General features: G+C 37.9%; 2 protein-coding genes and 1 non-coding gene across 3 annotated transcripts; 2 read left to right on the plus strand and 1 right to left on the minus strand.

The window, feature by feature from the left end:
* The first annotated feature begins 23,629 nt into the window (after positions 1-23,629).
* Positions 23,630-172,031, plus strand: HTR2C (5-hydroxytryptamine receptor 2C). The gene is made up of 4 exons (XM_052663535.1): positions 23,630-23,664; positions 28,362-28,675; positions 90,944-91,144; positions 171,208-172,031. Exons 1-4 carry the CDS (start codon positions 23,630-23,632, stop codon positions 172,029-172,031), a joined length of 1,374 nt encoding a protein of 457 aa, XP_052519495.1.
* Positions 172,032-204,078: 32,047 nt separating this feature from the next.
* On the plus strand, positions 204,079-212,458 carry LOC128070085 (RNA-binding motif protein, X-linked 2-like). The gene is made up of 6 exons (XM_052663390.1): positions 204,079-204,143; positions 204,339-204,454; positions 205,531-205,582; positions 209,642-209,771; positions 211,288-211,465; positions 211,923-212,458. Exons 1-6 carry the CDS (start codon positions 204,079-204,081, stop codon positions 212,456-212,458), a joined length of 1,077 nt encoding a protein of 358 aa, XP_052519350.1.
* A 56,034-nt stretch (positions 212,459-268,492) lies between these two features.
* On the minus strand, positions 268,493-268,565 carry TRNAG-GCC (transfer RNA glycine (anticodon GCC)). The gene has a single exon. It is a non-coding gene; the product is annotated as a tRNA-Gly (tRNA).
* Between the last annotated feature and the right edge of the window lie 19,793 nt (positions 268,566-288,358).

A 288,358-nucleotide genomic window follows, 5' to 3' on the forward strand; every position in this document is an offset into this window, starting at 1 on the left:
CATGATCTTTATTCACTGGGACATTTTGACAGACTATGAATTTTTAATGGCAGAATTACAAACATTAAGTCTTTTCCCAGTCAACAGCAAGCACTAGCTGGGAACTACCAGGGCTATGTAAATAGTCACTACAGTGAATCAATAGTTCCTCCAAGGTTTTGTAAGCTTTTCAACTTGGTTAATTGAACAATAGAGTTATGTGTTCACCCTGATGCCCCAAACTCAGTAAGAGAGTTAATATGAGGGTATTTGTCTTGCACCTTGCAAATATGAAGTGTCAGATAAATGCACCACAATAATAATGATGAGTTGCAGTGAAGTTTAATGTCATACTTCCCATTTAATTATATCAAGAGGCGGATCCGTGTCAATGTATGGCAAAACTGTTACAATATTGTAAAGTAATTAGCCTCCAATTAAAATAAATAAATTTTTAAAAAGATACCTAATAAAAATGAATATTTTATTGCTTAAAAAAAAGAGTTGATTTAGAAAACTTCCCTCTTTTCATTAACAGCAGGAATGGTACATTCACACTGGGAAACATACAAAGATCATTAATGAAGCAGTTTTGTTCAAGTAGCATGCTTTCAGTATATGAGTCAATTCTTCAAAGGCATATATATAATTGAGCATACTTTGTACCATGTTGAACAGGATTATATAGGCGTTAGTCCTTTTCCTTGACTTCAAGTAAGACCACACTGTAAGCTCACTAGAAAAAATGGAAATACATCCATTTTCTAAAGGCTGAGATAAAATGTGATTCACAAGTACTTCTTGTTAACTACAACAGTCAGGTCATCCATTATCCCTTGCCATATAGTGAATGACTTCTCTGGTATATCTCTATCTGCTGTCCTTCCTCTTTTCATTCCTCAGTTCAGTTCAGTTGCTCAGTCATGTCTGACTCTTTGTGACCCCATGGACTACAGCACACCAGGCTTTTCATCCCTACTTGGAAATAAAATCTGTATTTAATCAATAGTACCTACTATGATGATGCTTAAAATTAATTAGAAACCAGTATTTGCAGAAGAAAAACAGAGAAGTCTTACATATGCTGCTGAAAATCATGAAATTAAGTGTAGCATTTACCTATACCACTTGGGTGTGGAAAATAAGTTTAGAAACTCTGGAAACAATGCCAAAATCCATAAAAACAGACTGGAATAGTAGAAGCAAAACTGAATGAAAGCACATTCATAATAGATTTTTTCATTTATCTTAAGTTCAAGTTGAGAGTGGTTTTATTTTCATTGTTTTGGATTCTGTTAAAGATTTATGAAACAGGAGGAAAAGGATTTGATGATTAGTGATAAAACTATACAGTACTGATAATACTTCTGGCTCATCTTTTTTCTGTTTCCTTGGAGCATGAATCCTCTGTGAGCTTAGCATTTGCCCTCTTATTATATAAACCCCAAGGAGAAGAAAATAATGTCTTGTTCATAGTAGTTGCTTATTAATGGTTTTCTATGAGGTTTCACTGCAGGGAAAGGAATTAAAAACTTAATAATCCTCCTAGCTCTCTGAGCAGGTTAGAGCACAGGAGATATTTAAAGTTTTATGGCAGTATCCTAGGAAGTCATCATCTCTTTGCCTATTCTCACATTTAAGATTTTAATTGCCTCAGTGTTTCAGTGACAATTACAGCCTATTCAGAATTTTTTTTTTCATGATCTGACAGCTCTGAGTTTTAGTTTCTGGGAACCTTTCCTGAAGTAAGTTATATTTGTTATCTAAAGTCTCAGAAGAATATCAGTCTGTGCAATATGGGACCAATTTCCCATTTACTGGCTTTGGAGCCATCATTATTTTACCTGATTCTGTCTGTATATTAAGCAAGCAAAGCCAGTAAATGGGAAAACAATCTGTAATCATATCCATCACTGATTTATTGCATAAGCCTTACTTGAGGACCTTCTGTGCATCAGACACAGTGCTAAGTGCTGGTGACATGGTGACAGGCAAAACAGAAATGATCCCTTTTTGTGTGGAGAAGAAAGTCTATTGCAGGTAATAGACTTCGTACAAAGTCTATTTTGGTGATCTGCAAAATTGATCTATGAAAATTGGAATGAGATAACATTTAAAATGAGTTGTCTTTTATTTTAATACTGACTTCTCTTATTCTCCTTTTATGTTAATATCATCCCAATGTGCAAACGTAATTATTTTCAAATAATGAAAGAGAATTGGGAATTCAATACATAGATTGTTACACTTAGGTAGGAGCATTTTATTCTGTGTAAAAACCACCATATGACCTACCAATATAAATAATCTTTTTTTTGAATCATTATTGCTTTTATTTTATTTTATTTGCTTTATTTTACTTTACAATACTGTATTGGTTTTGCCATACATCGACACGAATCCACCATGGGTGTACATGAGTTCCCAAACATGAAGCCCCCTCCCACCTCCCACCCCACACCATCCCTCTGGATCATCCCCGTGCTTTTTTAAGTAGTTATTGTGGTAGTCACTAGATGGCAGATGTGTGTTGCCAAAATGAAAGGTGCCCTCAGAAGGAAGTCTATTAAGTATTAGAATTCTACCTCAGATTTTCTATGGAATCTTGAGATTGTTAAACAGTAAAGCAGGCCCTAACATCATGTAATTTAATGTCTTCTAGTTTTCCTTGAGAAATATTTATAATAGATTTTTCTTTTATTTTAAGCTATGACTTTTTAATATACTCATCATACAACTCCAGCACTCTAAGTGGCTTTGGATCCACTAAACTTGAGGCTGTACAATTTTCTTCCAATACTGCAACCTTATAGCCTAACGAAAAACTAAATGAAACATGAATGCTTCCAATCCCAGTTAATTGTTACTTCTTGAAAAAGCCATATTTGACCAATGAATCTAAACTCTCTCCTAGCACCCTACTCTTTCCTTTCTTAGCACCAATCACTACCTCCAATGATATGAAACTGGTGTGATTATTTGTACGAAGTCCATTACCTGCAATAGACTTTCTTCTCCACACAAAAAGGGATTATGTCTGTTTTGCCTGTCACCATGTTACCAGCACCTAGCACTGTGTCTGATGCACAGAAAGTCTTTAAGTAAGGCTTATGCAATAAATTAGTGATGGATATGATTACAGACTGTTTTCTTTTTTCCTCATCAAGTGATGTTTTGTTAAGGACCTTGCTAACACTTAGGTACATGTGAGCTTTTCCTTAGGGAGAACCAAGGCTAAAGTGAATCACCTTTGCTACTATTGCAAAAAGAACACAACTACTCTAAGGTATAGTTTCAAAATCTTCCTGTACAACATTTTAATGAAAATGTTCATTAAAAAAATCCTCTTGTGCATATAATTTCATGGAAAAAGAGAAGAAATATCAAGCTGCTAGCCAATGTGTACTTTCTTGTATTTTCTGTGATACATCTGATTCTATATGACTGCCAGTTCCCTCATTAACATCAAAGGTTACTGCCACAGATATTAGTCTTTCACATTTCTTATGATTCAGTTATGAATTTCGTGGCAAGGAAAGCATGAATCTAGCTTTGAAAGCATATATAATATGAGCATAAGAAATATGTCTTTTCATTTCATTTTAGCAGTTTTTATTGGCAGGTGATTTTATACTCATTCATACTCTTTTTCTCTTATAATAACATAAGTAATATAATGAAGCATTGAATTATTCCTTGAAGTATAATATGAATTATAGCTAAGTGTAAATAGGATTGACATGCTACTGTAAACAATTATCAATAGATGTGAAGGCATGTGATTGTACCTGTCTTTTTCAATAAAAAACTGCATTCTGTCATGTTCCAAAGTTTGATGAACATTATATACCTTCCCTAGTTTACTGACTCTTCATTTATTATAGTTGTTTTATTCAAATAACAAAATCTCTGCTGAAATAGAAGCTTCAAAAAGGTTTTGCTGATGTTCTTCGGATCCATATAAAGATTTAAATAGATGGGATGTGCTCATTTTTTCTATACTTGCTTGTCCTGGTTTTTTTGAACTGGAATGTAAAAATAACCCAAGTATTTGATACTTTTATGCTAATTTCAAGATTTAAGAGCAAAGAAGAATTGTTATCTGTTAAAAGTGGTTCACATAAATACACTCTCCAGTTGGTTTTATCCTCTAAAATAGGCTGGATTATAGTACCATCTTATGCTGAAGTCTATATTTTTGCATAATCCAGTCAAGGGAAAAGTAGTGACCAAATGAACACGTGTAATTTATAAAAGTATTAGATGGTAATAAATTGACATGTAATCAATCAGTAATTTTAAAAAGAATAAGATTTTAATATTTGTCCAGGCTGTTTTGTTCTAGAGTTTATTTTAGTTCAGTTCAGTCGCTCAGTCGTATCCAACTCTTTCAGTTCAGTTCAGTTGTTCAGTCGTGTCCAACTCTTTGCGACCCCATGAATCGCAGCATGCCAGGCCTCCCTGTTCATCACCATCTCCTGGAGTTCACTCAGACTCACGTCCATCGAGTCCATGATGCCATCCAGCCATCTCATCCTCGGTCATCCCCTTCTCCTCCTGCCCCCAATCCCTCCCAGCATCAGAGTCTTTTCCAATGAGTCAACTCTTCTCATGAGGTGGCCAAAGTACTGGAGTTTCAGCTTCAGCATCATTCCTTGCAAAGAAATCCCAGGGCTGATCTCCTTCAGAATGGACTGGTTGGATCTCCTTGCAGTCCAAGGGACTCTCAAGAGTCTTCTCCAACACCACACTTCAAAAGCATCAATTCTTCACCACTCAGCCTTCTTTACAGTCCAACTCTCACATCCAGTACGCCAGGCCTCCCTGTCCATCACCAACTCCCAGAGTTCACTCAAACTCTCATCCATCGAGTCAGTGATGACATCCAGCCATCTCATTCTCTGTCGTCCCCTTTTCCTCCTGCCCCCAATCCCTGCCAGCATCAGAGTCTTTTCCAATGAGTCAACTCTTCACATGAGGTAGCCAAAGTACTGGAGTTTCAGCTTTAGCATCATTCCTTCCAAAGAACACCCAGGACTGATCTCCTTTAGAATGGACTGGTTGGAGCTCCTTGCAGTCCAAGGGACTCTCAAGAGTCTTCTCCAACACCACACTTCAAAAGCATCAATTCTTCGGCGCTCAGCTTTCCTCACAGTCCAACTCTCACATCCATACATGACCACTGGAAAAACCATAGCCTTGACTAGACAGACCTTTGTTGGCAAAGTAATGTCTCTGCTTTTGAATATGCTATCTAGGTTGGTCATAACTTGTCTTCCAAGGAGTAAACGTCTTTTAATTTCATGGCTGCAATCACCATCTGCAGTGATTTTGGAGCCCAAAAAAATAAAGTCTGACACTGTTTCTACTGTTTCCCCATCTATCTCCCATGAAATGATGGGACCAGATGCCATGATCTTAGTTTTAAAAACAACTAAATAAAACAAAACAAAAATTTCAATTACTTTTGTATATAAAGAAAAAATACAGACTGTCAAGGACTACCGGCCAGCCACCCTAACTAAACTCAGGAAGAAAATTTCTAAGAACTTATCTTTAAAACTTCAACTCAAAAAGCTCAAGAACAATTTTTGAGTGCTCACTATGTGTCTGCTAAAAAAAAAAATGAAGTGATAGAAACTTCTTAAAGGAATTCTTACTCAAAATAGCATTACAGACATTTAGATTTAAATATATCTATCATATTTTATAAAGATGTATTGACAGTGTATTGTTTCAATGGGACTATAAACCTAAAGATCTATGTTCATCGCAGCACTGTTTATAATAGCCAGGACATGGAAGCAACCTAGATGTCCACTGGCAGATGAATGGATAAGAAAGCTGTAGTACATATACACAATGAAATATTACTCAGCTATTAAAAAGAATGCATTTTAATCAGTTCTAGTTAGGTGGATGAAACTGTAGCCTATTATACAGAGTGAAGTAAGTCAGAAAGAAAAACACCAATACAGTATATTAACGCATATATATGGAATTTAAAAAGATGGTAACGATGACCCTGTATGAGAGACAGCAAAAGAGACACAGATGTAAAGAACAGGACTTTTGGATTCTGTGGGAGAAGGTGAGGGTGGGATGATTTGAGAGAATAGCATTGAAACATGTGTATTATCATATGTGAAATAGATCACCAGTTCGATGCATGAGACAGGGTGCTCAGGGCTGGTGCACTGGGATGACGCTGCAGGATGGGATGGGGAGGGAGGTGGGAGAGGGGTTCAGGATGGGGAACACATGTACACCCGCGGCTGATTCATGTCAATGTATGGCAAAAACCACCTCAATATTATAAAGTAATTAGCCTCCAATTAAAATAAATAAATTTTTAAAAATCCTACAGAAAAGGCCTATCAATTTGAAAGCATGTACTTTTATAGTAAACCATTGTGACTGTTCATTACCACTCTTCTCTAGAACACTGGAGTGGGTTGCCATTTCCTTCTCCATGAATATATTGCCAAAGACTATCAATTTCAGCTCAGGATGGTACTACAATCCAGAGGATTACAAAGAGGATGAAGCTGACTAGAGAGTGTATTTAGGCTGAACCTGCTACTAAAGGGGCTTCCCTCATAGCTCAGTTGGTAAAGAATCTGCCTGCAATGCAGAAGACCCTGGTTTGATTCCTGGGTCAGGAAGATCCCCTGGAGAAGGTAAAGGCTACCCACTCCAGTATTCTGGTCTGGAGAATTCAGAACTATATAGTCCATGGGGTCACTAAGAGTTGGACACGACTGAGCAACTTTCACTTTTCACTTGCTATTAAAGAGCTATTTTTTCACCATAATCTCCTTTTGATAGTTCATTTAGTCCTATATTTTAGTTCACAGCTTATGTGAGGGACTTTGTTTCTTTCCCTACAAGTGTAAATTCTCATAGTGTTTCTGTATCTCCTCATTTGAGTATCATAAAAACCCTAGAGATTTCAATTCTAGTTGAGCATAAATACATCAATTCAGTCTTTCTGATTTCAACTTTGCCCTTTTTTTTCAAGGTAAGACTGCTTATATAAAGGTATTATAACCATTTCTAACTAACTGGTTTCCCTCCCAGTCTTTGAAGGCAAAGAAAAAAATCCAGATGCAATAATTTTTTATTGTGAGACATTTCATTACAAATATATTTTGTTAAAGTTGCATATTAGGAAAGCAATCAACATTAACTAAAATAGCTTGGGACCTAATCATATTACTCTGATCATGATTTTAAAATAATTAGATGATTCTATTGACTAACTTCAGAAAATGCACTTGTTCATTACATCAACATACCTCTTCAATATCTGCTAATCATTTAGCTTTCTTTAGAGCAATTTCACATAAAATCAACATACATCTGCCAATCATTTAGCTTTCTACAAAGCAATATCAGTTTTTTGGCCGCACACTATATTTTAAAAGACACAGAAGGATTAAATGAGTTGCCCAAAGCTATAATGTTCAGAAGTAAAAGTTGTACTCAGCTTTCTATCCTTGAAACACAAAACTCAACGTTCATTCAAATGCAATATACTTCTATCTTCCTTTAATAACAAAGTCAGCTTTCTCCACTATTTTATGCATCTTATAGGTTTAGAGACAAAATGTCCTCCAAAAGTTGATTACCTGACTCAAAAATTTTAGCATTATTCAACTTCACATGAAATGGACAAAAGACTTTTTATATGTACTTAACTACATGACCCAGAGGAAGAAGACATTATTTGGCAACTATAATAGAACACGTCATTGCTTGAAAAGAGTCTCTGCTTTCAAAACTACTGATGCAAATAAACAATGTAATCACTTGGGTTAATCCTAATTCACCAAAGCTAAAAGCTATCTTTCCTTCATTTTAAACCTTGGCCTAAAACTGTGTCAGTTATGCTAAATTCACAAATTGTATTAAAGTAATAATCTAGAACTATTGGTTGGTGGGATTATCTCCATACTACTTGTTTGGATACATAAACTAGTATGTTTCCCAACAGAGCAAAATTGCCTTCTTTACATTTTTACTCTAGTCATGGAAGTGTTAATTGTACCCAGAAATCACTTTGTCCCTTTGCTATTGTTGTGAGTAAATTAAATGATTGAGAAAGCAAGTGTGAGATTTAACAAAGTTTTGCATAAATAACTTATGTTTGAGAATAGCTCTGCCAGTTATTCTTGCCAGAGTTAGTCCCTAGAACAGTATGTATAACACAGCCATGTGGGGCTTCCAGACATCTAGGAAAATTAATACAGATTTGAGAACAATTTTCTTTCTTCTTCTTCCTTCTGTTCCCTTCCTTTCTCTCCCTCTCCCTCCTTCCCTTTCTTCTCTCCTTCTCTTCTTTTTCCTGCCTTTCTGTCTGACTTCCTTTCATTGAATATTTCAAGAGTTAAATATTCAGGAATGCATTCCAAAGTAGCTTTCTACTGCATTTAATTGTGCAGTCTATGACAATTTCTTTACTCTTTTATTTAAAGGGAAGATATAAGACATTGATGCTAGTAAGACTTTAAACATTTGTGACTCTTAGAGGCCCTTTGCTCTTGGTAAAGCTGAGCATAAAAGGACTGAAAAGAGAATAGGAGACTTGCTTCTAATCTTGGCACCAATAAGAATTAACAGCAGGTCATTGGATAGGTCATTTATCCCTTCTGGATCAGTTGCTTCAACTGTCAAAACAGAAAGTCAGATGGTCTTTGAATGTCCCTTTCAATACCTTCCCTGAGAGTGTACATATTAAGACATAGAAATTGACAGGTACAATGTTCAACTTGAAGGATTTTATACTGGGTTGGCCAAAAGTTTGTTCGGGGTATTCCCTAAGATCATACGGAAAAACCCGAACAAACTTTTTGGCCAACCCAATAGTTTCTTACAGGACTCAACGAACAATTTTAAGCACTAATGGTACAGGGTGAAAGAATATAGACATTGGAATGAACAATTTTTAAACTGAATCCATCTCTACCATTTACAATCTATATGTGTTATTTTAATATTTAAATATTTTAATATTTATTTTTTAATTTGGTATTGCACTGTTGTCATGGCAATGATTAAAAAAGTATATAAAGTATTTCTCACAGTGTTTGACATATAATAATAAATTAGTAAATGGAAACAATTATTATACATTCATTTTTCATCATCTTTTCATGTTGAGAAGTTTCTACAGGAATTACTTCATCAGAAAGATCCTTTATTCTTCTCTCTACATATCTTAGAGTGACAGTTGGTGACTTACATAGTAACACTGACCAGGGTATACCACAATGACAGATTCAGTGGCATGAAATTTAAAAAGTTTTATACTAAAAGCTTTTCTGCTGCCAGATGCAAAGTATTGAGCAAAAAGTATGTGGGAAGCTGGTGCATAAGTTTCCACAAATATTGGCAAGAGCTGGGTACTTATTTTATGAATGTATATTCTCAGTTTTTGGCAAGTTAATTGCAATGACCATTTAGATAATTTCTGGCTTTCTCTGAGAAGCAGGTGTTCTGTGGAATCTATAGAATTTTCCAAGCTATATATATGCAGCGTGATATGATTAGTTATGAAGGCACTATATTGCCAACTCCTCTATCTTTGGCTTTTATTTTTTAAGTTGTTTTTCTATACAGATGGTTTTAATTTAGACCAAAATATTTTAGTAATTTAAAATAAGATCTTAAAACTCAAGAAACCTTTCTTATAATAACAAGTAATTCAATGACAACTGATTTTATTTCAGAACTCCAATACCCAGCAGATGGTGGGAAAAAATTAAATTTCAATAGAGAACAGCAGTGGGTATAAAATCACAAATATGCTATTCAGTAACCTTAAGAACTGAGGTAATTTCCAGAAGTAGCTTGCAGAACTTTTATTCCTTTATTTATAGAAGAGATGAGTAAAATCTTAAAAACATTTAGAAATTATACCAATTTATTTTATCATATATGCTTCATTAATGAAGAACAAGGAAGAACAAGAACAAAGAACAAGAATATAATCGCTACATAGGCAGGGGTCTTTGATTTACTGTTGCATTCCAAGTGTCTAGAATATTGTCAAGTACATACTAGGCATCAAATAACTGTGTTAAGTGAACAGTACCTTGATGAGTACATAAACTCTCTGCTTATACTGTCTTTCTAAATGTAATGGTTTTTTTTTTTAATGGCCAAAATGTTCTTTTAGAATCTTGACTTGCTATTTACTAGGAAAAACTGCTTAACCTCTTCGAATCTAGTGATTTCTTTTTCTGTAAAATGACTTGTGGACCTTAAAATTAGATGAAACTAATGAACATCATGCCTGGGACACAGTAGGTGGTCATTAAATGTTTGCGAATTTTATTAGCACTGTACCTGCAGTTTGAAAAAAATAGGTCCCTATAACTTTAACCTAGAAATTGTTATTTGCAAAATAAGAAAATAGAACTCCCTGTGGCAGTTTTTGAAATGTAACAACAGAAGTAACACCCCTATGATTTACTAAAAAAGAACAAATGTTCATGTTGATGCATGTATTTTTGTTAAACAAATGCATAATTTAGTCAGTATCATATGCAGTTTGGAAAAGTAAAGCATTATTTAAATGCCATTTCCTGTGATATCATGACATACTGAGTCCATGAAAAGAGAAAAAAGAATAAAGTACTCTCATTAACCTATTTCCCAGCATAATTTCAAAGGTCTATAAAAACCACATATGAGGCAAAGGGGTCACACAGTACCTCAGTGAGGATTTGCACCAAATGTATTTTCCTTTATAAATTTCCTGAGTGAACAGAGGCTTCCAATGAGAAATGAATACCTTTAATCAATGTAAATTTTCAATATATCTAGTCACTGATATTAAAAATTATGCCCAGTTATGCATGATGGAACCAATTTTGAATCTACAGCTGCTAGAGAAATCCATAGCAAATTTAAATATAATATACATAACTACATGGGAAACTGTCAGAAACCCTTATTTACAATCATTTATCTTCCTCTAAATGATCACCATTGTTGTCCTGCAAGATTTTTAAGCCTTTTACCAAATTAGAGCCATGTCCTGTATTTAGTGTCTCCCTTGAGAGCTTAGATGAGAGCTTTCAAGTTGTTGTTGTAAGCTACTGTTAAAGTGCAGAGGGTATACTGATGAGAAGACCTTAATGAGTTAGTATTGGAAATATAGTTCACTCAAGGACTACTTTTCTCAAGATATGCTGTTGTAATACCCACTGGGAAGAGCGCTATCAATGAAGAAATATGCCTATATAATTTTACACTATCTAGAAAGATCAACTTTTTTTTCTAGAGAAAATGAACTATCTTCATCATTTTAGAGATGGTTAATGTTTGTGTGTTTTGTTTTTAACAACTGGGCTGGTAGCACATTACAGTGCTAAAAACAAAAACTGGGTAGGGCATAAAAACATGAGGTCTTCCATCTTTGAGAAAGCTAAGTATGTTTCATGCTATATAACCTGAAAGCATATATCATTTATAGTCATAATTTCTTTTGAAAATTTTTCAAATCTACACAGTAGCAGAGACAATGGTATAATGATCCTCTATGTACCCATCACCCTGATTTAATAATGAATAAGATTTTCCAAAGTTTGATTCATCTACCACTTTCTCTCCTACTCTCTTTGTTGAATTATTTTAAATCATTCTGCTTCACTTCAGTATGTGTTTCTAAAATTGTGGGTATATTCTTACATACCCACGAGGTAATTACCATAGAATAATTCATTGGTACCACCTTCTATTCCAGTCTATTCACATTTTCAACATTGTCTCAGAAATACCTTTTAATATTTTTCCTCTTAGATTTACTTTAATTTTGGGTGAAACTGTAGAATAACATGGTGATATTTAGCAAAGTTGCTTAGAGTTAAAACTAAGTAGCACACGAGTGGGTGGAACAGTTGTGACTGCCTATATATAAAATAATTTTTCAGTGAGATGTAAAAACCAGTGTTACTGTTACTAAGTGGCTGTTATCTCATAAATTGCTTATTTTTGTCAAATTTACAGTGATCAATATTTCATAGATTTTTAATATTAGGTAAATTAATTTTCTTCCTTGAAAATATGAATGAAAATATTCAACCACTCAAAGGGACTTCGAATCATTATGAAATGATTTCCACTTGTGAAATTACGGTGTTATGGAGGATGATAAAATTTGTATATCCATGGTACCTTTCTTTTCATTCCCCAGCCCCAAAATACCACACACAAGCACACTTTAAAATCATGAGCAAAAGAATTTGAGGGTTTATGTTGGTTTTGAACTTCTTGATAGATTGTATTTTTGTAAATTGAGTTGTACAGGAGGTACTCTGGGAGAGTAATTAGCAGAATCCTTCATGCGTCTAGCTAGGAAAAAAGTGAAACCATATCACATGTCATTTGTGGCCTGATATTTAACTTTAATCTCACAGAGAGGAGTTATAAAATAAGCATCTCTGTTACATCTGTAAATATTGATAGGCATCTCTGTTATATAAAGTTTACAGAGTTGGTGCAAGGAACAGTATTTTCAAAGGTGTTGAACTGATGTACCATTTTTCTCCATAAATAAATAAAATGGAAGAAGAGTACACAAAGGAGCAATCAGGTTTAGTTGAGCATTAGGCCAGTAAAACAGAAGTAAAACTTTAGATAGATGTGAAACTGGCTAGTACTTCCTATAATTCACTTTTCTGTAAAGTATCCCAGGCATACAACTATAAAATCAGAAAATCACAAATAATTTTTTTTTAATTTGTGTGTCTCTGTAGTCTCCTAATCCTCTGAGAATGAGGCACACATTTAAGAATCATTTAAGGAAGCAGAAAGAAGAGATGGGGCAGAAAACATGCACATTAATTTGTAGGCTGTACAGGCTGCATCATGAGAATACTCAAGGTGAAAACCGCTTTCACACTCCTTTCAAATCAAGAGACTTCCTCAGATGAATGTCATTTCCTACATTTAATTGACAATAACAAGAAGTAGAATGTAGTTGCAACCAAACTTAGCTATTTAGAAGCATCTTGTATGTAAGATAGCATAGAATAATGTCCAATATTTATGAAGAAAACCAGAATCACAGCACTTCAGAGTCAGAAAGGATAGAGATACTTTATCATAACCCTTTCATGTCATGGTTGAAAACACTGAGGCCCAAATTGCTTCAGTGACTTTTGCTAAACCACACATCAACTAAGTGATATAAATCAAGACTAGAACCTGGGTTTTCCACCTCTCAGCCTCATTTCCTTCTTCCTATACCTCACATATTTAACATCTAGGGGGCTGAATGGTACTACATTGATGTATACATTATATGTTACTGGTTATACAATTAATTTTCAATTTGTCTCAATTTTTTGTACTTGTGATAAACTTTATTTTCACATTTTTAATTTTTTTTAAAGGTATTGCTCAATTTTAGGAATTTATGTGCATTGTACAATAATAAGTTATAAAGCAATAGTAACAGTTGCTTTTTTAAGATGGGACAGCAAAACCAGCCCTAGACTGAGCCTTCCAATCCAAAGTGGCTTTTTGTTTGTTTCTCTTCCCATTATATAGGTGATTCTGAAGCTGTGAAATGAAGAGCTGTTGGAAAGATGAAAAGTTAAGAGTTCATTCGGCTGTCCAGATGTATCCAAGTACCCTGATATTTGGCAATAAATACATCTGGGCAACTGATTGAACTTTTCGCTTTTCAGACTCAACTGGATCCCTCTACAGCCAAAAGAGCCTGCAATAATAGCCAAAAGTTTGTGATCTCAACCTAATGAGATGGGAAATGGGAGTTGCTTATGGGGGAAAAGACACCAATGTATGATATAAGTGGGAACACATTTTAATTTGCAGCTGAATTGAATGTTAATTATCTTTAAAAAGACAGTTTCCCCTTCTAGTTTTTGAAATTAAAATCAGACTAAGAAAATTTTGAACTGTTCCCACCACTGACACATGTGTGCTTAACTCACCAGTATAAAAGGACTGGATTTTTTATTGTGATTGACAAGACCCAACAAATGCTGACTCATATTATTAGTATATTATAATATTCTAAAAATATCTAACCTCAAGCTATGGCTACATACCTAGGTCCATCTAAAGTACTTCTCCCAGTCAATCTTTATTTGACTATGCCATTCCATTTTATTCATAGCAGTTCTTACTATCTGAAATTATCCTACTTATTTAAATGTTTATTGTCTGTATCTCTTACTAGAATATAAGCTCCCTGAGAGCAGGGTCCTGGTCTACTTTCTTTGCTACAGTGCCTAGCAGACTACTAAGCGCATAATAAGCAATCAATAAATAATTGAATTCATGAAAGTACTATCATACAGACTATTATACAGTCCTGCAAATCAGTCAAAATTGGCCTCCAACACAGAGATTTAACATATGGTTTGCTCCATGAGTTTCCCTGTTTAAAAGCCTTCACTTTACTCTGTTAAGTGGATTCTTGCATATGTACTAAGTTGTTTCAGTCTTTGCGACCCTATGGACCATAGCAGAGCAGGCTCCTCTGTCCATGGGATTCTCCAGGCAAGAATATTGGAGTAGGTTGCCATTTCCTGCTCCAGGGGATCTTTCCAACCCAGAGATTGAACCCAGGTCTCTTAAGTCTTCTGCATTTGCAGCCAGGTTCTTTACCACTAAAACAACCCAGGAAAACCCATGTGGATTCTTCAGTTCAGTTCAGTTCAGTCGCTCAGTCGTGTCTGACTCTTTGCGACCCCATGAATCGCAGCACGCCAGGCCTCCCTGTCCATCACCATCTCCCGGAGTTCACTCAGACTCACATCCATCGAGTCAGTGATGCCATCCAGCCATCTCATCCTCTGTCGTCCCCTTCTCCTCCTGCCCCCAATCCCTCCCAGCATCAGAGTCTTTTCCAATGAGTCAACACTTCGCATGAGGTGGCCAAAGTACTGGAGCTTCAGCTTTAGCATCATTCCTTCCAAAGAAATCCCAGGGCTGATCTCCTTCAGAATGGACTGGTTGGATCTCCTTGCAGTCCATGGGACTCTCAAGAGTCTTTTCCAACACCACACTTCAAAAGCATCAATTCTTCGGTGCTCAGCCTTCTTCACAGTCCAACTCTCACAGCCATACATGACTACTGGAAAAACCATAGCCTTGACTAGATGGACCTTAGTCGGCAAAGTAATGTCTCTGCTTTTGAACATGCTATCTAGGTTGGCCATAACTTTTCTTCCAAGGAGTAAGTGTCTTTTAATTTCATGGCTGCAGTCACCATCTGCAGTGATTTTGGAGCCCCAAAAAATAAAGTCTGACACTGTTTCCACTGTTTCCCCATCTATTTCCCATGAAGTCATGGGACCGGATGCCATGATCTTCGTTTTCTGAATGTTGAGCTTTAAGCCAACTTTGTCACTCTCCTCTTTCACTTTCATCAAGAGGCTTTTTAGTTCCTCTTCACTTTCTGCCATAAGGGTGGTGTCATCTGCATATCTGAGGTTATTGATATTTCTCCTGGCAATCTTGATTCCAGCTTGTTTCTTCCAGTCCAGCGTTTCTCATTATGTACTCTGCATAGAAGTTAAATAAGTAGGGTGACAATATACAGCCTTGACGCACTCCTTTTGCTATTTGGAACCAGTCTGTTGTTCCATGTCCAGTTCTAACTGACCTGCATACAGATTTCTCAAGAGGCAGGTCAAGTGGTCTGGTATTCCCATCTCTCTCAGAATTTTCCACAGTTTATTGTGATCCACACAGTCAAAGGCTTTGGCATAGTCAATAAAGCAGAAATAGATGTTTTTCTGGAACTCTCTTGCTTTTTCCATGATCCAGCAGATGTTGGCAATTTGATCTTTAGGTTGAGATAATTCTGGGATAGCTTTCAGGGAGAAAGCAGCATCAAATTGCTGGGCACTCTGCCCACTAAGGCAGATTCTTTGAATATCTGTTACTACTGTCAGGGAGAGGGAAATTTACCCCCCTATGCTTCTTGAGTTCTTGTTGCTGGACTAATAAAATTGAGGCAAGACAAACTAACAGGAAAAAAAAATAAACAAATTTTAATTCATGCATATGGAGGAATCATAGAAATAGGACCTAAGAAGTAGCTAAACCAAGAAGTTTTTCTAATTTTTAGAAACACACAAAAAAATAAATTTGTAAGGAATTGAGAGGATAAAGAAACTTAGGCTTTGGTTGGTTATTTAGTGAGGTAAATTTTGGGCTCCAAAAATCACTGTACTGCAGCCATGAAATTAAAAGATGCTTACTCCTTGGAAGAAAAGCTATGATCAACCTAGACAGCATATTAAGAAGCAGAGACATTACATTACCAACAAAGGTTCATCTAGTCAAAGCTATGGTTTTTCCAGTAGTCATGTATGGATATGAGAGTTGAACTATAAAGAAAGCTGAGCACCGAAGAATTGATGCTTTTGAAATGTGGTGTAGGAGAAGACTCTTGAGAGTCCCTTGGACAGCAAGGAGATCCAACCAGTCTATCCTAAAGCAGATCAGTCCTGAATATTCATTGGAAGAACTGATGCTGAAGCTGAAACTGTAATACTTTGGCCACCTGATGCAAAAAACTGACTCACTAGGAAAGTCCTTGATGCCGGGAAAGATTGAAGGCAGGAGGAGAAGGGGATGCCAGAGGATGAGATGGTTGGATGGCATCACTGATGCGATGGACATGAGTTTGAGTAAGGTCCAGGAGTTGATGATGGACAGGGAAGCCTGGCGTGCTGCAGTTCATGGGGTCACAAAGAGGCAGACATGACTGAGCAACTGAACTGAACTGAACTGAAAACTTTTTAAAAAGTCAGACAAGAAGGATATCAGTTGACTCTCTATTCAATATATATATATATATATATATATATATATATATATATATATATATTACAACATTAAGGGTCAGACATAGGCTCTTGTGTATCAGAGAAAACCATCTGCTGCATCACCAGGATGAACTCATACAGTTTCCTGAAATCTCATGCAAACTATGTCTTCTTACGAGTTACTTTATACTCCCCAAATTTTGTTAAAGCATCAAGAAGAAACGCTGGCAGTTTCTTTTTAGCCTCATCAATACCATGTTTGTACAGGTCTGGGAAAGAGAGAGTAAGAAACAGTTTGAGGACAGAAAATATTATTGAAACATGACCAATGTTTCTTCTATGTCGAAGGTGGAAAAGGTAATGGCAAAAATGAATTATAAATGGTTATCTTTAGAAGATGCAAGGGAATGTCCAAGGACTCTTATCCTCTCCAAAGACAATTTGGACAAAACAACAGCTCTTCCTTTATTCTTAGGTTCTTTTGATGTCACACCTTAAATCACTTCAATTTTCTCCCTTTCCCTTTCCTTCAGTCAACTAGTTTGTACCCAGCACTTGGCCAAGGAATGTGGAAGTGACCTGGAAAGTACATGTAGATGATTCTTCTGCTCAAAAAGTTTTCTTTAGTACACATCTGCCTCTACTGCATCGGACAAAACTTTTTGAACCTTTTCCATTTCCTCACCAACCACCTCCTCTAATTTAGCTAGCTCTCTTCTCTCCCCTCATCCAACTATATTCCAGACCCTTTCCACACTACTTTATTGAAATGGTGCTAAGGTCACCAGCAGTCAATCTCCTTTTAGGCAAATCATACAGTATGCACTCTTGTTCCTTCTCAAAATATATCTGCTTGACATTTTCCCTTTTGCCTATTATTTCCATTTTATTTACTGCCCTCTTCCTTTATTTTTTCTCTAATATCTACTCTCTACTGGTTAAACAGTTGACTCTTCAACCTGATCCTCAATTATGACTTTGCATGTGTCTGTGCTGAGTTGCTTTAGTCGTGTCCAACTCTTCGTAATCCTAGGGACTGTAGCCCGCCAGGTTCCTCTGCCCATGGGATTCTCCAGGCATGAATACTGGAGTGGGTTGCTGTGCCCTTCTTCAGGGGATCTTCCTAACCCAGGAATTGAACCCAGGTCTCTCGCATTGGAGGCAGATGCTTTAACCTCTGAGCCACCAGGGAAGCCACAATTATGACTTCACTGGAGTCCTACATCATGTTTTTTTCTTCCCCCTTGTTGATGGTCTTGTTATTACTTTTATCTTTGAATAGACAGCAATGTAGATACTCTCTTAAAAGCTAAATTTAATATGTGTAAAACTGAGATAATGTGGAAAACTTATTTCCTTGCCTCATCTTTGTAGTTTTCACAAATTAATTTAATAGTGTTCAAGGACCACAAGAATGGTCATATAGCTCCCACCACTTGGAATGCAAATTGGCATAGAAAACTAGATATTTCTTAGAGAGAGTACAGTACTGGTCTCCCAAGTGAATCATCAGCTTATTGTCCAATAAAGGCAAGAGGTGTAGCATGACTAAACTCATAACCATGCAAAATGCTTATCAGGTCACTAAAAAGAAGTCAGAATCAGAGCTGTATGCTAAAGAAATCTTAACCAGGTCCCTTCATAGTCATTCTTAATATTAGGAGCTAAATAAGAATCACATCAATTAGCTATGAAATTAACAAATTCCCAAATCCAACTTTTCATACTGTTCATGGGGTTCTCAAGGCAAGACACTGAGGTGGTTTGCCATTCCTTTCTCCAGTGGACCACACTTTGTTAGAACTCTCTGCCATGACCAATCCATCTTGGGTGGCCCTCCATGGCATGGCTCATAGTTTCATTGAGCTAGACAAAGCTGTGGTCCATGTGATCAGTTTGGTCAGTTTTCTGTGATTGTGGTTTTCATTCTGTCTGCCCTCTGAGGATAAGGATAAGAGGCTTATGGAAGCTTTCTGATTGGAGAGACTGACTGAGGGAGAAACTGGGTATTGTTCTGATGGACAGGGCCATATTCAGTAAATCTTTAATACAATTTTCTGTTGATGGGCGGGAACTTGTTCCCTCCCTGTTGCTTGACCTGAGGCCAAACTATGGTGGAGATAATGAAGATAATGGTGACCTCCTTCAAAAGGTCCCATGCATGCACTGCTGCACTCAGTGCCTCCAAGGCTGCAGCAGGCCACAGCCGACCCATGCCTCCACCGGAGACTCCTGGACACTCATGGGCATATCTGGGTCAGTTTCTTGTCTGGGTCAGCTTCTTTCTCCTGGGTCCTGGTCCTTCCATGGACTTCCAAATATTCAAGCTGGATTTAGAAAAAGGCAGAGGAACCAGAGATCAAGTTGCCAACATCCACTGGATCATCGAAAATGCAAGAGAATTCCAGAAAAACATCTGCCCTTGCTTTATTGAATACACCAAAGCCTTTGACTGTGTGGATCACAACAAACTGTGGAAAATACTTAAAGAGATGGGAATACCAGATCACCTGACCTGCCTCCTGAGAAATCTGTATACAGATCAAGAATCAACAGTTAGAACTTGACATGGAACAACAGACTGCTTCCAAATTGGGAAAGGAGTAGGTCAAGGTTGTATATTGTCACCCTGCTTATTTAAATTATATGCAGAGTGAAAGTGAAAGTGAAGTCACTCAGTCGTGTCCAACTCTTTGCAACCCCGTGGACTGTAGCCCTCCGGGCTCCTCCGTCCATGGGATTCTCCAGGCAAGCATACTGGAGTGGGTTGCCATTTCCTTCTCTAGGGGATCTTCCCAACCCAGGGATTGAACCCAGGACTCCCACATTGCAGGCAAATGCTGCAGAGTACATCATGCGAAATGCCAGGCTAGATGAAGCACAAGCTGGAATCAAGATTGCTGGGGAGAAATATAAATAACCTCAGATACAAAGATGACACCACCCTTCTGGCAGAAAGTGAAGAAGAACTGAAGAGCCTCTTGATGAAAGTGAAAGAGGAGAGTGGAAAAGCTGGCTTAAAACTCAACATTCAGAAAACTAAGATCATGGCATCTGGTCCCATCACTTCATGGCAAATAGATGGGGAAACAATGGAAACAGTCAGAGACTATTTTGGAGGGGGCTCCAAAATCACTGCAGATGGTGACTACAGCCATGAAATTAAAAGATGCTTATTGCTTGGAAGAAAAGCTATGATCAACCTAGACAGCATATTAAAAAGCAGAGACATTACTTTACCAACAAAGGTCCATTTTGTCAAAGCTATGGTTTTTCCTGTGGTCATGTATGGATGTGAGAGTTAGACTATAAAGAAAGCTGAGCACCAAAGAATTGATGCTTTTGAACTGTGGTGTAGGAGAAGACTCTTGAGAATCCCTTGGACAGCAAGGAGATCCAACCAGTCTATCCTAAAGGAGATCAGTCCTGAATATTCATTGAACGGATTGATGCCGAAGCTGAAACTCCAATACTTTGGCCACCTGATACAAAGAACTGACTCACTAGAAAAGTCCTTGATGCCAGGAAAGATTGAAGGCAGGTGGAGAAGGGGATGACAGAGGATGAGATGGTTGGATGGCATCACCAACACGATGGACATGAGTTTGAATAGGTTCCGAGAGTTGGTGATGGACAGGGAAGCCTGGTGTGCTGCAGTCCATGATGCTGCAAAGAGTCAAACATGACTGAGTGACTGAACTGACTGAAGTCTAACATATAGCCATGTTGGAAGAGTCAAAGAAAGCTTTTTCTCTGTTTAATTCATGCCAGCCTTTCTTTCCCATAGTGTTTTTACTTTTTTAAAAAAGATTTTCACTTCCAAGATGACTATTAATAATGGCTTTCTTTGAGTGATACTGATTCTGATAGTTTGAAGTTTAGCAGTTCTGAATATACAGTGAACTAGAGAGCTTATTTGGGGCCACTTGTTTTCAACTGTTCACACTATTTTTGATGATGCCATATTTTATATGACATATGTTAACATATGGGCATAGATATCACAGGCATCAATTAATCTCAGGGTATGAGTTTTGATTAATTATAATTCAACATTAATGGAGGTTATTCTGCAATATCTTGTATACTATCAAGAACTATATGAAAACTAATATTTGTCCCCAATTTTGCCTTAGCAAATGTAATAACTTATTGTTAACTGAAGATCTTACAAAGATTTAGAGAGAGCATGAAAACGTTTGAAATTTGTATTTCAGAAAGAAATGAGATCATTCTAAATGGGTATTTACTGATCCTAAATTTCTTTCTTTTTTTTTTTTTTTTTAACTTTACAATACTGTATTGGTTTTGCCATACATTGACATGAATCCACCACGGGTGTACATGAGTTCCCAATCCTGAACCCCCCTCCCACCTCCCTCCCCATATCATCTCTCTGGGTCATCCCAGTGCATCAGCCCCAAGCATCCTGTATCCTGTATCGAACCTAGACTGGCAATTCGTTTCTTACATAATAGTATACATGTTTCAATGCCATTCTCCCAAATCATCCCACCCTCTCTCTCTCCCACAGAGTCCAAAAGTTTGTTCTATACATCTGTGTCTCTTTTGCTGTCTCGCATACAGGGTTATCATTACCATCTTTCTAAATTCCATATATATGTGTTAGTATACTGTATTGGTGTTTTTCTTTCTGGCTTACTTTCTGTGGCTTAATCTGTAATTTTCTCATCATGCTTGAGACAATTTCATGTTAATCAAAGTTTTTCCTCTACACAAAATTATGTATATACGCATGCACACACAAATACACATACATACCTACACACATGTATGTGTATCTGTATTCTTATAACACTATTATGTTGTTACATGATCAAACAGTTTCTATGAGAATAATATAAATTCTCAATAAAAATCAATCACTCTGTCAGTTATTCCATAAAAGATTTATTTTCTTTATTTTATAAAACATAAACATTTGACATTCTGTCAAATTTGAATAATTGAACTCACAGGTATTTCTTTTTCTCTTATTAATTTACCTTATCCAAGGCTCTAAGAGATTTTGTATCCCTTCCCCTTGTAGAATTATGCACAGAACATTTCACATACTATAAGGGGATGATTTGGGGGCAGATTTTTGTGTAGATATCCCTGAAAGATCTCACAGTGAGAGTTGAGGGATAAGAAGAGAGAATAAATTAAATTTGTAGCTTGACTGACTAGAATAACAGTGTTATTGAATAAGATGGGCAACATAGGGAGGCAGTTTGTTCTGGTAAAAATTTTATTTCCATATTTCTAAAAGGAACTAGAAAATACTAAAAAAGATTACTGACAAATTTTCATCATATTCCTTGAAAATATTTACAAATTAGACAAAAGAGATGACCTTTCAATATTATTTCATGTTCTCGAGCTATTTAACTCTCTCTCCCTCTCCCCCACCCCTCCCACACACACAAACTAAATTTTTCTCATTGACAGCCCAATACATACAAACTTAATATCACAATCTTGACTCTTAAAATAGCTCTCAATCCCCCAAAAGAATACAGTTACATGTTTGGCATGTATGGAAAGGGTTTAGTCAAAATCCAATAAGAGAAGATATAGAGAAAGCAAGATGAAAAATAGAGAGCTTTGCCCACTCTATTCCCAATTAAGAATTGCCAGGCAGAAAAACCAGCAGGTCTCTATGTTAATCATTAGAATTCAAACAGTATTTCTTCATTATCAATGTAAAAATTCAAAGTGACATGTTTCACTCTGTGTAAAGATGTTATTTCCACAAGGAGCACAGCAGAGATCCTCAGCAAATTTGCGTCCAGTCTACTCTTGGCCAACATTTTAGCACACTGAATATAATGAGTGCTAAGTGGTAAATAATCTGTTACATAAATATTTGATAGAGTTTTGCAATGCAACAAATAGCTCGTTCAAAAATAGCCTACAGAAATCAAAGGTACTCACTCTGAAATTCTTTGATGTTTACAGAGTTGTCATGTTTTCTTCCTAATTCCTTTGAAGATGAATTGTCAGTTCTTAATAAATGAAACTAAAACTTTTTGTTTCAATCACCTAGTACAATTGCCCTTTTGTTTGCAATTTTCAAAATTATTCCATGTGCCCTGACTGCAGCATACTATCTGTTGGATACCAACTAGTTGGTACATAGAGTGGTTGCTATATTTACTATAGTTAATTTAATAAATTCATTTTTTTTTGTATAAACCTGTTGCCACTCTTGGATAATATTGTTGGTTAACACAAATGTATAAAAAAAGCTTTCTATGAAAACACAGATTGCTTCACTGAAGGAAAAATGTTAGAAACATTGTATAAAATAGGTTCATTTTATAAAGAGGCTTAAAATTTGTTTTAGTTTTTCATGTTTCTATAAGACAAAACCTTTTTACTTTATACATGCTACTTAATTATTAGATCACAAACTTTCTCCCAATGGTTTGCAAATTAAAAAGATAATATTCTTAATATATTTTTCAAAACACTAATTTGTACTCAAACAGGGTAAGATTTAGTAGAAGTTCCATATAAAGAAAGTGTATATAAGAAATTTTAGAAAAATTATAATGGTTGTATATTGGTAAATAAATGAAAAATATATTCTCTTTGCTATTTTTATCACTTATATGACAATATTTGTTTGCTAAATTTAGTATTGATTGTTTCTTATCACTTAATAAGTATATTTTCTTTTATTTAGTTAAATGTTATGCAAGTTATTTCAACTTTTAGTAATTCTCTTTTTCTTTTTTTCTCTCCCCAGAAAGGATGGCATAATGAATCCAGTCTGTTAAATTTCCTCATCTCAATTTTAAACTTAGTTGCTTAAGACTGAAGCAATCATGGTGAACCTGAGGAAAGCAGTGCACTCATTCCTGTAAGGATGTTATTACCTATTATTTTTGAAAACTAACTTTTCAGAGTGGTTTGCTCAAAAATGTTAAACAGGTTTTTATATGATTATTCAGTTATATTTCCCTCAACATGCATAAATGACTTGCATACCAATAGACTAACATTGGTGTTTTCTATTCAAAAACAGTAAATGGGGAAAAACAATAATTTGAACTCCAATTAAACACAACCACTCATATGTTCAAACAAGTAAAATTAATCCTGATGCTGTGGTTGCTGTGGTTGCTTTCTCTATGGCTAACATGTAGAAATGAGAAAAGGTTCTTTCCTTCCTAGATAAACTAAACAGCCAAGAGAATAAAGCATTTTTATAAGTCTCTGGTTTTATGAAGAAAGTTGAGGTTTCAAAAGAATGGGTCAGAAGTCAGGGAGTAGCATTTGAAGAATGTAGCTGGACAGAGAAAAGTAATACCATTCTCAAAAACCTTGAGACAATGAACCAAAAGTTAAAATCAATAGAATAACATAAAAGAGATAAGGAAGAAATTGAATTCAAGTACTGAGCATACTAAATGTGATCTAATCCAGGTTATCTTCTTTTTAACTTAGTAAAAAGTTGGATTGTTTTTTTCTAAACCTACACTTTGAGGAATGGGGGCATGGCAAAAAAGATCCAGGGCTCTGTAAACTCTGATCAGTTCAACTGAGAGGCCTTGAATTGCCTTACTCCTACACCATCTCCTCTATGATTTCTCCAAAAGTGCTCACTAAGGAAAAAGTTTATAGAGCAAGGTAAAAACAAAGTACATCAATGTTGGATTCTCTACAATATGTGCATTATAGTCCATCGTGGATGCCACTGAACACTGCAGTGACGACAGTCTCAAAGATTTGTGATTCCAAGTAAACTAGAGCAGACAGGAGAAGGAAAGTAAAGGACAGTAATAAAGAAGAGGAAAGAAGAGCCAGGTGTGGGGAAATGAAAGGACCAATGTTCCCACTCCATGTGGCTGTGTCAACTTAGTATATAGCCATTGTTCCACATACCAAAATACAGGGATATATTGTGTGCTTAGTCGCTCAGTCGTGTCCGACTCTGTGATTCCATGGACTGTAGCCCATCAGGGTCCTCTGTCCATGGGGATTTTACGGGCAATAATACTGGAGTGGGTTGCCATGTCCTCTTCCAGGGGATCTTCCCAACCCAGGTATCCAACCAGGGTCTGCTGCATTGGAGGCAGATTCTTTACCAGCTGCGCTACCAGGGAAGCCCTAGGGATACCTTAAAAGGCACCAAATTATTCTGGTATGAAATTAAAGAATTTGTGTCTCAATGGTAAAGAATCTGCCTGCCAATGCAGGAGACGCCAGAGATGCAGGTTCAATCCCTGGGTGGGGAAGTTCCCTGGAAAAGGAAATGGCAACCCACTCCACTATATTTGCCTGGGAAATCTCAAGGAGAGAGAAGCATGGCAGGCTACGAACCAGGAGGTCAAAAAGAGTCAGACACTACCGAGCACCATGCAAGAGAAATAAGGGCCCATTCACCTCTGCTATTAATGCCCATCGTCACATGCCACGCAAAAACTCAGTAGATTTAAAATGTACTCAGACCTTTAAATCAAATTATCATTATCTACTAAGAATGTGAGCTTATATTTTCATTAAATATTTAGTAGCAATGAATAAATTATTTGAATTGTTTGGACAGACACTGTGATTTTTGTGTACATACTTTATGAGAATTCTGTGGGCTTATTAGCAATTAATGTGAGCTTTAGAAACAAGACCCAAATCACTCCTCTTTTGTAAAAGGACTGTATGTTTTTCATTAAGCATGTAAATGTTTGAAATTAGGTTTAATTAGAATACAGCTAATTCTTGATTGCAATACTATAGAAAATAGGATTTACTGCAGTAAAAATCATAAAAATTTGCTCATAAGTAATGCTCAAAGTGAATTTATTAAATTGAATTGAAACTAGGTAAAAACTTGTCAGGATTATTCCAAATAATATTAATTTATTTAATGATTCACAGAAGATATATTTAGATTCTATAAACTTCCTCAATAATTTAATATTTGTCTCATGGACTGTTTAATAAAAAATAAAAATATATTTGACCAATACAGGTAGGCCAAATGTTTTGAATATTTTTCTATCCCAAAGTTCTAAGATACTCAAATTTTAAAATTCATAATTGAATGTAGTTTTCATATACTTTTGTTATATACAATTTTATTTTGCATTATTTTACCATTGCTACAGAAATATGGAAGTACTTAGATGTTTTCACAATTTACTTAGAAAATTTGAAGTTGCACTGCATATCCTGTTAGGACCATATTCTATAGGCATAAGAATAAATATATTTGTGTTTCTGTAACTGCCAGTTGAGAATGTAGCATATTATTTTGAGCAGAAAGTCTTATGGGACTACCTGAAATGGTCATCAACTAATAGAAACTAGATTTTTTTTTTTTTTTAATTTCAGGAGAACATGTTTTTCATCAGTTAGGCCAGAAAAGACTTTGGATTTAAAATGACTATCTGAACCCAGTTCGGCATAAATATCTTCTTAAAATAAAACTAGGACTTAAATTTTTGACAAATTTTGAAGTACACTGAGTTAGGGTATAGCTACCACAAAATACTTTGTTTTTAACTTTGAAGGTAGAAAGAATGTTTGCTCCAACATTTACTGAGGGCCTATTAAGGCAAAGGTATTATTTTGAGACTTTACATTATCATTTAATTTTCACAAAAATAATGTCATAAAGATCATCCTTGTTTTAGAGATGAGGAAATAGATGTTCTGAAAGGTTAAGTGACTGGTCAAAAAAATCATTAAGATAATATAGCCAGGACATTGGTCACATGCCATATGCAGCAAATACTGTGACAGAATAATCAAAGCTGAAAGCAAATACCTTGCTTCTATTTATTTGGGTCTTTATTTCAATAATTTCTATATACCTTAATCACAGATTAATTATGCTATAGATTTTTTGAATCACATATTATTTTAGCTTATTTTTATGTCCCAGGAAAAAATACATCCATCATTTGAAAAAATTGAATGAATATCTCTCATTATTTAAAAAAATTACTATGTATATCTCTTCCCCAAACATGATGCTTAGGATATCAGGTAGCTTTGAATAATGAGGAAGTAGTTTTAAGCTAAATGTCTGAAGTACTAGTTTTCATCCTCTGTAGAATGAGAAAGTCAAAATATGTTCATCATTTCTTTATTATCTTAAACTATGGAAGGTATATTCATAAGATATTAAGGGAAATAATTTTTAAATATGGTAAAAAATTATTATAATATTTTATTTAAGGTTAAATAATACCAATAAGTTTTCCGGTTCAGTGTTCAGTTTTGATTGTTCAGAAAGTATAGTGTGTGTGTATATATTATAGATACAATTATGATCATCATAATCATCTAATGTTAACTACTTCAAATTTCTCTGGTGATTGTTAATAAGCAATAGTCAAACCACACATGTATTTTCCCTGTATAGAAATAATAGTTTTAGTTCAAAGAACAAGTGAATGAGATAATGAAATAAAAACATTTACATGGAGAACTCATAGAGTCTGGATTTTGTAACGTTATATGTTCCATCACTCCATGCAATTTTCTTGCAAAGAAAAATTTTTAGCACATGTTGTACCAATAGAGGAAATTTTCTTCTCTATAAATATCAGGGTTTAACAGCTAGTACATAGAGTGTACTTGTTGCTTAATATTCATTAAATAACTATTACTGAACACAGAATACACATAAGAGTCATTAGCAGATAATAATTCTTGCTTTAAAGCAGGAAATATTGGATATGCTTGTCTTTGTCTGTTTTGTTAAGGAAAATTAATGCTAGTTTTATTAGACACTTTTGGGACTTACATTGAGTATGTAAACTGAATAAATCTTATGTCACCATCAGGGGAAATTAATTTGGAATGTACAAAACAAAACCACATCTCTGTCTCTTGCGTTAGTCTGCCATTTGGCCTGAAATCCTTATTAGTAAAAGTCTACATAAGTACCATCATGAGAAGTGTACATTTAAAATGACTTTAAGAAATTTCATGTCCAGCATAGGAAAGCATCAAACCCATAGGAATTAATTATCACCACAAATCATCTTCTAGCCTAGAACAGACCCAGAAAACACAGGACAGAAATGGGGATGGGGAGAGTGTCAGATAGAAGGAAAATGTATAGGACAACTATTAAAGATACCACAAGCCAGCATAAAGTCACTCAGCAAGTCAAATAATACTGTGGTTTCAGATTGATTATATAGAATAAAAGTAAAACACAGGCTTTGTATCAGTGAGACCTGAGTACAGACCCTGCCCCTGCTACTTACTGGCTGTACTTCCTTGAGACAGTTACTTAACTTCTCTGAACCTCAGCCTCTCCATATACATAATAGTCAGTACTGACCTCATGAGGATGTTGTATAAGATCAAATGAGATTCCTTCAATATATATACATATATATATTTCAGTAAGCTAAGAGCCTGACTCATATTAAACACTCAATAAAAGGATAGGAATAAGAAATACTGAAATTTAATTAAGAGAGTAAAACCAGTGATGTGATAATGATTGTTAAAGGAAAAAGAGTTGTTTTATATAAGTAATTTATTAGGTACAAGTAATATAATATGTACCTGATTTTTTTTTTTCTTAATTTTCAGTGTGCACCTGATTGGCCTATTGGTTTGGCAATGTGATATATCTGTGAGCCCAGTAGCAGCCATAGTAACTGACATTTTCAATACCTCCGATGGTGGACGCTTCAAATTCCCAGACGGGGTACAAAACTGGCCAGCACTTTCAATTGTCATAATAATAATCTTGACAATAGGTGGCAACATCCTCGTTATCATGGCAGTAAGCTTGGAAAAGAAACTGCACAATGCCACCAATTACTTCTTAATGTCCCTAGCCATTGCTGATATGCTAGTGGGACTACTTGTCATGCCACTGTCTCTGCTTGCAATCCTTTATGGTAAGTACCATTTTATTAGTTTTTCCATCTCAGGTCATGTCATAAATTTCTGTCAGGTATTATAGTAAACAGAAAGTTAACTATCCTATTCATATCATTTGGAAAATTAAGGAAATTGTGTGACAGAAAAATTGGACACATCATATTTAAATAAATCAGTAGCAAATCAGTATTCAAAAAGCAAAACAAGTGTTTTATATTAAAATCATATATAGATACTCTGTTGCTCAGTGTCATTTCTAAACAATGACATTTGCCTTCCTATGTACAGAATCTGACAGTGAAACACACACCGACCCCTATGTTCTGGGCATAACACATACCTAGTATCATCTTGTATAAAAGGAAGATGAAAGAAGCTTATCATCTTAAAACAAATTTTAAGTAATCTTAAAAGTTGGCAAACTAAGTGCTTACCTCATAATAAGCACTCAATAACAGCTATTCTTCTCCTTCCTAGAGACTGTAATTCATATTTTTTACAAGGAGACAGGAATAAAAAATTAACAACTAATTATATAAGTGCAAGGTCACATTATCACAATAAAAATTCAAGCATTTGAAAGTTTTGATGTAGGATTTTAGAGAGATTTCATTTTTCTTTTGATTTTCTGCTATATCTTTGTCCTATTCATTTTAACACTAACTTTTGTTTGTATGTAATATTTATAAAGAACAATCAAAACCACTTATACTAAACTGCTAAGTATCTTTGCTAGGAAGTTGGAGAACCCAGTTTGAATATCATTGCAGATATACTCATCTCACAAGGGAATGAAATAGACTCCTGTTCCCTGCAGAGTATAATGGAATTAGACTGGAAGGTCTAATACTGGAAATGGATCTAGTTCTCAAATTCTAAAAGAAGATTACTGCATCTAAAAAGTAATCTTTCATGGAACTTAAAAATTAATTATCCTGTTCTAAATACACAGTGGTAATAGGTTATCTCAATAGGCATTTTATAAACAATATTCTCAGGAAAATGTACTTTTTTATAGTTACTGAGTTTTCATGATGCATTAATTTCAAAATATAAGCATTTTACCTTCTCTATGAGCATTTTACCACACTGTAGCTCCAAATTATGTAAGAAAAGGTCACTGGAATGAATGTACTTTAGAAGACATGCTTTGTTTTCTGGTGCCTGTTTTATTTTGTCAGTATCTCCCTTAAAAATATATGGGTGATCAAAATATAGCATCAGCTGAAATCCAAATCTAACACATCCATCGCCACCCCTCCCCCAAGCAATAAAGAACAACAAAAACAAACTACACAATATCAACCCCAAATTTGGAAAACATCCAAATTCCAAATTATCTGTAAGCAGAAAATAAATAGGATCTCACAATAGCTCTCTCTTAGGTTCCTACCATGTGCTGTTGTGAAGAGGAAGGCCAGTCCAATAAATACTAAATGAGAGAGAAAGAGAGGAGAAAAGCTAGTAGGAGGCCTAAGATTGATCTCAACTCATTACAAGAAAGAAAGTTTACTGCAAGTATGAACATTCTGAAAAACTTCTCTGGAAGCTAGCTCATCCTTCAGGGAAGTGACTTGGAAGTATGCACAGAACTCAATAAAGCAATGTTGAGGAAAGAACTCTTTGGAGGTTGGAAAGGGTTAAAAGGGAGAGGTGACTTTTGAAAACAATGCACAGTGAAGGGAAAAAGAAACTAGAGGGGAAATTTTATCATCTTAAAAGACCAGAAAAAACAGTCAACCTGTAAGGTTCCTTCAACCTTCCCCCCACTGCCGTCCACTGTACCCCAAAAGTGCTCCAATAAAGAAATCAGAGTTTGTTAACATAAAGAAAAGTGGGTGCTCTTGAGCTTGGAACTTGGAAACTGCCCACAGACTGCTACCCATGTTCAAACAAATTCAAATATGCAAATAATCTTCATCTATACCAAGCTACAATAAAAATAAAGCAGAACACAAGAATTTTTAAAAAAAGCCATTTGATGAAAATTACCCCAAATAAAGAACTATCAAAAAAAAGAAAGCTATAACAAAATAGTTCAAGAGAAACTAAATTTTCTCAAATATTGAAAGATATATATATATATATATATATATATATATATATATATATATATAACCTTGAAGTACAAATCTAAAAACTGAGGAAAAAAAATGGATTTAAAACATCGGTCAACAGAAACCAAAAGTTGCTTGAACCCAGGACAATAAATTAGAGGAAAAGGATAAAATAATATTGGAAATAAACATTATATTAATAGCACCTAAAGAGTAGATTAACAGGAAAATGTAATAAGGAACACTAAAGAAAAATAGGGAAACAACAAAAAGAATGAAAATGAGATGAAGAAAGAAGTCAGAAAGAAAATGTTTAAGATGGAAGACCAGAAAAAAAAAGAAAAAATCAAATGCATGTATAATGAGAATCCCTGAAGATGAAGAAAAAAAAAAAGGAACAGAATTACAGAGTTAATATTTAAGACTATAACCTAGGAAAGTTCTCTAGAAATAAGAGAATCTAAATATACATTTTGATAGCACCAAGCCAGTACCAATAATTTGACCTGGAGCAATCAACTCTGAGATGTATCTGAGACATTGGGTTTTAAATACAAAGAAACATCTTCAGGCAAAAATAAGAAATAATTTACCAAAGCAAGAGAATTAGTCTGGCCTCATAATCCAAAAAAAAAAAAAAAAAAGGCAAAGCAACAGTGAGACAATATTTTATTGAAAGTCAACCACTTATGTGATATTCTTTCAAAAGCAAATTTATAAAGATAGAAAACAGATCGTCAGTTCACAGGGTCTGAAGGTGGGATTCTGGTTCTAAAGCAGCGTTTACTTTGGTTCTATGGAACTGTTCTACATCTTGGTTGTGGTGGTTTTATTATATATATATATATATTTATAAAAATTTGAAAAACTATATATTCTAGTATGCAGTTTTAAAAGGATAAATTTTACTGGATATAATTATACCTTAAATTTAAACATAGAAAAATACCTAAATAAAGTTGGAAACAAAGATTTTGCATCCAGACAAATTGGCAATCAAGTCTATAAAAAGCTTATTTATTTTTTTTAACTCAGGGAATTCTGAAACTTTAACTCCCTCTTAAGAAACTGAATATTGAATGAGATTCATCTAACAAAGAGATGATTGAGAAATTTTCCTCAAAATGATGGATCACAATCATTTAATATATTTAATTTTAGAGCAAGGACAAATATAAAGGTGGTATAAAGGCATAAGAATACTGTCATATGTTATATGATATATATTATTTGTTATATACACTAACAAATTAGAAGCAATGCAACTAAAAATTGAGAAGAAAAGAGAAAGAGAAAGGGGAAGAAGAAAGAATAACTTCATTCATTTTTCTCTAAAGTAAAGATAGATATTAAATTATACCCCCTAAAAAAATGGCAAACCAGAAAGTACCAGATTTTATAAGAAAACAGGGGGCTAAGAGTATTAAGCAGGATATAAATAAAACATGACATAAAGTTAACAACTAGAACAAAGAGACAAACCTATCTAAAACTAAAAGAAATGCAATTAACAGAAAAGTAAAGAAAAAAAAAAAAAGCAGAGGAAGAAACCAAGGAAAATAAGGCAATGTTTTTAACATTATACGATTGTTTAACAAGACAGAGTTGAAAACAAACCTAACAGTAAGAGCAATACATGTGTAAGACCTAACTTACCATTAAAAAGAAAAGATTTCATGTTGGCATACAAAGAAAAACCTAATTATACTAACTTTATAAGAGAACTCAAAACCCAGTGAATCATAATGGTTTAAATAAGGGATGAGTGAGCATAGGTATGCTAAGCAAATAGAAATACTAAGAGCACAGAAATTGCGATGTTGATATCTGACAAAGTGAATTTCAACTGGATAAAAAAACAGTAATAGTTTAAATTCATGATCCTTTTTTTTCCCCAAAAAAGGATGCTTATTTATGATTTAAAAAAGCTGTAATTAACAACTAATATTTAGTGGTTAGGAATATCTATGACCCTAAAAATACAGCAATGCTATTTTTTAAAGGAAAAACTAAAGAAAATGGAAGAATGCATTTGTGGATTGTTGTTGTTTAGTTGCTAAGTCATGTCCAACTCTTTTGCAACCCCATGGACTGTAGCCCACCAGGCTCCTCTGTCCATGGAATTTCCCAGGCAAGAATACTGGAATAGGTTGGCATTTGCTTCTCCAGGAATCCAACCCCCATCTCTTGCATTGCAGGCAATTCTTTACCACTAAGCCACCAGGGAAGTCTACATTTATGGATACATTCTACTAATAGGGGACTTTAGTATATCATACTCAGAACAAAAAGAAATGGACATGTAGATCTTACAGATGTATGTTAAACTTTATATCCTTATCATAGAAAGCACACCTTCTTCACAAGTGCACATGGAATGCTCACAAAAATTATCGATTAGGCGACAAAGAAAATATTAGAAAAGTAGAACTATTACAAAAAATTACTTTCTGATTTAAAACACAGTTAACACTAGAACTATTAACAACCAAGTTTTAAAGACCATCTGATCTTGAGTTACAACAAATTCTAAACAACTGTTGGTTAAAAAGACAAATGCAAATTGAAATTACAAATTTCTTTAGAAATTTTACAGCATAAACTGCATATTAAAATCTATAGAATATACTTAAAGCAGTGATCAAAGGAAAATTCATATCTAATCACATTTATAAGTAAAACTGAAAGTATACAAATGAATTAAATTTCTAGAAAGCAACCTTGAAAGAAAAACTGCAAAGTAACACAAAAGAAAGCACAAAGAAAATAACTAAAGATAAAATTAGAAATTAGAGGATAGAAAAACAATATACCTAATTCGTAAGTCAAAATCCCGTTTTTTAAAAAAGCAACTTTTAAAATAAAAATACTAGGTAACTTAAACAAGGAAAAAGGAGGAAATATAAATATTCAAAATAAGAAATAACAAGGAAAATAACCATTGAAGCAAAATAAATTTTTAAATCATTAGATTACTCTGTAGGTTTATTTGCATGTGAGCTCATTAAGAAAAAAAAAACAGGTAATTTCCTGGAGTAAATCAGGTTAGCAAAATTGACCTCATTAGATATAAAAAGCAACAGAACAATTTCAGTAGAAGAATTAAAGTTATCAAGGACCTAAAGCGGACTTTCCAGGTGGCACTAGAGATGAAGAACCCGCTTGCCAATGCAGGAGACACCAGAGATGTGGGTTCAGTCCCTGGGTCGGGAAGATCCCCTGGAGGAGGAGAAGGCAACCCACTCCAGTATTCTTGCCTGGAGAATCCCATGGACAGAGGAGCCTGGCAGGCTACAGTCCATGGGATCACAAAGAGTCGGACATGACTGAAACAACTTAAGCATGCATGCATCACACACAAAAATCATCAGATCCAGATAGTTTCACAAGGGATTTCTATAAAACCTTCAAAGATTGGGTAGTTGTTGTAATGTTCCATAAATTGTTTAAGACAGTTGAAAAAAAAAACTTATAATTCTTATATGAAGCATGCATAGGTTTAACATATAAACCAAATAAAGACAGTACAAAGACAGAATATTACAGACTAACAGTTAAGACAAATTCTTTATAAACAATTGGCAAACAGAATCCAATGCCACATTAAAAACATTATACTTTGAACAACTGTAATTAATTCCAGTAACACTATGTTGGCCCAATATTAGGGAATCCCTCAATAAACTATATTAATATATAATATATTATTAGTGTCAACATTATCACTAATTAATATTTGTTAATAGTTAAAGCCAAAATATTATCAGTATTGATACAACTATAATATTCACAGCATTGTATTTATAACATTAAAATATAATTTTTAAGTTATGTGCTTTAACTCTAAAGATGTTAAGTGAAAAAGTCTTTATCCTAAACATTCTAGAAAAGCTATAGTTAATGGAAGTAAATATGTGATAAATAGAATCTTCCTGATTTCTTTGAACTGGTTAACAAGTAGTAGAAGATCATCTTCTCAAATATATAACACATCTCCAAAATTTGTATACCTGGCTTTTTACCTAACCAATGATTTTTAAACTTTGTAAATTAAATATTTTTTATTCAATTTTGTATGGCTTCCAACTTTGCTGTGTTTCTCCCTCTTCTGATTTTCTTACACCTAGCTGCTGACTCACTGATTATAAACTTGCCTGGTCCCTAAAAGCATTGAAGTTTGTGACAGGCCTCAGAGCTTGTGGGCACAAAAGAAACAACCTTGGTATCAATACCCTAAATTCACTAGCTTGTTTTCCCCATGTGCTAACAAAGTTACTTGAATCTCCTAGAAAGATATACACCTTCCCTCCAAATACCTCTAGAAGTCCCTAGGAGTTATCTCACATGTGATCATGAATAAAGTCAATGTTCATCATTTACTGCTGCAATTGTTCTGCGCTTTCATCAAGCATGTTTGTATTTACCCTCACCTGCCACTACTCACTGTATCTGCTCATCATACATCCCTCACTGGACATCATCACCTGCCACTGAGTATCCATCATCATATGCTGGGCATCTGCTGAGTACCGCCATGTCTGTTGGGAATCCACAATCTCCCACCAGGCATTGTGGTCTCTGCTGATGCTCTGCCATTTCATCACCAGTGCCTTCCATGAGAATGCTGCTTCACCTGTCTTGAGTGCTATCACCTGGTACAGCCAAACCTACAGACCCTCAAGATACCTCAAGACGGTGCTGCCTTCGCTTCTGTCTCTGTTTTATTTAGTATTCCTCGGGAAAATTAGGAATATGGAGCATGCTTTGTTATCTAAACATTGAAAAAGCAATGCTTGTCCTTGCCCTCTTCACAAAATCCCTCTGTAAAACAACTCTGCTTATTATTTTTTTCTTTTCTACTTAATGTAGTCTCCTCAGGATTTACACATTCTATAGGGCTGGTCTAAAGTATACGTGCTGAGACCTTAATTTCTGTCCTCAGGTATTTACATAAAATACCTCCTGAAAGGCTAAACAGTGACATTATCAGTCTTGTAGTCTAGCACTTATCCCTATACCTGGTATTTTTAAATGAATAAATGAAGGCTTCCTTCCCTCCTGCAAATCAGTTCATAAGGTTGGATACTTTGGATTTCCCAGCCCCACACATTTACACCTGTGAATCTTTACTTACAAAAGTCTACTCCCAATATTCCCTTTCCCAATGTACTTAGTCATTTCACTATGGCTCTTTATCCTGGGGATGGGGAGAATTTTCTTTACCAAGTACATTTCAATTACAAGTTTAAAAGGAAAGAGTGGCACTCAGTATATTTATAGAAACTTACAGTGACACATATTAAAGAACACGATCCAGAGGTCCTGGTTGTTATTATTTATACCTTGCTATAATTCTTTGTACTTCCTCTCTCTTTTTTCCTCCTTAGAGCAACTTCTCCAGATTAATTACATCTTTAATTCTCCAACAAATTCATGATGTAATCTTGCTTAACATTCCAGTTCTACTTCCAAAGGTCATTTCACTACAGGCAAATAGGAAGCACTGAGTGCTCACTCAGTGTTGAGCCCTATTCTAAGTGCTATACATTTACTATGCACATTTAACAGGTAGGAAAATCAAAGCACCAAGAGTTTAAGTACTCCCAGTGTTCTGTTGTCAACTCGAGAAAAAGCCCCCTACATTTTCAACATTAAGAGGAAACTCTTGTCTATCTTCTCAAGTTAGGTTTGGGTTTCCTGGTGGAGAGTCCATTTCTGACATTCTAAATTTTCACTTCACTTTATCTTTTACTTCTATTTGGCTAATCTCAAACATAATTCCTGGTATAGGTATTTTTTGACTTTGGAAAATCTCATTTTTCATGGAAACGTTCAGAGGTTTTTTTTTTTTTTATCATCTTATAATGTGTCAATTCCTAAAAAGTTAAATTTTCAGCCCTTATTTCCAAGACTCTTTACCCTAAGCCAGTGTATGTAATCCAAGAGCCTTTTAACTTGGTTCAATAATGATAGAGATAATGACAACAATACTTATATAGCTAACTTTAAATGAGCACTGTATAGGAAGGAAGTCTTGTCTGGGGCCCTGCAAATTAAATTGGCAAAGGATAGTTTAACAGGAGACAGTTAACAGGAGAAAGACAGTTTAACAGGAGAAAAAGGTTTATTACTTATGCATACTGAGTCCTTAATAGAAAATAAGTGAAAACCCAAAGAAGCAGTTAAACCTGGGGCTGTAAATATTTTAACAAAGAGCAATAAATTATGGAGAAGTGACAAGACAAAGGAAAACAGTTTAGGCTTCTAAGTGTGGTAAATGTGGGAAGGTAACTATATGTGGGAACCTAATGGAAGATAAGGGTTATGTTGAAAAGGTTTGTTATGAAGCCTCAATCTTGTGTAATCTGGGGGATACCTGTGTGTCTCCAGAGGCTGAGTCATCCTCCTCTTCCTGGTATAGATTGGGAGGCAAACACCTTCACAAAGGGAAATTTATACCCTGCCTTTAAGCAGAAAGGGGAAGGTGAAGAGCTTTTCCTGTATTGGCTATTTCTCATTTGCCTCAGCTCAAAATAATCCTCATGCCAAAAATGTATATTTAGGGGTGGTGTGCTCTGATCTCCTTCAGCACTAATTCTGTGTCTATTACCTTGTTTAATTCCCACACCAACATGTAGGTAGAATTTTACATTTTCCCCATTTTACAGATAAGGAAAATGAAAACACACAATTTACCTGATTTTAGGACCATGAGAGGCTGCTCATCATATTCATTCTTACTTAGATCAATGACATTAATGGCCCCATTCTGGGACTTCCCATGTGGCTCAGTGGTAAAGAATCTGCCTGCCAATGCAGGATACCCATAAGACATGGGTTCCATCCCTGGAGTTGGAAATGGCAGCCTACTCCAGTGTTCTTGCCTGGAAAATCCCATGGACAGAGGAGCCTGGTGGGCTACAGTCTATGGGGTCACAAAGAGTCAAACACAACTAAGCACACAAGCACCTCCCCCTGCTACTCAGACTGATATTTTTACCACTCATCCCTGGAAATGTGAAACTTAGTATATCTTCCTGAAAAAACAAATGCTGATTCTTGTTTCCTCTCTTGATAAAGCTTTAGAGATACAGAGTTCCACAACTAAGAAAACAATCCTTTTTATATTCAGCAGTAATTTCTCCAAGACCTACAATGATGATAATAGTTCACAGTTCTTTTTACACATACCAGTACTATACAATATCTTGGGTGATAGATACTCTTTTAGATCCATAGTTTTGCTCAAAATAATTTCTTTTCAGTACATATTAGATTCTATTACCATCTCCTTCAGACACAGTTTAAAGATCCAGGTTTCAATGCCTTTGTTGCCATGAGACTAGAACATAGAATTAAGAGGGTGTGGGGGAGGGGCATAATATATTTTCAAATAGTTGAAGGATTTTCATGGCTCCAAAAGGCGAAACCAAAATAAATGATAAAAGATACAGAAAGAAGCAGATTAGGGTTCATTAAAATGTTCTTTAACGAAAAGCTCTTTCAAAGAGAGGAACCACCACATTACTGGAGGTTATATAAGGAATTTCTGTTTTGAGTAGGAAGTTGCACTAGGTATTTTCTGTGTTTTCTTTTATGTTTTCAGATTGTATAATTAAATTTCTACGGATGTCACTTTGAATAATTTATTTGGAGTCTGAAATTGTCATTACGGAAGTAGAAAGACAGTGCCTTTGTGAATGATTATTGTTGTTTGTTGTTTAGTTGCTTCATCATGTCCAACTCTGTGCGACCCTATGGACTGTAGCCTGCCAGGCTCCTTTGTCCATGGGACTCTCCAGGTAAGAGTACTGGAGTGGTTGCCATGCCCTCCTCCAGGGGATCTTCCCAACCCAGGGATTGAACCCAGGTCTCCCTCAATGCAGGCAGATTCTTTACTGCTGAGCCATCAGGGAAGCCCTGATGTGAATGATAGGGAGATGAAAAGAATCAATATTTCATACAACAGGGTTACATTTCACATGTGCTTTCAAGACACCTTGGGTGAAAAACCTACTCATTAATTATATAATATTTTAACAACTCAGAAGACATTTTATCTCTTGTTGCCATCTAAGGAAACAGGAAAGAAAATTTGCTTAGAATGAATGGACTGAATATCCAAAACCCTCAGTCTTAAACATTATGAGATGAATAAGAATAGCCTACTTAGACTTTATCTCAAAGGGCAGTAATTCAATCCTGAACGCTGTCTTTCATGTGCTAAACAGAATATCTTACAACAATGAATCTGAATCATTCTCATTTATATCTCTGTATTCCTAACACAGTGCTTGAACTGTGTAGTATCTAGGTTCTTGGACTAATTAAAATTGACTTATTTCTTTTCCTCCTTACTCAAATTTATATACTCTGCAAGTGCTGAAATTTGTTTCATGTTCCAAGATAAGAGAAATCTAAAATCTTTGCACTCTAATTCTTCTGCACTCAAAATACAGACAAGAAAAGCTGATCACATGACACTAAATTCCAAAAATACATTTCACAAATTGTTTTTCCATGACTTGATGCCATTTTTTTAAGTAATATCACCAAGACAGTCAAAGTTAAATAAGTTTTTTTTTCAGTGTGAATATTCTCACTGAGAAATATATATATTTTTTTAAATTTTTATTTTTACTTTATTTTACTTTACAATACTGTATTGGTTTTGCCATACATTGACATGAATCCACCACGGGTGTACATGCGTTCCCAAACATGAACTCCTCTCCCACCTCCCTCCCCATAACATCCCTCTGGGTCATCCCCGTGCACCAGCCCCAAGCATGCTGTATCCTGCATCGGACATAGACTGGCGATTCAATTCTTACATGATAGTATACATGTTTCAATGCCATTCTCCCAAATCATCCCACCCTCTCCCTCTCCCTCTGAGTCCAAAAGTCCGCTATGCACATCTGTGTCTTTTTTGCTGTCTTGCATACGGGGTCAAATATTTAATAAAATAGGAAGTGGAAGCAGAATTTTAATTATCAGCCTATACATCTCTATTTTTATTCTTTAATTACATGACAAGAGATATTTGAGTGTCTTTATGAAGTGTATACAATTTCAAATGAATCCAAACCATTGAAGATCTATGTAATTATGAGATCAAAGCTACTATGGATTTTAACGCTATTCAGAATGAAGGAGGAAAGGAAGCATTCTGAATTAGGTACACATGAGATAAATAGGTCAGGACATCTTCTGTAGAGAAAAAGTATTCCTTATTCTAGGTCAAGTTCATTTTGGAGCCCTTTATCTGCTAATACACACACACACACACACACACATACACACACACACACGGAGTTTCTCCTCAAAATTATGTGGCATAAACCTTGAAAGAGAACTAAAGGAAAGGCATTTAATGTTCATTAGGCACTTATTCATTTCTTGATTTTACTTAACCCCATCTCATACACTCTCAGCTTAAAATCTTTGTATTTGTAGGCAAAAAGGACTTTTCTGGATTTCCTATTTTAGGAACAGGCATAAAGGAGGAAACTAAATATGTGCTATTAGGCTAATAGATGAAGCTAACTTTCATGTATACAATTTCAAATGGAAAATATATGCAAAATAGAGAACAGATATATAATGAAAAGTAAATTCCTTATGTTCTTTGAAGTTTTTCTTGTGATGAGAGAGAGTGAACTTTCTAATTTTCAGTTTCTCAAAAACCTAGGATTATAATCTCTATACATACATGAATTTCACCAGTGGGTGGCATATCAGTTCAATTCAGTTCAGTCACTCAGTCGTGTCCAACTCTTTGCGACCCCATGAATCACAGCATGCCAAGCTTCCCTGTCCATCACCAACCCCCGAAGTTCACTCAGACTCACGTCCATTGAGTCAGTGATGCCATCCAGCCATCTAATCCTCTGTCATCCCCTTTTCCTCCTGCCCCCAATCCCTCCCACCATCAGTCTTTTCCAATGAGTCAACTCTTCGCATGAGGGGGGCAAAGTACTGGAGTTTCAGCTTTAGCATCATTTCAGTGTTGATTCTTTTAATTTATTGTTGAATTTGGCTTACTAACATTTTGCGGGGGGGGGTTTCACATATACATTCATCAGGGATTTCAGCCTGCAATCTTCTTTTCTTGTAGTGTCTTTCTCTGGTTTTGGTATTAGAGTAATTCTGGCCTTGTAAAATGAGTTTGGATGCATTCTCTCCTCTCTTGTTTTTTAGAAGAGTTTGAGAAAGATTGGTCTTAATTCTTCCTTGAGTTTGGTAGAATTCACCAGTGAAGCCATCAGTCCTGGACTTTCAAGTATTTTTATTGCCTTCATGAGAAAACATTTCCTCATTTTGCCACTCTGGAATTCCTATACTTGTGAATACTTCTCTATAAGTCTTTAATTATAAAAACATTTTAAACATAACATTGTCCTATTTAATAAAATTAAATGGTTACTTAATATTATCGGCCACTTAATCTATATTCAGTTTTCCCAACTGACTAAAATTAAGATCTAAACAAGTTGCTTCATTTAAATTAAGACCCAACAACAGCCACACATTTCATTCATTTCTTATGAAACCATTCTTGGAAAGGCTTGGTTCTAACCCTTAGGAGAGGGAACATTTATCAGAAGAAAATACAAAGTCAAGGATGTACTTTAATTGCAGATGAGAGACTTGCACATGTTTTAGGTTTAAGGGAAATCAGTATGGATTATGGCTTATAAAACAACCCTCCCAATGTTCAAAGGTCTAATCCAACAGTGGCTATTAATTCCAGTTCAGCCTGGGTTCAGGAGAAAAAGCAAAAGCTCAGACTGGGAAGAATGAATTTAGAATGGTACCAGGTCAGTTAAAAAGCTGGAGGAGAAAGGATGAAAGTTCTTGGGCAAACCATCAATAATGTAACTTGGCCTTACTTTGGGGATGCCACACTTTTGGTGAACAACTCTTATTTGTGAACTGCTTTTCTATTCTGAATTTTTACATATCTTTCCACTAGTTAACACCAAGGAATAGTATAAAAAGCACTGCAGGCCTTGTCTCTATTTTCAGCTTTGCCAATAACTATGATTTTCTGAAGCCACTTGACTTCTTTGAGGCTCCTTTTAATATTTTGTAAAATGAGAGGACTGGATTAGATGTCTTTAAAATTGCTTTTATCTCTAAAATATGATGATTCTAAGGCCTTCCTTAGGTGTGTGTATACACATACACACACAATAAACTGAGATTATCATCAATGACTGAGTGTATCCTTTTTGCTTTCCTTACCTGAAAATCAAGTCCACAAGAACTTTCTTTCCCCATCTCTCATCATAATCTGTTTTATGGAAAGACTCTAAATTTAAAGACTGATGTAAACTAATTGGTAGGAAAGAAATATTACCCTTTCTTCCCATTAAAATTCAAGATAAAACATTATTACTATGACAGGTTGTATTTGGTTTTTGTGATAAAAGCCAGTATCATAAGTGAAAATATCTGAAAAAAAAAAAAATAGCTCTGAGGGAGTGGAAGCAAAATAGTATATTGTGATTGAAAATAACCATATACAGTTTCCAAAAGTTAAACTGTGGAGTAAGCTTTGTCAAATTGAAACATAAGCTCTTAAATCATCTAAAAATTGAGATAACTTTGCAGATATCATGGAGTCATACACTTTTGCAAGAATAAAAGTTATGTTTATCAATGTACTTTTGGGATGTGAATCAGATATTTCAGAGATCACTTTTCTTGAACAATATGATAGCTCCATTCCAAAAATTTTAATTTCATTTTCATTTATATCATGCTTTTTATTTTTTCATTTTTTATTTTTATTTTTTAGATTTTATTTTTTATTTTTTTTAATTTTTATTTTTACTTTATTCTACTTTACAATACTGTATTGGTTTTGCTATACATTGACATGAATCCAACACAGGTATACATGAGTTCCCAATCCTGAATCCCCCTCCCTCCCATATCATCTCTCTGGATCATCCCCGTGCACCAGCCCCAAGCATCCTGTATCCTGTATCGAACATAGACTGGTGATTTGTTTCTTACATGATAGTATACATGTTTCAGTGCCATTCTCCCAAATCATCCCACCCTTTCCCTCTCCCTCAGAGTCCAAAAGTCCATTCTATACATCTGTGTCTCTTTTGCTGTCTTGCATACAGGGTTATCATTACCATCTTTCTAAATTCCATATATATTTGTTAGTATACTGTATTGGTGTTTTTCTTTCTGGCTCACTTCACTCTGTAAAATCGGCTCTAGTTTCATCCACCTCATTAGAACTGATTCAAATGTATTCGTTTTAATGGCTGAGTAATACTCCATTGTGTATATGTACCACAGCTTTCTTATCCATTCATCTGCTGATGGACATCTAGGTTGTTTCCACGTCCTGGCTATTATAAACGGTGCTGCAATGAACATTGGGGTACATGTGTCTCTTTCAATTCTGGTTTCCTTGGTGTGTATGCCCAGCAGTAGGATTGCTGGGTCATAAGGCAGTCTATATATCATACTTTTTAGTCAACCAAATCAGATAGCTGAAACCAGAGTCCACCCTCTGACTGAAATTAAACATTTTCTTTTATAAGCTGATTACATAAATCAGATAAATGCTAAAATGCCTTTCACTTTGTGCATCTAATCCTATAGCTATCAGATTTGGTTTCTGTATCCTGTCTAAGATATGCATCTAAACTACATTAAAACCTTTATTTTACTCAGAGGTCTCCCCATACTATCTTATTCTGTGACCAGCTTCACTGTAGTTAACACCTTAAACATGTTGTTATGGATCCAGAAACAACTAGTAAGTCACAAAAATGGAAATGTCATAACGATGATAAGAAAAAAAAAAGGAAAGAAAACAAAGGTCATAGTTAAAATATTCTAACTCATGGGTCAAACCACAACCAATTGGAAAAAAAAAAAAAAGCACAAACTACTGAATATCCGTTCTTGTCCAGCATTGAACAGAACAAAGTGGGATATAGAAAAGTGTTAGCTCCAATCTGTGCCTACGAGGGAATTTTTCATATAATTATGTGTATGCATGTGTGTGTTTGTATGTGTTGGTGGGAGGCAAAAATGTACATAAAGAGATAATGAGCAATGTGAGGTTATGTGCTAATGATGCAAGTGAAGGGAAAGTCACTCAGGCGTGTCTGACTCTTTGCGACTCAGACATGTTCCATGTCCCCATGGAACATATGGTCCATGGAATTCTCCAGGCCAGAATACTGGAGTGGGCAGCCTTTTCCTTCTCCAGGGGATCTTCCCAACCCAGGGATCAAACCCAGGTCTCCCAAATCTCAGGCAGATTCTTTACCAGCTGAGCCAAAAGGGAAGCCCAGTGATGCAATGTACTGAACATATAACAAGTAGTACAGAAATTCAGAGGAAGGACATGTCTCTGTGGTCAACTCTGAAGTCTGATGATAATAAGGTTCACAAAGGCAGCATTTCAATGACAATAAAATAGACTGCATATTCTCCCAGTTTCTGAATTACTATATAAGTGGTCCTTTTCATACTTTAAATATGTTATTCATAAAGTCCACTCAATTTTGAGGAGAAAGAGAGAAAGGCAATTTAATTACACATGCTTTCAGGAGAGCATCTTTTTATTAATAGTTCATTTAAATTACAAGTGGTTATATCTCTGTAACTTTTAGATATATATTCTTAACACACTACTATCTAATTATTGTAAAGGAAAAAAATAGATGTAGTTGAAAATGTTGTGACAAATGCTGTGGAACAGAAACATGATGGCAAAAACATTATGATAAAGACTTACTAATATTTTGAAAAGTTTTCCCTCAATTGTCATCTGCTACATTAAAAAATGGCACCAAAACATAAATAAAATTATCATGAATAAAGTGACCAATAAATGTACAACTGCCCTTATAAGGGCCTCCTCTAAGCAGAGACATTACTTTGCCAACAAAGGTCTGTACAGTCAAGGCTATGGTTTTCCAGTAGTCATGTATGGATGTGAGAGTTGGACTGTGAAGAAAGCTGAGCACTGAAGAATTGATGCCTTTGAACTGTGGTGTTGGAGAAGACTCTTGAGAGTCCCATAGACTGCAAGGAGATCCAACCAGTCCTTTCTAAAGGAGATCAACCCTGGGTGTTCTTTGGAAGGAATGATGTTAAAGCTGAAACTCCAGTATTTTGGCCACCTCATGCAAACAGTTGACTCATTGGAAAAGACTCTGATGCTGGGAGGGATTGGGGGCAGGAGGAGAAGGGGACGACAGAGGATGAGATGGCTGGATGGCATCACCGACTCAGTGGACGTGAGTTTGAGTGAACTCCGGGAGTTGGTGATGGACAGGGAGGCCTGGCATGCTGCAATTCATGGGGTTGCAAAGAGTCGGACACAACTGAGTGACTGAACTGAACTGAACTAGTCCTTATTAATTATAATTTTAAAGTGTTGAGATTAAGTACTATAAAGTTAACTTATCTCTATACTTTTTCTGAAAATTTTGATTGTCCTTCTCTGCATTCATACTTTATCTGCTTTTAGTCTAATCAGTTTTATGTTTATAGTTTTATGTTCATTCTGAACAGTTCATAGGGCCTAAAGGGAGAATGGCCTTTGAAGATGCTTTCTGGGATCATGTGTCAACATTTCAGGTCACCAAGTATTTATTGAATTCTCTTTCAGTATTAGGCCCTGTTGTTAGCATTAGGAATATAGAAGTAAATAAATAGGGCTCTAGCCCTTAGGGAACATACTCACATTCAGAAAAATATTCAAATAATTTAAACAAGTCACACAATCTAGTATTTTATTTTTTAATTAGTGTCACTAGATAAAACATTAATTTTCAACATAGGCCTTGAATAATTTCTGGAGAATTTTCAAAATCACACTGTCTAAATTCAGTGACTGACTAAGGGCAGCTAAAGGAGAGCTGAAATATCTGGTTCTAATTAAAATTCTTGAGGCAAATAAGGACTTCATAACATTCCTTAGGAAAAAACATTAATTTTTTCAAAGATATATAATGCCTACGACTATGTGACAAAATGTTTTTGGAAGGAAATAAAGTGCTGCATTGCTTTTGGGTGTTACTGTTAATGTAGGAATGGGTATCATTCCTTTTCCAAAGAGGTTTTTTTAATAATGCAAGTATTAGAGATGACTTGTCAGTCTATTTACATTGACAACTATCAATAAATAGTGGCATTTTTTGAGGTGTTTTGATACAACAGAAAGTAGGTTTTGAGGACTTTCCGGGTGGTCCAGTGGCTCTAACCCCAGGCTCCCAATGCAGGGGACCTGGGTTCAATTCCTGGGCAGGGAACTAGATCCCACATGTCATACTAAGAGTTTGCGTGCCACAACTAAGACCAGCAAAACCAAATAAATTAATTGTTAATAAATAAATAAATCTATTAAAAAAAGAAAGTGAGCTTTGTACCAGATGAACATGGGTTTAAATCCATATATTACCATCTTCTTACCTTAGGTAAGTCATCTTTTATTTCTAAAAAACAATTTCTTCACCTATTAAACTGGGAAATAAATATCTAAGTGGTATGGCACTGAGAGAGGTTGTACACAAAGAATATCTGGTACTGAGTATGTGTGTGATATTTTACTTAATGTTAATAAAATTACTCTTAGGAAGGAATTGATTTTAGTAGAATCTTATTTTGAAAGCCTTGAATAAAAGTGATCAGGCAAATTATATTGAAGTTCACATGTCACAAACTTCTGAGAATCTGTCCCAGATGAATGATAGGTTAGTAGAATGAGATTTTTAAAAATAGAAAAAAAGACTACACTATCTCATAAGTCAGATTACAAGTGGAAGTACCTTACAGCTTTGTGAATTGTCCTGGATTAACATTTTTGTGTACAGCATATATGACTTGGTGGAGTGGGAAATGATCATACATAGGTTCATGCTTTAATTCATATATATATATCTTTTCTGCCTTTTCCATATTAAAAAAAGTTTGTATCTGTCATTATGAAAATAGAGCTATGTAGATGAAACTTCCTTCATAAGAGACAGTGGCAGACCCTCTGGGACACAGATGGAGGGTTGGCTCTATAGCACTCAATCTTTGCTCTCCCAGGTCAGGCATGGAGGACTAACTTTCAGGCTAGTCAACCACTTCCCATTTTGAATCTCTTTACTATTTCTTAGACTCCACATAAACAAACCAAAATATGGAGAATAAAAAAATATATAGGGCTAAATAATCAAAGAGAATATTAGAAGTTTTGTATCTAAATCTTGTATCCTTAATCATTGACTGACCAACCTCCCCAGGATTCCATTTCCAAAGACATTTAACAAAACATAAAATCACCACTTGTTGCAGCATTCATTTCCAGTTGTCTTTGAGGTAGGCCTTTGAGGTAAGGAAAGGTGCACAGGCCCATACTGGTTCAGTGCTCTGGATAACTTATGAGGACAGTTGAAGCATGAGCAGCAGAAGTATGTTATCTTGGGTGGAAAACTATAGATGCTATCTTAAATATTTAACACATTAGTTTGTTTTTAAACAAGTTTGTTAAGTACATGAAATGGGTGATTTTTTTGAGCTTTCAGAAGGAGAGAAAAAAAAAGCTAAATGCCAAAATGGATACACACATATAGATAGTATATGACAAAGCAGGTACTAGAACAAATCTGCCTCCCTTCTTTATGTTCATTAGAACCGAAGAATGCTGTCTGCTGTGCCCTGCAGGTTGGAAGAAGAGTTAAGCGCCTGTTAACAGTAATACATAAAATCTCCTATGCAACTTCTTATTTTAGGTAAAAATCCTTTCAACTCAAGCACGATCACTGCTTTACATGGACATTGGGGCCTGGGCTCCTTTAGACTCACACTGCACTATTCTGGAAAGCCGCTTGTGGCCAGGGGGCGGCGGGGCAGTGTGTGTGTGTGGGAGGGGGTGCAGTAGTTGTACTCGAAGATTAGCAGCTATTTCAAATGACAACTCTACATTTCAATGAAAATCTCTCTAGTTCAGAGTTTAGTCTCCCTTTTTGGACTTCAACTTATTTTTAAGGGATTTAGAGGCATTTCATACAAGATGAGACTTTATAGGGTTATTTAGCAATGAATTCTGTTTTCTGAAATTATAGCAGTGTAAGCTTTTTTGAACAATCCTACCAAGCAAGTATAAGTAAGGAATTATCAAGGCAAAATTTTAGTCAGGAGTGGAACCCACACATAGACTCAGGACTTTTGCAGAAATTTGCTTAAAAAGGGAGTTTGGAGTATGCAGACAAGAATTCAAACAGAAGATCATGCCCATTTTAAGCTGGCACCCTAAAGGACTATACTGTGTTGTAAGAGTAAATAAGAGATAGACCAGAATCATACCCTAATTCCTAGGGTCTTCCAAGAAAGGTAATTTGGAATTGCGGGGAGGAAGGAACCTGTCCCTAATCAAAAATAATCACAAGCCAGAACTCACAGCGATTTTCAGTAGTCCAAAAATTCAAGCTATAAACTGAGCTGATAATCATGGAATATTATCCAACCCTCCAGCGATGTCCCAGAGGCTCTGCCACTGTCTCTTATGGAGGAAGTTTCATCTAGTAGCTCTATTTTCATAATAACAAATACAAATTTTTTTAAACATGGAAAAGGCAACAAAGTCATATGATAATATTAATATGAACAAGTGCCCCTGTGCAATAATTATTTGGTTCAGTTGGTCAGTCATGTCCGACTCTTTATGATCCCATGGACTGCAGCACTCCAGGCTTCCCTGTCCATCACCAATTCCTGGAGCTGACTCAAACTCATGTCCATCTCATCAGTGATGCCATCCAACCCTCTCATCCACTGTCATCCCCTTTCCTCCTGCCTTCAATCTTTGTCAGCATCAGGGTCTTTTCTAATGAGTCAGTTCTTCACATCAGGTGGCCAAAATATTAGAGTCTCAGCTTCAGCATTAGTTCATCCAATGAACATTCAGGACTGATTTCCTTTAGGATGGACTGGTTGGATCTCCTTTCAGTCCAGGTGACTCTCAAGACTCTTCTCCAATACCACATTTCAAAAGCATCAATTCTCTGTTGTTCAGATTTCTTTATGGTCCAACTCTGACATCCATACATGACTACTGAAAAAACCATAGCTTTGACTAGATGGACCTTTGTTGGCAAAGTAATGTCTTTGCATTTTAATAAGCTGTCGAAGTTGATCATAGCTTTTCTTTCAAGGAGCAAGAGTCTTTTTATTTCATGGATGCAGTCACCATCTGCAGTGATTCTGGAGCCAAAAAAATAGTCTACCACTGTTTCCATTGTTTCCCCATCTATTTCCCATGAAGTGATGGGACCAGATGCCATGATCTTCATTTTCTGAATGTTGAGTTTAAGCCAACTTTTTCACTCTCCTCTTTCACTTTCATCAAGAGGCTTTTTAGCTCCTCTTCACTTTCTGCCATAAGGGTGGTGTCATCTGCATATCTGAGGTTATTGATATTTATCCCAGCAATCTTGAGTCCAGCTTGTGCTTCATCCAGCCCAGTGTTTCTCATGAGGTACTCTGCATATAAGTTAAATAAGCAAGGTGACAATATGCAACATTGATGTATTCCTTTCCCAATTTGGAACCAGTCTGTTGTTCCATGTCCAGTTCTAACTCTTGCCTCCTGACCTGCGTACAGATTTATCAGGAGGTAGGTCAGGTTGTCTGGTATTCCCATCTCGTTAAGAATGTTCCACAGCTTGCGATCCACACAGTCAAAGGCTTTGGTGTAGTCAATAAAGCAGAAGTAGATGTTTTTCTGCAACTCTCGTGTTTTCAATGATCCAACGGATGTTGGCAATTTGATCTCTGGTTCCTCTGCCTTTTCTAAATCCAGCTTGAACATCTGGAAGTTCATGGTTCACATACTATTGAAGCCTGGCTTGGAGAATTTTGAGCATTACTTTGCTAGTCTGTGAGATGAGTGCAATTGTGCGGTAGTTTGCACATTCTTTGGCATTGCCTTTCTTTGGGATTGGAAGGAAAACTGACCTTTTCCAGTCCTGTGGCCACTGCTGAGTGTTCCAGATTTGCTGGCATATTGAGTGCAGCACTTTCACAGCATCATCTTTCAGGATTTGAAATAGCTCAACTGGAATCCCATCACCTCCACTAGCTTTGTTCATAGCGATGCTTCCTAAAGCCCACTTGACTTCACATTCCAGGATGTCTGGCTCTGGTGACTGATCACAGCATCGTGGTTATCTGGGTCCTGAAGATCTTTGTATAGTTCTTCTGTGTATTCTTGCCACCTCTTCTTAATACCTTCTGCTTCTGCATCAATAAGGAGATAGTAAACAATGCAAGGAGATCCAACAAGTCCATTCTAAAGGAGATCAACCCTGGGATTTCTTTGGAAGGAATGATGCTAAGGCTGAAACTCCAGTACTTTGGCCACCTCATGAGAAGAGTTGACTCATTGGAAAAGACTCTGATGCTGGGAGGGATTGGGGGCAGGAGGAGAAGGGGACGACAGAGGATGAGATGGCTGGATGACATCACAGACTCGATGGACATGAGTCTGAGTGAACTCCGGGAAATGGTGATGAACAGGGAGGCCTGGTGTGCTACGATTCAGGGGGTCGCAAAGAGTCGGACATGACTGAGCAACTGAACTGAACTGAACTGAACTGAAACAATGCATTTGACAAAAATACAAAATTGAGGAAGTATTTCATAAAACAAACCCAAATGGGTAATAAACATATGTGAAGATGCTCAAACTTATTCGTAATCAGGGAAATTAAAACTAGAGTCGTGAAAGTCACTCAGTCATCTCTGACTCTTTGCAACCCCATGGACTGTAGCCTGCCAGGCTCCTCTGTCCATGAAATTCTCCAGGCATGAATAATGGAGTGCGTAGCTGTTCCCTTTTTCAGGGGATCTTCCCAACTTAGGGACTGAACTGGGGTCTCCTGCATTGCAGGTGGATTCTTTACCAACTGACCTATCAGGGAAGCCATAAGGAAATATAGGACATTTAGTTTTTATACACATAGAGAAATTTCTGTCAGAATTTTAGTTCAAGGTTTTAAGAAGATAGCAGAAGATAAAGAAAGATGATAAGCAAGTCATGAAAAATTTAGTCACAAGAAAGTCTTTATGATTTCACAGACCAGAAATATTTATTTGTTGGGTATGGAAAAAAATGAATTAGAAGATCACAGATGCTTGAGACAATGTGTCTTAAGTATAGGAGATTGAATCAAATAATCTGGAAAAAGAAAGCTACAAAGTAGTCATGTAATTTTGTTCTAAAAAGTGTATCTTTTTCTAATGATTCAAAGCTAGGGTTTTCTGGAATCTTCCCTGGTGGTCCAGTGGTTAAGACTCCATGCTTCTAATGCAGGGGGCTTGGGTTAAATCCCTGGTAAGAAGCTAAGACTCCACATGCTAAACAGTGTAGCCAGAATAATAATACAAGCTAGGGTTTTTCTTTTCATGCAGAAATAAACACATCAAAGCTAAATTATAAAATCCTCACATATTCCTTACAATAATGAAGAAATTCATTTATATATATATATATATATGTGTGTGTGTGTGTATATATATATATATATATATTGCATTTAGGTTAGTGTTTGGAGGATGAGAACATTCTGTTCAGGGATTAGTCCTGCATCATTCATTTAATAGTATTCATAAAACTAAGAAAAACTAGGGAACTCCCTGTCTCTGTCGCGCATGCCCTTGCCCCTACCTCCAGAGCAGTTGTAAATCTTTATGAACTAGATAAATTTCAGATTCTGAAGAGGTTTTATACTTCATCAATATAACCTTCCCAATTTAGATGAAATCAGGTATAGATTAGGACAGTGTCAGGAACATTTTGGGAAATTTGTTGTTATATCTCAAATTCAAGTTTTCATCTTCCTGCTTATGTCGGGGGAGGAAGTGACCTTATTAATATCAGTTTCCTCAAAGTACATTTGCTCTGGTCTAAAAATGAAGTTCTCAAGAAAGCTCCCCCTGAGTGATACAAGCTCAATAAGAAAATTATTTATTTTACTTTTGGCCCAAGGAGGGTTTTGAGGAAAGGTTTCTGAAACAGTTTAATCACCCTTTTGTGATTATTAAAATGGAAAACTGCTTGAGATTCTAACTGTGCTGCAGAATACCAAATATTTTAGTGTAGTCATTATTTTGTTATTGTACAAGAGACTTATGATTCATGCTTTATCATACTTTACACTTATAAAGACCCAAAAATCCCAATGTTTCTCATTAACTGAAGGCATACACACCATACAATGTTGAGTAAACTCCTCTCCATCTGCAGCTTCTTCTTGGAAATGAAAGCCTTTAAATATGTCATTTAATTATTTCTCAGTTGATTCCTGAAAGGAAGCTAAACTATTACAGGCTTTTCTCAGAAACAACATAATTACCAGTAATTATAATTATTAGTGATCTTCATTAGAAGTTATCTTAAATATTATAGTAAAAATAAAGTTACCAAGGACCTCTAAGAACTTGAAAAGTTAACTCTGAGCTTAGCAAAAGCAATGAAGTAAAGTTGCTCAGTCGTGTCCAACTCTTTGCAACCCCATGGACTGTAGCCTACGAGGCTCCTCCATCCATGGAATTTTCCAGGCAAGAGTACTGGAGTGGGTTGCCATTTCATGGGGGCCACAAATGGGAAATACCGCTAACACACCCACAACTAAGGACAGTATTGATAAGAAGCAACGAAAGGAAGAAAGTCTTCTCTTCTATTTAGATAAGAGTTTGGAGGATGAGAAAATGGCACAGATATACTCTAGATTCTTCATCCGTAAACTGGGGATGATAACAGTAAATATGTCACACGATTTGAGGACTAACCAATGTAATAAACGAAGCTCCTAGAACAGTGCCTGACACATAGTAAGCAATATATATTACCCACTGAAAAATGAAAACAAGAAAATAAAAGCATTAGTTGTTCAGTCACATCCAACTCTTTGTGACCTCATGGACTGTAGCCCTTCAGGCTCCTCTGTCCATGGAATTTCCCAGGCAAGAATACTGACAAGAATTCCCTTCTCCAGGGGATCTTCCTGACTCAGGGATCAAACCCAGGTCTCCTACATTGCAAGTGGATTCTTTACCACCTAAGCCACCATGGAATCCCATACTATGTACTACTGATGTAAATAGTATTTCAAGGATTTTCTTTCCTACCAAGTTTTTATATTTATCTCTAGGGCCTTAGAGTGTCTTTTGAACAATGCTGAGTTATGTTTGCACATCTAAGTACTTATATTTTGGCTACATTTTGCAAAAAATAAATTGCTTTATTTGCTGATTCTAAATAGACAATAATAGATTGGTTGGTATGTGAAGGACATTACTGCCCCCCCCCTTTTTTTTGCTCTTTAGTCATTTTTTAAAAATATCTACATAATATATATAGTTAGAAGTTTGTCCTATTTTTCAAGATATTTAGGAACAAAGATCCTACTCTTCTTTTTCAGGATAATCAAAGACCTTGTGATATTTTAAAATATTCCACAATAGGTATAAATGTGGATATTTACTTCTATGTCTTTCCAAGGTCTCATTCCTTCTATCCATTCTATTTTTCTAATAATCCATTAGAGATATAATTGCCTTCCTATCAAATGGATATGTTTTGTGGCATGAATCTCCACAAGTATTGAATTGTTTGAGGGAAATAAAGTCCAAAAATACCATTATGCTGAAATGTTTTACAAAAACAAAGATTTTTGAATCTCAGCCAATGAACCACTTAGGTTAGACAATATCAGTTCTTTATTGAAAAATTTTTTTTCTATTTTATGGAAATTAACTATGATAAGTTATATGATAGATATTACACTGTACTTATAAAATTTCATTTTAGAAGCTAAGTTGAAAAATAAGCACTCAAACCAATAGACATTTTTATTATAGATACAGAGTAAAATTACCCTTTCCTTTCTCTAATTTAGAATATAGCACTGCTTACCTTCCCACAAAGATATTGTTCTCTATCAAGATCTCACTGTTCTCTATCAGATCCTTCTTTCAGAAAGACAGTTTCTAGTACTAAGCCCCATGGCCCATCCATTATTTTCCAGACATATGAGAGCAGCAGCACAATAATTTTCTAAAAGTCATTCTTGCTTTTTTATCTTCTTGACCAAAGTCCCATACAGTAATATACTAATCTCAGGCAGTGAAGAGATAAAGAGAGAGTTTGTAGAATATTTTTAAAAACTTATAATTAACAGTCAGGTTCTTAGGAAGATAGTGATGTTTAACTGATCTAATCTTTATGCTTCACAAATATTGAAGCTATGTCTCACCAGCTTCTTACTGGTCCTTGGGCTTAGGACAATTAACTTTTGATAAGAAAAGTTACATGATGAGTTAATAATCTTCAAAGAATCTTCAAAGAATAATCTTTTCATTATATGCATCACCTGTACCGTCCATGTTTACCTTTCTATAAGGGGACATTATGGATTTTCATAGTTATCTTTCTCTTTCACTGATCAGCCTCAAGCATGGTGTAATAAAAAGAGTACAAGATTAAAAGAAGATCTGCATTCTAGGTCTGGCTGTACAAGAGCCCAGCTGTGTCTGACTCCAAAGCTTGAGCTTGTTACATTATTTAATAAACACAGTGACACAGAGGTACATGGTGGAAGCAGTTTCATTATTCTCATGTGTTAGGATATAATGGAGAATTAAGTGCAAATCTACAACCGAATTTTTTTTCTTCCTTCTGTTGACAACCAGAGGGTAATATGCTTATGACAGTTAATTGTTAACACTAGACCCACAAGCCATGTGTCACCCTTGACCCTGTTCTCTTTCCACTATACCAGCGGTTCCCAACCTTTTTGACACCAGGGACCAGTTTTGTAGAAGACAATTTTTCCATGGACTGGGGAGGGGGTAGTTTGGGGATGATTCAAGCATATTACATTTGTTGTGCACTTTATTCCTCTTATTATTACATCCGCTCCACTTCAGATCATCAGACATTAAATCCTGGAGTTCGGAGACCCCAGCACTATACCATTCTTTCTGCCAAATTGTGGCCCTCTTAACTCCGCCAACCCACTCCAGTACTCTTGCCTGGAGAATCTCAGGGACAGAGGAGCCTAGTGGGCTGCCGTCTATGGGGTCGCACAGAGTCGGACACGACCGAAGCGATTTAGCAGTAGCAGTAACTCCAATCCACCTGTAGGTGGCCTAAGGTAAATTCTGGTGAATGCCATTTAATGTAAGGTTTTCTTTTTATTAAGAGTTCATTTTCATTGAACACAGACAACAGTGTGTTTAGAGTTTTTAACCTAAGCTACAGTATATATAAATTAAACATTCTGGAGCATAAAAGTCCCTACAGATTTTCCTTCTTACCCTTAAATTAATTAATCAGTTAATTGCTGTGCTATCAGGATTAAGTAGTGTGAATGGCTGTAAAAGAGCACATTGTCCCATAAGTGTTCTCACTTGAGAGTTAGCAATAAAGCCTAATCAAACTAAAGAACATTTTGCCAAGGCAGACAGTGTATGACTGAAATACCCCTAGTAAGACTAGATGAGGTCTATTCTCGTAAATAGAGCATCTGGCTACAGCCCAGAATGCTATGTATTAAAGGGGATTTATTTCTGGGATACAGGGAGTGAATCCTCATCAGGGAAAGAGGACAAATGATGTCCCATTGGGACCCAGTAGTAAGATTAACGTTGTGCTTGTTACCTATATGAGACGTTATGGTACACATGTTGTAAGATAGGCAGGGGTCTTTGGAAATCACATATATGAAACAGTCAAATTGCAATAAGAATATTTGCTTCCTTCATGTGATTCCACACAGCTCTGAGTGTTAATCTTGCTGTAAATTATGTTAGTATTAATATTGCCCTGTTAATATAATTTCAATAAGCCTGAAAAAAAAATGGTTTGGACATCTCCATAGTCCCCAGATAATTAGGAAGACAGCTACTAGTTTATACCCAGGGTCTGAGGACTAAAAGAGACCTTAAAATGCAAATCTCTCAGCTTCCCTCGTTTTACTAGCTTGGAAACTAAGGTTCATTGCAGTCAATTGATTACTCTAGACACAAAGGTAAGTAATTTGAGATCAAGGAGTGGACTCTATTGAACTAGACTGCAGTCCTTTAAAACCAAGAGAACCCTAGGCACTTAGGGCTTCTCAAGCATACCTGGCCTTGATTCCACCAGGAACTGATTAATCTAACTGAGTCACAGTGGCTGGAGCTTTAGTATCAGGAAATGATTTGTGTATTTCAACATGGGCCTTCAATGGCTAAAGAATTCAGTTGCACGTTATGATTTTATTAAATGGGAATGTGAACAGAAGGATGTATAACTTTTTGACTGATGTGTCAGGACAGTAATATGTTCCCTATACACAAAGAACTTTCAAGTAGTGTTTATATTCTTCAGATTACAATTAAGTGAAAACTCATATTTCCTATACATAGTTAAATATGTTGTGGTGTTAGTTATCACATTAAAACACTACTTAACTGTAATATGCTATTGTTGGGCATAGTAAGGACAATGCATTATTATAGTACTGAAAAACTCTTTCTCACTGTACATATCTACCTTTCATTTCTAAATCCTTGACTCTGAAAATATTAAGAAACATCTGTGAGTTCTATATTTAATTACTGAATAAAGTATTTTGAGAGATATTACCTAAAATTAAACAGCCCATAGTAGTGTGTAAATATGTAAATATGTGTTATATACTATCTATATATACTATATATGGAGTATATGGCCTTCCCTGGTAGCTCAGCTGGTAAATAATCTGCCTGCAATGTAGGAGACCCTGGTTCAATTCCTGGGTTGGGAAGATCTCCCCAAGAAAGGATAGGCTACCCACTCCAGTATTCTTGGGCTTCCCTGGTGGCTCAGACAGGAAAGAATCTGCCTGCACTGCGGGAGACCTGGGTTCAATCCCTGGGTAGAAAAGATCCCCCAGAGGAGGGCATGGCAACTCACACTAGTATTCTCGCCTAGAGAATCCCCATGCATAGAGGAACCTGGCAGGCTACAGTCCATGGGGTCACAAAGAGTCGGACAGGACTGAGCAAGCACAGCATGGCATATGTGGTGTATACTTATTTTCCCCCACAAAAGGAAAGCATTGTTCAAGTCTTCAGTACTCTTTAGTGCTGAATTAGTTATATTTAAAATTGTCTCTCCATTCTAAATTTCAATATCATCTATATAGTCTAAAATTTATACCAGTTTATGACTCTTTGCTGCTATTAAAAACACAAGAGAGAGAGAGAGAGATCCCCCTCAATTATTTTCATTCTTCTCCCCTTCAAATGATTAGGTACCTAGGCTTAAGAGACACAGAGATACAAGACATGATCCCTACCCTTGATGTTTATAGAGATATAAAAAATGCAAAGCACTTTAGACCAAGTGACACATATACAATAAGTGTCATGTGAGGTGAGAAAAGGGACAGATGACTAAGAGAGGGACTCATTGAGACAATATAAAACTCAAATGACATTTTCTAGAACCTCGAAGTTGCTATTAGTGAATTTCAAAGGCTAGAAAAATTAGTTTCAATGTGTTAATTTCTCCATCAAGATGGTATTCTTGAATAAAGAGGATGTGGTGTATATGCACAATGAAATATTACTCAGTTATAAAAAAGAATGAAATAATGTCATTCACAGCAACATGGATGGACCTAGAGATGATCATACTAAGTCAGAAAAAGACAAATGTTATGTGACATCAATTATATTTGGAATCTTAAAAAAAAAAGACACAAATAAACCTTTTTACAAAATAGAAACAGACCCACAGTCTTCAAAAACAAACTCATGATTACCAAAAAGGAATTGCGGATGAGTTGGGGAGAGGGATAAAGCAAGTGCTTGAGATTTGCAGATACAAAATGCTATATACAAAACAAACAACAAAGTCCTATTGTATAGCACAGAGAAGTATACTTAATATCTTGTAATAACCTATAATGCAAAAGAATCTTTTGCAAAATATATGTATATTCTGAATCACTTTGCTGTACACCAGAAACTAACACACATTGTGAAACAACTATGCTCTGGGCTTTCTACATGGCACTAGTGGTTAAGAATCTACCTGCCAAAGTAGGAGACTCAGATTCAATCCCTGGGTCAGGAAGATCCCCTGGAGTAGGAAGTGGCAACTCACTCCAGTATTCTCGCCTGGAGAGTCCCATGGACAGAGGAGCCTGGTGGGCTACAGTCCATAGGGTTGCAAAGAGTCGGACATAACTGAAGTGACTTTAGCACGCGTGCATACTTTAATAAAAAAGATGGTATTTTCAGATAAATAGTATCTGTACAGCTCTCTAGGGAGAAGGCAATGGCACCCCACTCCAGCACTCTTGCCTGGAAAATCCCATGGATGGAGGAGCCTGGTGGGCTGCAGTCCATGGGGTCGCTAAGAGTTGGACATGACTGAGCGACTTCACTTTTCACTTTCATGCATTGGAGAAGGAAATGGCAACCCACTCCAGTGTTCTTGCCTGGAGAATCCCAGGGACAGGGGAGCCTGGTGGGCTGCCATCTATGGGGTCACACAGAGTCAGACACGACTGAAGTGACTTAGCAGCAGCAGCAGCACAGCTCTCTAGTAAGGAATGCCATTCAGAATAGTAAAATGACAATGAGGCAAATCACAACATTATGCATTCTTTGGCAGTTATAGCATGATTTATATCACTACTTGTGAGTTATAAATGGATGGCATGAGCTATAAGTTCAATAGTCACTAAAATCCCTCCTCCCTGAAAAATTAAAAAATGTATTTTAATTACAAAGTTTCTGTCCTCTTTTTTTGAGGGATATTTGGAAGTTTTAGTACATATTTTTCCTAACACAAGGAGCAGAAAATTAAGTCTTCAATATCTAAAAATAGACTACAAAATTTATTTAATTAAAAGACAAACCAAGTATTATAGACTTGAATTTAGCAGTAGATGCATTCATTAATTCAACAAGTTAATACTAGGTAGAACCCTGTATTTTATATATACATATATAGTGGACTTATATTTATAAGTATATCCATGTTTATATACATTCTATTATGATAATGTTTGATAGATGTTCAATTAGAAGTATACACAAACTTCTGAGAGGAATATATTAGCTCAGTAGTTTCATTCACTAATTCATTCATTTATTCAATGACTAGTATTCACTTGGGATCTACTGTGTATGAAGCATTATTCCAGATGCTTACTAAGAAAGTCTTTAAAATATAATTGGGATTTTGACAGGCAGGTAAGGAGTAGGCTCAACACTGCAGGTAGTAGGAATGACATAAAAAGAAGTGGTAAATATGAATGCATGATGAGATCCAGGAAATCAACCTTGTGTGGTAGAACAGTGGGTGTGTCAACATTAGAGTAAGCTAGAAAGCATAGGTAGACATCAAATTATAACATGCTTTGAATTTCAAGTGAATTTGGAGTTACTGTCTGGGCAATATATTTTACCCATTAAAACTATTGAAAGCATTTCATTTTTATTATACAAAAATAAGTGTTATAGGATTATTGGATTCAAGTAGATGAAGATTGGAGGCAGCCATCTTTAATACACACCCATCCCTAATTCATTTTGTCAAGCTTTCCCAAATCACTATCATACCTGGAGGACATTTTATGCCCTGGAAGCAACTCATAGCTTCAGACTGGTCCTGGCCACACTTCAGATTGGTGAAGATTTTAAGCATCATCATTTACTTCTTCAGCATTTTTTTGGCGATTGACTATTCCTTATTTTTCTTTTATATTATGTCAAAGAGCAAACATGCATCCTAGATATTAACAGTGAGCACTAAACTGAAGGTGCTCTGTTACTGCAACATTTAGATAACAACATGTTAGTGGCAGAAGTTTTTAAAGTATAACCATGCCCTTTGTGTAAAGACAGAGACTAATTTGGTTTAGAAGTTAATCCAGAGTATTATTAGTCATAAAATACATACTGGAGCACCCATTCCATAGAAGCAAGTTTTTCTGGCAGCTTACTTAGCCCTCTTATGACTGAAGCAACTCTCACCTCAATATAAGAGATGGTTCAATAAGCCTTTCTGTGTTTGTGTCAGCTCATGTTCACACACAGGGACTCAAGGCAGCCTATCAAGCAGTGGAGAATGTAATATAAGAGTGAAAGAACATAGGGGGATCCTATTTGGTAACAGAATATTTAGCTGTCCTTATTAGGCAGAAAAGAAGAGCAAACAGACCTACACATTAACACAGATGCCAAGGTCCCAGTGTTAATTTTTTTCCTCTGGCCTTCCTCTGTTGCCCAGACATAAAACATTAAACATAAGCTGTTGACAACATCAACCTAGATCATAGTAGAGATTCTACTCAGAATCATACATATTCTCCCTGAAGTTCATCATCATTGCATCCAAGAAAAAGCAATTTACATAGACTCTAGACTAGAAACAAATGCAAAATCATTTGTCACCATGGATAATGTTGTGTCTAGATGTGGTAAAATGAGCTCCAGTCAAGATTAGCTTTTCTGCTTTGTTCTTTACCATGGTGGGGACATATCTGCCTCCATGCTAGCAAGGCATACTTTTAGATTTGTCTAATTTTTTTTAAATATTTTTTTCATGTAGACAATGTTTTCAAGTCTTTATTGAATTTAATACAATATTGCTTCTTTTTTTTTTTTCCCTGAGACATGTGGGGTCTTAGCTCCCCCTGCATTGGAAGGTGAAGTCTTAACCACTGGATCACCAGGGAAGTCCCAGATTTGTCTAATATTTCTAGTTAGCTCCTACCAAGTTAAACATCCACTGTCTGATAGAATTTGAGCATTTGTGAACAACTATAACTACTTTGACAAGCTCTAACTGTGTGCAATATTATATATATATATATATATATATATATATATATATATATAGTCAAATGAATGATCTTAATTTTAAAAGACGACTGCAGTTTCCCTAAATTTGGGTGCATTTTCTAAGTCACAAAGTTTCTTTGATTAAAGTAGCAGTGAAGTGAGGTTTAGGGACAATAAAGAATTTCCCTATTCCAAAAGGTCCATTTATGAAACTTCTGTACCATATTCCTGAGAGAGATGTCTAGTAAATTGTTTTAAATTGAGGCATTGTAATTTTGGAATCAGCAACCAGGGATTTTGCAATACAATGATGGGAGCTATCTAGTGAATATTTAGCACTAGCTGTGATGTATTCTTGTATGATTTTAGCTGCATAAAGTTCCAAATACAAGATAATGAGTTTTCTCATCTGTTTCTTTTACTCGAGCAAATAGTCTCTATGGAAACCAGATTCAAAGTCTGGCCTAATGATGCTATTAGACACAGAGATGTGAAATCATAGAGTTAGGTCAAGTGCTTTTGCATGGAGTTTCTGTGTTGTTTCATGACACGTCCATTAGGAATATGAGCTAATTAAATACAAAGTGGGGCAGTCATCTTAGAATGTGCCCTAGAGTTTCACAATTCAGCTTCTTCTCAGAAATATGCTTCATTATTTCCAAAGAGCCAAATTAATTGTCAGAACTTCTGTCTCCCTAATCAGACTCAAGCTATTATGTAGCCCATGATGACAAGAAATTTCAACGTGAAGGTCCCTACCTACTTCACTGAGCTTTGCTCAGGATAATGCCTTTTAGCTTTCATTTCCTGGTCTTATTTTACTGACACACTATGCTTAGGTTCTTTTTATCCACAAAGCTGAAAAAAAAATATTACCATCCCTCTCTTTTTATTCTTCCTGTAAGAAAAAGATAAATCAAGAAACTTGAATACTGTCTATTCATCTGTCTTTTCAACATTAAAAGGAACACCTAAAGTGTGCTGGGCTCTGTGTTGAATAAATATATTCCTTTGCCTGTTAGGAGTTGTAATGCAGGAAATGGACACAGTAGCTGATAATTTTAATACATGGTGGCATAATTGTCAAGTTAGATCTATGTCAGTTTTGTGGGAGGCTTCCTTCATAGTTCAATCGGTAAAGAATCTGCCTGCAGTGCAGGAGACCCAGGTTCTATCCCTGGGTCAGGAAGATCTGGAGAAGGAAATGGCAACCCATTCCAGTATCCTTGCCTGAAAAATCCCATAGACAGAGGAGCCTGGTGGGCTGCAGTCCATGGAGTCACAAAGAGTCAGGCATAACTGAACAACCAACACAGTTTTTTGTGAAGACAAAATGTAGTTAATGGCTTCATGGAGGTGGTGACACCTAAGCTAGTGATATTGTATCTCAGACTCACGTTTGTCTAGTTTCGAAGTCCATGTTCATTCCATGATAGTGTAAAATTAGAGGATGTACAATGCTGAACTAGCAATTAAATATTGCTGGATCTAAGAATAGTAAGCTTCTATTTTATATAAGGTTGTTGAGATAAGAATGAAAATCATTAAGAAATAATTCCTGCCAAAATGATGTAATGTTAAAATTGTATATAATTACTTTCCGCTTTTGCAAAATTTTACAATAGCTGAGACATTCAAGTGGTCAAAAGGAATAAAATAAAAATTTAGAACCCCTCAGCTTTAGTATATAGATTATGGAGTAAGCTTTGGTAATCTACATTATAGAAGGATAAAATCAGCCTTTAACTGGTATTTTCTAGGGACTTGTTTCAGTAACATAATTTCAGATAAAAAATTATTCAAAAAGATATCAAAGTCTTGGTGTCTGCTTCCCCTACATTCTTTCCCTGGGCAACACATCTACTTTCATATTCTCAGCTATCATCTGCAATGACATCCAAATCAAAAATCCAGGCCACATGCTTTTTCTACACTTTGAGCCCTTTGTCTTCAGATCTTATGAATATTTTTATGCCAAGAGGAAAGCTTATCTGTTTGTGAAAGAGTCATACCAAAGAAAAAGGAAGCTGATCAGCACCCAGGGAACAAAATACAAAGGCTGAAAGTTAGGTATGTAGCCAAATAGTACATTTAACCTGAGGGAAATAGGCAGGACAAGAACTGGGATTTACCAGTGGGTTAAAGGAAACATTTCCCTGTTTATCCTGTATCCTGATGAGTCCCCTGGGGTAGCAAATTTCTCCATTTTACTTTCCAACCATTTCTTCTTGCCTTTTTTTTTCCCTCTGATTTTCAAACTTTAGCATATGATTCATCTGTTCCTCAAGCTGTAGATATAACAGCTTTATTTCCTGATTAACCTTTGCTGACTCCTCAACCACGGCTTGGAACCTCCTCTTATGATACAGTTTTCACTAGCCATCCACTATTTTCAACCCTTAAACCTGTGTCAACACCTTATCCTTTGCCATTTCACGTCTTCAGTTTCAATTCTGAAGACTTTCATCACTTAAAGATAAAAAAGCTAGAAAAATTCTTATACTTCATCCCAGAGTGATTATCTGATAGTGATAGTTCAGCTAAAATTTATAGGTTCTGTTTTTAACAACCAATTTATTAAAATATTTTATAGTATATTATATTGAATATTAATAACAGACAAAATGTGGCAGCATTAGACTAACTGCTTATGTCATAGAATGGCTAAGTGTGTTCTTAGAATTCTTTCTTATACTTTCAGAGGAAGCCTTTTATGAGGTGTGATTTGAGGGTCATGTGTTGTTAGTCACTCAGTCGTGTCTGACACTGTGACACCATGGACTATAGCCCACCAGGCTCCACTGTCCATGGGATTCTCCATGCAAGAATACTGGATTATGTAGCCATTCCCTTCTCCAGGGGATCTTCTCAACCCAGGGATCAAACCTGGGTCTCCTGCATTGCAGGTGGATTCTTTACCATATGAGCCACCAGGGAGGGCCCCCTGTATTCTGAGGGACATTGCTAAAGTTGCTCTGTCCTCCCATACCACCCAAAATTGTTCCATTATCACTTTTTCCCTATTTTTTTGCCTTTCCTATAATTCTAATCATTGAAATCTAATTTTAATTCAAATTGCTTAACTAAACTATAGGTACTATTAATGGGAGAAAGAGGTTTGAAAGTAATGAAAATGCCCAAGGACCAATTTCATCTTTTCATAATTTTACCCAGACTCCACTTGATGTATATTTTTAGAAGATTAATTTGCTAATGTTTTTTTCTTTTTTTTAAATTTTGCAATATTGTATTGGTTCTGCCATACATCAACATGAATCCACCACAGGTATACACATGTTCCCCATCCTGAAACCCCCTCCCTCCTCCCTCCCCATACCATCCCTCTGGGTCGTCCCAGTGCACCAGCCCCAAGCATCCAGTATCATGCATCGAACCTGTCCCACCCTCTCCTTCTCCCACAGAGTCCAAAAGACTGTTCTAGAGAATACTTTAAAGTCTTTGAACAAAAAAATATGTAAGTAGCACGATGATGATAGAAATATAGGAAAATATCCAAAGAACATATACATGTCACACATATGGAATACTCATATTGGGGAAACCCTTACAAATTTCTTCTTTACCTATACTGGACATTTCTTGTCACTTTAATCATGGCAATATCTACCTGACTGAAAAAAAAAAAAAAGCAGGAGTCAGGATAATATTCCCATTGCAGGAACTTATTACAAAGATTCAATTCACTGAGAAATATATTAGCATATTAAACCTGCAGTTTGCCTATAAAAGCTAAATGTTTTGTGTCACTGTATTTCTAAATACATAGTCTGAATAGAAGATTGGAGAGGAGTTATTGCAGGAAGGCTCTTTATGGGAATGTTTTTGCTTTCTGTCAAGCTACCATTTGCTCCAAGCATGTGTCTTCACCAGTCATTTATTAACAGCCATCAGTTCATACTCCAAACATTCAAGTTTCCTCATGATAGAACAACCATTTCTCCCTAGTGTCACTTTTTTTCCTACTGTTTCTATGCAGCCACAATTTTTGAGATATTTTTAGTTTCACTACTTTCTCTTATATCCCTTACTATTTTGTGAATGGTTATTTACTCATCTAAATTGATTTTATATAGAAAGCATTATCTAGAGTGGGAGCCACCCCAAAACTCTGTGACTCCTTCCTTGGTTACCCCAATTTTGTTCCCTATCACTTATATGGGTTATACACTTAACAAATCTGCGTTATGGAAACCAGGCCATATTCTTTGAAGACATTCACCAGTAGCTAAGACAGATCCAGAATGTTTAAAGAGAATGATGAAAAGGCCATCTTGTTAAGTTCAAATAACCTGTTAGTGAATTGAAGTAGCTGATACTAATTTCCAATTTCCCTGAGTAATATCACCTTATAAAATGAATGATTATAGTAAATAGTAGATATTTTGTTAAATAAAACTAAAAAACATAAAATAGTGAAACAAGTATTTGAATATCTTTACCAGACAAAATATCCTTTGATAGTTAAGTTTAATTTTTAAACATATTCAGGCTTATGAAGGTCTTTATAGTTTCCTATAATTAAATTATTCACATTCATAAAATAGACATGCCCCCCCATAGATGAAAACCTACCCCAAATCCATCGACATCAAAAATATCTTTCACAATCTCCTTTATTAATGCATGCAGGCATTTAAAACTACACCCTTGATGATTAAATAGTATCAGAAACAGAATCGAGAAATAAGGATCTGGAAATTCTTAACGATGAGTTGGTGGAGGAGGCCCATTAATACCTTCGTAAATTTCTTCTAGGGTAGGATAAAATAGTCGAGCAAAAAATGCTATCCCCATCCTGGTGACTGGTTCATCAGATTGAATCCAAATTTGGAAGTCTCAAGTACCAAACCACAGTTCAAACATCGAGTATCTAGACAGTCCAAGGAAGCTTTTTGTGCCGGTAGTGATGTAACTTCTGGTGTTTCCACTACTCTTGATAGTCCATCTGGAGATACAACACAGGACAAGATCTTAACACGGTGAAATCTAGACCTGAGATGAAATACGGAAGTCTAGAAGTAGACATGCTCCTTCCACACAAGTTATATCATTCCAGAGTGACAAGTTATGTCTCTACCGAAGATCTTTTTCTGTAGCAAGAATGTTGGAAAACTTAGGTACCAGGAACCCACACAGTGAGACCAGCTGTTACACAGCCTGGCCACAGAAGGCAAGAGCTTGTTGTTAAGAGCTCCTAGTATACTAATAGGTCTGTCTCTCATTGGTCCTAAATTTGGGTGGGGCTGATTATGTCAATAATCAGGAATTGTGACATCATAGAACACATAGAGACTGACATCTGTTATTAAATGAGCTATGTGAAACATTACACAGTACTAAGGCAGACTGTAATTTCAAGAAGTTTACAGTATACCAGAAGAGATAAAAAGAGCAATTAGAGCAAAATATAGATACTAAGATACAGATTTACTCAGGGTACCATGGGAAGATATAGGAAGGAATAATTAACTCTGTATGTTAATAACTTAATAAAATACCAGACTCTGCAGTTTTAGAAAGGGCTTCCCAAATTAAACACTGTCTCACCTGGGTCTTTATGTGTAGGAGTTTGTCTAGTGGACCAGGAAAAGGAGCTGAAGAAGAGGTATTTTACAGATGTCACGCTAGGCAAGAGAGTCAAAATGTACAAAGGTATCAGAAGATGAAAGCAGAAAGATGGCTAGAGATGGGATTGGAGTACAAAGTGAGATATTAGATTTCAGAGAAATAAGTTTTCATGACATAGTTATGACCTCTTTACTCAGGTTTTATATTTGACTGGATGAGGAATATTAATATCTGGCCATGAACACTTCTAAACCATAACTAATGTTTTATTTCTTAGAAAGCTAAGCAAAACTAGCTACTTAGTGAAATCCTGTAGATTTTTATAATGCATGTAATAATCTTGGTGACTCTCCTAGAAAGATGTGTAACCTAAAACTATACCTAATGTGCACCAAGCTACAAATTTGTAGGACAGACCATTTTATATGGTTAATTAGCAGGAAGTTAAAATGTGACTTGAGTACTAAGAATATAAAGTGATATTAAATAATCAACATCTAAAATGTTACAACAATGTAATAACAAAACATAAATTCTCCTAATCCAAAATGGAGTCATTTATTGTTTAAATCATTGACTGAAAGCAATCTTGTGTTCATCAAGTTCCACAAAGAAAATTTTATAATGAACACTATTTTGTTTTGTAAACAGTTCTTTGCCTAACTAAAATAAAGATTTACTTACCCTTGCCAGGTTTCCTAGAGAATACAGCCCGTCCTTTGAGCTCTTTATCCACAGTGAACCAACCATGATACACAGGAGTAAGATTTAGCAACAAAAATAAGATGGCTATTAGTCGGTTTTTCTGTTCTTCATTTTAAAGAGGAACATATTTACATTCAGTAGGTACAGTCAACTAATTGTTTTAGTTTTTGTTAATGTTATGCAGATGACACCACCCTTATGGCAGAAAGTGAAGAGGAGCTAAAAAGCCTCTTGATGAAAGTGAAAGAGGAGAGTGACAAAGTTGGCTTAAAGCTCAACATTCAGAAAACGAAGATCATAGCATCCAGTCCCATCACTTCATGGGACATAGATGGGGAAACAGTGTCAGACTTTATTTTTGGGGGCTCCAAAATCACTGCAGATGGTGACTGCAGCCATGAAATTAAAAGAGGCTTACTCCTTGGAAGAAAAGTTATGACCAACCTAGATAGCATATTCAAAAGCAGACATTACTTTGCTGACTAAGGTCCGTCTAGTCAAGGCTATGGTTTTTCCTGTGGTCATGTATGGATGTGAGAGTTGGACTGTGAAGAAAGCTGAGCGCCAAAGAATTGATGCTTTTGAACTGTAGTGTTGGAGAAGACTCTTGAGAGTCCCTTGGACTGCAAAGAGATCCAACCAGTCCATTCTAAAGGAGATTTGTCCTGGGTGTTCATTGGAAGGACTGATGCTGAAGCTGAAACTCTAATACTTTGACCAGTTCATGCAGAGAGTTGACTCATTGGAAAAGACCCTGATGCTGGGAGGGATTGAGGGCAGGAGGAAAAGGGGACGACAGAGAATGAAATGGCTGGATGGCATCACCGACTCAATGGACGTGAGTTTGAGTGAACTCCAGGAGTTGGTGATGGACAGGGAGGCCTGGCGTACTGCAGTTCATGGGGTCTCAAAGAGTCAGACATGCCTGAGCGACTGAACTGAACTGATATGTATGCCTGAGTTCCTTTGCTGTATACCTTAATTTACCACACTGTCAATCAGCTATACTCCAATATAAAACAAAAATAAATAAATAAAAGAATATATTTTTCCTTAAAGTGACAGAATATGTAAAAATGATAGAAACCGATCTTAGCATTTCACACAAGTCCTATAATATCAAGCAAAAAGAAATCTAAAACCCTACCAGAAATTAATAAGGAGTATTCCAAATATGGTAGAACTTTTATTTTTTTATTTATTTATTTTTTATCCTGTGTGCAAATAAAAATGTTTTTTTTTAATTTTTTTAAATATAAATTTATTTAATTGGAGGTTACTTTTCAATAACCCTGAATGGGAGAAGTTTTAAATGTTTATAAAAACTACAATGATGTGACTAGAATGAAAAACAATACTAAAGTTTGTCCACCCAAAGGACCACAAACTATAAAGAGGCCAAAACACAGTTTATTTGAAGTCTTAGAATTGGAATTCTGGGATCACAGTTTCCAGAGGGACACAGAATAATGTCACACTAGAGGAAATGGATAGGGTTTTTTATGTAACGTGAGAAGTTTATGCCGGCTTATACAAGTTGTTTCCCAAGACTTTGGATTGGAAGATAAATTTGTTATATAAATACAATTGGGTTATTGAGCATATCTCATCTATTACTACGGAAAGATATGTTTTCTCTAGTTCAGAAAAAAGTACAGATCTCAACACTTTTCCTTTCTTTTGGCAATTCAGCAACTGTTCAGCAGTTTTGTTTAGACTGTTCAGCAGAAGTTCAGCACAAGCAGTGAACCTGGAGGTCCTCAGGGCACGTCTCAGTCATCCCTGACACTGCTCTTTTCACAACTTCACCCTAAGTGCTATCTCCTTGGTTAGGATGGAAAAGTGGTAAAAGGAGATTCTAACTCTCTCTCAGTCTTGCTTTCCAACTTCCTGTTATAACAAGGGAAGCTGGAAGATAGAAAATCTGCATTAATCTAAAAAATTGACAGTAGAAAAAGTATAGGATACTATATAGTTGGTATATATACCAAATAATGTGGGCATAAATATTTTTTAAAGCACAACCTTCCTGGAAATTCACAAAGCCACATAATTTTTATCATTATTCCTACAATTTGACAAAAATTTAGAATGGGTATACTTCTGTAATCAATTGCTGGCAGATTCTTCACCATCTGAGCTACCAGGGAAGCCCAATCAACTTCCTAATGTTAATCATTCAGTCATGTCTGACTCTTTGCGACCCCATGGACTGTAGCCCACCAGCCTTCTCTGTCCATGGGAATCTCCAAGCAAGAATATTGGAGTGGGTTAGTCATTCTCTTCACCAGGGGATCTTCCTGACCCAAGGATCGAACCCAAGTCTCCTGCATTACAGGCAGATTCTGAGCCATCAGGGAAGCCCCAACTTCCTACATCTAAATATAAAGTACCTCCTTCCAGCTTTTTAACTCTTCCATTCACAAATACTGTATTCTATGACATCATTGCTGATCTTGACTTTTTGTCCAGCTCTCTTACTTCCTCCAAACTTCACTTTCTTCCCTTTCCAGCCTTCTCTAAGGAGCCTTATCTTATAAACCTGGGGAGAGTTAAGTTTGTTATACTATTTCCAGAATATCATGTGTACTACCTCGGTCATGGCACTTAGCTCATTGTACTGAAGTTTGTTTGCATGTTTGTCTCTCCATTATACAGTGAATAAGAGTTATTAACATAGAAAAATTCTCAATAAATCACAATACAGATTGTATTAACAGGGTGAAATCATGGCTTTTGATATGTATATTCAAATACAAATTATCAAATACATCACTTTGAGTATTAACATCACCAAACCTTAGGGGTTTTGGCTTTGATCTGTAACTAATTTGTAAAGTTACTGTGATACATAAGTAATATAATCTATAAAGTTTCCTGGAAAAAAATTATACTTTAATGCTAGTTTATTTTTATCTAATGAATTTAAGGATTTTTAAACATATTATGAAACATATAAATATGGCATTGCAGTAGGTTAAATACAATAAACTCATTCTGGTAAAGGCTGAAAATCATTTAATAAATTCAATGCATATTTCTAATAAACATTTTTCAAAGATGGAAATAGAAAGCTATTTCTTAATATATTCTAAGACCCAGTATAATAATAATGTGTGGATGTAGGATTAAACATATAAAAACATTAAAAAAGTTAAAAGCCTAGTAGTAGGTCATACTATTTATGATAAATGAGACATCAAAAATCAATGATAAAAGAAAACATGTTAGATAAATTTAAATTCTCACTTCATTTCACACATGAAAATAAATTCTATGAAAGATTAAAAAGTTGACTAAAACCTATCCAAGTAAAATCAAGAAGAAATTGAAAATATCCCAATGGGATCTTTACCTAACATCTAAGATGAAGAAACCATAGATGATTACACAAATGAGAAGAATGAGATGTTTGGCTACATAAAAATATAACATTTCTGACTATGGCAACATTTTTTAAAATATAAAGTAAAGCATCACTAATTATCAGAGAAATGGAAAGCTATAATGAGAGATCACTTCATACCAGTCAGAATGGCCACCATCAAAAAGTCTACAAACCATAAATTCTGAGAGGGTGTGGAGAAAAGAGAACCCTCCTACACTGTTGGTGGGAATGTAAATTGGTACAAACACTATGGGCAATAGTATGGAGGTTCCTTGAATACAAAAAATAGAACTACCACATGATCCAGCAATCCCACTACCTGGGCAGATATTCAGAGAAAACCATAAATCAAAAAGATACATGCACCCCAATGTTCATAGCAGCACAATTTACAATAGCCAAGACATGGAAACAACATAAGTGACCTTTGCCAGAAGAATGAATAAGGAAAATGTGGTACACACACACACATTATTCAGCCATTAAAAAGAATGAAACAATGTCATTTGCAGTAACGTGGGTGGACCTAGAAATATAAAACATCACTCTTATGTAGAATCTAATTTTAAAATGATACAGGGACTTCCCTGGTGGTCAAGTGGTTAAGAATCTGCTGGCCAGTGCAGAGACAGGGGTTCAATCCCTGGTCTGGGAGGATTCCACATGCTGCAGGACAGCTAAGCCCGTGTGCCACAACTACTGAGCCCCTACTCTAGAGCCCAGGAGCTGCAACTAATGAAGCTGGTGCGCCCTTGAGCCCATGCTCCACAACAAGAGAAGCCACCACAATGAAAAGCATATGCACCACAACGAAGAGTGACCCCAGCTCACTGCAACTAGGGAAAGCCTGAACATAGCAACGACACCCAGCACAGCCAAAAATAAATAAAATAAATAGATTTTTTAAATTCAAAAAAATAATAAAAATGAACTTATTTATAAAACAGAAACACACGTACAGATATCGAAAACAAACTTATGGCTACCAAAGGGGAAACATGGTGGGGGGATAAATCAGGAACTTGGGATTAACATACACACACCGCTATATATAAGATAGATAACCAACAGAGACCTACTGTGTAGCACAGAGAACCCTACTCAATATTTTGTGGTAAAATATATGAGAATAATCTGAAAAACAATGAATATACACATATGTATAACTTAATCACTTTGCTGTACATCTGAAATTAAAACATTGTAAATCAACTATACTCCAATAAATTTTTTTTTAATGTAAAACAGACTGGGATAAAAGAATTGCAGTAAGAACAAACATAAGCAAAATTATAAGATAAAGCAATGATTGATATAAACTATTTGAGATAATTATGTTAAAATACTCTATTATAAAATATACCTATAGTTTTATTTATAAGAATAGTATATTATGCATCCCCTAGATACTGGGTAATTCATATTGATATGATGTTTCCATATTCTCATTCGTACTTCTATTCAAAATCACCATTTCCATTCTCTGTATTAATAATACGATCTGTGTGAAAATTTTTCTACAAAATGATGCTGGATGCTTGGGGCTGGTGCAATGGGATGACCCAGAGGGATGGTATAGGGAGGGAGGAGGGAGGGGGTTTCAGGATGGGGGACACGTGTATACCTGTGGGGGATTCATGTTGATGTATGGCAAAACCAATACAATATTGTAAAGTAATTAACCTTCAATTAAAATAAATAAATTTATATTAAACAAACAAAAAACAAATTTTAAGATATGTTAATAACACAGAAATTACAGGTGAATATCAGTCTTTATTCCTTCCAAAATTCTCTCTTCATTAAAAGCAACAAGAAATTTTATAAAAACTGTCAGAATCAACTAATCTGGGATTCTGGAAGTTACCTAAAAGCTCAAAGCAAGCCAGGGAGTGCTTATCCAAGAAAAATGACTGAATTTTGATAAGAACAGCAGTCTCTGTAGCATTTTATCTTGCCTAATTTCATGACCCCTCTCAGGCTCCAGGATAGCCTTGAAAACCAAGAGCCTGTAATCTCAGTGCAAACTAGCAGCCTGATACCTACCAGAGTGGAACAGAGTTAGCAAACTCCTTCAGAGCCTCATTTCCAGACAGTTGTCATTGTTTGACATGTCTGGTAAGTCCCTGGAAGAATTACCACCAATTCTTTCAATACTTTTTCAAAAATTAAAAAAAAAGAGGAATTCTTTCCTACTCTTCTTATGAGACTGATATGATCCTGATACCAAAACCAGACAAATATAGCACAAGAAAAAAAAGAAAGAAACTATAGATCAATAACCTGTATGAATATAGATGCAGATACCCTCAACAAAATACTCGCAAACTGAATCCAGCAAGATATGAAACAGGTTGGATACCAGGAAAATGGGTATTATCCCAGAAATGCAAAATTGAGGCAGTGTTCTCAGGTGGTACTGTGGATCTGTCTCTTGCTTCAACAGTGTTTGGACAGAAGGGACCCAGGGACACCTCCCCCCCTTTTCCAGGCGCCGACAGCCCTCCAGCCTTTTTTCCAGTTGTAACCTCTGGAACCAGCCACTCAGCCATCCTCGGTCTCTGGACTAGCCAACACATTTTGAGCTTAACTCCTTAAGACCAAACAACCATGATTCCTCAGAATTATTTCACTGAGGTGGAGGTTGCCATCAACCACGGCAGCATCTGGGTCCCCCTACACCTACCTCTCTATGGGCTTCTATTTCCATTGCCAGGATGTGGCTCTGGACAGCGTGGGCCACTTTTTCCAAGTTGGCCAAGAAGGAGCAGGGCCCCTAGGATCTCTTGAAGATGGAAAACCAGCACGGTGTCCCATGCCCTCTTCTAGGACGTGCAAAAGCCATCCCAAGATGAATGGGATAAAACTTTGGACAATAAGGAAGCTGCCACAGCCGTGGAGAAGAACCTGAGCTAGGCCCTTCTGGACCTTCATGCCTTGGGTTCAGCCCCTGCAGACTCCCATCCCTGTGACTTCCTAGAGAGCCGCTTCCTGTATGAGCAGTTGATACTCATCAAGTAGATTACAACTACCTGATCAGCCCCATCCCCCCACACCAACAGGCTGCTGGAGTAGTGGAGGATGGGGAGAAGGCGGGGAGCTGAGCCAATAGCTGAAACTCATCAAGTAGATGGCAACCATCTGACTAACCTCCGCAGGTTGGCTGGTCCCCTGGATGGGCTGGGCGAATATATCTTTGAAACGTTCACCCTCCAACACCACTAGAGCCCAACGGTCTTTGAGGAGCCCTCTGGAGTCAGGGCTGCACCTGAAGCCCCTCTCTGCATCCACTGGGCAGCTTTTTAAACATCCTGGAGCCTGGCCCAATCTTTGCATCAAATGGAAACAATAAAACTTTTGCAGCAAAAAGAAAGGAAAAAAAAAAAAAGCAAAATTGGTTCAACTTGAGAAAATCAATCAATATAATGCAGCTTATTAACAGAATAAAAGAAAAAAAATAACCTCACTACCTTAATAGACTCCAAAAAGCATTCAACAAAATCCAACCCCCTTTTGTGATAAAAAGGAAAAACTAGAAATAGAAGGGAACTTCCTCAGCCTGATCAAGAACTTGGTGTAAAGTGAAGGATACATGTGTATGAGCTTGTGTTCACTTAAATTACAGGCCTTTGATTCCTACTGAAAATGGAGGATCTCAATACCTAATAAAATGAAACTTCAAATGTTCAGATTCACCATGAAATTTTCTTAGTGACTTGAGTGAAATGTTTAAATTTCCTTCTCTTGAATATTAATGTCTTTTAAGAATCTAATTAGGATCCCCAATAACATGCTCATTTTATGCAGCTAAAGCAGAAATCTTTTTTGTGTACCTGGATTATTTTTTCAATTCCCAACCTGATCCTAATATAGAGAGAATTAGCTCTATCCCTGATAATGCCAAGCAGCAGCATTGAGGATAACACCAAATCATCTCCATCAATCCTCAACCATATCAGATCCCCCTTCCTAGCTCTCAAGGTCAGGGATTGGCTAACTATACCCATGTGTCAAATTGTGCTGGCTAAAGCTAATGATACATAAAGTTTTCTTGAACATAGTCATACCTATTCTTTCAAAGATCGCTGCTTTCACCCTACCAAAGGAGAGTTGAGTAGTTATGAAGACTAAAATACATATTTAGCCCCTTACAGAAAATATTTGCCATTCTCTGGCTTAAAAATGCCGTTCAAAAATCCCAAGTTTTTGTGTTCTTTTTGATTTTGTTTCTCCTCTGGCTTTCTTCTCTCAATTGCTGCATATGAAAAAAAATGCCCTTTTACTCCATGTGTGCTTCTCTTTTGCCCAGTTTAGTTTTCTATCTTATAATATTTCTCACTGTACTATAAAATCATGAGAACAAATATAATGTTTGCCTTCTGTATCATCTCCATCTACCTATTATGTATTAAGAACTTAATATTTATTAAATACATATTTCAATGCCACATTAGTAAAACACCTTAAACTTATTTTGGAACAAGGGAGAGAATAAACCCTAAATTAGTAAAATATACCAGTTCTCCTAAAATTCATTTCAACATATATCTACAATACTAACAATTCAAATTAATAATCTGAGTAATGTATTACTATGAAAAGAACATATCTGTTATACAATGTAGTAGTTACTCCATTACTTGGCTCCTGAAACCCATTGTCACTGGTTTTGTGTTTTTTAAAAGCAAACTTGTGAAATTTTAGGGAAATATTTTTAAATGGCAATATTTTCATTGTAAACCACAACATTTTAGTCGTATATATATACACACATAGACAGAGAGAGAGTTTGTCTTTATGAAATTGTATTTCAGTATTGTCAATATTGCTTTCTGGTCCCCGTTAAGAAGCTTTATAAGGAGTTTCTGTTTTCTGTTAATTAAAATTTCACAGTAACCTTTAATCTATTTTCATTTTTCTGCAGAGTGAATCGTTTGAATAGAGAATAAGTAAAAAACAAAAAGCTTTAGTAAACCTTAGGGTGTGGGAATGTTTGAAAATTGGGCATATGAAAAGTACTGATTAAGTATTGGTTTCAATCTGTGATGTAAAAGAAGGGAATTCATGGGGGCATCCAAGGTTAATACCTGGAGTTCACTTGAATATGTATTTCCAAGCCTTGGGTATTCCCTGCAAATAATCAAGAGGATTACTAACTAGAGAGAGCAGATAATGAGTATGGGTTACAAGTTCACAAACAGCAGTTACTAAGGTGCTCTAAATAAGGCTGTAGATGGTGTCTTTTTGACCTAGCTACTTTGAGTGTTCTAAAACCATGATTCCTACCCAGGGCTTTAAGAAATCTGCCAACTATCTGGCAGCATGTTGTTGATACTAGTATCAGTAGCAATTAATTCAGACTTGACTAGATTTTTAGTAAATATTAACATATAAATGTAAGATAAAAGTAAATTGATTTTATAGATTTTGTGCTATATCTTTAGCTTAAATGTATTGTAGAAAATGTATTACACTAAATAGTAAATTTAAGAGTAGCAACCAAATAAGTTAGAAACACTGACCTAAAATTTTCTGCTGCTGCTGCTGCTAAGTCACTTCAGTCGTGTCCGACTCTGTGAGACCCCAGAGACGGCAATCCACCAGGCTCCCCTGTCCCTGGGATTCTCCAGGCAAGAACACTGGAGTGGGTTGCCATTTCCTTCTCCAAATCACGAAAGTGAAAAGTGAAGTCGCTCAGTCGTGTCCGATTCTTAGCGACCCCGTGGACTGCAGCCTACCAGGCTCCTCCGTCCATGGGATTTCCCAAGCAAGAGTACTGGAGTGGGTTGCCAGTGCCTTCTCCCAGTTAGGGATGAGTTATTCATTATTTGGGATCCTAATCGTTAATAAAAAGTGCATTTTAGTATTAATGAATATGTTACAGAAATCTAAAGGACTGTTATTAAAAATTTACTCAAAATAACATTTTATGTTTACTTTGGCCTTTAGTCAGAATGATGGGGTGGTCCTGATACTTATCACTCAAGTATCTAAGAATTATCTAAATTTAATCTTACTAGTATCATCAAGATGATAAATTATGAATACTTAATACATTTTAAAATATATTTTCTCCTATTGATTTAGCAATCACCTTACCTAAATGATACAAATAGGCTTTTCCTCCCTTTGGAAGTTCACCATATTATAGGTGAACTTAATGTATTAAAATGAAGCCAAAACCAAAAAACATCTAGAGGCATAAATTTAAAGCCACAACAATATCTTACTCCCTTATGCGCATTGTTTGTTTTTCCTCCACTACTGTGCTAGAGTGGGCCTTCCAGGTGTCTCAGTGATAAAGAATCCTGCCAGTGTAGGCAGGAGATGCAGGAGATGGGGGTTCAATCCCTGGGTCAGGAAGATCCCCTGGAGGAGAATACTCCAGTATTCTTAGCTTAGAAAACCCCATGGACAGAGGAGCCTGATGGGTTATGATCCTTGGGGTCACAAAGAATCGGACACAACTCAGAATGAAAAATACCTAATACTTACTCTACTAGAGTAGAACCCCTAATATCAATAACAAAAATTCTCATTAATGTATACTTGGTTAGGCAGAGAGCTCCAGGAAAATACTCATCATTTCTTCTTTGTCTTTCTCCCTTTCCTACCCAAGATACATGAAATTGTTGAGTCTTCCATTCTCTGGAAAAAATATCAACAGAGAAATGGAAATCTTTGCCATATTCCCCTAGGAAAAGACTTGAAGTCAACTCAAAAGTAACTAGCTCTATTGCAAATCATGTGAGAAACTCCAGGATAGATGGGTTAAAGGATTATTTCAGGGGAGCAAGTCCAGGATGTTTTTTAAAAGATATTAAACATCATACTGAACCTTTCAAGTGTTAGGTGCTGGTGGAATAGAAGATTCACGAATTTTTACAGGTATAAAAGTTCTCAGAGCTGAGAGGCTTGAGATAGGATAGTACATAAAGCAAAATTTGTTCAAGTAAAAGAACGAGGCTGACAGAGTCTGTCTTTAGCTAAGTTTATTTATTTCAGAGTGTGATGATCAGATTGCATAGCCATGGAACAGTGAGTCTCAGGATGTTGCTTCTAGACCTATGCTTTCTGCAATTAACTTGTGATACATATAAGATAGTTAATTTCAACTGGGATAATCTTGGATAACTGGAATAAGTATATGTAGCCCAACTAGGGTCTTCGAGAAATAGAATTGCCTCTACTGTAGTATAAGAAGTCTATGTTTATATTAGACTTATTTTATAAGTCTAATATGTTTATATTATTCAGAATGGATTATGTAATTCAAAGGTTTATGTTATTTATTTCATGAGGGTTGACAGAATTGGGAGTGAAACTGGAGAGTGTTTGTAACCCATGATATATCTTGGCATCCATATCAAGAGAATTTTATCTTTTAAGTTGATGGAAAATTATATTGTTAGAGATACTAGGCTTAAGTTTGAGTATGAGGTGGGTTATCAGTTACCAGCCTTCTAGATCATTTAGGCTATTAGTAATCACAGCCAGTTCACCAGGAACAGATGACCCGTTTGGAAGAGGTCTTTCTGAAATGATTCACACAAAGATGCATCAAGCGACAAATCCTTCGACAGAAATTGAAACTTCATGATGCGGCAGCTAACCTTCACATGGGCGGGGAGGTTGAACATCCTGCATAATGCTGCCAGAAAATCCCTATTTTATACTAAGGGGGTGCTGGCTGGTTGCATATGTAGGATGTCCCATCTCCCTGCCCACATCATCAGGACATATACCAGAAACATCACTCTTCCTCACTGAAGAAGCATAAAATCTACATGCCACAGATGCTGAACTACATCGCTAGAGAGGCATTCTGACAGATCTTTGTTAGAGGGTAGAGTACTGTGTTCTATGACCTTGGTTTGTAAGAGACAGTGGTGTTTGAGTGGATCTGTAAGCCCGGGGCCAATAGGAAACCATTGAACATATTAGCCTGCTTCCCTGATGCCTCAGTGAGTAAAGAATCTGCCTACAGTGCAGGAGATAAAGGAGACAAGGGTTTGACTCCTGGGCCAGGAAAAGTCCCCTGGAGAAGGAAATGGCAATGTACTCCAGTATTCTTGCCTGGAAAGTCCCATGGACAGAGGAGCCTGGCAAGATACAGTCCATGGGGTCACAAAGAGTCAGACATGACTTAGTGATAGAGAAGGGCCTGCAGTTCAGTCAGTCCAGTTCAGTCGCTCAGTCGTGTCCGACCCTCTGCAACCCCATGAATCGCAGCACGCCAGACCTCCCTGTCCATCACCAACTCCCGGAATTCACTCCGGACTCACGTCCATCCAGTCAGTGATGCCATCCAGCCATCTCATCCTCTGTCGTCCCCTTCTCCTCCTGCCCCCAATCCCTCCCAGCATCAGAGTCTTTTCCAATGAGTCAACTGTTTGCATGAGGTGGCCAAAGTACAGGAGCTTCAGCTTTAGCATCATTCCTTCCAAAGAAATCCCAGGGCTGATCTCCTTCAGAATGGACTGGTTGGATCTCCTTGCAGTCCAAGGAACTCTCAAGAGTCTTCTCCAACACCACACTTCAAAAGCATCAATTCTTCGGCACTCAGCCTTCTTCACAGTCCAACGCTCACATCAATACATGACCACAGGAAAAACCATAGCCTTGACTAGACAGACCTTAGTCAGCAAAGTAATGTCTCTGCTTTTGAACATGCTATCTAGGTTGGTCATAACTTTCCTTCCAAGGAGTAAGCCTCTTTAAATTTCATGGCTGCAGTCACCATCTGCAGTGATTTTGGAGCCCCCAAAAATAAAGTCTGACACTGTTTCTACTGTTTCCCCATCTATTTCCCATGAAGTCATGGGACCAGATGCCATGATCTTCGTTTTCTGAATGTTGAGCTTTAAGCCAACTTTGTCACTCTCCTCTTTCACTTTCATCAAGAGGCTTTTTAGTTCCTCTTCACTTTGTGCCATAAGGATGGTGTCATCTGCATATCTGAGGTTATTGATATTTCTCCCAGCAGTCTTGATTCCAGCTTGTGCTTCTTCCAGTCCAGCGTTTCTTATGATGTACTCTACATAGAAGTTAAATAAGCAGGGTGACAATATACAGCCTTGACGTACTCCTTTCCCTATTTGGAACCAGTCTGTTGTTCCATGTCCAGTTCTAACTGTTGCTTCCTGACCTGCATACAGATTTCTCAAGAGGCAGGTCAGGTGGTCCGGCATTCCCATCTCTTTCAGAATTTTCCACAGTTTTTTGTGATCCACACAGTCAAAGGCTTTGGCATAGTCAATAAAGCAGAAATAGATGTTTTTCTGGAACTCTCTTGCTTTTTCCATGATCCAGCGGATATTGGCAATTTGATCTCTGGTTCCTCTGCCTTTTCTAAAACCAGCTTGAACATCAGGAAGTTCACGGTTCACATATTGCTGAAGTCTGGCTTGGAGAATTTTGAGCATTACTTTACTAGCATGTGAGATGAGTGCAATTGTGCGGTAGTCTGAGCATTCTGCAGAGTTGCCAGCAACTCTACAGCATACAGGTAATGCCTCCAGAATTGCAGCTGCTCCTCTCAGCAGAACCAAGGTAGTGGAGTTTAGTAGTTGGACAAATTTACTTAGGGTCTGTTTACTCAGAGTAGATAGAAGGAGAGAGAATTTACTTTCTACTGCAGAAAGAAGCAAAGGTTATAGCCTAAAAAGCAGCCCAGAATTTCATGTCTGGTGGTCAAGGCAAATTTTTTTTTAAATGTCTGAATTTCAGAAGCAAAAGAAGATCCAATAATTCTAAATCAAGTTCAAGTGGGTAGAAACACAGTCTAGTATCAGAGAAGAATCAAGTTGCAAGGGGGTGGGTGTGATTACAAGGGAGAAAGTGTGGCATTCCCCGAAAGCATTTAGAAGAAATAATTGATGTAAGATGGAGAATGCAATGATATCCAGGGTATTCTGTCAAGGGCCGAGTGATAGGAAACATCAAGAATGTGCTGAGTCCTCAAAAACATGGGATCAGGAATAAAATAATAAAGCAAAATTCAGCCAATCATATGGGCTAGACCCTTCTACTTATAGATTCCATAAGGAGGATAATTTCAGAGTTTTTTTAAAAAAATTCCATATATTTATTGAATTTATTTAATAAAATATATTTAAATGGAATAAATATAGCCTTATTAAAATTACATTGTTACACTTAATTTCTCAGTTTTCTCCATGGACCTGTGTATGGAAATTACTGATCTATAAGAAATGTTGCTGACAGTTAGTTCTGTCAATACCATCAAGTTGAGTGACAGCCTAGGATTCCATTAAGTTTTCCAGACTTTAAGTTAGGATGGAACTGTTCCCTAACTTAAAAGACTGGCTGTCTAAAAAGACTTTGGAGTTCTAAAAAGGCTTCATTCAGATGAATTCAAATCTGGGTTAAGTTTCCAGTAAACTATCCTGGTTTTGGCAGTCTTCACAGAGTGCAAGTGAGCAAATGTTAGGCTGAGGAAAAGGCTGACTCAGGTTTGGGGATTTAGAACACTTGTATCCTTCTTTTGTTGTTTTCATTTTTTCTCAGGAGCACATTCTCCACTGAAATTCTTGCCTCAGTGCATAGCTCAGAAACTTTGTGATTTCATGTCTAAGGACTCCAAAACCCTAGAAAATTTATGGGCAAATCATTCCTGATTTTTTTTAATTGGAGGAAAATTTCTTTACAATGTTTTGATGGTTTCTGCTGTACAACAACACAGTTCAGTTCAGTTCAGTCACTCAGTCGTGTCTGACTCTTTGCAACCCCATGAATCGCAGCACGCCAGGCCTCCCTGTCCATCACCAACTCTCGGAGTTCACTCAGATTCACGTTCATTGAGTCAGTGATGCCATCCAGCCATCTCATCCTCTGTCGTCCCTTTCTCCTCCTGCCCCCAATCCCTCCCAGCATCAAAGTCTTTTCCAATGAGTCAGCCATAATTATACCTATATCCCCTCCCTCTTGAGCCTCCTTCCCCTTCCTGCATCCCATCCCTCTAGGTCATCACAGAGTGCCAGGCTGGGCTCCTTTTTTTATATAGCAACTTCTCATCAGCTATCTATTTTACACATGGTAGTGCTATGCTGCTTTCTCCATCAGTCCCATCCTCTATTCCCCCACTGTATCCACAAGTCCATTCTCTCTATCTGCGTCTCCATGCCTTCCCTGCAAATAAATACCATTTTCTAATATTCCATATATATCCATTTATATATTTGTTTATAATTATAATCCCCTTATAACTGTTTGTGGAGTCTACAGAGATATTTCTTCTTTCATCACTGATATTGGTACTTTATGTCTTCTATTTTTATTTATTCCTCAATCTGACTAGAAGCTTATCAATTTCATAAAATCTTTTCAAACAACCAACATTTTATTTCATTTGATCTCATTGAATTTCCTCAATTTCATTAATTTCTGCTTTTGTAGTTATTACCTCATTTCTTCTAATACTTTGGATTTAATTTTTACCCTTCTTTGTCCATTTAATATAGAAGCATAGATCATGGATTTTAGATTTTTTTCCTTTCTAAAATAAAACATTATTGTTAGAAATTCCCCTCTGAGTGTTGCTTTAACACCATCACACAAATTTTGATCCTTTATTTTAATTTTCATTTAGTTCAAATTATTTTCTGATATGATTTGTCTTCCTTTTTGAAACATGGATTGTGGGGAACTGTGTTGTTTAATTGCCAGATACTTTGACTTTTTCAAGGTATCTTTTTGTTACTGGTTTTTAGGCTTATTCTGTTGTGGTCAGAAAATTGTACATTATGTAATATAAATTATATTAATTTCTTAAGATTTAATTTATTGTGTTTCTTCCCATGAACTCTTGCAAAGAATGTGTATATATCATTGTGGCATAGAGTGTTCTGCAAACGTCAATTTGTTGTAGTTTGTTCTTAATGTTGTTCAGTTCTTTCATACCATTAGTAATTTTCTGTTTGCTTTTATATCAATTACTGAGGAAAAGATGTTGAAATCTCAAAGTATAATTGTGATTGTACTTTTTCCCCACTAAGAAATGCACACTTTATTTATAGAGCTATAGAGAAATGTTATTACTGATTACTGTAAATGCCAGGACTGTGGTTAATTTGTGGAGGTGAAGAGTTTACAATTCAGTCAGACCACATGGAAGGGCTTCTACAGTGGCTGGAAAAGTGCTATTTACTTTTTTGGTTATCCTTTTACCCATTTTTAAGCATACATTTCAGTAACATTATGTATATTTACACTATTGTGAAGTGATCACCACTATCCATTTCCAGAACTCATCATTCCAAATTGAAACTCTGAGCTCATTAAACAATAACTCCTCATACTCCCTTCCCCCAGCTGCTACCATTCTACTTTCTGTCTCCATGAATTTGACTATTTTAGGAACCTCATGTAAGTGGAATTGTCCCTTTGTGTCTGACTTATTTCACTAAGAATAATGTCTTTAAGTTTCCTTCATGTTGTAGCATGTATCTTAATTTCATTCTTTTGAACATGAAACAATATTCCATTGTACATATGTTTGTGTGTATGTGTAGCAATTGTACTTCTGATCTCTTTCTTTTCTATCTTTTTTTGCTTCATGAAATTTGAAGCTCTGCTATTAGGTACCTAAATATTTAGTATGGTTAGATCCCTTTGAGGAATTGACACCCTTATCATTATAAAATGGTCACTGTTATCCCTAGTAACATTCTTTGATCTGAAATTTACTTTGTCTAATATTAATATATAACCCCAGCATTCTTTGATTAATACTTGCAGAGTTTATCTCTTTACATTCTCTTACTATATACCTATCTACATTATATTTAAACTTGTAGGTTTCTTATAGACAGTATTTAGTATTTTTATACTTTTTTAATCCAACAAGGCTAGTTCTTTAAATTGATACAAATTACACCTTATATCATTTAAATTTAATGCAATTATTAATTCTCTTTTTCTTTACTTTTTAATTACTTTTTTCTTCTCTTCTTAATTACTTTTTTCCTCTTCTGAATTATTTGGTGTGTCCTGCATTTTATTTTAGTATTCCATTTTCATTGATATATTGATTTTTTGCTATATTCTTTGTACAATTTTTAAATATAAATTTATTTATTTTAATTGGAGGTTAATTACTTTACAATATTGTATTGGTTTTGTCATACAAATTTTAATGATTGTGTTTAGATTAAAATATACATAGCTAATCTGTCATAATTTCCTAGTAATTAATGTTACTTCAAGTGAATATAAAAATCTTACATCCATATAGGCTCCTTAAGCCTTTGCCTTTTTGTCTTAATTATAGTATGGAATTAACCTATATACATTGAGAACCTTCTCAGATGATGTAATAATTTTTGTTTTTGACAGTCACATATCTTTTAAAGACCTAAGAAAAGAAAAATAATTATTTTGTTTTCCCAGATTGTTTACCATTTCTGTTGTTCCTCATTTATTCTTAAAGTTTATAAGTTTTCTTTCTTTCTGAAGAACATCATTAAATTTGTTTAAAGTAAGTCTCCTGGCAATCAATTTCTTAGTTTCCTTTCCTAAAGAAAATCTTTTTGTTTCACATTCATTTTCTGAAGATAGTTTCACTGGATATAAAATTCCAGATTGTGATTATACCTTCTGGTCTCTCATTAAAAAGTCATTTTTCTCAGCTGCTTCAAGAATTTTTTTCTTTTTCTTTTGTTTTCACCAGATTATGATGTGTCTAGGCACGATTTTCTTTGGTTTAACCATTTGGGCTTTGCAGAACTTCATAAATTTGTAGATTTATTTTTCATCGAATATGAAATTTTTTAGCCCATTGTTTCTTCACATAGTTTTCTCCTGTACCAATATCTCCTCTCTCAAGATTTCAAAGGCATAAATATTAGGTGTGTTCCTATAGTCGTTGTCCCATAGTTCCTACAGTGCTCATTTATTTTTAATTTTTTCTCATTCTTGTTCATTTGGATAATTCCTATTGATCTACATTCAGTTTTAATGAGTCTTCATCTATCATGTCTATTCTTCTATTGAGGCCACCCAGTGATTTTTTTTTCAGCTCTAAACTCTTCATTTGTTTCTTTTTCATAAGTACTACTTCTTATTTGTGAAGTTCTCTTTCTGTTAATTTCAAGAATATCCACCCCTCCTTCATTGAGTATGGCTATGGTAGCTGCTTTAAAGTCTCTGTAAATTTCTGCCCTGTCCAGTTTTTAAATTTAACATACTTGAAATGAATTTAACGCATTACTGTTTATATTTGTTCTTGGTTTTTGTTAAGTTATCAAATTTAAGGGGGAATTCTATTTATCTCTATATAATTAATTAAAGTTTTAATTAGGAATGGCTCCTGTATTTTATAGCATTTTATAAAGTTATTCTTAAGAATAAAGATCATAAACTTTCTTTACAAATGTTAATATAAGAGATTATATTGGCAGATTTTTGTGATATTAAATTATCGTTACATTCTTAAACTAAATTTTGTTTTACTGTGATGTTTTACTCATTTTACTCTTTGCTGGATTATATTTGTGAATATTTTGTTTGCAATTTTGAATCTATATCAATGAATGCTATTTGTCTCTAGTCTCGTTTTTTCAGTATTTTGTAGGTTTTGATACTGACACTGTATTATTTTATGAAATGAACTGAAGAAATTTTAAAACTTTTTTAATGTTTGTTCATCTTTTCATATATGTTAACTTAAAGACATCAATTATAACTTCTCATTTACATTTTAGCTTTAGCATTATTTTACAGTCCAACATTCCACATCTCTTAATCATTATCAGAACATTAGAAAATTGGTATTTTCTCTGTGGTGGGATTATGATCTGCAGGGTAAGGATATTCCTTTATACAAGTAACAAATATTTATTGTACCAAGCAAATGTTATCTCCAACATTTCATAGAAATAAATCCCTTTTATTTTTTCATTTCAACAAATGAACTGAAATTTTACAGTGTCTATTATTTAGTCTTTGCCATTATTGTCAGTATTGGTGGTGATGCCTGTGAGTTTTGGTTACTAATCTTGTAATCTGATGTAATCGTTGATGTAATCTTTGAATGAATAAATGAGTGAATATAAGAAAATGTCTTACGAAACACTATGCAATTTTTGCTTCTGAAAACAAGATTTTATCTCTTTTGACTAACTGATCTCCCCCATGGAAATTATGTTATATGGCCTTTTTGCTATGCAACTTCCAACAAACTTTTCACATATTGTAAAGTAATTAACCTCCAATTAAAATAAATAAATTTATATTTAAAAAATTTTTATCTAAAGAAAATACACTTTAATTCCATTAAGACAACTTGAAAGATCCATTTGTCTTCTTACAAAAACAAACAGAAACTAAATTTTCACTGAAATTCTAAATATTTTGAATTAAAATGTCTGTAGTGAAATCCAGGAAAAAATATTTTTGATAAAAACCTTAGGGGATAATTATAATCAGACAAGTTTGAGAAAACTTGGCTTACATAAATTCAGAGAAAGTTTTCTGCAATTATTTTTGATAAAGAAGTTAATCTGCTGCTGCTAAGTCACTTCAGTCGTGTCCGACTCTGTGCGACCCCATAGACGGCAGTCCACCAGGCTCCCACGTCCCTGGGATTCTCCAGGCAAGAACACTGGAGTGGGTTGCCATTTCCTTCTCCAATGCACGAAAGTGAAAAGTGAAAGTGAAGTCGCTCAGTAGTGTCCGACTCTTAGCGACCCCATGGACTGCAGCCTATGGGATTTCCCAGGCAAGAGTACTGGAGTGGGGTGCCATTGCCTTCTCCGATGAAGTTAATCTAGAAATAAATAATTTAACTCATTTTGATATTGCTATCTTTGGGATAGTTTTTACTTTAGGTGCTTGTTCATTCCCTTTGTTTTTGGATTTTGCTGTCTTACAGGTTTGGAAGTAGACTTCTTGAAAAACCTGCACAAGAAACATTGTCCTGTATTGTTAAAAAAAATTGTATTTATTATTTAATAAATAGTGTATGGTGATAGGAAGTACCTTTGTGTTTGGGGGAAAAAAGTCAGATTTGGAGCAAAAATCTGTAGACTTGAACAAGTCTGAGACTTTTGAGACACATTTTCCTCACACTGTAGGGTAATAGAGTTGACACTACAGTTATATGGAATAGAACTAAAAATGAAGTACCTAACTAACACTGCTAACACTGTGCTTGGTATAAGATACTGTGTAATAGCTGTTGCCATTTTTGCCATTATTAAATGTGTAATTGCTGAGAACTGAGAACTGACTAGATAGTGGATCTGCAGAGTGGATACGCACCTTATTGAGAATGTATATTGGCATATGATGAAGTTGGCGCTTCCCTGATAGCCAAGCTGATAAAGAATCCACCTGCAATGCAGGAGACCCTGATTTGATTCCTGAGTTGAGAAGGCCCTCTGGAAAAGGGATAGGCTGCCCATTCCAGTATTCTTGGGCTTCCCTGGTGGCTCAGACAGTAGAGACCTGGGCTCAATCCCTGGGTTGGGAAGATCCCCTGGAAGAGAGCATGGAAACCCATTCCAGTATTCTTGCTAGGAGAATCCCCATGGACAGAGAAGTCTTGAGGATTAACTCCATGGGGTCCCAAAGAGTCGGGCATGACTGAGTAACTAAGCACAGCACAGCATGATGAAGTTGGATTTAGGGTGATGTTATAATCTGTTGAGGGGGATATATTCATTTACAAATTTAATAAATATTTATTGAGTACCTGCTTTTGTGCCATGCATTGACCTATGTATCATGAATTAAATAGTAGAAAAATAAAACACAGAGAACAACATTGACTTAATGCATCTTATATTCCAGTGGTTATAGAAACAAAATTCTCCACATAATGGCAGTCAGGTGATACTTGTGTATTTGAAACAAAATTGGAAAAGTAATTTCTGGCATCACTGACTCAATGGGCATGCGTTTGAGTAAACTCCAGGAGTTGGTGATGGACAAGGAGGCCTGGCGTGCTGCAGTCCATGGGATCACAAAGAGTTAGACATGACTGAGCGACTGAACTGAACTGAACTGAATTTCTACAAATGGAACAGGTTGAGAATACACAAACCCTCAATACAATCAACTTCTGGGTAGATACAATCTGAGGAGATTACAAGATAATGATGAACAGAAATGAACATTCATCAATATTTTGTTTAAAATAATTCTTAATAACTTCTTTGATTTCTTTGTTTTGCTCCTTGAATTCCAATGGTTGTTAGTTACACTTCTGGAATTGCCAGTGGAAAGTGAAAGTGAAAGTCTCTCAGTCCTGTCTGACTCTTTGCAACCCCTTGGACTACACAGTCCATGAAATTCTCTAGGCCACAATACTGGAGTGGGTAGCCTTTCCCATCTCCAGGGGCTCTTCCCAACCCAGGGATTGTACTCATGTCTCCCACACTGCAGGTGGATTCTTTACCAGCTGAGCCAAAAGGGAAGCCCAAGAATACTGGAATGGGTAGCCTATCCCTTCTCCAGAGGACCTTCCCGATCCAGGAATTGAGCCAGGGTCTCCTGCATTGCAGAAGGATTCTTTACCAACTGAGCTATCAGGCAAGCCCATCAACTCTAAACACAATACAAAAATAACTCTAAATGTACTGGAGAAAAATCTGAAACAAAGATTCTGGGGTTTCTTAAGACTTGGAAGAAGTGAACAACACTGGTTGAGTTTACACATTTCATGACTTATTAGCCAAAGTGGAAGATGCAGTCTATGCCAGGTGAAATACTAAACTTCCCCCAAATCTGTAGTTTTAGTAGCTCAGAGGAACTGAAGACAGAGTTTGAGAAAATCTCAAAATTAAAAGTTGAGGGAGAATCTAGGAAAGGATAGAGATAGAGTGAACCACAGATTCTTCTCTGGGGAACCATAAACTCTGCTTATATCTCTAGCTGAACTCTGAACCATGCATGTCTAGGGGAAAAAATCTAAATTCTTGAGTTGCCACATTATAAAGTTCAAAGTATTCAAGTTTCATCAAAGGTAAGAAGAATGCAAAGAAACTAGAAAGTATGACTCCTTCATAGTAAAAAAAAAAAAGAAGAAAATGATACTGAGGAAGCCTAGGCATTAGACTTAAATAGACAGGCTTTAAATCAACTCTCAAAATGCTCAAATAGCCAAAGGAAACCATGGACAAAGAACCAAAGGAAATAAGGAAAATGTCATCTCAACAAAAAATAGCAATAAAGGAATATAAGTTATAACAATAAATAGAAATTTGGAGGATGAAAAATACAAAAACTGAAGTTAATTTACTAGACTGATTCAACTGCAGAACTGAGCAAAAAGAAGGAAAAATTGAAGAACTTCGAAACAGATCAATTGAGATCATCCAGTGTGAGAAGAAAGAGAAAAGATGAAGGAAAATGAACAGCACCCTAGAGACATGTGAGGCACTATCAAGTTTACTAACACATACATTATGATACTGCCAGAAGAGGAGGAGAAGGGGGAAAATATGCAGAAAGAAATTTAAGGAACTATTGGCCAAAATTTTCCACACTTTGAGGAAAGATATGAAACTACATGTATAAGAAGCTCAATGAACTCTATAAACATATATTATTTCAAGAGATTCACACCAAGACATTATGGTCAAAATTATACAGGATCTTTAACAAGATTAATAATGAATTTCTCTTTAGCAACTATGGGGGCCAGAAGGCAGTGAGATTGCATATTTAAAGCATGCAACAACAACAAAAATTCTGTCAACCAAGAATTCTGTATATGGCAAAACTATAAACTCTACTTCAAAAAATGGAGAAATTGAGATTTAAGGCACAGTAAAGTCAACAAAGTTGATAAACCTTCAACTAGAAATACTATGAAAAAAAGAGAGAAGACGCAAATTTCTAAAATTAAAAATGAAAGTGGTGAGGGGCATTATGACTGAACTTAGAGAAATTAAAAGAATTATAAAATAATAAATGAACAATTGCACTTCAACAAACCACATAACCTAAATTAAATGAACAAATTCCTAGAAACATGCAAACTACTAAAAGTGTCTCAAGAAGAAATAAAGACTCTGATAACAAGTAAAGACATTTTATCAATAATCAAAAAACCTGCCAGCAAGACAAGTCCTGGACCAGATGGCTCCACTGGAAAATTTTATCAATCATTTAAAGAAGAATTAACACCAGTATTTCTCAAACTCCTACAAAATAAAAGATGAGGGAACAAATGTACTCATTCTATGAGATCAGCATTATCCAGATACCAAAGCCAGATTACAACAAAAGATAAGTATAGACCAATGTCACTTTTGAATATAGATGCAAAAAATCCTCAACAAAATAAAAGCAAACTAAATTTGGCATCATATTATACACCATGACCAAGTGTGACTTATCCCAGGAATGAAAGATGGCTCAGCGTATAAAAGTCAATTAATGTCATACATCACATTAATACAATAAAGGTAAGAGAAGCACATGATCATCTCTGCTGATAGAGAAAAGGCACTTAGCAAACCATCACTTTTTCGTGATAAAAACATGCAACAAACTGGGTATAAAAGGAAACTTCCTCAACACAATAAAGGGCATTTATGAAAAACCCACAGTTAACATCTGATTCAATAATGAAAGAATGAAAGATTACTTTTTAAGATCAGGAAACAGACAAGATATCTGCTTTCACTACTTACACTTAACATTGCACTGGAAATTCTATCTAGAGAAATGAAACAAGAAAGAAAATAAAATGCAGATGAAAACTGGGAAAGAAAAAATAAAATTACCACTTTCACTGGTAACATGATCTTTCATATGGAATATCCTAAAAAACCCACACATAAAAATATAGATCTAATAAATGAATTCAGCAAAGTTGGAGGATACAAGATTAATACATGAAAATTAATTATAGTTCTATACAGGAGAAATGAGAAAATCATAAATGAAATTGAGAAAACAATTCCATTTACAAGAGCATCCAAAAAATCTCAACTGATAAAAGCATCAGTGATAGAAAAGAATGAAGTACTGATAGAAGCTACAAAATGGAAGAACCTTAATCCCAGAGGGATGGTATGGTGAGGGAGGTGGGAGGGGGGTTCAGGATTGGGAACACCTGTATACCCATGGCAGATTCATGTTGATGTATGGCAAAACCAATACAATATTGTAAAGTAAATAATAATAATAATGAAATTTTAAAAAAATACTGTGTTAAGTGAAAGAGGACACAAAAGGTTGCTTACTGTATGATTCTGATTATATGAAATACCCAGATTAGCTAAATTCAAGAGATAAAAAGCAAATAAGAAATTTTCAGGGGCTGGGGAAGGGGATGGGGAGGGGGACAAAAAAATGGGAAAATGGAGAGTGACTGCTTAATGGGTAGCAGTTTCCTTTTGCAATGATGAAATGTTTTAGAACTAGAAAGAGGTGATGGTTGCATAATGATGTGAATGGACTAAATGCTTCAGGATTGTACAGTTTAAAATGGTTAATTTTATAATATGAAAGTTTTACCTCAATAAAAAATAATATATGTAACACTGAATGTGTTATTGTTATTGTCATCATCATTACTATGGAAAAACAATGCGTACCAAATTTCACTTCCTTTTAAAAATTTAGATTATGAGAAAAAATAGACTAAAATTATAGTCGGTATAATTTGCATAACATGTTATTCTTGTCTTCTCTCTGTTCTCTTTCAGATTATGTCTGGCCACTACCTAGATATTTGTGCCCCGTCTGGATTTCTTTAGATGTTTTATTTTCTACAGCGTCCATCATGCACCTCTGCGCTATTTCGCTGGATCGGTATGTAGCAATACGTAATCCTATTGAGCATAGCCGTTTCAATTCACGGACTAAGGCCATCATGAAGATTGCTATTGTTTGGGCAATTTCTTTAGGTAATTAACTTTCTTGGCCAGTAGAATTGCAGCGGCTATGCTCAATACTTTCGGATTATGTACTGTGAACAACGTACAGACGTCGAGTGGTAACATTTGCGTTTAATCGGGATTCTTCTAGTTAATGATTATTCTTAACCTATTTATCTGATATTTAGGTTAACAATAATGAAAGAAATGTAAAGCATATGAATTTGCAAAAGTAAAGTTTCCGTTTATGCTGCTAATTATTTTGTGAGTCAAAGTGCCAATGAATTCTGCAACACAGACACATAACTGTGAGATATTTTAAATGATTTGAAGATGACAAAAATATATAGCAAAGTCTAAATTTTTAAAATAGAGCATTTAAATCTTGGAAAAGATCCATCTATCCCAGAATATTAATCTTAACATTTTTATTCTAACTGTATATCTCCAGTAGAAAATTTTATAGTGCAATACAAATCTTCACAAACTAAACATGCCTAAATTTATACCGTTAATCTACTTAAAATATACTATTTACCCCATGTTTTTAAATATATCCTTGAATTCTGGTTATACAAAAAGAAAAACATCTATTGGTTTCTTTGAAGATTCAGGGGAGGTTGATAAGAGAGAAATGATCATCTTATTGCTTATATTTAAAATATGCATACCTTCAGTTCAGTCAGTCAGTTCAGTCGCTCAGTCATGTCTGACTCTTTGTAACCCCATGGACTGCAGCACACCAGGCCTCCCTGTCCATCACCAACTCCTGGACCTTACTCAAACTCATGTCCATTGAGTCGGTGATGCCATCCAACCATCTCATCTTCTGTCATCCCCTTCTACTCCTGCCTTCAGTCTTTCCCAGCATCAGGGTCTCTTCCAATGAGTCACTTCTTCACTTCAGGTGACCAAAGTATTGGAGTTTCAGCTTCAGCATCAGTCCTTCCAATGAATATTCAGGACTGACTTCCTTTGGAATGGACTGGTTGGATCTCCTTGCTGTCCAACGGACTCTCAAGAGTCTTCTCCAACACCACAGTTCAAAAGCATCAATTCTTCGGTGCTCAGCTTTCTTTATAGTCCAGCTCTCACATCCATATACGACTACTGGCAAAACCATAGCTTTGACTAGACAGACCTTTGTTAGCAAAGTAATGTCTCTGGTTTTTAATATGCTGTCTAGGTTGGTCATAGATTTTCTTCCTAGGATTAAGCATCTTTTAATTTCATGGCTGCAGTCACCATCTGCAGTGATTTTGGAGCCCCAAAAATTAAAGTCTCTCACTGTTTCCATTGTTTCCCCATCTATTTGTTGTGAAGTGATGGAATGCTAATATTCAAGTCACAGAATTTAACTAATTGGTATATAAGAGCTTTTAAAATCCATTTTTTTCCTTTTATTTTTTCTCTTCCAGTTGGAATTTAAAGTTAGTGTCTCGTTAAATAATTCTTCAAAGTTATGTTTCTGTAAAAGATTCCAGTAAATTTTACAAGATCAAGATTATATTTCTAATATCATCAAAAGATTTTTGACTCTGGGTTTATTGATAAAGTAAATTTAAATTTTAAGATTGTTCTATTATAGGTGGCTACGCACACACACACACACACACACACACACACACACACACACCTTTAGATAAAAAGCAATGAAACATCTCCCAGAAAGGAAAGTGAACCTATATACACAATTTGAACTACACGTTCAAAGGTTTACAGATTTTTACCATCTCCATCCTGAAGAGCTTCTCTAGGAAGATGCTAGTTCTTATGGTGCTTACAAAAGAAATACACAGCTAAATTAAATCAGAATATTAGAAGCATTCAGTTCAGTTCAGTTGCTCAGTCATGTCCGACTCTTTCCAACCCCATGGACTGCAGCATGCCAGGCTCCCAACTCCCGGGGCTTACTCAAACTTATGTCCATCAAGTCGGTGATGTCATCCAATCATCTCATCCTGTCATCCCCTTCTCCCACCTTCAATCTTTCTCAGCATCAGGGTCTTTTCCAATGAGTCAGTTCTTCACATCAAGTGGCCAAAGTATTGGAATTTCAACTTCAGTATCACTCCTTCCAATGAATATACAGGACTAATTTCCTTTAGGATTGACTGGCTGGATCTCCTTGCAGTCCAAGGGACTCCAAGAGTCTTCTCCAACACCACAGTTCAAAAGCATCAATTAGCTTCTAATAATTGCAAAAAGTATTAGCTTCCAACAATTACAGCCTGGGTAATTTAGACAGATTCTTGTGCTAAAGACAATAAAAATATGGAAAAAAATTATAAGCATTGAGAAGATAATAAAATAGTGAGACATCCAGAAAGACAGAAATCCAGAAAAATGAGTATGACTTCTGGGTAATGTCTGCTAATGAAGCATTTGCAAACCTGAAGATGTGATAACAGGTTGAGAAGCTCATTCTAATCTCATTAGCCTGGCAAAGGTAAACCAACTTGAGCTTATTTTTGGATCCCAAAGGCCTGTACACTAGAAATACAGATGAAGCAGAATTAAACCACCGTTGACATGGAGTTCTGGCTTCATTCAAGTCACCTATGTAACCAAAAAAATATTGAGCCTGGAAATTGGAATAAAGTAATTTCATATTCTTGACCTTTCTAATTTTCTTGATGGAAGCAAAAAAAAAATCATCCTAGGTTTGAAATTGTTTCTTTCAATTATTTTTAATTCCTGTAACTGAAATACAACGATAAACAGGCACATGAAGAAAAGAGACAACGTGAACCATATCAGTTCAGTTCAGTTGCTCAGTCATGTCAGACTCTTTGCGACCCCATGGACTGCAGCATGCCAGGCTTCCCTGTCCATCCCCAACTCCCGGAACTTGCTCAAACTCATGTCCATTGAGTTGGGGATGCCATTCAACCGTTTTATCCTCTGTTGTCCCCTTATCCTCTTGCCTTCAGTCTTTCCCAGCATCAGGGTCTTTTCCAATGAGTCAATTTTTACATCAGGAGGCCAAAGTATTGGAGTTTCAGCTTCAACATCAGTCCTTCATTGGAAGGAGTCATTGGAAAAGAAGAAATAAGAAAACAAGACAGTGTATTTTGTTTGTAGTGTGCACATGGAAATTAGAGCTTCCCTGGTAGCTCAGCTGGTAAAGAATCCGCCTGCAATCCATGAGACCCCGGTTCAATTCCTGAGTCGGGAAGATCCCCTGAAGAACATATAGGCTAACCACCCCAGTGTTCTTGGGCTTCCCTGGTGGCTCAGATGGTAAAGAATTTGCCTGCAATGTGGGAGACCTGGGTTTGATCCTTGGGTTGGGAAGATCCCCTGGAGGAGGACATGGCAACCCACTCCAGTATTCCTGCCTGGAGACTTCCCATGGACAGAGGATCCTGGCAGGCTACAGTCCACAGGGTCACAAAGAGTGAGACACAACTGAGAGGCTAAGCACAGCACAGCACATGAAAATTATAAGCTGAACTTAAATATTTCAGCAAGAAACTGCAAACTATAAAGCATGACATTTAAGATACAATCAATAAACAATGAGAAAATGTGGAACTTAAGCATTAACATGAAAACTTTAGAACTCAAAGACAGATTAGACAAGAGAAAGCATTACTGGATGAGAAGGCTAAGAGAGGATTACTGGATGTCAGTTACAGGAAACTGTGATGAATGAAGCAAGGAAAATTGGAAGGTTATAAAAGAGAAAATAAGAAGATAATAGACATATAGTATAAAATTAGAAGAGTTCCACAAGGTGAGAAAAGAATGGTAGGAAAGCAAGATTTGAAGAAATAATGGCTTTTCAAATTGATGAAAGACACGGTTACTCATATTTAAAGAGCTCAACAAGTCTCAAGCAGAATGAATAAAAAGCAGTCCATATTAAGAACCATCATAGTGACACTGCAGAAAAAGAGAAAATATAAATCAACCTTAAAGAAAAAATGTTCAGGTTCAGTTCAATAAAGCAACAATAAGATGGATGAATGCCTTCTCAACAACAGTGAGAACTACCATTCAACACTACCATTCAAATGGTAGTGTCAATATATGTATAACTGATATATGTATAATTGAGTCCCTTTACTGTTCATCTGAAATTATCACATTATTAATCAGCTATACCACAATACAAAATAAAGTTTTTAAAAAGTGAATGATAAATTAGAATCATATATTCAGCAAAATTATAGAATCACTCAAGAATCAAAGTGAAATAAAGACATTATCAGACAAGCAAAAACTAAGAGAACATGACAAAAGCAGACTTCTACTTAACAAAATAATAAAGGATATTCTTCAAACAAAGGAAAATGGTCACAAATGGAAGGCTGGAGATGCAGGAGGTGACTAAATGAAATGCAAATGGTAATTGTGAAGTTAAACATAAACATTAACTTATAAAACAATAATGATAATTTTTATGGAGCTCAGTATATTAATGAAACTAAAATTCAAAAAACAACAGCATATAAGAACAGAGGGTTGAAAGTAAACTTTTTCATTTTCTAGGAGAAAAATAAAAATGATATTTAATATTAAGCTTTGATGACTTAAGTATAACATGTCCATTCAAAGGTAATCACTAATAGAAAAGAAATGTTTAACTTCCAAATTTATAGAAAAATATTAGAGAATAATATAATAAATCCAAAAGGAGGCAATAAAATATTAAAAGAAAAGAAATACAAATCAGGTGGCAAAATAAAGAAACATCTAAGATGGCAGAATTAAAACCAAATATATCCATAGTCATATTCATTATAAATGGAAGTAAATATTCTAAGACTCTCAGACAAGAGTTGAAAAAATAATCTATGTGTTTATAAGAAGCATATACAAATCACAAGGAAAGTAAAGGATTAAAAAGGTACTCCACAGAAGAACTAACCAATGGAAAGACTGTGCAGCTATGTTAACAATTTACCAAGATATATTTTTCAACAAAAAATAATAATTTTAAAGAAAAGTTACTTCATAATGATGAAGGATTTAATTCATTTGGAAGACACAGCATAATAAACATGTATATGTGTAATAATATGGCCTCAACATCACTAAGTCACAAATGGACAGAATTGTAGGCAGACAAATCTCAAATCATGGTATAAGATTTTAACACACACTTTTCAGTGATTGTATGAGGACAATAAAAAAAAGCTGAACTCATTGGCAAGTGAAAAATACATATTTCTGTCATTTACATAAGAAATATTTCTCAGAATTGACCATATATTTGACCATAAATTAATTCTCAATAAATTTCAAGTATTGGAGTCATAAAGTGATTCAAATTCAAATGAAATAGAAATGTTTACCAAAAGGTAAGTAGAAAAATCTACATATATTTGTAAATTAAGAAATTATCTCCCAATAAGCTTTGACCCAATGGACTTAGAATCCACTGATGACTCATCTCTGAACCATTTATTATTATGTGATTGTAGACTGATAATTTTTCTCACTTTATTATTCTTTATTAGTTGGCATACTGTAAGGAGGAATTTTCTTGCCCATTTTGTTATTCATTTATTTGTATTGGTGAAGACTCCTGAATTCTTTTGTAATCAGTATAACTTAATTCATTCCTATCCTTAATTATTTTGATGCTCAAGTCATCCCAGATTTGTCCAATGAGAACCCCTTTGATATGTCCCATCAGTACTCTGAGCATTTCCTTACTCCCTGCCATTGATTTTACCAGGTTTTCCATGTCCCAGTTTTGCAATCAGTTATTTCATACAAGGAACCCCCCTTTTTTTTAGTGTTCAAATGTTTTATAAACCAATAAGAAATCTTGGTATAGTCTTTGCTACTAGGATATGGTTGCTTCTATATATCTATGCCTTTAATTCCTATCCAGTAACACAAGACTCTTCCACTACTTTCCCAATTCCTTGTTATTCCTCATTTTTCTCATAGTGAGTAATGTGGTCCTCAAAAGCACCAATATACTTATTTACTATTTATATTTTCTAAATCCTACAATATAAAAATTCATTTCAGAATTGCTATCTTCATACCACTCAGTAAATAAAATGCTACGTTTAAAATTGCATTACAATATTTTCTGTCTTTAGAATGTTTCCCACTGAGGATATAGATCAAAGCTCTGTGTCCAAACTGCCAGAATTAGGATGAATTTTTTTCTTCTATGTGGTTCTGTTACCAATTCTTTATAGTTAGTGATTGTTTTGGTTTCTGTACACATTCAGTATTGATTTATCCTATCTTGTTGCCTTTGTTTTTTAATTCATAAAACCTCAGAGTTTTTTAATATGTACAAACTTAAAAAGAAAAAAAACACCTTAATATAATGTCCCAAAAGTCAAAAGTATGCAAATAGTATATTCAGAGAAATGTCACTCTTTCTTTTCTTGTTTGGTTAACCCATTCACTGATTTCTGGAATATACTTTGAAGTTTATTTTTTCAAAAAAAAAAAAAAAACAACTATATATATTTCTGTTTATCCTTTCTTAAATAAAAGATAAAATATTATATACATGTTAACACTTTGCTGTTCTTTACTTGGTAATATGTCCTGGGAATCCCTCTCTATCAATTCATAGGAAGATGGTAGATGTAAACCCAGATATCATGTAAATGATTTATACACTCTGTTTAATTCTTTTTTCTAATACTCATTAGGACTGTATTTTACAGTTATATTATAATTTATTTAATCAGTCTCATGTAATGTGAGTATTTAAGTTGTTTCTAATATTTTGCAATTACCAATAATTCCACCAGAAATAATGTTCATACCATTCTCTCTCTAACTCTGTGTGTTTCATATTTTTGGAAGTTTAATTTCAGCAAAAATTCCAAGAAGCAGTGTTGATTTATCAAGAGATAAATGTACACATATACATTTCACTAGGGCTTGAGCTATTTTTTTTTACTTCTAAGAAAGCGGATTTGCCCAAAATCTTGTTAACAAAGTGTAGTTTAAAACTTTAAATTTTTGCCAATCTAATAGGTGAGATATGTTATCTAAGTACAGTTTTAACTATTCTATTATAGCTGAAGTTGAGCTTGTTTTCATGTTTGTCACTATTAATTCAGTTTTTCACAAAGTGTGTTCTGTTTTTCATATCTTTATTTCTCAATTTTGAAACTCTTTTTACATCAAAAATAATACACATTTCACATGTAAATGAAAATAATATATTTGCTATTGCTATATCTCATGGTGCTTTTGCCAAGCAAAATTATTATTATTTTTATTTTGCAGTTCATTTTATCAATCAAATTTCCTTTCTAAGTTCAGGTATATTTATATATTCTCTTCTCATAGTCAGTTTAAATAATAAATTACTCATGTTTTCCTCATTTTTTTACATTTAGGCCCCCAATCCATTTGGAGTTAATGTTTGTCTGTGGTTGAGATATCCATTTAATTGTTTTTAATATAAATTTATGATGCTTGGGGCTGGTGCACTGGGATGACCATTTAATTTTATCTCCTTCCATATAACCATTCATTTGTCTCATGCTTGTTACTCAAAAAGTCGATCTACTCTGATATATGATGCCATCTTTATAGCATGTGAAATTTTCTTACATATCTGGGCCTATCTCTGAAGTTTATATTCTATCCTATTAGTGTGTCTCTTTGTGCGCTAATTCCACACTGTTTTAATTATGAAAGTTTTATAATAAATGTCATCATCTGATATAATTAATCACCATTCATTGCTCTTGCTTTTCAGAGCTTGCCTAGAAATTCCAAGATGTTTAATTTTCCCTATGAGCTTTAACATTAACTTTACTTCCATTTTAAAAGCTTGTTTGTATTTTGATAGGGGTCTGTTTATAAATTTAGAAGAAATAAACAACTGAATTTAAAAAAAAAATACTTTCTAGGTTATGGCCACTCCATCTCTCAGACTATACAGCAATCTTATTATATAGTCACTCTCATGTCCTCCTTATCACTATCTATAATCTATCTCATAAGAATTTATCTTACAACTTTGTCACTCTACTGAAACAGTCTCTGTGAATTCATTAGTGACTTCTTCCAGTTCTAGTTCAGTCGCTCAGTCATGTCCAACTCTTTGCGAACCCACGAATCGCAGCACGCCAGGCCTCCCTGTCCATCACCATCTCCCGGAGTTCACTCAGACCCATGTACATCGAGTCCGTGATGCCATCCAGCCATCTCATCCTGGGTCGTCCCCTTCTCCTCCTGCCCCCAATCCCTCCCAGCATCAGAGTCTTTTCCAATGAGTCAGCTCTTTGCATGAGGTGGCCAAAGTACTGGAGCTTCAGCTTCAGCATCAGTCCTTCCAAAGAAATCCCAAGGTTGATCTCCTTCAGAATGGACTGGTTGGATCTCCCTGCAGTCCAAGGGACTCTCAAGAGTCTTCTCCAACACCACACTTCAAAAGCATCAATTCTTCAGCGCTCAGCCTTCTTCACAGTCCAACTCTCACATCCATACATGACCACAGGAAAAACCATAGCCTTGACTAGACGGACCTTAGTCGGCAAAGTAATGTCTCTGCTTTTGAATATACTATCTAGGTTGGTCATCACTTTTCTTCCAAGGAGTAAGCATCTTTTAATTTCATGGCTGCAGTCACCATCTGCAGTGATTTTGGAGCCCCCAAAAATAAAGTCTGACACTGTTTCCCCATCTATTTCCCATGAAGTGATGCGACCAGATGCCATGATCTTCGTTTTCTGAATGTTGAGATTTAAGCCAACTTTGTCACTCTCCTCTTTCACTTTCATCAAGAGGCTCTTTAGTTCTTCACTTTCTGCCATAAGGGTGGTGTCATCTGCATATCTGAGGTTATTGATATTTATCCCGGCAATCTTGATTCCAGCTTGTGTTTCTTCCAGTCCAGCATTTCTCATGATGTACTCTGCATATAAGTTAAATAAGCAGGGTGACAATATACAGCCTTGACGTACTCCTATTCCTGTTTGGAACCAGTCTGTTGTTCCATGTCCAGTTCTAACTGTTCCTTCCTGACCTGCATATAGGTTTCTCAAGAGGCAGGTCAGGTGATCTGGTATTCCCATCTCTTTCAGAATTTTCCACAGTTTATTGTGATCCACACAGTCAAAGGCTTTGGCATAGTCAATAAAGCAGAAATAGATGTTTTTCTGGAACTCTCTTGCTTTTTCCATGATCCAGCAGATGTTGGCAATTTGATCTCTGGTTCCTCTGCCTTTTCTAAAACCAGCTTGAACATCAGGGAGTTCACGGTTCAGTGACTTCTTAATCATTTATTAAATAATTGTTACTTATCAAGGTTTTTGGTCTCAGGATTTCTGTACACACTTAAATGTTATTGAAGACCCCAAAGAACTTTTGTTTATATGAATTGTATCTATTTAGAAATAGATATATATCTGTCTATAAATTAAAATTGAGAAAAATTTAAATTATGTGTGGATTTATTTAAAAATACTAAACCTAATACATGTTAACATAAATAACATAGCTCTATGAAAAATAGCTATATTTTCCAAAGAAATGAAATTAGTGAATAGAGTAGCATTGTCAAGCTTTTTTCAAATCTCTTTATCTTCTGGCTTAGAAGACAGTTAGATTCTCATCTTTGCTACTGCATCTAATCTGCTGTAATGAGCTGCTTTGGTTAAATTATGTGAATAAAGTATATAACCTCATTAGAGATAGATAGCTTCAATACAGTAAAATGTTTTAATAATGTTTTCAGATAATAGTAAACACTATTTTTTTTGACACTATGCTAAAATTCAGTAAGTGGTAGTTTCTTAAGTTTAGTTGCAATGTGGAATCGGAAGCCATATCACTGAACTTATCATATGCTCTTACATTAAAATCCACTAATCTGTCTTTCATTTTGAAAAATATTTTATCCATGCTTTCTTTAATAACGTCAAGTGTAGATATTTTGGAAAATTATTTCACTGAGTTGTGTAGATTTTTAAAATGTTAATACAATACCAAAAATCACATGCATTAATAATTCCTACCAATCTTATCAGAAAGCACTCTAAACATAAAGTATCACGCTTTCCTGGACAGATACAAGTTTCCCAAAGTTCCAATATTCACCTGAAAGCTCAAGCTTTATCATGGTAGCAAATACCATTTCTTTTTTGCTTGACACAACAGATTCAACTCATCCATCTTTGAGAAAATATCTGCCAGTTATCCAAGTATGAATAACCCTAGCGTGTCTTGCAGTCATTCTTTCAAATGCAAATGTTATTCCATGGGAAAAAAGGCTAGTTTATCTTCCAATTCTAACAATTGCTTTTCCGCATAGCAACCATCTTATGTCAATATGCAGCAGAAGTGCTCTATGTATACTTCCATTTCATCACATGGATTATTAAAAGGGTCAAAATTTCATAAAATTAATATTTGTTTCTACTGCTTCATCAAAGACATTCTTAAGTAAGATTGGCTCTTTTTCCCCCTTGAAAGTATGTGGTGGTAAGCAATACAAGGACTACTTTTACAATTCAGTATCACTAGCTTGACTTCATGCTAAGGTATCAGCCTGGTGTTCTGCAGTCCATGGGGCTGCAAAGAGTCAGATATGCATAAGTGACTGAACAACAACAAATCAGCAGTTTTACTCACCATTATTTTGCAGCATGTGACCACACAGTGAAAACAGCAAATAAAATATTAGTATTATTATGGGAATAGTTTTGACTTCATAAAACCACTGATATTCTTAGAGACTCTGAGGTACCCATGGATCAAATTTTAAGAACTATGTTTCCAACTCTAGCTCTCCTTGTGTCAATTGAAACAATGGAAGATGCTTTCCTAATTCTCTCATCCTTTGCATGCTACATCAGTTTTCTTTGATTTTCTTTTCTTCCATCTTTCTGTCTGCTCTTATCCAATTCATTCTCCACTTTACTCTTACTCTTCCTAGCATTCTGTCCATTCCAATTGCTTATACACTTTTCTTGGCTTACTTCATCCAGAGAAATATCTTAAAATCTATGGATGAATCTCAAATAAATACTTCTATTTATTTCTATTAGATTATCTATCCAGATCTCTAGCTTAAGCTGTATTGAGATGAATGTTGGGTATGTATATTTCAAATGCCATCTCACCAAGATTGTACTCATCACCTTTCTCTCTTTTCCATTTTTCCCTCCTCCTACACTTTTGTTTCTCAAGTGTGTTCTCAAAGTAACAGCATCTCCCATATACCCAAAAAGAAGTCTGAGGATTATTTTAGACTCGTTCTCTTACTTCCCATAGCAAATCAACATAACTTGTTCTTAATATTTCTCCTTAGTATTTCTCACATTCCAGTTTCTCCATTCCCTCAGTTGCTTTCTTTGTTTAAGCTTTGACTTCATGCTAAGGTATCAGCCTTAGTTCTTAGCATATCCAATATATAGCTTCACTTCCTTAAGTGAGCTAGGTATCCCATGACAATAAGAACTAAAGATTCTTCTCCAAATCTTCACGTTCAATTATTGAGAGTATTTCTTTAAACGTTGCTGTTCTGTCTTTTCCTCTGTGCCTTGTTTTGTGCTTTGTTTGATTTCCTAATCATCTGGCTTTTGCATATTTATTCACCCTTCTCGTTTAGCCAGGGCTGTTTTGGATTGCTACACAAAATTCTCTATCATATTAATGATGTAATTATCTGAACAGTCAATAAGGAATTTTGTCCACCTTCATGATTCATTAGTAGCCATAGTCCACAAATTTAATTCATACCCTCAGGATATCCCTTCTTTCAACATCTTCTCAACATATCAGTAATACATGGTTGATAGTATTGTTCAAGTGTACTTTTTTGTTTCTTCTAATTCTTTTATGAATTACTGATTGATCAATTTTTCCAGGTTTACTGACATGCAATTTACATATAACATTATGTAATTTTAAGGTGTTCAACATGATGATTGGATGTACATTTATATTGTGAAAAGATCACCATAATAATGTTACTTAACACATTCATTACCTCACATAGTTACCTTTTGTGTAACTGTGAGTGTGGTAAGAATCTTTATGATTTTCTCTCCGAGTAACTTTCAAATATACCATAAGTATTGTTAACTATAGTCACCCAATGTTGTACATAAGATCTACTTTACAACTTGAAGTTTGTACCCTTTGAGCAACATATCCCCATTTCCCTACTCCTTGGCCTCTGGCAAGCACCAATGTACTCTTTGGGGACTTCCCTGGTAGCTCAGCTGATAAAGAATCCACCTGCAATGCAGGAGACCCTGGTTCGATTCCTGGGTCCGGAAGATCCCCTGGAGATGGGATAGGCTACCCACTCCAGTATTCTTGGGCTTCCCTGGTAGTTCAGTTGGTAAAGAATCTGCCTGCAGTGCAGGAGACCTGGTTTTGATGTCTGGATTGGGAAGATCCCCTGAATGAGGGCATGGCAACCCACTCCAGTATTCTTGCCTGGAGACTACTCATGGACAGAGGAGCCTGGCGGGCTATAGTCCGTGGGATTGCAGAGTCAGACATGACTGAGCAACTAAGCACACACAGCACAATGTACTCTTTATTTCTTTGAGCTTTCTTTTTTAGATAACATGTGTAAGTGAGATTACTTTTCTTTCTCTCTCTTTTTATTTTCAGTAAGCTTAATGTCCTCAAGGCTCATCCATGTTGTTGCAAGTAGCAGGATTCCCTTCGTTTTTAAGGCTAAATAATATTCCATTGTGGTGTGTGTGTGTGTGTGTGTGTGTGTGTGTGTGTGTGTGTGATAACTTCTTTATCCATTCCTCCACCAACATACACTTAGGTTGTGTCCACATCTTGGCTATAGTGAATAATACTGAAATGAATATAGAAGACTATCTTGAAGATAGTGATTTCATTTCCTTTGCATATATGCCCATAAGGTAGATTATTAGTTTATATGATAGATATGAACCTAAATGAAATCCCTTATGATTATCCAGTGGAAGTGAGAAATAGATTTAAGGGCCTAGATAGAGTGCCTGATGAACTATGGATGGAGGTTCGTGACATTGTACAGGAGACAGGGATCAAGACCATCCCCATGGAGAAGAAATGCAAAAAAGCAAAATGGCTGTCTGGGGAGGCCTTACAAATAGCTGTGAAAAGAAGAGAGGTGAAAAGCAAAGGAGAGAAGGAAAGATATAAGCATCTGAATGCAGAGTTCCAAAGAATAGCTAGAAGAGAAAAGAAAGCCTTCTTGAGCGATCAATGCAAAGAAATAGAGGAAAACAACAGAATGGGAAAGACTAGAGATCTCTTCAAGAAAATTAGAGATAGCAAGGGAACATTTCATGCAAAGATGGGCTCGATAAAAAACAGAAATGGTCTGGACCTAACAGAAGCAGAAGATATTAAGAAGAGGTGGCAAGAATACATGGAAGAACTGTACAAAAAAGATCTTCACAATCCAGATAATCATGATGATGTGATCACTCATCTAGAGCCAGACATCTTGGAATGTGAAGTCAAGTGGGCCTTAGAAAGCATCACTACGAACAAAGCTAGTGGAGGTGATGGAATTCCAGTTGAGCTGTTTCAAATCCTGAAAGATGATGCTGTGGAAGTGCTGCACTCAATATGCCAGCAAATTTGGAAAACTCAGCAGTGGCCACAGGACTGGAAAAGGTCAGTTTTCATTCCAATTCCAAAGAAAGGCAATGCCAAAGAATGCTCAAACTACTGCACGATTGCACTTATCTCACATGCTAGTAAAGTAATGCTCAAAATTCTCCAGGCCAGGCTTCAGCAATACGTGAACCGTGAACTTCCTGATGTTCAAGCTGGTTTTAGAAAAGGCAGAAGAACCAGATATCAAATTGCCAACACCCGCTGAATCATGGAAAAAGCAAGAGAGTTCCAGAAAAACATCTATTTCTGCTTTATTGACTATGCCAAAGCCTTTACCTGTGTGGATCACAATAAACTGTGGAAAATTCTGAAAGAGATGGGAATACCAGACCACCTGACCTGCCTCTTGAGAAATCTGTATGCAGGTCAGGAAGGAACAGTTAGAACTGGACATGGAACAACAGACTGGTTCCAAACAGGAATAGGAGTACGTCAAGGCTGTATATTGTCACCCTGCTTATTTAACTTATATGCAGAGTACATCATGAGAAATGCTGGACTGGAAGAAACACAAGCTGGAATCAAGATTACCGGGATAAATATCAATAACCTCAGATATGCAGATGACACCACCCTTATGGCAGAAAGTGAAGAACTAAAGAGCCTCTTGATGAAAGTGAAAGAGGAGAGTGACAAAGTTGGCTTAAATCTCAACATTCAGAAAACGAAGATCATGGCATCCGGTCGCATCACTTCATGGGAAATAGATGGGGAAACAGTGTCAGACTTTATTTTTGGGGGCTCCAAAATCACTGCAGATGGTGACTGCAGCCATGAAATTAAAAGATGCTTACTCCTTGGAAGAAAAGTTATGAGCAGCCTAGATAGTATATTCAAAAGCAGAAACATTACTTTGCCGACTAAGGTCCGTCTAGTCAAGGCTATGGTTTTTCCTGTGGTCATGTACGGATGTGAGAGTTAGACTGTGAAGAAGGCTGAGTGCCGAAGAATTGATGCTTTTGAACTGTGGTGTTGGAGAAGACTCTTGAGAGTCCCTTGGACTGCAGGGAGATCCAACCAGTCCATTCTGAAGGAGATCAACCCTGGGATTACTTTGGAGGGAATGATGCTGAAGCTGAAGCTCCAGTACTTTGGCCACCTCATGCGAAGAGTTGACTCATTGGAAAAGACTCTGATGCTGGGAGGGATTGGGGGCAGGAGGAGAAGGGGACGACCCAGGATGAGATGGCTGGATGGCATCACGGACTCAATGGACGTGGGTCTGAGTGAACTCCGGGAGATGGTGATGGACAGGGAGGCCTGGCGTGCTGCGATTCGTGGGTTCGCAAAGAGTCGGACACGACTGAGCAACTGAACTGAACTGAACTGAACTGAACTTGCATATATGCCCATAAGGTGGATTATTGGTTCATATGCTAGATATATGTTTAATTATTTTTGAAGAATCTCCAGACTGTTTTCCATAGTGATAATATCAATCTACACTCCCATCAGAAGTGCAGCAGGGCTCCTTTTTTTCCCACCTCTTTGCCAGCACTTGATATCTCTTGTTTTGCTTTTTTCGTTTTGTTTCATTCTAATAAGAGTAACATATCTCATTGTACTTTTATTTTCCATTTCTCTGATGCTTAGTGATTCTGACCACCTTTTCATGTATTGATTGTCCATGTACATGTCTTCTTTGGAAAAATATTTATTCAGGTTCTCTACCCATTTTTTCAAAATTTTAAATAAGCTTCTTGAGATAATTTTAGATTCACATGTGATTCTAAGACATAAGATAGAGAGATCCTTTATACTCTGTTCCCAGTTTTCTGAATGGTAGCATCTTTCTTAAAACATTTTAATTGGATTGTTTCTTTTTTGTTTTGCTATTGACTTGTATGAATTCCTTATTTATTTTAGATATTAACCCTTATCAGCTGTAGGGTTTACAAATATTTTATCCCACCATATAGATTGTCTTTTCACTCGATTTGTTGTTTCTTTTGCTGTGCAAAAGGTTTTTATTATTGATGTAGTCCCACTTGTTTATTTCTGCTTTAGTTGTTTGTGCTTTTGGTGTCATATAAAAAATATCTTTGCCAAGACCAATGTCAAGGAATGATTTCCCTATATTTTCTTCTGTAACTCTTAAAAGTTTAGGTCTTGGTACCTCATTGTGGTCTTCATTTGCATTTCTCTGATAATGAGTGATGTTGAGCATCTTTTCATGTGTTTGTTAGCCATCCGTATGTCTTCTTTGGAGAAATGCCTATTTAGTTCTTTGGCCCATTTTTTGATTGGGTCGTTTATTTTTCTGGAGTTGAGCTGCATAAGTTGCTTGTATATTTTTGAGATTAGTTGTTTGTCGGTTGCTTCATTTGCTATTGTTTTCTCCCATTGAGAAGGCTGTCTTTTCACCACCAGCCAGAATGGCTGCAATCTAAAAGTCTACAAGCAATAAATGCTGGAGAGGGTGTAGAGAAAAGGGAACCCTCTTACACTGTTGGTGGGAATGCAAACTAGTACAGCCACTATGGAAAACAGTGTGGAGATTCCTTAAAAAATTGCAAATAGAGCTACCTTATGACCCAGCAATCCCACTGCTGGGCATACACACCAAGGAAACCAGAATTGAAAGAGACACATGTACCCCAATGTTCATTGCAGCACTGTTTATAATAGCCAGGACATGGAAACAACCTTGATGTCCATCAGCAGATGAATGGATAAGAAAGCTGTGGTACATATACACAATGGAGTATTACTCAGCCATTAAAAAGAATACATTTGAATCAGTTCTAATGAGATGGATGAAACTGGAGCCGATTATACAGAGTGAAGTAAGCCAGAAAGAAAAACACCAATACAGTATACTGACACATATATACGGAATTTAGAAAGATGGTTGATGACCCTGTATGTGAGACAGCAAAAGAGACACAGATGTGTAGAGCGGACTTTTGGACTCTGAGGAAGAGGGAGAGAGTGGGATGATTTGGGAGAATGGCATTGAAACATGTATAATATCATGTAAGAAATGAAGTGCCAGTCTATGTTCGATACAGGATACAGGATGCTTGGGGCTGGTGCATGGGGATGATCCAGAGAGATGATATAGGGTGGGAGGTGGGAGGAGGATTCAGGATTGGGAGCTTGTATACACCCGTGGTGGATTCATGTCAATGTATGGCAAAACCAATACAGTATTGTAAAGTAAAATTAAGTTAAAAAAAAAAGAAAAAAAATGTTTAGGTCTTACATTTAAGCCTTTAATGCATTTCAAGTTTAATTTGTGTAAATGGTATAGGATAAGGGTACAAATTCATTCTTTAACATATGAATATCCAGTTTCTCCAGCACTATTTTTTTAAGAGACTATCTTTTTCACAGGGAGTACTCTTGGCTCCCTTGTCAAATATTAGTTGACTATATGCATGGATTTATTTCTTGGTTCCCGACTCTGTTCTACTGGTATATGTGTCTGTTTTTAAGCCAATGCTATCCTGCTTTGATTACTATAGCTTTGTGATACAGTTTGAAATCTGGAAGCATAATGCTTCCCTCTTTGTTCTTCTTTCTCAAGATTGTTTTGGCTGTCTGTGGTCTTTTGTGATTCCTTACAGATTTTAGGAGTTTTTTTCTATTTTTGTGAAAAATGCCATTGAAATTTTGATAGAATTGCATTGAACCTATAGATGGATTTGAGTAGCACGAGCATTTTAACAAAATTAATTTTTCTCTTCCATGAATATGGGATTTTTTTTTCATCTATTTGTACTTTCTTCAGTTTCTTTCACCAAAATCTTAGAGTTTCCAGGGTACAGTCCTCTTACCAACTTAGTTAAGTTTATTTCTGAATATTTTATTGCCTTTAATGCTATTGTAAATAGGCTTATTTTCTTTACTTCTTTTTCAAATAGATTAGTTTTAGTGTATAGAAGTGCAACTGATTTCTGTATATTGATTATATATTGTGAAACATTATTAAATTAGTTCATTAGTTCTAATAGTTTTTTGGTAGTCTAGAATTTTCTATGTATAGATCTGTTTCTGTAAACAGATCTTCCTTTTCAATTTGAATATCTTTTTTTTCTTGCCTAACTGCTCTGGCTAGGACTTCCAGTATTATGTTGAATATAAGTAGTGACAATGGGCATCTTTGTCTCATTCTTAATCTTAGAAAAATATTTAAACCTTCCACCATTAAATATTATGTTAGCTCTGGACTTGTCATAAGGAGCCTTTATTATGTTGAGATACATGTCTTCATTTATTTAAAAAAAAGATTTTTTTTTTTTTTTTTTGGCTGTGCTGATTCTTCATTGCTGTGGGCTGGCTTTCTCTAGTTGTGGTGAGTGGGGACTGCTCTGTAGTTGCAGTGCAAAGGCTTCTCATTGCAGTGGCTTCTCTTATTGTAGCACACAGGGTTAGTTGCTCCGAGGCATGTGGGAACTTCCTGGATCAGGGAACGAACCCATGTCCCCAGCATTTGCAGGCAGATTCTTAACTTCTGGACCACCAGGGAAGACCTGAGATACATGTTTTCTATACACAACTTCTTGAGAAGTTTTGTCATGAAAAAGTTTTGTAAATGCTTTGTGTGTGTGTGTGTGTGCATCTGTTGAGAGGATCATATGATTTTTATCCTTGATTATATTAACATAGTATATCACATTTATTAATTTGTGTATTTTCAACCAACTTTTCAGCCCAACTATAAATCCCACTTAATCATGGTGCATTTTCTTTCTAACGCGCTGTTGAATTCAGTTTGCTAGTGTAGATGACCTTGAAACATCGTGGGGGTTAGGGATGCCAAACTCTGCACGGTCAAAAACTCATGTATACCTTTTCAATCAACACTCCATACCTGCGGTTCCATCCACATATTCAACAACCAAGTTGCATGCATACTAAGTCACTTCAGTCATGTCCAACTCTTTGCGACCATATGGACTGTAGCCCACTAGGCTCCTCTGTCCATGGGAATATCCAGGGAAGAATACTGCAGTGGGTTGCCACTCCCTTCTCCAGGAAATCTTCCTGACCCAGGGATCAAACTTGCATCTCTTACATCTCCTGCATTGGCAGGTAGATTCTTTATCAGTAATGCCACCTAAGAAGCCCACAGTTGCATAGTACTGTATTTTTTTAAAAAAATTCTATTAAGATATAATTGATTTACAATATGATATTACTTTTAGATGTACAACATAGTAATTCAAATTCTTTATAGATTATACTCCATTTAAAGTTACTAGAAAATGTTGGCTATAATACCTGTGCTGTACAGTATGTTCTTGTAACATATCTATTTTATACATAATAATTTGTACCTCTTAATCCCCTACCCTATCTTGCCCCTCTACCCTTCCCTCTTTCCACTGGTAACCACTAGTTTGTTCTCTATATCTGTGAGTCTCTTTCTGTTTTGTTATATTTATTTTTTTGTTTTATTTTTTAAATTCCACATATAGGTAATAACATACACTGTTTGTCTTTATCTGATTATTTCACTAAGCATAATAACCTTCAGGTCCATCCATTTTGTTACAATGGCAAAATTTCATTCTTTTTTGGTTGAGTATAATTTGTGTGTGTGTGTGTGTGTGTGTGTGTGTGTGTGTGTGCGTGCACATATATGTAACATCTTCTTTATTCATTCATCTGTTGACAGATGCTTAGATTGCTTCCATATCTTAGCTGCATATATATATATATATATATGTATATGTATATATATATATGTATATATATACATAGGGATGCATATGTCTTTTTGAAACAGTGTTTTCATTTTCTTTGAATAAATACTCAGCAGTGGAATTGTTGAATCACATGGTAGTTCCATCTTTAGTTTTGAGGTGAACCTCCATATTATTTTCCACAGTGACTGCACCGCTGTACACCACCAGTGTAAAAGTGTTCCCTTTTCTCCATATACTCACCAGTGTTTGTAATTTGTCATCCTTTTGGCAATAGCCACTCTGAAATGTGTGAGGTAATATTTCATTGTAGCTTTTATTTGTATTTCTCTGATGATTAGTGATGTTGAGCATCTTTTCATTTGACTGACATCTATATCTTCTTTAGGAAAATGTGTCTGTAGGTTTCCTCTTTTTTATTGCTCTTTGATATTGAATCATATGAGATGCTTATATATTTTGGATATTAACCCCTTATCAATCATATTATTTGGAAATATTTTCTCCCATGGAGTAAGTTCCTTTTCATTTTCTCAGTGGTTTCCCATGCTGTGAAAAAGCTAAAAAGCTTTTAATTAACCAAGTACTGTCTGTTTATTTTGCTTTGGTATTTTCTTTCTTTCTTTGTGTTATGAAGCTGATTTGAAAAATTTTGCCATGATTCATATCAAAAAGTCTTCTGCCTATGTCTTTTATAGGAATTTTATGGTTTCAGGTCTTACATCTAGGTCTTTAATTCATTTTTACTTTATTTATACATGGAGCTGTCTAGTTCTTCCTAACACAACTTATTGAAGAGATTCTTTTCCCCATTGTATATTCTTACCTCCTTTGCTGTAGATCAAAGTGTGTGGCTTTATTTCTGCGTACTGTATTCTGTTTCATTGATTTAGAGGTCTCTTTTGTGATAGTACCATACTGCTTTGATTACTGTAGCTTTGTAGAATAGTTTGAAATCTAGGAATGTGATGTCTCCAGCTTTGTTCTTCTTTCTCAAGATAGTTTTGGGTATTCATGGTCTCTTGTGTTTTCATTCAAATTTTTTAACTATTCTAGCTCTGTGGGAAAGGCCATTGATATTTTGATAGGGATTAGACTGAATCTGTAGATTGTCTTGAGTAATATGGTCACTTTAACAATGTTAATTCTTCCAATCCATGAACAAGATATATCTTCCCATATGTTTGTGTCATCTTCAGTTTCTTTCATCAGGGTCTTGTAGTTTTCCAAGTACCTATCTTTTACCTCCTTATGCATTTTACTCTTTGTGATGTTATTATAAATGGGACTGTTTCCTCAATTTCTCTATGTTCTCATTCCAGTCATCCATTTTCCCCCCAAGTTCTTTGACTACCTTTAAAATATCTTGAACTCTTTATCAGGGAGATAGCCCCTTCGTTTAGTTCTTCTTCTGGGGCTTTAATTTGTTCCTTCTTTTGGAACTTGTTCCCATGTCTCCTCATTTTGCTTACTCTGCTGCTTTATTTCTAAGTATCTGGTAGGTTTGTTACATTTCCTGACCTTGAAGAAGGTACCTTTTATAGAAGACATCCTAAGCATCCCAGCAGCATACTCCCCTCTGGTCACTAAAGCTGTATGCTATATGTGGACTTCAGTTCCTTCCTTCTGTTGTTGTGGGCTGACTACTGTGGGCAGTCTGGTAGGTGTGGCTGGCCACTAATCTAGTTGGCTACCAGGACCTGCCTTGTGTGGAGTCTGCTGACCATTGTTTGGCAGGACCAGGTCATGAGGCATTGGGCTGTGGATCCCTGGGTAGTCGTGGGGCTAATGCTAGTTCACTGGTGGACAAAGTCACATTCTGAGGTGGGTTCTGTTGTGGAGCCATTATTCCTGGATCCAGCGCTGGATGGCTGGTAGATCAGTACTGATACATCTGGCTGAAAGTTCTGAGGTGTCCAAAAGCTGGTGTTGGCCTACTGATGAATTGGATCCTGATTTGGCTGGCTGAGGAGACCAAGATATCTCAGAGCTGATGTTGGCCTGCTGGTGAGCTTTGGCTCAGGGGTTCCAGGGCTGGTACCAGTCTGCTAGTGGGAAGAGCCAAGGCCTAGGGTGTCCCAGTGCTAGTGTCATCTCACTGGTGTTTGGAACTGGCTCTTGAGGTCCTTGGTTGCAGGACCCAAGATGTCCCAAGCTGGTGTCAGCCACCTGGTGGATGGGGTTGGATTCAGGGCCTGCTGGTTGAGGAGCCCAAAGTGCCCCAGCACTAGAAATGGCTAATTGCTGTTTAGGGCCAAGGACTAGGGGGTCCTGGGGATGGTGACTGCCTGCTGGTGGGTAGGGTCAGAATCCAGATCCTAGGAAACATGCTTGCCCACTGGTGAGTAAAGCCATGTCCTGGGCCTAGTGCCAGTCAGCTGGTGAGTAGAACTGTGTCCTGGTGTCTCTGATTACAGGACCCAAGGGCCCCAGAGCTGGTGTCAGAGCACTGGTGGGTGGGGCCATGTTCTGACATAGCTGGCTATAGGATCCAGGGTGTCCTGGGGCTTATATCAGCTTACTGGTGGGTGGAGTCTGATCTCAGGGCAGCTGGCTACGGAGCCCATGGTGTCTTGGAGCTGGCACTAGCCTGTTAGTGGATGGGCTGGGTCCTGCTACACCAGGCTTAAGAATTATAGTGGTCCTGGAATTAATGTTTGGGGCCCAGAGTCCTGAGGCAGTGACTGCACACTGGTGGGTAAGGCTGGTCCCGAGGCTAGAGCCAGCTTTCTGGTGGGCTGAGCTGGGACCCAGTGTCTCCTAGAGCTGATGCTTGTTCACTAGTAGGCAGAGCTGGGTCCTGGGTTCACTGGCTAGAGGATCCTGTGGGACCCAGGTCCAGTCCCTGTGTACTGGTGTGTGGAGCTGGATTGTGGGCCCTCTGGTGGACAAGGTTATGTCCAACAGTGGCTGTGGGCTCAGGGTGTCTTAAGGCAGCCTGCTTGTTGGTAGATGGGGCTGTATTCCCACTCAGCTAGTTGCTTGGCCTGAGGCATCCTAGTACTAGTGCCTACAGGCTGGCGGATGGAGGTGTGGCTTGTTCCAAGGCTAATAAACTAGAGGGAGGATTCCAAAATTGTGCTTGCCAATGTCAGTGTCCACATGGTAGAACATGACAGAGCTCTCAAAAATGGCTGCAGGAAGTATCTGTTTCATAAGGGTGAGCTCCTATTGCCTCTTGCCTCTTCAGGAGAGTCTCCAAGATCAGCAAGTGGATGTGACCCAGGCTCCTTTCAAATTACTCCTTCTGCTCTGGGTCCTGAAGCATGTGAAATTTTGTGTGCACTCTTTAAGACTGGAGTCTATTTCCCACAGCCTTCTGGGTCTCCCAAAAGTAAGCTCTACTAGCCCAGTGATCTGGGGGCTCATCTTTCTGGTGTAGGACTCTGTTCTGGAGAATACAATGTAGTGATCAGACCACTCATTCCTTGGGGAAAACCTCTGCAATTGTAATTATTCTCCTGTTTATAAATGTTGACTATACTATGACTCCACTCCTGCTACCAATCTTGCTGTGCCATGTATGTGCTCTGCTGTGCTTAGTCGCTCAGTCATATCCAACTCTTTGTGACCCCATGAACTGTACCCTGCCAGGATCCTCTGTCTGTGGGGATTCTCCAGGCAAGAATAGCGGGGTAGGTTGCCATGCCCTCCTCCAGGGGATCTTCCCGACCCAGGGATTGAACCCAGGTCTCCTGCATTGCAGGCGGGTTCCTTACCATCTGAGCCACGAGGGAAGCCCAAACCTGCTGTGGTTCCTTATTTATACCTTAAGTTGTAGAAAATCTTTTCTGGTAGATTCCAGTCTTTCTCTTCAATAGTTGCTCTGTAAACAGTTGTAATTTTGGTGTGCCCGTGAGAGGTGAGCTCAGGGTCTTCCTACTCCTCTATTGTCATACTGTATTTATCTTTAAAATTCCACACACAGCTCAAATTCATGTTATTCAAGAGTCAACTTTATTTAGTTAATGATTTCTGCATCTATATTCATTAGTGCTATTGGCTTGTAATTTTATTTTTTGTAGCGTCCTTACATGGCTTTGATATCAGGCTAATGTTGACCTCATAACATGATTGTGGGAGTGTTCTCTCCTCTGATATATTTCAAAGAGTTTGAAAAGGATTGGCCTTGATTTATAAAATGTTTGGTAGAATTTTTTAATGAAACTATCTGGTACTTGACTTTTCTTTGTTGAGAAGTTTTTTTATTACCGTTTCAATCATCTTACTCATTACTGGTCTGTTCAAATTTTCTATATTTTCATGATTTATCTTGGTAGGTTGTATGCATCTAGGTTATTTAAATTGTTATCATATAAAGTGTATTCAATTCTATTTTGTTGAGCTACAAGACTTTCCTTATTTCTGTTCCACACAATCTTAATTACAATAGCTTTGTAGTATGTTTTTAAATGCAGAAATGATCCAAATTTGTTCTCTTTGTCCAATATTGATTTGGTTATTGGGTCCCTTGAAGTTCCAGATGAATTTTTTAAACAGTTTACTAATTTTTGAAAAGCAAAGCATCTAGTATTTTGATAAGTAAGCACTGAATTTGCTGCTAAGTTAATAGAGTATTGTCATTTTAACAATATTAAGTCTTCCAATCCATGAACATGAGATATCTTTCCATATATTTAGATTAAAAAAATTTTTTTTCAAAAAGTGTTTGCAGTTTTCATTGTACAGGTCTTGCATTTTTTTGTGAAAGTTATTTCTAAATGCTTTATTTTTGGATGTTATTGAAATTTCAATTATTTCACTTATAGACTGTCCATTGCTACTATATACTACTACAATTGGTTCTTTTCTATTGCTCTTGTATTCTGAATACTTGCTGAACTTTCTTACTAGTACAAGATCATGTATCTTCAAATAAATATGGTTTTACTTCTTTCTTTAAAATCTAGATATCCTTTAATGTCTTTCCCTCTCCTAAATCCTCTGCTTAAAATCTCCAGTACAAAGTTGAATAGAAGTGGTAAAAACAAAATTGTTTGTTCTGATCTTAGGAGGAGCTCAATCAGTCTTTCATAATGAAGTAAGATTTAGCTGTTGGTTTTTCCATAGATATCCTCTATAAGGTTGAGAAAATTCCCTTCTATTTTTTGTATGGTCATTATTTTATCATAAAAGCACATAAGATTTTGTCTTTTATTCTAGTAATTTCACATGCTACTTCTGCTGCTGCTAAGTCGCTTCAGTCGTGTCCAACTCTGTGTGACCCCATAGACAGCAGCCCACCAGGCTCCTCTGTCCCTGGGATTCTCCAGGCAAGAATACTGGAGTGGGTTGCCATTTCCTTCTCCAATATAACATGCTACATTGATCAATTTTCACATTTACATATGCTGACACAACCTTTCATTCCTTGGATAAATCTTACTTGGTGTTTATGTATACTCATTTTTATATGCTGCTGGATTTGGTTTACTAGTGTGTTGTTGAGCATTTTTGTACTTATATTAAGAAAAAGTACTGGTCTGCGGCTCTTAAAAAAATACAATGTCTTTGTTTTTGGTATTGGGAGTAAAACTGACCTCTTAAAATGAGATGGGAGATAGTCTTTCTTCTTGTTTTGGAAGTTTTTGAATGACTGGTGTTAATTCTTCACATATTTGATAGAATGTACCAATGAAGCCATCTGGGCCTGAGCTGTGCTTAGTGGAGTTTTTTAAATGTCAAATGGAACCTCTTTACTTGTTATAGGTCTAATTCAGATTTTCTTTTTCTTTGTGAATTAGTCTTCATCAGTTCAGTTCAGTTCAGTCGCTCAGTCGTGTCGAACTCTTTGCGACCCCATGAATCACAGCACGCCAGGCCTCCCTGTCCATCACCATCTCCCAGAGTTCACTTAAACTCACATCCATCGAGTCAGTGATGCCATCCAGCCATCTCATCCTCTGTCATCCCTTTTTCCTCCTGCCCTCAATCCCTCCCAGCATCAGAGTCTTTTCCAATGAGTCAACTCTTCGCATGAGGTGGCCAAAGTACTGGAGTTTCAGGTTTTGCATCATTCCTTCCAAAGAACACCCAGGGTTGATCTCTTTTAGAATGGACTGGTTGGATCTCCCTGCAGTCCAAGGGACTCTCGAGAGTCTTCTCCAACACCACACTTCAAAAGCATCGATTCTTCAGTGCTCAGCTTTCTTCACAGTCCAACTGGAAGACACATCCATACATGACCACTGGAAAAACCACAGCCTTGACTAGACGGACCTTTGTTGGCAAAGTAATGTCTCTGCTTTTCAACATGCTATCTAGGTTGGTCATAATTTTTCTTCCAAGGAGTAAGCGTTTTTTAATTTCATGGTTGTGGTCACCATCTGCAGTGACTTTGGAGCCCCCAAAAATAAAGTCTGACACTGTTTCCCCATCTATTTCCCATGAAGTGATGGGGCCAGATGCCATGATCTACACAGAAGAACTGTACAAAAAAGATCTTCACGACCAAGTTTTCATTCCAATCCCAAAGTCTTCATAGCTTGTGTATTTTTAAAAATTCATGTATTTCCATACAAGTTACAAATTTTTGTTCTAACTTACGAAAAATGCCATTGATAATTTGATAGGTATTACTTTGAATCTGTAGATTGCTTTGGATAGGATAGCCATTTTGACAATATTGATTCTTCCAATCCAAGAACATGGTATATCTCTCCATCAACCCTTAATAGCCAAAATAATCTTGAGAAAGAAAAATGGAGCTGAAGGAATCAGGCTTCCTGACTTCAGGTTATACTACAAAGCTACATTAATCAAATACTTTGGTTCTGGCACAAAAACAAAAATGTAGATCAGTGTAACAAGATTGAAGGTGCAGAGATAAATCCATGCACTTGTAGTGCAGTCTCTTCAATAAGTGGTGCTGGGAAAACTGGACAGCTACATGTAAATGAATGAAATTAGAATACTCCCTAACTCCCTCGTGTATGGTGTGTACTCCACCATACACAAAAATAAACTCAAAGGAGATTGAAGACCTAAGGTAAGGCCAAACACTGTAAAACTCTTAGAGGAATACATAGGCAGAACACTCTCTGACCTAAATTGCAGCAATATCTTTTTGGATCCACCTCCTAAGTAAGAAAAATGAAAACAATAATAAACAAATGGGACCTAAACTTAAAAGGTTTTGCATAGCAAAGGAAACCATAAACAAAATGAAATGACACTCCTCAGAATGGGAGAAAATATTTGCAAACAAGTGACCAACAAAGGATTAATCTCCAAAATATACAAACAGTTCATGCAATCCAATATTAAAAAGCTAATAATCCAGCCAAAAAATGGGTAGAAAATCTAAATAGATATTTCTCCAAAGAAGACATATAGATGGTGAAAAAGAACATGAAAAGATTTTCAACATCATTAATTATTAGAGAAATGCAAATCAAAGCTATATTGAGGTATCACCTCACATCAATCAGAATGGCCATCTTGAAAAAGATCTACAAACAATAAATGCAGGAGAGTGTGTGGAGAAAAGGCAACCCTTCCTACACTGATGGTGGGAACGTAAATTGGTATAACCATTATGGAGAACAGTTTGGAGGTTCCTTAAAAAACTAAAAATAGAACTACCATACGATCCAGCAATCCCACTCCTGGGTGTACATCCAGAGAAAACCATGAATGAAAAAGATACATGCATCCCAATGTTCATTACAGCACTACTTACAATAAACAAGACAGGGAAGCAACCTAACTGTCCATGGACAAAGGAATGGATAAAGAAGATGTGATGCACACACACACACACACATATATACACATACATACAATGGAATATTACTGAGCCATAAAAATAACAAAATAACATCATCTGCAGCAACATAGGTGGACTTAAGAGATTGTCATACTGAATGAAGTAAGTCAGACAGAGAAAGACAACTATCATGATATCACTTAAAGGTGGAATCTAAAAAAAAAAGGTACAATTATACTTATTAACAAAACAGAAATAGAATCACAGATGTAGAAAACAAACATTGTTACCAGGGAGATGGGGAGGAGGGATAAATTGGGAAATTGGGATTGATATATGCACACTACTATATATAAAATAGATAACTAATAAGGACTATATACGTCTTCCCTAGTGGCTCAAAGGGTAAAAATCTGGCTGCAATTCAAGAGACCCAGGTTTGATCCTTGGGCTGGGAAGGTCCTCTGGAGAAGAGAATGGCTACCCACTCCAGTATCTTGCCTGGAGAATTCCATGAACAGAGCAGCCTGGCAGGCTAGAGTCCATGGGGTCACAAAGAGTCAGACATGCCTGAGTGACTAAAACTTAAGGACTGTACAGCACAGGAAACTCTACTCAATAGTGTAATAACCTATATGGGAAAAAAAATCTAAAAAGAGTGCCTGTATGTATGTATATAACTAACTCACTTTACTACACACCTAAAACAAACACAACATTGCAAATCAACTATACTCCAATAAAAATCATTTTTTAATTAATTTATTTTAATTGGAGGTTAATTACTTTACAATATTGTATTGATTTTGCCATACATCAACATGAATCATTTTAAAATTCACGTAGATTTTTTTTGATTAGCTGGCATGCAATTATTCATAGCATTTCCTTATATTCCATTTTATTTCTGTCACATATCCTCATCTATTCATGTTTTTAGTACTTTGTACCTTCACTCTTTATTCTGCTAAGTATAGTTAAAGTTTTAATAATGTTGACTTTTTTCCCCCTAAAATCAAATTTTGTTATTTTTCATTTCATCCTGGAGGACTCCTAATAATATAACTTGTAGGGCACATTTGCAAGCAACAAATTCTTAGTTTTTATTTACTGGAAACATTTAATTTCACTTTCATTTTTAAAGAACAGCTTTGCTAAACATATTGTTGGTTGATAATATTTTTATTTAAGGACTTTGAATATGTTACCTCAATGCCTCTTGGCCTCCATGGTTTCTGGTGAGAAAACAGTAAAATTTAGGGATTTCTTCTACATGACACATTGCTTTTCTTTTGCTACTTTCAAGATTCTCCTTTTGTCTTTGGATTTTAACAGTTTGACCATGATGTTTCCAGATATGGATCTTTGTGAGTTTAGTATAGTTAGAGTTCTTTGATCTTCTTGGACATGCAGATGAATGTTTGCTTCCAAATTTGAGAATGTTTTGTCATCATCTTTTCAAGTATTCTTTCTGATTCTTTCTGTTTCAATTCTCTTTTGGGGACACCCATTTTGCATGTGTTGGTACACTTGATGGTGTCTCACAGGTTTCTGAGGCTCTCTTCCTTTTTCTTTATTCATTCTTTTCTTCAGAATGCATTAGCTTATGCTTCAAGAGTCTCTGCCAGTTCAAATCTGTTATTGAGCTTCTGTACTTAATTTTTTCATTTCAGTTATTTTGGTCCAGAATTTCTATTTAACATTATTTTATAATTTCTATATATTTACTGGCATTCCTCTAGTTCTTTTGATAAAACTTTATCTCTTTAAACATATTTAAAATAAATACCTTAAAATCTTTAGTAAGTTCACTGTCTGTGGCCTCCTCAGAAGCAGTTCTATTAATTGCCTTTATTCTTTGTATAGGTCATACTTTGTTTATTTGTATGTATCATAATTTTTGTCACAACCTATACATTTTGCTGTTGTTCAGTCACTAATTCATGTTCAACTCTTTGCCACCCCTGGAACTTCAGCACACCAGGCTTCCCTGTCCTTCATTATCTCCCTGAGTTTGATCAAACTCATGTCCATTGAGTTGGTGATGCCATCCAACTACCTCATATTCTCTCGCCCCCTTCTCCTCTTGCCCTAAATATTTCCCAGTATTGGGGTCTTTCCCAATGAGTTAGCTCTTTGCATCAGGTGGCCAAAGTATTGGAGCTTCAGCATCAGCCCTTACAATGAATATTCAAGCTTTATTTCCTTTAAGAATGATTGGTTTGGTCTCCTTGCCATCCAAGGGACTCACAAGAGTCTTCTCCAACACCACAGTTCAAAACCATCAATTCTTCGGCACTCAATCTTCTCTATGGTCCAACTCTCACATCCATATATGACTACTAGAAAAACCATAGCTTTGACTATACAGATATTTGTAGGCAAAGTGGCATCTCTGCCTTTAAATATGTTGTCTAGGCTTGTCATAGCTTTTCTTCCAAGGAGCAAGAATCTTTTAATTTTGTGGAGGCAGTCACCATTCTCTGTGATTTGGGATCCCAAGAAAATGAAATCTGATGCTGTTTCCACTTTTCCCCATCTGTTGGCCATAAAGTGATGGGACCAGATGCCATGATCTTCTTATTTTGAATGTTGAGTTTTAAACCAGCTTTTTTACTCTCCTCTTTCACCATCATCAAGAGGCTCTCTAGTTCCTCTTCACTTACTACCATTAGTGATATCATCTGCATATCTGAGGTTGATGATATTTCTCCCAGGAATCTTGATTCCAGCTTGTGAGTCATCAACCCAGCATTTCACATGATGTACTCTTCATATGAGTTAAATAAGCAGGGTGACAATATACAGTCTTGACGTACTCCTTTCCCAATTTTGAACCAATCCATTAAAGTCTAATAGAGTTTTGCCAAGAAAACACATTAGTCATAACAAACACCATCTTCCAACAACACAAGAGAAGACTCTACACGTGGACATCACAAGATGGTCAACAGCGAAATCAGATTGATTATATTCTTTGCAGCCAAAGATGGAGAAGCTCTATACAGTCAACAAAAACAAGACCAGGAGCTGACTGTGGCTCAGACCGTGAACTCCTTATTGCCAAATTCAGGCTTAAATTGAAGAAAGTAGGGAAAACCGCTAGACGATTCAGGTATGACCTAAATCAAATCCCTTATGATAATACAATAGAAGTGAGAAATAGATTTAAGGGACTAGGTCTGATAGAGTGCCTGAAGAACTATGGACAGAGGTTCATGCCATTGTACAGGAGACAGGGATCAAGACCATCCCCAAGAAAAAGAAATGCAAAAAAAGGAAAATGGCTGTCTGAGTAGACCTTACAAATAGCTGTGAAAAGAAGAGAAGTGAAAAGCAAAGGAGAAAAGGAAAGATATGCCCATTTGAATGGAGAGTTCCAAAGAATAGAAAGGAGAGATAAGAAAGCCTTCCACAGTGATCACTGCAAAGAAATAGAGGAAAACAATAGAATGGGAAAGACTAGAGATCTCTTCAAGATAATTAGAGATACCAAGGGAATATTTCATGCAAAGATGGGCTCGATAAAGGACAGAAATGGTATGGACCTAACAGAAGCAGAAGATATTAAGAAGAGGTGAAAGAATACACAGAATTATACCAAAAAAGATCTTCATGACCCAGATAACCACGATGGTATGATCACTCCCCTAGAGCCAGACATCCTGGAGTGTGAAGTCAAGTGGCCCTTAAGAAGCATCACTATGAACAGAGCTAGTGGAAGTGATGGAATTCCAGTTGAGCTATTTCAAATCCTGAAAGATAATGCTGTGAAAGTGCTTCACTCAATATGCCAGCAAATTTGGAACACACGGCAGTGGCCACAGGACTGGAAAATGTCAGTTTTCATTCCAATCCCAAAGAAAGGCAATGCCAAAGAATGCTCAAACTACCACACAGTTGCACTCATCTCACATGTAAGTAAAGTAATGCTCAAAATTCTCCAAGTCAGGCTTCAGCAATATGTGAACCATGAACTTCCTGATGTTCAAGCTGGTTTTAGGAAAGGCAGAAGAACCAGAGATCAAACTGCCAACATCTGCTGGATCATCAAAAAAGCAAGAGAGTTCCAGAAAAACATCTATTTCTGCTTTATTGACTATGCCAAAGCCTTTACCTGTGTGGATCACAATAAACTGTGGAAAATTCTTCAAGAGATGGGAATACCAGACCACCTGACTTGCCTCCTGAGAAATCTGTATGCAGGTCAGGAAGCAACAGTTAGAACTGGACATGGAACAACAGACTGGTTCCAAATAGGGAAAGGAGTACATCAAGTCTGTATATACTCACCATGCTTATTTAACTTCTATGTAGAGTGCATCATGAGAAACGCTGGGCTGGATGATGCGCAAGCTGGAATCAAGATTGCTGGGATAAATATCAATAACCTCAGATATGCAGATGACACCACCCTTATGGCAGAAAGTGGAGAAGAACTAAAGAGCCTCTTGATGAAAGTGAACGAGGAGAGTGAAAAAGTTGGTTTAAAGCTCAACATTCAGAAAACTAAGATCATGGCATCTGGTCCCATCACTTCACAGCAAATAGATGGAGAAACAGTGGAAACAGTGCCTGACTTTATATGTTTGGCCTCCAAAATCACTGCAGATGGTGATTGCAGCCATGAAATTAAAAGCTGCTTACTCCTTGGAAGGAAAGTTCTGACCAACTGAGACAGCATATTAAAAAGCAACAAAGGTCCATCCAGTCAAGGCTGTGGTTTTTCCAGTAGTCATGTATGGATGTGAGAGTTGGACTATAAAGAAAGCTGAGCACCAAAGAATTGATGCTTTTGAACTGTGGTGTTGGAGAAGACTCTTGAGAGTCCCTTGGACTGCAAGGAGATCCAACCAGTCCATCCTAAAGGTGATCAGTCCTGAATGTTCATTGGAAGGACTGATGCTGTAGCTGAAACTCCAATACTGTGGCCACCTGATGAATAGAGCTGACTCATTGGAAAAGACCCTGATGGTGGGAAAGATTGAAGGCAAGAGAAGGGGACGACAGAGGATGAGATGTTTGAATGGCACCACCGACTCAATGGAGATGAGTTTGAGTAAACTCTGGCAGTTGGTGATGGACAGGGTGGCCTGGCATGCTGTGATCCATGGGGTCACGAAGAGTCGGACACGACTGAGCGACTGAACTGAACTGAATTGTTCCATGTCCAGTTCTGCTGCTTCTTCTCCTGCATACAGTTTTCTCAGGAGGCAGGTCAGGTGGTCTGGTATTCCCATCTCTTTAAGAATTTTCCAGTGTGTTGTGTTTCACACAGTCAAAGGCTTTAGCATAGTCAATGAAACATTTTCTTTCTTTGGAATTCCTTTGCTTTTTCTATGATCCAGCGGATGTTAGCAATTTGTTCTCTGGTTCCTCTGCCTTTTCTACATCCAGTTTGTACATCTGGAAGTTCTCGATTTGCATACTGCTGAAGACTAGCTTGAAGGGTTTTGAGCATAATCTTGCTAGCATGTGAAATGAGTGCAATTGTATGGTAATTTGAACATTCTTTGACATACATTTTAAATGCTGTAATTTAGTGGTAAAGAACCCATCTGCCAATGCAGGAGACATAAGAGATACGGATTTGATCCCTGGGTTGGGAAGATCCCCTGGAGAAGAGCATGGCAATCTACTCCAGTATTCTTGCCTAGAGAAGTCCATGGACAGAGGAGATTGTGAGCTACAGTCCATGGAGTTGCAAAGAGTCTGACATGACTGAAGCGACTTAGCATAATTTAACAATTTTGGTATCAGTTTCTTTCTCCCAAGGGTTCAATGCTATTGCTGTTTATAATTGTTGCTGATTTTTTCTTTTCTCACTTCTCTGTACTAATTCTGTGAAGCGGGCATTCTTTGCTATGTATAGCCACTAAAGTTTCTGCTAAGTTAGTTTCATGGTCAGCTAATTATCAAGAGGGGTTTTCTGAAGTGTCTGGACCTATATGTCTCCAGTCTTTGTCACAAGGCTCTTTAATTCTTGCTTGCACAGTGCCTCAAGGCAAGCTTTAGTTGAGCATGTAGGGCCCTCATAGATTTTCCTTAAGTCTCCATTACAGCACTACCCATGCATATGGCCTTCTGGATTCCAAGAAATATTTTGTAACTTTGAAAGTACCCCTATGGAAATCTCATGACATGGATTTTCCTCATAAGTTTTTTGTTCAGTATGTTTTCTACCTCAAGTTGTATCACCGCCTCAAGCAAGTGCAATGACTCCCAGGGGAAAAAAAAATCTATTTGCAATGAATGAACACTTAGTCAGATCAAATAATGACAAACTCTGCAAGTGGGGTTTTCCAAGAAATGGACAAAGATGTCAAAAAAAAAAATTCTTGGGAATGAGGTTTTGGAAGATCTCCAACTCTTTTCTGACCTTTAAAGTAGCTGCTCAGCTGCCAATCTTCAGTGTTATTGCAGAACTGTTACTTTCCAAGACTACAGCAGAACTTGGAGAGAAGGAATGAAAATAAGGCAAGTTTAAATGCCAAAAGTTCTTATGGAAATATAACTTTTTTCATGAATAATGCTCCCTAAATTATTGAAAGCCTTTGGCTTATTTCCAAAGTTCTGATAGGTTGATTTTGACAATATTTTCCACTGTTCTCATTGTTTTTATAGATAAGAACATTGTTGTTGTTGTTGTTGTTGTCCTTATTCTACCATTTCCACCGCTGTCACTTCCAGTTGTACCATCATTCTTTAATCTTTTTGTCTTTATAATTAAGCTAGGTGTCTTATAGATAGAATATAGTTGAGTCACTTATTTATCTAATCTTTCAATCTCTACTGCTCATATTATTTACATCTTTTATATATTAATATAATGTGATTATTGGTATAGTTGAATTTAAATCTAAACTTTTGCTATTTATTAATATTTGTCTCATTTGTTTTATTGTTGTTATTGTCTGTCTTTGTTGTTGTTGTTGTTGTTCTGTCTTTTTTTCAATACTTCATAACTTTCAGGTCTCTTTTATTAACTCTTTCATTTCCTGATCTGATCAGCAATTGCTGCTTCAAGGTTCTTTGCATATCTAATACTTCTAATTGTATGCCCAGCACTGTGGATATTATGTTATAGAACACCTTGATTTTGTCAATTTTCCCTCATAAGTATTAAATTGTATTCTAACTGAAAATTAAATAACCAGCATGTCACCTGGGTACTGTGTCAGACTCTGTTTGGGGAAAAGGCTATTTCACGTTACTCTTACTCCTAGAGAATATTTCTTATTCCTAGGGCATGGCCTTACTTTAGTCTCAATGAAAAGCTCTGAGTATTTTCCAAAGGCAGTCCATTATGCTTGTACAATCTCTAAAACCTCAGCTTTGCTTTCCAGCCTTCCAATGAGGCTTACCTAGGTCATTTTCATTTCGGGAGTTGGCCACAGTCATGAGAAGAAATTTAATGAAAGTTTTAAAGAATCCCCTGTGTCTGTCCATTCTCTCCTGACATAACACCCACATTTATGTCTCCATTCACTTCTGAAATGTTATTTCTGTCTCAACTTCCCGGCAAAAGTGCTACTCTTTTATTGGGCTCTATTTCCTTAAAAGATGAAATTGTTCAACAGGAGGAAGCTCATGTGAATGTGAGCTCAAATATGGGCTTCCTTTCTCTTAAAGATTGTAGCTTTGCACTTTAGCCTATCCAGTAAGTAGAAACAATTGTTCAATGTATTTGGTGTGGCCTTGTATTCTCCCTTTTGTTGCTGAGGTAAAATTTACATACTATAAAGTGTACAGATTTTCATGTATAGTGATTGATGAGTAAAAAGAAAAGATAATTTTTATGTAACCATCAAAAAAAAAAAAAAACAAGCTTTAAAATAATTCTACCACTCAATAATTGTCCCCCATTCACTTTCCAGGCAACATACTGTAATGGGACAACCATTGTTCTTATCTTTATTACTAATATTTAGTTTTAACTTTCCCAGATATTCAAATAAACATAAATAAACATTGAATTATTCTATGTGTTTATCATCTCTTTTCAATATAATGATTTTGAGATATATCCATCTTCTTTCACTTATCAATAACTTGCTCTTTTTATTGATAAGTAACTATCATCACATGAATATAGTATCATTTGTTTATTCAATTATCTCTAGATGGATATTTAACTTCTTTTCATTTTGGGACTATTAGGAATAAAATTGATATGAAAATTCTTTATCAAAGTCTATTTTAGGTTCTTCATTTATATTTCTCTTGGGTAAATACTTAGGAGTAGGATTGCTGGGTCAAAACAAAGATGTAAGTTTATCTTTTAAAAAAAAAAAACACCTATCAAACCAGTTTTCAATAACAGTACTGTTCTGTATTCCCACAAGCAATATATGAGCTCTAGTTGCTCCATGACTTCATTGCCACTTGGTAATGCCAGATTTTACTATTCTTTAGCTGATTGTAGACCAAACCAGTGTCTCCTGCTTGACAAGGAGATTCTTTACCATTGAGCCATTACCCAAGGCCTAACACACACACTAGTTGCTCCATGACTTCAGTGTCACTTGGTAACGCTAGGATTTTATTATCCTTTAGCTAATTGTAGACTTACAAAAAAGCTGCAGAATAGCAGAGTCCCCCTTACATCCTCATCCTACTTCACTGAATGTTAACATTTTGTATAGCCAAGGTAAAATTATCAAAAACAGGAAATGAACATGTGATACAGTATTATTAACCAAAGTACAGATTTTGTTCAAATTTCACAAAATTTTATGCTAGTGTCCATTATTTGTTTTCATATCTTATTCAATATTCCACATTGTATTTAGTTGCATTGAGCAGCTTCAGCTGCATGCAACAAATTCTGATAAATTCTCTTTTCATTTTTATTCTGCTACAAACATTTTCTAATTTTCCTTGTTAAGGCTTCTTAGATACACCCAACATTTAAAAGTGGACACTTAATTTCCAAATACATGGGGTATTTAAAGCATCTTTTGATATTAATTTATCATTTAAATGCTTTCTTCTCTGCAATCACCTTCTGTTTTTTCAGTTTTGTAACTTTATTGAGGCTTGCAATGGCTAAATCAAAATGTCTTTTGGTAAATGTCACATTGCACTTGAAAATATGTGGGTTATTTTCAAATATCTTTTGATATTGATTTCTAACATAATTTCACAGTGATAAAGTAAACTCTATGATTTCAATACCTTTAGACCATGAAATTTTGCATTTTGTTTTGTGTCCCTGGATATGTTCCAGTGTCTCCTGGTTTATAGACTATGGGAGCTTGAATAGAATTTGCATCCTGCTGTTGTGTGAAAGTTGTATAAATTTTACTTATGTTGAATTGGCTCATAGTGCTTTTCAGGTCTATTATATCTTTCTACTTTTCTGTCTATTCATTCTAATTTTTAAGAGTTTGATAGTGAAAGTTGCTCATGTTCGACTCCTTGCAACCTCATGAACTGTACAGTCCATGGAATTATCCAGGCCAGAATACTGGAGTGTGTAGCCTTTCCCTTCTCCAGGGGATCTTCCCAACACAAGGATCAAACCCAGGCCTCCAAGCATTGCAAGCAGATTCTTTACCAGATGAGCCACCAGGGAAGCCCGAACTCCAACTAAAAATCTTAACTTATCTACTTCTTTCAATTCTGCTGGTTTTATGTATGGAACTATGCTATTAGCTATATATATATATTTTAAATTATTATATCATCCTGCTATATTAAACCATTTATAGTTTTTCAATCTCCCTCTTTGCCTCTGATAGTAATCATACTATTATATGGTATCTGAACTTAATATCTACTGCAATGTTTTATGCACACCATTTCATATAGTATATATTTCAATTCTTTACTTTCAACCTATATGTGTGTTTGTAATTAAAATATATCTCATGTTATATCACATCTTCTTTATCCATTCATCTATCATTGGACATTTGGGTTTCCTCCATGTCCTGACTATTGTACATACTGCTATAGTGAACATTTTCCCAAGTTTGATCCAGCAACTTCTGAAATATTTTTAAAAGTAATATTTGCCTATAGAGGTCCATAGTCTCTTCTCTGGAATATTTGCAGTCAAATGTATGTTGAATTCTGCATGTTTCTGATTTTAAGGAAGTATTACTTTGTGTAATGACATCCAAAAGAGCAGCTTGCAGTCAAATGCATTCTTATATCTGTGAAGATTAATAAAGCTTCTAAGGCATGTCACATCAGTTTAGGTCATATTGGCTACTGGCTGAAAATATCCCAGGTCCTCAACACTGACTTTGTTCAGTACCATTGGGGTTTCAGTATTTCATATGAAAGACTGTAGAGCTTTATACTGTGGATAAGAGTGCCACAATACTCTGGAGTCAGATCAGATTTTAGTTGTGAGTCTTACTAGATGTGTAACAATGTAAATCTCAGTTCATACATTGTTGTGAAGATAATTTATGCAAAGTGCTTAGCAGAATGCCTGGCCCACTGTAAGAAGTCAAAAAACAGTAGCTATTATAATACTATTAGTCTTAGAGTATAAAAAAGGTGTGAAAAGCATTTCTAGTCTTTTAAGTTGGTCTTCAGGTCTTTTTGTCTCTGTGTTAATTTCTGGATAGTGTGTGCAATTGGGTCCAAGCTATTAGAGAAATTAAACTCTAGAATAATGAAAAATAAATAAAATAATATATACCTCATGTTAGCAGCAAAGAATTTAGTCTTCTTTTTAAAACTTCTATGCAATCTTTTATCATTGATTAGAGGGTTTAGTAAATTTATATTTGTATTGATATTGCTTTTGACATTTGTTTTCTATTCATCTTATATCTTTATTGTTTCTCTGTTCTCCTTTTGCTATTTACTTTTTTTGATCATAATATAATTATTATACCATAAAATTTAGCTTTTCAAGTGTCAGTATTCTTTAGTGTACACACTAGGTTGTACAGCCATCACCATTATTTATGCCAAAAAGGAAAGTATTTAAAGGAGTCATTCCCCATTCCCTCTCTCCCTAGACCCTAGAAATCACCATTCTACTATTTTATTTCTATGGATTGGTCTACCTTGGACATTTCCTATAGAGTTATACAATATGTGGCCTTCTCTATCTGCCTCCTTTCAAATGTTTTCAGTTCTTTGGTGTTGTAGCTTACATTAGTGCTTCATTTATTTTTTCTCTTGTCAGTTTTTAGCAGTTGATTGAGATATAATTCAGATGTGGTACTGGTTTAAAGTATATAATTCAAAGATTTTTAATATTTCATAAAGGCATGTCCGTCACCTCCATTAGTTTTAAAATATTTTGTCACTACAAAGTAGCTTATAGCTATCACCACCCCTATTTACCCATCCCCCATGCTTGGACTGCAAGGAGACCCAACCAGTCCATTCTAAAGGAGATCAGCCCTGGGATTTCTTTGGAAGGAATGATGCTAAAGCTGAAACTCCAGTACTTTGGCCACCTCATGCGAAGAGTTGACTCATTGGAAAAGACTCTGATGCTGGGAGGGATTGGGGGCAGGAGGAGAAGGGGACGACAGAGGATGAGATGGCTGGATGGCATCACTGACTTGATGGACATGAGTCTGAGTGAACTCCGGGAGTTGGTGATGGACAGGGAGGCCTGGCGTGCTGTGATTCATGGGGTCACAAAGACTCAGACATGACTGAGCGACTGAACTGAACTGAACTGATGCTTAGCCAAGAACTAATCAACTACCTATAGATGTAACTACTCTGGCAATAGATGGAATATCATGTAGTTATGATCATATAATATGTGGTCCTACATGATTGTCTTTTTCACTCAGTAACCTTTAAGGTTCATCCATAGTGTGGCAGTTATTTATAACTCCTTCTCTAAGTGTGAATAAGATTCTGTTATATATATATATATTTCTACCATCATTTATTTTTTCATTCTTCTGCTTATGTGCATTTGAGTTATTTCTAGTCTTTCTGAATAATGAATAATGCTGCTGTGAGCATTCATGGAGCAATTTTTGTTTGAATACTTGTTTTCACTTCTTTTGCCTATATAATGAGGGAATTCCTGGATCATATAATAACTGTCAAATTGTTTCCAAAGCTGATGTACCATTTTAAATTCACATCAACCATATAGGAGGCTTCCAATTTCTTCACATTGTTACCTACACTTTTTGTTGTCTATAGTGAAAGTGAAGTTTGCTCAGTCATGTCCCACTCTTTGCGACCCCATGGACTATACAGTCCATGGAATTTTCCAGGCTAGAGTACTGGAATGGGTAGCCTTTCCCTTCTCCAGAGGATCTTCCCAACCCAGGGATCGAACCCAGGTCTCCCACTTTGCAGGCAGATTCTTTATCAGCTAAGCCACAAGGGAAGCCCAAGAAAAATGGAACAGGTAGGCTATACCTTCTCCAGTGGATCTCCGAACCCAGGAATCAAACCAGGATCTCCTGCATTGCAGGTGGATTCTTAACCAACTCAGCTATCAGGGAAGCACTGTATATGTGATTATATCCATTCTACCATACATAAAGTGGTGTCTCATTGTGATTTTGTTTTGCATTTCTGTAATTGATAATGATGTTGAGCATATTTTCATATACACTTTGGTCATTAGTATTGACATATCTTCTTTGGAAAAATACATATTTATACCATTTGCCCAGTTTTAATTGAGTTATCTGTTGCTACTGAGTAGTAAACATTTTCATATATTCTGGTTGAAAGACACTTAGAAGACCTCTATGACTTCTAAGTATTTTCTACCATTGTGTAAGTTGTCCTTTTACTTTCTTGATGACATCACTTACAAAACTTTTTAATTTTTATAAAGTTCAATTTACCTATTTTTCTTTTGTTGCTTACTTTCAGTGTCATATTTAATGAAATATTGTTAAGTCTAGAATTATAAGGGTATATCCCTGTTTTCTTCCTAAAGGTGTATAATTTTTACCTCTTATATATAAATCTTTGATTCATTTTTATTTAATTTTTGTAAATGGTGAAAGGCAAGGGTCCAGTTTTCTCCTTTTGCATATTGACATCCAGTTATTCCAGCAGCGTTTAAAAAGACTATTCCTTCCCCCACTGAATAGTTGTCTTAGTATGTACAGGCTGCTACAACAAAATACCATAAACTGGATGGCTTATAAACACAAAATATTTGTTACTCACAGTTCCAGAGGCTGGGAAATCCAAGATTATGGCACTGACAGATTTGGTGTCTGGTAAAGTTCCACTTCCTAGATGGCCATCTTTTCACTATAATCTCACATGGCAGAAAGGCAAGGAGCTTCCTGTAGCCTCTTTTATAGGGCACTAATCTCATGTATGAGCACTCTGCTTTCATGACTTAACCACTTCCCCAAACCCCCATCTTCTAGTAGCCCTTTGGGGGTTAGGATGTCAATATATGAATTTTAAAAGGGACACAATCATTCAGATCATAGCAATGGTCCTGGTACGTTGGTTGAAAATTAGTTGATTATAGACACATCGGTCTACTTGTGCACTCTCAATTCTATTCCAGTGATCTGTACATCTATCCTTAACATCTGTACCACATGGTCTTGATTATCATTATCTTGTAGTAAGTTTTAAAATCAGGAGGTGTGAGCTCTCATACTATGTTTTATTTCAAAATTATTTTGGCTATTCTAGGTCCGTGTGAATTTTAGAATTGGCTTGTCAAAGAAGTCAGCTGGGATGCTGACAGGAATTGCATTGACTCTTTAAATCACTTTGGAGAGTATTGCCATCTCAACAATTTTAAATCTCTGACCCATAGACGTAAGCTTTTTTCCATTCATTTAAATTCTTTACTTTCTTTCATCAATGTTTTATACTCTTCAATTTAAAAGTTTTTGATTTCTTCTGTTAAATTTATTCTTTAGTTTATTCCTTTCAAAGCATTTTTTCTTAATTTCATTTATTGGATTATTAATTGCTAGTATATAGAAATATAATTGAATCTTGTATATTGATCCTGTATTATGCAAGAAAAAACAGTTAATTTTGGGCTTGTCATATATGGTCTTTATTATTTCAAGGCATGTTCCTTCTATACGCAATTTGTTGAAGGTTTTAATCATGAAAGAATATTGTAATTTGTCAAATGCCTTTTCTGTGTCTATTGAGATGATCATGTGATTTTTACCTTTTACTTTATCAATATGGCATTATTGACTTGCTTTTATCTACAATCCCTGCATCCTAGTCCCACTTGGTCATGATATACTATCTTTTTAAATTGTTGTCTTCCATTTGCTAATATTTTGTTAAGGATTTTTGCATCTATATTCATCAGAGATATTGGTCTATAGTTTACCTTTTTTGTAGTCTCATTATTGGCTTCAGTATCAGAGTGATATAGTCCTTGTGACATGAGTTTGGAAGTGTTCCCTCCTCTTCTATTTTTTAAAAGGGTGTGAGGATTGGTATTTATTATTCGTTAAATGTTTTGTAGAATTCACAGTAAGACTTGTCTGTGTTGACAGGTTTTGATTACTGGTTCCATCTCCTTACTTTTTATTATCTGTTCAAGTTTCCATTTCTTCCTGTGTGCATCTAGCTAAATTGTATGTTTCTAACACTATATTTCTTCTAAGTTATCCAATTTGTTGGCATATAACTGTAATGATAGTTTCATGAGCCTATATATTTCCATGGTATCAGGTTTAATGTCTCCTTTTTTATTTCTGATTTTATTTATTTGAGTTTTCTCTCCTTTTTCTTAGTTTGTCTAACAGTTTGTCAGTTTTGTTTATCTTTTGAAAAAACAGATGTTTGTTTGGTTGATCTTTTCTGTTGTTTTTCTGGTTATCAATTTCATTTACTTCAATTCTAATCTTTGTTATCTCTTTTCTCCTGTTAACTTTGGCCTTAATATTTTCTTATTTTTCTAGTTTCTTGAGGGATCTATTTAGATTATTTATTTAAGATCTTTCTATTTTCTTAATATGTGCATTTATTGCTATAAATTTCCCTCTCAGAACTGCTTTTGCAGCGTCCCATAAATTTTGATATAGTATGTTTCCATTTTTTTTTAGATTTTTTAAAATTCCCCTTTTTATTTCTACTTTGACCCATTGGTGGTTCCAAATTACGTTGTTCAGTTTCCACATATTTGTAGATTGTCCAGCTTTCCTTTTTTCTAGTTTCATATCATTGTTCTCAGAAATGATACTTGATATGATTTTAATCTTTTTAAATTTGCTAAGACTTATTTTGTGACCTATCATATGACATATCCTGGAGAATGTTCCATGTGTGCATGAGAAAAATGTACAATCTGTTGCTATTGGATAGGATGTTCTACAAACGTCTGTTAGGTTCATTTGGCCTAATATATTGTTGAAGTCTAGCATTTCCTTGTTGATTTTCTGATGATATATCCATAACTGAAAATGCAGTAGTGAAGCCTCCTACTATTATTTTATTGTTATTTCCCACTTCACATGTGTTCGGTTCAGTTCAGTTCAGTCGCCCAGTCGTGTCTCACTCTTTCTTTGTGACCCCATGAATCACAGTGCGCCAAGCCTCGCTGTCCATCACCAACTCCAGGAGTTTACTCGAACTCATGTCCATCGAGTCAGTGACGCCATTCAGCCATCTCATCTTCTGTCGTCCCCTTCTCCTCTGCCCCCAATCCCTTCCAGCATCAGGGTCTTTTCCAATGAGTCAACTCTTCGCATGAGGTGGCCAAAGTATTGGAGTTTCAGCCTCAGCATCAGTCCTTCCAATGAACACCCAAGACTAGTCTCTTTTAGGATGGACTGGTTGGATCTCCTTGCAGTCCAAGGGACTCACAAGAGTCTTCTCCAACACATTTGCTTAATATATTTAGGTGTTCTGATCTTATTATTATAAAAATAACTTGTCTCTTGTTACCCTTTTTAGCTTAAATTCCATTTTGTCTGATATAAGTATAGCTAAGCCTGCTTTCTTTTGGTTTCCATTCACATGGAATATCTGTTTCCATCCCTTCACTTTGAGTCTATGAGTGTCCTTAAAGCTTAAGTGTGTCACTTACATACAACATACAAGTGTCTTGTAGCTTTTGGTTACATTTAGCTAATCTGTGCCTTTTGATTGATGAATTCAATCATTTGTATATGGAGTAATTATTGATGTGTGAGTATGGGCTCATGAAGAATCAGACATGACTGAGCACACATGCACACACACACACAAAGACTTAATAATGTCATCTTATTAATTGTTTTCTGATTGTTTTGTATTTCCATTGTTGTTTTTTCCTCTACTTCTGCCTTTGTAAATTGGTCATTTTCCATGGTAGTATGCCCTATTTTGCCTTTCTTTATTTTTCTCCTTCTTGTCTAGGCTTTGCTTTGTAGTTACCATGAGGCTTATGGAAGACATCTCATAGGTAAAACAGTCCACTTTAAGCTGATGGCAACTTAACTTCAATCAAATACAAAAGCTTCACCCTTTTACTTCCCCCTTCTATTTTTTCATATCATTATTTACCTCTTTGTATGTTGTGTATTTATTAACACATTATGTTGTTGTTCAGTCACTGAATCATGTCTGACTCTTTTGCAACCCCATGGACTATAGCCCGCCAGGCTCCTTGGTCCATGAGATTTCCCAGGCAAGAATACTGGTTGTTGCTGCTGTTTAGTTGCTAAGACAAGTCTGACCTTTGTGACCCCATGGACTGTAGCCCACCAGGCTCCTCTGTCCATGGGATTTCCCGAGCAAGAATACTGGAGCAGGTTGCCATTTCATTCTCCAGGGGATCTTCCCAACACAGGGTCTGAAACCACATCTTCTGTATCTCTTGCATTATCAGGTGGATTTTTTACTGCTGAGTCACCTGGGAAGCCCTAACACATTATAGTAGCTGTAATTATTTTTAATACTTATTTCTTTTGACATTAATGCTACAATTAAATGATTACCACCAACTTACTACAGATTTAGTTTTCTAAGTCTACCTGTATATTTAGCTTTACCAGTATATTGTATATTTTGGGGTTCCCCTGGTAGCTCAGATGGTAAAGAATTCACTCATTTTCATGTCACTGATTACTGTTTTTTAGCTTCTGCTTGAAGAACTTACAGTATTTCTTGTGACGTTTAGTGGTGATAAACTCCCTCAGCTTTTGTTTGTCTAGGAAAGCATTCTTCCTTCATATCTGAAGGATAACTTTTTGTAAAGAGTATGCTTGGCCGGCTATTTTCTCTTTCAATGATTTGAAAATATCTTTCCACTCTCCCCTGGCATGTAGTGTTTCCTCTGAGAAATCTGCCAATAGCCAAATTGTGGGGGTGGGAGGTGGGAGGTAGGCAGTCCTTTGCAGGTTACAATCTTTACTTCTCTGGCTGCTTTATCCTTGGGTTTGACAGTTTCATTGTAATTTCTGAAGAATGTATTTTTGCACTGAGATAAAGGGTGATCTATTAAGCTTTGTGAACTTGAATGTCCAATTCTCTCCCTGGGATTGGGACATTCCCAGTTATTGTTTCTTTAATTTTCTGCTCCTCTCTCATTTTTTTTTTCTCATTCTGGAATCTCAATTATTCTAATATTTACACTTTTGATGGGACCCCATAGATCACATAATTTTTCTTCAGTTTTTCATATTTTTCTTTGTTCTCCTTTAACATGGCTATTTCAAAATTCTTATTCTCTAACTCATTTATTCTCTCTTCCATTTGCTCTATTCCACTGCAGACGCTATTGCTTTTTCCATTTCATTCATTGAGTTCTTCAATTCCAGAATTTTCAAAAATATAATTTATAATCTCTTTGTTAAAATCTCATTTTGACCATGCTTTTTTTTCAATATTTTATTGAATTGTCTTTTTGACGTTTCTTGTAGCTTGTTGAACATCCTCAGAATAGCTATTTTGATTTTTTTTTATCAACTAGATCACAAAATTACTTGCCTTTGAACTCAGTTATTGGAGAATTAATTTTCTGGTATGTGTGTGATGGTATATTTCCTTGATTTTTTTTTTATGTTTTAGTTTTGTATTGTTATTTTCACATGTGAAGTAATAGACACCTCCTTAAATGTTTGCTAGGTGTCTACAGATGCAGTGTTCTGTTCAATTTTGTTATTATGTGGAGTTTTCTATACCTTGATAATATATAGGTACACCTGCTCCACTCTTCACTCCCTCTTATGCCAGAATTCTTAAGCATTTTTGCCTTCCCTGGTTCTTACCACTCAGCAGGCTGGCTACTTAAAATTTCTTTGTTTTCCAGGATGTGGCACTATAGCTCAAGTTTATGGTTTCTACCTTACCTACAGATGCTTCCTTGTTTTCTGAGCACACTCCCTATCCACCAGAGGTCTCCCTCACCAGTGCATAAGGGAGCACACACAAGGAGTTGGCCACAGTGGGTGGACTTGTGGGTCAAGCATTTAGGGCACTGGAGGTGCCTACAGATCTCGTAAGAGACCCCCAGGTGTGGTAGTGCCAGAAACTTTCTCCTCAATGCAATTCTTTTAATGCCCTTTAACATTTTTATTTGCCTCTCTCCAGTCTCCTCCCTCCCCAAGTCATGGAGGTTTGGCCTCATTACTCTGGGTGCTGCTGCACATCTGGCATAACTGGAGTAGCCACTCACTCACTCATTGCTCTTCTTTCCCTATTGCAAGGGAGGTCAGTTTTAGGCTGCACTGCACAGGCCTACAAGGCCAGCACTTTCCCAGCTTCAAGACTAAAGAAAGAACCCAAAGTGAGCAAAAGAGACATCAGTGGTTTAATGGATAAGGGAGCTTATGCATCTGAAGTAAGGTCCTAGACAGACATCCTGCCTTGTGTGGCAGACAACAGGCAGGAAATTATGGCAGTCTTTGCTCCTAGAGGAAAGGGGAGATTGCCAGTTGTAGGGGAAGTTGATATATTTGGGCTCATTAGTTACCAGGGAAACCAGCAGAGGGGCACACCACTCACTAACCCCTTTATAAGAACAATCATCAGCTGGGTCCTGGGACAAGTGTGTAGGAAAGTCAGTCATGTGAGTAGGGTGTAAGTGAAGCAGGCACTGTTTGGGCAGGGGATGTACAGAGAACAAGAGAACAGCCATCTTGAGTGACCTGACGATAGAGTCAGCTGTTACTTCTTTAAACATTTGTTTTGCTCTTCTCTCTCTCTCTCCTCTCCATCTGGTATTTCTATCATATTTATTTCAGGATATTTAACAGCATCCTGAAATTAGACATTTTAAATACTATATTGTAGTAACTCTTAGTACCTGCCCCCCTCCAGGGTTTGTTTTTGTTATTTGCTTTTTGATTTACTTAGTGATTGGTTGGATTACTTTAGTGAGGTCTATTTGGGCTTCCCTGGTAGCTCGGCTGGTAAAGAATTCGCCTGCAGTGCAGGAGACCCTGGTTCGATTCTTGGGTCAGGAAGATCCCCTGGAGAAGGGATAGTCTACCCATTCCAGTATTCTTTGGCTTCCCTGGTGGTTCAGATGATAAAGAATCTGCCTGCAATGCAGGAGACCTGGGTTCGATCCCTGGGTTGGGAAGATCCCCTGGAGGAGGGCATGGCAACCTACTCCAGTATTCTTGCTTGGAGAATCCCCATAGATAGAGGAGCCTGACCGGCTATAGTTCATGGGGTTGCAAAGGGTCAGACAGGACTGAATGACTAAGCATGCACAGCATTCTCCCCCTGCAGTGTTTAACTTCTTATGTTACTCCTCAGGGGCACACAGCCTTCGGTTTGTCCAAAGTCACCCTGGATGGCAATGCTTTTGGCAAGGATCTCTTTCACTTAGCCACATCCAGCTGTTAAGCTCCACTAACTGCTCACTGATTGCTGTATTGTTTCCAACAAGGCAAGGGGGCTCAAGGTGCTCTAAGGACTAATTCAATTAAATTTGGGCTCCTTCACAGCAGCAGTTCTGAGGTCAGTGTTTGAAATTCTGTCTCTAGGCAGGATCCTCCCAACTGTCTCTCTTCCAATTCCTCTGCTTTCTCCCAGGCAAAATCTCTGTTCCGTTACTTGTGTAGAGGTGGACACACTGGCATGCTCTTCTCTGAGCAACAATCTCCCTTGGGAGCTACACACTCTGTTGGATAAGGGTAGGCCATATCCTGAAATCTTATTGACTTGTCTCTCCTGGTGTGGAACCACCACCTTATGGGCCAGGGCAAAGGCAATTAGTACCCAGAATTCTCAGCAGTAATATACCCAAATTAAAGCCTCCATTCAATTCAACACTCAATTAAGTTCATCTTCTTATGTGGGAAGTGTTTGCGATGCCCCCAAACAATTACAATAGTAACATCAAAGATCATTGATTACAGATCATCATAAAAAATATAATAACAAAATCTTGAAATATTGTGAGAATTACTGAAATGTGACACCGAAACACAAAGCAAGCAAATGCTGTTAGAAAAATGGCACTGACCATCTTGCTTGTAAAAAGGTTACCACAACCTTCAATTTGTAAAAAGCACAGTATCTGTGAAGAGTAATAAAACAAAGCACAATAAAACGAGGTACACCTGTGTGTTGAGTTACTTGGTATTGTCTCATACATCTCATACTTTCTTAATCCGGTTTTATCTTTTTAGTCTGTGCTCACTGACTCTTCTGGCCCTTGAAATCTACTGTTTTACCATCTACTGACTTTTTTGTTGTTGTTTATTGAGTTTCATAAACATTATAATTTCCACTTGTTTTTTTACAGTTGCCATTTTTCTATTCATTATCATTCCAACCATGAATATATTTTCCTCTAATTCACTGAACATTTTAAATACTTGCTTTGAAATTCAACCCTTAAAAAAATTGTTGAGATATAATTGATGTATAACGTTATATTAGTTTCAAGCATACAATATGATGATTTGACATTGGTATATATTATGAAATGATCACCACAAAAGTTAACATCTGTCATCAAACACAGCTATAAATTTTTTGTGTGATGGGATGAAAAAATTTAAGATCTCAGATCTAGTCTTTTCAACCCAATATTTGTGGCCAATAAATATAGTTTAGTTATATTGACTTCTCTTTTAACTAATTGTGTTTCCCACCTTTCTGTTCCTTTGGATAGGTGATAATTTTTTATTTAAAACCAGACATTGTTGTATTTTGTGATAGTCTAGAGTTTGTTTTCTCTTGTGAAGATTATTGTTTTTGCCTTATACTAAGCAGATATCCTCTTGAGAAACCTATATGCAGGCCAGGAAGCAACAGTTAGAACTGGACATAGAACAACAGACTGGTTCCAAATAGGAAAAGGAGTACATCAAGGCTGTATATTGTCACCCTGCTTATTTAACTTATATGCAGAGTACATCATGAGAAATGCTGGACTGGAAGAAACCCAAGCTGGAATCAAGATTGCCAGGAGAAATATCAATCACCTCAGATATGCAGATGACACCACCCTTATGGCAGAAAGTGAAGAGGAACTAAAGAGCCTCTTGATGAAAGTAAAAGAGGACAGTGAAAAAGTTGGCTTAAAGCTCAATATTCAGAAAACGAAGATCATGGCATCTGGTCCCATCACTTCATGGGAAATAGATGGGGAAACAGTGGAAACAGTGTCAGACTTAATTTTTTTGGGCTCCAAAATCACTGCAGATGGTGACTGCAGCCGTGAAATTAAAAGATGCTTACTCCTTAGAAGAAAAGTTATGAGCAGCCTAGATAGCATATTCAAAAGCAGAGACATTACTTTGCCGACTAAGGTCCGTTTAGTCAAGGCTATGGTTTTTCCAGTAGTCATGTATGGATGTGAGAGTTGGACTGCGAAGAAGGCTGAGCACCGAAGAATTGAAGCTTTTGAAGTGTGGTGTTGGAGAAGACTCTTGAGAGTCCCTTGGACTGCAAGGAGATCCAACCAGTCCATTCTGAAGGAGATCAGCCCTGGGATTTCTTTGGAAGGAATGATGCTAAAGCTGAAACTCCAGTACTTTGGCCAGCTCATGTGACGAGTTGACTCATTGGAAAAGACTCTGATGCTGGGAGGGATTGGGGTCAGGAGAAGAAGGGGACGACAGAGGATGAGATGGCTGGATGGCATCACTGACTCGATGGACGTGAGTCTGAGTGAACTCCGGGAGTTGGTGATGGACAGGGAGGCTTGGTGTGCTGCGATTCATGGGGTCGCAAAGAGTCAGACACGACTGCGCGACTGAGCTGAACTGAACTGAACTGAAGCAGTTATCCTTCTGACTCAAACTATAAAACTTATGTCCCCCATATTATGCAGCATCTAATATCTCCATTCATTTTCTTGACTTCCAGCTCCTTTGTTTTTAGTGTATTCTTCCAATATTTCAACTCTGCCTGTGTAGTTTAAAGATCCGTCAATAATTGGGGCAGAGTTTATATACAGATTTACAGGTTGCTAACATATTACTGAAGAATTCTGCATCTATATCTATCTATATATATGCATATATATGATATTGTTCTATAAAAAGTTCTGTCAGATAAAGTCCTTATCACATTATCCAGATTTTCTTATCAGGGTTATATTGGCCTCATAAAATTCAGTTAAGGATATTTCTTCCTTTTTTAATTTTCTGAAACCATTTGTGTAAATTTGGTGTTTCTCTCTTAAATGTTTGAAAGAATTCCTCAGTGAAGCCATTTGGATCTCAGATGAGACTTGGAGAAGTTTTTAAATGTTAATTCAATTACTTTGATAGGTGAAATTTTGATTTTCTATTTCTTTCCAGTTTGACTCACTTTAGTTCATAGCCAGTTACATAAGGCAAAGATAAATAATAAAGATAACAAAGCCAGTTCAGGTTTGATGCATGATACTGGACGCTTGGGGCTGGTGCACTGGGACGACCCAGAGTGATGGTACAGGGAGGGAGGAGGGAGGGGGGTTCAGGATGGGGAACACGTGTATACCTGTGGTGGATTCATGTTGATGTATGGCAAAACCAATACAATATTGTAAAGTAATTAACTGCCAATTAAAATAAATAAATTTATATTTAAAAATAACTTAATAAAAATAAAATAAAATGACTACAGATTTCTTATCAGAAGACACGGAGACCAGAAGACAATGGAACCCCATCTCTAAAGTGCTGAAACAAAAGAACTGTCAACCCAGAATTCTATATTCAGTGAAAATGTTTTTTAAAGGCAAAATAAAGACATTTTTAGTTGAAGGAAAACCAAGAAGATTAATTGCCAGCATGCCAGCTCTAAATGAAATGTAAGAGGAAGTTCTTTAAGAGAAAGAGAAATGAAGGAATTCCCTGGCATTCCAGTGGTTAGAACTCAGCACTTCCACTGCAGCAACCCAGGTTCAGTCCCTGGTGGAGGAACACAGGCCAGATGGTAAGGCACTCTTCCAAAATAAAGAAAGAAAGAAATAATACCGGAAGAAAACTCGAAACTTAAGGAATAAAAGAAAAGAAACAAACAACAAAAAAAAACTTTTTAACTTGAAGATAACAACTGTCTATGTGGAAACAAGAAATCTACTAAAAAAAAAAAAAAACTACTAATATAAATAAGTAAATTTAGCAAGGTATACCGAACTCCGGGAGTTGGTGATGGACAGGGAGGCCTGGCATGCTGTGATTCATGGGGTCGCAAAGAGTCAGACACGACTGAGTGACTGAACTGAACTGAACTGAACTGACCTGTATGTGTCTTCATATTTAAAATGTATCTCTTTTATTTGATGAAGAATTGATACTTTTGAACTTTGTGTTGGAGAAGACTCTTGAGAGTCCCTTGGACTGCAAGGATATCCATTCAGTTCATCCTAAACGAAATTAGTCCTGAATATTCATTGGAAGGACTGATGTTGAAGCTGAAGCTCCGATACTTTGGCCACAAGATATGAAGAACTGACTCATTGGAAAATACCCTGACACTGGGAAAGATTGAAGGTGGGAGGAGAAGGGGACAACAGAGGATGAGATGGTTGGATGGCATCACTGACTCAATGGACACGAGTTTGAGTAAACTCCGGGAGTTGGTGATGGACAGGGAGGCCTGGTGTGCTGCAGTCCATGGGGTCGCAAAGAGTCAGACACGACTGAGCGACTGAACTGAACTGAGTCTTGATTTTTTATCCTACTATAAAAAATGCTGTCTTTTAACTCGGGTGGAGAAGGCAATGGCACCCCACTTCAGCACTCTTGCCTGGAAAATCCCATGGACGGAGGAGCCTGGTGGGCCGAAGTTCATGGGGTCGCTAAGAGTCGGACAGGGCTGAGCGACTTCACTTTCACTTTTCACTTTAATGCACTGGAGAAGGAAATGGCAACCCACTCCAGTATTCTTGCCTGGAGAATCCCAGGGATGGGGGAGCCTGGTGGGCTGCCGTCTATGGGGTCGCACAGAGTCGGACATAACTGAAGTGACTTAGCAGCAGCAGCAGCTAACTAGAGTATTTGGTCCAATTACATTTCATGCAATTATTAATATTATGGATTTAAGTCTGACATCTTTTTATTTGCTTTCTATCTGTTTGATTTTTGTTCCTCCGTTCTTTTCTTGTCTTCTCTTCTCTCTTCGACCCCATGGACAGGAGCCTGGGTCCATGAGATTTTCCAGGCAAGAATACTGGAGTGGGTTGCCATTTCCTTCTCCAGGGTATCTTCCCAACCCAGGGATTGAACCTGGGTCTCCTACACTGCAGGCAGGCTCTTTACTATCTGAGCCACCAGGGAAGCTCTGCTCTTCTGTCTACCAAATATTATTAGCATTACCTTTCAATTCCTTTATTTTTTTTTAACCATACAACTTTTAAATTTTATTTAGTTGATCTAGGTTGATCTAGGAATTACTGCATGCTTTCTTAGCTCATGACTATCTCTAAATGTAATAATACATCACTTCAGACTTCAGAAATTTAAAAAACTTAAAATAGTACAATTTCATTCACCAAGTCTTTTCTTTTTGCTCTTTTTTCATATATGCTATTTCTACATATAGTATTGAATAACTTTAAATTTAAATTATTTTGTTTCCAAACTTCATTTATACATTCTAAGAAATTAGGATAAAACAAAAAGTAGTCTTTCATATTTAGTTACATATTTACCATTTTACATGCTCCTCTTTCCTTTCACATATCTGAATTTCCTCCTGCTATCACCTCCATCAACCTCTAAAGATATTCTTTTAATGAAAATCTATCAGAAACAAATTATTCCAGCTTTTAGTTTACCTGAAAAGCATCTTAATTTTACCCTTTTTTTGGAAGGATCTGTTCACTGAATATAAAATTATGGGTTGATGGGTGTGTTTTGTTTATATTTATTCTCTTAAAAAAAGTTTCATTGTCTTCAGTTTTCCGTGGAATCTCTGTGAAAGTTCTTGGATATTTCTATATTAATCCTCTTTATGAAATGTGTCATTTTTCTCTGGCTATCTTTTAGATTTTTTATTTGTATTGTTTGTAAGTACTTTGAGTATAATAGTCTTATGTTTTATTTTCTTTGGGTTTATTCTACTAAAGATTTCTTGAGCTTCGTAGACCTATAGTTTAATACTTTTCACCAAATTTGAGAAGTTTTTACCACTATTTCTTCAAATTTTTGCCTGTCCCATTACTTATCTGCTTCTTCTGAGACTCCAATTACATATGTGTTAACTTAGTGTCAGTGTTAGTTACTCAGTAATGTCTGACTCTTTGCGACCCTGTGGACTCTAGCTCACCAGGCTCCTCTGTCCATGGAGTTCTCCAGGCAAGAATACTGGAATGGGTAGCCATTCACTTCTCCAGGGGATCTTCCTGACCCAGGGATCGAACCAGGGTCTCCCACATTGCAGGCACCTTCTTTACTGTCTGAGCCACCAGAGATTTAGTGTTTTACATTGTCCCACAAGTCACTGAAGCCCTATTTTTAATTTTTTTTGTTCTTCGGATTAATTTGTGTAAATATCTCCAAGTTTATGTTTCCTTTCTTCTGCCATCTCCACTTATCTGTTAAACTTGTCCAGTTTATTTTTCATTGGGACCACATTTGCCTTTAAGTCCTCAAACCTCTTAATAACATTTACTATCAATTCCTTATCTGATTTCTTATCCAACATTAGGTGGTCCATAGAGTCTTTTTTTCATTGACTACTTTTTTATGTGATTAATATAGTAATCTCCTATTTCTTAGCTTATCTATTTTTTGGTAATTTTATGCAGAGCAGTGTAAATGATATATTGCAAAGAATGTGGAATATATTGTTTCTTTTAAAGAGTGTTCAATTTGGGGCTGGCATACTATTAATTTATTGTCTGTTCTTCTCAATCCTGCTGAAGTTCAGTTTTAGGTTTTATTATGGTGCACCTTTAAAGGCATGGTTGTTCTTTTGTTTCAACTGAATCCTCAAGATGTAAATGATGTGTTAATGTAGTCTCTTCCTTCTGACTGGGCCAGATTCTAACTTTTAGGACTATATAACTTCTAGTATCTTTGTTCTATTCTTGTCCCTGAAGCTACCACTTTCTGCTAGGCATTATGGAGTCTCATCTGTGGATGTGCAACCTAGTTCTCAATCAGGTTCCTAGCAGGTATGATCATAAATAGTTCTTGATCTTCTCTTCTGCATGGTTCCCTCTTCTATTATACTCTTCCCAGGAAGTCTCAGATGCTTTGGCAGCCCTGAACTCTGATTCTGCCTCTTAGTTCAGCAGGAAAGTCAGTCTCTTTTTGGGCTCCACTTCTCTATGTCAGAGTCAAGAAACTATCTCCAGAAAGAGAGGAGTATGGTATATAAAGGATTTATCTCATGTGTTTCCCTTAACTTAAAAAGCAAAATTATACACAAACTATTGCCAAATGCCTGAAAAAAATTGTCTCATATATTCTGTCCAATGTTATCATTGTTTTCGTAAGGATGGCATGTCTGATGGCAAGAACTCTGCCATAGCTGAAAAGAAAAAAAGTTGAATTTAAAATAATTTATTTAATCATTTTAATTAAATGTGAATGCTATATATTGACTGTTTTCAAGTTCATTGGTCATTACTTCTATTGATGCCATTTCTTTCTCCAGGGGATCTTCCCAACCCAGGGATTGAACCTGGGTCTCCTGCATTGCTGGCAGATTCTTTAACATCTGAACCACCAGTTCAGTTCAATTCAGTTCAGTCACTCAGTCGTGTCCGACTCTTCATGACCCCAAGGACTGCAGCACGCCAGGCCTCCCTGTCCATCATCAACTCCCGGAGTTTACTAAAATTCGCGTCCATTGAATCGGTGATGCCACCCAACCATCTCATCCTCTGTCGTCTCCTTCTCCTTCCCCCTTCAACATTTCCCAGCATCAGGTCTTTTCAAATGAGTCAGTTCTTTGCATTGGGTAGCCAAAATATTGGAGTCTCAGCTTCAGCATCAGTCTTTCCAATGAATATTCAGAACTGATTTCATTTAGGATGGACTAGTTGGACCTCCCTTCAGTCCAAGGGACTCTCAAGAGTCTTCTCCAACACCACAATTCAAAAGCATCACTTATTTGATGCTCAGCTTTCTTTATATTCCAAATCTCACAACCTTATATGACTACAGGAAAAAAAAACATAGCTTTCACTAGATGGACCTTTGTTGGCAAAGTAATGTCTCTGCTTTTTAATATACTGTCTATGTTTGTCATAGCTTTTCTTCCAAGGAGCAAGCATCCTTTAATTTCATGGCTGCAGTCACCATCTGCAGTGATTTCTGCAAAGATGGGTACAATAAAGGACAGAAATGGTATGGGCCTAACAGAAGCAGAAAATATTAAGAAGAGGTGGCAAGAATACACAGAATTATACAAAAAAGATCTTCACGACCCAGATAATCATGATGGTGTGATCACTCACCTAGAGCCAGACATCCTGAATGTGAAGTCAAGTGGGCCTTAGGAAGCACCACTATGAACAAAGCTAGTGGAGGTGATGAAATTCCAGTTCAGCTATTTCAAATCCTAAAAGATGATGCTGTGAACATCCTACACTCAATATGCCAGAAAATTTGGAAAACTCAGCAGTGGCCACAGGACTAGAAAAAGTCAGTTTTCATTCCAATCCCAAAGAAAAGCAATGCCAAAGAAAGCTCAAACTACCACACAATTGCACTCATCTCACATGCTGGTAAAGTAAATCTCAATATTCTCCGGCTTCAACAGTATGTGGACTGTGAACTTCCAGATGTTCAAGCTGGTTTTAGAAAAGGCAGTGGAACCAGAGATCAAATTGCCAACATCTGTTGGATCATCAAAAAATCAAGAGATTTCCAGAAAAACATCTACTTCTGCTTTATTGACTATATCAAAGCCTTTGACTGTGTAGATCACAACCAACTGTAGAAAATTCTTAAAGAGATGGGTGGGCATACCATACCACCTGATCTGCCTCTTGAGAAATCTGTATACTAGTCAGGAAGCAACAGTTAGAACTGAACATGGAATAACAGACTGTTTCCAGATAAGGAAAGGAGTAGGTCAAGGCTGTATATTGTCACCCTGCTTCTTTAACTTATGTGCAGAGTGCATCATGAGAAACACTGGGCTGGATGAAGCACAAGCTGGAATCAAGATTGCCAGGAGAAATATCAATAACCTCAGATATGCAGATGATACCACCTTTATGGCAGAAAGTCAAGAAGAACTAAAGAGCCTCTTGATGAAAGTGAAAGAGGAGAGTGAAAAAGTTGGCTTAAAACTCAGCATTCAGAAAACTAAGATCATGGCATCTGGTCCCATCACTTCATGGCAAATAGATGAGCCACCAGGGAAGCCCTCTATTGATGCCATACAATGATTTTTTTTTTAATTTTAAATAATGAATATTTTCAGTTTTATAGAATTTCCTCTCTTCTTTAGCTTCCACATCTATCCTGAAATTCCCACATCTATAATCATGTGTTTATTTTTTAGTAGATCATTTAATATTATTTATTTATCATTGTTAAAGACTGTTAATTTCAATATCTTGGTCATGTGTGGATCTATTTCTATTAACTTATTTTATTCTTGACTGTGGGTCACATTTGTCTGTTTGTATATTTAGTGATTTTATAAACATATTCTTATGGAGGCTTCATTGTTTCCTTTTTTATGGTGGGTTCCAGGTTTGCTTTTATTCCTAAAGTAAATCCTTCAATATTAAGAATCTGGCTTTTTTCCTAAGGCATGCTCCATCTGAGTATAGATGAAAACTATAAGTTAGTGTGATGCAAACTCCCAACTCTATTTTTTCTCTAATAGAAAGCTATTGAGATCTCTGTTAAATGTTTTCAACCTCTCAAATGTTGCTTACTCCATGAGTTCCTTGGAGAGTCACCAATAAAGGACTCAGGTGCCAAAAAAGAATGTGAAGGAACAGAAATTTTAAGACCCCTCCTCCCTGTAGCTTGTCCTTTTTTTGATTGCACAGTGCCCTATAGTTTCTACCTGCTTTTTAGTCACTATCAGTTATCTTCAAATGTTGTTGTTTTTGTTGTTGTTGTTTTAATTTTGTTCAGATTTATGACTGTGGTCAGCAGGAGAGCTAGTCTTCTATACCTAGTCTTCTATAGCTATTATTAGACTTACAACTGGAAGTTTGTAACTTTTGAGACTACCTTGATTCAATTCCCCCTCCTTCCAACTCCCACATCTGGTAACCACAAATCTGATCTCTTTTTCTATGAGTTTGTTTTTGAAATGTAATTGACCTACAACATTATGTTAGTTCCTGGTACACAACATAGTGTCTCAATATTTCTATACATTTCAAATTCATCACCGTGAAAAGTCTAGTTACAGTACGTCACCATACAAAGACATTACCTAATTATTGACTATATACACTGTACTCTACATTTTTATACCTATAACTCATTTATTTTTAACTAGAACTCTGTACCTAATCTGCCTCACCAATACTCCCCTTCCCTACACCCCTCCTCTCTGGAGAAAACCTGTTTGGTCTCATGTCTGTGACTCCGTTTCAGTTTTGTTACATTTGTTCATTTTGTTTTTTTACCCACATATAAATGAAATCCCTGGAGAAGGAAATGGCAACCCACTCCAGTATTCCTGCCTGGAGAATCCCATGGACGGAGGAGCCTGGTGGGCTACAGTCCTTGGGGTCGCAAAGAGTCGGACATGACTGACCGACTTCACTCACTCATAAATGAAATCATATGGTGTTTGACTTTGTATGACTTTTTTTTCACTTAATATAATACCCCATAGGTCCATCCATGTTGTTGCAAATGGCAAGATTTCATTTTTTTAATTTATGGCTGAGTAATGGCTCATTCTCTGTGTATATACATATACCACATCTTCTTTATCCATTCATATATTGATGAGCACCTGGGTTGCTTCCATTATTTTGGCTACTATATGCAACACTGTCATGAACATGAGATGCATCAATCTTTTCAAATTAGTGTTTTTTGCTTTCTTTAAATAAATACCAAGGAGTAAAATTGCTGAATTTTACAGTAGTTCTATTTTTATTTTTTTAAGGAATCTCCATACTGTTTTTCATAGTGGCTGCACCAATTTACATTCCCACCAAGAGTGCACAATTGTTCCCTTTTCTCCACATTCTCACCAACAGTGATTATTTGTTGTCATTTTGATAATAGCCACTCTGACAGGTGTGAAGTGATATCTCATGGTGGTTTTGATTTGTACTTCCTTGATGACTGGTGATGTTGAGGATCTTTTCATGTGCCACTTAGCCATCTGTATATCTTCTTTGGAAAAATATCTGCTTAGGTCCTCGCCAATTTTTTAAATTGCTTGTTTATTTTTGATTTGTGCGAGTTCTTTGTGTATTTTGGAGATAACCCCTTATTAGTTACATCATTTATCTTCTCCCATTAAGTAGGCAGTCTTTTCATTTTGTTGATAGTTTCTGTTGTTATGCAAAAGCTTTTTAATTTAATGTCGTTCCATTTGTTTTTCTTTGATGACCTTGCCTGAGGAGAATTATTCAAAAAATATTGCTAAGACCAATGATATTAAGCACACTGTCTACACTTTCTTCTTGGAGTTTTATGGTTTCAGGTCTTACATTTAAGTTTTCAATCTATTTTGAGTTTATTTTTATACATGGTCTGTGAAAGTAGTTCAGTTTTGGGGCAGTCCTAAGATGGTGGAGGAATAGGACGGGGAGACCACTTTCTCCCCAACAAATTCATCAAAAGAACATTTATTTATTTTTTTTAAATTTTTATTTTTAGTTTATTTTACTTTACAATACTGTATTGGTTTTGCCATACATTGACATGAATCCACCACGGGTGTACATGCATTTCCAAACATGAACCCCCCTCCGACTTCTCTCCCCATAACATCTCTCTGGGTCATCACCGTGCACCAGCCCCAAGCATGCTGTATCCTGCGTCGGACATAGACTGGCGATTCGATTCTTACATGATAGTATACCTGTTACAATGCCATTCTCCCAAATCATCCCACCCTCTCCCTCTCCCTCTGAGTCCAAAAGTCCGTTATACACATCTGTGTCTTCAAAAGAACATTTAAACGCTGAGTAAATTCCACAAAACTACTTCTGAATGCCGGCAGAGGACATCAGACACACAGAAAAGCAGCTCATTCTCTTTGAAAGGAGGTAGGAAAAAATATAAAAGACAAAAAAAAGAGACAAAAGAGGTAGGGACAGAGCTCCATCCTGGGAAGGGAGTCTTAAAAAGAGAGAAGTTTCCAAACACCAGGAAACATCCTCACTGTCAAGTCTGTGGTGAGCCTTGGAAGCACAGAGGGCAACATAACAGGGAGGAAAAATAAATAAATAATTAAACCCCACAGATTACAAGCCCAGTGGTAACTCCCCCGGTGGAGAAGCAGCGCAGACGCCTGCATCCACCACTAGCAAGTGGGGGCTGGGCAGGGAGGTGCGGACTGCATTGCTTAGAGTAAGGACCAGGCCTGAATGCCCCAAGGGCAATCAGAGCGAACTAACTTGGGCTAGCAAACCAGACTGTGGGATAGCTACCACGCAAAAAGCCCTAAACTAAGACACCACCAGGACCCCGCACAGAACAAAGGACTGAACGGAACTAGCCAGCTGCAGACCATCCCCCTCTGGTGACAGGCAGCCAGAGCCGGAAGTGGGCAATCGCAGCCCCAGAGAGACATTATCTACCAAACTGCAAGCAGGCTTCTTTGCTAACTAAGACTTCTTGGGGTTCTGGACAGTCAACATCTCCTGAAAAGGTGCACTGGTTGTACACCCAGAAAACCAAGCGGCAGGGATGGGGGAGGCGATAAATCGCAGTGACCGTGCTTGCCAAACACCTCATCACCTGAGCTGCTCGGACCTGGGAAGGGCACAAAACGCAGGCCCAATGGAGTTTGCACCTCTGAGAACTACCTGAGTGCCTGAACCTGAGCGGCTTAGACCCGGGAGGTGCATGCAGCCCAGGGCCGGCCTTGGATGTTTCCTGGCAGAGCAACCTAGAGCCTGAGCAGTGTGGTCAGGGAGGGCACATACGCCGTGAGTGGCGGCAGGCCCACTGTGGCTGAGATACTGTGAGCACATGCCAGTGTTATTTGTTTGCAGCGTCCCTCCATCCCCACAGTGCGACTGAACAAGTGAGCCTAAAAAAAGTGTCCACCACCACCCCCCCTTCTGTCAGGGCAGAAATCAGACACTGAAAAGACCAGCAAACAGAAGAAGCTAAAACAGAGGGAACCACCAGGGAAATGACAGGTGCAATAGATTAAAACCATGTAATTAGTACCAACTACATAGGAAGGGGCCTATAGATCTTGAGAAATATAAGCCAGACCAAGGAACTATCCGAAAATGAACTGACCCCACACTGCCCACAACAACACCAGAGAAAGTCCTAGATATATTTTTACTATTTTTATGATCATTCTTTTCTTTAAACCTTTTAAAAATTTTAAGTCCTCTATTACTCCTTTAATTTTCATTTTTATAGCCTACTATTACTTTTCAAAAAAAAGACCCTATTTTTAAAGCAAACTTCATACATATGTATATTTTTAAATAATTTTTGTGACTTTGTTTTTGTCTTCTTCTTCTTTTCTTTAATATTGTATTTTGGAAAATCTAACCTCTACTCCAGATTTTTAATCTTTACTTTTTGGTATTTGTTATCAATTTTGTACCTTTAAGAACACAATCTTCAGTACCCATTTTTACTTGGGAGTGAGATTACTGGCTTGACTGCTTTCTCCCCCTTTGGACTCTCCTTTTTCTCCACCAGGTTGCCTCTGTTTCATCCCTCCCCCTTCTCTTCTCTACCCAACTCTGTGAATCTCTGTGTGTTCCAGACAGTGGAGAACACTTAGGGAACTGATTACTGGCTGAATCTGTCTCTCTCCTTTTCATTCCCCCTTTTTATCCTCTTGGCCACCTCTGTTTCCTTCCTCCCTCTTCTCTTCTCTGTATAACTCCATGAACAACTCTGAGCAGTCCAGACTGTGGAGCACACATAAGGAAGTGATTACTGGCTAGCTTGCTCTCTCCTCTTTTGATTCCACCTCATCTCATTCGGAATCTCACCTCTAACTCCCTCCTACCTCTTCTCTTCTCCATGTAACTCTGTGAACCTCTCTGGGTGTCCCTCCCTGTGGAGAAACTTTTCATCTTTAACCTAGATGTTTTATCAACAGTGGTGTATAGAAGGAGAAGTCTTGAGACTACTGTAAAAATAAGACTGAAAACCAGAAGCAGGAGGCTTAAGTCCAAATCCTGAGGACACCAGAGAACTCTTGACTCCAGGGAACATTAATCGATAGGAGCTCATCAAATGCCTCCATACCTACACTGAAACCAAGCACCACCCAAGGGCCAACAAGTTACAGAGCAAGACATACCAGGCAAATTCTCCAGCAACACAGGGACACAGCCCTGAGCTTCAATAGACAGGTTGCCCAAAGTTACTTCAAAACCACTGACATCTCATAACTCATTACTGGACACTTCATTGCACTTCAGAGAGAAGAAATTCAGTTCCACCCACCAGAACACCAACACAAGCTTCCCTAACCAAGAAACCTTAACAAGCAACCTGTACAACCCCACCCACAGTGAGGAATCTCCAAAATAAGGAGAACTCCACAAACTGCCAGAATACAGAAAGGCCACGCCAAACAGCAATATAAACAAGATGAAGGGACAGAGGAATACCCAGCAGGTAAAGGAACAGGATAAATGCCCACCAAACCAAATAAAAGAGGAAGAGATAGGGAATCTACCTGATAAAAAATTCTGAATAATGATAGTGAAAATGATCCAAAATCTTGCAATCAAAATGGAATCACAGATAAAGAGCCTGGAGACAAGGATTGAGAAGATGCAAGAAAGGTTTAACAAGGACCTAGAAGAAATAAAAAAGAGTCAATATATAATGAATAATGCAATAAATGAGATCAGAAACACTCTGGAGGCAACAAATAGTAGAATAACAGAGGCAGAAGATAGGATTAGCGAATTAGAAGATAGAATGGTAGAAATAAATGAATCAGCGAGGAAAAAAAGAAAAACAAATTAGAAGAAATGAGGACAATCTCAGAGACCTCCAGGACAATATTAAACACTCCAACATTCGAATCATAGGAGTCCCAGAAGAAAAAGACAAAAAGAAAGACCATGAAAAAATACTTGAGGAGATAATAGTTGAAAACTTCCCTAAAATGAGGAACGAAATAATTACTCAAGTCCAAGAAACCCAGAGAGTCCCAAACAGGATAAACCCAAGGAGAAATACCCCAAGACACATATTAATCAAATTAACAAAGATCAAACACAAAGAACAAATATTTAAAGCAGCAAGGGAAAAACAACAAATAACACACAAGGGGATTCCCATAAGGATAACAGGTGACCTTTCAATAGAAACTCTTCAGGCCAGGAGGGAATGGAATGGCAAGACATACTTAAAGTGATGAAAGAAAATAACCTACAGCCCAGATTACTGTACCCAGCAAGGATCTCATTCAAATATGAAGGAGAAATCAAAAGCTTTACAGACAAGCAAAAGCTGAGAGAATTCAGCACCACCAAACCAACTCTCCAACAAATGCTAAAGGATCTTCTCTAGACAGGAAACACAAAAAGGGTGTATAAACTCGAACCCAAAACAATAAAGTAATGGCAACAGGATCATACTTATCAATAATTACCTTAAATGTAAATGGGTTGAATGCCCCAACCAAAAGACAAAGACTGGCTGAATGGATACAAAAACAAAACCCCTATATATGTTGTCTACAAGAGACCCAGCTCAAAACAAGGGACACATACAGACTGAAAGTGAAGGGCTGGAAAAAGATTTTCCATGCAAATAGAGATCAAAAGAAAGCAAGAGTAGCAATACTCATATCAGATAAAATAGACTTTAAAACAAAGGCTGTGAAAAGAGACAAAGAAGGACATTACATAATGATCAAAGGATCAATCCAAGAAGAAGATATAACAATTATAAATATATATGCACCCAACATAGGAGCACCGCACTATGTAAGACAAATGCTAAAAAGTATGAAAGGGGAAATTAACAATAACACAATAACAGTGGGAGATTTTAATACCCCACTCACACCTATGGATAGATCAACTAAACAGAAAATTAACAAGGAAACACAAACATTAAATGATACAATAGACCAGTTAGACCTAATTGATATCTATAGGACATGTCACCCTAAAACAATGAATTTCACCTTTTCCTCAAGTGCTCACGGAACCTTCTCCAGGATAGATCACATCCTGGGCCATAAATCTAGCCTTGGTAAAGTAAAAAAACTGAAATCATTCCAAGCATCTTTTCTGACCACAATGCAGTAAGATTAGATCTCAATTACAGGAGAAAAAATATTAAAAATTCCAACATATGGAGGCTGAACAGCATGCTTCTGAATAACCAACAAATCACAGAAGAAATAAAAAAGAAATCAAAATATGCATAGAAACAAATGAAAATGAAAACACAATAACCCAAAACCTGTAGGACACTGTAAAATCAGTGCTAAGGGGAAAGTTCATAGCAATAGAGGCATACCTAAAGAAACAAGAAAAAAGTCAAATAAATAACCTAACTCTACACCTAAAGCAACTAGAAAAGGAAGAAATAAAGAACTGCAGGTTTAGTGGAAGGAAATAAATCTTAAAAATTAGGGCAGAAATAAATGCAAAAGAAACAAAAGAGATCATAGCAAAAATCAACAAAGCCAAAAGCTGGTTCTTTGAAAGGATAAATAAAATTGACAAACCATTAGCCAGACTCACCAAGAAACAAAGGGAGAAAAATCAAATCAATAAAATTAGAAATGAAAATGGAGAGATCACAACAGACAACACAGAAATACAAAGGATCATAAGAAACTACTATCAACAATTATATGCCAATAAAATGGACAACTTGGAAGATATTGACAAATTCTTAGGAAAGTACAACTTTCCTTCTTTTTATTTGTTTGTTTTATTTTATTTTTATTCTTTCCAGGAAGAAACAGAAAATCTTAACAAACCCATCACAAACACGGAAATTGAAACTGTAATCAGAAATCTTCCAGCAAACAAAAGCCCAGGTCCAGACGGCTTCACAGCTGAATTCTATCAAAAATTTAGAGAAGAGCTAACACCTATCCTACTCAAACTCTTCCAGAAAATTGCAGAGGAAGGTAAACTTCCAAACTCATTCTATGAGGCCACCATCACCCTAATACCAAAACCTGACAAAGATGCCACAAAAAAGAAAACTACAGGCCAATATCACTGATGAACATAGATGCAAAAATCCTTAACAAAATTCTAGCAATCAGAATTCAACAACATATTAAAAAGATCATACACCATAACCAAGTGGGCTTTATCCCAGGGATGCAAGGATTCTTCAATATCCACAAATCTATCCACAAATTAACACACCGCATTAACAAATTGAAAAATAAAAGTCATATGATTATCTCAATAGATTCAGAGAAAGCCTTTGACAAAAGTCAACATCCATTTATGATAAAAACTCTCCAGAAAGCAGGAATAGAAGGAACATACCTCAACATAATAAAAGTTATATATGACAAACCCACAGCAAACATTATCTTCAATGATGAAAAATTGAAAGCATTTCCCCTAAAGTCAGCAATAAGACAAGGGTGCCCACTTTCACCACTACTATTCAACATAGTTTTGGAAGTTTTTGCCACAGCAATCAGAGCAGAAAAAGAAATAAAAGGAATCCAAATTGAAAAGAAGAAGTGAAACTCTCACTGTTTGCAGATGACATGATCCTCTACATAGAAAATCCTAAACACTCCACCAGAAAATTACTAGAGCTAATCAATGAATATAGTAAAGTTGCAGAATATAAAATCAACACACAGAAATCCCTTGCATTCCTATACACTAACTATGAGAAAATAGAAAGAAATTAAGGAAACAATCCCATTCACCATTGCAACGAAAAGAATAAAATACTTAGGAATACATCTACCTGAAGAAACTAAAGACCTATATATAGAAAACTATAAAACACTGGTGAAAGAAATCAAAGAGGACACTAATAGATGGAGAAATATACCATGTGCATGGATCAGAAGAATCAATATACTGAAAATGAGTATACTACCCAAAGCAATCTATAGATTCAATGCAATCGCTATCAAGCTACCAGTGGTATTTTTCACAGAACTAGAACAAATGATTTCACAATTTGTATGGAAGTACAAAAAACCTCGAATAGCCAAAGCAATCTTGAGAAAGAAGAATGGACCTGGAGGAATCAACCTGCCTGACTTCAGGCTCTACTACAAAGCCACAGTCATCAAGACAGTATGGTACTGGCACAAAGACAGAAATATAGATCAATGGAACAAAATAGAAAGCCCAGAGATAAATCCACGCATCTATGGACACCTGATCTTTGACAAAGGATGCAAGAGTATGCAATGGATCAAAGACAATCTCTTTAACAAGTGGTGCTGGGAAAACTGTTCAACCACTTGTAAAGGAAATAAACTAGAACATTTTCTAACACCATACACAAAAATAAACTCAAAATGGATTAAAGATCTAAACGTAAGACTAGAAACTATAAACTCTTAGAGGACAACATAGGCAAAACATTCTCCGACATACATCACAGCAGGATCCTCTATGACCCACCTCCCAGAATATTGGAAAGAAAAGCAAAAATAAACAAATGTGACCTAATTAAAATTAAAAGCTTCTGTACAACAAAAGAAACTATAAGCAAGGTGAAAAGACAGCATTCAGAATGGGAGAAAATAATAGCAAATGAAGCAACTGACAAACAACTAATCTCAAAAATATACAAGCAACTTATGCAGCTCAATTCCAGAAAAATAAACGACCCGATCAAAAAATGGGCCAAAGAACTAAATAAACATTTCTGCAAGGAAGACATACAGATGGCTAACAAACACATGAAGAAATGCTCAACATCACTCATTATCAGAGAAATGCAAATCAAAACCACAATAAGTTACCATCTCACACCAGTCAGAATGGCTGCCATCCAAAAGTCTACAAAAAATATAAGCTGGAGAGGGTGTGGAGAAAAAGGAACCCTCTTACACTGTTGGTGGGAATGCAAACTAGTACAGCCATTATGGAGAACAGTGTGGAGATTCCTTCAAAAACTGGAAATAGAACTGCCTTATGACCCAGCAATCCCACTGCTGGGCATACACACCGAGGAAACCAGAATTGAAAGAGACACATGTACCCCAATGTTCATTGCAGCACTGTTTATAATAGCCAGGACATGGAATCAAGCTAGATGTCCATCAGCAGACAAAGGGATAAGAAAAGTGTGATACATATACACAATGGAGTATTACTCAGCCATTAAAAAGAATACATTTGAATCAGTTCTAATGAGGTGGATGAAACTAGAGCCAATTATACAGAGTGAAGTAAGCCAGAAAGAAAAACACCAATACAGTATACTAACGCATATATATGGAATTTAGAAAGATGGTAATGATAACCCTGTATGCAAGACAGCAAAAGAAACACAGATGTATAGAACAGTCTTTTGGACTCTGGGAGAGAGAGAGGGTGGGATGATTTGGGAGAATGGCATTGAAACATGTGTAATATCATATAAGAAATGAATCGCCAGTCCAGGTTCGATACAGGATACAGGATGCTTGGGGTTGGTGCACTGGGATGACCCAGAGGTATGGTATGGGGAGAGAGGTGGGAGGGGGATTCAGGATTGGGAATACGTGTATACCCGTGACAGATTCATGTTGATGTATGGCAAAACCAATACAACACTGTAAAGTAATTAGCCTCCAATTAAAATCAATAAATTTAAATTAAAAAAAAGAAAGTTGTTCAGTTTCATTCTTTTACATGTAGCTGTCCAGTTTTACCAATACCATTTATTGAGGAAGATGTCTTTTCTCTATTGTCTATTCTTGCTTCCTCTATCATAGATAAATTGACTATATAACTGTGGGTTCATTTCTAAGCTCTCTGCTGCTGCTAAGTCACTTCAGTCGTGTCCAACTCTGTGCGACCCCATAGACAGCAGCCCACCAGGCTACCCCATCCCTGGGATTCTCCAGGCAAGAACACTGGAGTGGGTTGCCATTTCCTTCTCCAATGCATCAAAGTGAAAAGTGAAAGTGAAGTTGCTCAGTCGTGTCCGACCCTCTGCGACCTCATGGACTGCAGCCTTCCAGGCTCCTTTGTCCATGGGATTTTCCAGGCAAGAGTACTGGAGTGGGGTGCCATTGCCTTCTCCGAAGCTCTCTATTCTCTCCCATTGATCTAAGTGTCTGTTTTCTGAGCCACTACCATACTGCTTTCATTATTGTAAATGGTAATGTAGTTAGAAATCAGGGAGCACGATACCATTGGCTTTGTTCTTCTTTCTCAAGATGGTTTTGGCTATTCTGAATCTTTTGTGTTTCCATACAAATTTTAAATTTATTTGTTCTAGTTCTGTGGAAAATGCCATTTGGTATTTGATATGGATTATCCCAAATCTGTAGATTGACTCGAATAGTATGGTCATTTTAATAATATTAATTCTTCCAATTCATAAACACAGTATATCTTTCCATCTGTTTGTATCATCTATAATTTCTTTCATCAGTGTCTTATAGCTTTCCAAGTACAGAAAGCTCCTCCTTAGTTAGACTTATTGCTAAGTATTTTATTCTTTTTGATGCTATTATAAGTGGGATTGTTTCCTTATTTTCTCTTTCTGATAGGCTGTTATTGGTATATAGAAATGCAATAGATTTCTGTATGTTAATTTTATATCCCACAAATTTACCAAATTTATTGGTGAATTCTAGTAGTTTTTAGTGTCATCTTTAGGATTTTCCACATATGGTATCATTTCATCTTCCAACAATTACAGTTTTATTTCTTCCTTTCCAATTTGGATTCCTTTTATTTATTTTTCTTATCTGATTGCTGTAGGTAGTAATTCTGATACTATACTGAATGAAAGTTGTGAGAGTGGGCACCAATGTCTTTGTTTCTGATTTTAGAGGAAATTCTTTTTCAGCTTTTGATCACTGAGGATGATGTTAGCTGTGGGTTTGCCATATATGGCCTTTATTATGTTGACTTACATTCCCTCTATACTCACTTTCTAGATAGTTTTTATAAACGGATGTTGAACTTTATCAAAAGCTCTTTCTGCATCTATTGAGAGGATCAAAAAATATAATTTTTATTCTTCAATTTGTTAATGTGGTGTGTGACATGATTGAATATGGAATTATCCATGCATCCCTGGGATAAGTCTCATTTGATCTTGGTGTGTGTGCATGTTAAGTCGCTTCAGTTCTGTCCAACTCTCTGTGACCCTATGGACCATAATCTGCCAGGCTCCTCTGTCCATGGGATTCTACAGGCAAGAATACTGGAGTGGGTTGCCATGCCCTCCTCCAGGGGATCTTCCTGACCCAGAAATTGAACCTGCATCTCTTATGTTTCTTGCATTGGCAGGCAGGTTCTTTACCACTAGAGCCACCTGGTGTGTTACTTTTTAATGTATTGTTGAATTCAACTTGTTAATATTTTGTTAAGAATTTTTATATCTGTGTTCATCAGTGCTATTGGCTGTAAATTCCTTTTGTGTTTGTGATATATTTTCTGGTTTTGGCAGCAGGATGATGCATATCTTTTAGAATGAACTTTGAAACATTTCTTGCTCTTTAATTTTTTGTAATATTTTGAGAAGGATAGATGTTAACTCTTTTCTAAATGTTTGGTAGAATTCCCCTTTGTCACCATCTGTTTTAGAAATTTTATTACTGATTCAATTTCACTACTCAAAATTTTTCTGTTCATATTTTATATTTCTTCCTGATTCAGTCTTGGAAGGTTTTAGCACTTCTAGGAATATGTCTATTTCTTCTAAGTTGTCCATTTTATTGGTATATACTTATGGTAATCTTTTTTGATCCTTTGTAGTTCTGTGATGTCTCATTTTTCATTTCTGATTTTATAGATTTGAACCCTCTTTCATTTTCTTTCTTGATGAGTCTGGCTAAAGGTTCATCAATTTTTGTTATCTTTTTGAAGAATCAGCTTTTAGTTTCATTCATCTTTTCTATTGTTTTTTCTAGTTTCTGTTTTATTTATTTCTGCTCTGATCTTTATAATTTCTTTCCTTCTTCTGACTTTGGCTTTTGTTCTATTTCTAGTTACTTCAGGAGTAAGATTTGATTGTGTATTTGAGGTTTTCTGATTTCCTGAGGCAGGCTTGTATTACTTTGATTTTCCTTCTTGAACTGCTTCTGTTTCATCACATAGATTTTGGATCATTGCATTTTCATTTTCATTTGCCTCTAGATATTTTTTGATCTCTTTGATTTCTTCACAGACCCATTTTTTTTTTAGCAGCATATTGTTTAGCCTCCATGTATTTCTGATTTTTTCAGTTTTATCTTAAAGTTTTCTAATCTCATAGTGTTGTGATGTGATGTAGCTATGATTTAAAGCTTCTTCAGTTTACTGAAGTTTGCTTTGTAGCCTATCATGGGATATACCCTGGAGAATGTTCCAAGTACACTTGAATGTGTGTTTTGGTGCTTTGGATGCAATGTTCTATATATATTTATTGGGTCTATCCAGTATAATGTATTGTTTAAGGTCTGTGTTTTTGTTTTTGTTTTTTTACTGATTTTTGGTCTGGATGATCTGTCCATTGATGTGAGTGGAGTGTTAAAATCCCCTATTGTTATTTTGTTCCTGTCAATTTCTCTCTTTATGATTATTAATGTTTGCTTTATGTGTCTAGGTGATCCTATGTTGCGTGCATATATATTTACAACTGCTACATCTTCTTTTGGATTGATCTCTTGATCCTTATGTAATGTCCTTCTTGTCTCTTGAAACAGTCTTTATTTAAAAGTCTATTTTCTTGGTATAAATGTCAGGAGAGTGTGTAATTTTCTCGCTTCTGTCTTGCTGCAACAAAGATTTGAAATGGCAGACCAGTGTTACAGTTCAGTTACAGCTCAGAATTTTATTTGGTAAACAAAAAATAGTACACCCTTGAGGCGGGAGGGTGGGCTGACCCCAAAGGAGAGGCCCCAACTTGACTCGGCTCCCCCTTTTTATACGTTTTGTTTCCTCCCCCTGAGCCTATCTTATGCAAATTAGGGCTAGCCAGGAAGGGGGCGTGATGTTTCACCTGAGGTTCTCACTCTTGTCTGTGTATCTTTCTTTTATTCTTTTTTGTGGGCTTTTCCCCTTTCTTTGTGTGTTTTTTAGCCACTACCATTTTGGACTCCTTTTTCCTATTCTAACTACCTAACAGAAGTATTTGTATGTAAGCTTTCTTTTCATTTCTATTTGCATAGAATAATTTTGTCTATCCCCTCAATTATAGTCTCTGTGTGTCTTTAAATCTAAAGTGAATCTCTTGTTCGCAACATAGAAATAAGTCTTTTTTTCTGTATCTGTTCAGCCTCCCTTTATCTTTTGATTGAGACATTTAATTCATTTACATTTAATTATGTATAGATATGTACTAATTGGGCTTCCCTGGTAGCTCAGTGGTAAAGAATTTGCCTGCCGAAGCAGGAACCACTGGTTGATCCCTAGACTGGGAAGATCCCCTGGATAAGGAAATGGCAACCCAGTCTAGTATTCTTGCCTGGGAAATCCCATGGACAGAGGAGCCTGGCAGGCTATAGCCCATGGGGTCTCAAAGGACTTGAATATGAGTTAGTGTCTAAACAGCAACAAATGTATTTATTGCCATTTTTAAAAATTGTTTGGTGACTGTTTTGCAGTTCTTTTTTATTTATTACCATTCATTTACTCATTTTTATTCATTTACCATGAACTTTATATGTATACATATATGATTATTTTAAAGTTGTTATCACCTAAGTTCAAATGCATTTTAACAAAACTTAATTTTTATACCCCTCTTATGTTTTCTAATGAGTCTTTTCTAATGAGTTGGCTCTTCACATCAGGTGGCCAAAGTATTGGAACTTCAGCTTCAGCATCAGTCCTTCCAATGAATATTCCAGTGAATTTAGTCTTGACTGGTTTGATCTCTGTTTGGGAACTCATGCACACTCATGGAGGATTCATGTCAATGTATGGCAAAACCAATACAGTATTGTAAAGTAAAATAAAGTAAAAATAAAAATTTTAAAAAAAGAGTCTTCTCCAACACCACAGTTCAAAATCATTCATTCTTTGGCACTCAGCCTTCTTTATGGTCCAACTCTCACATCCATACATGAATACTGGAAATACCATAGTTTTGACTATGCAAACCTTTGTCAGCAAAATAATGTCTCTGTTTTTTAATAGGCAGTCTAGGTTTGTCATAGCTTTTCCTTCAAGGAGCAAGCGTCTTTTAATTTCATAGCTGCAGTCACCATCTGCAGTGATTTTTGAGCCCAAGAAAATAAAGTTTGTCACTGTTTCCATTGTTTCCCCATCTATTTGCCGTGAAGTGATGGGTCCAGATGCCATGATCTTAATTTTTTGAACGTAGAGTTTTAAGCTAGTTTTTTTACTCTCCTCTTTCATCCTCATCAAGAGGCTCTTTAGTTCCTCTTCACTTTCTGCCATAAGAGTGGTGTCATCTGTATATCTGAGGTGGTAGGGGTAATGGTGGTTATGATGACCTCCTTCAATAGGACTTATGCCAGCACACTCCAGGCCACTCACAGGCAAGTCTGGCTTAGTCTCTTGTGGTGTCACTGCTCCTTTTTCCTGGGTCCTGGTACACACAAGGTTGTTGTTTTGTGTGTGTGCCCCCAAGAGTCTGTTTCCCTAGTCTTGTGGAAGTTCTGTAATCAAATCCCTCTGGCCTTCAAAGTTAAATTTCCTGGGGATTCTCAGTCCTTTTCCTGGATCCCCAGGTTGGGAAATCTGTTGTGGGCCCTAGAACTTTTGCAGTGGTGCGAGAACTTATTTGATATAATTGTTCTCCAGGTTTTGCGCCATCTGAACAACTCTGTTCTTTTGCCACCTAACACATTCTTTTCATTTTTCTTCTACATTTCTGTATAGTGCCTGATAATTTCTGCCACCCAGTCATGCTATTAGGGCTTCCTCCGTGTCTCAGATGGTAAAGAATCTGCCTGCAATGCTGGAGACATGGTTTCTATCCCAGGGTAGAGAAGGTCCCCTGCAGAAGGGGATGGCAACCCACTCCAGTATTCTTGGCTGGAGAATCCTATCGGCTATAGTCCATGGGGTCACAAAGGATCGGACACGCCTGAGTGACTAACCACCACCACCAGTCATATCATTTCTTCTAAAAGAAAAGAATAACCATTCTTTATTCCTAGTGTAATTTTTCCAACTATTTCTGACTTTGTCTCCTCAGAGATCTTTACCTATCATCTTCACCTTTCTTTTCTATATCTTTAAGCTCTTCCACTCTATTGGCTTTCACCTTCAATGTATAAGCATATTATTGTATCTTAAATATAATCTTAGTTTCCTCAGTCTTCATTTGCTTGTGAGTAATGTAGGAGAGGAAAAACAATTTTCCCCTCTAACCTTCTGAGTTCTTGGCTTAGACTCTTATAATAAAACACAGTTTAACAAGAGAAAACAAGCAAGTTTATTAACATGCGTATGTTATGTATACATGTGCATGCATATACATGAGAGATATCCTAAAAAACTAAATAACTCCCCCAGATGGTGCAAGGCACTACTTAAATACCATCTTCAGCTAAAGACAAGTGAAGATGTGAGGTGGGGAAAGGCCAGTTATGGCAGATTACCAGGAAAAGCTAGATAAACAAGGGTTAGGTTTGCCATGCAGATTTAAGTGTACTCTTTCTCCATGAATAAGATTCTCCTGGGGTTTAATCATTTTTCTCTTCCCAGTAAAGAATCTACCTACAATGCAGGAGACCCCAGTTCGATTCCTAGGTTGGGAGGATCCACTGGAGAAGGGATAGGCTAACCACTCCAGTATTCCTGGGCTTCCCTTGTGGATCAGCTGGTAAAGAATCTACCTGCAATGCAGGAGACCTAGGTTCGATCCCTGGGCTGGGAAGATACCCTGGAGAAGGGAAAGGCAACTCACTCAAGTATTCTGGCCTAGAGAAATCCATGGACTATGCAGTCCATGGGGTCACAAAGAGTTGGACACAACTAAGGGACTTTCACTTTCACTCTCTCTTCCCAGTACAGAGAGGTTGATGTTTACAAATGGAGATTTACTTTGTAAATGCAAATTTCTCTTTGGTAGTTTTCAGAGCTTTTCCTGTCTCTGCCATGTTTCAAAATAATCAACTCAAAATAATCTTTATGCCAAAGAGTCATATTTTGGGGCAGCATATTTTGTAGTAATGTTTCCATATTTAGATGTTACTTCAAATTTTACTTCTTCATACCTTCAGCTGTATTACAGTTGGACCTCCCTAGGACCTCCTCCACTGTTAAAAAACAAAATTCAATTGAGTAAATTTGAAAATTCAATGATTCACGAATTTTTTTCCCAATAGTCATGTTCAGCCTTTCTGGTAGCCATGTACAGATGTGAGAGTTGGACCATAAAGAAGGCTGAGTGCCAAAGAATTGATGCTTTCAAATTGTAACACTAGAGAAGTCTCCTGGACAGCAAAGAGATCAAACCAGCCAATCCTAAAGGAAATCAACCCTGAATATTCATTGGAAGGACTGATGTTGAAGCTGAAGCTCCAATACTTTGGCAACCTGATGTGAAGAGTCAACTCATTGGAAAGGCCCCAATGCTGGGAAAGATTGAGAGCAGAAGGAGAAGGGGGCAACAGAGGATGAGATGGTTGGATGGCATCACCGACTCAGTGACATGAGTTTGAGCAAGCTCTGGGAGATGGTGAAGGACAGGTGAGCCTGGTGTGCTATAGTCCATGGGGTTGCCAAGAGTTGGACATGACTGAACAATAACATGCCTTCAGCCATATTATAGTTGGACTTCCCTAGGACCTCCCTCAACATTCAACTGGGTAAATTTGAAGATCTAATTGGCTTTATTCAGCAATTCATGAATTGGGTAGCATCCCATCTAGTGAACAGACAGGCACTCCAAGGAACTGGACAAAATGGAAGGTTTTTATAGGAAGAAGAGTGGGACGAGGAAGTTATTAGCAAAAGAAAAGAATTCTTTCAGGTCAGATCATCTTCTTTTGTAGGGGAAGGTAATGGGAGGAGTCTTATTATGCAGGTACCTCACTAGTGCTAATCAGGAAATTTCAGATTGCTTAAAAGTCACCTTACTGGGAGAATCTGGGACTACTATTAAATCTTGGTCCACTGTCACAGAGGCAGATGACTGCACTTGCTGATTGCTACTTCTTTTTAACATTCAGTTCTCCATAAACTCTCGCCCAAGTTTAACTTATAAATCCTGGGTATTCTTCCTGTCACTTCATGAACTGTTTTCTTTTAGAATCTTCTTTTAGTTCAACATCCCTTGAAGTCATTTAAGGTCTTTTCCTTACTCAATATCCTTTATTCATGCATGCCTAAGTTCCTATTCTTCCCAAAGCTAACAACTCCTTGAATTCAAAGTTGACTCTCAACCTGATTCTGAATTCCTTAAAATTCCCACTGCATCAACACCATCTATCTGCCAAAGTATACAAAATATTGCTCCAACTCTCAGTCACACTTGATTATCTGATAGCTGAGGCAGCACTGCTTTTGTTTGTCTTCTGTGTTTTTCTTTGAAAATAGTTTCTTCGTATTCTGCTGTCAATTCCCATGTTCAAGGGACTCACTTAGTACTCCAAGAGGCAAGGGACCACTCCTGTCAGCTTGACATTGTGTGATCCTCCTTGAAAAAATTCCTTTCCATGAAAAACTCATGAAGATAGATACCTAGGAGATAGCCCTGCAGTTTAGTAACAAATTCCCATAATCTATGTTTTCATTTTGATGATGGCCAGTCTGTTCCAGGAAATGTAGTTTATAATCTTGCTCTCTTTTATCTTATTATCATTTACTATTCATCCCTTGGCAATCCATCTTCACCATTCGACTATAACTACCAGTTTAGCGATAATTCCACCTCCACACTGAACACTTCCAGAGACTGTTAATGAGTTTAAATGCTAGGGATTTTCTCTGATGCCTCATTGCATATGCTTGTTACATTAAGATGCTAATGAGGGATCTGTTGGATGGAGGTGCTGGAGCTGGACCAGGGACCAGGCTATAATTACCAGTGTTCTATAATTACCAGTGATTTCCTTATTTTCAAACACAGAGGAAATGTTTCAAATTCTAGATTCTTCTGTGGCATTTGATGCTGTTGAGGCCACCTTCTTCAGAACATTCCCTCTTTGTGTGTATTATGACATAATTTTTTGTTCACAGTGAACTATTACCATGCTCCTGTTACTCATTTTGTAAATTTTGCTGCTGGTAATGTTGATCTTACCAAAAGATGTCAAAAGAAGGTTTTCAGACCAGGCTCACATGTGCACAGACAATGATGACTATATAATGATTGCTGTCTGGCTAACACTAATTGTAAGATACTATCAATTGTAAGACACATAGCACTTTTGAAGATGTTAAAAATCTGAAAGGAATGGACATCTAAGAATCATGGGCATATGATATTATTATCTGATTGCTTGAAGAGAATTGATCTGTGTTGCTTGAATTCAAGGCTTTAAGAAATAATGCAAACATCATTATACATTCTCTAAATTTACTTTCCTTATCTGATGTAAAATAACCACACCAAGTTATTTTACGTCTTTTATGAGGCTAGAATAAGTCACTCAGTCGTGTCTGAATCTTTGCGACTCCATGGACTGTAGCCTACCAGGTTCCTCCATCCATGGGATTTTCCAGGCAAGAATACTGGAGTGGGTTGCCATTTTCTTCTCCAGATCTTCCCGACCCACGGATTGAATCTGGGTCTCGCATTGTAGGCAGACACTTTACTGTCTGAGCCACCAGGGAAGTCTAGAATAAGATAATACATGTAAAATAATTACTGCAGCTAAAGTACCAAAATCAGTAAGCACTCAATAAATAATAACTAATAGTCAAAATAACACATATTTTCAATAAAAACTTGAACTATAACTGTTATTGAATTCAATATTCTTAAAATGCTAAGACCCCATATGTTTATTGAAAGTATTTTTTCTCCCTTAGTAAACTTAATGAATAATAATCAATTTTACAGGTTTTTTGAGATGCAAATGAGACAATTCATGCAAAATATTTGTTTATTGGTTGAAGTAGTACCAGATATTTTCAGCAGAACATGAATTATAACTTAATTTTGTTGTTTCTAAAATTCTAGAGATGATATACATTTTTCAAAGTTAATTTCAGAAAGATTAAGTGATTCTAGTTAATAATTCCTTCTTTCTATGTTTTTTTGTCTGGATTAAATAATATATGAAAGTATATAATAATTGTAAAACATTTAATTCAGTGTGTGACAAATAAAAAGCACTCAGTAAAAAGTGATTATTATTACAATTGTTGTTATTTATTCCTGATATTATCTATGGTAGTTCATTTTCACTTTTTCTCCTTGATCAAGTCAAAGATTTTAAAATATCAAATACTTCTCCATTATACTTGCTAAGCTAGTTTTCTGAAGTTAACTTCACCAAATAATATATATCTTTCAAAAATTTTATGACAATGAGTGAGATAATGCATGTAAAATATTTTGTTGCTATTATTGACAGTTTGTGTTTACTTGATATCACTGAATTTCTACTAATTGACTAATTTAGAATACTGAGAAACACTTTATACATTGGCTGAATTTAACTCTCCAGGGTTTAAATAACTTCATCCTCTAATATAGAACAGCAGTTCTCAAACTCTTTGGTGTCAGGGCCTATTTATACTTTTTAAGACAAATGAAGACCTCAAACAGCTTGTGTTTATATGGATTATATCTATTGATATTTATTATATTAGAAATTAAAGCTGAGAAATGTTTAAAATATCTATGAATCATTTTAAATAACAATAATGAATCCATTTAATGTTAACAACATTTTTTAATAAAAATTAACTATTTTTCCAAAAATAATTAAGAGAGAAGACAGGCATTGTTTAACAGTTTTAAAATCTCTTTAATATTTAGTTTTATGGAAAGATAGTTGGATTCTCATAGATGTATCTGTGTTCAACCTGTTGTGGTGCACTATTTGGTATGAAGTTTATAAAGAATATACAGTTTTAAAGATGAATAGTTGGAAATGGGAAATCTAGCAAACTCTCTAAAAGAATCTCAGAGGCCCCTCTGGGTCCTTGAACCACACTTTGAGAACTGCTGACATATGCTTTTAATTTTTTTAAGTATTGAATAAGATAATCTATATAATAGATACTGTTATTAATGCTGCTTTAGTTGCTATTAGTATTATTTATATAATTTCCAGATACTGTCAAAAGAGACTTAGTTTCTTGTTTTGTTGACTGCATTCACAGTTTCTATAAAAACAAAAACAAAACAAATGACAATATATTTGGTAAAACGGTTAGCTACTTCACTAAATAATATCTCTATTATAGGAGTTTTAATGAAATTGAGATAATATATTTTATATCTTTAATGTCAGTAATACACATGGCTCAATGCCTGGCACATAAGATAGACTCAGTGAAAGGCAGTTTTAGAATCACTCTTTGTTCAATGTACAAAAGATTATGCAAATAGATGCCAGGGATAAAATTGACCTCATACACCCAATAACATCATTAGCTTATCTGGAATCACTCTCTTGTCTCTAGACAAGGCCTACTTTTAGGCCCAAGATTCCCTTAGGAAAGTAAATAAATCTTTTAACAGAAACAAGCTAATACAATTCAGAGTTGGGCTTTGAGTAATGCTGACTTCCACTGATATTATGGTCAGTGTGTGAGGCCTTCCCTAGAAATTTCAGATATCTAGGAATACCTAAAAGATTGTGCAGCATTTCCTTGGGGAAATGACTCTCCACTCCAGCACTTGTATCCTGAGTGTAGATATGTCTACCCTTGTCAGAATTCTTTCAGAATGAATGCAAACTCCCCAGATTAAGTTTCTAGCCTCAGGGTCTGGTTGCCACATTGTTGGATGGCAGGGGAGGGGGACAGTTTAGAAGGGGAGCCATTCCACTTTACCCCTCCTCTGGTCTTGCTATAGGATCCTGAAAAAGTATAACACAGTTTTCTACCAACATTTTGTCAGAAAATGGCCTTCTTCTCTACATTTATACCAAAATGGTAAGTGTTTCCACTCAGGACCCCAAGACTTTTGCTCTAGAAGTAATCAGTTCCAAAGTTAGTGGTAGTAAATCTTACGGACTTATCATCTGAGATCTAACAGCCATTTCCTTCATGCTTCTGAAAGAATCTCTGTTTTATTTTAATTGCTTCCATTTTTTAAATATTAAACTTTTGGTATAAAGACTTTAAAAGATCATAAAATTACATAGAATTATATTATAAAGAACCATGCACTCATTATCTAGCTCCAAGATTTAACAATTTATGGACTGTCTTGCATCATCTGTACTTCTGTCCACTTCTCCCTCCCATATTATTTCAAAACAAACCTCAGAATCATAATATTTTATCCATAAACACCAGTATATACATATCTAAAAACATAAAATTTTCCCCACATAACCACAATATCAACATCACTTTTAAAAACTAATTAAAGATAATTATTTACTATCATCAAAGGCCAGTTATTGTTCAAAATAACACATTTCCACCTGTGTCATGAATATTTTTAAAAATTTGTTTGCATCACAATTCCAAGAAGATCCACATATTAACATTGCTTGATTGGTATTTTAAGACTCTCTTAATATTATGTTCTCTAATTTTTTCTGTTGTAAATGATTTGTTTTTAAGAAACCCTTCCCTCTTTTCTTAATCTCATATTAGCTTCCTTAACTCCAGAAAACTTCCTACAGCCTTATCCTCATTAAAACATTTCATGAAGGATGAGCCAATACTGGCTTCTTTCAGGCAAGCTTGACCTATGCTCTTTCTACATATTCCCTCATATTTATGGCTTTTGGAATAAAGACTCTAAGAATACAAGATGGCAACATTCTTACCTATCATTTCATAACTCTTAAGAAATGTAACCTGTGTGGTTCATCAAATTTGGTGACTATTACCTTCTGATACTTGCCACTCTTCCCATCTAGAGTTCAAGGGTCACTTCACCAGATCCTGTACTGTATTACCTGAGGACACTTTCTGTTTGCAGTGTCTCCTAGTTTTCACAGCCATTCTTGCCTTCTTAAATGGCATGCCTAGGTTCAGAATTGCAGGTATGCACCAATACGCCAAGAGATCTTGTCACATCTATTGATGCTTCTCATACCATCACTTGGTCTCTTTCTCAAGGAAAACAAAACAAAACAAAACAACCCAGGCATGTAAGAAATTCAGGGTCTGAATTAGAAGGCTTAAAGATAACTTTTCATAACTCTTCCTCATGTCTTCCCAGAAATTAAATACCAATCAATGTCGTCAACAAGCTCTTAGCAAAGAAAAATATTTTCCCCTCTTGATCATCAAGCACTCTATACCTGACAAAGCATGTTAAGACAATCTATAGGGACTTTCAGATTTGTCATGGTTCCCTGTGTGTTCCCTAAAGCCAGCAATGATCTTTAAGAGTGTGTTTCTATCCTCTTTCACAGTTCATAGTACAAATAGCCACCAGCCCAGGAATCCTCATAATGATCTCTGATAGAATCCTAGAAGTGCAACCTGAATTGTCCCAGGCTTCAAGTTCCTGTGGACACAGGAAAAAATAAATTAACAGCAAAATTTGAATTTCATTTGTGCAAGTTATCCCTGCTTATTGATGATAGACCTCTTCAAGATCGACCGTAATGATTTACCACAGTCATTTCCAAAAATTTCTAGGTACATTACTTTTGCTCAGGCACAAGATTCTGCTCCCGTCTTCTTATTGATATTTTTTGCCTGTGAACTTCTTTATTAGTGGAGGTGCTTACCTAGAGGGACACCTCTCAGTATTCTTAAAAAACAAATGAGTTCAAAACTCCACATGTAAATGGGAGGACTGTATCTCTCCCAGAGTCTCAGGAAAATGCTTACTAAAAAGACAATTCCTTCAGTTTCTGCATAGAGACTATGTCTGCATTGTGGCCAGTCTAATTCCCATTTGAGGGGCATACTATCCTCTTCATCTCCAAAAGACTCCAGAGCTCCCAGGCTCTGTCTCCAAAGGACTCACCCACAGAAGTTCCTCTTCTTGACCACTTTCCTTGGGAAAGGATGTCCTTAGCTAAAAACTCATCTCAAACTCAGCTTAGTCAATGCTGACATGCTATTACTCCTAGGTGGTATGCACATCATTTTTATTGCACTTGGAATGCTAAAAATGAACAATTGAATTTATTGATGTCATTGAATACAGACACAAATTTATTCATTCAACAAATATTTAGTGAATGCCTTCTATGAGCTGGGACATTTCTAGGAATTGGAACTAAAACAAAAAAGACACAATTCACTGTTATATACAACCACACTTATAATTTATCTCAGTAATGGTAATTCCAAGTCTTTTACAGAAAATTGGTGAGAAGGCATTCCTAACTTGAAAAAAAACTGTCATTTTCTGATATCATACTGTTACTCTTTCATGCGACTATCACTTCATGCTGTGAATAGCTTTCAACAAATATCAGACCTAAATTTTTTCCAGTGATATGCAATTGAATGTATCCCACTGTACAAACCTGTTCAATGCTTCCATATGCTGTAACAATGTCCTACCTTCTTTTTTTTCCTGTAGGTGTATCAGTTCCTATCCCAGTGATTGGACTGAGGGATGAAGACAAGGTGTTCATCAACAACACCACCTGCGTGCTGAATGACCCAAATTTCGTTCTTATTGGGTCCTTCGTAGCTTTCTTCATACCGCTGACAATCATGGTGATTACCTACTGTCTGACGATTCACGTCCTTCGCCGCCAAGCTCTGATGTTACTGCACGGCCACACTGAGGAACCGCCTGGAATAAACCTGAATTTCCTGAAATGCTGCAAGACGAACACCGATGAAGAGAATTCTGCAAACCCGAACCAAGATTTGAACCCACGCCGAAGGAAGAAGAAAGAAAGACGGCCTAGGGGCACCATGCAAGCTATCAACAATGAACGGAAAGCCTCAAAGGTCCTTGGAATTGTGTTCTTTGTGTTTCTGATCATGTGGTGCCCGTTTTTTATTACTAATATTTTGTCGGTTCTTTGTGGGAAGGCTTGTAATCAAAAGCTCATGGAAAAGCTTCTGAATGTGTTTGTTTGGATTGGCTATGTTTGTTCAGGAATTAATCCTCTGGTGTACACTCTTTTCAACAAAGTTTACCGAAGGGCTTTCTCCAACTATTTGCGCTGCAATTATAAGGCAGATAAAAAGCCTCCAATCAGACAAATCCCGAGAGTTGCTGCCACTGCTTTGTCTGGGAGGGAGCTTAATGTTAACATTTACCGGCACACCAATGAACCAGTAATTAAGAAAGCTGATGACAAGGAGCCTGGTATAGAGATGCAAGTTGAGAATTTGGAGCTACCGGTTAATCCCTCCAATGTGATTAGTGAAAGGATTAGTAGTGTGTAAGAAAGAGTAGCACAGTCTTCCTATGGTAAAGCTACAAATGTAGAAAATTGTTCTTTAATTCTGCCGGTCATAACTAATGTAAATATTGCCGTCTGAAAAGTGTGTTTTATATATAGCTTTGCAATCCTGTACTTTACAATCATGCTTACAATAGTGAGATTTAGGGTTCTATATTTACTGTTTATACTAGATTGAGAATAATTTATTTTAATTGATGCAAAAATGTTGATTTTCCCCCCCTTCCATCCCTCCTTCCCTCCCTCTTTTTCTTTCTCTCTCTCCTCTCTCTCTTTTTCTTTTGCATATAAGGAAACATTGATGTTCACCTCAGGTGGCATTTGCAGGAGACCAGAATGATACACATGACAGCGGTTTTCAACCACACCAAAACTGAACAAATTCGGTGGACTCTTTTTTCCGGGTTAACAGTAAATATGCACTTTAAATTCTTGCTCTGTTCATCTACACACATAAATACAGTAAAATAGGTTCTGCCTTCTGAAACTCTACCACAACTATTAGTGAGTCAAAGGCAGAACTTATTTCTTGTCACACACAGGGGAAATTTTGACATTGTCAGAATGTTGTGTTGATATTTTACTGCAATGTCTGTCCCCAAACATAGTGGCATTTTAATATAGCAGCTAGTTAACCGGAACTACAGAAGTGGAAGGATGACCAGAGATATATACACCAACAATAGCTTTTCACTTCTTATAATGTTCAAATTCTGATTATGACAAACAAACTGGAATTAGTGTCTTCATTCTGGTCCTTAGTAAATACCTAATTCCATGATTAAACTGGGAAACAAAATCCCAGAGCTATTTCCCAATCTAGGATTCAACATCAATTGGGTTTTGATATCAGGATCCTGGAAATTCGTGTGCTACACACAAAATGAAATTAGCATTTTTGAGCCTTATTAAAATAGCATATTAATTATGGTACCTCTATCTATAGGACCTAATTTAGCAGTCCATTTTTGAGTAAAACTTGCATTGGAAGCAGATGCCCAAGACTTTGGAAGTTTTACTTGATTAAGGACTACAGAACTGGGCCCTTAGAATGTGAAAAAAGTAATTAAAGAAGCTTTTACTGAACTCTGGGAAAAAAAGAAATACAGAGTTTCCATTTGGATTTTAAACAAAATATCTCATTTTCAGATCCTTCCAAACTCTCTAGTGCAGGGAAAGGCTGCAGCTAATTTGTGAAAGTGGCAAGCTCTTCATTGTACCGCAATTCCGTACCAGATGTTTAAAACTTTGTTAAATATAGTGTTGTGTTACAGTCAGTGTTGGCCATTGTTTCATTCGTGGGCCTGTTGCTCTCTAAGAATTCAGTACCATTTTACTAGTTTGTTAACCATGAAAGGTTTTCAAACATTACTAAAGTCAGACTATTAAGTCTATGCTGTGTGTAGAGTATACAAGTGTTTCCAGTAACTATATTTCCATGTGTGTCCATTTCACACAATTGTGGATCTATTTCCAAAGATTTCATGATGCTATTTCTTATGCCTGACAGTTACTTACACACCTTAGAGTATCTTGAAATTGGTGAAGGCAGAATCCAAATTTCTAAAAACCCCAGTGTGTGTCCTCAACACACAGCATAGATAAATCCAACAATCTGCCACAAGGGCAGTGGGAGAGATGCTGTATCTGAAGAAACTCATACAGTCCCTAAGTGGTTTGCAACACTGCCAAATGCCAGTCAATTACTTGAGCATGCCCAATTATAACATGAAAGTAAAGTCTACCTGCCTGTTAGCTCTGTCAAACTGCATGTTAAAAACAATTATATGAAATTGAATGAGACCTAATTCTTACTGAAACGAAAATGTCTGAGGAAACATAGCATGCACTGAGCATGAGTTCTGCACATACATGGTGTCCTGCATGTATGCCATGTATGTTGCATAAATCCATCGAGTTGTATTAATGTAAGGCAGAGTAGGTGTTATAAGAATGACTCAAATGCAAATCCTTTGGCAGTCTTTAAAAAGACCATGAGATCAGATCTGAAGTATTGTGAGTATAGAGAAAATTGGAAACATCTGATTTCTTTCCTGAACTATCAGGGCAAGCTCATAGCACATGTTTTACAAAGAAAATATAAACCACTGATTTTCAAAAGCACTAGCAATAAGTTGAATGATAATAGCTTATAGCACATTTGTTAATAATTCTTATGTCATCAAGTAGTAGTACTTAATAGTACCCAACACAGTAATTATTCTAAAATCATGTGCTATTCGTAAGTTCTGTGCAGTTTGGTATGAAATAAGTGTTTTCATTTGGATATAAATCTTACAGTTCAATGTTAAATCTACAACTTTTATAAATGTTTTAAAGTCCATGTGATAAGTGTAAACATGGTGAATTTATTGTCAAACAGATCATTTTGATGTACTATTATATACATATATCTGTTTAAGACACGTGCAATGGACTGCCTTATATTATTTCCTGTAAATCTTCCTTCATCAAGTGGTACTTTTTGTGAGTGGTTGCGAAATGTTGTCTTATTCCTGATTCCTGTATGTTATCCCTTCCAGGTTTTTGTGATATTTCTTATTAATTTATTAAATTTATTAAATGTTGCCTAATATGTCACGTGCCTTTTTCCCCCTTGCATCTTTTGAGGGAAAAATACACCACTTCATTTCTTGGAAAATTAAATTGTAACTGGTTAAATAAGTTCACAAAGACAAATACAACCAGAGAATATTACCCTTTTCTGTATACTCAAAGACTATGACACTAGAGGAAAGACAAGAGGTGTAAATGACAAAAGCAATATTAATAACAACATCACTGATTCCTCATGAACAGAATAACTGGACTCTGAAATATTCCTATCTTCTTAAGCTGAGCAGGGGCTTAGGGTGGCTCACATGCTCTCTTTGCTATAGGATTGTTATCTTATCCCCATCAGACTCTAAGCTCTCCAAGAGTAGAGAGAACCATGTCTATACTGTTGATGTTTTAATTTCCAGTTGATAGTAGTCACTCTGTGTTCAATAGGTATGTATTAAGCATCATATTTGTGGGCATTGTATTATCTGTTCCTGTTGCCAAAAGAAGCCTTGCAACTCCCCACTGTTCAGTCATGTAGTGTGACTTGATCACTTTCACTGACCTCTATCCCAAATGGGCTTGGATACCTGTGTTATCATCAAGGTCACCATACTAAGTGGCTCTGTTCCTCCATACCTGGAGCCATGTGTGACAAAATCCACTGGCCTTTTCTTCCACCATGTATACCCTTCTGATGCTGTGTGAGCTACTGATATGAGTTCAGTTCCCTGAGAAGAAAGCAGGTGTACCTCATTCTTTTGCAACCATGACTAGGTTGATTCCTAGGAATGGGCCAAGGAATAAAGGCTGAAGTGCCACTTTGAAACCAATGGGGTCACTGCTGCCCATGGCTTCAAATATCTTATACCACTGAAGCTAGGGACTACTCTTGCCCAATAGTGAAGCAAAGGAGAGAGGTTGAAATTTCTGATGGCACAGAACTGAAGTCATTATTACCAGTAAAAGGGAAGGAGGGTCAGAAGGAAGACTGGAGTGTCTTATCCCATAGCACTGGAAAGTCTTTGTGGTCTGAGGAGAAAAACATACTTCTTGTCATCAAGCAGTAGTAAGTTTCTGCTTACTGCAGAAACACAGTTCCCACACAGTTAATCAGTTCCCTCTTAGGTCAATGCAATCTCCATGGTTGAGGCCCATTTCTCCTTGCATATTCCCCTAGACACATGTTAACATATCACCCAGAAAGCTGCATGTACTAGAAAGAGGTATTTTTATAGGCAATGCCAACAAGAATAGGTAACTCTTTGGGACCCCATAGGACTGTAGCCTACAAAGCTCCTCTGTCCATGGGATTCCCCAGGCAAGAGTACTGGAGTGGATTGCCATTTCCTTCTCCAGGGGATCTTCCTGACCCAAGGATCGAACCCAGGTCTCCCTCATTGCAGGCAGATGCTTTAACCTCTGAGCCACCAGGGAAGTCAGTAACAGCATAGTGGTTCTCAAATATTATGTGACTCATAGCTCACTTATAAATAGTTCTAAGAGGTAGAGTGAGTTCCCTAGGATGTAAATTCTGAGATGGAAATAATTATACAGGATGTAATTAGAAAAGGATCTTGGGATCCATCTGCATGGGGGAATGGAAGAAAGGAGGAATGGGCAGAGGGAGAAACTGGGCTCTCATGTAGTCACAATAAGGACTTATTCCCCATGCACCTTTGTAGAGAAAAAGATGCAACTTAGCCTCATTTTCTTTGAAAGTTAAATTGAATTCGGTAAAATAAGTTCACAAAGACAAACTCAACCAAAAAGTATCACCCTTCCTCACTAGTTCTGCATGTAGTCAAAGAATATAACACCAAGGGAAAGACAATTGAGAGCTGTGAAAAACAAAAACAATATCACACTTAGCTGACTCCCATGGGAAGCTTCATAGTTGTTCCAAGTTGAAGCAGGGGACCAATCCTCCATATTGCCACTGTCCCCAAGAGAGATATACAACCTTATGCCAAGTCACTTTCTTCATCAGAGGCAATTCCCAAAGACAGCTTATACCTGAATGTTGTCAAGTCTACAATTTCCCATCACCTGGGAAATAAACCCTTCAGCCCTGGAGGTGGAATCTTGTCAAGATAGCATAGCATCTATAACAAATAGGACATTTATTGAATAGAAAAGATTCACCACCTAGTTCAACACCTATATAAATAAGACAAGAGAACCTGGATGGTTGTCACTGAAAGACAAACCAAGGGAAATGGAGGTGAAAGGAAATATGTGTTTTTATATATGATTTCTTTTCTTATTAAAGGTGTTCTCAATCAACAGCTTACTAGAATTCCTAGATTTATGAATCCATCTCGATAGCTCAAACTAAAATGGCAGTAAAAAGCAATCCCAAAGCCTCAATGGCTTAACAAAACAAACATTAATTTTGAATTCACACTCAATGTCCAATGAGGGTTGCCAGGAAATCTCTTCTCATCATGGTTACTCTGGGCAAAAATGGTGATAGAGGCTTTATACTTGCTACCATGTAGCAGAGGGAAGGAAATTTAGTGAAGCTATTTCTTACACTAAAGCTAACCCTACCTTTGACTTTCAAATTAATCCTGACTCTATCCATATTCTCACACCTTACCTATAATATTATTTCTTTTCTTAATTTTATCTTTAAAATTTTCTATGTGTAATCCTGTCCTGCTCTAAATTTATAGTTAATTCTAACCCTAACCCTTGTTTCTAAATTACCTATAACCACAATCCTGCCTTCTGCAAACTCTAATCTTACTCAAATCTCTAACCTCACCCTTATTGTTAATGTCAATGCTTGTTCTGTTTTTAATCCTCTTTAAGGGGCTAATTCTGAACTTACTTCTAAACCAACATCTGGGCTCCCCTAGTGGCTCAGACGGTAAAGAATCTGCCTGGAATTCAGGAGACCCAGGTTTGATCCCTGGGTTGAAGTGGCAACCCCGGAGAATGAAATGGCAACACACTCCAGTATTCTTTTTTTTTTTTTTTTTGTAAATTAATTTATTTATTTTAATTGGAGGCTAATTATTTTACAATATTGTAGTGGTTTTTGCCATACATTCACATGAATCAGCCATGGGTGTACATGTGTCCCCCATCCTCACTCCCCTCCCATCTCCCTCCCCATCTCATCCCTCAGGGTCATCCCAGTGCACTGGGCCTGAGGACCCTGTCTCATGCATCAAACTTGGACTGGCGATCTATTTCACATATGGTAATATACATGTTTCAATGCTATTCTCTCAAATCATCCCACCCTTGACTTCTCCCAGAGTCCAAAAGTCTGTTCTTTACATCTGTGTCTCTTTTGCTGTCTCTCATATAGGGTCATTGTTACCATCTTTCTAAATTCCATAAAGATGTGTTAATATACTATACTGGTGTTTTTCTTTCTGACTTACTTCACTCTGTATAATAGGCTCCAGTTTCATCCACCTCGTTAGAACTGATTCAAATACATTCTTTTTAATAGCTGAGTAAATATTCCATTGTGGATATGTACCACAGCTTTCTTATCCATTCATCTGCTGATGGACATCTAGCTTGATTCCATGTCCTAGCCATTGTAAACAGTACTGCAATGAACATTGCGGTACACGTGTCTCATTCAATTCTAGTTTCCTCAGTGTGTATGCCCAGCAGTGGGATTGCTGGGTCATATGGCAGTTCTATTTCCATTTTTTAAGGAATCTCCACACTGTTCTCCATAGTGGCTGTACTAGTTTGCATTCCCACTAACAGTGTAAGAGGGTTCCCTTTTCTCCACACCCTCTCCAGCATATATTTTTTGTACACTTGGATGGCAGCCATTCTGACTGGCGTGAAATGGTACCTCATTGTGGTTTTGATTTGCATTTCTCTGATAATGAGTGATGTTGAGCATCTTTTCATGTGTTTGTTAGCCATCTGTATATCTTCTTTGGAGAAATGTCTGTTCAGTTCTTTGGCCCATTTTTTGATTGGGTCATTTATTTTTCTGGAATTGAGCTTCAGGAGCTGCTTGTATATTTTTGAGATTAGTTCTTTGTCAGTTGCTTTGTTTGCTATTATTTTCCCCCATTCTGAAGGCTCTTTTCACCTTGCTTATAGTTTCCTTCGTTGTGAAGAAGCTTTTAAGTTTAATTAGGTCCCATTTGTTTACTTTTGTTTTTATTTCCATTACTATGGGAGGTGGATCATAGAGGATCCTGCTGTGATTTATGTCAGAGAGTGTTTTGCCTGTTTTCCTCTAGGAGTTTTAAAGTTTCTGGTCTTATGTTTAGGTCTTTAATCCATTTTCAGTTTATTTTTGTGTATGGTATTAGAAAGTGTTCTAGTTTCATTCTTTTACAAGTGGTTGACCAGTTTTCCCAGGACCACTTGTTAAAGAGATTGTCTTTTCTCCATTGTATATTCTTGCTTCCTTTGTCAAAGATAAGGTTCCCATAGGTGCATGGATTTATCTCTGGGCTTTCTATTTTGTTTCATTGATGTATGTTTCTGTCTTTGTGCCAGTACCATACTATCTTGATGACTGTGGCTTTGTAGTAGAGCCTGAAGTCAGGCAGGTTGATTCCTCCAGTTCCATTCTTCTTTCTCAAGATTGCTTTGGCTATTCGAGGTTTTTTGTATTTTCATACAAATTGTAAAATTATTTGTTCTAGTTCTCTGAAAGAGATAGAAATTGCATTCTTTTTAATGGCTGAGTAATACTCCATTGTGTATATGTACCACAGCTTTCTTATCCATTCATCTGCTGATGGACATCTATGTTGCTTCCATGTCCTGGCTATTATAAACAGTGCTGCGATGAACATTGGGGTAAATGTGTCTCTTTCAGTTCTGGTTTCCTCCGTGTGTATGCCCGAATCAACCATAGTTATACATATGTCCCCTCCCCCTTGAACCTCCTTCCCATATCCCATCCCTCTAAGTTGTTAAAATTTAAACACAGCATTACTATATGAGGGACCAATTCTACTACTAAGTGTATAGTCAAGAGAATCAAAAACAGGCTTTAAAACAAAAGCTTGCTCATAAATGTTCATAGCATTGTTATTCATAATAAACTAATAAACATATTATTAACATAATAAACATTATTCAAAATAAAGAGTGGAAAAAAACAAATTTCCATCAACTAATGAATGGATAAACAAAATGTGATATATTCACACAATGGAATACTATTCATCCATAAAAAGTAATGAAGTACAGATTCACGCCACAACATTGATGAACCTTGGAAGTGTTATGTAAAGTAAAAGAGGCCAGAGACAAAAGGCCACAAATTGGATGATTCCATTTTTATGAAATGCCTATGATAAGCAAACCTATAGAGATACAGAATATAGATCAGTGGTTGCTTGGAGCTGAAGAAGAGGTTGAAGAGAGAATGCAGAATATTACTAACAATTAGAAGGTTATTTTTAAAGTGATGGAATGTGTTAAAATTAGATTATATGATACTTACATACTGTGTAAATATAAAAAATTGAATTACACACTTTAATGGGTGTACATAAATCTTCTATAAATTATATTAGTATATTTTAAATGTTCAGACATATTTAAAACTTGGTTAAAAATAATTAAAGAGGTGGATATCTATAAAAACAGCAGCCTTAAAAGTGGAAGATTAGTTAAAATCTTTCAGAGACTAGAAAAGAAGAAAAATTATTGCTTTATTTTAGATTTTAAAATAACAATATGAGTAAGAGATGAGTAAGAGAATTTATAGGCAAATCTCACTCATGATCATAGATGCAAAGATATATATAGTTTAAAAAGCAAACTGAAATTAGTGGTGCATAAAAATAATACATTATTAAAATTAGGTTGGTCTCAGGAGAATAAGGCTGGTTTAACATGATCAAACCCATAGGTGTAATTCAACTTCTAGTAGATTAAGAAAAATATACATAATGATATCAATAAGCACAAATTTTTTAACAAAATTCAATATACATTCAATGTTTTAAAATCTTAATCAATGAGGAATAATATGGAATTTTATTAACCTGATAAAGGGTAAAATCAAAAAATAGAGTAAATATCATTCTTGATAGTTAACAATTTGAAATTCTTCCTTTCTTTAAAATTAAGAAGAAAACAATGATATCCACTATTACTGCTTCCATTCAACAATGTACTGCAGAACAAAATAGGGAGACCAAAAATAATCATTCAGATATGGAAACAATATATGTCAGAGCTCATTGTAAATTAGTGGGGAAAGGAGTGATGGTTCAGTAAGATATACTGGGATAAACTTGTTACCCATTTAGAAAAAAATGAAGCTGAAGTCCTATATTACATCATACAGAATATTTAATTCAAGATGGATTCAAGCTTAAATGTGAAAGAGAAAACTTTAAAATTTTTTGAAGGAAATATAAAAAGAATATTTATATTACCTTAGAAAAAGAAATGATTTCTGAAACAAGAAAACAAAGAACTAACCAGGAATACATTCTATAGCACCTATTCCTTATTTCTACAATTCTATTATATTTAATTTTACAGGGGATTGTAATTACTTACTTAATTGTCTACTCCACTGAACTAACAACTACTTAAGGATAGGGACTGTATTCTATTAATTTTATCTTTCCCCTCAACCCTGGTAGGTGTTAGTTGTATCTCTATGATAGAAGAGAAGAGAGAGTTTCAGGGGAAAAGGGTAGCTTTTACTTTTTCCTTGATTTGGTATTTCAGTGCTTTTCCCTCCCTAGCAATTACCCAAGTTTTTCTCTCTTTGTTAGGTATATGAAGTGTCATACATGTATATTACCATCCACATCCAAGCCATGTTTTTCATTACTTACTCTCAGTCATCTACCTTATTTGTAAAATTTCAGTCCAATATCTTATTTCTTCATGGATTCAATTTCTTGGCTTTTGAAGGGCACAGTAAAGTGAAGAATAAAGTTCTATTAATGACTAAAGGGGGAAAAAAAAAAAACCCAAGTATTATTTGTTCAGGGCTTCCCTTTTAGCTCAATCAGTTCTAAATTGGATCTCTGGAGGTTAATCTCCAGAAAAGAGATTCTAAAGGTGCAATTAAAATTCAGTATGTGCAGACTACATCACTGCAGATCCATCTTAGATCTGTAAGAGGCCTTCCCAAGGGCTAATTCCCCTTCAAACATGAGAATGTCTTCTTTCACATTCTTGACATTTCAAGAGCTACCTCAGCTATAATCCTTCAAACAGAGCACTGATGGAGACAAGAAGCCCGCTGTTTGAAAGGAAAGTCTTTCCCATTTTATTTTGTCCTAACTAATCATTCTAAATCCAGAAAAAGGAACACACAGCCCTGAGGTAATAGGAGCATTGTAAAAATTTCCATATTTCTGTAGGTGTTTTCCCAAGATATTTTCTCCAGAAAGTTTTTCAACATGACCCCCTAGATTCCATAACTAATGGCAAACACAGAATGCCCCAAAGCCTCTTTTACATAGAAAAACAACTAGTTGAAGCTAGTCACCATCCTCTAAATTGTACATTCCAGCAATATAGAGTCATTTGAAAAGGCACAAGAAATTGAATCACAATCATACACCACCAGCTCCATAGGGTGTGTCAATAGATTATCAATGAATCAGAGATGAATGCTTAAGGCTGCTTTGGAAAAGAGTATAAATAAGACACACAAGGCAAGGGTCAATTTCATTCAAAGAGTCAAAATATATAAGAATAGAAAAGGCCTCTGAGGGATCATTTAGTCCAGCTGTATTATACAGAAATGCGAGTTCTACAACAGATTTTAAATCAAATGGATTTCTTGCATAATACATATAAAATAAAACAGTTCATACTAAAGTCTTCTCCAGAGAACCCTAGAGGACATTAGCATGTTTCAGGATTTTATAATCCATAGAGACCTATTCAACTTTGCTCAGATTATCCCAAATATATCTAGCTGCAACCAACCTTTTTTTTGTAACAACTAGCAAAATACTACTGCAATGCACACCAAGAAATGCTAACCTAGTTGAATCTTCTCATTTTAAAAATGAGGGAAGGAAGACCAAGATAAGTTTTTGAAATGCCTAAATCAACAAAACTACTTATTTGCAGAGCCAGGAATGCAACTAAGGCATCGTGGCAGCTTGTAAGTGTGGAGCGTTCTTCTCTTCCGCCTTTAGTCTCTCTAAATCCCTAGGGAAGGATGACATTTAACCACAGATTGGTTTCTTGGCACTCTCCTTCATTTCTTCTTTTAGGAAAATTGTATTACCTGTACCAGTGATTTGCAACCAGATGGGTGAAGTGAAACCAGGAAGAAGTGTTAACAGAATCTGCAGGGCAAGAGAAGCATTTCTAAAAGCATATTAAATGTTAAAGTATACTTTTTTTATTTGGGGAAAAAATGATATTTTCTTTCCTTATATAAGGTTTTTTGTAGGAAATGACATTTAGTCTCATAAAGAACAAGTGGTAATCAGCCAGTCTAGCCAAACCAGGAGTAGTTGAAGGGTGTGGCAGGCAGAGAGGATAGTAAATTTTAAGGACTAGAGGCATGATTCAGTTCAGTCACTTCAGTAGCTCAGTCATGTCCGGGTAAATAGTCAAAAAAAAAACAAAAAACACCACTAATTGAAGAAACACATGCACCCCAATGTTCATAGATGCATTATTTACAATAGGCAACATATAGAAACAACCCAAGTGTCCATCAACAGATGAATGGATAAAGAAGATGTGGCATATACATATACAACAGAATATTACTCAGCCATAAAAGAATGAAATTTTGCCATTTGCAACAATATGGGTGTACTTGGAGGGTGGTATTCTAAGTGAAATTAATCAGACAGAGAAGGACAAATACTATATGATATTACTTATATGTGGAATCTAAAGAATACAACAAAATAGTTGTATAATTAAAAAGAAACAGACTCAGATACAAAGAACAAACTAATGGTTACCAGTGGGGTGAGGTAAGAGAGGAGAGGCAAGATAGGGTAGGGAATTAAAAGGTACAAATTACTATGTATAAGATAAGCTACAAAGATTCATTGTATAACACAAGGAATATAGCTAATATTTTATAATAACTATAAATGGAGCATAACCATTAAATTTGTGAATTACTATATTGAACAACGTTCAGAAAATGAAGATCATGGCATCTGGTCCCATCACTTCATGGCAAATAGATGGGGAAACAGTGGAAACAGTGTCAGACTTTATTTTTGGGGGGCTCCAAAATCACTGCAGATGGTGACTGCAGCCATGAAATTAAAAGAGGCTTACTCCTAGGAAGGAAAGTTATGACCAACCTAGACAGCATATTCAAAAGCAAAGACATTACTTTGCTGACTAAGTTCCGTCTAGTCACGGCTATGGTTTTTCCAGTAGTCATGTATGGATGTGAGAGTTGGACTGTGAAGAAAGCTGAGCACCGAAGAATTGATGCTTTTGAACTGTGGTGTTGGAGAAGACTCTTGAGAGTCCCTTGGACTGCAAGGAGATCCAACCAGTCCATTCTAAAGGAGATCAGCCCTGGGTGTTCTTTGGAAGGAATGATGCTAAAGCTGAAGCTCCAGTACTTTGGCCACCTCATGAGAAGAGTTGACTCATTGGAAAAGACTCTGATGCTGGGAGGGATTGGGGGCAGGAGGAGAAGGGGACAACAGGGGACGAGATGGCTGGATGGCATCACCGACTCAATGGACGTGAGTCTGAGTGAACTCCGGGAGTTGGTGATGGACAGGGAGGCCTGGTGTGCTGCAATTCATGGGGTCGCAAAGAGTCGGACACGACTGAGAGACTGAACTGAACTGAACACTTATAATACACAATATTGTATATCAACTATACTTAAATTAAAGACTCAGTACAGAATCCAGGGTTTCCCAGGTGGCACAGTGGTAAAGAATCCGCAGGAGATGCAAGAGACATGGGTTTGATCCCTGGATCGGAAAGATCCCTTGAATAGGAAATGGCAACCCACGCCAGTATTCTTGCCTGGAGAACTCCATAGACAGAGCAGACTGGTGGGCGGTGGCAAAGAGTTGGACACAAGTAAGTGCTCACACACACACACACAGAATCCAGGAGGAAAATCCTGGGAATGGGGATTGTATGTGAAGCATCTTTTTCTTCTCTTCCTCCTCCTTTGATGGCTCCAGTCTCTGATTCCAAGAATATAGCAAGAAGGATCTTTGAGTTCCCCCATATCAGTCAGCTTCAGATTCCAAGCCATGAAAGCCTGTCCTGGACCAGTCTTATGGATTATAAGGTCACATTTCCTCTGTTCTGCCCAGAAGCAAGGGGATGGGCTTCATGAGCTTCCCTGGTGGCTCAGATGGTAAAGCGTCTGCCTGCAATGCGGGAGACCTGGGTTCAATCCTTGGGTTGGGAAGATCTCCTGGAGAAGGAAACGGCAACCCACTCCAGTACTCTTGCCTGGAGAATCCCACGGACGGAGGCTACAGTCCATTGGGTCGCAAAAAGTCAGACACGACTGAGTGACTTCACTTTCACTTTCACTTTACCTTGCCAAAAGATAATTACAGTCATAGAGATTGAATAGATCCAAATACAATGTTTCTTTCCTAAGTATTCTCCATGGAGTCCATAAAACACTTATTGAAAAAAAGTCCAGAGTCAAATAAGTGCTGGAAATGCTACATCGGTTCTGTGACCCAAAAATAGGATGACCTGTAATTAATCATACAAACTAGGCCACCTCTGAGAGCCAAAGGGGATTTGCTAATAATCACACAGAGTCAAAAGCGCACACTGGAAATGTCCTGGGCAAGTCAGTATCTGTGGTTAGTTTGCTATTTAACCTAGAACTTTTCAAATTTATTTCTCCAAAGAATTTTTTTTTTCTCCTTGTAACACCTGCTAACCTCATGAGAGACCATTATTCCACCGAATATGTTTCAGGGAACACCAAATATAAAGGTTTTAGGAGGATTTTAATGAAATGCAATAGATCAATACTTCCAATCACTTCCTGTAAATGCACACCTAGGAAGAAATTGCTAATATTTTTGTGACACAAAAAGTAAGCAGCTGATGTTCCTTGTAGCCAGAAAGAACTGCCCAGGGAGTCAGGCATTTTAGAGGATTACTATTTCAACACTTCTATAATCCTCTGCTATGTATCCTCTGATACCTACAGTTCACGGAAGCTGTGAATAGACCAAAGCACACCCACAAATGACCTTTGTGTATTTCTTTTTGTTGAACACATGTACACCCATGGCTGATTCATGTCAATGTATGGCAAAAACCACAGCTGCTGCTGCTGCTAAGTCACTTCAGTCGTGTCCAACTCTGTATGACCCCATAGACGGCAGCCCACCTGGCTCCCCCATCCCTGGGGTTCTCCAGGCAAGAAACCTGGAGTGGGTTGCCATTTCCTTCTCCAACGCATGAAAGTGAAAAGTGAAAGGGAAGTCGTTCAGTCGTGTCCGACTCAGCGACCCCATGGACTGCAGCCTACCAGGCTTCTCCATCCATGGGATTTTCCAGGGAAGTATACTGGAGTGGGGTGCCATTGCCTTCTCCACAAAAACCACTACAATACTGTAAAGTAATTAGCCTCCAATTAAATAAATTAATTTTTAAAAAGACCAATTGCAGGACATTAAATTAAATGAAGACTTGAAGGACCTAAAAATTTTTTTGTCCTTTTAGTCTTCTTTTGGCCTCTTTTGTTGCATAGAATTTGGGTCAATGTCAAAAATCTTGAAAATTACTGGAAATGCAAAAAACCTGCTGACTGAGTCAATGAAGACACTGAATAAAAAATACTTCCATAGGAAAACAGAAACTGTATTAGGCATTTCAACAGAGTCTAATATAAGGAATTAGTTAAATAAGCAGTAAAAGCAAAAAGGGAACACTGAGGCAACAAAGAGGCCCAGGTCAGGTCTCAGAACTCTGAAGAGGGTGCACTGCTCAAATGATTCTGGCACAACAGAGGACAAAAAGTGAGGCTAGTTCTGGAGTGCCAAACGAAGGTGGAGACTTGGTCTTGTCATAGCTTCCTGAGCAGTAAACAAAGTGCAGATAATTCAGTCATTCAATTGTGGACTGTACACTTTTTCTGCCATTCCTTCCGTGACTTACTCCTTTTCATTTTTCAGATTTTTTCATCAGGGAGAGCTTTCTTGAGCACTTTATTCAAAATACTACTAAACACAACCACATATACAATTTCATAGCATACTCTTTCCTTCAAAATACTCCTCACAATTTATATATTATTTGTTCAATTATTTATGCTTCTCTGTCTCACTAGACTTCAAGTTCCATGGAGTAAGGTTCTGTTTATTTTATTTTTTTAATTTTTATTTTTACTTTATTTTACTTTACAATACTGTATTGGTTTTGCCATACATTGACATGAATCCGCCACAGGTGTACATGAGTTCCTAATCCCGAACCCCCCTCCCACCTCCCACCCCATATCATCTCTCTGGATCATTCCCGTGCACCAGCCCCAAGCATCCTGTATCCTGTATCGAACATAGACTGGCAATTCATTTCTTACATGATAGTACACATGTTTCAGTGCCATTCTCCCAGCTCATCCCACCCTCTCCCTCTCCCTCTCCCTCAGAGTCCAAAAGTCCATTCTATACATCTGTGTCTCTTCTGCTGTCTCACATACAGGGTTATCATTATCATCTTTCTAAATTCCATACATATGTGTTAGTATACTGTATTGGTGTTTTTCTTTCTGGCTTACTTCACTCTGTATAATCGGCTCCAGTTTCATCCATCTCATTAGAACTGATTCAAATGTATTCTTTTTAATGGCTGAGTAATACTCCATTGTGTATATGTACCACAGCTTTCTTATCCATTCGTCTGCTGATGGACATCTAGGTTGCTTCCCTGTCCTGGCTATTATAAACAGTGCTGCGATGAATATTGGGGTACACGTGTCTCTTTCAATTCTGGTTTCCTCGGTGTGTATGCCCAGCAGTGGGATTGCTGGGTCATAAGGCAATTCTATTTGCGATTTTTTAAGGAATCTCCACACTGTTCTCCATAGTGGCTGTACTAGTTTGCATTCCCACCAACAGTGTAGGAGGGTTCCCTTTTCTCCACACCCTCTCCAGCATTTATTGCTTGTAGACTTTTGGATGGCAGCCATTCTGACTGGTGTGAAATGGTACCTCGTTGTGGTCTTGATTTGCATTTTTCTGATAATGAGTGATGTTGAGCATCTTTTCATGTGTTTGTTAGCCATCCATATGTCTTCTTTGGAGAAATGTCTATTTAGTTCTTTGGCCCATTTTTTAATTGGGTCATTTATTTTTCTGGAATTGAGCTGCATAAGTTGCTTGTATATTTTTGAGATTAGTTGTTTGTCGGTTGCTTCCTTTGCTATTATTTTCTCCCATTCAGAAGTCTGTCTTTTCACCTTGCTTATAGTTTCCTTTGTTGTGCAGAAGCTTTTAATTTTAATTAGGTCCCATTTGTTTATTTTTGCTTTTATTTTCAGTATTCTGGGAGGTGGATCATAGAGGATCCTGCTGTGATTTATGTCGGAGAGTGTTTTGCCTATGTTCTCCTCTAGGAGTTTTATAGTTTCTGGTCTTACGTTTAGATCTTTAATTCATTTTGAGTTTATTTTTGTGTGCGGTATTAGAAAGTGATCTAGTTTCATTCTTTAACAAGTGGTTGACCAGTTTTCCCAGCACCACTTGTTAAAGAGATTGTCTTTTCTCCATTGTATATTCTTGCCTCCTTTGTCAAAGATAAGGTGTCCATGGATGCGTGGATTTATCTCTGGGCTTTCTATTTTGTTCCATTGATCTATATTTCTGTCTTTGTGCCAGTACCATACTGTCTTGATGACCGTGGCTTTGTAGTAGAGCCTGAAGTCAGGCAAGTTGATTCCTCCAGTTCCATTCTTCTTTCTCAAGACTGCTTTGTCTATTCAAGGTTTTTTGTATTTCCATACAATAAACAGATCCTGTTTATTTTTAGTCACTTTGTATCCCCAGAAATTAACACATTGAAGGCATTCATTAAATGTCATTGAAAAAGTGAATGAACAAATTTCACAAGTTTAGCTTGGTGCTAGGAATGCACAAATTTACAAATATACAAATATACTAATTTACAAATATACTGTTCTCCTTTACACAGAGTGTCTTCTTTGTGCTCTCAAGAACCTACCATATTTGGGGATACAAAATCCCAACCAAGTTTTAATTTTTTGTGTGTCTTTTAATCTTATTATGATTAATCCTAACATATCTTATGGGGCTTCCCAGGTGGCCTTATGGTAAAGTATCCACCTACCAATGCAGGAGACGTGGGTTTGATCCCAAAGTGGGGAAGATCCCCTGGAGGAAGAAATTCTCCAATATTCTTGCCTGGAGAGTTCTATGGATGGAGGAGCCTGGCAGGCTATAGTCGATGGGGTTGCAATGAGTCAGACATGACTGAACACACATACACATACGTTATAGATTTGTTGTAAGAAACAATTAGAGGCATGTTTATGAACATACTGTGAAATGCATAAAAAACCACAACAGTGCCCAGCAGCACCACCATCACTGCTATTACAGGGTTATGGGGCTTTTTGGCAGGGAGGGGACAATACACATAGCAGTCTGACATAGTCAACTTTATGGGAGCTCTAAAACTTTATGCCAAATATACACAAATGCCAATCAGCCATTACATATTACAAGGATCCCTGGTATGCAGGGAACAGCTATTTAGTGAACAAACAGACCTGGAGTCTTTATTATTTGAAGCAAATTTTATAATTGAACACTAAATCATGGAGAGAAGCCACATTGTTTCAAGGCCACAGCCCAGAAAAAAAATAAAATTTAGTATTTTATTTTAATAGGCTTTCAAAGAGACAGCCAGGCACGTTCTTATAGCAAGCCTATGATATTGTTATCCCTAGGATTGAGATTTGATTTGCAATTCACATGATTTTCAATTTCTTATTGTTATGTCCCCCCACCTTCACCTCTAACTCTCAGAAACTGTTTCCTGATGCTGCTTTCTGGCTGCCTATGATCCCAAATTGTGTCCAATGATGTCTCAAACTTTCTCTATCCTTCTGAGATAAAAATAGTTTGAAGTCGTATAAAGAATAATGGAATAGGAACCCAGAAATCTGAGTCTAGTCCCAATATTTTCACTGAGCAGGTAAATTTTGACTGATTTCAATATTAGAGGCTCAGTTTTCCCATCTGTAATATACAAGAATAAGATTGGAATTGAATCACTAAAAAGACTTTAAAATCTAATATTTGTGCATGTATATGTAGCTTACTTGGTAAAGAGTCTGCCTGCAATGCAGAAGACTTGGGTTCAATCCCTGGGTCAGGAAGATCCCCTGAAGACGGAAATGGCAACCCACTCTAATATTCTTGCCTGGAGAATCCCGTGGACAGAGGAGCCTGACAGTCTATGGGGTCGCAAAGAGTTGGACACGACTGAGTGACTTTCACTCACTCACTCGATGATTCTAGAAGAAGTTTGCTTTGTTTTATTCCAATATGACCCTTTTCTCTGCCATGTGCTAATATCTGATACTAGGTTGTTCATCAGATAAATCAATACTCATCAATATGCAGCAAACTATTGTGTTACTCTTGCCAGTGAACAGAATGGGTTAACACAGTGAAAACATATGTCTCTTCAAAGAGGACTTTTCCTTGAAGAAAAGAAAAGATTTTGATGTATTTGTGGGAAAGAGACTTTTGGTAAGATGGCCTTACTTCTCATGAAGTAAATGCACTTATGAATTGGAAGGGACAGTAATGGTCTAAATCTAATATGTATGACATCACCTCAAAATATCTTGAGCATATAAAAACCAGTAGTCCCTATTGCTCTTAGATAGTAGAAATCACTTAATTGTCCAGCTTGTATTTCATTATTGGTTATCATTATAATAGAAAACAATGACCATCGCCCCATTTCTTGACTCTCTGGCCCTAGGTTTCCATGAGAACAAGAAATTCCTATGGCCTGCTGTGCAGCCTGTCTGGGAAGATTTAGGGATTGGAACTACTGATTTCTACTTTTGTGTAATTGAATGAAGCTGTTAGTGAATATATCCTTTAAGCTGCTGCCAGTCACCTGATCTTTTTTCATTGTTAAGAAAAAGGTGAAAGTATTAGCTGTTCAGTTGTATCCAACTCTTTGTGACCCAATGGACTGTAGCCTGCCAGGCTTCTCTGTCCATGCAATTTTCCAGGGAAGAATACCAGAGTGGCTTACCGTTCTTTTCTCCAGGGGATCTTCCCAACTGAGGGATCAAAACCAGGTCTCCTGCATTGCAGGCAGATTCTTTTACCACCTGAGACACCAGGGAAGCTCTAATTTGGTAAGAAGTGAAGATTTTTTTTTCAAAGTCACTCAGCAAACAAAATGTACAGTCAAGGAATCCTAATTCACCTGTCTAATCACTCCCTCTACAAGCATTAAGATCCACACACTACCTTTTAAATATTCAGAAATACCCAATTTGGTACCTTACTGTAGCCTACACTGAACATCCACCAGTTGAATTTCCCTTTTTCTCAGTACAGAACACTCAGCTCAGGAAAGAAGAAAATTAATAAATGGTTATTAGTTAATACTAAGATATCAAAGACTGATAAAGGCAAGATGTCAAGGAAATTTTCATAAAGGTATTTATATTTTCAAAGATTAATGCAAACTGTACACTCAAAATATATGGATTTCACGTACATAAGTAGAAAGAGAGAATGAGAGAATTCAGAGAAGAGGAGTTCATGGGCACAGGGAATTAGATGACCTGACTAAAGCTTCAAATAAAAACAAGTAAAATTACTGAAATAAAATTAAATGTTAGTAAGTATTACCAAATAAGTGTCACAAGCTTACCAAAAATGACAGAATATTCAGGCCAAGAAATGAGTGAGGGTAGAAACCCAAAGCACTAGTGCTGGCTTTATTCTCAAGGGAATTTAATGAGATCATGTCTATTTGCAAAATCATGGGAATCTCAAATGAAGCAAAATTCAAGTGCTAAAAATCCAATAGACCCCCATATAAAACTGGGAGAACAAAGTTTACCCCATTGAAGGTAAACGAGAATTAAACTCACCCCAATACATGAACCATGAACTTCCAGATGTTCAAGCTGGTTTTAGAAAAGGCAGAGGAACCAGAGATCAAATTGCCAACATCTGCTGGATCATGGAAAAAGAAAGAGAGTCCCAGAAAAACATCTATTTCTGCTTTATTGACTGTGCCAAAGCCTTTGACTGTGTTGATCACAATAAACTGTGGAAAATTCTTCAAGAGATGGGAATACCAGACCACCTGACCTGCCTCTTGAGAAACCTATATGCAGGTCAGGAAGCAACAGTTAGAAGTGGACACGGAACAACAGACTGGTTCCAAACAGGAAAAGGAGTACGTCAAGGCTGTATATTGTCACCCTGCTTATTGAACTTATATGCAGAGTACATCATGAGAAACGCTAGGCTTTAAGAAGCACAAGCTGGAATCAAGATTGCTGAGAGAAATGTCAATAACCTCAGATATGCAGATGACACCACCCTCATGGAAGAAAGTGAAAAGGAGCTAAAAAGCCTCTTGATGAAAGTGAAAGAGGAGAGTGAAAATGTTGGCTTAAAGCTCAACATTCAGAAAACGAAGATCATGGCATCTGGTCCCATCACTTCATGGCAAATAGATGGGGAAACAGTGGAAACAGTGTCAGACTTTATTTTGGGGGGCTCCAAAATCACTGCAGATGAGATTGCTGGATAGTATCACTGACTCGATGGACATGAGTTTGGGTGAACTTCAGGAGTTGGTGATGGACAGGGAGGCCTGGCATGCTGCAATTCATGGGGTCGCAAAGAGTTGGACACGACTGAGCGACTGAACTGAACTGAACAACCTCTCAATACCCAGAAAGATGAGAAGGAGGACAACAAATTAGATTACGTATCTTGAATTTTGACAATGAGTATAAAGAGAAAACTCCCTAAAAATTCACAACCATGGCCAGCCCTCATATGGGCCAATAGCTTCAGTTCACACTAACTGATCTGTCTCTCAAAACTCCAAACCAAGAATTTAGTTTGTAGTGGTTTCAGCCTGACAAAAGAAAATTAAATTTTTTTTTGAGAAATCCCCTTCATCCCAGTTCTCAAAAATTTTCCACAGAAAAAATTTCTGAGGAAAACAAGCTGATCATGCATGCAAAAGAATATTAAATAATTTTGGCAATAAAGCACCATGATCAATAGGTAGCAAAAACAATAGAAATAGTAGAACATCATACATTGGAAGTATAAGATACAAAATATGAAATGACTGTTTAAAATATTTTAATAAATCAAAACAATTCTTCAGTTCAGATAAGTTCAGTCACTCAATAATGTCTGAGTGTTTGCAATGTCATGGACTGCAGCACACCAGTCTTCCCTGTCCATCACCAACTCCCAGAGCTTGCTCAAAGTCATTTCCATCAAGTCGGTGATGCCATCCAACCATTTCATCCTCTGTTGTCCCCTTATCCTCCTGCCTTCAATCTTTCCCAGCATTAGGGTCGTTTCTAAGGAATCAGTTCTTTGTATCAAGTGACCAAAATATTGGAGTTTCAGCTTCAGCATCAGTCCTTCCAATGAATATTCAGGACTGATTTCCTTGAAGAATGACTGGTTTGATCCCCTTGCAGTCCAAAAAGATTCTTAAACATATTAATAACAAGTAAGCAAATAAGGAAAATCATAAAACTTTTTGAAAAGTAAAGACCTGAGTAAAGTTGTAGGATACATTATATATGCACAATTAATCTAAGGAAATGTTTCCCTGAGCACTGAGCATTTGACCATGGTGATGGAAAAAATGGTCAGAGCATATTTGTGCTACAGATCACATGCAGAGACAATAGAATAAGTAGGTTTCCAAAGTCAGTGGAATACCCTGAAAGACAAAACCAGGTACACCTTGCTTATAATCAGACTGGAGTATGTAGGCTGTGCAGTAAGTGGAGCCTTCCTTAAATTATACAAACACTGGAAACTAGCAAAAAAGATAAGACTAAATAAGAAAACATGAAAACACATGACATTAAAAAAAAAAAGAAAAGAAAACACATGACATTTACAATTGCAATGCAGGGTGAAGTAAATTCTGCTAGTGATAAGAAATAGCATTTAAAATGCTGATCTCAGTGATAAAAGTAGACAAAGCTTTGATTGGATCACAATATGCAAATAGTTTGGTTAAGAAAGGAGAAACCACACTTAGAGTTAGGGGATTAAAACTATAGGAGAGAACCAGAGGAGCAAAGATCAAGAAAGGCAGCCCTAGCTCCCAGTTTACCACTATTTTTCAGGAAATCAGAAGTTGCTAATATAATTTACATGAGAAACTGTAGAAAACATTACCACTAGTCCCAGTTGGCTCAATCAAGGTGGATGATTTGAGTCAGAATTTAAAGCATACTTCTCCCAAAGGCCAAAATATTATAACCACTACTGGTTCCAAATAGGAAAAGGAGTACGTCAAGGCTGTATATTGTCACCCTGCTTATTTAACATATATGCAGAGTACATCATGAGAAATGCTGGGCTGGAAGAAGCACAAGCTGGAATCAAGATTGCCGGGAGAAATATCAAGAACCTCAGATATGCAGATGACACCACCCTTATGGCAGAAAGTGAAGAGGAGCTAAAAAGCCTCTTGATGAAAGTGAAAGCGGAGAGTGAAAAAGTTGGCTTAAAGCTCAACATTCAGAAAACAAAGATCATGGCATCTGGTCCCATCACTTCATGGCAAATAGATGGGGAAACAGTGGAAATAGACTTTATTTTGGGGGGCTCCAAAATCACTGCAGATGGTGATTGCAGCCATGAATTAAAAGAGGCTTACTCCTAGGAAGGAAAGTTATGACCAACCTAGATAGCATATTGAAAAGCAGAGACATTACTTTGCCAACAAAGGTCCATCTAGTCAAGGCTATGGTTTTTCCAGTAGTCATGTATGGATGTGAGAGTTGGACTGTGAAGAAGGCTGAGCGCTGAAGAATTGATGCTTTTGAACTGTGGTGTTGGAGAAGACTCTTGAGAGTCCCTTGGACTGCAAGGAGATCCAACCAGTCCATTCTGAAGGAGATCAGCCCTGGGATTTCTTTGGAAGAAATGACGCTAAAGCTGAAACTCCAGTACTTTGGCCACCTCATGCGAAGAGCTGACTCACTGGAAAAGACTCTGATGCTGGGAGGGATTGGGGGCAGGAGGAGAAAGGGATGACTGAGGATGAGATGGCTGGATGGCATCACTGACTTGATGGATGTCAGTCTGAGTGAACTCCGGGAGTTGGTGATGGACAGGGAGGCCTGGCATGCTGCAATTCATGGGGTCGCAAAGAGTCGGACACGACTGAGCAACTGAACTAAACTGACCAAGAAGGAATCACACTTCCTTTTCATCTTGTCCATCTCTTGTGAGTGTCTTTTATTGCAAAATATTAAGCAGGTGGACAAAGCTGTTCCCAAGCTTCCAGTTCCTGCAATATAGAAGAGGTCTTCAAATAGGGCAATAATCGTGTTGAGTACTAAAAGAAAAAGAGAAAACCACACTGTAACCACAAAATCATGTACCTCACAAGTCTTCTTCTGAGGCTGGAAGAATGCTAACTTACAACTCTTTCCTGATGCAGCTCTATCACTTGGTGCATTTGTGTCCTAGGGGCTCTGTCATGAATCACCACGAACAGTGGCTTACAGCAGCATAAACTTATGGTCATGGGGCTGTAAACCAGAAGGCTGAAATAGAGGTATCAACAGGGGTGATCCCTTTTGGAGGCTCCAAGGTAGAATCCATCCCTTGCTTCCAGTGACTGTGGATGCTGCATAGTATCCTTGGTTTGTGGCTTGCAGGACTTGAATCCTTGTCTCTGTCTGTTTGTTTGTTTATTTTTAAATTATTTATTTTGGGGGTTATTTATGTGTCCGTTTTATTGGGCCATAGGGTGCCCAGATATTTGGTTAAACATTAATTCTGGGTGTGTCTGTGAGAGCGTTTCTGAATGAGATTAACATTTGAATTAGCAGACTGAGTAAAGCAGATTACCCTCCCTAACATGAGTGGGGCCCATCTAATCAGTTAAAGGTTTGAATAGAAAAAAAGGCTGACTCTCCTGCAAGTAAGAGACAATTCATCCTGTCTCACTGCCTTTGAACTGGGACATTGGATTTTTCCTCCTGTCTTTGGACTCAAATGGAAACATTAGCTCTTTCTGGGTCTCAAGCCTGTTAGTTTTCAGACTAGAACTACACTACTGGTTCCCTTGGCTCTCCAGCTTGCTGACCACAGATTGTAGGACTTCTCAGCCTCCAGGGTTACATGAACTGATTCCTTATAATAAATCTCTTTATATATCTCCTCTTGGTTCTGCTTCTCTGGAGACCCCTGAATAATATTTTGTATGTATTCATATAATGACTGTGAAATCCCTCATTCTCCCTACCTTTCTCAACATTCTTTCATAACCAATGGGACTAGATATGGAAGAAATTATCAAGTGTGAGAGGCTAGGTATGCAATTCTTGGTAATTTTCAAAGTATATATTTTCATTCTTATTTACTTGAGACCAATGACAAAACAACCAATGTTAAACTTTGTTTAAATCTATATTATCTAGTATTTCTCCTTTCTTTCAGCTCTGATGAACTTTAGTAATCACCTTCTCATTTTTGAAACATTCTCTTGCACTTTTCTTTTAGTACACTAAGTTATACTGAAAAGCATAACTAAGTTATACTTCTGAGACCACTTTTTCATTTACTTTTTTTGTGGAATATCTCTCAAATCTTTCTCTTTTTCTCAGTCCTATTTCTATAACTCTATTCCAAGCCCTCATCTCGTATGCCTGGGAAACTTTAAAAGCCTTCTGTTTGACTCCATGGCTCCCAGCTGGTTTTTCTCTGTGATTCTGTGATGCATTGACATTCTAATGATCTTGCATCTTGGCAAGACTGTGATTTTAGAATTTTGGGGGCTCAAGCAAGTAACAGAGACTGCTTAAGTTAGGGAGGTCAGGAAAGGAGTGCAGAACACACATCAGCTTCAGTTGGGTGGAAATAGCCATCAGTCCTCAGGTGGATTGTCTGGCTGAAATGTAGTAGCTTAGGGTAGGAGTACCCAGGCTGCAACTTATCACGGATGTGACTAGCATGTAGGCCTCCTGGAGACTCCCTATAATGGGAGATTCACTGCTCCTAACACCCAGGTTGCAGTTTTTATCAGAGAACCCTCTGCTTATTAGCAGAATCTCCATGGGGAATCCTCATATGTTCCCTGTGTTCACCTTTCTTTGATGGTAGCACTAAGGAGAAGTATGGGGAGAGGAGGGTATGGCAATCATTGTTCTAACTGATTAGCACTTTTCCATATTCTCCGGTTTCTCTCCCTTCACCAGCTCTCCAGCCACCTTCAATTCTCTTTGACACCAAGCAAGATTCCAATCCATTTTCATGGTTCCCTGAGGAGTGTTCTTTTTATTACATAACACTAGTCCCATGGCTGCCTGGTCTAGGCACTTGAATCAAGTTGGCCATTGAGTTCTTTCTCCAGAGTTTCTGTATTTAAGATCAGAGAGTAGTTCAGTTATCCCTCTTCTGGGTAGCTGGCTTTGTTAAAATATGATGCTCTGGAGTCACTGGTGATAGTAGTGAGAGGAAAGTATGAAGTCATGCTGCAGAAAGGAGTAGAGACAGGGGATATGCAGATGAAAGGCTAATCCTATGGCTCAAGTTCAGTTGTTTCTAAGGCCCAGGGGGATTCCGGCCTTTATTCCCTGAGAGAGTGATGATGATACTGCACAGGTACATCATGCTCCAAGCACTAGAAGTAATTTATTCGAGCCTTATAAAAACCCTATGAGGAAGATGATGTTACCATCCCCATTTTACAGATGAAGAAATTAAGGCATGGGGAGACTGGATAACTTTTTAAAAATTTGTATTGGAGTATAGTTGCTTTGCAATGTTGTGTTAGTTTCTGCTGTACGGCAGTGAATCAGCTATACGTATAACTATGCATATCGTTTTCAGATTTCCTTCCCATTCACGTCACCACAGAGCATTAAGTAGAGTTCCCTGAGCTATATAGTAGTTTTTCACTAGTTATCTATTTTATATATAGTTATCAATAATGTATATATGTCCATCCCAGTCTTCCAATTCATCCCATCCTCCCTTCCCTCCCTTGGTGTCCATACGTTTGTTCTCTATGTCTATTTCTGCTTTGCAAATAAGATCATCTATACCATTATTCTAGATTCCACATATATGTGTTAATATATGATATTTGTTTTTAGGAGATTCAATAGCTTGCCCAAGGTCACGAAGTTAGGACTTGTCCCCTTGCAGTCAGATTCCATGCTCTTGATATTATAACATAAATCGTTGTAGCATTTCTCTAAGTCTCCTTTGCCTAAGCCAGTTCAAGTGCCCTACAGTCACCCCCAAGCAAGATAAAGAGGCTGATGGACACGATTACCTTTTTCTACAACCAACTTTAAAAGTTTAATTCTCTCTGGCTCTCACTTTGCTGCCTCCCTTTTCCTTTTCTCTTTTCATTTTTTCCTTCCTTCTCTCTAGTTCACTTTGTACCTTTTGCAAGCTCATTTATTGACCATTTCCCCTATCTTCTTGATTAGTCTCAGCAGCAGCAGGCAATAATATTGTCATTTTTCTATCTTTAAAAATCCTCTCTTGACTGGATTTTTCCCTTCAGCTTCAGCCCCATCTTTTCATTCTTTCCTAAACCCTCTTCAGTCAGGCTTTTGTACCCATGCCTACTGAAACTGCAAGGTCACCGGTGCCCTTCACATTGCTAGATCCAGTGGTCAGTTCTCATATTACTCGACTCCTCAGCAGTGTTTTGAGACATTCACTCTTTCTTCATTCATATGCTTTCTTCACTTGGCTTCTAGGGTGCTACACTCTCTTGGTTTTCAACGCTCCTTTTCAGTATCACTTGCTGACTTTTTTTTTTTTTTTTTAATATTCCTGAACTTTTAACCTTAGAGTTCTCTTGGGCTCTGTCATTCCATTGGTGATCTCATTTAATTTCAAGGCTTTAAACGCCATCTAAAAGCTGGTGACAATTTTGATTGTATATCCTCATCTTGGACTTCTTCTGACCTTCAGGTTCCTTTGTCCAGCTGCCTTCTCAAGATTTCTACCTTAAAGAGAGAAAGGCATCTCAAAGTTAACACATCCAAATCTGATCTTCCTTCTCAAATCTACTCCTCCACAATCTCCCCTGTTGCAGTAAATTCCAGTTGCTTACCCCAAGAAGCTTTATTCCTTATTCCTCTCTTTCCGTTATGTCCTATATTCATTTATTTTATATCTTCAAAATATACCTGGAATCTTTCCATTTCACATTACTTCCAGTTCTACTACCATGGTTCAAAACTACTTTTGTTTCTCACCGGGATAACTGCAATAGCCTCCACCTGGTCTCCCTAGTTCCTACCTTATCACTTACACTCTACTCTCCACTTAGCATCCAAAGTGAGCCTTTGAAAATGTTAGTTATGTTTCTTCTCTGCTCAAAATCCTGTGATGGTTCCATTTGTCACTCAGAATGAACTCCAAAGTCCTTATAGTAGCTTATAATGGCCTACAGGATCTGGGCCCTGTTATCTTTCTCAGCTCATCTTTCTTCTCACCTTCACTCCTGGTATAGTGTGTTCCCTGCTGCTCCTTGACTACTTAAGGTAAGCTCTTGCCTCATGATCCTTGCACTTGCATAAAAAAGTTATCAGATTATACAGTAACACAAGTTCTGAGTCTAATTTGTAGGGTTTCCATCATCAACCTAGTAGTAGTCATCCACATAACTCATTTCCTTAGCTTTAAAGTCTTTGCTTGAATGACGTTTTCTCAAGTGTTCATTCTATTTAAAATTTAATACCCCCACCAATATTCCCTATTCTCTTTCCCTTCTTTATCTTTCCCCCTAGCACTTAGTACCTTCTTGTATACTATATAATTTACTTACTTCCTGCTATAGGCTGAATTGTATCCCTGAAAATTTATATGTTGAAGCCCGAACCCCCACGTGATAGTATTTGGCGAGGAGGACTTTGGGAAGTAATTAGGTTTAGCAGAGGTCATGAGGGTGGGGTCCTCGTGATAGATTAGTCTCTTTACAAGAATAGACACCAAAGAGTCTGATTCTCCCCACCTCCTCTCCTGTTCTCCCATGTAGGGACACAGTCAGATGGTTGATACCTGCAAGCCAGGAAGAAACTGCTCACTGGGGAAATGAATCAATTAGCACCTCGATCTTGCACTTTCCAACCTTCAGAACTGTGAGAAATAAATTTCTATTGGTTAAGCTACCCATCCTATGGTATCTTATCAATATTATGGCAACCTGACCTGACCAACCTGGGCTGACCTGACCAACCTGGGCTTCCCTGATAGCTCAGTTGGTAAAGAATCTGCTTGCAATGCAGGAGACCCCAGTTTGATTCCTGGGTTGGGAAGATCCACTGGAAAAGGGATAGGCTACCCACTCCAGTATTCTTGGGCTTCGCTTGTGGCTCAGCTAGTAAAGAATCTACCTGCAATGCAGGAGACCTGGGTTTGATCCCTGGGTTAGGAAGATCCCTTGGAGAAGGGAAAGGCTACCCACTTCAGTATTCTGGCCTGGAGAATTCCATGGACTGTATAGTCCATGGGGTCGCAAAGAGTCAGACACAACTGAGTGACTTTCACTCACGACCTGACTGAGAGAACCCCCCTCACTAAAAAAACAAACTCAATAAGGTCAAGGAATATTATCTGATTGCTTACTGTTGCATCATCCATGACTGGAATAGTTGTGAGCATGTAGTAGATGTTTCATAAATATTTGCTGAGTGAATGAATGAATGAATGAATCAGATGTGGTCCTCGTACAGAGGATAACAGGTACATGGTCATACTACAAGGTAGACAGTGCTTAAGTCTTACTTTGGAGGTGAAGATAAAGGGTGATTGGGAGCTCAAAGAAGGGAGAAATCATTCACCTATGGGAAGGGAGTGAGAGCAATCCAGGAGGGCTTAATGGAGGAGATAGCATTTGAGCCAGGACTTGAAAAATGGGTAGTATTTGGGTTTATGGATGTAGAAGGAAGCACATGGAGTTCAGTTAGGCTTACGTAGGGTGTGTGAAATGTGGTGGAAGTGAGAAAGATTAGAAATGGCTAAAATATGAAGATCTCTGAATGCCAGGTTAAAGTTTTTGCCTTTTTTTAGGTATGACATGAAATTGAGTGGATATGAAGGTTACAGAATTGGGTGTAAAAATTTGAGTCATAAATCAGTGATTTTCTCTGATTTAACTTTCAGGTCTTTACTCAATTGTTTCTTATTTTAAGTTATTTATAGGCTTAATGATATGGTTCCTAACCTACCACAGATAAGAAGAAAAAAGGAAAAAGAGGGAGGAGACATTTAATCTGAAAACAGGTACACCCATGGAGAGAAGTGCTAGATGGTTGCTACAAGGTTGAAGATGGAAACCCTACAATTTAGACTTAGAACCTCTGTTATACTGTACAATCTGATAACTTTTTTTGCTTCCACATTTAAATATTCTTTTAATAACTTCTTTCTGATTACAGAAGTAATGCATATTCAACATAAGACATTTGGAAAACAGAACACCACAGAAAAATTCCCTCTGTGTCTACCATCTGCAAACAGCCATTGCTAACAGTGTGGCATCAGTCATGCTCTTTCTGCCAAGGTAACATGGCAATAAAAATGTGATAAAGAAAAGATACCTGGATAAAGGTAAGAAAATGATAACGGTGTAGAAAGGGACAAAGAGAAAATAAAAGCCTCTTTCCCTTTACCCTCATCTGTTTCCATAAAGGTAACCATAGCTGTATTTTCAGTTTCATTAACCAATAATTGTATTGTGTACTTGCTATGTGTTTGAGGTTTGAGGTACTGAGAGCTTAAAGATGCAGTCTTTACCTTCTAGGACCTCACAGTCTTTCTAAGGGGAGAATATAAAAGAGCTGTGAATAACTGCAGAATTCAGAAGCAGAGGCCATCACTGCAGGCTGGTAAGGTCAGGAAAAGTTTCCTGAATGAGAAATGCCTTGATTGGAGTTTGGAGCTCGCTTGGGCAGGTTTTAGTCAGAGAGAGGTGAGTGGCCCAGGGATATATGGATCTCTCAGAAGAGGTATCTAGGTTGGATAATGAAAGGGGCCCTTGAGATAACAGATAGAAGTGGAGCCTGGCTGAAACTGAGGCTTCATGGGGCGGGGGGGAGCAGTTGGAGAAAAGACTGAAGAATAGGGGCTGGGGAAGTTATAAGAGTACTGAAAGAGCTAGAAGGCATGTGATGATGAGTCAGAACATCACTGACAGTAGACAGGATGTGTTTGACAGACACTGAAGTGGCGTAATTTTTAGGAATTGGTGATGGGATAGATATCTTTGGGTAAATAGGAATAGGGAATACAAGCATGACATCCCTGTTTTTGAACATGGGCAACCAGGAAAATGGTGATAACATTCCCTGAAACAGAGAAGTCAGGAGGGAAAGTGTTTGCAGATGTAGTGTAGTGGTCAGAAGTGAAGAGATGAATTTGACTAGCCATATTGTTGAGCCTTTCCTTGAACATGGTGACTGCCATCAATTTCCTTAGCATTACCCACTGAACCTAGAAATGAGCTCTGCATACAATGGGTGCTAAATGAATGTTATTGGTGAAGAAAGGAGTAGAAGCTGGGAGAGCTGAATACCTTCCCAGTTTGCCTGGGACATCTCCATGGATGTACTTCCAATTGGTAGGAATTGGTAGGTAAGATGATGCCTAGCGATTTCCATAAGTCTGAGTGGAAAGGGGGTTAGAATCCAAAGGACCCTCTCAATTTAATGTCTGAGAGGAGGACCAGAGTTTGCCTTCCCAGGTGTCTATTATTTGGTTGGTCTTACTCTCCTCTTTTGCTTCAGCTTCCTTTTGAACTCTGATGATCAAGGCCTAGGTATTGCTCCAATTCTCTCATTTCATAGTTGCTGGAGGAATTCAGCCAGATAATGCGACAAGCTAGTTTACCATTTTGCAGTGACTACTTCAACCCTACAACTAGGCAGCCTAAGGTTTCTAGGAGCAGATAAAACCCCTACGCAATCTGTCACTGTTTAAATTTTCATTGCCAATGTAATTCTACCAAGTTAATGAATAGCTGGGTTGGAGTGGGGGAAGGGAAGAGATACAGAATGAATGAAGAGAAACTGTCATTTATGGGCAGATTCTGTTCTGCTTCTTAGCAAGACATTGGATACATGGTGAACCATTGAGGGTACAGTTGTCATCATCACCATCATCATCAAAGTACTTTTACAAAGTGCCTAGTTTCAGGGGTTCTGAGCTAGGCCTACACAGAGAACTACACAGCTCTGGAGTTTCACTTTTAGACCATGCATGGACTAAGACCAGATACTGATGTGAACATGTGCAAGATGGATTTAAATCAATACGGTTTATTTATACATTATATGTCACCACTTCTTCTATAGGTTCCTGATTATTTCTGGAGTGAAATCTATAAAGCAGATATATCCTGTATGCTCAATGATATTATCAGCTCTTTGAAGGCAAAGAACCCAACCTTACAATTCTGTCTACAGACTTGCTGTACAGAACATATATAGATGCTCAGTATGGATTCATAAATCAACCAGACCTGATGGGTAGACAGAGTACCTTTCAAACTATTAATATTTAACTCCTTTGAACCTCAGTTTCTTCTATAAAATGGAGAGAATAATTGTATCACAGACATTACAGGGCTGTTGTGAGGATAGAAAGTCAATGCATATAAATTGATTAGCACACAATTTAGTATTGTCTGCTCAACTGTTAGCTATTAATTTAACAACACGAATTTCTACCTCCCGTAGGAGACTGTGGAAAAGGGGTAGCAGCTTTTCATACAAATCTCGGTATGCAATTCAGCCTACGGCGGTATGTATACTTGTCAGTTGCCTATGCATTGGGATTTAGGAGGGAAAAAAAAAAGATTCACCCTCTCAGATATCTTCTTTACTTTTCTGCCGTCATTGTTGAACAAGGATGCTTTGTTGGGGGTGCGCGTGTGAGTTACTGACTGGGAGTGAAGGATGGAGGCGGAATTTGACTGGGAGCGAAGGCTACGACTTAAGTCGCCGTATCAGGCACTTTTTCAGTCTTAATTCAGCAAACATTTGTAGTTAGGCTAATCAATGCCAGGTGTCGTCCAGGAGCGAGGAGTCCTGGAACAGACCAAGCTCGCACCCTTGCCCAATTTTTCGAAGGAACGTACGAACGGACCAGAGAAAAACTGTTTAAAGAGCGAGTTCCGCCGAACAAGGAAAGCCGCTTCCAGCTCTAGTGCTCAGGCGCTGCGCCCCCGGCGCGCCAGCGCTCTTCCGGCGCGGCGCAAGCCCCGCGGCAACCAATGGGCGCGAGGCGCCGGGACCGCGCATGCCTCTTGCGGCTTCTCCGGGAAGTTGCTTCCTAGGTTTTGAGCCCGCACCCGCGGAGATGAAGTAAGCCCTCAACTGTCCTCTGAGACAGGTCGGGGGAATTGGTGCCCGGGGGCAGCCCACCGGGGCTGAGGTGGTAGAGCATCTGCGGGGCTGACGGGCGGGAGAGGCGGGGAGTCTAGAAAATTAGTCTCGGTTTTGTTCTGTTTTCCCTCAGGCCGGGGCGCGCTTACATGTCCGCTTTTCCTTCCGGTTTAGCCCTTTAACTAAAGTGAAGCTGATTAATGAGCTGAATGAGCGTGAGGTCCAACTGGGGGTGGCGGAGAAGGTGTCTTGGCACAACGAGTACAAGGACAGCGCTTGGATCTTCCTGGGTGAGGCCCACGTTTTCCTCTCGTAGGGCTCCTCCTCCTCTCCTGCCCTGCTTCCTAACATTTCAGCGTTCCCGCCTTTCATTCCTCCCGAAATTCACCACCCACGTTTATTCCCTTCCGCTGTCTCTCTGTAAATACGTTTTCCTTGTCTGTTTTCTCCCCATTTCTAGTTTGCTCTCTCTGCCAAGTCAGTGCTTATAATAGGTACTGCCGGCCGTTCACTGTGCTGAGAATCGTGCCGCTTGGTTTCTCAGAGACCGTTATTATCATCCCCCTGTCCCTCCCCATTTACACAACTAAAGAAACAGATGCAGAGAAGTTAATGACTTCAGGTCACATAGCTTAGGAAGTGGAACAGCCAGAACTATGGCACTCTAGAACTCATGGTCTTAGCCCCTATCTCATATTACTGCCAACTCCCTCCCCCCCTCATTCTCCTTCCCTCAGAGTTTATTTTCCTCATCTAATTATCTCCTGCCTTCTATCCGTGGCCGTATCACCATCTCTATATTCACTTTGTGTCATATGCGGTAATTTGACAATTTATTCAAAGAGGTTATTGCACCAGACATTGTGTTAAGCATTTTATTTCCATTTATTTAACTATTATAACAATTCTGTGAAGTTAGAATTGTAATATCCCCATTCTATTGATGAGTAAGGAAACATTTGCAGGGAAATTTGTTTCCTATGAAATGCTTAACAATTGACTTTTAATCCTTAGTCTTTGTGAGGTGGGGTTAATATTTGCATATTTAAACTGATTTTGGACCTTAGCTGTGAATTTCCAGATAGAGAGCACATGAGTTCAAGATACGTTTTTGGAAGCCAAGTTTTGTGCTGCAAACTTTGCTTAGGGGTGACTCCAGCTTTTCCACTCAAAGTTAATCACTCCTTTTTCTGTATTACTGCTGCATTTTCTGTGTGCTTCTGTCATTGCATTAGACTAGGTTCTTTGAGGGAAGGCCCTGTTGCTTATTCTGATTTGCATCCCAGTGCTTCGCCTACTGTATGCATGGTACGTAGTGGACACTTGGTAAGTGTTTGCTGAACTGAAATATGTTTTTCTCTTTGAGGGGGACTTCCTTATGAACTGACTGAAGGGGACATCATTTGTGTGTTCTCACAGTAAGTCACCTTTTTTTCTTCTTTTTAGTAAGTCACTTTTTTTATTTCTTACCTTCTGGGTCATCAGAGTAGTTTGCTTCCGTAATGCATTTTATGGCATCACAAAAGCCCATTTATTTTAACTGTAGACTGACTTGCCTCCCTGCATGGGGAGGCCTGAAGCTTCTGTTCCGGTCTAGATCAGTCCCAGGACATGGTTCTGGAACTCTCCAATGTGCCAAATCCAAGAAGTTGGTTGATATAGGAGCCTGTCTTGGAGATTCTGGTCTATTTTTATTGTCTTTTCACTGAAGCCTACACTGGAACAGACTGGAACTCCTAGGAAGGTACTCTGTTGGCCCATCTCCTTGGGCTCTTATAAACTAGGGGTAACTCATGATCATGGGGCCATTCTGGGCCCACACCTGTGTGGCACTGTAGGATTAGGGCAAAGCACAGAGGAACTGGGAAAAAAGCAAAAGGTTTAGGCAGTAGTTTTTTTCGTTTTTGTTGTTTGTTTCTAGTTGAGTGTAAGGTTAGTGAGTAGAGCCAGTCTCTTTAACTGGAGACTAAGAATCACAGGCTGATGAGGGATAAGAATGAATAGGAGAATCTTATATTCTTCATTCTGCTATGGAATGATAGCAGCAGCACTAGGTGGGAGAGAGTCTTGGCAGCTCACACTAGTAGTGGCAGCTGGTGGGAGAAGGGTTGGGTACAACCCCAAAGCTACACAGAGTAGTTAGTCCATAGGTGCCAGAAGGCCTTGGCAGCTCAGAGCAGCAGAGAGCCATGACCCCTGGACTGTGGAATCCTCAGGCAGAGAACCATGATGAAAGAGCTTGGGCAAGCAGACAGTGGCTAGCACAGCCTGGCAGAGGCATTGCCATGGCAGGGAATGGTTGGACCATCCAGTGGGCAGAGGTCCCTGGCTGATTGGTTGGGCCATATAGGACAGAAGGCTGTGAGAAAGAAACTGGGCAAGAAAAAGGCCATGGTAGAGGGCCCTGGCAGGGCCTGAGGCTGCTTTTTCCAACTCTTCGGTATTGGGAAGTTCACAGTAGGTACAGCCTATAACTTCCACCCCTTTGTGGTAGCTCTGCCTAGTCCAGTCTTCCAGCTGGGAGCTGTTTTTGTCTTATTTGCATTGAGTGATGATCACTAGTGTGTGTGTTTATTCCAGTTCTCCACACATTGCTCTCCATGCAGATTGCCTGTGTCACTGATAACAGTGGCTTTCAAAAAATATTTTGTTTTCTGATTATCAGAGTAACGTATAGTTGTTGTAGAACATTTGGAAAAAAGAAAAAAGTACGAAGAATAAAATAAGAATGTACTTTAAGGAAAAAATGTTAGCATCTTTATGTATTTATTGTCTTCTTTTCGATGTTGGGCATTATTTCCAGTATTTTGCTGTTATGGATTATACTGCAGTGTACATTGTGATATATATATCTTTGTATGCCTCCCTGATGGTTTCCTTCATGACATTAATTTTTCAGTTCAGTTCAGTCTTTCAGTTGTGTCCAACTCTTTGCGACTCCATGAATCGCAGCACGCCAGGCCTCCCTGTCTATCACCAACTCCCGGAGTTCACTCAAACTCATGTCCATCGAGTCGGTGATGCCATCCAGCCATCTCATCCTCTGTCGTCCCCTTCTCCTCCTGCCCCCAATCCCTCCCAGCATCAGAGTCTTTTCCAATGAGTCAACTCTTCGCATGAGGTGGCCAAAGTATTGGGAGTTTCAGCTTTAGCATTATTCCTTCCAAAGAACACCCAGGGCTGATCTCCTTTAGAATGGACTGGTTGGATCTCCTTGCAGTCCAAGGGACTCTCAAGAGTCTTCTCCAACACCACAGTGCAAAAGTAAACATTGTCAAAATTATTCTCTGAAAAGGTTGTATCAGTTTTCACTCTGACTGGAATGCTCATTTTCCTGAATCCTAATCAGTAATGGTTATTTTAAGAAAATATTGCCATATGACTTCTCATTATTATTTTACTTTGCCTTTATTTCATCATCAGGGTGGTTGAACATCTCTTCATAGATTTATAGGCCCTTATTCTTTTTCTTTGTAAATTGTCTATTAAGATCATTTGCCTATTTTTTCCCTGTTAGTGTGTTCCTCATTTTCTTACTGATTTTACAAGAGCCCTTCATGTATTAAGGATATTAACTTATTGTTTTTAACACTTTATCGTGTATTGTATTGCTGTGGACTTATTTTTTCAATTTGATTGTTATACTACATTGCCATTATTATTTCTTGATACTCAAACTGTCCCAGTTTGGTCTGTAGTTATCCTGTCAAGCCAGCTCCTATATTCTTTTTTCTTTTACTTTTTATTTTGAAATACTTGAAATAATTTCTGGGTTAAAACAGGAAAGTTATGAAATAGAATGAAGAATACCTATATCCCCTTTACTCAGAGTCCCCATATGTTAGCATTTTATCACATTTGCTTTATTATTTCTCTCCACCTATATGCATTTTTTTTTTCTGAACCATTTGGGGGTCAGTTGCAGACATGATGCACATTTACCCCTAAATTCTTCAGTGTGTATTTCCCCAAATACCAGAACATTTGACTTCAGGATAGTGATCAAATTCAGCAAATCAACACTGTTACACTGTTATCTAATCTATAGACTTTATTTGACTTCCAGTTGTCCTGATAATGTCCTTTATAGCAAAAGGAAAAAAAAATGGCTTTCTAGCCTTAATCTGTGATGTAAATTGCAGACATTTTCTCCTAGTTTGTCATTTGACTTTGTTTATTGTGATTTTTTTTCTTTGCAAAATTATTATTTTTAAATTTTTATGTGTTCATTTATTCATATGTTTAAATGATCTTATGGTAACATTGACTTTTTAGGGGATGTACAGTCCTATGAGATTTTTTTTAATACTTGAATAGATTTGTGTAATCACCCTCACAATTATGATGAAGGACAATTCCATCATCCCCCAAATTCCCTCATGCTGTCCCTATATAGTCTGTCCTCTAATTGCTGGAGAAGGCAATGGCACCCCACTCCAGTACTCTTGCCTGGAGAATCCCATGGATGGAGGAGCCTGGTAGGCTGCAGTCCATGGGGTTGCTGAGAGTCAGACATGACTGAGCGACTTCACTTTCACTTTTCACTTTCATGCATTGGAGAAGGAAATGGCAACCCACTCCAGTGTTCTTGCCTGGAGAATCCCAGAGACGGTGGAGCCTGGTGGGCTGCCACGTATGGGGTCACAAAGAGTCAGACAAGACTGAGCGACTAACACACACAGACACTAAGTTTTGGTATATATTCCGATTTTTGTTGTTTTCTAAATAGTCTACCATGATTTCTTTATTTTATTTCACTTTCTCTTTCATCTAGTAGTTAGCCTGGAGAATAGGTTTCAAGTTCTAGTTAGGGCATTTTTTGTTTTGAAATTATTGTTCCCAGCTGTTTTTGGAGATGATTGAGGTTTACTTTGAGATCTAGTCTACAGTCAGTTTTAATATGTGTTTCATGGATTCTTGAGAAGAAACTCTTTTTGTACAATCGAATATATCTGTATATCTACTAGTCTGATGTTAATGTTTTTAACAATGTAATTGTTATGTTATTAAGTATATGTTTATTTGTAGTTATATAATTTTATATTAATTCCTCTGACTTATTTTTCTCAATTTTTTGTTATGAACTCAAAGTGGTGTGTTAAAATCTCTAATAACTTTCACTCTTTGTTGCTCTTTGTATTTTTAATTAAAATTTTGGATGTGTTAATTTATGTATAAAATTTCATGACTTATATATTAGGACCTTTTTCTGTGTAAAAGAGCCCTCTTAGTCACATTTAAATGTTTTTTTTGGTTGGCCTTGAATTCATCTTTGATGTTAATACTACCACCCATTTTTTAAATTAGTTGTTCTTGATATATCTTTTTCTAACTTTTAATTTTTAACCTTTCTTTGTTGTCTTGTTCTCAGTGTGTCTCCTGTACAGATTACATTATTTGAATTTTGTTTTGTCATCCAATCTGAAAGTTTTTACATTTTAAATCAGTAGTGTCTTACTCTTTTATAAATTAAATAGATACGGGGAGGTTGTTAACATTAATCTGGTACGAGACAAGAAGACTGGGAAATCCAAAGGATTCTGTTTCCTCTGCTATGAAGACCAGAGGAGCACAGTTCTGGCTGTTGACAATTTTAATGGGATCAAGGTGAGTATGCTTACTGAGCAGAACTTTTGCATTGTGTAGGGTTTCAGTTTCATTTCCCAGCTGATGACTACAGGCTCAAGGGCCGTACTGGTCAGCTGGGTTGCAGAGCCGTGGGGACATACTGACTGGGAAATGACCCCAGGAAATAGTTCCGTTGGCTCATTACCCTGTCAACATGCATTTCTTTTCCCCATCTCTTAGCAAGCTATGTCCTCAGGAGCATAGGTACCATGACCCCCCCACTCCCCTTCATCTTGCACCCAACCAGGCATCTGTTTTTCACCTTTTCTTCCTCACACTCCACTCTCATTTCTGCTGTATTGGAGAGCAAAGAGACTAGCAAACACTGCTGTTTCATGCTGTCCTGTATCAGGGAATTTGGGGGTTCTATCATGGTTTTGTGGCTGAGGACCTAGCCATGTATATCTCTCATATGTCTCCATTGACTTGGCAGTACTGGGCCCTGAAAATTTCTCTAGTTAAAATCTGATGACAAAGTCTATGAAAGTGACTCATTCTGAAGGTTTCTGTCCTCTCTTCTCTCTCCTCCACCCTTGTAAGTGAGGGTGAGTGATGACATGAGAGTGAGACATGAAAAGGGGATGGGGCAAGTCAGGGCTATCTGTGCCCCACATGCTCCCTGTGCTCATTTAGGAAAAGCACTGCCACTGAATGAGCATTGTCACAGGTTGGAGGGGTGACTCTTGACTTGGAGAATTTGTCACTGATTGCACCAGCAGTGAAAGGAACTCAACATAAAAGGTGACTTTATTCCACATTTTATGGTGGAATGGGATAGGTGAAAGTACTCAGGCTTAGGGGTAAGAGTAAAAACTTGCTCTTGAATGGAACAATAAAAGCCAGACATTTCAAATTTCTGATGGCATTGCCTATAGAATAAGTCTGTATCTGCCCGAATGTTTTTGTTTTAAGTGAGGATTTAATTTTTTGTTGTTCACCTGGAGAGTTGTGATTCGTAGTGATAGTATCAGCATGAGCCAGTGGTTCCAGTATGGTCGGGGTGGAGTAAGGAGTGAGGGCTTAAGAGAAAACAAAGTAGTCCTTTCTAGATTCCTTACCCTCTCCTAGCTATTGTTCTGCTTTGGCCTCATCCAGTTGTGTTGAGAAAGCAGCTGTAGTGTTGAGCTGAATTTTAGGAATTCCCTTTAGCTTCCAGGCTTTTTCACAGTGCGTTTCACTGTAAATTAATGTTACAGATGGAAGGTAATTCATGTTTCTGCATCTAAACTTTTGCAGTTTTCCATGCTGCTTATGCTTTGGGGCAGTACTTCCTGAAGGCTCTTTTCACTTCATGGCACACTTGTAGCATGGAGCTATTTATATAGAACTCTGGGATAATGGATGGGGCTCCCAGGGTCTCCAGCTGCCCCAGGCTCTACCTGACTGCCCCAGGGCTGAGCGAATGTGTAGGGATGTGTGCTGTGACACATCAGTGGAGCAGGTCTGCTTTTGAGATTTTCTGAGAAACAGAATTAGCATTGCCTGTCTGTCTTAGATCAAAGGAAGAACTATCCGAGTGGATCATGTATCTAACTATCGACTTCCTGAGGACTCAGAAGAAATGGATGAGGTGACCAGAGAGCTGCAGGAGAGGGGCTGTGGGACTCATACTCCTCCACCAAATTCATCTGAGGGCTCTGAAGATGACAAACCCACCAAAAAACACAAAAAAGGTAAATGGTTAAGGCCTGTGAGAAGATTCTGGGTAAGCTTAATGTTTGCTCTTCTTAGCCTTCACTGAGAGTTGGTAGTCAGTTCTCAAGTGTGAAGGGGGCAGGTGTGGTTAACCTTACTTTAACTGGGAAAGAAGAAATATCAGCAGAAGACTAATGCTGTGGGCTAAATTCTGGCCACCAAAATGCATATGTTGAAGTCCTGACCCTCTGGTACCTAACAATGTGACTGTTTGGAGGTAGGGTCTTGAGAGAGAGAATTAAGAGCTGGAGTTGCCTTATACAGCAACCTGCCATATTAAGGGTGACAGACATCCACCTTGGATTCTTGGAGGCACTTTTCTAGAAGTAGAGAGCGTGAGTGTTTCACGCTGTTGCCAAGCATGCTTTCCTTTTGTATATCCTCCATCTTTTCCATCTTCTTTTTCTTACTGATTGTGCCCCCCTTTTCCTCCAGACAAAAAGGAAAAAAAGAAAAAAAAGAAAGACAAAGAGAAGACTGGCCAGGAGGTACAGGCAGAGCAGCCAGCCTCCTCTTCATTGCCCAGAAGCAAGATGATAAAGGAAAAGGATGACCCTGGCTCTAAAAAGCACAGTGGCAAGCACTCAGAGAAGGCAGAGAAGGGTCAGAAGTCGGAGTCCAGGGAGGTGTGGAAGTCCCACCCCAGTTCCCCTGAGGTCAGGACGACCTGCCATGGTGGAACAGAGGGCCGAGAGAGGGAGCCAAGAAAGGAGAAGTCCAAGCACGAACACAAGTCATCAAGCAGGAGGGAAGAGAGAGAAGACAGGCACAGGGAGAGAGACAGGGGTCGAAGCTCAGACATACATTCCAGACGGCATGACGGGCGCTCTGAGGGGCAGCATGACAGGCGCTCTGAGGGGCGTAGTCACAGGAGTAGAAGTAGGAGCCGAGATAAATCTCACCGGCACAAAAGGTCCCAGCACTCCCGAGATGGGGAGTCCTCTAATCCCAGGAAGCGCAGGCATCACTGATACCTCAGCCTGTTCAGCTATTCAGCATGGTAGAATTAAAAATGAACTGTATTTTTCAAATACAATGAAATTCAGTTATTCTTTTACTATATTTACATGTAAAGTCTCTGAGAATGAATTCTTTTGATCCCTTGAGTATAATAATCATCAAGAGAGCTGTAGTTTTTAACAGTTAAATGTCCTGGATTTTTGAGCAGAATCCACTGTCCCTGGGAATATACTTGGTACTTTTGGTACTTACCAGAGCATGTACCTAAATCTGTGTTTATAAATATGGCCATTGAATTCATGACCCCAATTTATGATGAAATGGGCCAGAAGGGGAAATACCAGACAGTTCTAGAATTCCAGTCTTTGTGCTACATGTTAAGAACCTTTCCAGTTGGCAGCTAAAACCACTGAGCAGAGAAGTGTGGCTTAACTAGATTCAGACAGGTTGCTATGAATGTGATAAGGATTCTTAACATCAGCCTGCTCCTTCCTTATTTTTGCCTGACTGCCCCCTGTTTTTTGAAACTGTAGACATCTTTTTTCAATTTTGTTGTTTTTGTTTTGGTTGATTTGTCTACATTTTTTTCCTTATAACTTATTTATTTTATTGAGAAGAAATTCACATGAAATTAACCATTTAAAAATATTTGTTTTTAAATTTAAGGATAATTGCTTTATAGAATTCTGTTTTCTGTCAAACATCAGCATGAATCAGCCATAGGTGTACATATGTGCCCTCCCTCTTGAGCCTCCCATCTCCCTCCCCATCCCACCCCTCTAGGTTGATACAGAGCCCCTCTGAGTTCCCTGAGACATAACAGTAAATTCCCATTGGCTATCTATTTTACATATGTTATTGAAAGTTTCCATGTTACTCTCCGTACATCTCACCCTCTCCTCCCCTCTCGCTGTGTCCATAAGTCTGTTTTCTATGTTTCTCCATGTCTGCCTTGCAAATTCATCAGTACCATCTTTCTAGATTCTGTATATATGCGTTAGTATACAATATTTATCTTGAAATTGACCATTTTAAAGGGAACATTCTAGTGCAGTTTGGTACATTGACAGTGTTGTAAAACCACCAACCCTATCTAGTTCCAAAATATTTTCATCACCCCAAAATGAAACCCTGTATACCCATTAAGCAGCTCCTCCCCATCCCCTCGTCCTCCTTGTCCCTGGCAACTACCAATCTGCTTTCAGTTTCTGTAGATTTACCTATTCTGGACATTTCACGTAAGTGGAATTGTACATGTGGCCTTTTGTGTTTGGTGCCTTTCACTTAATATAATATTTTTGAGGTGCATCCATATTGTATCAGTGAAAATGTTACTCAGTTGTGTCCAACTCTTTGTAATCCCATGGACTGTAGCCTTCCAGGCTCCTCTGTCCATGGAATTCTCCAGGCAAGAATATTGGAGTGGGTAGCCATTCCCTTCTTCAGACACCTCATTCATTTTTATGGATAATGTCCCATTGTATGGATATTCCATGTTTTGTTTGCCACTCCTGAATGGCTAGACATGTGGGTTGTTTCCACCTTTTGGCTAGCCGGGTATACCAACCTGCTTCTGTGCTTAGTCTGCTTTTCGAGTAGCTGCTCTTGGTGAGGTGGGAACACTTTGTCAGCTCCACTGTATATCTGTCTGGTCTGATGGGTAGTTCTTTCTCATTTTGAGATTCTCTTTATTTATTTATTTTATTCTACTTATTGATTTAATCAATCCTTTATGAATTTGATAGGAACAGTCCACAAAACCTTAATACCTCTGCTGAATTATTAAAATGGAATTTCTGACACTGTAAAACAGAGGACTAGAGCTTTAATAGTGAATGTGCTAAGTTAAATCAACTGATGTGTTTGTGTGGGTCCTAGATGAGATGTGCACCTAGATTGGTGGTTGGGATGTCCATGAAGGAGAATGGGGAGGGAGCTGGTGGAGATTGGGAAAGCTGTCAGACTGACATATGTCTAGCTTCTGGAGAAGAAAGGGAGGGAAAGAAGGAAGTTACATAGGAAAAGTCTTAAGACTGCAGTGGAGCTCTAAGACTATTTCAGCAAGACCAGTGGTGAGCCCTTGATCAAGAGTCACCTGTCAGAGGAGTCCCAGTAGATGAGCCTTGGTAAACAGGCATCCTTGCTGCTGGACCTCCATCAGCCATCGTGACCACTCTGCTCGTGTCCATCATGCCAGTTGTCTAGTAACTAACGAAGGCCCCTGCATCTGGCTGAGTCGTTGTGTCTGCCTGGTGGTTCAGTGCCTCTTCCATAACAGATGTTTTCTGGTGGTGGTTAACATATGATGCAGAAATCTTCACACTTTGCATGCTCCCATGTGTCAGTCCACGGCCTTTGCATCAGATCACCTTGTCTCTGATCTTCCAGCCCTTTTCCTTCCAGGCTTCCAATTGGATGGTCAAGCCATTGGCCACTTCCAGGAGTCTTACGTGTTCAATAAACGGTCTCACTTTGGGCCAATTTTTCCACACCAAGTCAAGTGCCCTGCTTGTTGTTCCATCCACTGGAAAAATGTTCCTTTTCCCCCGTGAATATATCTGCTATTACATAGATACCACCCATCTTCATTTTGTATTTAGATATTGAGTGCTGGCCCATCTGTAAACCAGGCTCAAGCTGTTTCCTCCTTCAGCTCGTCATACAGGCATCCCCATATGGCCATAGGTGCAGAGTTACCAGAGAGCCTACCACTGTCTGCATCATTCAGGTGTTTAACAGCAGCCCTGACCTACTGCATCTCCATGGAATATGTATTTGATTTATGTATCAGTTAGGGCTTTTTCAGAGAAACAGGGTATACATATATGTATGTGTGTATATATATATATCTACATATGCCATATATATTTTGCATCCAGTATTCAAATGTCTGGCTATTCTTGCCCCAGTGTACATACACCCAAATGAGTGGCTTTAGGTCCCTTCATTAGTTAGTGCTGGGAGAAGCATTACATGGCATTGTCCTTCCTTCTAGGGGCCCAGCTACCTCTTCTAGATCTGAGGATGGGCTGATGTCTGGAAATTGAGCAAGTAATTTGGACTTTTTATTGGGGAGAACCTCCCTTGGCCCCCTGTTTCTCCACTTTTCCCTTTTTCAGCTTGTATATCTTGAGTGATAACCCTTGGTGGCTCTCTGTATTGCTTCTAGGGACACCATGGTCCATTTGCGCCATTTCCATGAGTCCATGTGGGTGAAGCCCGCTTGGCTGCCCTTCTGACCTTGAGGTTCACTTTAGTATTTGTGTCTTCCTGGCTTCTGGTGGATAAGGACCGCTCAGTTCAGTTCAGTTCAGTTACTCAGTCATGTCCGACTCTTTGCAACCCCGTGGACTGAAGCACACCAGGCTTCCTTGTCTATCACCAACTGGAGCTTGCTCAAACTCATGTCCATCGAGTCAGTGATGCCATCCAACCATCTCATCCTCTGTTGCCCCCTTCTCCTCCCACTGTCAGTCTTTTCCAGCATCAAGGGCCTTTTCTAATGAGTCAGCTTTTTGCATCAGGTGGCCACAGTATTGGAGCCTCAGCTTCAGCATCAGTCCTTCCAACACTATTCAGAATTGATTTCCTTTAGGATTGACTGGTTTGATCTTGCAGTCCAGGGGACTCTCAAGAGTCTTCTCCACCACCACAGTTCAAAAGTATCAATTCTTCGGCACTTCCTAGGTTTTTATTACTGTGGGGCCCCAGCTCTGTGATCTCTTACTGCCATCTCTGGCCTGCAGAGGCCACCTCTGAATCTAATGACACTGGTGCCCCTCTCACCAGTGTGTGCCTTGGTGAGTGGGATATCCTCTGGACCCTGCTATGGAATACTACCCTCTGGTGAGGTTTCTTACCTCATGTAATCTCCTCTCCAGGATACCTACTCTCCTTGGCCTCTTCATTCCTTCCTTGGTCCTTTGCCAGGGCAGCTCAGGTGTTTCTACTTTGCTTAGTGGTGGCCAGCACTTTGTCCAGTCCTCTGTGAGCCACCTCAATGGAAGCTGCTCAGCCCCTGCAGTTCTTGCCTGGGGGTTAAATTCTGTATGTATGTGTGTGCGTGTGCTCAGTCACTACAGTCGTGTCTGGGTCTGCAGCCCTATAGACTGTGGCCCGCCAGGCTCCTCTGACAGTGGGCTTCTCCAGGCAAGAATACTGGAGTGGGTTGCTGTGCCCTCCTCCAGGGGATCTTCCCACCCAGGGATCGAATGTGCATCTCCTATGTCTCCTGCATTGCAGCTGGATTCTTTTACCACTGAGCCACTTGGGAAGCCCTGTCAATCCTATATGCTGAGTTCTAAGTCTGAATTCTTGCTTTTCTGATTCTTGATACAGCACCCTTGAAAACCAAACCCAGTGTTCCCATGGCTCCTGTCAGTACCTGCCAGTTAATTCTTGCAGCTTTTTGGTAGGCCTAGCACTTCCCTAGGCAGGTAATGCTGGAATTTAATCCTGGATAGCAGTTTGGTAACCAGGAAAGAGGCTGGACACAGCTCCTGGGTGGGGGGACACTGCGTGTCTGGTGAGGGGAGCAGCCTCTAGCATCTTCCAGCACAGGGTGTGCAAGCCCGTTTGGAAAGAATGGCCCCCTTTGCATACTGAGAGCTGGGTGGGGGTGTCTCCAGAGCCACCACCTTCAGACGAGTCTAACCAGATCTTCCTACGTTTCAGGGTCCCAAGGATTTTCCAACCATATGAAGTCATGTGGCCCTGACTGCAGCAAAGCCGACCTGCCATATGTTAAATATTGAGTAATCTCCCTGGAGTTCTGCAACTCTTACGGCTTCTTTGTTGCTCTGCTGCATCCGCTCCTCCACTGCAGGAACTGAGGGCCTCTTTGGAAGCTCCTGGAGGCCCTCTAGCTCTCACACATACTCTTTACTTACTAACGGTCATCCATTTCTCATTGCCCTGCTGCAGGGCATCAGTACACTTAACAGTATCCCGCCATTTCCACTGTCTTTGTAGGCCTTCCTTATTCCTCCATTTTCAAAAGTCTGAATCACCACATCTGGCAGCCTGTTTTCTCAGGTTTCCCATATCATCTCCAGAGAAATCTGTAGCAGTTGGGTCCTCAAGGCCTGGGACTGTCCGTGCCGCACATCCCCTCAGGACAGTGTCCATTCTGCCCACCAGGCAGTGACTGAAGCAGTCCCAGGCCCCATCGTACACAGCCTGTTCTCTTGGACCACTGCTGGCACCATCTGTGATAATTCGGGTTCTCTGAGAAGCAGGGGCCAAGATGGGATTAAACACATAAGAGATTTATCAGGGTAAAGGCCTATGAGGGAGAACGCGGAGGGAGTCAGGGGAGAGCTGTGGGACTCGATGCAGGTCTCTAACCCCGGTGGAGAGAGGGAAGGAAGGAAGGGTGGAGAGGAAAATTCTTAACCAAATGGTGCAATTCTAAGGACATTTTGCGAAGCAAATGCGTCTTTCAGGACAGGCCCTGAACATCTGCACATTCTTGGCATCCATGGGCCCTGAACATGTGCACATTCTTGGTGAGGTTCTTGAAAGCACAGGTTACCTGCTTCTTGATGCTGAACCATTTCTGTAGGGCAGAGTGACCATAATATGACTACTATTTAACCACTAGCTTCCCAGGGGAAGGAGCACTGGTTTGTTTGTTCATTGCTCAGAATGTCCTGGGCCCTTGACCCTGGATTCCTCAGCAGTGATGCAACCCACCACATAGGTAGCATGTCTCTGAGCCCACTGAATTGCCCCTTGGGGGACTGGCAGAACTCCACTGATACCCATGCTTTTTGCCGATAAAGTATTATTAACTTGTTCTGCCCCATGAAGTCTGTCTACTTTGCATCTGTATCGTGGGATCAGGTCGACCTGCCATCCTTTGTGAGGATGGGCTTCTTCCCTGACAGCATCCCTGCCCAGTCACCTGTAGGGGAAGTCCTGTGTCTTGCAGGAATAACCAATCTTAGCATCTCTGCTACACTCTGCCATTGGCTGAGAGTAGCCCATGAGAAATTTGGCCTTGGTGAAAATGCAGCGATGATGGAAAGTGCAGCAGCATTGCATTTCAAAACTCAATAGCTGTGGCAGTCAGTCACTTATGCTCCCTAGAGTCAGAGATCTGAGAGGTGCAAATACACCCTGCTCTATGCCCAGCTGAGAACAACCAGCTAGCTATTGGTTTTAGTTGATCTTTGGCAACAACAAATGTTTACTGGTTCCTTTCATGGGTTCACTCGCAGTGACCTCAAAGCTGAACAGCCAGTGAATAAAGTGCTCATTAAGAACAATTTCTACTTCTTGGCATATCAGTATTTCTTTCATGTGGCCTAATTAACACCCTAGTCTGTCTCTTTCCTTCCTCTAACCTACTGGAATGTGTACCTCATAAGTATCTATCTTGGCAGTTTATGGACTCCGTGAACCCTAAATTGGAAGTGATCCTTATCTAGTACAGGAGATGTTCTGTAAACATGTTTTGAAGCTTTTTGAAAGGAATAGCCTGGTCATTGTCTAAATGGTAGTCTAGTGAAGTATAAAGTGCTGTGCACTATGCTGTTGAGACCAAACAATAAAGTCAAACATTTGCTGATAGCTTTCATCTGAAAAGGTAAGCTTGGAAGACATATTTGGGTGTGACTATTTGCACTGAAACGATTTAACCTAGTATCTTTCCTTTACTAAATAGGTGGCCTCTGATTTCTGCAAGTGTTACTGGGAACTCCATCATAAAATGAATAAGAACAGATCACTTTTTCCAGTTGGAAGTAATTATATCTGTGATAAGCATTTGTTATTCTTTAAGTATCGGCTTCCCTGGTGGCTCAGTGGTAAAGAGTCCGCCTGCAATGTATGAGGTGCAAGTTTGATCCCTGTATCAGGAATATCCCCTGGATGAGGGCATGGAAACCCACTCCTGTATTCTAGCCTAGATAATTCCATGGACAGAGGAGCCTAGCAGGCTACAGTCCATTGGGTTGTAAAGAGTTGGACACAAATGAAGCAACTTAGCATGCATGCAAACTAAGTATGACCAATAGCGTATCATCAAAGACACACTGGTCCCTAGATGAATCATTAAAAATACTGAAATTATGTGCTGGGTCCTAAAAAGGGGCAAAACCATATGACAGGTTACTCTAAAATATATGCTTGTCACCTAGCTATATAGCTATTGTATATTTAATGCCAATATACTTTCTATGATGACATCAGTCAAAAATTTGGTTACCTTTTGCCAGCTTAGAATTTAGAAGAGCACCTTGGGGTTGATTGAAGATGACCTACTCTCTTTACAGAAGTTGTTCGAAAAAATCTGAACTAATGCTTTGTTTTTCTACGCCTCATAAGAAACTGAGGCATTTGGTATTATCCACCTTAGGCTAGGTTTAGAATTGGCATAAGAATTGATGTTGGAGATGGTTGTGATGATGTTTCCTCAAGAGAAGCATTTGTGGACTTCCCTGATGGCTCAGATGGTAAAGCATCTGTCTACAATATGGGAGACCTGGGTTCGAGCCCTGGGTTGGGAAGATCCCCTGGAGAAGGAAATGGCAATCCACTCCAGTACTATTGCCTGGAAAATCCCATGGACAGAGGAGCCTGGCAGACTGCAGTCTATGGGGTCGCAAAGAGTCGGACACGACTGAGCAACTTCACTTCAACAGCAGCAAAAAAAAAAAAAAAGTCCTTCATGATTATTTAGATCTCTTAAGTTCTTTGAATTTTTATTAGTATATCGTATGATTGCCAAATCATAAAGTATACTGTGTAATTGTTATCAGTGTGACATCTTTTTTTTTTTCCTCTAGCCTTCCCTGGTGGTTGTAGGAAACCCTGGGGTCTCCTTGGGTCTGTGGCCGCCTTCTGGCCCTTCTAGTTCACGTCCTGCTTGCTTGGCAGGCCCGGTTGGGCCCCTTGGAACACGTCCACACCACGAGAGGGGAGGGGAGGGGAACTGACGCCTCCCCTCCCAGCGACCCTGTGTGGGGAGGCCTGAGCAGAGCCTTATTTTGTGCTCACATCTTATTTGTGTCCTGGTTTTACTTATTTCATATCTGCATTTCTTTGTGTGTATATTTTCACTGTCCTTGTCATTTTACAGTGCCTGTATAGCATTCTTTCCTGATAATACACACCAGTGTCCCACTAGGATTGTTTTAATATTTCCTCATAATTAATAGTAATGCTATGTACATTTTTATATGCTTTTACATTTTTTTTCACTTTATATTATTCCCTTGGACCAAATTTACCTAAATGTAGTTACCAGGTCCAGAAGTACAGCTGGAACCATAACTCATTGTTAGACTGCTTTTCAGAAAAATCAAATTTGTAGGATTGTCACCACTGTAGAGTTCAAATGTAATTCCCTACATCTGGGCAACACTGGATTTTTATCATTTTATTCCTTTTTTCTTCTCTGAAAGATATATTGTGATACATTTGGGTTATTCTAATTTGCATTTTATTTCACTGCATTGTTTTAGTGCTTTCATTTAAAAAAAAAATATTTAAATGGTTCTATCTCTAAGGACTGTAGTTTCCAGCTCATACATTCTTAATGTATTTTGGCCAGCAGACTTTGAAGAACTGTGGTAGGCACCTTTCCTCCCATTCTGGTGCTCACCTTTTGACATTTAGTTCATTAGACAAAAGAGCATTTTAAAAAATGACTGACTTTATCTGAGACTATGAATGCAGTGATATTAAGACATAGCAGCTGTCAGATGGCATGCACGCATTCTCTATTCTCACCTCCCTCTTCCTCTCTGTTTTCTGCCTTTTTTGAGGGAGGATATTAGACTTCTTGCTAAAGTCATGTGAAAATACACTTGTTATCCAAAGCCTATCTCTGAGAAGGATACTGGTCCCATTGGTAATAGAGATTGCTTTGGGAGAGGTGAACCAGGCCAACAGCTAGGAGAGGAGAGGGAAACTTCACTGTAGCTTTTATAACTTTTGATTTCCAAACTGGATTGCTATTACTTTAAAAAAAATTATTTTTTGGTATTACTTTTGTGTTGTTGATATATTTTTATTTATTTTTTAAATTTAAATTTATTTATTTTAATTGGAGGCTAATTACTTTACAATATTGTATTGGTTCTGCCACACATGAACATGAAAACAAAGGCTTATGTAAGATCAGTGCTTGTCATTATTGTGGATCTTTAAAAGCTAACTTTAAAACCTGTGCTGCTGCGTGCGATAAACTTCAGTATGTAAGGGCAGAAAATGAGATGAAGGCAGTGCAATTTAGGTATATGTGATATTTGGGCAGAACTGCCTGCCATTCTATTTACTAAACATCACTTAACATAACATTTCTGGACTATAGGTACAGCATAAAGGAAACTGACTTTCATAGAAATACTTCCCTTGGGCATTAGTATAAGGCTGAGACCTTCCACTGACCTACATTCCTGGATAAAGCTGGGGTATGAGAATGACTAGTGAGTGATCTTCTTCATGTGTTTCTGTCTCATGGAAGCCGTTTCTAGCCAAGCACTGCTTGAGGCCAGCTGGCAGATGCAGGTTCCAATTTTCTGTTGTGATTCCCTGACTTTGGTGTTCTCCATGGGGCTTATCCTTTCTCCATCAATTGAGTTTTGACAAGTGCAGCGGCACAAATATGACTGGAAACCATGAGCTCCTCTCTGGCCACACTGGTGGTGCATGTCTCATAAAGGGACCAAGAGGGTGCCTGGAGGCTTCAAAGCCCCCTGAGGAGTTAGATCTCTAGACGTCTTTGTTTGAGGATAGACTTTGGAAATGAACTTTCAGGGAATCCTTCAACCTAATTGGAATTGGCTGTTGTCCCTGAGGCCTTGTACCGATTAGACTTGTGCTGTCTGATAAGGGAACTGCTAGCTATATGTGGCTATTTAAACTGAAATAAAATGGAAAGACTGGGTTCCCCAGTCATGCTATGACAATAGCCATGTGGGGCTGGTGCCTCCTGTACCAAACTGAGCAGATACAGACCGTTTCCATTATGGTAGAATGTCCTATGGGCCAGAGCTAAATTGTTCAGGCATTGCAGCAGTGTACGCAGGTGTGTGGCCTGAGGGGATCGCCTTCCTGGTGCCATCAAGGCCTCCCTAATCCTAATGGTCCTTTGAGGATTGTCTGAATTCCAGTTCCTCCAGCAAATGTATCCTGACCACTCCAACCCACAGTGATAACTCCCTTCTTTGAACACCTAGGGTGCCTGAAAGATGTGATGACACGTTGTATTATTGATATCACACTTTTGCTTTGAAGTTAGTTCTCATCTTCCCAGCAAGGCTGCAGGGCCCTCAAGAGCAGAGCTTCAACCCCACACTGCCTGCTAGATGCATCTATATGTGACACAAAACTTCTCTTTTCATCGCAAAATGCTTGTCAGAAGCATTTATCAAAACCCTCCTTTTCTCCAACTGCCTTTTTATGCTTGCTTTGCTCTTATTTTCAGTAGTTACAAGAATCAGTGTGTAGGACACAATGTCAGCTTTAACAACCATTTATTTTTTGAGGAAGGTCAACATGCTTATTATTGGGTATTACAGTCTCACTTTCTGTCTTGGTGAGGGGGTGAGGGTGAGGAAGGTTTCAGAACACTGGTGTTAGATCTTGAAAACACTTTGGAGAAAGTTGATATCTTCCTCATCATTTCAGACCCCTATCTAGAGGAAGTATGGGGCTTTTCAAAGTCTGTGAACAACCAAAGGAGAAATGTGATCAGTTACCAGGCTTTCCAATTGCTGTCAGGCCCTGGGGAGTGACCATTTAGGATTCAGAAATAAGTAGTTATGAAAAAAAAAAAAAAAAGTAGTTATGTAATAGCTTTTGTTTTTAAAAGTGCTTTCACAAAGAGTATTTTGCTCCTTCTGACAGCCTTGGGAAGAAAGCAGGAGAAACCCAGTGAGATCAGATGCCTTGTCTAAGGTCACATGGGTAGCCTGATGAGCTAATTTCGCACAAGAAGGTTAACTTTCAACTCTTAACAGTACTGGTGTCCGTTTCAAAATGTCCAGGCAAAAGCAGCTATGCACTACAAAAGGCTATCATTTCTCACTGTTTGGGTGCATTTTCAGTTGTCTGACCCCAGGTGATCTGTTTGTTATGTGAGCTATACAGGACTTGTGTGGCCAATAAAAGTCTCCATTTGGACTCATTGTTCTATACCACTTGTCTTGTGCAAAGGGCTCTTAAAGCATCTAATAGTTTATCTTAACAAAATAATTGTTGTATCTGTAAGGACAGAAATGAGCATTTATCTTTGTTGCTGATGCATTGTGACAAGATGTCATAAAAAGACACAGGGCAATAAAGCACATACCTTCTTATTTCTAGTAAAAGACATGGTTCTCCTAGACTTCTTGCAAATCCTCAGTTTTTCTCTTTAGCAATATAACCTTAGGAACCTCAAGGATCTATGATTAAAACTAAGGTAGCAGATAGCAAATTTAACCCCAAATAAACGGGGGGGGGGGGGTAATAGTTTAGCTCTTCAGATCAATAATGCAGTACTGGAATGTGCTGATAGTTTAAACAAAATAAGAACAACCAAGAAATTAAAAGGAAAAAGCCAAAATTTGCAAAGGTAAAGACTTGAATGGAGAGATCTCTTCTGAAAAATTAAGAAAGAGTTAGTTACAGAATTCAAGCATATACTGCAAGGCCACATTCTGAAAATCTCGAGGGGAAGAATAAAGCTTTGTTTTTGCAATTTGCGGGTCTTGTTAAAAATGTAGATTCCTGGTCACCATTTTCAGGTCTCCTTCAAGACACCCTTCTGCTGCTTTTTTTTTTTTCCTTCTGCTGCTTTGATCTGCTTTGTGGGCAGTACCATGGACTTCACTTGGTTGGTACTGGTCACTCTGAAGAGAGAAATGTACCTGGGTGTTTATGGCCATGACACATGCCAAGGGCTAGGGAATGACACATCGTACCATGAACGGATTTTGATTCCCCCAAAATCCTATTTGGGAAAAAATAAGCTGTAATGAGCCTGTCTTGGTCCAGAAGTCCCCTCTTTTTTGGTGGGTTTTCCTAAGCAGGTATCATTGTAATTTCAAATTCAATGTAGACTGTCCTCTGTGGGGAGCTTTACTACTTTGAGCACCTTAGCACAGGGTGAGCCATTTCTGTATTTCTTCCTCCAAAAGCCCTTATCAGAGCAAAAATAGGTTATCTGAACTGTTTCTCAGTGAATTCCTCTAATGTGTGGAATGTAGGGGTTGGGAGGAGCTGTCCCCATCAAACTGAAGTCACAGAAGAATGTGATTTTACTCTTTGACTGGACATGCTACTTGGAAACCTAGATGGGATCTTTTCTACTTATCACTAAACTCTGCAGGCAGTTCCTGGTCATTGCTTGGTTCTGAGATGTGGCCCCTATTTGGCAGGAAAAAGAATATGGGATAGAGCCTCAAGACCTATGATGTTTGAGCCCTGGCTCAGCCACCTGCTCGCTGTGCCACCTCAGGCAGGTCATTTGCCTCTTTTCTCCTCTTTGAGAGACAACTTCAAGACTTGCAAGGAAGCATGGTATGATAAGCTTTAGTGACTATTAACCTTGTCTATGTAATGGAAATGATGCTTCACAGGGTGGATGTGAGAAAAGCACTTGGCAGAATGCCTGGTACATGGCCGGTCCCTAATAAATGTTACTCCCAGTACCTGTCACCCCTCTGCTGTGAGGTTTAAATCAGATAACTGCATAATAACCTGCAAATTGCAATCTACATACATACTAAGAAGGAAATGGCAACCCACTCCAGTATCCTTGCCTGGAGAATCCCATGGACAAAGGAGCCTGGAGGGCTACAATCCATGGGGTCGCAAAGAGTCAGACACAACTGAGCGACTCACATACACACACACATACATACTAAGTCATATTATTTCATCCTCATATTGCTGGTAGGTGGGTGTGCTGCAAGGCAAGAGCCATTCAATGTGATGGGCAAGGGGGGGTGAATGATCAAAACTCCTATGTTCAAAATGACATAATTGAGAGCTTCATTCTAATATGATAAATTTGTTGTACCTGAAGTGTCATTGTTTGAGGAATATTGGCTGGTCAGGTCACTTTTGCGTTGATAGAGGGTGAGAAACTGCCAAGACAAAGGTGCAATACTAGCTTAAGCCTCTGCCCTTTGATGGACAGGAAACACTAGAAACCCTGAAGGGAGCACAACCATTGTAGCATCGTACATAGAAATCTCAGGGCCCCTCAGTCTCAAAGAATTATCTTCTGGGACTTGGTTATTCCTAGGCACGACTTCTCATAATTCTTGCCAATTAGGACACCCAGGATTGGCGCCAGACTCAGACAAGGGCTGCCGCTGGTGGATAATTTCAAGGGCTCACATGTCCCAGGTCACAAAACAATGTCAGCCCTCCTGGAGCTTGGAACAAATAAAACATTTTTGATCCTTCTCTGAGCAAAGATAATGATAGTGGAGGTCTTAAGAGAAGAGGAGGCAAGGGGAGGTCCATTTTACTACCCCAATCTTCTTTGAAATAATTCTTAACCATTGTGAGGTCTGGAGCAAGAAGGTGGTAGTATGAGGTTGCAGCAGCCTGGAGGGGGCAGAGCGGAGATGGTGGCTCAGGTGCTGGCTTTCCTCTGTGGACCTTCCTCACCCCCTGGAATGCAGAAGCAGCAGGGTCCCAGAAGGGCCTGCAATAGGCTGGGGGAGGTGGCTGGGCTAGGTGTGCCATGGTAAGGGCGGGGAAAAAGGATGGGGCAAATCAAAGGCAAGATGAGAGAAGCTCTCCACACCAACACCTATTGTTGGTATGGAGAACAGAGTATTATGGTGAAAGTTTTGGATTTGAGGCAGTTTATGGATTAAGATACTGAGGTTAGGATACATAAAGGGATAAACTGGGACAGAACAATCTAAGGGACTGGTTCTCAACGTTGGCTGCACAACACAACCATCGAGAAATATTACAAATAGGCGTGCTTGGACCCCGCCCCAAAAGAACAGGAATCCCTGAGGCTGGGGCAAGCATTGTTCTCTTTTCTAAGTTGCCTAGGTGACTTTAGCATGAAGTCAGGTTGAGAATTCCTTATCTAAAGGAAGGAGGGGAAGGGGCAGATGCTACTAAATGGCCAGACACAAGTCCGTTAACTCAGTGGTTCTTAACACTGCCTGTTCATCAAAATCACCCAGGGCCCAGGCTGCAACCCAGACCAACTGAATCCGAATCTCTGGGGATGGGACGCTGGGCGTCAGTTGTTAAAGTTGATTCCAGGTTGCAGCCAGGGTTGAGAACCTCTGCTCTGTGTAACAGTTCCCACACAGGGCTGTCCATCACCTTCATGTGGGTAGGAGTTGAGGCATTCCTGACTTAGTTGAAATTTGACTCTGATGGTGCTAAGGCTGTTCTTCTGACAAGACAAGCCCTTGCTGTCATGAAACTTATACTCAAGTGAATCCTCTGCCAGAGGATGAGGGCAGGAATATTTGACAGCTTTGTTTACTTCTGAATCTCTAGCCCTTGGCACATAGTAGGCACTTGATAAATGTTGAATAAATGACTAAATGGTGTGGAGAAAATAACGCAGGATAAGGGGGATGGTTTGTGTTTATGTGTGTGTATACACATGCTGGGGGATGGTTAAAGTGAACCAAGAGTAAAGCAAAAGTAATACAAAACAGGAGGATCTAGGAGGATCTGTAGTTTCAGTCTCCTCAGAGACTTCCTAAGAGGGCTTTTTAGGTGAAGGGAATTTCCTGGGATCACACTAAGGAGTGGCCCAGATTTTTGGAAAGCTGCCTAAGAAGGGTACCCTGCAAAGCAGATGGAGCCAGCATTCATTTCCCTCAGCCAGCGCCCCTTCCTCTTTGAAGCATCTGTTCCCTCGCTGCCCCCACCAGGCCCTCCAGTTCCAGGGACTCACTCCTTGCGTGCCATTGTTCTCAGGTGCTAAGGGGCTTACTCTATGCACTTACTCAGGGACAATAACTTCAACCAGGAGTTGGCCCCAACTGGGAGTGCTTCCTGAGGCCCCCTCAAGGCACACCACCACACCCTTACTTTAAGGCACTCCCTCATTTCTGTCAGGGTTCCACTGGTTAACACTGAGGGGAGCCAGTGAAAAATATTTACCTTAAGACTGCTCAAATTCTCCAGACATGGACATTCAAGACTTTCTGTGACCAAAACACAATATTGGAAAACAGTTATTTCTGAGACATGTATACATTTTGGCACAAAAATAACCTCAATAATTTCATCAGAGAATCACAGAAACTAGGCAAGCAGAAGAAACCGAAAGAGGTGAGATCCTCAAATTCTGGGCACAGGTCTTGGGGAAGATGCCTCCAACATGCCAAGCTCATCCCATCTAGGGTCCCTTGCACTTACTGAACTCTGTATGTGGAACTCTCTGCTTCCAGATCTTGTGGTCACTTCCTTCCCGTTATTAAGATCTGATGTTTCTAGACTTCTTGGACCAAACTAATCTAGCCAGTCATTCTATATCACTTGGGCTCTTCTTTATTATTTTTTTTCATATTCTTTCATGAATTTCACAAATATGTACTGAGTATCTACTCTGTGCTTCTTTTGTAGACACGTGGGGATACAGTGAACAGAGAAAAATCCCTGCCCTCATGGAACTAACATTCTAGGGAAGGGAGAGAGTCAATAAACAATTTAAAAAAAAAAAGCTTTCAGATGGTACAAATGCTAGGGATAAAATTAAAGCAGGGAGTGCTGGGGTGGCATTGGGGTTTCAGTTTTAAAGAAAAGTGTTCAGGGAATTTTTGACTTCGAATATAATATTTCAGCAAAGATCTGAAGAAGATAAATGTTCATGTGGCTGGAGTGGAGTGATTAAGAGGGATCATAAAGAGAGGTGGTCAGACAGGTCACCAGGAGGGGCAAGTGGAATCCAGACCATGTGTGGCCTTGTAAGCCATTGTAAAGACCCTGGCTTTTATCCTGGGTGAAATGGGAAGTACTTATTCCTATCAAAAATTATTGGGTTTATGTGCTGTACTCAGTTGCTCAGTCCTGTCCAACTCTTCACCACCCCAGAGGAAGCCCTATTGTGTTTATATCCCCTTCCCAATTAGAAGGAGGTGAAGAGTTTGTCTCTCATTCGCAGCTGTATCTTCACAACTTAGAACTGTGTCCAGCCCGAAGAAAGTGCTCAGTGACTCTGTTGAATGTGAATGAATGCATGAACTGGACAGGTGCAATATTAAATATTACCACAGGATACCTATGTCTAAGCATGACTCACTGCAGTGAAGTTGAAGAAAACAATGACATTGAATTCAGATTTAGGAGACTTGGGATCTATGTTCTGACTGACAGTATGACCTTGGACAAGTCACTTCCCTACCCTGAACCTCAGTCTCTTCAGCTGTAAAATAAGGTTATACTAGCTACTTTCTGGCTCTGACAGCTTATGATTCCATAATACAGGAAACACACCAGTGATGTATCATCCTCTGACGATGACCTGTTTATGGGATTCTGGCAACTTACTTCCATTCTATGATTCATCTTTTAATGAATGTTATTCCCACTCTCAAATGGAGAGGATATATTTCTTGAGTAACTTCTTGAGTGGGTGCAGGCTTGAAACAACCAAGGCCAACTCCAGCTCTGTAGTTGGAGTTTTCAGGCCATCTTTACAGTAAACATGATACCCCTACCTCAGTGTTGTCCCATTGTTAGAGCCACGTTGATCCTTTGAGCTTTAAAAGAATAGAGGACCAAACTCAACTCATAAATAATGAGTCAGTTTTAACAGAGACAGAATTAAAGTGGGGTCCACCCTAGCCAGGATTTAATTTAAGCAAATAAATGTAGTTTTAATTTTTAGCTTTAAAAGCTTTTAAATATATTTTACTAGGGCTAACCTAGTTATACAAAGCAAGCATACATTCTTAAAGAGATGATTAAATCCTAGTAGCATGGGCTGTAGTCTACATATAGATGTGATAAACCTTTATTTCCTGGATATTTCCCACTGGATCATGGTAACTGTAAACTTATAGTCACACTACATACTTCTCACCACAATTATTAATGGAATCTTACTAGTGTTTCAGAAAAAGAAAACTAGTTCATCACACTAACTGGTTAACTGACTCAATATTCCTCCAATTTAGATCAGCCTACTGGAAAACTCAGTATTAAAAATCAATGAGTTGAACAAACTCTTTTAAAATACAATCTAATTTAAAGTAAGAAAAGAAATCAATCCAACGTTCTGTAACCTTAGCACTTGGATCTGTGGAACGCTCATCATCAAAACTAAAGATAAGATACAAGACATTTCATTTTCTTTGTATTTTATATGTAGGAATGAATAATGATTAATGAATAATAATGACTGTTAAAGAACCATCTGTCCAAGTCTTTATTTATATAGATGCAAACCTGGCATGGTATGTCTGTGAGTTCTCAAAATAAAAATGACAGCTACATTGACTTTGGTTTTATATGTTTCCACTTGTCTTATGCAATGATACCAATAGTTGAGATTTGCCTGCAATACTAATTATGTATGTTAAGACAAATGTGAGTAGAGATAAAGCCAGTGATGGGCCAGGAGTGGATGTCCTAAAATGGCATCGGGTCAAAAAGAAACCTTAATTTCATGATGCCAGGTGGAAAAGGATATAGTTGGAACAGGGTGGATTTTCTTCCTTGTACCCTATTTCTCCCATGATACGAAGTGCTACTGTTCTGAACTTATGGTTACCAGCGGGGAGGGTGGGGTGAAGGGATGGTTAGGGAGTTTGGGATGGACTTGTACACACTGCTGTATTTAAAACGGATAACCAACAAGGATGTACTGTATAGCACAGGGAACTCTGCTCAATGTTATGTGGCAGCCTGGATGGGAAGGGAGTTTGGGGGAGAATGGATACATGTATATGTATGGCTGAATCCCTTTGCTGTCTACCTGAAACTACTACAACATTGTTCATTGGTGATACCCCAATATAAAATAAAAAGTTTTAAAACATAAAAACAGAGTGCTACTGTTCCCAGTTTGTGAATATTCTTATAAACACAAGGGTAATTTTAGACATGTCTTGGCTATTCTAGAAAAACTATTAAGACTTCATTGTACTTTGTTCCTCCCTGTCCCTACAGATACCACATGGTCCAGCCTTTCTCTTATAGTCTTTTCCAACCTGGATGGTCTTATCTAAACCTTATCCATTATTTAAAGCCCAACTCCAACTCTAATGCTTTTGAGAATTCTTCTGAGTGCTCTAATTTACACTGCCCCTCTAGGTCCTTGGGATTCTTCTGACAGTGCCACCCGGCTGAGCATTTAGGTACATACATGAACTAAGTGGGAACTCCTTTAGGTGAGCCATTAGTGTGGGGACTGTTGACTCAGAGCCTGCCTCCCAGATTCAAGAACCTAACACATAAAAGACTCAAAAGTAACTATACTATAGACCACTATACTAGAAAGTGGATCCCAGGAGAAGAAAGTAGAGACAAGATAAATAGGAATAGGAGAAAAGATGTGAAGGGAGGGCCCAGGAAGTAAACACAGAGGGGAGTTAGGGGAAGGAGTGAGGGGAGATTGAAGGGCTAAATTGGCTTCCTCACAGGTTTACCTGAGGGGCCCATTCTTCCCATCAACATAATCTTCATTTCAGATTTCTATTTCCTTAGCCAACTATTATTACTTTAACTGACTGTACCTAGCAAATGAAGGCAGATCTTCTTCATTATATAAAGATGCACTCATCATTCTATGGATGAAGTGATGTGTTGGTTCGGTGCTAGGTCTCATTTCTGTTTCCTGGAAAAATACAAGTAAGACACAAAAGAGTGTTTATAATAAATAAAATATACCACAACATTTCCTTAGTTATCTATATAGCCAGCATTTCTGACCAGGCACACTTTGTTTGGTCATGAGATTTCACATGGCTTTCCAGTAAAAAAAAAAAAAAAAAAAAAAAAACCGACCCCAATACATAGAGTTTGTGTAAGGCTGTTGACCTGATGAGCTCCTGAACTGGCCAGATTCATATCCCTGTGTTTTGTTTTCTCTGGTTCATTGCTGCTTCTGAGTTAATTGGAAAGAAATGAAAGTCAAAGTCGCTCAGTCATGTATGACTCTGCAACTCCATAGACTGTAGTCCATGGAATTCTCCAGGCCAGAATACTGGAGTGGGTAGCCTTTCCCTTCTCTAGAGGATCTTCCCAACCCAGGGATTGAACCCAGGCTTCCTGCAAATGGATAATCCATGGGATTGTTTTACTAGGAAATTCTAAATCATGTGTAATCCCCATACATATGGGTAAGGTACAATTTTTGGGGTAGGGCTAACCCAAGAAGTCAGTGAGGCCCAGATCACCACTAGAAGGGTACAGAACCAGGGATAAGAGCTAGAGTTTATGGGCTGTTTACAGGGGGAATATTCAATATATTCAACTAACAAGCTGGATAAGTAATTTTTAAGAAGATAGTTGGTTAAATACTTCCCCAAAGTCACATAGCTACTAAGTGACAAACCCAGAATTCAAACCCAGATAGGCTGAATTTGGATGAATGTTTTTACTCCCCTTCAAGTCCATCTTCTGGTCCTGCCCACTGGAATGGAGTTGGTACACACAAAACTTCCAGTGAATATTTACAGGTCAGTGTACAAAAAGCCCCCACAACCTATCATTTAAAATAATTAGCTTGTATTTCTCCTAACCAGTTTCTATTTTCTGTTTTTCTTGTCCTTCTAAATAGGACTCTTTCCATGATCTGTTTTTCTTCAATTGAGGCTCCTGGCTTCATCTGTTAAATCATTTCCCTTTTGTTGTAAATATCATCAGAGCTGGGAGAGACTACTTGGGATCCAGTTGATGCCCTTATCTTTCTACCCAATGTGTATTACTTGGACTAAGTTCGTGAAACTCTCTACCCTTTCTATAGAAACCTCGTCACTGATAGTTACATTTCTCACTTACGCTCAGTTGTGTCTTTTTCTCCTAAGGCGAGTTTGTGACAGTCAAGCATTTTGAGGTAGTTACATCAATGTTAGAAACAGTTCTTATTAGTGTCTGTTCAGATTCTGTCTGTTTTGCTGGTGACACTCCACTAATTATAGTTACACTGGATTTGGGCTGACATTTTCTTACTGACAAAAATTTTTTCAGACTGCATTTGCTAATTGGTGGCTTAGGGTGAGCCACTGTGCTGGTAGTGAGCTTAGTGTCTTCTTTTACTTGATCTTCAAGTGGGCTTTCTGGAAATTCTTCTTCTTCCTTTATGACCTCTTGTAAAACAACTTCATCTTCATCAGAAGCTAAGCTTTCTTCTTTATTTTCTAAATTTTCTTGACTAATATCATGAGTTATTAACCGAACGATAAGATCTTTTTTGCTTTGGACATTTTTTAAAAGCTCCACTTTGGTGATGTCGGGCTTTATTAAACTCTGAAATGAATTCTTACTAGAAGTCTGGAATTAAAGAGACAATGAATGTTAAAAAACAATCCAGTCATTTTTGCTGTGGTTCTATTGTATTGAATAGTAAGGCAACTTTCACATGGTTTCTATTTCAATTTAGTAAAATTACTTATCTTTAAGTGTCTTTTACTTATATATTAGTCATATGTTTAAAAGAAAAAAATAAATAAAAATCACAAGCAATATTTCCTATTTTCTATAATTCTTTTTTGCATTCAAGATCAACAGTCCAGTTCAAAGAAGAGACCCTAACTAAGGTTCCTCCTCTTGCTTCAGAGTTTACATTTTACTCATCAAGATATGCAAAATGCATACTTTAAGTACACTGTTTTCATCATTTGCTTTGAAAGTCTTATAAAAGATTTAGACATGATAACATGTTTTTCTGAACTTCTTACTAGGGAACTAATACACCAATCTAAATAAAGAAATTTTCATGAAAAAGACAAAGTATTAGCTGACCTGGATTTTTAAAACTGATGAATAAGGGCGAAATTGTGAAGGACTTTGAATGTTCACCCCTCACCCCTCCAACACCCTAATCCTTGGAAAATATTTTCCAAAGGAAGCTTAAAAGAGTAAATTTTCATTCTCCTCACTTCCCTAGTCAAATGTTACTTTCCATTTTGCAATGTTAAAGACAGATTAAGGAAGAGACCATTACAATTAAACAAATAACTTTTCCCATTTCTCTAGCCTTTTGATGATGCCACAGAACTTTTAAATTAATCTGAGTTATCAACCTTAGATCCCTCTGTAACACTGCAAACCAGATTTTCAGATAAATGCTGCCTTAAAGGAATAGCCTTTGTGCAAAACAAAATCTGGGTTAACAACTGGTTTGAGGGGCCCATAGTGAAGCACTCTTTGATTTTCACCCTCTTCCGTTTCTTTGAAAGACATGGGGTGTTCTAGTGCTGCCTGTGCAGAGTCACTGGATTTCTGAGATGAAATTGGTAAGACAGTGCCTTCTGGGAGAGAGTAGTCTCCTTTCACAGCTTGATCAGAATGGCTGAAGGCTTGGGCTTCACTTCTAGAAGATGATGGTTTAAACTCTGATCTGAGCCCTTCCATTGGCTCTATGGTTTTAGTTGAATCTCCTGTGGAGTATCTGACATATGAAGGTACATCTAAGGAAGTCTTGTCCTTTATTTTCATATTTTCCTCTGAATAAGACAACAAGCTGGAGATTTGTGGAGGATCATCCCAGCAGCTAATTCTCTTTGACTTTGAAGTGGACATTTCTGGTCCAATTGTAAATCGGGAGCAATTAACAGTGCAGGCATTTTTAGCTCCTTGGAGCATTTTCCTTTGGATGGCTTTTGATCAACTCATAGAAATACGTGCACTGGTCTATCAGTGTGCTGATGATCTGACTTGCTACAATGTTTTCTTCAAATATGCTAGTTGAAGATGGTTCCTTGTGACATTTTTGTCTAGTTTGTTCTTAATTATACTAAGCATGTCAGTGACAGTATTAACAGCATAAGTAAGCAATTCTGAACGGAAAAAGTAAAGCTGTTGAAGGGCATTGTTTATGTTTTCCTGGGAAATCATACTACTTGATTTAGATTCATCAGGAAATGTAGTCAGTGTTTGTAACTTGGGAAATATTGTTTTCCTTGCTGGTTTCTGTTGCACAACAAAAAAGTTTTCAATAGGTGTTCTCACAATTTCAAAAAAAGCATATGTAGAGACGTGTTTAAACTGTAGGTCTGCAAATGACTCTAAGGTGTTCAGAACCCCTTCCAAGATCTGAGTGATCTGGTGGCCAGCGATCCCCAGTGTTTTGTCTTTCAACTTTGTGTTGTAAGTTGGTACAGCGTTGAGATTGTTTGTTCATAAGGAACCACATTTTCTTCTAGCAGCAGTTTCTTTCTTGCTTTGTAGTGTTTCTTTACTATCCACTGTGAACATCTGAGTCAAGAAGCACAACTCTAATTTTTCAAATAGCTTTTTAATGATTTCCTGGCCAAATATATTAATCTGTGCTTGAGAATCTTCAACTCTAGAAGCAGCTCTTTTAAAATGATGGTGACTGCTTTCACATGGCTCAAGAAGTGACAAACTTAAAAGTGAAACAGACTGTTCTAATTCTGTCGCTTTTGTTGAAATTTCATTCAAAACAGCCTTGGCTATCATCGGTAGCTTATATTTTTTGTTATCCATCTTGCTTGATTCTGTTTGCCATTTGTCAAACATTTGCTTAAAAATATCTTCTTTGGGAAAGAGTTTGTCTAGTTGTGAAGAAACATTCTCCAAAGAGAATTGGACTTCTGGATTTGCAGCAGAGGTTGTGCTAAAATACCCCCGTGGAAGTTTGAGATCATCTGAATGTGAGCCTTTTATTGGATTGGCCAAATTATTCTTCATAGCATGTAGTCCTTGCAAAACTGCACTCATTATTCCACTTGCTCTCTCAATTTGATCAGAAAGTAAAGTGTTTACATTTGCCACTGCTCTATTTTGCTTCACCTCTTCAAATTCATTCACATTGTTTGCAGAATATTATGTACTATATCCCTGGCATACATTTTTAGCTCCGCAGTGGGGAGTTTTGCTCTCAGTGAGGGATTTTTGGCCTCCCCTATTGACAGTAGGTGTGGGAGCCCAACAAAAGTTTTGGACCAGCTACCTTTTAGGGTCTTCTCTCTAGGACCTAACTTGGTTTTGCTTTGGGCTTTAGCTCCACTAGGTCCCAGCTGTGGTTTTGTTTCAAATTTAGACAAAGAGGTAACTTTTGATTTTGTTTTAAAATTTGTCTTAACACTTGCCCTAGGGCTGCCCTTGGGGCTAGCTTTAGAATTGCATAGCCTCAGAATTTCATCAGATTGATCTTTAGGGGATGAATTCTCTTCTAGATTCAATAAAGCAAAATCTGTGATCTTTTTGAGAACCTTTTGAACCAAGTGTTCGCCTAGTCACAATGGAGAAAATTGCAATAAGGTGTTTTCCAATGAACTGACATTTCCAATGCCTGTGTAAGGATAAACTTGTGGTATCACAGGTTTAGGGGGAACACTGCTTTTTTCTGCTTGTTTCAGTTCTCTAAAGCATGATGGATTCGTCAGTAATCCATCACTGCCAGAGGCTTCCATTTCTCCTCTGGTCTCACTGTTTTCATATAACGAGGTCATAATTACTGAGAACATTTTTGTGTAAACACTTTCGGCTATGTCATTTGCAACACTGCTTATATGTGACTGTAAGGCTTTTTTTCGAGCTGATGTTTTAATTTTAGAATCAGATGTAAAGTGGGGGAGTTCATTGAATGGAGAACAATGTTCTGTGTTTTCCAATACCCTTTGATATGCCTTCTTTAAAATTTCCTAAACTACAGTTAACAAAGAATTTGTTTTTTCCTGTCCAGATTCTCCATTTCTAAATATTTCTTCCAATGTCCTTCTTTGGTTTTCCACTTCTGGTGTTTTTTGGTTTTCACCTGAGTATTTTGAAAAGAGAGACAGTTTGGTGTTGTCTTCCATTTTTTTTGACCTAGCACTATTTCATTTTGTACAGCTAGTTGGGTAACAAGATCAGGGTCCTGCTTTGAGTAAAAGCCGCTTGCCTTCAAAGATATTTTATTACATAAACTCTTTAAGATGTTTTTGACAGTTTCACTTGCAATGATGTTTTCTTGAAATGAAGTACTGTTTTGATATGTATACATTTTTTGGATTTCTAGGTCTATGTCATTTTTTATAAGCGTCAAAATGGTATTGGCGATTAGGTCAACATATTCCTTAAGACTAGCAGGTCTTTCTCTGTAATTAGCTAATGTGTAATTTGTGACTTCCTGATTGAGAATGGTTCCAGCTGTTGATATTTTCGGGACAGTCACATCTAATGGTGTTTGGTTTGATTCAAGAAACACACTGTCATTTTGTTTACAATTTGTAAATTCTGAGCCAACATCTGGTTTTTCTCAAGTCTCAGGATCAAGAATAAGCAGCAAATCTAGTCTTTCTGTGGCAAAAGATTTTAATCTATTCAAAATAGTTTTAGTAATAAAGTAACAGCATTTTCCTTACATGGATCAGGAGTAGATTTCTTGGCATCTTGTTTCTTAAGTACAGTTGTCTGATTATCATCAGAAAGAGCTGATTCCAGCTGAACATCTCTTTCCTTTCTTGCAAAAGGAAATCTCTCCCTTTTCCTTTCATTCACTGAATCTATAACAGAAGGTTGCTTACGCTTTGCCCTTTCATTCACTGAGTCTGTAACAAGAGGTTGTTGACCTTCTGCCCTTCCATTCACTGAGTCTTTAATAGGGGATTGTTGATGCTCTGCTTTGGAAAATGCATCAGAAAATGCTGTAGACAATCTTGGAGAAATGGAATCATTTGCACTGATGCGAACCATGATAGCAGAAGTGAGATTTTGAAGAACAATATCCACCATATTGTTGGAAATCATAGCAACACACTCCTTAGGAACTAAAAGTGTGAGAATAGCCTTATTTGCATACCTAGGGTCCCTTTCAGGGTTTGTTTCTAAATGTCTCCCACTTACATTACATTTAAGAGCGGATACAGCAACTGGGAGATTATTCTCATCTATTGTTTCCTCACAGATATCAATTAAGATATCTTCAATGGTACCTAGTATTTGAAATTGAAGTTTTTTACAATAATCACTTTTATTGAATAGCTTTTCAATAATATCTTCTGGCGCAACTGGATCAGTCTCTCTGTCAAATACATTTTTTTCATATTTGCCTTTAGTAGACACAATATCTAACACTGTGCTAACAACCTGACTTGGAATACTTTCAAAAGCCACAACACTCTGAGTTAAGAATGGACTTCTTATGTCTTGATAAAATTTATGTTTGATTCCTTGTAAAATTTGTCTAGCCACTTCTGTTGCATACATATTTAATTTAGAGGCACTCAGTTGACATATCGAGGCGGTCTTTCCTGATTTACTGTGATCCATTGAGCAACAAGAAAATTGGTCTTCAGAATGTGAATCTTTGGTGGATAACCTGTTGTTGTAAAGCAATCTCATCCTGCTGTGAAGATAAAGCCACAGGAACTGTGAAACTGATGTGAGGACAAAAGAGAGCCTTTACTTTAGAAGTAGCAAGTGCTTCTAAATTTGTTAATATTGACTGTATAATATCTCCAACGACATTTATTTTGGTCAGTTTAGCAATATTGAAAGTGGACTGAAGTGTGCATGGATTTCTGTCCAGTAAGGTAGAATAAACAGGGGACTTTCCTCCACGGGTAGGTTTAGGAAAAGAGATATCTGCTGGAAAGGTGATAGTATTATACCTATTTTCACTTTTATTTCTATCTGTCATGGCATTAGAATAAAGTTTTTGAAATATGGTTTTAATGACATCATCTGCAACAATGGTTACATCTGCTTCAGATACTAAAGGGCCCACTGTTTCATCCAGGGACTGAACAGATGTTTGAGCAAATGGTTCATCATCAGCATGAGGAATGTCACATAAATGGGACTGGGGAAGAGTAAACACCTTTAACTGACCAATTAAATCTGAAAAATTTCATTCAAAATATTTCTTACAATGGGCACAACTGGGGACTTTTTTGGCTCTTTGAGGTTTTTTTGTTTGTTTGTTTGTTTTTGGTTTTTTTTTTGTTTTGTTTTTTGTTTTTTTAATTTTTATTTTTACTTTATTTTACTTTACAATACTGTATTGGTTTTGCCATACATTGACATGAATCCACCACGGGTGTACATGCGATCCCAAACATGAACCCCCCTCCTACCTCCCTCCCCACAACATCCCTCTGGGTCATCCCCGTGCACCAGCCCCAAGCATGCTGTATCCTGCATCGGACATAGACTGGTGATTCAATTCTTACATGATAGTATACATGTTTCAATGCCATTCTCCCAAATTGAGTTTTGTATAGAACAGTCTTTTGGACTCTGTGGGAGAGGGAGAGGATGGGATGATTTGGGAGAATGGCATTGAAACATGTATAATATCATATATGAAGCGAATCGCCAGTCCAGATTCGATGCATGATACTGGATGCTTGGGGCTGGTGCGCTGGGATGATCCAGAGGGATGGTACGGGGAGGGAAGAGGGAGAGGGGTTCAGGATAGGGAACACATGTATACCTGTGGTGGATTCATGTTGATGTATGGCAAAACCAATACAATATTTTAAAGTAATTAGCCTCCAATTAAATAAATTTATATTAAAAAATAAAAAAGTTTTTAGTGTTTTTTTCTAGTTCCTGTTGCTTAAGAGAATCTGATTTAGTTTCATCTTCTGCTGGTCTTTCCTCCCCAGCACTTTCTTTCTCTGTATCTGCAGGATCTTCTAGATATGAATACGGGTCAGCTCCTCCAGGAAGAAGATTTCCATAGATTGGCCTGTATCTGTAATTTTCAATGCCTCTCTCTTCTGATTCAGGTTCATTAAACATATCTGGAGAAACTGCATCTAAAATGAAATTGACTAAACTCTTAAGTATTTGTTTCTCTTGTAGTGGCTTACTTATACATGTTTCCAAATCTGGCAAGTTCATGTTTAATTCAGTTTGAAGAGCTTTCAAAATAGTACTTGACACTTTCTTTGCATGCCTATATAAAGTCGACTGCAATCGTTTTTCATGTGTGTTACCACAAATGTTGGTATTTTCACTTTCACAGTATGTCTTGTTCTTTTTATTTCCACAGATTATAGCACCAAGATTTTCTAAATTTCTATTGGCAAACCCTTCCAACTTAGCAAAAACCAATTCAAAGACATCCGAGGCCAAGGTTTTCAGTTTATTTGGATGCTTTTCTTTTGTGGTTCCTATTTTGGGGGCAGTAGTTTTCCCCTTGTTAGTTACCTCTTGGCTACCTGGCCAGGTCACATTGGATGCTATGCTGGAGATTATGTCATAGCATCTGCTCATTTCCTCAAGAAGCAAAGCAAATGACAGGCTGTCAGTGTCAATATGCTCTGAGATAGCTTTAAATTCTGAATTTTTGAAAATGCCATCTGTCTCAACACCACAGTTTTGAAACAATAACTTCTAGAATTCTATGAGAAATGAGCTTAATACTGGACTGCAGTGTACTGGTTGTTCTCAAATTCTTATTGATCCCCTCTGTATTTTGCTCATCAGATAGGAGAGAATGTGGGTGGTCTCCAGTGAGCTTGCATAACATACCATACAAGGCATCTCCAATTCTATCTAACACTTGAAATCTAGTACATTGGTGAACTTCCTCCTGCATGCGAGGGCAATGAGAAGGCAAAAGTTTTTGTTGATCAGTGCCATCAGTCCCATGTGAGATTTTAGACCTTAGCTTATCTGAAGGGAGTAAAATATTACTTTTATCTGTGTTTCCACTTGACACCTCACAAATACAAATAGCTAATGAATTTGTCATAATGTCATTATTTAGTTTTGTGACAACAGAGTCTAATTCATTTTCAGCATCAGCGAAAAATCCTGTATCTCTAAAGTTCTTGGAAGGGCTATTCTTCCTAACATTTAGATTTTTCTTATTGTGTCGTAGTTCTTTCTGGATAGCATCCAAAACAATTTTTACCACTTTAGTTGTGAAAGTACTAAGGTGAGATTGAAACGAAGATTTCTTGTCAGAAGCAGGCTTTGAATGGGCAGCATGGCTTTCTGGTTTGAAGTAGGTTTGTAATTTTGGACAAATAAATGAGTTCAATTTCTTAAAAATTGTGTTAATGATTTTATCATTAAGGTTATCTACAGAGTCTGATGTTAAGCCACTTGTTCCAGATTTTTCCCAGGGAAGTTTTGTAGGGTCCACGCTAAGTGCAGATAAAAATTTCATCTTCCTTTTACTGTCAAACCATATTTGTAATGACTCTTTGTTTTGTATGTCAGCATTATCTAGAGAAGTTTGATGTACTGATGAAGATTGTCCGATAATATGACGAGAAGTTATGTGAAGTATTTTTAATATAGCAACTACAATATCTTGAGATACCATATGGATTTCTGACACAGAGAACATATGGTCCATCCATTCTTGATGTGATGGATCTTGTGGTTTTCTTGAGGTAAGAAGTGAAGCCTCTCTACCATCTTCATAATCTGAGTGATCAAACGGCCCAGAAGATATATCTTTGAGCATCTCTGCTAAAGTAATCCTCATTATATCTTCTGAGGCTTTTTGTATTTGATATGTTTCATCTTGACTGAAAAGCAAAATGTCTTTATTCAAACCTGGCTTGTCCTTTAAAGGGTCCTTATTAAAAGTTGGAAGGTCAGTATTTAATCCCTGATCATGAAATGCTACTTTGCATCGATAAGCAGGCTTTGTAGGTAAGTTCATATTTCTTTGTGTTTAAAATCAGCATTTTCCCCGGTTAACCAGTAGTCAGGAACCTGTTCTTGTAATTTTGCTTTTTCGTCTTTGATAGATGAAATCAATACATTTTCTACAATTCTGTCTATTTCTTCACTTTTGTCTTCAGAATAAAGGGCCATACTAGGAACATTAATAGGTGGAAACAGGCTCCCACACCTAGGAGCACCAGCTACTCAGTCCTGGTGAGTCTGTTCCTTTCTTCAGTGCCAGAGGGACTGCTCATTCTGGAGTGTCTGCTCTTTCAGACGTCTGTTTTCACTGGTTTCTGATGTAGCTGAGCCAAGAGAGCATCAAGTAGCTGTAGGATGATCACTGTTTCTTCAGTTGCAACTGGTCTTCATTATGAAGTCCAACTTGTATATAACCTAGTACAGTGCTGATTGCTTCCTTTATATAACCAACCAGAGAGGACTGGGAACAAATAGTTGACACTAAATTTTGTATTTCTTCTTTGCCAATCAAACTGGCAGCATCAGTCTTAGCACTGGATTTCCGTTTGCTGGCTCTTTGAAGGAACATATACATTGGATCTTTTCTGTGTTGCTGATAAGTTGGGTCAGTAGTGATTTTAAGATGAGCCAATTCACTTTGCTTAGAAGATGCAAGGACCGTCAGCTTTTCTAAAATCATACGAACCTTGTCCTCTGCAACATCATTCATGTTCTCCAAAGCATAAGGCAGTGAAACTTCTGAAGTTTTTTCTTTTGGAGAAATAAAATGTTCTCCACTGACTAAATCTGATTTAAAGTGAACTGATATATTTTCTGGTGAAAATTCCTCAGTACGTGTTTTCTTAACTGCAGACTGTAACTTCTCAAGCGTATTTTCCATAATTTCAGCAGCTGCTGAGGAAATATCAACATTGGAGAGCAAGTCTCCTTTGTCAGTGTCAGTTTGGGGAGGCAAAGGCTCGGTCGTAACAGAGGAAAGTGTGAGGATGGTCTGGGTTAGTTCAGACGCCATTTCCTGAAAAATGTTTCTTAAAATCAACTCAGCTTCCTCTTTTAGATGATGTTTAAAGTTAACAAAAACATTATTTAACTCCTGCATCTCATTGATAGCTTTCGCTTTTTCATCTGAGGACAGTGGGCATTCGAGGCCATCTGTTTCAGTGGTAGCATCTTTACATTTCCTAGTGCCTGTTTCAATCTGTACAACAAAGTGACTATTGGATTTACAGGTTTTACAGTTGGGGGATTCAGATATCTCATTATATTTAGGTTTGGGGGCGTTAGGTTTGTTTTCCAAGTGTTCTTTCCTGTGATATGTTGTTTCTACATCTGTTCTTTCTTTACGGGCAAAAGATGATTTTGACGGTGCCACTGGTTGCTCTATTGACCTGTCAGCTGCCTCTGTACAGGGCTCTGCCTGAACCATCTTACTTGTTTCATATAGAAATGTCTCACAGCATGTGCCACAGCAACTCTCACTATCAGAAGAGAGGGTGGAGTTATCAGGCATTGGGCATGTAATATTTTGCAATCTTTCTTCATATTTTGTGATGGCTGGGTATAATACACTGGTCACCGCAGCCACGACCCAGGTCACTACATTTTGAATTATATTGTTCAGTTCTTCAGAAGTTACCTGGAAAGGAGGTGAGTGGGAATAGAAGGGAAATCATATATAAATTACTCATTTTAGGGACAGCAACTAACTTTTAATTCCTTATATCAAACAATGCATAGTTAGAATCCAGCCATAGTGTATAAAGAGAACATAGGAACTCTATTTAGAACAACAGATTAATTTCAAGTTGGTTTATTCTCTATGGCTGTGATCTATTTTCTGAATAAGATTTCCTTTGATTCAAAATCTCTTGGATGCTATACTTGTGCTCCTAAATGTATACTTATATCATCCTCTAGATTGTCTAATTGTTGAACATTTATTGTGCAGTGTAGCACCCTTAAAGCTGTCGGTCCATTTTATCTTTATTTCAAAAATCTGAACATATGCCTAGCATATACTTGAGCTCACTGTTGGTGAAATTTAAATGTTAATAAAGTAGTACACCCATTGAAAAATAAAGCAGAAAAAAACAAAACAAAACAAAAAAATCCCTTGGAACTATATGATAGTTTATTACTGAGGGTAAATGGCTTTTTGGTTAGAAGAAAATAGCCGAGCTCATAGAAAACAAATGCTCTAGCAAGAGGTAAGACTATTTTATGATCCAAGCAATACTTAAAAAAAACCAGATTGCCTCTAACAAACTGTTTCATGAAACAAATTTGCAGTTCAAACATGTATGTGTCTTTGTGGACAGAGTCTCCTTTTACTTAGGCATCTGTTTAGCTAGGAGATGAGGGTGAAAAGTAAAGCCTCACTGTGGAGAGGTCTGCCTGTGGGCTCCCTGGCTGGTCTGTTGCTGCCTTTCTCGGTCAATTGACTGTGTTGATTTGCATATGCAAATCGCTACAGCTACTTGTTTAAGTTTAATCAATGGGCAACAATTAGCACTGATGATTTAAGGGAAATGAACAGGCTTAGGTCCAATATAAGATTATCAGTGTAAACTGTCTTAGATTGGGAGGCAGAGGTCAGCTCAAGAAACAAATACATTAATTTCAGAAGGAAAAAAAGCTGAGCCCGAACTTGGCTCAAACAGCCAGAAGATGGAGCACTTGAGGGAAGTTGCAGTCTCTTTCAGTTAAGTGCTGAAGTAGAAACCCAGGGCCTGGACTTGAACAGCCATTTCCTCACGGTTAATTGTGTTTATTGTTACAGCTTAGACAGGGGACCAGGGGCAGATGACAAGTGCACCTGCCAGACTCTATAAATGTTTGTGTACGTTTACTTATTGCAGATATATTTGGGGGTCATAAAAATCCATTTGCCTATAATAAAATAGGATTCTTTTTAAAGTTGTTATTATCCTCAAGACAGCCAGACCAAGCATGTGTACCTTCCACAGGAACTGTTTCTCAATGCTATGGCTACAAGCCAGTGGCAGCAAAGGCTGGATGCCTGGCATTTTAGCTGTGCCTTGTTTGATATCCTGGCATTTGGGCACTGGATTCCCTATCATGTGGTTGTTCAATCACAATTATCTCTGAAGTTAGCCTCAAATTGTTCAAGGTTAGGCCAACATTCAGAGAAAAGTTAACACCTTGCTGAATGTAGCATATTCTCTCCTGACCAGTTAGAGAAGGTTTGAAGGACACCTCCAGGAAAAGTCATGTTATTACAATCCATTTCCCAAATCTCTTAATGTATGTTTTATTGTGATAAAATGCACATAACATACAATTGACCATTTTAAATTATACAGTTGAGCAGCATTAAGTACATTCACAGTGTTATGCAAACATTACTACTATCTAGTTCTTGTAATGCATTTTTTCCCCCTACTGTGCAGACCAGAAAATGGCTACTGAGTTTGAAGGACATATTAATATTTTGAAATGACAGCATATGGTTGAAAAACACTTGTTTTACATAAACATGACCTAAATCAGACACTTCTAAGAATCACATTTAAACATTAGTAAATAAGTTACTCACCTTCTTGGTCTAAATTGATTGAAATCTGTTCCAATACACATGCGCTGAGCATTTCAATACATATTGTTTTCTTATTACCAGAGATAACGTACAGTAAGTAGATCTACATTATTACTCTTAGGGTAGCTGAGAAGAAGCACGTCCAACTTTGACGTATAAAATTGGGACATTTGTCAAGTTTTTAATGAAGTGAAATGTGATAAGTAGAATCTGATTTTCAGCTCATTTTCACTATGCTATTTAACCAAGAAATATCTTCCTGGTGCCAGTATGTCTCAGCTTTCGTGTTTGTTGGATGGTCTCTGAAACTCTCATGTATGTTGAAAAAGCATGTGAATCTGCTACTTCCCTGAACCCCTTTCTAGCTCATATTTCCTCTGTCTAGCCCCAAAGTTGGGGGTTATCAGACTTACCTTACGTTCTTTGCCTGGTCCAAGTTGCAGCTCTCTTGAGACCCCCTTCTTCTGATGGAGTAGCCAACCTAAGATTCTTCTTACTCCCAGGAGAATTACGAGATAGATCTAGGCATCTCGATTCACTTACCTAAGGGGCAGGGTGCTCAGCCATTCAGCCAGATCTGCAAGGGTCTGCAAAGGCATTTCCTGCAATGCCTTCCCATTTTGGAGTGAGTGTGTGGTATTGGATGTTTTCTTTGTGATGATTAAACCTCCCAAAGCTCCCCCAATCTACCCCCCTGAGGGCCCTGGGCAAAATGGCAATAACAGTAATTTTGTACCCCCCATAACAATAACTCTTTGAACAATAATTTCGGACCTTGGCAAAATTCAAGATTAACAGAGAGTGAAAGTCAAGGAAGAGAAAACGGTAAAGAGGAAAACTGACTAAAATCAACAGATGATTTTGCTGGTAGTCTGATTCACAGATTTTTCTCTAATAACATATTAGAAAATATCCTTAATTGCTCTATAGTGAATTTCATCATACATACTTTCTCTTGACAGCAATTTGGACGGTAGTCTTGTCTGAAAAAGTAAAAAGAGATTGATTTTATTACTTATGGTTAATCATTTATGTAAGTTTCCTCCAGATTCCTAATCACTGAAGCAGATTACCTGTTTCGTGCTTGGGAGTTTTGTTTTCTCCCCAGCAATTCACAAAGAAGAATAAGCTTTATTTTTTTTTAATCTAATCCCCCAATTTATCCTCTTATTTAGATATTGGCTCCTAGGCATAGGACATGCTCTATTACCCAGAAGAATTATTATGCAGAATAACTGCAGCATAAACAGTAGAATAATAGGTGCTGTATAAACTAACACTTGATATTGCCACTCTTGATCCACCTTAGCCATGTTTGTTCTGTAGTGAGTTGAGAAGAGCATGGAGTTGGAAAGACAGGGGATGGGCGAGTTCTTTCTCTGCTCTGATCAAGCAGAGTTCTGCCCTGCTTGATCAGAGCTTTCTGATAATTCACTTTCTATTTGGCCCCTCAAAATTCCTAATCTTCTCTCCTCACCCCACAGTAGAAGATCTATGTATGATTACTGACAATGACATTAAAATAATGGGTTTCAGATGACATGCAAAGCCAAATTAGATGGAGCCCCTTTCTAGGTATCACAATATTCTCATCTATGTTCTAATCATTATTTATTCTGATCTACTACATGGAACCAAAATTATATTTTATTAAATTGTAGCAAGAGAACAGCAAAATTATGTAGATAATAGGATAACAACAAAAAGTTAAAGAAAAAAAAAACAAAGCCTAAGTCTGATATCCTTTCATATTTTACTGCCTCCGTGGACCCCTTGCCATAACCTCTTGACCCTCTTAAAGGAAACATGGTGCTCTATTTTCATTTTTACTTGGCCTGCCCTTATGTTATAAAATTTACTTTTTTCTACCAAGGCCTAACAATCCAATTTTGAGACATACAGTCAAACTGTGAAATGACAACTTAAACACTAGTAGGAAACGGTCTCAGCTAGGGTTAGGCAGCAATAGCCCATCCTAGGATTAATACCTTTTTGCGATATGGAACCTAGAACATGAATGCTCACCATCAGTGACATAGTTCCTATCCTTTGGCTTCATTAATTTTTCTGAGACCCAGTTTCTCAGGCATCTCCAGCACAATTTCCTTTTTGTAGATCCTCTGCAATCTAACGCACCCAGATTCTTTTTTTTCCTGCTCTCCCTAATCTCATACCATAGGCAGCAAGTGGAGTCCTAAGTATATTTCTACCTGTCTCCAGACTTTCTGTCCCAAAGGCATACTTTAAGATAAAAGGAAATAGCACAGACCTAAGAACAAAACTAACCATATAGATAAAAACATCTTAAATAAGACCACTAGACACTAGTTGTAATATTGGATACAAATCTGCAGTTTGCCATGCAGTATCAGTTTCTCATTGGAGTCAACTGAGCAGAAACATGCAAATAAACTCATTGTTATGTGGGAAAGTTCCACCACAAGTCTAGGAGTGGTTCTCCCTGATAGGTTGATACTCCTAAAGTGTCAAAGGTTTAGGTCGTTTGTACTGCTAACTCTTTACTTCTTAAATAAAGAGGGCAGTGATATTAATGACAATTAGTTTAGAAGCTCCAAAGATAAGGCCCAGTTTTTCACAGTTTAATTTTCCATGTTATAAAACTATAAACATAACCTTTCTGTTCCTAACCTTTTCCTCCATACAACCTTACTTTAGTCCAGAAAATAACTAGCCAACCACCCCTTGAAGATTAATGTAACAAGACTAAATTTCAATCCGTCTGCCTAATCCTTCTGAATATCTAAGTTTTAATCTAATTTGTGATCCTCTATTGGTACCACAGGCCCCTACCTTGGGGTGATGCCTGATACCGCCTGATCATACATACCTGTGGTCCATTCTATCACCAAATCCATTTAATTATTAATACTGTTTACCTCATCACTATCTTAGCACATTAGCATCCTCTTATCCTGATTTTTTTGGTTCCTAATTCTATTTTATTAAGCTCACCTGACCTGCCTCTTGAGAAACCTGTATGCAGGTCAGGAAGCAACAGTTAGAACTGGACATGGAACAACAGACTGTTTCCAAATAGGAAAAGGAGTACATCAAGGCTATATATTGTCACCCTGCTTATTGAGCTTATATGCAGAGTACATCATGCAAAATGCTGGGCTGGATGAAGCACAAGCTGGAATCAAGATTGCTAAGAGAAATATCAATAACCTCAGATATGCAGGTGACACCACCCTTATGACAGAAAGTAAAGAACTAAAGAGCTTCTTGATAAGAGTGAAAGAGGAGAGTGAAAAAGTTGGCTGAAAGCTCAACATTCAGAAAACGAAGATCATGGCACATGGTCCCATCACTTCATGGCAAATAGTTGGGGAAACAGTGGAAACAGTGGCTGACTTTAATTTTTTTGGCTCCAAAATCACTGCAGATGGTGATTGCTGCCATGAAATTAAAAGATGCTTACTCCTTGGAAGAAAAGTTATGACCAACATAGACAGCATATTGAAAAGAAGAGACATTACTTTGCCAACTGAGGTCTGTCTAGTCAAGGCTATGGTTTTTCCAGTGGTCATGTATGGATGTGAGAGTTGGACTGTGAAGAAAGCTGAGCATGGAAGAATTGATGCTTTTGAACTGTGGTGTTGGAGAAGACTCTTGAGAGTCCCTTGGACTGCGAGGAGATCCAACCAGTCCATTCTAGAGGAGATCAGTCCTGGGTGTTCATTGGAAGGACTGATGTTGAAGCTGAAACTCCAATAATTTGGCCACCTCATGCGAAGAGCTGACTCATTTGAAAAGACCCTGATGTTGGGAAAGATTGAGGGCAGGAGGAGAAGGGGACAACAGAGGATGAGATGGTTGGATGGCATCACCGACTAGATGGACGTGGGTTTGGGTGGAGTCCGGGAGTTGGTGGTGGACAGGGAGGCCTGGCGTGCTGCGGTTCATGGGGTTGCAAAGAGTCAGACACGACTGAGCGACTGAACTGAACTGAAGTTTACTGTGTATGTCTTTTATGCTAGCATTAGAAAAAACAGAGAAATAAAGAGGTAGAGGAAGAGAAGAGAGAGGAGGTAGGTGATGTAATAGACATAATGCACCCACACTTGAGCCTCAGGGAGCAAGGAGCTGCATCAGATCAAGAGGACTAAGCCAAAGGCCTTGAACCTGTGTTCTTTCCTGTAAGGTAAAGAGGTGTGGCATGGGTGCAATGGGCAGAGCCATACCAGATGGTATTCTAGCTGTGTTTTCTTGTGTTCTGGCTTGGAATTGTCCTAGGCTCAGCTAAAGGTATCTTAACTTGTGTATTTGTGAGGAATGAGAGAGCAGCTCTGGGTCATGTGCATAGCTCTTCATCTTAGCTGATTTTTATAATAAAGGGCTATCCAGAACATTTGCTGTTGAAAAGACTCAAGTGCTTCTGTAGTTCTGTAGTCTAGGATGATAGTAGGGACAGGAAGAAGAGGCAGGCAGGAATTAACACTCTATAATGCACACATTCTCTCACCTTTATTTCTTGAAACTACCTTGATACTGAGCTAGTCAGTTTCCTTCCTTCAGCATCCTTGTACCCCATGAGCCCTCCAGAAATCAAACTGACTGCAATTACTCCTACCTCGAAATCCTTTTCTAAGAAACTTCGTCTGAACATCAAATACCATTTACCACCATACACTACTTCCCTTTACCTACCCAATTCACCTGAGTTTGGGATTTATAAAAATTATCCTGAACCTAATTTGGCTTGTTGAGGGTTTATAAAAGATGATAGTATTAGGTATGTATGTTCCATCAGGAGGTATTTTATATGCATGAACTATTATTCAAGTTTGAGGGGAACAGGACATCAGCAGAATGGGTGGCCACCAATGTATGAGAGCTGAAAGGCCCCAGGCCAAAAGAAAACTTCTCCACTGGCCTTTATTTTAGATCATGAGAGATTGATTTACTTTGGATGAAAATGCAAATATCTTTAGGGGGTAACAGATTACATCAATAATATTATTTGGTAAACTAATTTATCATCATTTGAAAACCAATAACCTCAAATGGTACAAGTAATGCATTTTTGAGTGGGGACAGGGGAAAAGAACAGATCCAGATCCTAGAAGTAGTAATGCTACATGAAAGGGGAGTCAAAGTATTGCCTATGAGGAGAGCCCAGGACTAAAGTGAGATCAGAGGAGGAACTGGAAGAGCATAAATGATTAACGTTGCCTACTTTACAATTTTAGTTTAGTCCTGAGAGGTTGCAAAACGTGAGAGTTTTACTACAGACAAGTAAAACTACAAGAGTAGAAGATTCAAGCATCACTCTTGTGTAACTATTTAAATATTAATTTAAAATAACACATTCCTTTATTAGCTTTCTTAGATACTTACCTAATGGGTGAGTCGTGAATAAAGGAGACTCCAGGAGCTGCAGATGAATTTTCAGAGAGAAAAAGAAAATTACTATTTGTTGGTATCCTTCACAGGCTACATGTAAAATTGTAATTAACATATCTTAATAGGTCTTTTTTAAAAAAATACTTTTATTTATTTATTTGGCTGTGCTGGGTCTTAGTTGCAGCCTCAGGATCTTCCATCTTCATTGTGGCATATGGGACTTTTCTGTTACAGCATGTGGGATCTTGTTCCCTGATCAGGGATTGAACCTGGACCTCCTGCATTAGGAGCTCAGAGTCTTACCCACTGGACCACCAGGGAAGTCCCTTAATAGGTCTTGCATCCCTGCTGTCAACACTCTTTTTAAAGCATCCAGGGACTACCAGACAGGCATCAAATACCTTAAGATATGGGGTGACTGCCTACCTCATCAGCCTCATCTATGGTCACCATTATATTATATTCTCTGCTCCAGAAGTACTGAACAACACACAGTTCCTCTGCCTTCACTATTTCCCCTGTAACTCGTGTCCCTTTTTAAAACTTCTCATCCTTTAGGACTCATTCAGCTTGTGTCACTTCCTTCAGAGAGCCTTCCTTTATATCTGCCCAGACAGACAGGCATTCTCTGTCAAGCTCCTGAAGTGCCCTATATATCCCTCTGTTATAGGACTTACTATCCAAGTCTATGCCCCAACCAGTAACGCTGAAGAAGCTGAAGTTGAATGGTTCTATGAAGACCTACAAGACCTTTTAGAAACACCCCAAAAAGATGTCATTTCATTACAGGGGACTGGAATGCAAAAGCAGGAAGTCAAGAAACACCTGGAGTAACAGGCAAATTTGGCCTTGAAATGCGGAATGAAGCAGGGCAAAGACTAATAGAGTTTTGCCAAGAAAATGCACTGGTCATAGCAAACACCCTCTTCCAACAACACAAGAGAAGACTCTACATATGGACATCACCAGATGGTCAACATCGAAATCAGATGGATTATATTCTCTGCAGCAAAAGATGGAGAAGCTCTATACAGTCAACAAAAACAAGACCAGGAGCTGCCTATGGCTCAGACCATGAACTCCTTATTACCAAATTCAGACTTAAGTTGAAGAAAGTAGGGAAAACCGCTAGACCATTCAGGTATGACCTAAATCAAATCCCTTATGATTATACAGTGGAAGTGAGAAATAGATTTAAGGGCCTAGATCTGATAGATAGAGTGCCTGATGAACTATGGAATGAGGTTTGTGACATTGTACAGGAGACAGGGATCAAGACCATCCCCATGGAAAAGAAATGCAAAAAAGCAAAATGACTGTCTGGGGAAGCCTTACAAAGAGCTGTGAAAAGAAGAGAAGCAAAAAGCCAAGGAGAAAAGGAAAGATATAAGCATCTGAATGCAGAGTTTCAAAGAATAGCAAGAAGAGATAAGAAAGCCTTCTTCAGTGATCAATGCAAAGAAATAGAGGAAAAGAACAGAATGGGAAAGACTAGAGATCTCTTCAAGAAAATTAGATATGCCAAGGGAACATTTCATGCAAAGATGGGCTCAATAAAGGACAGAAATGGTCTGGACCTAACAGAAGCAGAAGATATTAAGAAGAGGTGGCAAGAAAACACAGAAGAACTGTACAAAAAGGATCTTCATGACCCGGATAATCACGATGGTGTGATCACTCATCTAGAGCCAGACATCTTGGAATGTGAAGTCAAGTGGTCCTTAGGAAGCATCACTACGAACAAAGCTAGTGGAGGTGATGGACTTCCAGTAGAGCTACTTCAAATCCTGAAAGATGATGCTGTGAAAGTGCTGTACTCAATATGCCAGCAAATTTGGAAAACTCAGCAGTGGCCAAAGGACTGGAAAAGGTCAGTTTTCATTCCAATCCCAAAGAAAGGCAATGCCAAAGAATGCTCAAACTACCGCACAATTGCACTTATCTCACACGCTAGCAAAGTAATGCTCAAAATTCTCCAGGCCAGGCTTCAGCAATACGTGAACCGTGAACTCCCTGATGTTCAAGCTGGTTTTAGAAAAGGCAGAGGAACCAGAGATCAAATTGCCAACATCCGCTGGATCATGGAAAAAGCAAGAGAGTTCCAGAAAAACATCTATTTCTGCTTTATTGACTATGCCAAAGCCTTTGACTGTGTGGATTGCAATAAACTGTGGAAAATTCTGAAAGAAATGGGAATACCAGACCACCTAACCTGCCTCTTGAGAAGTCTGTATGCAGGCCACGAAGCAACAGTTAGAACTGGACATGGAACAACAGACTGGTTCCAAATAGGAAAAGGAGTACGTCAAGGCTGTATCTTGTCACCCTGCTTATTTAACTTATATGCAGATTACATCATAAGAAATGCTGAACTGGAAGAAACACAAGCTGGAATCAAGATTGCCAGGAGAAATATCAATAACCTCAGATATGCAGATGACACCACCCTTATGGCAGAAAGTGAAGAGGAGCTAAAAAGCCTCTTGATGAAAGTGAAAGAGGAGAGTGAAAAAGTTGGCTTAAAGCTCAACATTCAGAAAACGAAGATCATGGCATCCGGTCCCATCACTTCATGGGAAATAGATGGGGAAACAGTGGAAACAGAGTCAGACTTTATTTTTGGGGGCTCCAAAATCACTGTAGATGGTGACTGCAGCCATGAAATTAAAATACGCTTACTCCTTGGAAGAAAAGTTATGACCAACCTAGACAGTATATTCAAAAGCAGAGACATTACTTTGCCGACTAAGGTCCATCTAGTCAAGGCTATGGTTTTTCCAGTAGTCATGTATGGATGTGAGAGTTGGACTGTGAAGAAGGCTGAGCACTGAAGAATTGATGCTTTTGAACTGTGGTGTTGGAGAAGACACTTGAGAGTCCCTTGGACTGCAAGGAGATCCAACCAGTCCATTCTGAAGGAAATCAACCCTGGGATTTCTTTGGAAGGACTGAAGCTAAAGCTGAAGCTCCAGTACTTTGGCCACCTCATACAAAGTGTTGACTGATTGGAAAAGACTCTGATGCTGGGAGGGATTGGGGTCAGGAGAAGAAGGGGACGACCGAGGATGAGATGACTGGATGACATCACTGACTCGATGAATGTGAGTCTGAGTGAACTCCAGGAGTTGGTGATGGACAGGGAGGCTTGGCGTGCTGCGATTCATGGGGTTGCAAAGAATCGGATGCTACTTAGCGACTGAACTGAACTGAACTGATGCTGTATTGTACTAGCTTACAGTGCCTGGCATACAGTAAGCACTCAAGAACATTTATTTGTTCAATTAATTCTTTAACATATGTGTTGGCTCAATGTTTGTTCATTAGTATTCCTGTCATTAATCTCTTCCCACTTATATACTAACATGCTTTGTATGGTCTAGCAAAGTTCCATATGTGGATTTTAGTAACTATTTCTGGATAATGATACTAAAGCAAGTCTTCATGTAGAATATGTCCATAGGAATACTGGGATAGTGTATGTCAGTTATGCATGTGTGTGCGTGCTAAGTCGCTTTGGTAGTGTCCAACTCTGTGCAACGCTATGGACTGTAGCCCACCAGGCTCCTCTGTCCATGGGATTCTCCAGGCAAGAATCCTGGAGTGGGTTGCCATGTCCTTCTCCAGGGGATCCTCCCAATTCAAGGATTGAACCTGTGTCCCCTGCATTGCAGGCTGATTCTTTACCTTTGAGCCATTGAGGAAGGCCATGAGTCATGCACATACATGACTAAACAGTCTTAGACAAACAGAATACTTTGAATAATAAAAAGTAATGTTACCAATTAAAAGTCAGTTCAAAGTCAAGGTGAATAGCTATTGTTCTCCCAATAAATATAACATGTATTTTGAATAATCAATGAATTCCAATGATCTGCATCAAAGTTAACTTCAATTCTGTTTACTTTCTTAAGTTTCTTTGTGTGAGTGTATGTCTGAGTGTGTGAAGTTTTGAAAGGAAGGAGCTGGAATTAATAGTGCACATACCTGAAAAAATAAGTGTGAAGAAAATACTGTTGTGGTATTTTTAAAATACTTCTACAAATTCTTTGATAATACTCTTTCCAAGGGTTGTACTTAGAGACTTGCTTCCAATGAATAGAGTGGAAGTGAGAGTGTGCTGGGACTAGGCTATAAAATATAGTGTGGCTTCAGCCCCTCTCTCTTGGACCACCCACTCTGGGAGAAGCCAGATGCCATATCATGAGGATACTGAGAAATGTATGCAGATGCCCACATGGTGAGGAACTGAGACCTCCTGCCAACAGCCATGTGAGTAAGCCACCTTGGAAGTGACTTCTTCAGTCCCAATCAAGACTTTAGTTGACTGAAGCAGCCCTGGATGACATCTTGACTGTAACCTCATGAGAGCCCCTGAATCAGAACCACCCAGCTAAGTTGTTTCTGTATTCCTAACCACAGAAACTGTGAGATAATGTTTATTTAAGCTGCCAGCTTTTAGGGTGATTTGTTATTCAGCAAATAGTAGACCAAAAATCAGTAAAGACATATAACACTTGAATAATATAATCAATAAATAGAATTTAAAATTCATTTAGAGCCTTACAGCCTTTAAATAGAGAATATATATTTTTTGTATGTCTATGGGACACTCTCAAAATATCAGTCACATATTTGGCCACAAAGGAAATGTCAACAACTTCAATGTGTCAAATATTTACAGGCTACATTCTCTGTATTTAACTTTAAAAATGTGACTGAAAATATGAATTTCTTGATAATTAAGAAACATACTTAAGGATAACTCTTAGATCAAAGATGGAATAAAGAGGAGAAAGTATAACCTACTTTAAAAAAGAACATTTATATCAAACCTATGGGAACAGCTTTTATTATTTCCCATAGGTTTTGACATAAGGCGTGCCTTTCACTTCTTCTCCCATGCATCCCAGACCAATATCTATAACTGCCCCCTTGACTGCTCCACTGAGATGTCCCACTTGGATGCCCTAAGGCACCTCAAACTCAATATATTCAAAGCTGAACTAAATATTTGTCTTCCAAACTTGTTCGTCTTTCTGTATTGCCTGTCTATTGAATGGCACCACAATACATTAAGTTGCCTGTACTAGAAATATGGGCATTGTCTTCAATTTGTTCTTCTCCCATATTCAATCAGTACCCAGATCTCATCCATTTGCCTTTCTTAGTCTGAATCAAATCTGTGCCCAGCTCTTCATCTTTACTGCCACTGACTTTGTTCAGGACTCATTTCTAGCTTTGACTATTATAATAGCTTCTTAATTGTAATAAGGGGCAGTGTGGTATTGTGGTTAGGATTGGTTGAGTAAGACAGACCTGGCTTTTCAAACCTTGGCTTGGCCACATGTTATGTGAAATCTTGGGCATGATAATTTACAACTCTGAGACTTAGTTGATTCATGTGTAAAATAGTAGGTAAAATAGTTTTGTTGTTCAGAGAGTTAAATGAGAAAATACAGTTTAGCATAGTACCTGGTACATAGTGAGTGTTCAATATGCTATTATTTTTATTGTTTCATTGGCTCAAGTCTCCTCACCTGTAATTCTGCTTTCCTTTTTTAGAAAAGGCAAATTCTTTCTTTCTTTTTTGGGTCATTTTTTGAAGTATAATTAATTTACAATGTTGTGTTAGTCTCAGGTGTACAACAAAGTAATTCAGTTTTATATATATATATATATATATATATATATATATATATATATATATATCCCTTTTCAGATTCTTTTCCATTATAGGTTATTATAAGATATTGAAATAGTTCCCCATGCTATGCAGTAAGTCCTTGTTGTATATCTACTTCATACATAGTAGTGTGTACCTATTAATCCCAAACTGCTAATTTATTCATCCCCCCAACCCACTTTCCCCTGTGGTAATCAGAAGTTCATTTTATATCTCTGTGGGTAGAAAAGGCAAATTCTGACCATATTAGGTTCCTGTCAATATTATTTGATAGTTGTACTTCAATAATAGGATAAAAGGTAGATCTCCTGGCACAGCTTACCAGAATCTTAATGATCAACCAATATCTACCAGTCAAGCTTCATCTTCTGTAATTCTCTGACTTGGACTTTTAACTAAAACAATTCTGAAAAAAAATCTGCATTTCCACAAACCCACTAGGCTCTAGTGTATATATGTTGGTAAATGTATTCCTTTCTCCTGGAAGTTCTCTTTCCATTTGTCTACTTAGAAAATTCTTTCTCATCCTTCATGTCTGAGCTCAATTGTGGCATCTTCTGTAAAAGCTTCCTTGTCTCCCCTGTGCTTCCAGTGGACTTTGTGTTTACCTCCTTTGTTGCACTTATTATATTGTGTTGTGATTACTGGCATGACTGTTCTATACTACACTGTAAAATCCAGGGTAGGAACCATGGCTTCTCTACTTTTTTCAATAATTAGTATCATGCATGGCGTGTAGCAAAAGCTTAGTAAATGTTAGTTGAATGTACTAATGGATTGCAGGATTTCCTTACTAGCTGTTGATAATGTTTACCTGGCTCATAGTTTAAGCTTGATTTCTTGGCCTTTTCCCCATTCAAATCAGCATGTGTCACCTATACATGCCACAAGAAAAATGAAAACAAAACAAAACAAAAATCCTTAAAGGAGTTTTCAAAGAATTTGAACATCACCTATGTCTCAGTAATTTAATAAAGTGATTTTAGAAGTCTATTTATCATAACTATACATGTTTTATTTGGTTTCCATTACATAATTCAAAGGCTTAAAGAATTCCTAGTATGCTAAAATTAGTTAACTGAAGAGTGCACTGACCAGTATGGAAGGTAATCAGTTGAATAGGTAAAAAGAATATGTGTGGGTTTTAAAGAAAGTTAAGTACAGGGGGAATGCTATGAGGGAGCTGGAAGGCAGAGAACAGCTTTTCTGCATAAGTGGGATGTGGCTATCTCAGTTGGCCAAAAGCTCTACCTGCTTAGGTAATCATACAGGAAGAGAAATCCAACAGAGTAGACTTTGTTTTTTCCTAGGCCTGAGAACTGAACACAAGCCACCAGAAGTACATTTCTTGACACTGATGGGATGGGTGAAATAAGCTGGAAAATAGTATTGGATTTTGTTGTGATAAAAGTGGTCATACTATTTCTCAAACAGAATTAGGTATTTGTGACAATGTGACTTACTCATATTGTCCAATGTATTTTAAAGCCTTAAAAAACAGATGGTTTATTTCTTATTTTGGGGGTAACATATGTGCTGATAGTATTGTTTGTCATCCATACTACACTCGGAAAATACTTTTTTTTCTGACTCTATAGTGAGGCATGGAGAAGGAAATGGCAACCCACTCCAGTATTCTTGCCCAGAGAATCCTGTATACAGAGGAGCCTGGTGGGCTGCTGTCCATAGGGTCACATAGAGTCAGACACGACTGAAGCAACTTAGCGTACGTGCATATTGAGGCAAGTGAAAAAAGTTATTAACTCCTGATGTACAACTAATGTACTGTCTTAAGGTAGTTAAGATTCTTTCTTCAGATACTGAGAATACAGATTATGGGTGTTAATACAGTAGCACAGCACCCTGGACATAGCAGGTGTTTCATAAATATTTGTTTATATAGAAAGGCATATTGTGGCTAACATGTTACATTTGAAGAGTTACGTATAATTGAGTCTGTCACTTACTATGCATTTAACATAGGATATAGGAAACTGTGTTAACTTTTTAGAACAGGTGAGTCATTTAATACAGTGCTAACAGAGCCAAGGATGTGGGTTTGAGTCTGAAAATGAATGACCAATTGGTGACCCACAGAGATGACAGATGCTGTGACCAGAGGCTGTGCCCTAAATGTTTGTTGTCAATTTCCCACCATCGACTGAGTGATCACTGACCACAAAGGGGAGAGGGTGAGGCCGTATGGCTGTTTCTGTACAACCCATCAGCATGAGAAGAGAAATGATTCACGAAAGTCCAGTATGCTGCTTCCTGTGTGAATGGACTTGAAGCTCATCTTTTAAGAAGCCTACATACCTAAGCGCTAAGTGAGAACACTCACATTGTTTCTGGTAATTTCTATTAAGAATTGAGACAAGTATTCAAATTTTGGATCTATTTAACACATTTAAAACCTCAGGCTCACCGTTTTTCTTTTGTCAGCTTACTAGTTGTTATTGATGTGTCCCTACACTTAGAGTATGGCGACACTAACACTGGAAGTCTGAAGTGACAGGATTATTACTGTGGATTCGCATTTCAATTTTTAAAAATAAAATCTTACTATAGGATGGTTAATTTCAAGGAATAAGACTGTTCTGAATTGTCATTTAATGAATGAAATTGTGTTATGTCAATCTTGATCCTTATTTTATACTTCATTGGTTCTGTGTGTATCTGGGACAAAAGTTACTTGCCTGTTGTTTTGAAGTATCCCGTAGAGAGTATCTACAGATACTTGGTATTTTTGCAGAAACACCTGGACTCTGAAGTGTAGTAATTTCTAGGGAAAAGAAGAGGTAACTTTAACTATGAAAAAATCATATAGTTTTCCTTGCTGGGCTGCCATAAAGTCTAAAATTACCATAATCAAGAATGTATTTATTTATGGAAGTTAAGGCAGTTTCTCCAAACATAAGATGCCTTTTTGTGAAGTCCCCTGCTTACCAGCTTCCAGGGGCCCACTGCTGCCATTAGGGACAAGCCTGCACTCCCTGGCTCTAAGTTACTTTGCCAGCTAAGCTTCCCACCACCCTCCTGCCCTAGAACAAACTGTTCTGCACTTCATTCAGTAAGCAAAGGGGAACCACAGAGGACTTTTGGGTAGAGGAATTATATGTCCAAAGCTGTATTTCAGGAAGGTTACATTCACAGCAAAATGTAGGACAGATCAACAAGAAAAAGAGATTGGAGACTAATTATTACAGTGCTTAATGGCACAGGAAGCATGAATGGAAAGGAAGGGAAAGTTACGAGAGAATTTAAGGAGGCAGACTGGACTGGAGCAAATAGCAAAGAGTCAAAAATGACTCAGGTTTTGTGCCTGAATAAAGTTAGGAGGAACAGAGTGCTGGTTTGGGGATGAATCTGGTTTTGCACATGTTGGATCTGAGGTACTCATGGGCCACCCAGGTGAAGATGTCACAGCGCTCTTGGTAAGTGTGGAGGTTACGCGTGGGAATCTTTTATGGAGACGAACAGAGACTTAGCTAATCTCTAGTCCAGCCCTGGGAGATGGGAAACAGGATGGATTTAAGTCTGGGGAGAAAAGATGGTAAAAGAGACCTTCCTGGGGAGAATTCTCTTCACTGGGACTCTCTAATGGCCGCGTTGTCAGGAACTTACAGAGGCAGTCACAGCAGAGACTCTAAGTTCCTCACACCTTGTCGATTCTAAAAGGCCTATTCTCCCAGCAATCACTTAAAAACGTGATGCTTATATTTACAACCATGAATAATTCTTCTATCTTCCTTTATCAAATTAATCATGGATTTTATAATCAGGGAAAAAAGTATAACTTGGAAGACTATATGACAAAATGAATTATTTAACCAAAAGATATCAGAGCAATTATAAATATTGTTCATTTTCTTACCTCCATCATTTGAAGGATATGATGTCCTTATTGTTTCTCTATCTTTCTGTATGGTTTATCATTCAAGAAAAATATTAATTAGTAATTATTCTTCTAAAAGACACTTTTGCTGATTCTAAAGCAATCAGAATAATACAGTATCTTATCTCCCCCTCCCCCTCATCTCTACCTCTCTGCTAGGTGCTGGTCTCAATGCTAAAACATATTATTAACCTCTTACTGGATATCTTTTACAGGTACCTCACTTTAAGTAGTTTAAAATGAAGCTTATATTGTACCCAGCTATGCTATCTTTTCCTGTCTTTTCAAACTTGCTACTTGTCTGTCTTCCACATTTTGGTTATAAGTATAATAATCCTATAACCAATGATAATAATCCAGTGCTCCATTCCAGAAAGCATAGAATTGTTCTGTTTATTTCAGATAAGGCTAGTTTAACCCAGTCTAATGTTTATTGAGTGCACTGCCTGGAACTAAGATACATAATTCCTGACCTCAAGAAGTTTATCACCCAGTAGAAAAGACAGGCAAATATGATGGAGGATAATGAGTTCTGAGATAGAAGTAGGCCTCAGCACTATGAGAGCGTAAAAAACCTGCACACAAAAATTAAATCATCACCATCATTGTCATCTCCTTTTCTCTGGGTCCACACATCTGTTGAGTCACCAAATCCTGACATACTCTGACTCTGAACTATCTTAAATCTGTGGCCTCTGGTTCACCCTCATTGTCACAGCCTTAGTTCAGGCCTTTATCATTTTTATCTGGACTATCCCAGTAGACTCAAAACAATCTTGCCTCTAATCTCCTCTATGTAGCTATCTCACACTGCAACTAGAGTATCTTTTAAAACCCAAATCATTCTTATCTCACATCCTACTCAAAAACCAGCAATGGCTTTCTACTACTGAGAGAATAAACCCCTACTTCAGCAAGGGATGCAAAGTTCTGGCTTCAGCCGCCATGTCAGTCTCTTCTGTCCCACTGCTCTGGTTTTGCTGCCTTGAACTTTCATGCTTTCACTTAACACTGTAAGCCGGTCTGCAATACTGCCTCACTACATCCTTACTCATCTGAAAACTTCCCACTCATGTTTCAAGACCTAATTCAATGAAGCCCTCCTTTTATAAAGCTTTTTTAGATTTCTCTAGGCAGGGCTATTTCTCCACACTTTCTGTGCTTCGTATTTTATACAAAGCAAAAGTCTCCTCTCATTTGACTGTAGGGACTTTTGTTTATGTGTCTGATCCCTAGACAGTGCATCCCCAAGAGCAGTGATGTCTTTTCTATCTTTGTATCCTATGTCACCTACTTTCCCCCTTTTCCCTTCCACTTTTCTCTACCTTCTACTAGGACCTGGCTCACAGCAGGTTGTCAATAAACATTAGCTATCGTCATCATCATCATTATCATCATCAAATATTTGTTAGTTTCTGCTCAACTACATGGTACATTTAGCATGAAGCTGACTCAGAACCTTCTCTACCAGGAAAACGGTTCAGATCTGTGTAGAACTCCATTATTTCTAACCAATCAGTACCATGCCCAGTGAATGGGGATATCCCCTAGAAAGAAAAATTAACCAGGTAAATGAGAGGCCAATACAAAGCACCTGAGACATGCAGCTTTCTACCTTTTGTTCTGTTGTGTTACTCTGTACATCATGTGGAGAATGCAACAAGGTCGATCTTCTTTCAGGAGTCTTTACAGAACTATACAAATGCTGGGATGGTCCTATAGGCAAATGAAAGAGAAATCACTTAATTTTTAAACTTGATTGAACTGTAACTGAAGTACAATAAACTGAACATATTTAAAATGTACCATTTGGCTTTGGCATATACATATATATATGTATATATATGTATATATATAAACCCTTGAAACCATCGCCACAATCAAGGTAAACATTTACATCATCCCCAAAAGTTTCCTTGTGCCCCCTTATAGTTCATCCCTCTCTCTTCTCCTATCTCCCAGGCAATCACTGATCTGCTTTACTATAAATTAGTTTGCATTCTCTAGAGTTTGCTATAAATGGAATCAAACAGGGGTTGTACCACCCTTTTTTTGTCGGAGGAGGGTGATGATCTGGCTTCCTTCACTCAGTATATTTTGATATTCATCAATATTGTTGCCTATATTAATACTTTATTCCTTTTTATTTCTGAGTAGTATCCCATGGTATGGATACACTAGTTTATCCATTTGCCTGCTGAAGGGCATTTAGGTTGTTTCCAATTTGACTATAATGCCGCTATGGACATTGATGTACAAGTTTTTATCTGAATATATATTTTCATATCTTGTGGGCACCTACCTAGGAGTGAAATGACTGAATCACATGGCAGATGTAGTTTAACTTGAGCTGCCAAAATGTTTTCCACAGTGGTTGTACCATTTTACATTCCCACCTGCAATGTCAGACAGTTCCAGTTGCTTCAAGTCCTTGCAAATACTTAGTATGGTCAGTTACTTAAATTCTACTAGACATTCTACTGGGTGTGTAGTGTTATCTCATTGTGGTTTGATTTGTATTTCCCTAAGGAATAATGATATTAAATAGTGTTTTATGTGCTTATTTGCCATCTGTGTATCTTCAGTAAAATGTTTGTTCATGCCTTTTGCCCAAGTTTATTACGTTGTCACATTATATATATATTACATATTTTTCTATATTTTACACTTTTTTTTTACAGTGATCATGCCTTCTAGATGTAGGTCTGGAGACCACCATTTGTTGTACTCACTTTTGGGGCTTGAGAAATGAGAAACAGCCATTATGTAACAGGGCTATTTTTAAAATTTTATATTACTTTTTCATTTTTGACTAAGTACAAGATCTCTACTTTCATAGGCTTTCACTTACCTCGGGGTAGAGCTAGGGAAGGAAGGAGAGGTTAGAATTTTTAACAGGACAAATGCCATGATGAACACCCAGGTAATATTCAGTATCTGTCATCCCCCAAAATGATGACACAACCAAGACATTATGCCTGGCAAGCCATGCAGTTGTCTCAAGAATTTCCTTAAATTTTATCTTCCTTTTTGTGTAGAAACATCCTAGAATACTTAGTTGAGGAAATTCTTCATAGTGTCCTGGAGATACCCTTAGCTTACCCAATAAGAGTTATCTGGGCTCAGGAAGAAAAAGATATGACTTTAGGAAAGTTAGGGGGGAAATGTCCACTCCTGTAGCAGCTCAGAGATGGTGGGAAATGGGAAGGTGGTGAGAGTGACTGGAGACCAAAGAAATCAGACAGGGCTTCACATTTTGCTTACTTTGGGCCTTGGTGCTTCAGATAACTGAGGTTAACGGAGAGAAAAGAAGAGCTATTGCTCAGCTCTCTGTTTAAGACTCTAGAAAGAGATTTCCTTGGCTACCCCTACTCTCACTCTTCCTCCTCACCAGGGTCATGGACCCCAAACTTTGTAATACAGTGTGGTCAGGCAGAGCAAGGCTTTTGCTGAGGTTTTGCTTTCTTTTTCTTTCAGTTTTAAAACATTTCAGCTTTACTGACTTATATAATAGACACATAAAATTGTAAGATAGCTAAAGTGTACATTGTGGTGATTTGATACATATGTATACTGTGAAAGGGTTTCTCCCCCCTCACCCATTTAGTTAATGAACACATCCATCACCTCACATATTTATCATGTTGTTGTTCTTAGCAAATTTCAATTATACAATACAGTGTTTTCAACTATAGTCACCATGTTATACATGAGATCCTCAGACCTTCTTCGTCTTACAGCTGAAAATGTGTATCATTTGACCAACCTCTCCCTATTTCCCCTTGAGGTTTGGTTCCTATATGGTATATACATGGCCCAGAAAGGGCTGAGGGTCTAGCTGGGAAGCTCATCAAGGGGAGTCACTGGGCTGGGGGTAAGAGGGCTCCTCCCAGAGTGTTATGGAGCAGGCAGTCAGGACTCAGGTGGAGTGGGAAATCCAGAGGGTTCTATTAAGCCCAGCGAGACCAGACCATGAGTCATTGCAGTGATGGCCAATTTAACTGTGAATGATGACAGGCCAAACACTATCTCAGTGGAGATAAGGGCATGTCTCTGAAGACCAAAGGAGGCAGAGGACAAATAGTCATCCAAGCACCCTTACTTTATTCTGCCTCCATGGGGCTATGGAAGCCAGTGTTCCCCAAAAGTCAATGTGTGTGTCATGCACTGAGGTCTTGTGAAAATGCAAGTTCTGATTCAGTAGTGGGGCAGTGCCTGAGACTGTGCTTTTATAATAAGTGCCTCAGTGATGCCCATACTGCTGACACTTAGAGGAGTAAGAACATAAACCGCACCTCTTGCCCCAGACAACACCTTTGGGAAAGAAGCACAAATGACTATTTTAGTATTTCTAATTATTTCAATTACTTCTTTGTCCTTGATGTGACTTCTGGTGACCGGCAGTGACACTCATTTTCTTGATCTTTGGATAAGAAGCTTAAAAAAAAAAATGTAATAGTGGTGATGACAAAGTTATTCAAGATAGATTCTATTTATCCTTTTATGCCCACTAGGGGGAGAACCATATCCTAATCTGTATATGGGGAGAAACTGGAGAGGGCATGTAGTAGGTCTCAGTGGGAGGTAAATTTGTACCCCAGAGGACAATGGAACTGGGACATGTCTGGAGACATTTTCGGTTGTTACAAATCAGGGAGAGGAATTTCTCCTGGCATCTAGTGGACAGGGGCCACGTATGATGCTACACATACAATGCACAGGATGGTCCCCATAATAAACAATTATCCAGTGCAACATGCCAATAGTGGCAAGGTTAAGAAACCTTAGGATAGATGTGATGGGGAGGCAGGACAATCACTTTCATAATATTATCTTGTATAGTTAAAGCTCTACTGGGCGGGGGGGCAGGACTGTCTTCTGGCAAAAGGGGAAAAACTCTGTTCCTTTGTCCTACTCAAGAAGAATATGGCTTTTTCTTTGTGTGGGGATGCAGACCAGCATAATATCTGTGCTAGAGACCCTGGAGGCCATGTGCTAGAGACCCCACAATGGCCATGACAATTTTTGGTCGTGCCTCAAAAATCTGGCTGAGGCAACCATACATATATATACCTGATTTGTGAAAAAGGTGACTGCCGTTCCTGTTTCTAATCATTTAGAAATAGACAAAAGGATTCTAAACTATATGTGTACTAATTGGGTTTTCATTAGAGTTACGTGTATTCCTTGGTGTTGACGTGGTAGAACATGATGTCTTTGTTACAGTGATAAGTCAATTTCATATGTGAAATAGGCATCTTCATTCTCCTGTCACCTCTGTAATACTGTGAACATCAAGTTCTTTCATGTTTTCTTTTTCAAAAAGCATTTGAGGTGGGCACTGTTTAAGATGCCTACCTGAAACACTCCTCCTACTGGAAGGGGAAGTTAACAGTTGAAGATGGAGGGAGAAAGCTGGCTGCTAAAGTGATGTACTGTCTCAGAGGCAGAAGGTTACACCCTCATCTCACTGAACTGAACCGTGAGCTTTTGTTACTGACTCTTCCTACACAAACTTTTCCTTCCTTCCTTCCTCCCTCTCACATTGTGTTTACTGACTGGTCCTTTTTAGAAGTTCTCTTGAACCCATTCTCTTGCTTATTTCTTTAAAAGTAAAGTCTTTTCTGCTTTCCCTTAAAACTTCTTTTTATCTGGTTCTTTTCCCTTCTCTTTTGTCCCCCCTTACACATCTTGTCTCCTGTCCTCTCTTTTCTCTTTCTTTTTACTATTTAGCGATCCACAAAAAGTTTTTCATTTCTTCTCTTTCCAACTCTCTACCTTTCACGTATTGACTTGTCACTGGTTTCTCCTTTTCCAAATCAGTTCTATGTGTGTGTGTATGTCTGCATGGATGTATGTACGTATGTTTCTACCTGTCATCTATCTGCCTATCTGCCGTACCTGCCTCTCCCTTTACCTACCGAGCCATCTAGCCATCTATATTGTATTCTGTTTTTGAAAAACTGACTTCTACTTTTTAAATCCATCTCCCTCCATCACACACAATTGTACTTGGCTTTATTGGTTCTCCCTGTCATTCTCACATTGTCTTTTTCTGCTTTTTCTCACTTTCCCCTACTGGCTCATCATTTATAAACCTCTTTCTTTCTTCATTATTTCTTACTTCTGTTCCATCATCCTTTCTTCCTATCTTCCTTCCTTCCTTCTTTATCTTTACCCTTCCCACCCTCCTTCTTCCTTCCTCCCATCCTCCTTTTACTCTCTTTCTGCTGGCTCCCCTTTTTTTTCTTCCTTCCTGCTTTAACTCTCTCATTCTCTTTCTCATGCATTCCTCCTTACTGGCTTCCACTTTTAAAATTATATACCTACTTACCTACTTACCCATCATCTGTATAACTGCCTACCTACCTATTCAGCTCTCAGCCATTTATCTTTGTCTTTATTTTTGTCTTTGCTTTCCTGACTCCTACTTTTATAATCTTTCCCCCGCCACACAACTGTTTTAGGTTTTTTGTAGGAAAATGGTTCCTACATTTTCACTCTTATATTCTCTTCCCTTCTTTAGCTGTCTTCCCTACTGACTCATCCTTTATTTTTAAATTTTTATTTATTTTTGGTTGCGCTGGGTCTTTGTTTCTGCTTGCAGGCTTTCTCTAGTTGCAGCAAACAGGGCCTACTCTCTAATTACGGTGGGCAGGCTTCTCATTGCAGAGCCAGACTCTAGGGCATGAGAGCTTCAATAATTGTAGTTCACAGGCTCTAGAGTGTGGGCTCAGTAGTTGTGGCGCATGAGCTTGGTTGCTCCATGGCATGTGGGATCTTCCTGGACCAGGGATCGAACCTGTGTCCCCTGCACTGGCAGGTGGATTCTTATCCACTGAGCCACCACGCAAGTCCCACCCTTTGTAAACTTATTGCCTGCCTGCCTCCCTCCTTCCCTCCCTATCTCCCCTACTTCCTGCCTTCCTGACCTCCTTCTTCCTTTCCTTCCTTCTCCTTTACTTCCTTCCCCCTCTCTTCCTCTTATATCCATTTTTTGGGTTTCCTCTTTTAAACCTGTTTCTCTTCTTCACTTATCTTTTTAATATTGACTTTTAAAAACTAGATCTTCCACATAAAAATCCTGTCTACTTACCCATCTGTCCATCAATCTACCAAACTACCTAGCTGTTCTCCATTCATCTGTGTTTGTTTTTAGCTGAGTTCCTTTTTTGGGGCTTTCTCTCCTCGCTCCCTACACCCTCTCTTTCTTCTTCCCTCCTTCCTGCCTCCTCTCTCTTTCTCCTCTTTCTTTGTCTTTTCCTCACTCCATTTCTTTCATGGTCTCTCTCTCTTCTTTCCCCACCTGCATGCATGTCTTCCCCCTCCCCTCCCTTGCTTCATCCCTTCCGCCATCCCTTCCTCCCCCTTACTGTCCACTGCCCCTTCGCCCTTTCCTCATTTCTTTCTTCCTTGCCCCCACCTCCTCCTTTCCTTTCTCCATCCATCCACCCACGCTCACTCTCTCATCCTCTTTCATTTGCTTCTCTCTCCTTCTGTCCATTCCTGTCTCCTTCCTCTTCCCCCCCTTTCTCTCTCCCATTTCCTTCTTTCTTCCCTTCCTCCTTCCTTCCATTCTTCTTTTGCTTTGTTTATACTACTCCTTTTTCAAAACATTTTGTTTCCTTTTCCCTTTCTTTATACATTTTGCTATCATCTTTACTACTGCTTTCTCCATTAAAAATCTGTTCTTTCTACCTATCTACCTACCTAGCTGGCTGGCTCTATATCCAGCTGTCAATCACTCTTAAATTGGCTCCTACTTTTAACACTTTTTTTAAAATGCCTGAGACATTCTTCCTTTCTTTCTGTCTCTGACTCTCCTTTTTTCTTTCCTGTCTCTCATTCTCGTATTTTTCTCTATTTTACATTTCCTTATAATTTATTCCATTTGAAGCCTCTCTCTTTTTTGCTTTCATATGTCTTCCTTTGTTCTTTCCTTCTGTTATTCGATTTCTGTTCATCATTTTTTTGTTCACTTTCTGCATTTCTTTCTTCTCTGTGCCTGTCTGCACGCAGCCTCCCTGCCCTTCTGTTTCCCTTTCCTACTTTACCCTATCCTATCCTATCTTGTCCATCTTCCGTTTTTCTTTTATTCTCTATGTACTGGCCCCTTTGAAAAATATTTTTTAACTTCTTTCCCTTTCTCTTTTTCTCTTTTATGTACTGACTTTTAGAAACTCGGTTCTCTTTTTCAAAATAAGACCTATCTATCCATCCAACCATCGATCATCTATCAATCACCTATCTATGGTTCTATCTATTTATATTTTATATACTTTCCTAGTTATCAACCTACCCACCTGTCAATTCATTCATGAATCTTATATCACTGAAATATTTTAACTGGCTTCTTTTTAGATTTCTTTCCCCACTGTCCACAATTGTGTTTAATTTTCTTATTAATGCATCCTTTTCAAGCCCCTCACACTCTGTTTCATTTCTTTTATATTTTACACTTTCTACAGGCTCATCATTTTAAACTTCTCTTTCCTCCCACTTCCTTCTTTCGATCTTGCTTCTTCTTTTTGTCCTTTAAAAGCTTTTTTCTGTCCCTTCTAGCTCTGCTTCATTCATTGTCCTTTTCTCTTTGTCTTTCCTCCTCTATATTTATCTCTCCCTTCTGTCATCCCTTTTCTCTCCTCTTTCCTTCTTCCATTCCTTCCCTACTTCCCTCTCTCCACTCTTCTTCCATTCTTTTTGCATCGTCTCCTATTTTTAAATATTTTTCTTTTCATCACTATTTCTCTTTAAAGTGAAATTAATTTTATTATTAAAATATTTGTGTATTTGGTTGGGTCTTAGTTATGGTATGTGGAATCTAGTTCCCTGACCAGGGATCAAACCTGGGCCCCCTGCGTTGGCAGTGCAGAGTCTTAGCCATTGGACCACCAGGGAGTCCCTCTTCTTCCTTCTTAAGCTTTTGTACTGGCTTCTTTTTAAACTTCTCTTTCTCCCCGCCCCCAGCCCCCCCATTCCTCTCTCATTTCTTTACACTGTCTTAACTGGATTATCCTTTTAAAGTTCTACCTACCTAGAGGGATGGAACCCAGGCCCCTTGCATTGGGAGCTCAGACTCAGCCACTGGACCACTAGGGAAGCCCCTCCTTTCTCTTTCCTTCCTGTCCCTCCTCCCTTTCCTCGTGTCTTATTCCTTCCTCCTACCTCCTTTCATCATCCACCCTACCACCCTTCCCCTCTCTTGTCTTCCTTCATTTGTTTTCCCTCCTTCCCCTTTCCTTCCTCCCCCTCCCTTCTTCTATTACTACTCCTAAAACTTTTTTCTTTCCATTCCTCTCTTTCTTTATACATTCTTGTCCTTACAACTGCCTTCTCCTATAAAAACTTTTTTCTAGCTAAATTTCCTACCTATCTAGCTGGCTATCTACATAGGTATCAATCATTTAGCTTTATGTTATGTTTATTGCCTTCTACTTTTAACTATTCGCACATCACACAGTTGTACTTGGTTTTCCTACTGATCCTCCATCACACTCTTACATCCCTTCTCCTTCTGTATGCCATTCTTTTCCCTGACTCATCCTCTATAGAATTCAATTTTTCCTTTCTTCTTTTACTGTCTCCTTTGAAAAAAACTTTCTTTTCTTCTCTCTCATTTTCTGTATTCTTTGTCCTGTCTTACTACTACTGGTTTCTCCTTTATGAATATCTATCAACCTGTCATCTGATTGTCATCAATCAATGTATCATTATTTTACCATTTTAAACTGATTTCTTTCAGATCTCTCTCTCTCCGTGCCTTCAATTATACTTAATTTTATCAACATCTGTTTTTAATCTCCTCAGTGTCTCTCACTCACATTTTGTTTTTTATTTCATAATTTTTCCTAGCCTCATCCCTTTAAAAATTTTTATGTATTGGAATAGGGTTGATTTACAATGTTGTGTTAGCATCAGTTGTACAGCAAAGTGAATCAGTTATACATATATCCACTCTTTTTGTGTGTGTGAAATTTGAACAAAGTCTATATTTAATAACTGTATCACATGTTAATTTTCTGGGTTTTTTTTTCTTTTACAACACAGAATTTCTTTATATTCTCAGAATTGGAATAGAAGTTTCAAGCCTCATTCAAATTTTTAAAAAATCACTAAGGTGATAAACTTTCTAGACTTTCAGCAGGACTATCACATGCAAAATACATGGAACTATATCAAACTTCTGAGTGAATGTATAAATTAGAAATCTAGCATTCTATTCATACTAAGTCAAACAAGTGGAATGCCATAAATGTCATAAATTTTTTAGCTAGGCAAAAATTCATAAGCTTTCTAAAATATATACATATTATCCATACTATATATCTATATATATGTATACAAAAGCTGTTCTACTATACTTGATAAAGGCTTGAGAAAGAACATCAAAAATAAAAAAGAGAAATTGGAAAACATAAACTAAATGACATGGGAGCACTAAACATGAAATACAAAAAGTGAAACAAATTTGATAAAAGTAAAAGATCATCATATAGTCCAGTTGCTTTTAAACATAGCTGCTCATTAGAAACACATCTGGAGCTCTGGAGAAAAAAAGCAATTTTTTTTCAAAAAAATTCCAAGATAATTCTGATATGCATCTGGATTTTTAAAAGTGATTACAAGTTTTTCTATTAAATGGTTGTTTAAGTGATGTTCAGTTCAGTTCAGTTCAATTCAGTCGTTCAGTCATGTCCAACTCTTTGCAACCCCATGAATCACAGCACGCCAGGCCTCCCTTTCCATCACCATCTCCCCGAGTTCACTCAGATTCACATCCATCGAGTCGGTGATGTCATCCAGTCATCTCATCCTCGGTCGTCCCCTTCTCCTCCTGCCCCCAATCCCTCCCAGCATCAGAGTCTTTCCAATGAGTCAACTCTTCACATGAGATGGCCAAAGAACTGGAGCTTCAGCTTTAGCATCATTCCTTCCAAAGAAATCCCAAGATTGATCTCCTTCAGAATGGACTGGTTAGATCTCCTTGCAGTCCAAGGGACTCTCAAGAGTCTTCTCCAACACCACACTTCAAAAGCATCAATTCTTCAGCGCTCAGCCTTCTTCACAGTCCAACTCTCACATCCATACACGACCACAGGAAAAACCATAGCCTTGACTAGATGGACCTTAGTCGGCAAAGTAATGTCTCTGCTTTTGAATATACTATCTAGGTTGGTCATACCTTTTCTTCCAAGGAGTAAGCATCTTTTAATTTCATGGCTGCAGTCACCATCTGCAGTGATTTTGGAGCCCCAAAAAATAAAGTCTGACACTGTTTCTACTGTTTCCCCATCTATTTCCCATGAAGTGATGGGACCGGATGCCATGATCTTCATTTTCTGGATGTTGAGCTTTAAGCCAACTTTTTCGCTGTCCTCTTTTACTTTCATCAAGAGGCTTTTTAGCTCCTCTTCACTTTCTGCCATAAGGGTGGTATCATCTGCATATCTGAGGTTATTGATATTTCTCCTGGCAATCTTGATTCCAGACTGTGTTTCTTCCAGTCCAGCATTTCTCATGATGTACTCTGCATAGAAGTTAAATAAGCAAAGTGAAAATATACAGTCTTGGCGTACTCCTTTTCCTATTTGGAACCAGTCTGTTGTTCCATGTCCAGTTCTAACTGTTGCTTTCTGGCATGCATACAAATTTCTCAAGAGGCAGGTTAGGTGGTCTGGTATTCCCATCTCTTTCAGAATTGTCCACAGTTGATTGTGATCCACACAGTCAAAGGCTTTGGCATAGTCAATAAAGCAGAAATAGATGTTTTTCTGGAACTCTCTTGCTTTTTTGATGATCCAGTGGATGTTGGCAATTTGATCTCTGGTTCCTCTGCCTTTTCTAAAACCAGCTTGAACATCAGGGAGTTCACAGTTCACGTATTGCTGAAGCCTGGCCTGGAGAATTTTGAGCATTAGTTTACTAGCATGTGAGATGAGTGCAATTGTGCAGTAGTTTGAGCATTCTTTGGCATTGCCTTTCTTTGGAATTGGAATGAAAACTGACCTTTTCCAGTCCTTTGGCCACTGCTGAGTTTTCCAAATTTGCTGGCATATTGAATGCAGCACTTTCACAGCATTATCTTTCAGGATTTGAAACAGCTCAACTGGAATTCCATCACCTCCACTAGCTTTGTTCGTAGTGATGCTTTCTAAGACCCATTTGACTTCACATTCCAAGATGTCTGGCTCTAGATGAGTGATCACATCATCATGATTATCTGGGTCATGAAGATCTTTTTTGTACAGTTCTTCCATGTATTCTTGCCACCTTGTTAATATCTTCTGCTTCTATAGGTCAAAACAATTCCTGTCCTTTTTCAAGCCCATCTTTGCATGAAATGTTCCCTTGGTATTGAAGAGATCTCTAGTCTTTCCCATTCTGTTCTTTTTCTCTATTTCTTTGCATTGATCTCTGAAGAAGGCTTTCTTATCTCTTCTTGCTATTCTTTGAAACTCTGCATTCAGATGCTTATATCTTTCCTTTTCTCCTTGGCTTTTTGCCTCTCTTCTTTTCACAGCTATTTGTAAGGCCTCCCCAGACAGCCATTTTGCTTTTTTGCATATCTTTTCCATGGGGGTGGTCTTGATCCCTGTCTCCTGTACAATGTCACGGAACTCATTCCATAGTTCATCAGGCACTCTATCTATCAGATCTAGGCCCTTAAATCTATTTCTCACTTCCACTATATAATCATAAGGGATTTGATTTAGGTCATACCTGAATGGTCTAGCGGTTTTCCCTACTTTCTTCAACTTAAGTCTGATTTTGGTAATAAGGAGTTCATGATCTGAGCCATAGGCAGCTCCTGGTCTTGTTTTTGTTGACTGTATAGAGCTTCTCCATTTTGGCTGCAAAGAATATAATCCATCTGATTTCGATGTTGACCATCTGGTGATGTCCATGTGTAGAGTCTTCTCTTGTGTTGTTGGAAGAGGGTGTTTGCTATGACCAGTGCATTTTCTTGGCAAAACTCTATTAGTCTTTGCCCTGCTTCATTCCGCATTTCAAGGCCAAATTTGCCTGTTACTCGAGGTGTTTCTTGACTTCCTACTTTTGCATTCCAGTCCCCTATAATGAAAAGGACATCTTTTGTGGGTGTTCTAAAAGGTCTTGTAGGTCTTCATAAAACCATTCAAATTCAGTTTCTTCAGCATTACTGGTTGGGGCATAGACTTGGATAACTGTGATATTGAATGGTTTGCCTTGGAGACGAACAGAGATCATTCTGTTGTTTTTGAGATTGCATGTAGAACTTTATTATTTTCTGTTGACCAAGCATGATACAATAGTATTAAGTGAATAACAGTTAGGTAACCAAGAAGCACAAGCTGGAATCAAGATTGCTGGGAGAAATATCAATAACATCAGATATGCAGATGACACCACCCTTATGGCAGAAAGTGAAGAAGAACTAAAAAGCCTCTTGATAAAAGTGAAAGAGGAGAGTGAAAAAGTTGGCTTAAAGCTCAGCATTCAAAAAACTAAGATCATGTCATCTGGTCCCTGTCACTTCATGGCAACTAGATGGGAAAACAATGGAAACAGTGTCAGACTTTATTTTTTGGGGCTCCAAAATCACTGCAGATGGTGACTGTAGCCATGAAATTAAAAGATGCTTACTCCTTGGAAGGAAAGTTATGACCAACCTAGACAGCATATTGAAAAGCAGAGACATTACTTTGCCAACAAAGGTCCATCTAGTCAAGGCTATGGTTTTTCCTGTGATCATGTATGGATGTGAGAGTTGGACTGTGAAGAAAGCTGAGCATGGAAGAATTGATGCTTTTGAACTGTGGTGTTGGAGAAGACTCTTGAGAGTCCCTTGGACTGCAAGGAGATCCAACGAGTCCATTCTAAAGGAGACCAGTCCTGAGTGTTCTTTCGAAGGACTGATGCTGAGGCTGAAACTCCAATATTTTGGCCACCTCATGCAAAGAGTTGACTCATTGGAAAAGACCCTGATGCTGGGAGGGATTGGGGGCAGGAGAAGAATGGGACGACAGAGGATGAGATGGCTGGATAACATCACCGACTGGATACACATGAGTTTGAGTGGAGTCTGGGACTTGGTGATGAACAGGGAGGCCTGGCTTGCTGTGATTCATGGGGTCACAAAGAGTCGGACATGACTGAGCAACTGAACTGAACTGAACCACAATAGTAAAAGATGTTCATCAGTTTTCACAATCAATAGTCAGACAAAAAAGATAATTACAATTGCAAGCCATAATGGAAACATGATTACCCTAATAGAAAATAATTACATACAATTTGGGGGGGTTAAGTAGAGTGATATGGTAAGTGGAAGTGCATATATGCACATGTTCTCATCCACCCAGCCAGTCTATGTCTTTTGTTTGGTGTACTTAATCCATATACATTTAAGGTAATTATCAGTATATATGATACTATTGCCATTTCCTTAATTTTTGGGGGTGTATTTTGTGTAGGTCTTTTCCTTCTTGTGTGTTTCCTGCCTAGAGAAGTTCCTTTAGCATTTGTTGTAATGCTGGTTTGGTGGTGCTGAATACTCATAACTTTGCTTGTCTGGAAAGCTTTTGATTTCTCCATCAAATATGAAGGATAGTCTTTCTGGGTAGAGTTTTGATTGTAGGTTCTTCTCTTTCATCACTTTAATATCATGCTGTTCCCTTCTGGCTTGTAGAGTTTCCGTTGAGAAATCAGCTGATAACATTATGTGAGTTCCCTTGTATATTATTTGTCGTTTTTCCCTTGTGGCTTTTAATATTTTATCTGTCTTTAATTTTTGTCATTTTCATTATTATATGTCTTGGTGTGTTCCTCCTTGGGTTTATCCTGCCTGGGACTCTATGTGCTACCTGGACTTGGTTAACTCTTTCCTTTCCCATGTTTGAGGAGCTTTCAGTTATTATTTCTTCAAATATTTTCTCAGGTCCTTTCTGTCTGTCTTCTTCTGGGACCCCTATAATGTGAATATTGGTGTGTTTAATGTTGTTCCAGAGGTCTCTTAGGCTGTCTTCATTTTTTTTTTTTTCATTCTTTTTTCTATACTCTGTTTTGTGGCAGTGATTTCCACCATTCTGTCTTCCAGGTTACTTATCCATTCTGCTTCAATAATTGTTACTGATTGCTTCTAGTGTATTGTTCATCTGTTCTTTTTTGTTCTTTAGTTCTTCTATGTCTTTGGTAAAAATCTGCATCTTCTCCATTCTTTTTCTGAGATTCTGGATCATCTTCATTATCATTAGTCTGAATCCTTTATGTGGGAGGTTGCCTATTTCCACTTCAGGTTTTATCTTGTCCCTTCATCTGGGATATAACTCTGCATTTTCATTTTTATTAACTTTCTGTGATGTGGTTTTCATTCTGGCAGCTGCAGGATTGTTCTCTTCTAGCTTCTTCTGTCTTCTGGTGGATGAGGCTAGGGGAGTTGTGTAAGTTTCCTGATGGGAGGGACTGGCAGTGGGGAAAAGTGGGTCTTGCTCTGGTGGGCAGGGCCATGTTCAGTAAAGCTTTAATCCAATTATCTGCTGATGGACGGAGTTGCACTCCCTCCCTCCCTAGGGGTTCCCAGGTGGCACTAGCAGTAAAGAACCTGCCTGCCAATGCAGGAGACATAAGAGATACCGGTTCAGTCCCTGGGTCAGGAAAAGCCCCTAGAGGAGAGCATGGCAACCCACTTCAGTATTCTTGCCTAGAGAATCCCATGGACAGAGGAGTCTGGTGGGCTACAGTCCATAGGATCTCAAAGAGTTGGACATGACTGAAGTGACTTAGCATGCAAGACCCAGCCCTGGGGTCTACAGGCTCTATGGCAGGATTAATGGTGACCTGCAAGAAGACTTACGCCAAGGGGCACCTTCCAGGACTGCTGCTGCTAGTACAGCAGTGAACCACTGCCGGCCTGTGCTTCCACAGGAGACTCTCAATACCAGCAGGCAGGTCTGGTTCAGTCTCCTATGGGATCACTGTTCCTTTCTCCTGGGTCTTGGCGTGTGCAAAATTTTGTTCATGTCCTCCTAGAGTGGAGTCTCTGTTTCCCCCGGTCCTGTGGAAGTGCTGTAATCAAATCCCAGTGGCCTTCAAGGTTAGATTCCCTGGGGAGTCTCAGTCCCTTTGCGGGATCCCCAGGCTAGGAAGCCTGATGTGGGGCTCAGAACCTTCACAACAGTGGGAGAACTTCTTTGGTATTATTATTCTCCAGTTTGTGGGCTGCCCACTTGGCGTGTATGGGATTTGACTTTATCATGTTTGTACCCCTCCTACCATGTCATTGCAGTTTCTTCTTGTCTTTGGAAGTAGGGTATCTTTTTTTGATGTGTTCCAGCATCCTCCTGTCAATGGTTGTTCAACAGCTAGTTGTGATTTTGGTGCTCTCACAGGAGGAGATGAGCATATGTCCTCTACTCTGCCATCTTGAACTGGAAGCTCCCTCTTAAAATAAACGAGATTGCCCACCCCTTCTGTGAGTGCTTTGCATTCTGCAGACCTACTGAGAAGTAATATTCAGAGTTAGAACCAGCAGTTATTGAGCTTACTCTGTGCCAGGGATTTTACATTCATTATCTTATTGAATAATAGTACCCATACCACAGAGTCATTATAAAGATTAAATAAGCTCATGCATATGAAGTGTTTAGTGCAATGCCTGGTGCATAGCAAGCCATCAATAAAAGTGAGCTATTATTACTGTTATTGTCACTACTACTACTACTATTGAGTTACTAGGATAAGACACAACCAGTGGCCTTGAAAAAGCAAAGTTCAGGGTCTACTAACCAAAATTCTTGCTAGATTCATCAAGACAGCTGGAAATAGAATAGTTTTCTTGAGAGATATGGCAGAGGAACAATGGTCTGGAAACAAAAGATAGGCCGAGAACTGCCCCAATTCCCAGCCCTGGGGATGGGTGTGCCAACTTTTGGAGACTAGCAAGGCTGACTGTTGTAGTGAATAAGATAACATCCTGATTTGAGTTTCAGTCCTAGCTGTGTCATCCATTAGCGGTATGATCTTGGATAAATCACTTAACCATTCAGAGCCCTACTTTCCTCATCTGCAAAGGGAGGGAGCTAGTAGCACTTAGTTCAGAGGGTTGTGTGATAACACAGGTGAGATAATAATGCATGTGAAGTAAGCTTATAGTGCCTGCTTCCTAGTAAATGCTGTTGTTATTATCCTTTGCCTTCAAACCACCCTGCCAATTAGGTATGATGACCCATTTTACAATTGAGAAGACTGAGACTCACAGGATTTAAGTAGCTTGTCCAAGGTACAGTTAACAAGCACAAGGCTAGAATTTGAACTGACATTGATCTGCCCCAAAGCTTGTGATCTTTCTACCACTCCATGATGTTTCCCAGAAACATTGTTCCCATTCCAGAAATGAGAGGCACACGGTCAGCTATCACCTTAAAATAATAACAGTAACAAACCCCAAACGTGCTCCTTTGCCCTTGAGGTACCCTGGCTACTCATTTCACTCGCTTCCAACTCTAGGGAAAAGGAGCTGTTTGTTATCTACGTTTTGGTGGAGCAATTTTTTTTTTTCTTCTCTAAAGCCTGCTTCCCCTTTTCACTAAATTAGAGTTATTTCCACGAAGCAAAGATGTTTCTGATGTTTCAGCCTTTTCGTCTCCTGCTAAACAGCCACTTACTGGCAGCTTTTTATTTTTCAGGTAGATTACTGCTGCCGCAAATACAAGGGCCTCAGATCTAAGGATTTTTCTAGATCCTTAGTACCTTTGTGAGGATGATGCTAGTGCAGGACTTCTACATAGGGGATTCTAGGCACATTTTCAGAAGATCTACATGCTTTCCTCATCCCCTAAACCATGCCGCACTCGTACCTTTGCCTTCAGTGTTTGGCATGTGGCATTGCTGGCATCTGATCATCTCTGCAGCTTTGGTGTTAGTACTTTTTTTTTTTTTTTAATAACATGTCCTTTGCTAGCATATAGCGTTTCTAATGCCTCACTATTCTTACCCTGTAGAGGAGTGAATAGGAGCACATTTGTCTTGCTGAATCTGGGGAGAGCAAGGATTAAGTAGGATTAATGTCTCAGAGAAATTATTTGAATTGTGAGTGGGAATCATTATTAATTGCATGGTCTGAACTTATTTGACAGAAAATTATTGAAAGTGTATTCTGAAGATGTACTGTGCTGAGATACTGCAGGATTACAAAGACATGGTCTCTGTCCTTACAGAGCATATGAGTTAACTGTGGGTTAAAACAATCTTTCAGGTCTTTGTAGAGTGTGAATTTCCACAAGGAAAACACAGAAAAGGCAAACAAAATTCTGTGGGGATTCACTGTCTGTAGGACCAGTGAAAACTTCACAAAGGAAGTGATGTCTGATCCAGCTCTGGCACAAAACAGGTGCTCAAGAAACATTTATTAAATTGTGGTTAGAGAGACAAAATATGAGAAAGGGGATTATAAATGGAGGGGATTGTGTGAGCAATGTTGTGCAGTCAAAAATAGTCAGTGTCAGGATGACTATTATAGAAAAAAACCACCAAAAGGCACAACCAGTGTTGGTGAGAATGTGGAGAAAAGGGACCACTCGTGCACTGTTGGTGGGAATGCAAAATGGTACAGCCATTGTGGAAAACAGTATGGAGGTTCCTCAGAAAGTTAAAAATAGAACTGCCATATGATCCAGCAAGCTCACCTCTGTGTTTTGATCTAAAAGAATTGAAATCAAGATCTCAAAGAGATATCTGCACCCACATGTTCATTGCAACATTAGTCACCATAGCCAAGAAATTGAAACAACTTAAATGTCTATCAACAGATAAAGAAAATGTGATACATACATGAATGAAATACTATTCAGTCCTTAAAAAGAAAATTTCACAATGTGACAACATGGATGAGCCTTAAAGACATTATGCTAAGTGTAATAAGCCAGTCACAGAAGACAAATACTGCATGATGAGGTATCTAAAGCAGTCAGTCATAGAATCAAAGAATGGAAGGGTGGTTGTCAGGGCTGGGGGGAAGGGGAATGGAAAGATGATGGTTAAAGGGTACAAACATTTTTATGCAAGATAAATAAGTCCTGGAGATCTGTACAAGATTGCACCTAGAATCAAAAACACTGTGTACACTGCATGCTAAGTTGCTTCAGTCATGTCCAACTATTTGTGACCCTACAGAGTGTAGCCTGCCAGGCTCCTCTGTCCATAGGATTCTCAAGGATATTAGAGTGGGTTGCCATGCCCTCCTGCAAAAACACTGTATATACACTTAAAAGTTTTTAAGAGGGTAGATCTCATGTTAAGTGTTCTTACCAAAATAAAATAAGATGCTCACAATGTGTCCTGGAAACAGGAAGTGGTTTAGGCTAGAGTAAAAGATATATGCCAAGGAGGAGTGGGGAGTGAGGGATGGGAAAGAAGATTATGGGCTGAAATGCCAGACTAAGGAATTTGCTCTTTAGTCAGTAGGCATTATGGAGACACTGAAGATTGAGATGCACCGGAATAATGACATAGATTTATTTCCCTAGATAGCTCTGATGATCAAATTGGTAGCCAAATTTTTTTGTCTCCTCCCCTCTCTTTTTTAAAATTTATTTTTTAACTGAAGGATAACTGCTTTACAATGCTGTGTTAGTTTCTGCTGTTCGACAATGTGAATCAGCTGTATGTATACATATATTCCCTCCCTCTTGAGCCTTTCTCCCATTCCCCCTTCCCACCCTTCTAAGTCATCAGCCCCAAGCTGAGCTCCCTGTGCTGTAAAGCTGCTTCCCACTAGCTAGCTATTTTACACACGGTGGTGTATATATGTCAATGGGTGGCCAATTCTTTTAAACAACAATTGGAGAAAGGTCAAGTGAATAAGCATGAAGAAAATGTCCACTATATTGTTGATTTCAATGCATTCAATACCTCCCTACATAATACTTTTGGTAAAATGGTGGGAGCAAAAGTCAGATCTCAAAGATACACAAGGGTGAGTGTGGCAATGGAGGGAAGATGAATGAGCCTCAGCAACTAGAGGGCCCAGGGGCCTGAAGGGTGGATTCTGGAGGCAGCATCTTTGAAGCCAGAGAGGAAGGGGCCTGTGGAGAGGGAAACTCTGGAAATGTGGGAGAGACTGGCTAATTCATACAAAGAATCCACAGAGGAGGAGGGTTGTGATGGGAATTGGTGGAAGAGTTTTCCTTGGAAAGGAGCATTTTCTTTTTCAGATGTGGGACAAAAAGAAGAGTGCTTGAAGGCAAATACTTTGAGGAAGAGAATGAGCCATGAGAAAAGGAAAGAGTAACAGAAGTTTGTTCAGGCCTGCATACAGAGCCTACTCTCCTGGCAGAATCCTCAGAACACATTTCTCAAAGCTTGTCCATCACCCAGGCTTCTTTCAAAAGATTTATGGCCTGACTGACTCTCTTCAGCTTTAGTCAGAGACAACCTGGCAGCGGCGGTCAGCTCAGCCCTTCTTGTGGTGTGTTGACACCATTTCTGGTGGGCTTCAAAGACAATATAAATGGCTCTCCTCTGAGAGCAGGCTACACTGGGTGCCTAGGCAGCCTCATCACACAGCCAATTAAACCGCCATCACTTGAAAGGAATGGATGGCAGTTCAAGGTCTGCTTGAGTAGACTTTGCATTTCCACGTTCACACATTATTGCAATCTTACAGTCGAGGCGCCCCCAACCACTGCAAGGGGAAGATGTAAACATAACCTTAGAAACAGTAGATTCCCCCACTTTCTCTAAGGGGAAAGATCTTACTCATTACCTGGTAAGCAAGATCCCTTTAATCTTTCTGAAGAGGAAGGAGTCCAGGCTGTTCTTTACACCGTGGGAAGCTCACGCTTTTTGCTCTGCTGCACCACCTGGGGGACACAGATGTGCCCGTTCTCAGCCTCTGACTGTCCTGGGGATTCTTAAGTGAGGTCCTTGGGTGTTGAGCTCAGTAAGCCAAAGTCTGGGTTTTCCCCATAAAAAGGCTACCACCCTCTTGAAAATATATCTTTCAGAAACCAGTTTAGCTGGTTCCATTGAGATGAATGGGGAAACGACCCAATGGAAGGACTGAAGTGGGGGCAGAGGGATGTGTGACAGTTATATTACTGCATCAGGAGCGGCTACACTGGACATTTTGCTTTTTGCACGAGAATGTTGACTTACTGAATGCAACACGCTTTCCCATATACTTAACTGTGTTATTTAAATAAATTGCTTTGCTCTTGAGGGACCTTGTACTCTTTGGCTCAGTGATAAGCTGGTAGATTGGAGTCAGAAGGAGCTATCAATGTAGAATCTAATAGAGTTTCAGTGTGGGAATACTAGGGGTCAGGCACAAGCTCAGATTAGTTATCGCATCTTGTCATTAGATGACATGAATGTGACTATAGAGAGTAAATCTGTGCGAAGCATAAAGACAGAAGCAATAAATTGACTAGAAGTAGGAGCTTTCAGTATGAAAGCAAGTACTTCTATTCAAGATGTGAACACCAAACCACTCTGTGGACTTCTCAGACTCCCAGCTTTGCTCTGACCTCATATCACTTTTTTACTCTTTGAGATCCTGTTAAGTTTGGATTATTCATTGGTTCTTTTAAAACAAGGTCAGGCCTTCTTCTGTAGTGGCCCCAGCAGACATGAGTTCATCACCAGCAGAGTCGTTTTAATGGCGACCTAAACAAACTTAATTAGGGAGGCTGTTCTGCTGCCAAAAATCATGAACTGCCTTCCAAAGCCAAACCTAAAGGGCTTGGAGACCTTTTGTTGTTTTGTATCATCTGTACTACTGCTTTCCTTCTTTCTTGCAGGGCAAGGCATACAGGAGCTTATTACTATCGTGGCTCCCCCACTGACTGGCTGTGTGACCTTAGTTGAATTATTCCTCTGAACCCTAGTGTCTCCTGTGTAAGATGGAGATGATCATGGGACTAACCTCTGAGAACTGTTGAGAGTGTTCAGTGAGGTCATGCATTTGGAGTCGTTGACAAAATGCCTAACACACAGTATGCATGAAGTAGGTTATAGTCTAATGAAAGCAATAACAATCATTTAAAGCAAATATGCAATGAATTGGATGTGTGTGTGCTTTGGGGGTTGATTCATTTTATTTGATCAGATTAAAGGTGTTTTGAAAAGGACAAAAAATTGTGAGGACAGATGAATAAGTAATATATAATCATGTATCTGTTTTCTTTGTATCTGAGAGTTTCATAATTAAGATTTTAAACTAAATGAGAAAGTGAAAGTTACTCAGTTGTGTCCGACTCTTTACGACCCCATAGACTGTAGCCCACCAGGCTCTTCTATCCATGGAATTCTTCAGGCAAGAATAGTGGAGTGGATTGTCATGCCCCCCTCCAGGGGATCATCCCCACCCAGGGATTGAACCCAGGTCCCCCGTATCGCAGGCAGACTCTTTACCATCTGAGCCACCAGGGAAGGTGCCAGGGAAGCCACCAGGGAATTTGCCCTTGCTAGAAGGCAATGGCAACCCACTCCAGTGTTCTTGCCTGGAGAATCCCAGGGACGGGGGAGCCTGGTGGGCTGCCGTCTATGGGGTCGCACAGAGTCGGACACAACTGAAGCGACTTAGCAGCAGCAGCAGCAGCAGCAGGATTTGCAAAACTCAAGAGAAGTCTGCAAAAAAATTTCTGTGTTTTGTCACCCATAACTTATAATATCACTATAACTATTGGTAACAATATATATGTTTTTAAAATATATCAAGTGATGGGACCTAGGGGTCCATACTTTGTGTTAGCTGAGCTATGCAACATCTCATTGCTCTTTGATCCATCATTTTTTTAGTGGGCACATGAGAAGAATTGGCACTTGCACATCCTGTCCAAATTCAGTCTCTTGGGCCTCCATCCTTAGAGGCTGAGGCTCAGAAGGATTGGAATGGGGCCCAGGAATCAAAAGCACCACAGGTAGTTGAGATGCCAGGGTCCAGAAGTCAGACTTTGGAAACCATGGGCAAGTGGGTTCTCTTCTTTGCCTACCTCCCATGGCACCCCTGGCCATTCCATGCTGCCATCTGAGATCCTTTTGTATTCTTTAATTGGCATGACTTTAGAATCCCAGTTCACCACTCTGGTCTTCTGCAGAGTAGACATGAGTCCTTGAGTGAGGTTTGCCCTCTTCTCCTGATATGAGCTCCCTCCTCCACCCCACATCATTACCATAATCATCTCCTGACTTCTGATTAGATATAAACATGATACTAGCAATCATGTTTCACCTTCAACTTGTAATTGGATGCAATATGGTGATCCTGATCGAAGGTCATTTCCATAGGATAATAAGTGCTCACAATAACAGTCTCCTTGGGATGTTTTTGCTTTTGCCTTATAGCTGCATGTCCTATTTCAACTTCCCTTCCCGCAAAGGGAGAGCATGACTTCAGCATCTGCCGCTGATTTTGTCCTGATTTACCCATCTCATTCTCTCTCTCTCTCTCTCTCTCTCTCTCTCTCTCTCTCTCTCTCTCTCTCTCGCACACACACACACACACACACACACACACACACACATACACACACAATCTCATTTGGTGCATCTGTTGTTAATCGGCAGCTTCTCATGGCTAGTTCTCCTTCTTGGGCCCACTCTTTCCTCCGATAATCCCTCTAATCCTCATGGTCACTTAGAATGGGATTGATAAAAATGATCTGTGAATCACTTCAATAGAAGATGGGTTTGTTTTCCTGAGTTAGTACATAGCATCTCTTTTCCTTCATTTTGTCCTTCTCATTGTCTCTTCTAGAGAGAAGAATTAACAGAATTGGGTCCGTGGTGTTTCTCTCTGTCTTCTCTCTCCCCTCTCACCCCATCTCTTCTCATCTGTAAATGGGGAATTAGCATGGTATATAGTCCAGTTCTGCCATTTACTGTGTGAAGCTGAGCAAATTATCTCACTTCTCTGAACCTAAAGTTCTTTGTCTATAAGAAGAGAATTGTTGCACTTACAGCATTTTGTACTTTGCAGTACTGTTTGCAGGAATAAATTATGCATATGAAAGTACCAGTCTCAGATGAGCTCATTATAAATGCTGGACATTGTTTTAATACCTACCACACAGGGTTTTTAAAAAATGAGATAATGTGTATAAACAGCTTAGGACAGAGAGCCTAGGTAGTTGTAAAACAATTAACTGCTCCCTTGCCAGTTGCTTTTTTGGAAAATAGGATCCAGAATGGAGAGGAAGAAGAAATGTCATTGGATCCCAAACCAAAGATTTAAGGATTCTTCATAGTCAGGGCATGTTGTACTAATGTGATCAAATGGTCAGATGTTTCCACTGTTACCTGACCTAACCAGTGTAATAGACCTCATTTCCCCTTACTTCTTAGAATGCTCTGTGTCTTCCTCACCATGTGGCATAGGCCTTCTTCTGGGAACCCTTATATTGTATTCTGCATCACCGTCTGTGTGGGCAGATACAAAGGTTATCTTTAGAAATCATTTAAAAATGTATTTATTGAGGTATAGTTGATTTGCAATGTTATATTGTTTTCAGATGTACAACATAGTGATTACAAATTTTTATAGATTATACTCCAAAGTTATAAAATATTGGCTCTATTCCCTGTGCTGAACAATATATTCTTGTAGCTTACTTATTTCACACATAGTAGTCCGTGCCTCTTAATCCCCTAGTCCTATCTTGCCTCTTCCTGCTTCCCTCTTCTCACTGGCAATCAGCAGTTTGTGCTCTATATCTGTGAATCCATTTATTTTTAAATCATATTACCTATTTTTTTATATTTTAAAATTCCACATATAAGTGATAACATACAGTATTTATCTTTCTCTGATATTTCACTAAGCATCATTTCAGTTCAGTTCAGTTGCTCAGTTGTGTCCGAATCTTTGCATGCCCATGAATCGCAGCACTCCAGGCCTCCCTGTCCATCACCAACTCCCAGAGCTCACTCAGACTCAACGTCCATCGAGTCCGTGATGCCATCCAGCCATCTCATCCTCTGTCGTCCCCTTTTCCTCCTGCCCCCAATCCCTCCCAGCATCAGTCTTTTCCAATGAGTCAACTCTTCGCATGAGGTGGCCAAAGTACTGGAGTTTCAGCTTTAGCATCATTCCTTCCAAAGAACACCCAGGACTGATCTCCTTCAGAATGGACTGGTTGGATCTCCTTTCAGTCCAAGGAACTCTCAAGAGTCTTCTCCAACACCACAGTTCAAAAGCATCAGTTCTTCAGTGCTCATCTTTCTTCACAGTCCAACTCTCACATCCATACATGACTACTGGAAAAACCATAGCCGTGACTAGATGGACCTTAGTTGGCAAGGTAATGTCTCTGCTTTTGAATATGCTATCTAGGTTGGTCATAACTTTTCTTCCAAGGAGCAAGTGTCTTTTAATTTCATGGCTGCAGTCACCATCTGCAGTCATTTTGGAGCCCCAAAAAATAAAGTCTGACACTATTTCCCCATCTATTTCCCATGAAGTGATGGGACCAGATGCCATGATCTTCATTTTCTGAATGTTAAGTTTAAGCCAACCTTTTCAGTCTCTACTTTCACTTTCATCAAGAGGCTTTTTAGTTCCTCTTCACTTTCTGTCATAAGAGTGATGTCATCTGCATATCTGAGGTTATTGATATTTCTCCCAGCAATCTTGATTCCAGCTTGTGCTTCCTCCAGGCCAGTGTTCCTCATGATGTACTCTGCATATAAGTTAAATAAGGAGGGTGACAATATACAGCCTTGACTTACTCCTTTTCCTATTTGGAACTAGCCTGTTGTTCCATATCCAGTTCATAATCCTTTTCAAATCCATCAGTGTTGCTGCAAGTGCCAAAATTTCATTCTTTTTTATGGTTGAGTAGTATTCCATTGTATGGATATACCACTTCTTTAACCATTCATCTGTTGATGGACTCTTAGGTTGCTTCCATATCTTGGCTGTTATAAATAATTCTATCTTTTAATGCTCTTGATGGTATTTTCCCAAGGCTGTGTTTGTAGTGCTGTGGAGACTTAGATGGTTACTAGTGTGCTGTGAAGACTGTATTGAGGTCAAGAAGAAAGAGGGTTTATCTATACTTGACTAAAATAATCAATGATGAGAATTCACATAACTGTACAGAGGGCATTAATAATGGAGTACTCTGAGGCAGAATGATAACAGCAAGGACTTTAGCATCACCCAGTCTTGCGTTTGAATTCTGTGTGATTTTGAAAATATGACCTAAATTTACTGAGCCTCAGATTTCAAAAAAGTAAAAAAAAAACTCAAAACATAAAACATTCCAAAGGTAAAAAGAATAAAATATCAAACGTAAATGCACTCATCACCAAGTTTTAACATATAGAATAATTATACTTACAAATACAATTATAGACTCATGTATATCATCCCCCAAGCACATTCCCCTCCCTGCTCTCCAACCCTGCCACTCTCCAGAGTCCCACTGCACACACACACTAAAAGAAATTAATACTAAAAAACTCAAAAAGACTCTGACATATAGAAAGCAAAATTACTTCTGAAATGGCAGAGGTTGGTAGAGATTCTCTTATTGAAGAGTTAATTAATATATCAAGCAAAAGAATAGCAAAAGGGTTTTCATAGGGATGTTATGGATAGCATTTCTGCTTTAAAAATGTAAATTGGACTCTGCCAGGGAAATATTTGATTTCTAATAGGCAGCATGGTTTTCTGAACATGAGCAGATTAGTTAGTCCCTATAATGAGTTCTCAAATATATGAGTTACCAAATACACATTGGCATATGTGGGTAATGCATAAGTTTCTATATCAGCTTGATTGGGTCACAATGCCAAGATACTTGGTCAAGCATTCTGGATGTTTCTGTGAAGGTGTTTTTGGATGAGATTAGCATTTAAGTTGGTGGACTTTGAGTAAAGCAGATTACCCTCCATATAATGTGGGTGGGCCTCATCTGATCAGTTGAAGGCCTTATGAAAACAAAGATTTGGTTCCCCTGAGAAAGAAGAAATTCTGCCTTCAGGCTGCCCTTTTACTAGAGCTATACAACATCAACTCTTTTTGAGTCTCCAGCTTTCTAGTTTACCTTGCAGATTTTGGACTTAAACCAAACCTCTGGAATCACACTTAAGCCAATTCCTTATAACCTCTCTTTCTCTTTCTCTCCCTACACACACACACACACACACACACACACACACACACACTTTTGATTCTGTTTCTCTGGAGAATCCTGAGTAATACAGTTGGTTAGGCAGCCCATCTTTTGTTTCCCAAAGGGTAAAATCGTGGGTACTTTCTAATCATCCTATTTATTGGTTCCTATGTTTCAAATATATATATACACAGCTGTACATGCATTACATATCATGTCACTCCTTAGTGCAAAAACTCTCCATGACTACCTCTGTTCACCAGGTTAAGAAAAAAATGCTTCAGCTTAGCATCCCAAGCTGTCCACAGTTTCCCTGTTTGCTATATCTTTATGTTCCTATACTCCAAAGAAATTGTATCAAATACTTATGTTATGTGACTCTTGTTAAACTTGGGTGATATTCATTCTTTTCCCTGCATATCTTAAACCCAACTTCAGACATATCCTACCATGTTTCAGATTTTATTTTAGAAGCTGAAGATTTGTGGGAACAAAATAGATTTGATCCCTTTTCTCATGGAGTTGCAAAGAGGCAGAGAAGGTATCCTGGAAAAAGTGACATTTGGGTTGAGAGCTGGAGCATAGGTAGGAGTTAGACAAAAAAATGAGGGTGTACAAGGAGAGAACATTCTAGGCAGAAGGAGTGGTTTGTATGAACATTCAGAAGCCAAAAAGGGGAGATAGGGCAAGACTTTTTGGGAAATGAAAAGAGCTCATTAAATTGAAAGTTAAATATGAGCATGGAAAGATAAATGATGAAACTGGAGAATTAAATCAGGTCAGATCATAAAGGACTTTGTAAGTTCTACTACTAAGGTTGTAGTGATGAGTTGGGCTTTATTCTCATTATCTTCCTTCCGCATGTAAGGAGATTGAGTCTCAGAGGAGGTAAATAATTTGCTCACTAATATTGCTGGTGTTTTTCCTTCTGCACACAGAGGAGAATTTTTCTATTCTCCTCTCTTGAAGTTAGATGTGGCCATATGAGCTATATCACTTCTAAGTAGAAGCATTTAATCGTTGGTTCTCCACTCTCCAGTGCTCTTTTCCTCTGCACTGTCAAACAGAGAAGCACCCATTGATAACAGAAATGCAATACTGAGCCATCAAGTAGAGGACAGCTACCCTAAAAAGTCATCCTGACCAGCAGTGGACTGTTTAAGAAAGAAACTCATGCTGTTTTAACCTACTGAGATTTTTAAATCCTTTACTATTGCAGCATAACATGACCTATCTTGATTTATATGCCCCAGAAAGTAAAATCAAAGTGTCCCTTAATTTAATACCTAGTAGTGTCTTTGAGGACACAGTGTGAAAAGTGAAGATAAAGTTAATGTGACTGATTTTTAACAACTTTCCAGAATTTACAGTCTTCCAAACTGATGTTCTTGCCTTCAAAATAGTCACTGTGGGATTATATAATAACTTGCTGCTGCTGCTGCTGCTAAGTCGCTTCAGTCGTGTCCGACTCTGTGCGACCCCATAGACGGAAGCCCACCAGATTCCCCCGTCCCTGGGATTTTCCAGGCAAGAACATTGGCGTGGGTTGCCATCTCCTTCTCCATTGCATGAAAGTGAAAAGTGAAAGGGAAGTCT

The sequence above is a fragment of the Budorcas taxicolor genome, chromosome X, assembly GCF_023091745.1.
Source record: "Budorcas taxicolor isolate Tak-1 chromosome X, Takin1.1, whole genome shotgun sequence".
Lineage (NCBI taxonomy): Eukaryota > Metazoa > Chordata > Mammalia > Artiodactyla > Bovidae > Budorcas > Budorcas taxicolor.

Coding starts and splice junctions, on each gene's coding strand:
- HTR2C (XM_052663535.1), top strand. CDS start 23,630: ATGGTGAACCTGAGGAAAGCAGTGCACTCATTCCT. Junction 23,665..28,361: donor AAAGCAGTGCACTCATTCCT/GTAAGGATGTTA, acceptor CTTAATTTTCAG/TGTGCACCTGATTGGCCTAT. Junction 91,145..171,207: donor TGTTTGGGCAATTTCTTTAG/GTAATTAACTTT, acceptor TTTTTCCTGTAG/GTGTATCAGTTCCTATCCCA.
- LOC128070085 (XM_052663390.1), top strand. CDS start 204,079: ATGCCTCTTGCGGCTTCTCCGGGAAGTTGCTTCCTAGGTTTTGAGCCC. Junction 204,455..205,530: donor CAGCGCTTGGATCTTCCTGG/GTGAGGCCCACG, acceptor TTTCTCTTTGAG/GGGGACTTCCTTATGAACTG. Junction 211,466..211,922: donor CACCAAAAAACACAAAAAAG/GTAAATGGTTAA, acceptor CTTTTCCTCCAG/ACAAAAAGGAAAAAAAGAAA.